Source organism: Anser cygnoides, chromosome 7 (assembly GCF_040182565.1).
Source record: "Anser cygnoides isolate HZ-2024a breed goose chromosome 7, Taihu_goose_T2T_genome, whole genome shotgun sequence".
NCBI lineage: Eukaryota > Metazoa > Chordata > Aves > Anseriformes > Anatidae > Anser > Anser cygnoides.
Window position 1 is genome coordinate 9,119,102 of NC_089879.1, and position 269,183 is coordinate 9,388,284.

The 269,183-nt window shown below is 40.9% G+C and overlaps 6 protein-coding genes and 1 long non-coding RNA gene across 11 annotated transcripts; 2 read left to right on the top strand and 5 right to left on the bottom strand.

The window, feature by feature from the left end:
• Positions 1 to 1,723: 1,723 nt before the first annotated feature.
• NHLRC2 (NHL repeat containing 2) lies at positions 1,724 to 39,458 on the bottom strand. The gene is made up of 11 exons (XM_048060454.2): positions 39,081 to 39,458; positions 36,940 to 37,092; positions 29,796 to 30,251; positions 28,074 to 28,195; positions 26,229 to 26,358; positions 16,419 to 16,518; positions 15,714 to 15,945; positions 15,135 to 15,257; positions 13,891 to 14,100; positions 12,418 to 12,643; positions 1,724 to 9,568 (listed from the first exon to the last, which is right to left on the bottom strand). Exons 1-11 carry the CDS (start codon positions 39,292 to 39,294, stop codon positions 9,303 to 9,305), a joined length of 2,232 nt encoding a protein of 743 aa, XP_047916411.1. The 5' UTR covers positions 39,295 to 39,458; the 3' UTR covers positions 1,724 to 9,302.
• Positions 39,459 to 39,628: 170 nt separating this feature from the next.
• Positions 39,629 to 56,733, top strand: DCLRE1A (DNA cross-link repair 1A). Of its 2 annotated transcripts, XM_013174579.3 has the most exons (10): positions 39,633 to 40,370; positions 41,820 to 43,403; positions 45,241 to 45,374; positions 46,202 to 46,320; positions 48,052 to 48,195; positions 49,128 to 49,273; positions 50,868 to 51,022; positions 54,736 to 54,877; positions 55,526 to 55,722; positions 55,969 to 56,733. In XM_013174579.3, exons 1-9 carry the CDS (start codon positions 39,953 to 39,955, stop codon positions 55,690 to 55,692), a joined length of 3,009 nt encoding a protein of 1,002 aa, XP_013030033.3. In that variant the 5' UTR covers positions 39,633 to 39,952; the 3' UTR covers positions 55,693 to 55,722; positions 55,969 to 56,733. The 2 variants fall into 2 exon arrangements, with proteins under 2 accessions (XP_066856312.1, XP_013030033.3); XM_067000211.1 differs by lacking the exons at positions 54,736 to 54,877; positions 55,526 to 55,722; positions 55,969 to 56,733 and adding an exon at positions 51,393 to 54,711 and having other exon boundaries at positions 39,629 to 40,370.
• A 9,533-nt stretch (positions 56,734 to 66,266) lies between these two features.
• Positions 66,267 to 87,381, bottom strand: PLEKHS1 (pleckstrin homology domain containing S1). 4 transcript variants are annotated; one of them, XM_013174573.3, is made up of 16 exons: positions 87,245 to 87,381; positions 85,881 to 86,085; positions 83,737 to 83,929; positions 82,473 to 82,564; positions 82,261 to 82,367; positions 80,750 to 80,884; positions 79,502 to 79,574; positions 78,716 to 78,823; positions 77,890 to 77,985; positions 74,200 to 74,310; positions 73,087 to 73,202; positions 71,597 to 71,806; positions 71,404 to 71,505; positions 69,389 to 69,524; positions 68,542 to 68,630; positions 66,267 to 67,397 (listed from the first exon to the last, which is right to left on the bottom strand). In XM_013174573.3, the coding sequence occupies exons 3-15, from the start codon at positions 83,765 to 83,767 to the stop codon at positions 68,562 to 68,564; spliced, it is 1,386 nt and encodes a 461-aa protein (XP_013030027.3). In that variant the 5' UTR covers positions 83,768 to 83,929; positions 85,881 to 86,085; positions 87,245 to 87,381; the 3' UTR covers positions 66,267 to 67,397; positions 68,542 to 68,561. The 4 variants fall into 4 exon arrangements, with proteins under 4 accessions (XP_013030027.3, XP_047916466.2, XP_047916467.2 ...); XM_048060509.2 differs by having other exon boundaries at positions 83,737 to 83,875; positions 85,881 to 87,251; XM_048060510.2 differs by having other exon boundaries at positions 71,597 to 71,803; positions 85,881 to 87,251.
• Positions 87,382 to 87,390: 9 nt separating this feature from the next.
• On the bottom strand, positions 87,391 to 110,464 carry CASP7 (caspase 7). Its single transcript, XM_048060512.2, has 7 exons — positions 110,272 to 110,464; positions 108,533 to 108,645; positions 92,204 to 92,352; positions 91,110 to 91,238; positions 90,495 to 90,670; positions 90,260 to 90,398; positions 87,391 to 88,982 (listed from the first exon to the last, which is right to left on the bottom strand). The coding sequence occupies exons 2-7, from the start codon at positions 108,643 to 108,645 to the stop codon at positions 88,759 to 88,761; spliced, it is 930 nt and encodes a 309-aa protein (XP_047916469.1). The 5' UTR covers positions 110,272 to 110,464; the 3' UTR covers positions 87,391 to 88,758.
• Positions 110,465 to 115,795: 5,331 nt separating this feature from the next.
• On the top strand, positions 115,796 to 166,320 carry NRAP (nebulin related anchoring protein). The gene is made up of 42 exons (XM_048060506.2): positions 115,796 to 116,067; positions 116,326 to 116,420; positions 117,124 to 117,211; positions 120,372 to 120,476; positions 121,020 to 121,124; positions 121,772 to 121,879; positions 122,671 to 122,775; positions 123,389 to 123,496; positions 124,586 to 124,690; positions 127,450 to 127,554; positions 128,568 to 128,684; positions 130,437 to 130,541; positions 131,574 to 131,681; positions 132,377 to 132,481; positions 134,388 to 134,486; positions 134,987 to 135,091; positions 136,513 to 136,620; positions 137,532 to 137,633; positions 138,133 to 138,330; positions 138,556 to 138,660; positions 140,912 to 141,010; positions 142,696 to 142,800; positions 142,949 to 143,056; positions 143,675 to 143,986; positions 145,058 to 145,162; positions 147,316 to 147,414; positions 149,187 to 149,291; positions 149,663 to 149,770; positions 150,571 to 150,684; positions 151,528 to 151,725; positions 153,594 to 153,698; positions 154,755 to 154,853; positions 155,642 to 155,746; positions 156,093 to 156,200; positions 157,848 to 158,159; positions 160,847 to 160,951; positions 161,627 to 161,725; positions 161,836 to 161,940; positions 163,241 to 163,348; positions 163,980 to 164,291; positions 164,538 to 164,690; positions 165,903 to 166,320. Exons 1-42 carry the CDS (start codon positions 115,996 to 115,998, stop codon positions 165,999 to 166,001), a joined length of 5,211 nt encoding a protein of 1,736 aa, XP_047916463.2. The 5' UTR covers positions 115,796 to 115,995; the 3' UTR covers positions 166,002 to 166,320.
• Positions 166,321 to 166,890: 570 nt separating this feature from the next.
• Positions 166,891 to 186,135, bottom strand: HABP2 (hyaluronan binding protein 2). The gene is made up of 13 exons (XM_048060508.2): positions 185,999 to 186,135; positions 178,867 to 178,900; positions 174,911 to 175,042; positions 173,822 to 173,932; positions 173,223 to 173,339; positions 172,824 to 172,943; positions 172,026 to 172,197; positions 171,504 to 171,598; positions 171,124 to 171,370; positions 170,013 to 170,155; positions 169,530 to 169,664; positions 168,001 to 168,146; positions 166,891 to 167,074 (listed from the first exon to the last, which is right to left on the bottom strand). Exons 1-13 carry the CDS (start codon positions 186,065 to 186,067, stop codon positions 166,898 to 166,900), a joined length of 1,698 nt encoding a protein of 565 aa, XP_047916465.2. The 5' UTR covers positions 186,068 to 186,135; the 3' UTR covers positions 166,891 to 166,897.
• Positions 186,136 to 214,331: 28,196 nt separating this feature from the next.
• LOC125182417 (uncharacterized) lies at positions 214,332 to 238,076 on the bottom strand. Its single transcript, XR_007162078.2, has 3 exons — positions 237,241 to 238,076; positions 214,797 to 214,860; positions 214,332 to 214,505 (listed from the first exon to the last, which is right to left on the bottom strand). It is a non-coding gene; the product is annotated as an uncharacterized lncRNA (long non-coding RNA).
• Between the last annotated feature and the right edge of the window lie 31,107 nt (positions 238,077 to 269,183).

The following is a 269,183-nucleotide window of genomic DNA, read 5'->3' on the forward strand; positions in this document are numbered from 1 at the left end:
TAAGGTCTGGGTGAAGTCAAACCAAGCATTTGCTTACAGCAACTCCCTTCTTTCCAGGGGCCATGCAACGTCAAGCGGGAGGAGAATAGCTGTGTCTATAAGCATCCACACAGCGCAAACTGTGGCACAGTTTACAGGCTAATATGGCTAACCTTGCTCTAAAGCAGACCTCAATGCAGCAAGACCTGCTCCAGTAGCTAAGATAGTTCTTAGCATCTCTGAAAAAAAAAAAAACAACTAGAAGTCTGCAAACGGTCTGTGACTCATCCAGCACAACATTTTTCATCTCTCTTATGTGCACAAATGGAATAAAAACAGATCTCTTGTTTCCAGATCACTGGGTAAACCTGAAGCTGGCGAGTCTTCATGACTGAACACTGTTTTACCAAACCTCAGGTCCGTGAATGGTCAGTTGACACCCATGGCTGCAGAGCCCTGCAGAAAAGCGAGCGTGAAACAAATTGTACTTGTTGTTTACAAGATTTTAATCAAGTTGCAATGCCTTATGGCACACACATTTCATTACTTCCACATCTATGTTGATGTAAAGATTGACAGGCAAGCCAAGATTTGAAAGAAAAGATTTTTAATGTTTATTTTTCCATGAAAAAGCTTTACAAGGAGAAATAGGCTTCATAGGGGAGAGAATACATTCTTCAATCACTGTTTATTTGCTGAATTGAAATCTGAAGCTAGCATTTCTTCCACAGTGTATTTATTTGTTCTCATAATATTACAGGACATTTACCTTTTACTTAAAAAGGATCATAACCCATGAATATTGTTAAGAACTCTATTAGGTGATGCTGTGTATGAAGAATCTCCACAATCTACATCAGCTGCAGATGATGTGCTTTCAGTTCTAATTCTTCACATACTTTGTAGTAACAAATATAAAACATACCTTTTAAACGTTCAGATATTTGAAAGGCTTTGCATCACATGCAATGGAAAAAAAGAGGTTTAGTATCTCAAAGAGCAGACAAAAATATTCCCATGTCCTTAAAGCAACACTGTAGTACTCAAGGAAGAAAAAAAAAATACTCCCCATCTTTCCATCTAAACAATATAAGCCATGTACTAAGGTGTTAAGTGCTCAACTGTGACTTTCTTCACTAGTGCTATACTGCAGGGATTTTAAAACATCCCAACATCAGAACCTAAATGAAGTTACATGGTTTCACAGTGAGAGAACCAGACCCTTCATAGCTGCCTCTATACACAGCCCTCTGCCATTTAAATAATCTTTGCTTATAGAAGAAAAAAAAGGAAAGAAAAAAAACAGAACCAAAAAAAAAGCAGACCAACTCCCTGTCCCTCAAATGCCGAGAAGAATCATCCTTGCCCTTCTAAATTAAAGTTTTAACCTCCATCTCACTTGCATCCCAACTTCTGCAAGATGTTTTTAAGTGTACATAAGAGGTACGTTTGCAAGACAGAGAAAAAGCCTTTTGATAGTAAAAGTACTTCATAGGAAGAGTAGCTCGAATAAAAAGCACTTCAATTTCAACTTAATTCTACAAGATAACAGTGAAAAAAACTTTACAGTTTCTGAATTAGTACAGAATTTTAAAAAACAACACAAAACTCACAAATCATGAAGGTCAAATAAATACCTTATTTCAATCAACACTCCAGCTTTTCTACAAATACACACTTTCAAGTATTTTTATTCAAGGCACTGATTTCTTCCTTCAGTCATCATGATGTAATGAAAATGCAGAATTTCTGTCACATTGGACTGAACTACTGGCCCTAAAGATAGCTGTTGGTAACCTTGGAGAGAGCCTGCATTTCACCTGGTTGCAGTTTTTCAATTACCTTATTTTTCCTTATTAATATCTATACAAAATCACACAAATCCATCACAATTTAACAGTACAATGATTTACAGAAGAGAAAGCTTTAAGTGCACTAATTTTCTTTTAAAAGCAAGACTGAGTATTTTTGAAGTTAGATACTGTAGATATAAAACATTTAGCATTTCTGTTATGGAATCATTGAACATCTCAAATTGGAAGGGACCCACAAGGATCATCGAGTCTAACTCCTGCCTCCACACAGGACTACCACAAAATCAAACCCTATCTCTGAGAAGTTGCTCAAATTCTTCTTGAACGCCGGGAGGCTGTCCCCAGAGAGCAGAGCTCAGCGCCTGCCCCTCCGCTTCCCTCGTGAGGGAGCTGCAGGCCGCCATGAGGCCTCCCCTCGGCCTGCTCTGCTCGGGGCTGAACAAACCAAAGGAACTCAGCCACTCCTCACACGTCTTGCCCTCTAGGCCCTTCACCATCTCTGTAACCCTCCTTTGGGCACTCTCTAACAGTTCTATGTCCTTTTTATACTGCTGTGCCTCAAAGTGCAGAGTTCTTGAGGCGAGGCCGCACCAGCGTAGAGCAGCAGGGGACAATCCCTGCCCTTGACCAGCTAGCAGTGCTGTTCTTGATGCACCCCAGTGCACTGCTGGCTCTTTGGGCTGCCAGGGCACACTCGTATTGACTCATATTCAACTTGCCATCAACCAGAACCCCCAGATCCCTTTCTGCAGGGCTGCTCTCCAGCCTCTCATTCCCCAGTCTGTTCGTATACCCAGGGTTGGCCCTTCCCAGTTGCAGAATCCAGCACTTGCTCCTGTTGAACTTCACTGAGTTGGTGATTGCTCAGACCTTTAATTTGTTGTGAGCTCTCTCCTTGCAGACCTCTCTTCCCTTGAGGGAATCAACAACTCCTAACCTAGTGTCACCTGCAAACTTACTTACTATGCATTTGAGTCCTGCATCCAGTTCATTTAAAAAATCAAGAGAGCCTGTCCTAAAATTGAGCCCTAGGAAGCCCCACTAGTGACAGGCCACCAGCCATTTACTGTAACTCCACTTACTATAACCCTTGAGCCTGATCTGTCAGCCAATTGTTCACCCATCGTATTGTGTACTTGTCAAGCTGTATGCTGGACATAGCTGAGAAACAATACTGAAAGCTTTGCTAAAATCCCCCCAAAAATCACACCTACCAGCTTCCATTGGTCAACCAGATGAGTAACCTTGTCATAAAAGGAAATTAAATTATCTAAGCAGGACTTTCCCCTCATGAACCCATGCTGGCTATGTTCCACCATTTAACTATCAATTCCAAAATTTTAAAACCTGGAAGTTATCTGAAACAGCCAGCTCTCAGCACACATTCCTTGAATGGGTGGTTCAAAACCAGGTATTTCAGCTTCATCAAAAACTTGAAGTACAAGCTCTTATTTTTTTAAAAAACCATACAACCGAATGGGGAATAGTTATCTCGCTTACTATGAAGTCTGACAATGTCCAGATGGATTGAGTTTCTAAATACTTAGTCAAGAGGGGAAAAATATATTGTGGAATATTGCTCTTCTGACGCATGTTGAGTACAGAGCATTAAGTTAAGGTAGACTTATAAATAGATTTCTACAAGTGTGATTTCTTTAACTCAAAATTATCAGTGTTATAAAGGAACTAAGCAAGGCTTGAAAAACCTTTGTAATTCTTTTTCTTATCCCTAGGGCCTGCAGTTGGACAAAAAGTCCTCTTGTATGCCTCGAAAGCATTGGACCAACAAGGCAGTACACGAAACAACGAGTAACTATAGGTACACAAACACTCAAATTATATCCAAGGTTTTAGCCTTTCAGCTGCAACAGAAGTACGTTACCCTGTGATAATAATTAAGCCTTCAACAAGATAGCAAGCTGGGGTATCTTTCAAATCACCTAATACTCCTAAGTATTTAATCTGCAGTTTTCTGAAACTAAGAGCCAACAAAGTCCATGTGTAGGCTACTCAAGTTTGAGATGCTGTAGGAGATCTAGAAACAACTTCAGAACTTCATTGAATAGGGCCAGAGATAAAGGTTAAAAAAAAATGATGGTAGCTGCATCACTGTAGAGTTTGATGAAGCTGACTTGAGGACATAATCTTACTTTAATGTTACCTAGAACTGTATGGAAGGGTCTAGACAGGTCCTGGATTTCAGTAACTATTAGCAGGTTATCTTAAAATAAAGAGCACTAATTAATCAATTGATTAAATATTTTTTCCAGTGAGAGTAAGGGCAAAATTCTCACCTTCTGTATGGAGCAAAATTTTACAGGTCATAAAGAGGAGTAGACCTAGGAAGCAGGTAACTCCAGAAAGCCAATATACACTAGGTCTACCCATTCTGAGGATCAGTGCCATGCGACTCATCTTGAAACCCTCACCTCATTTGCACCCGTTTGGAGTGAGCTGCCAGGTAACATTGTCCTTGTATGTAAAAGCCCTATTGCACTTTCTTTTTACTCCCCAGCCCTAAAGCAGGGGAGGGGCAAGAGGCTGGTGGAGGGAATTATCCTACTTGGATCCCTCTATGGTAATAAGATACTGGCCGTATTTCAGTCCTGGGGAAGCTACAGGAGGAAAAGATAGACACACAAACCTGACCAACTCCTCTTCCCACCCTAAACCCCCTCCAATATTATGACAAAAATCAAAATAAACCCAGAAATTCAAGTCATATTTGCGTTGAATCCTTAATAAGAACGAAAGCTAATCTTTAACAAGAGTAAGTGATTTTACATACGATAGTTCAAAATCTACAAAAATATAGGAACAGCTGGTTCTGATGGAAGACAGTAGTCAAGCTTGGTTATATGAACATAATAGAATGTAAAATATTATTAGAAATATTTCTGAGTTAATGATCTGCTGCAGAATGCAAAGCCAGAAGTGATGGTTCAATTAAAAAACAAAACAACAGGTCTCACTTTTGAAGTGACTGTCTGCAACTAACTCTCACTATTCTTATATCTTCCTGATGAGGGACAGAGAAGCTCATGTAACCCCTGACGAACTTTTTTTCAGTGAAAAGGATTATAATTAATTTTAAATACTAGATCTTTGCTAACTCAAATCGGTTATCTTAGCTGATTATACAAACAACTGAGCTGGCAGATTTGACCATGCAGTTACCATCAGGAAGGGTAGGTAACAAACTGCTATGCATGGTAAATTCTGTTAGAAGAACTACAGCCCGGAGGACACACAAACACAACCTGTTACAGCATCTCTCACACATCATACAGTGAAGCAAACTTACTTTTGATTTGCAACACAGTTTATGAACACACACTTCTGTGGAAATTTAGCTGCAATATGTCTTTGAGGTAAATGTTAAGGAAGAACAGTAATTTTCAAAAAATACATAAATCTCTGCTATCGTCTGCTAAACTGTAAGCCATTTCATACTAGATATATCACTGATAACTCTACAAAGTCAAACATTTAAGGCTGTCATGTACATAGCAAACCTTGTTAGGAATCAAAAACTCAAGAGAACTTGAAACTGTGGTCAATAATGCAACTCTCTTTGCTAGAGTGAATAGTCAATAATTAAAGGAGCAAAAGGACATGCCCCTGTACAAGAAGGGAAGTCACTTTGTTCTGATCATCTCCTTCCTCTAAGCAAGAGATAAGGAACAAGTTTTTCTTAATGCTCTCATAAAAGATACTTTTACTTTGAACTACAGGATTTGCCAATTGAAATAAAAAAGTGCATAAAGAATATATACAATATACTGAAAGCCATATGCACTTTTACTCTGGCTAAACAAACAAAAAAAAAAAGGAAAAAAAAAAGTGCTGTTCCAGGAAAGCAAATGCTAGAACTAAAAACTGCAAACGCCTCTGAACTTTTTTCCATTATACAATGCAAGCATGACCAATATTCTTTAGAGATTTGCTACAGTAATTTATGACTTTATAGGTCTGATGCAAAACCTATTAAAGTCAGTGGGAAAGCATGATTTGAAAAGGCCTTGAATTACATACCGTTACTGTAAGATACAAATCTGGGAGTGCTGAGCCATACCAATATGCTGGTAGTTGAATTTTTTTTTGTATCAGGAAACACTATAAGCTACATTACCATACAAAAAGATAGCAGCCATTTAATTTTTCAGTATTTAGAGACAGTAGTAAAATTTGCTATTTTTCTGAATTGTATTTTGAAGATGGTTTCTGGTAACTTAACTGAAACTTCTGTAGCTTGTACAAGCTATTGTTTTTGCCTTTCTGGTTACATTTATGGCACTTCTTGCTTTAGTGTAACAGCATCTTATAAACCCTGGAGAAAGCAATGGAAATAGCATCCCTTTTGTAGAATAAAAGTAAACATCATAAGCTTTTAAAAAGCATGTTATTCTAAATATAGAACATTCAAATGTCTGTACGCCACAAGTGAAACATAAGGAGGGACTCAGTGCTGTGTGTGCTATTCCTTGGACAAACAAAACAGGCTATGTGATAAACGCCAGTCATAGTGAACACACAGACTGAGGATCAGAAGATCCCCAGTAACATCATCAGGAAGAACTGGAGCACACTGAGAATCAGCTACACCTAAGAAGATGGAGAATGATTACAGCAGTGTCCTTGTGTGAAACCCACTAAGAAAAGTCAGGGAAAGAAGCTCTCCCTTGTAAACTGAGGGGGTTATTGCATAGAATGGTTTAGGACTTATGGGGTGCAGGGGTAAAAGCATCTGAGGACATTCACCTTTTCTTTCAGGTCAAGTTTTTGAGATGGTCTCACACCTTTTGTCTCTTTTTTGGATAAAGCCATTACAGATTCTAGAAACAGAATCACAGAATCATTTAGGTTGGAAAATAACTCTACGATCATCTGCTCCAAACTTTAACTTAGCTCTGCCAAGTTCACCATTAAACCACCTGGTTAGTATACACCCCTCAGTTTATACAGGATTCAGTCAACTGCTGCAAGACATGGACTTCAGAGAAAGAAAAATAAAATGGTTCAAACACATTTTTCTACTCTCCGCTAGTAAAGCAGAAATTGTTTCATTATTTAAAATATGGCTACAACTAAATATTTAAAGGTCCTTTACAGTCTGATCCTGGACTTCAGCGTGATGCTTACGCAACAGTTTTCCTACTATCTACTATCATGTCTTCCCAATAAGCTACATTGGTTCTGAATGCATTTACACACAGTAACTTGAAGCTGAATCTTGAAAAAAAAAGGATATATGACCTTTAAACGTTTGTTTATATTTTAGATATAAATGTATGTATATGTCTACAACACTAAACACTATCTACTGTAGTTAAAGTTAGGAATACATGGCCTTTCCCTACTTTAATTAAAGCAATACTTAAATTAAAAAGTGTCATTAAGATAACAGATTTGTTGAGACTTACTTTTTTCTGTATGCCAAAATACAAGGTAGAATTTGATGATCTTGTCCAATCAAAACAGATAAATATTTTAGTTGGAAATGAGAGAAAAAAAAAAGAAATCTATCTGCTGAGTTGTATACTCAAGATAACTGTAAGAATTTAATTTGTTATTCTGAACTTCTGAAACTAACGCTTGCTTTTTACAGTAAGCAACAGAAAAATTGTGAGCTAGCTGGAAGCTTATCTAAGGTTTCCTGGCTACCACCCAAAGTTAAATAAACAACAACAAAAACTCTTAAAGATTTGTAATAAAGTGTGAGAAGTGATTAATGCCCCATAATCGGTTTCTTTACCTTCATCCTTTCAACAGCATTTGCAAACTGTGAACAAAGTAGCAAAGCTTTATCCTTCTTCAAAATGGCATGTGAGATTGAGAGGTTTACTCAAAGGAACTGAAACACTGAATTAGAAAAGTTGCTTAAAAAATAAACACAAGAAAATAATAGTTCAGGCCTTGCCTTGCTGACAGGTGAGATAACCACCATTTCTGGTACTGTAGAGAACTCACAGATATGCTGGCATTTCAATAGAAGGAAAAACCACACCAATCCATATGGTTCCCTTAAAACAAAAGCCTCTGGAGTTCATGACCAACATTTCAATCAGTTTTCAATTAGGAAAGAGCAAAAACAGATCATACCAGGGATTTACTGACAGGTGTCAGGAACAATGGTGACTGCTTTAGAAAAGACAACATAAAAATTCTTTCACTACTATACATCATACTGTATGTAAAAATACTATCTTCAAATTTAAAACAAATTCATCTTCTCAGAACTGATCCTCATAATCAGAGCACTGGACCTAATCCAAATACACTTAAGCGCTGTGGAAATCCTTCCAATTCAAGTAAGAAAATTGCACACCCTCCCGTATTTCTGCTACTTCCTATGGCAAATTGATCAAATTTTACTCGCAAAACATTTAACCACCAAAGGCAGAGTTTTGGGAATACAGCTTCAAATCAAAGCACTTTACTCAAAGATTGAATCACCAGTTTTCTAGCAAAAGCTCAGAACCTCTAGACATGAATGCAACCATCCATTATTAAACGTACGGTTCTGATTCAGAGGCCACCATAACAAATGGGTGGACAAACAGCAACTTCAAAAGACTTTGAATCACACTTTAGGAGTGTAGTATCATTCTTAATATTGTATGTTTCCAAGACAGAAGTCTTCAGACTGGGTTTTACAAAGAAATCATAAAAGTGGGAAAGGAAAGTGATTCACCTGCTTGAAATGGTTGACATTTAATTTTTGCAGTTTAGATAATCAACCATTTTCTACCACTTACATAAAATGTAAATCAGTATATATCAGAAAGATTCCAGCATTTTCTTTTTCTTTACAAATATATACACACATTAGAGAGGCACATTCTTTGTTACAAATCAGCATGATTTTTTTTTTGTAGGAACTCAAACATTTCCTTTCACAGAAATTTTTCCATGAAACCGTGCTCTTCATATAAGGCAGTCATATCTAGTTAAACAAAACAATCAGTTTGCATAACATTAGAGCTGCACCTAGTTTCAGATGTATTTTCAGAAATGCCACTACAGAAAAATAAGCAAGATGCTCCTTTTATAGCCTGGAGAAAGAAACTATTAGGTTTGACATTCTATTAAATTTAAGAGCACAAAAGGAATCTGTAACTGTTAGTCTGAAATGATCTAATTATTCTAACAGTACGTATAGTGCAAAGAATTTCTTACAGTATAATCACAAGGCAATACTAACTCTTTCAAAAGGACACTAAAAATTTTTGCTCATCGCTTACAATGGCGTATGGCCAATGTATTCACAAATGGCAATGGAGTCTGAAGTATTACAGTATCGTTGTTTCTACTGCAATGAAAAGAAATCAGGTTGTGATTATAAATTTTCATGTTAAACTGTACGGAATTCTACTGCATTTTACCAAGAATATTATTTCTTAGGTTTGTCATAAGCTCCAGGAAAATGGCCAATGGAGAAAAGTTATCTATTCATATTTTCTCCTACGGTAGACAGCAACATAAAGCACCACATTAGCTGGCTTTGGGTTAGTTAGTTAAAAATGTGTATGTTAGTTCAACTTGAGTCAAGCTGGCTTGGTTTTCACTTGTTATCTGTAAAGGCTGACTGAATGAGATTCCTTTCATCATACAGGCACTGCTATCTTTGCTGCAATAGTAGAGGCACGCTTTGATAGCCAGGACAGCTTCAGCTGATAGACAGCTCCTTGGTAACTGAAAGGGAATGACAGTTTGACAGGAAACATCCTTAATTTCTCCAGACAGACTCTGTCCTTGAAGCAACCATGTATTATCTGCAAAAGAACAACAAGTTTTATCATTAGGATATTTAATACCATGTCTGAAACCTATAGAAAACACTGATTTTACTCATATGACAACATGACCTTTTTCCATATAGAACATTAGGGGAAATCTCCCTTCTGATTTTTTCAGTCTTGGGGAAAAAAAGGAAAAGTAGTTTATAAGTGCTTCTTTAGTTGTCTTTTAAAGATAATCCAAAGCTCTGCTTCAGAAACATGGGTATATCTATCTCCACAGTATACCTTAGCTAAATGCAACGAATCTGCAATTTGTCGTATACACTTTTAAGAGGATATTAAAATTTCTTCTGATACATAAGCAAAACTCCTGAAATAAATTGGCTGTAATATGTTTGTATTAGAGGTCTAATACTCCAGGCAAGACGACTGCCATAAATGCACAGAACTGCAGGTACTTTATAATGTTTCCAAACAGAAAGGTTGGCTTTATAAATAGGTTGCTGTAATTTAGCTATGTTCAGGCTGACTATTACAACAAAGCTTGAGTTTCACATTTATTTAAATATTTAAGAGTATGTGAACTGCAAAATAAACTGCACAATGTATGTACCTACTTCATTGCGTTGCACTCTGTACTTTATTGTAAAGTGAGATGGATGAAGTGCTCTTTCTGGCATTTTTAATAAAATACCTTAAATTTGGCTCTCGAAGTTATGAGCTTGAAATGTCTTGTTGAGTTTAAGTTGCTTATCTTCTCCAGTTTTACTAACCCTTGAAGCTCTGACATATATCTTCACCTCAACAATATTTGGAGATTTTTATAGGCCAAAAAGTGTGCTGGAAATAGTCTACTTGTACTCCAAAAGCATAAACTGCGATGAGAAACTGCCTTAAATCATGAAGTGTATAACCAAATTGCAGGCCCTGTACAGTATTTGTTAATTGCTTTTTAAAACAACCCATTTAATTAAGCTACCACATGGATATATAGACACTTTGAAAGCTAGCCAACAAAATATGAGTCAGAAGATGAGATGTTTAGCTTCAGATCATTTTAACTGCATCTACAAGCAGTAATGACTATTAACACGTATTTATTATTGTAAAAGACAATATGGCATGTAAATTCAGGCTGAGAACAATTACTAAGAGTCAGTAGAATTTTAGAATCCAGCAGCATTTCCAAAAAAAGGAATATTTTCCAATGCAGTATAGTAAATGAGCAAAAATAATTGAAATAAAAATGTTTTGTCCATTGCTTCTAAAAATCTACTGAAGGTCCACATGATGAAAACTCAACATCAAGAACATGACAACAAAACTAAAGAAAACTATATATATATATATATATATTTTTTTTTAGCTGTTTGGCAAAGCTTTCCTCTGCTCTATATAATGGCTTATTTATTATTTTATTTGGTTTCTCTAAGAAGTAATAAATAGTTCTCTGTGCATCACCTACTTTTAGGGTGCAGAGAGTCTGACAGCAAATGTGCTCACAAAGTTCAGAAATTTGTCAGAGTCTGAATGAAAAGTATCCTCCCTTCACCCACAAAAGGCAAGTTCACGGTGGGAGTCTTACTTAGGCACACATGGTAAGGTACAGGATACTTTTTAGAAACCTTGATTCCAGAGATCAGGAAATTATTCGTATAGCATGAATATACTAGACTTAAAGCAAATGAGTCATACCTGAGTAACTCAATAACCAGACAAAACTGTTTCGACACAACGTGAAAAAAATAGGGGTTATTATGTACATCAGCTTCCATACAGCACATCCATATGTAAGCCTCTTCTTTCAAATGGTACTGCCAAGGGCACTGACAGATACTCCCTTCTGAGCACAGCTGGAACACTGGGAAGCACTGTTTCCAAACACTTGCTAATGGTCACCCTGTGCAAGAAGGTGTTTCAGATAACCTTACTATTTTTGTACTGAAAAGAATTTTAGGGAACACACTCACAGAGTTCATTCTACTGGTCATGCTTCGTGCATAGTAATACCCAGCGTAAGGATGGCAACGATGGTTAGAATTAAACCATTCCAGTCACATGCCACATGAACATGTTCCATGTGTTCTTTTAAAATACTTCAGAGTTGAAAGAGATTAATTAAGCCTCACGACACTGCTCTAACATGAAATATTATTCCCATTTCACAGTAACCAAGGCATGCAGTGACTGTAAGTGTTGCCCACGGCCACATAGGAAGAGTGGCCTGCAAAAGTGGCCTGCAATAAATGCCAATTATTTCTGCTGCCTTGACATACCACAATATTCCTCCTATATGAGAGCATGCCTTATTATAGAAATATTCAAGTACAAATATACTTATATGAATTATAACAAAGTAGGTTCAAAGTGGTTAGGTAGAAATTTACTTCAAATAATTTTTTGAAGAGACAGAAGGAAAAAAAGGGAATCTTTCTGGAATATGCTTCAGCTTCACAGCAACCTTTCTCCCAGAAGCAGACAGTAGGGCTGGGATAAGCCTTTCATGGAGACAGCATGGTGAGAGCAAGCATCTAAGGACGAAAAAGCTCAACTGTTCTGGGAACAGTTCCCCTGCAAGCCCTCGTTGGCAACTTGTTTAAAGGAAGTTTTAAAAAAATTAATGCAGCATGTATTAATTCAAGCAAGAAGCTACAATTATCAAGTTCTTTTTTTTTTTTTTTTTTAATTCTTCCCACTCCAGCTGTTCGATTTATCAACACTAACTAACATTTACCACATGACAGTGTCATATAGGAACAGACTGGGAGGGACGTTTTGGTTCATCACACTGAGGTCCCTTGCATGGCAAGCACATCCTGATATAATCTACTTTGTTTCTTATCTACTCCTCTTCAACGGATAAAACAACACAAGCACTTTACCTTCTGCCGTGATAAACCAGGAGTTGGGTGCTTCTTCATTCAGTGTTGAATCTGGAGGGAGGGTCAACTTCAATAAAAACTGAATTGTCTGGCCAGGAGCTACAGTCAGTGAATGAAGTTGAATGTTTGGTGCAGATTTAGGCAGTTTTGGAAGGTTTGCTGTTTTGTCCTTTTGCACAGGCAGATGATCTGGAACATCGCACATTTCTGGATTCAGGATAGGCAACTATCAGTAGAAAGCAAAGTATTAATTTTCATCTGTCCTGGTATAACAAATAGGCTTTCACAATACAATCACACTTTGATGGCTGACGTGAACTCAGAAAACTAACCCATGACAATATGGTTGCTGTACTGAAACTTTCTGATGGAGCACAATAATAGTGCAATGATACGAACAAAAAGGAGAGGACAAAATAACTTTTTAAATGTAAGAGATAAAACAGATGGATACAGATAAAAATATTTACTATTAAAATCATAAAAGCTGTAACTACTTCACAAAATCCACTACTTAGAGTATCCTTTAACTTAATTTTTTAACGTTTGCATTACATTTTTATTTTAAATAAAATTTATAAGCATTTTCTCCCCATGGGGTGATAACTGTATCCTTTGGTAATAAAATCCAAGATTCTAACCATGCAGATTATGCAGCAAAGTAAAGGACGATTTCCCAGAAAAGGCACCAAGATATTACATGGTATGGAAATTTAAATACACATTAAGATTGCGTACTATTAAATGCAAGAAGCTTAAAAGAATACAGTAAGACTATTATCTCATATATATACACGAGAACACCAAGACATGGTATCATTATAAGATAGACAGCAGTACAAATTTGTTTTGTTTTCATGTTTACAAGCAAATTGAGCACTGCTGTATTTGAAAGTGGTTTCAATTTGACAACTTGAAAGCCACAAATAAAGAATACATAAAATTCTGCATGGCACTCATTAAAAGTTAAACACCATTTAAATGTAAATTTTAAAGTTCAGCAAAAAGTTCAGTACCATAACAGCAAAACAAAGACATTGTCGTATCAATATTTTTGTCAAATTTAGAAGAATTTGGATTTAGAAACTTGGTTTTGGAACTATAAGAGAGTGATGACAGCTCTTCTGCTCTCCCCACATAAGTCATGTTAAATAAACTGTTGTTGACTTTTCTCTCTAGACCACTGCTGCAAGTTAACTTTGCTGTATTTTATATTCTCAGTATTCTGCATGGTTTTGGATATTTTTATATAAAAAGTTTTATATGCAAAAGTTCCCTTTTCACAATAGGGCTATCAACAAGGATGCTAACAGGTAATGCTTGTTTGCTAGATCATCACAAAACATTGTAAGAATATAACTACTGTCCCCAGAAAGTTTATTAGCTATATGATTTTTATACCACTTGCTAAAGTCTGCAATAGTAATTTACAAAGAAACACCACTATCAGCCTGTTTAATAAATATTACTTGCCATGGAAAGAATTTTTGTTTCCAAATCCAGCACTTTAATCTGATGATTATTTGTGTCTGCAACATACATCAGGCGGCCATTCTCTTCAACACACAAACCTCCCGGTTCATTAAAAGTTGACTGTGTAAAGCTGGAACCAATAACATTGCTTGCTTCTCCTGTGCCTGCCAGGGTAGCACAGTTCTTCGTTTTGGGATCTACAACCTTAATCTAAGATAAAAACAAACAAAAAAGACTCTCTTTGAAAAAAACTACCAGAATGTAAAAGTTCTGGATTGTCTTACAGCCCGTATTTTCAGAAGCCAGCAATAACTTTGATTATCTTAGCTAACGAGCATTTGTCCTGGAAGCTAGGTTATCATACTTTATCAAAAGACATCTCCCATCTTTCTTCCTAGTCCTCACTGTGTGTTCTCTTTCTAATGCACCTACCTCTTTGGTATAAAAGTATGCTTGCTGATCAGATTTATTTTTTTTCCTAATATTTGTTGCCTTCCTGAAAACATTTTCAAAATAGTAAGAGCATAATAAAACTGTCACGGTAACTTTTTTTTTTCCTAAAAATAGATTACATTTTTCTTAACTTTTTTCTTAAAGTAATAGCAAAAATGTTGATAATGTTTTATAAAATATTTTAAACAAAATTTCATATGGCCCACGGGTTTTAATGAATATTTAGTGATATATATACCTTATTCTGTAAAACAAAACAAACTACTTATTTTTTAATACATTTAATCAACATACAGTTAGGAACCTTGTAGACATTAAAGCTTGAGAACAATAACACAGAACAACCTGTCTCATCTTTAAATTCCATGGGAGTAACCCACAATACTTCTTCTCAAAATATGGGTGTTTTTTTGAGGAAAGAACAAGTCCTCTTGCTCTCCTGGTTTTATCAAACCTGCAGTATTCCTGACTAAGCGTTCCTAGCTGTTTTGCCCCAGTTTAGCCTCTTTGGAAAGATATAAGGAAAGAGTCTTTAGTTGGAACTGTAACTTGGTACAAATTCACCTTACCCAAGGGGCTGTCATATCAACACAGCAGCATATAACAACAAAACAATGGGTAAAGAGAAGGACTCATAAGGGAAGGAAGGAAGGAAAAAGAACTCACAAAAGAATTCTTATCATTTCTTTCTTCAGCTCAACCAAGTACAGTCTTTGTATGTTCTGAAAATAAACTCTCATAGTAGTAAAAATTGTAAAGCCTGCATATGTCAAGCTACTCTACATGCTTACCTTATGATTATAGGAATCTGCCACATATAGCAGTTTTCTTTTCTTGTCCCATGTTATTCCTAGGGGATGCTGCAGCTTCGCATTTATGCCTGCTCCATCCACATCACCAAAGGCAAACAAGTTCTGGAAAACAATATTATTAAATTAAAATATTTGATTACTCAATGTTGACTTGAATTTAAATGATTGTAATTAAATGGAAATTCACTGAGACAAAAAAAAAAGCAAGACAACTACTTTATAACAAGGATACTGAGAACTAGGAATAAGGATGCTAATGATGGAGATGGAAACTACCACATTTAAATTATCAATATGAATCCAGCTGGCTTTAATAACAATACAATACTGTTTCAGTTTGGCTATTTTATAAATAAGTGAAGTAATTTTGTATCTGAGGAGCAATGCTCTGCACTACAACTTGAGCACCACAACTGGTACACATTTGCATTCCAAGCAGTGAAGTTAAGAAACTGATGGCCACGGAAACTAATTTACCCTCTCACCCCAAAAGTGGTTCCTCCAGGTCAGGCTTGAGGAATATTAGTAGGGCAGTGTGGGGAAGTTTGAAGTGATTACCAATGGATCTCTCTCTCCTCCTACAAGGTGCTTCACTGCTCCGTCTTTCAGAGAGATTGTTCGCACGGTGCTGCTCTCACTATCCGCTACAAAAAGGCAGTTCCACGGTTCCTCGGAAGCCAGAGAGAGACCTGAAGGTTGTGCAAAGCCTGCCTTGTGAGGGTAGGTGTTGTTTCTGTTCTCTTCATTTCCACTCCCAGCAAATCGAAGACAGGTTCCTTTCTTTAAATCACTAAATGAAAATAGTACTTATATTCAAGAACAAGTCTGAAATACTTTAGACATTATGCATGAACAGAAATCACAGGAAAAGCACTTGTGAATTATAAAACCAACTGTATTGCAGCACAAGAAATTATTCCATGCCTTTATGCTAACTTTTTTCACCTTAGTTTATCATTTATCACTAGATAATTCAGCAAATGCAATGAAAAGTAACATTCAATTATATGACTGTACGTTACCAAGTCATAGCTTTATAGCTAAAGTAGAATATTTCATTTCATCTAACAGATGTGGGTAAAAGCAGGCAGGCTTTAAAGGACACAAGCCTTTTAAGTCTGAAGAGAAACAGCAAGCTTCAAGCTAAGTACAGGTTGAGAAAAAATACTTTTAGTTTAATTGGATTATCTCTTACTGTGGGGTTTGAAGGCTGTTTATCCAGACAAACAACAGTTTCACATGTCTTGTATTAAAACCGCTTACCTTCCCTTTGGCAGTTTTCCACCTTCCAACATCAGTGCCCATATCTGATGTGTGCCTGCCATCGCTATCCATAAAACATCGTCTTCCTGGGTCTCTGAAACTTTTAAAGAAATGGATGTATAAGAACAGATGAAAAAAACCTCTTTGGGAATGCTTCATAAAACAAGGAAGCCAACAAACAAACCCTGCCATCCCCCTTACTCCAGCTCACCATTTGCCACAGGGAAAAACAAACAAACAAGCTACAGAGCAAGAAAGCAAGAGAATGTCTTTCATTTATGAAGAAATCTGCTATTGCTGTTTTATCCTCTTCCTAAGGATATTAAAAACACAATAAAAATTGTGTATCTTTGCCTGGTAAAGGCAATACTTCAAGCGGGATTTGCTCTTTGCAAGATTTTGCTATTAGCTCCACATTTCACCTGTTATTTTGGCACCACACTGGTCAACAAATATGTACATATTTTTCCTAAGCTATGTTTGTGGGGTGTTCTTTTAAAAACAAACAAAAACCCACCACGCACTATGCTGGTGATAAAATTAGATATTCCAAAATGCTATTGAGAACTGTTAACACATTTTAAGACAAATAACAATGGCAGTACCTTTCAGACCATACGCTCCTGCTAGTTCCTGGTCATTTATCCTGCAAATTCTGATGTTCTTACCATACTACATGTAACAGTCCCACTGAAATCAGAGGTACTACTAATGACAGTAAAGAGAAGGTACGTAATGTTCTTAAGATAATGGAAATTGATGCTTGGGCATCATGGAGATTTATGCTCTGTAGAGCAACAACCACTGTTCAATCAGAGATGTGTGCAGTTACCGATTTTCCTCTGCACTACGCATCTGGTTTCCAAGTTGTACTCTGCATGCACATGTGCTATCACAAGTGAAAGATGCAGGTCCATGGAACAGCGACTTTCTCAAGAAGATTTCAAGTGTGTATCAAGCATCTAATTTTTTCAACTTGAAGCATAACATTAATATTCACCAATCCAAATCTATAGAATTAAACAAAGCTTTTCTAGGTAACACTTCACAAATACAAATGGAAACAGAAGAACATACAAGTGCTTTACAGCTTAAAATGTGTCATATTACAGCGTAGGAATGCATGAAGACAAATTGTGTAAGGATGTTAAAAAAATATATATCCTTTTCTGAAAAAGCTAAGGAACAAGAAAGTTGACATCTAAAAACTGCATTAAAATGTGGCCAGTGTTATCTTTCTAACATTTTACTAGTTCACATACATTGAATGGCTCTCTCTGATCTAGTTAAAGACAACATTAAAATATTTTCCTAAATGAATGTATTGGAATGACTATTAGCTAGTCAACAGAAAAACATAAATTGCTCACAGAAGCTTTTTATTCACACTAACTTATAAAAATGTGCATCTCATACTTGTTCCTGCAAACAATCTCACAGTCCAGCCCCTGCCACCCTCCCCATTCCTTATTCCTTCAGAATAAAAGCAATTATATGTAAAATGCTTGCAAACATTTTAAATCTGTGAAGTTAGTGCAAATCAATCTTTCTGAAATGAAATTGCCACTATCCCCCCCAACTGAGATCCTGCCGCTTTTCTTTCAATCCTAAATCTCTCTCACATTACAACTGCAAGCAGAAAAAAAATAGTTTCCTATCTCCAGAATCAATTTCCTCATCCTGTGAGCCCTCCTCGGAGTACCACTGGTATGGTTTTAATGCAGTTTATCTTCTGCCTTTTCTGTTTCTTGGATCAAGATACAAGTTTCCAAGGCTGTGATCAAAGGAACTCGCTGACTCTCTCCTGCACTTCCACATGGCTCCATGTTTTTACACAAACTGGAGTTCCAAGAATAAAAGTCAGACTTCCAAAGCATGTAAAAGCTGTTTGTTGAGAGGGAAGGTTTTCAAAATGAGTTGGAAAATAAACGTTTTAAGTCACCAGAGACGTTCCCAAAGTATTGGTAATACCAACACACACACCCCAGTCCCCCTAACAAAACCCGGAAACACAGAATCCCCTTTGATTAGAGGTTGTTTCTACGAGATTTAAATTGAGAAAATCGCTTAGGAAAACATTTCTACTTTCTATACTACTATATACTACTATCTATATAGTGCACGATCCATTTCCAGGATTTTGTTTCCATGCTGCATAGCTTGCATTTTTCAGATGCTGCTACTCTGAGTACCCCCAAAAGACCTACGGTAGAATCACTGGTCAGCTCAGAAAGGGAGCTTTTCATCTTACTACGTTGTGCCATTCATTCTGAGGGATGTCAGCAAGTGCTTCGTTCATTATTTAATATTCACTTCATCCAACAACGAAACGAAGGAGTAAGACTAGAGCTGAGCACTTCAGAAAAATCTATTCCATAAAATCCAATTTCTGTAATTCCGCCCACTCGCACTCCCCTGTGACAGCTCTATGGTGAAAACATGAAAAGGTGTCTCACTCTAATTCCGCACACCAAATGTCTCTTCAAACATGAGGAAAATGTAAAAATATTAATTCGAATTTTACAGAATATGCAAGATCAATAGTGACAAGGTCCTTTCTTCAACTAGAGAACAAGACAGGAAAAGTAAGAATTCTGCAACTGCAAATTTTAACACAAATATTTTCTTCTGGATAGCAATTAGAACAAAGGGATTGGGTACAGGCATGGGAACTGTACAAGCATACTGAATTGTGGAAAATGTATCAGGAGCTTTAATCAAAAAAAAAATTATACAAAACCAGAAAAGTAAAAACAATTCATATGGCTGCAGAGATAAGGTATTTTATCACACAATGGTCCTGACACTACAGGATTTAATGTTTTATCTTCTGAAACAAAAGATAGAAAACTTCTTTGAGGATAAAACAATCTGGAGACATGCCACCATTGTCATCCTCGTACTGTGCTTGCAGGAGAAGGGGGACAGGGAGAACCAACATGTGAAAGTTATGATAATGCCATCATTACCATAACTCCTTATCATCCCTGAATGGAAAGAATTTATTTTTAAAGAATTTATTATAAAGCAACATAAAAGAACAAAGCATTTCTTTTACATTGATTCAATTAAGCGCCGCATTCCAAACTATCTCGAGCTGTTTTAAAAATCCAGTTTAGTTTCTCCTTATTAGGGTATGGACTTTCTTATCTTTAGTGCTGCCTGTATCAAAGCAAAGTATGGCTTACAAATATGATATACTTAGGTTATAAAGATTCACTACTAATGAACTAGAGCTCTGAATGCACTTGTGTGATGCAGGATGGTATTTCAGTGCTTTTCAAGTTCCTGAGTCCGCCTCTGCTCTATATCCATGTTTTAAGAATTAACAGTCCTGTTTGCGTACACACACAATTTTAAACAGTTCAGTTAACGACCTTTTTAAGGCACTATTTCTGAGTAAATCCGAGCACACAAAAAAGACTTAAACAGCAGGCAACAACACCTAAGTGAAGAGACCCCATTCCCAGGACTTCCACACACTTCCAGTTCCCCAGTCTGGGGACTGGGGGTTAACTTCCCGACTGAGAATTAAAAGTCTGGGAATCAAAATCACATTTTGTGGCTGGCACTACTGTTATTTTCTAAATAAAATGAAGTTTGAAAATATTATTCCTGTCTTCTCTGATTTTATTTTTTAAGAAAGCAGTAACAAGGAAGAAGCCTGTTGGTACACTCATCCACTGCAAAAAAACACGCAAAAAGGGCTGCTCGGCGGCCCCTCCTGCTCACAGATACATATGCTGCATACTTACACGTATGAATGCGAGTCTCGTCTTCACTTAAGTCAGTGGAAGTTTAGCAAATTAAATCCAAATCTAACTGACAAAACAAGTAGAGAATCACTGGTCTTCAGTGAGACAGACGGCAAATCCCAAAAAGGAATGCTTTAGCACGAAGTCTGGACTGTTACACATACACGTCATCCTTTTTGAAGGAGTAAAAATTCATTTTCTCCTTTTTCCCTGTGCTACCCAGCACTCTTTCACATACTGTTGTATCATGCAAAAAGCATAATCCTTTACGAAACCAAACACTTTTAGAATTTTCCTCCTTAGTAAACTACCCCTACCATCCCATCACAGGAAATCTCTTGGACGTGGATACCGAGGGGATGTCATGCAATGGGAGATAAAAGGGAGATAAAAATAACAACTAGGAACAACTGTTTTCTTTCTATCCCAAGTTTTCTCATTAAGGTCTTCTGACTGTAATGGAATATATACTTTAAATAAATAGAAATCCAAATTGCAAGTGATGGCGTTTTTTAACATGAAAGTACTTCTGTAGATCATCTAGTGTTGGGATACTTTACTCTAACCAGTCTTAGCTTTCCTGTAGTTAGGCGTTTTGTTCATTCCTGTTTCAGAGCAAGCACATACACTTGAGGGTACCTCAGCACTGCACTCCCCCCATCCCCAACAGACCTTGCACACTGGGAAGCACTTTCAGCACCAGATTGGACCAGAAGCGTGTCTCATTCTGACCCTAGCACGTCCAACAAAGCCTCTTTAAGACTTGTCAAGGATGTTTACTTTCAGCAGCTCTTCATCTGGAACTTTACATTAAAAACAGTATCTAGAACCTGAAACAATGTTTAGGAATCTGGTTAGTAGTTTTAACTCCTTTATCACAAACGTGTACCTAATTCACGAAACAAAACATACAGACTGTGGAAAAAAGAGAATTAGAAATCATCATTCCAGGTACAAATCTCATCATTCTATACAGAGGGCACGTAAAAGGCACAGACTTTCAAACGTTACTAAGTTTGACATCTGTTAAGATGCTAACTTTGCTAATCCAAATGTTTCTTTTACTGCAGAAAGTAATCATCATCATCATCCACTTTGTCAAGATTTAGAGAAGTCCAATTTACTCGAAAATGAGTCTGTCAAACTAAATTGTGTGGGATTGCTGCTGGAAATTCAGTCACAGCTCCCATCGCATTCTTATGCTATGTATATGTCAAAGGCATGCTTACATTAAAATATTAATGCAAATATCTGATTTCTTGACCTACTTCTACAGGAACATGTGAAAAATTAATAAAGCCTGTTGCTTTACAACCTACTGCTGTAAATTCAGCACTACCATAAACCCTTAATCTCTTTGTTTTTGTCTGGAATACAGGAACGGGGCATTCAGGCAACGGTTTAACTGGGTTGCTGTACAGAAAGTCTGTTGGGGCGATCATACCAGCTCTGAAAGTTTCTCTCTCCTCAGTTGTCCTTCAAATACTTAAAGGGAAAAAAGAAAAAAAAAAAAAGAAAAAACACACAAATGCCAGTTTAGGTGCAGGAATGAAAGCTGCTTAGGGATGACAGAATCTGTGCATTGATTCAGCTGAAGTTTTCACATGTCCTAACTTAATATATTTGTCCCTCTTTGGGATTCTGCCAACAGTATGAAGCTGATTGACCCACTCGGACAACACATGTAAGAACACAGTGCGCTTCAGAAATCCTCCCAAAACATTCCTGTATAACCTTCTTCTTCTCTGCAGTCCTTTATTGCAACTACTTAATGCCACATTTCTCAAAAGACTTTTTCTCCTCAAACAGTCATTACATGGGAATGAAACCCTACAATGTTTTCCACTTTACTTTAGCCTTAACTTTAATGAAGCTTCTTTTTCTTTTAAATTTGTAGTATTTTATAGAAAAAATAATGACCTTTTGCAAGTAGATTTAGGATCTAGTTGAAGAGAAGACAGACGATGCTTTCTAGTGCCAGTGATGCCTCTAATGTGGTTTTCTGTGCCGTTAACTTTTATAAGGGCAGATGCAGCCCAAAACTGGGCATGGGATCTCTGAGCTTCTACTTTTGCACTGGAAACTGCTGAGGAGGTGAGAAAGTCTTTTGCATTTCAAGTTAGTCTACGCTGACACATCATGCAGTCATAGCACATAAGCAACATACATTTAGAGCAATTCAAATTTTGAGTTGTCAAGAAAAATGGTTCCTAATTAAACGCTGATGAACTCAAAAGGAGCTCTTTTATTTTCAGCTCTAATCAAGGAAGATTCCTTTCATAAGGCAGTGAAGGCTAGAGCCTCAGTGCCAGAAGGAGACCAGACTAGAGGGGAAAAAAAGTGACGTGTAGAAAGCATGCTTTCAAGATAAAAAAAAAAAAAAGATTAAAAAGAAAAAAGAAGTATTTCCTCCGGAATGCAGTTGTACTAAACAATCCTCTAGCAGAAACACAAGAAAAAAATTGTACGTGCTTTTGCCTTTTAAGGGCTATAAAGATTGCACCAGTGTGATAAGGTACAGTACTTTCATTTCAATAATACCTACGTAAAACCTGTATTGACGTAAACATTTCCAACTAATTTGCTGAACACATGGGCAATACTGTGCTTGGGAGTTTCTATAAATAAAATACAACCATGCAATTTCAGGCTGGATTTTGGAATGTGAACCACACAGTTATGTCACCATGCACAGGTCATCATCCTGTTCCTTCCAGCAAGAATGCAGCTATCAAGAACATTTCACACTCAGACCAACTTTGCATTTAAGTATCACTTGCTTTCAACACCCACTGAGTAAAAATAGAAGGGGACAACATAGAAAGCTAAAAAAGCACACAGTAATTTAATAACGTATTTTTAAGCTGCTGGCCTTCCCCCCTGTATTGTGTATTTCTTACACAATCTATGTCAATGGAATATTCAGCACCACCTTCAACAGCAGAATTTAATCCATCGAGTTCATTCAAGACTTTTAAAAGGGGAGGGTAAAACACAAGTTCAGTAGCCACAATCAAAGAAATTAAAAAGATGACACAGAAGAATACTGTCTACATGAACGCCAGCACAGTTTTTGTCTTGATTAACTCCCTTATCTTAGAGAGACATTTTTATCAGCTTTCTATTAAATTGTATTTCAGTCATTTAACCTCATGAAAAGTGGTTGGGGGAGGATTGGAATTAGATGGTCTTTAAGGTCTCTTCCAACCCAAACCATTCTATGATTTTATGAACTCTTTGCCTCAAACTTCAGCAAAAAATGGGGGAAACAAAAGCTTATTATCTCACAGAAATACTATGATGATGGTTAGAAGTATGACAGCGGTATCTGTTTTAAAGATGAACTTGCCTATGCCTTCAATAACTTTTCTCCTCATTACTTTCATATTTGAAATATACAGAAAGCAAATTCCAATCACACAGAAGTCTCTATAAATGGGGATACAACTGTTTTTGACAAAGACGGTATCATATCCTTTCAGGTCTTGGTTTTACTCATCAGATTAAATTAAAACTTTATCCTTATGAATGCTGATTTCCAAAAATGTTTTCCAACGTGATCACAGTGAGACCAGATACCAGAGTGCTGAACTGCATATGAAGTTAAGTCTGACTCCTAGCATACTGGGAGGCAAACTAACACACACAAAAAAAGTGATTCACTGTATTCTGTATTGTCAAGACAGATGTCAGCAACAGATTTGATGACTTCAGTGGGCTTTGAATCAGGCTCGATGTCATCTGGAATCCACGAAACACTGAAACGTTACAACTTAGCTTTGTATTTACTTCACACCTTTGACACCTTCTGCCTCGAAGTGATAATGACTTGTGAACACAGTGCTGGAGGATTACTGAGCGCTTTTCCTGGTTCTGTGAATGGCATCTTTTATACGATGATTTGAATTAGTTTAATTTCACAACAAACAATACATTAAAAAATATAAGCAAACAATGAAGCCTTTTAACACATATTCCTGGCTCCTTGTGCACAACCTGTTTGGTTTTGTGCTTCATCTCGAGACAGTGTCTCAGTGATCACCATTCCTTCACCTGTTCAAACCTCCTCTGATTCTTCCAGTTTCCTTGCAGTGCCTTAATTGCATCCTGCAGTTTTGGCCCCCTAAAAACAACCTTATTAGGTTAGTGTTTCCGGGCTCTGGGACATTCTCTTGTTAACATTCTACTCAATATAACCTTCAGTTTTGACATCTCTCCCTGGTCATAGTTTTCTAATGAGATTTATGTAGATATTACAGTCATCTACACATGGCAGACCTTACCTTACTGACACAAAACCATATCAGAACTATAAAAACAAAAAACAACAAAAAACAACTGAAAGCAGCCCCCCCATTTTATCTATCTGGCCTTTTACCCTCCCAAAGAAGGAAATTAAATTGATTTGATCTCCTCTGAAGTGATAGGTTATGTTATATTTTGGACAGATCTGAATAGCCAACTAACTGGTAGGATCTGATTGAGCATGAAAAAAAAAATCATACTGGTCTGAAAACAGTACATTTAGAAAGTTTGATTTTCATATAAACACTGATATAAATTCAGCAATGTTAAATAGCTCAGATGACTAACCCTTCACAGGTGACTAATTCAGTGATTACTGTCTTCATGTTGATAACAATCATATAATTTAACATTTCATTTAACAATCAGAGCTCTCAAAAATAAAAGTATCAACAGATACTGGCAGAAGTAGAAGAAAGCATCAGGAAAATGGTAAGTAAAATTAAAGGATATTTTGAATAGTTCTATTAACCAGCTTAAATTTCTGATGCACTGGGGCAATACTTTTCGAGTTGGTATTCCCCTCCATTACTGATCTGCAAAACAGCTCTGTGACAACATCCCACAGCCATCAGCTTGCTGGTTCAAGATACAACGAAAACTACACCATCGAGTCCCACAGAAGTTTACTGGATCACAAAAGTGAAATCAGACTGGATAAAATTTATTAACAGCAACCCAGATCTGGTGAGATTCTCTTCCAGGTACTCCTATTAAGTAGGACTCCCTATTCCTTGACTCCCTTAATTAGTAAGGATCATTAATAAGCCTTTCAGTGTAGAGTGTTTTGTGTGTGTGTGTGTGTTAAGTCATGTTACTGAAAGTGTGAAATGTGAAATTGATGCCTGTGGCTTACTTTAGTACTCAAGCTTTATGGTAGTACGCTGTCTAAACTGGCAATGTATTTCTACCAGAAGACTTCCATACAATCAGCATTCATGAACCAGCTACATGTTCCCTTAAACTAAATCTGAGTGTTTTTCCTTCCCTGATATAAGGGCTTTAAGCTACACTAAATCATTTTACTGTCGTTAAGAAACTTGCATTTGTAACCTCTAAATTATATTGAGATGGAAACATAAGAAACATGGCAGTTACATGATGTAAGGCTCAGGAGTGTGTTAAGTTAATCAGAAAAGAAAACCACCTAAATCCTCAGAAGCTCATTCTTACATCCTATTATGCAAAGATTTTATTTTTATGCCCTGATGCTCGCGAGGTGTTTTCTGAGTGTGTTCTTCTATCTGTTTGCCTCTATCATGATCTTGAATCTAACAATTTCACATCATCTAAACAGGAATAAACAGAAGTCACCAGATAAAATTATTTTTATTTCCTGAACTCAAATATTTACAAGTGGTAAGACATATCTGTATAGTCAAGGAAAAGAACTTTAGACAGTGTTCCCTTCCTGTAAAATACATCTGCTTCTTAAGCAATCCTGACATAAAGCACCGGCCCACCAAAGGTAATCACAATTTCCTTCTGTATTTGGATCCAATAACTACGTATCTTGCTACAAAATAATTATTCTTCAGGTCAGGTAACAGTTCATGTTTTTTCAAGGACTTCAGAAACTTAGATTCAGCTGATAACTGCAGTTACTTGTGAACAAGAAACCACTGTTTTTCGACTCACTTGTAAAGTAAATATTTACTAAACTTCAAATTGTTACCAGAGTAGGAAAACATTTAGCAAACACTTATGCATGCATAAATGTGAGATGTTAAAAGTTCAACTGATACTATACCTGAATTGCCAAAAACCACATCCCACGGAGAGCTGATAGGCTGCTCTTCTCCTTTTGCTCCACCTTCCTTGTCAACACCTTGTATCCCAATGCCTGCTACAGTAGTCACAATCTCTAATTCCAGGTCAATCTGCAAGAAGCAAAATGATATATGCTAAATGTACAACAGCACCTTGAGTTAATACAGAGGTAATACAGATAATCTGACCTAGCTATGCTTAAAACAGAGGATCTTTGCTTGCAACTAAAAAACAAATCCTAATACTTGTTTATGAAGGAGAATAATTAATTTTACCATGTTTGCTGCTGGTGGGGGACAGTAGGAAAAACAAGTGACTGAAATTTTCTTCCACATGCACCAACAATGAACTGTCAAAATTTGGTCAGCAACTCTGGAAGAAGGTATCAACATTTTCTAGAGAAGTATTCAGATGGACAGTGGATGTTTCATTTTAGACTTCTTCTAAAAGAATATGCTATTAAAAATCAGAAATTGTAGAAGTATTTCCCATCTCTACATAAAATAATCTATACAAAACATTATTTTTGCAGTTAATTTCATGCCTTGGAAGAAAAAAGAATTGTTTAATTTCTGCAGCCTAACTCCATGTATCTTTCCTTCCTCCTTTGTTTATATTCTAAGTGACTTCCAATACTTCTCATTAATTTATTGTAATGATTATATAAAAAGGGAGTCTTTCACACATGTAGCATGAAAACTAACTTTTGGAGCAGTTTGCAAGGCCTGTGTCCTGCACAAACATTTGAAAGGACGTCCTACAGCTGACAGATTATTTTAATTCTTGGATACCGTGATGGCAAACTTAAATGAAAGGGAACAGCTAGTTATCTTGACAGATGCTGAAGCAACATGGCCCAGATCTTCAGCTGTTTCTGTACTCTGTTAACCGTAACACATAATTATCTGTGGTCACCAGGCTACAGTGAATAATACAGAATATTATTAAGATGAAGGCATTGGATCAACAGGGCCACTTGGTCCTTTTCAGAATAAAACTGGTAGCCAGTGACAATGAATACAGCACAGAGGGCTTCTAGACTAGTGCCCTGAAGTGAAACACTGAATGAATGTGAACATACTGAACAGTAAAAAAGCTTTTCAAATTGAGTTATCGTGTACCTCTTCTGATCACGACTCAGAAATCCTCCTGGTGAGTAAATCTGAGTAAAATATCTTCTGAGATGCATAAAAACTTTTATTAATAAGGTAATATGACATTGCTTCAGCAAACTTCTGATTATTCTAAATTTTACCTAACTGGGTTTAAGATTCAACTCCAGTTTATACTGAGCAACATTCCTGTGTGCTAAAAACTTTAAGTATTTAGTTCAAAAAAAGATCAACACACAAATAATTCTGAAATTAAAGCAGGTATGCTTACAGGCCCAAACAACTAGTTAACAAAAATACAGATATCCACCAAACCATAAGAGTACAATAACCTTAGATAAGAATCTGAACTGTAAGTGAAACAGAAACAGTTTCTGCTTCCAATACTAAGAATAGATGCTTCTCATAACAGGAAAGCAAGTCACAAGTTAAAAAAAAAAAAAAGCTATCAGTTATGCTAGAACAAGTGGCACATTCTTCATTTCTAGATGATCTTAGAGGTCCTTTCCACCCTGAATGATTCTATGAACGGAAGTACAAAAGCATATGTAGCCCTTTAAAAAAGGAAACGCACAACAGCGTTTATTTATAAGATATTAGTCCAAATTTCCTTCCTGATGTTGAAGGTATTTGTAGAATAATTAATTTGGTATAAATTTTCACCTGTGTAAGTAGGGAAAGTACAAGAGGTTGTTTCCTTATGGAAAATTTACCTTTCTAATTAGATGATTTTCTGTATCAGCTACGTAAATAACATTATTTTTTATAGCAATTCCTTGTGGTGCGTTAAAAGATGCCTCTGAAAATCTTCCATCTTTTCTTCCACTGTTTGGACCTATAAATGAAACAAAGCAAAACTCAAAAGTCATTTTAGAAAAATAAAACTTAAAAAATACAAAGTGTATGTATTTAAACCTGTAAGATAATTACATATTCTAAAAGATGCTTTCATTGCACCTTGTATAGCTTTTTTTTTTAAATTCCTAATTAACAGCCAAACCATTACCAAAAGCAGCCAGAAGCAAAGATTTTAAATTCCAAAACTCAATTACATTTCAATGATTTAGATTTTGCTGTAATTACAATGAAACTAATATTTGATTAGCAGCACTTTCTTATTAATAATAAAAGCTGACAAAAAGATGATATGCAACTAATTACATGGAAGAACAGTGAGAATGATGGAGTGACAGTCTTCTGTATAGCACAAAGAAAAAATAGAGGGAGGAACATGAGCTGAATAAAACAGTGTGAAGGTAAGCATCGCATTTTAGATGGAGTAACATTTAAAGTGCATTAGCACTGTGTGTCAGCAAAAGACATTTAGATACATGAGTTATTATGTGTGCATCATGATTTGTGATGCAAATATAGTAATTTCAACCTTTGTGCATGCCCACATTTATTACAGTATTACCAACTTTGTTACACTATTTTCTGCCCACAGAATCACTTAACTGAGTCACTGAAATACACAAACTTTTTACAACTTCTTCTCAGAAGACAATTCAGACATTAACAGGCATGAAGCATTGAGGTGCTGGTGTTTCAGTTTCCGATAGTTCCCCTTGGAACTACATCAGGGTGCCCATTCATCGGGAACAGCACAGAGTGCCAAAGGAAGGAGGGGTACCCATTCAGAGATAAGGAGACTTCCCTCCAAGTTGCTATTTAATGAATATCCCAGAATACTAAAGGGTGTTTTGTTGGCAGAGACTTCATCTCACATACCAAACAAACCAAATTGTCTGACTCTTGTCATAAGAAACCTTGTTTGTACTTCCCATAGAAGGGTATTAAGGCCTTTATCAGGTTAGCTTGGATAATTAGCCTGTCTATTCAATGCACTGTTCCATCAAATAATGAAATATTTCCTTCCTTTCTTAAAACAATAGTGCCACTGGTATTTTTCTGATGTTTGTGAATCCTATTGAGGGATGTTCTTCATTTAAAACAAACAAAGAAAAAGCACCCCCAAAACACACCATCACAACCAAAACTCCATGTTTGTTTTTTCCTCTTGGAAAGGGAAGTATTTTTCTCTTTTCCCTATCTTGCTGCTGGATGTGAATGCATGTCACTGAAATCCAAACACGTTTGAAACTCTTTCAGAAGATAGTTGGACCAGATGATCTTGGAAGTCTTTTCCAACCGTAATGATTCTATGACTCTATTCTTTTGTAATTCATATTGGCTATCACATGACAGTACAAAACTTAGTCAATGAAATAACGACAAATAAGGGACACCTCAACCAGTTGCATTAACAGAGCCTCCCACTGATGGTACTATGCTATATTCCCTCATGTCCTGCAAAAGTGATTTCATAAGAAAAAAAAATTATCAATGCTTATGAATAGCTAGGTCCTAGCACCACCACAGAACATAGTCTACTCCTAAATAAAATGCCTATAATAAACCGTATATAACCTTACCTCCAATAGTGTGTAGAATCTGCCCATTTTTCCGAGTAACCAAAATCCTGTGATGTCCAGTGTCTGCTATTACCAGCCTTTCTCCTGAATTATCTACTGTCACTTTGCCAGGAAACAGCAGGGGAGAAGGTGGGAGGGAGTCTCTGTATAGCTTTATTCCAATACTGTTGTCCTTGATTTGTCCTCTCTCCTTGTAGAATTTCAGTGCTACAGAAGTAAACAAAAACAGCTTCTCCTTGTGGCCTTCTCCAACAAGCGAAAAGAGCATGTTTCCACGAGGGCCAAGAATGACAAGAGTTGGCCAGCAGGACACTTCTAGCTCGTGCCACAACGTTGCATCTGCATCGTTTACTACAGGGTGGACAATATTGTATCTCAGAACTGCACTCTTGATGTTATCCAGGACTTTTTCATTTGGGAATTTCGCTGAATGGACACCAATAATAACAAGGCCATCTGAAAGGGAAAATGAAGTATTGTGTTGAAACATATTTGTATTTCAATTAAAAAAAAAACTTGTAAGAGGGAAGCACAGTTATCCTACAACATTACTAACTGCATTCCAGAAAAGAAGATTTGAACAAATAAAGAGCATAATATGTTATAAATTGCTCTTAAGCCCTGAATCTCTAAGGCAGAAAATACTTTCAAAATGAACTGCTGCAGCTCACCTACGTTTAACTGATGCTTTGTTCTTTCAAGTGTTTAGGATACCTCTTTGACTTTTGCTTCCTTTACATAACTATGGTGTTTACAGAAAACTAATTCTTTTCCACTGTAAACAAGTGATCACAAGTCCAGAGTTATCCTGGCACATCTAACTCTAGACAGACAGTTAAAAAAAACAAAACAAAACAAAAAAAAATGTATAGGCGCCTAAAATCAAAATAGTATCCTGTATTTAAAAAAAAAGAATTAAATCAATTAAATTATCATTTTTGCCCCTCCCCTTACAGTTTTTAACCTAATTTCTGTATTTGGTTAATAAAGACAATGAAAAGTTCAGGCTTTCCCACAATAGAGATAACTACACTTGAAATCCTATTGTGAAGGTGCTGCACAAGCACCAAGTAATATAATTCAGCTTATATACACAGAATACATAGTATCAGCCCTAAAAACAATCAAAAAAGCACACGATTACCAGAGTCCTTGAATTGCTTTTTTCCTCAGTTTCATGAAATTCAAACAGAAATAAAAATTTATGGCTCAGACTTCACTTGCTTTTCCCTGTGCGACAAAAAAGAAATATACACCCACCCCCTGCAGACACTTACGTAAGCAGCCCCAAAATTTCCATTCCCCCTACCTACTCAACAGAAAAAGAATGACGAGCCTTCCTTTAGTCGAGTCACCTTTCGGTATGTCCTAGGAGCAAAAAAAGGACCCCTAACAAACAAACAAACACCACTACAGCCTTTTTCAGAGCCTTAAATTCCATTTTCCTAGCATAAGCTCTACCAAATGCAACGAGCTAGGTACACGACATCGACTCCATATTTCGTCTCACTTTATACCAGAAAATACTTATCAAAAAGCATAATCTTGTTATAGTCAGAATAACTTGTCAGATCTGTGATGATTTGAATTTGGTGGTATTTTTATTAAACTTCAGAGATCTGAGCAAAATAAACGAGACTGTCTGAACCATGACATTTGATTAAATTTCAGAACATTCCATTTCCAGAGTCTGCTGCTCATAGCCATCATGAGACATTTAGGATTTTTCCTCACTGAAGCAAGGAAGATAACAACAATAACCACGCAGTTGTAGAAAGATGTAATACGATTTTAAACCAGAACTGTTGATCTAATGGAAATCCCTACATACTAACCTTCCTATGTATCCAAAAATCACTTTCTTTTTGGATAGTGCAAGCTTTTTGTATCCACAGACAATGAGGATCATTCTACTACTTTGTCCAAGTGAAAGTTTTAAACTTTTTATCTCATCATTTGTGTTATTTTGAGAAGGGTGAAATTAACTGGGAAAGAGAGTAGCCATACAGTTGACACCCAGCTTGGTTAAATTTACTCTAGTATTAGAAAATATTTAGACAGCAACAACAAAAAAGCGTTTTCGTCCTCCCCTCCAGTCAGGTCTAAACAAATATCAAGCATTTATAAACACTTTTATTATTAACATTCAAATATCTGTAGCATTTCCTTCCCTCCCTGAGTCACCAATGTCTATAGGTGGATCCCTTGTAGCACAACAATTTTTTCAGTTATGCAAGTAATATCAAAAAAAAACCAACAAAAATAACTTGGAGGCCCTACAGGGTGGCACGGAAGAAGAAGAGACATTATCCAATCTAATCCAATTCTCATGATGCCTATACTTTGAAATAAAATCAATGTAGACCCCTGAAGAGCTTCATGGTTCTTAAATTATATTTATCTTGAATTACTACATTATATCTTAAATTCATTTGTGCTCCTTCACCGCAATCAAAAATGTTGTATTGTATCACTACAGAAAAATAGATTTGGTTAACAGCTATTACATTTATATAAGCAGGATACAATTTGCAGTTTGAAAGGATAAAGGCTGATGTGCAAAGTCAATCAACTTCTGTTATTTGGTGTTGACTTGAATAATACGGTTATGTTTTGTCCTAAACAAAATCCAATGGAAAGAGCCCTCCCCAAAGGTCTCTAATTTGGAAAAGACAAATTTTAAATAAATGTTTTCTCAGCGAAGTTTTAAGAAGATTGCAGAGCATGACCTGTTTTAGTTACTTGAAGCAGCAGTTACTTAGTTTTTAGAAGATGTTTTCTGCCCTTATTCAAAAATAACCATTTATTACAAGGGAGTGAAGATTTCATCAGTTTACCACAAATCTAAAAGGAACAAAACCTAAATATTTTCAGTAACATCGCTGGCAAATTTATTTCTCAACTTCTAGTTTCTCATAGTTGCCAGAACAAAGCCTCTTTTCCCTCTCCTGTTTCTCTTTCCCTCTTCCACTTACAACTGCAAATATCAAAATCCATAATTAGCTCTTTAAGATGGGAAAAATTACAAAGGAAGTAACTTTTTGCAGCTTGCATGATAATGCATCTTTCTCCTTATCAAAGACATTAATTTTATTTAACAGCATTCTAACATTTTATTTTTTTAATTCACAGGAAGTGTATTTTTTTTCCACAATAACTCACCTATCACATATTTTATTTAATTTAGGATCAACTTACGTGTCACAACTCGTTCTGAATTGGAAATTTACACGTCAGATCATTCCTGTTATTTGGCATTTTCTACCTTATTCACTAAAACACTTCACTGCTTATAAAACTCTGGACACATACGTAAAAGCAAAACGCCTTTTTTTGTACAACCGTTCTCTGAAAGCAGTGCAGTTACAGCCAGGGAAGTTCAGCACTGCAAGGGTAACACCAGCCCTCTGATCAGAAAAGGGCCCAGAAGACACCTGTAAGCAACCACATGCAAGGAGATGGGTTTGAACGGAATGCAGTATTTGGTTTTAGGTTTTCCTCCTAGCTTTATGGTACACGAACAATGCTTGCTTTTACACAAACCCATCTGAGTTCAGAAATCTTTGCTTTGCTTTCGGGTAGGGATTATATTCAGGCATTCGCTACGTTTCGCCATTGCGCCATTGTTTTTTCCAAATTCCAAATTCCTCAGGGCCTGACTGCCAGCACGGTAATCCATGCTGAGTTGGTCTGAATTTAGAATTGTAGCCTCTTTCTTTAGGTTGCTCTTCTTCGGCCTACCTAAACGTACAGCTGCAAATCTCTTCTTTCCCTGTTGCTCAGTGGATCTTTTTTTTTTTTAAATTCACTTTTTGTAAAAAAAAAAAAAAAAAAAAACCAACAACACGAATAACGTCAAACCTTCTCACAGTCTTGAAGATTTCTACAACTTGGGTGATATTAAACCATGACATTCCCCTGAAGTTTTGCCATTTGATCCTATCTAAACTGTCATCCCAATGGTTTTATTTCCAACACTATGTTTTCTTCCCAGCCATTAAAAACATTTGATGTGATAGGAACACATGTCCAGCTTGCTCTATTCTGCAATGCAAAAATCCAGATGCTGGCTTCAGAAAGCATTCCTGTCATGAAGAACTCTATGCCAATTTGTTTCTAGTGCCTGCATTGTTTGGTTTTTGTTTGTTTTTTTTAATTTTGAAGCTTAAACCAATATGTAACATAGATTATTGAAAAACTCCGTATTACCACAAATGACTGCAAAAAAAAAAAAACTATAAAAAAAGTTTGTCTTTTTTTTTTTTTTTAAATGTATTATAATGTACAAAGCCAGAGCAGAAATAATCCCTTTCTCCAAAAAGGGAATAAGTGTTTCAGGATGCATTACGGTTGTCTGACACCTGCTGAAGGAAAGAAGTTTTCTACAGTAATGCACACTGCATTGCTAGCATTTGATAAATTAGCTCTGTAAAAATGGAAGGCTGCCAGAGCTGCTATTGTTTTGGCAGCACAATCCGTATTTAATTTTTATTTCAAGTCAATTATTTTGATAGTTTTGTGGTAGAAATGTAGGAAAGGCAATTACTTCATATCTTAAACACTTGTATTATTGAGCTCAGAGGAGTTTAAATTATTTAATGTCAGATTGGCTTTTTATTTGGTTACAGAGAAATTGAGAACTATTTTTCTATTTTGGCCCTTGTCCCCAACTGTAAAACAGTATTAATGGAGAAGAACAGCATCTGCAGGAGTGGTAACATTTCAATATGAGAACAAGAAACAGTAAAATTCTGCACATTAATTGAATAAAACAAGTACACAGATAAAATTTTTTTTTTTTAAATCACTGATATTGTCTTTGCCAATCCTGCCCGCACAGTACATTGCTGTGAGACAGCTCAAGTTGTAGTATCGTAAACTGTTGAGCTCTGAACAGCAAAGTCAAACATTTTAACTACAGTAGAATTAGCAGCAGTGCTTATAATTTGTCCATCAAAAATATCGTTAGAGCTAGAAGGACAACGCTATTCTGGACACCTGTACAGCACATATACGTTATAGTATCCTCTCATGAAGAAAACTCGTGTGGAAACTGACAGATGCTACACTGTGATATAAAAACATGCACACCATTTAAAACACTTTATTCGAAGGATTATAGCAGAGCACAACACTGGACTTATGCCAAGCTATTTCTGAATATTAAAAAGTACTCCCTCTTATAGAAGTCATTTCTGGACTGCTGATAACATGAACTGAATATGCACTGGAGTTTAAAATAACTTTCTGAACGCCACTTGAAAAACAGAAATAGCTCCACTGAAGATAGCAATGAGAATGTATCAGATAAAGATGCTTGGCGACATTTAATCCTATGGAAAGCAGTCTTTATTTTGAGACAAATCTTCTTGAGTTCCAGACAATAGAACTGTGTGCGCATATACTAAGACATTCAATGGCTTAGAAACGTCTTAAAACTACAGGTTCTCAGGTTCGGACATCTCACGTCTGATGATCACATTGCTGAAGTTTCAACATACTCCACATATGCCAGTATTTGAACCATGTGAATAAGAAAAAAATAATCAGAATATCAAAAAATATGTACAAAAGGTACAATCAAAGAAAGATACTGCTATTAATTATATCAGTATTAAGGATTGTTCTCAGTTATGCAGAAAGATGAAGGCAACACTCCTTCAGCTGTTCAAACAACAGATTAAGATCCAAATGCACAGTGACATAGATGTTTTGTCAGAGTAAGATGCTTGTTTTCACTCTATCATTGTCTGCTAGATCAGGACCTTCTGTCACTACCACAGCTCTGTAAATATGTAGATGAAACGTGTATATAAATATTATGTTTACAAATCTGAAGTTTAATAAAGTTACAACTTCACTATATATTTAATCTCTTTATTTTTCCAGTTATGAGGCAAGAGATTGGGGAACCAGCTGAGTGAAAGTGAATCTGCCCCCATCCTGTGAAGGGAGAAGGGACTTCCATTAACTAAAGAAGACAGCAGAAGACGTTAAAGTGTAATGAAACTCCAGAATCAGGATGAGTATCAAGATACCTACATTAATATATCTTGATATTCTTACAGTATTTTTGGTACATCTGCACCCTTTCAACTTCAGTCTTATTCTTCCAACCCTTTCTCAAGTTTCTCAAGCCAAACAACTTAACTTCCCAAAGAGGAAAAATTCATCTATTTGAATCTTCTGTAAAGTGCCATTTAAGCCTACAACATACGAGTGAACTACTTACACTTGCAATTTCAAAGACTCGGAAATTTTTCTAGTGGGAGCAGGTAACACATGAAAATAAATGCTGGCAAAATGAAAATCAAATCAGAAGAGCAAATGGAGAATCAGAAATGTAAACATTATAAGGCAAGGTTATTTTTATTATAGTATTTAATACAAGATTTTAAGGACCAAAAGTAACACTGTTCATCTCATCATTTAGCCTATCAAAATAGCCAAGTTAGTAGCTGATACATTCCTGGGTAAGACGACATTTTCTCTCTGACAAGTCATCAGGATGACAAGAGACTAAATTCTAAATAGCAGTTACCCTGCATTTTCATTCATTCAGAGAGAGATGGAGATTTTATCTCAGATGTGAAATTAAAGAGATTAATTCCCTCTCCAGAACAGAGGACTACTAACTGAAAAGAAGGCAATGCAAATACCAAAAAATAAAAATAAAAAAAATCTTAAACCATGTTCACGTATTTTGCTATTTCAGTTAGAAAGGGGAAAAAAAAAAAAAGTCATCTAAACTACATCCATTCTACCATCTGCGTAACATTCTGCTCAGAGCTGGCTACTAAGTAAAGTGTACATCTATCAACTCTGAGCCCCGTCTTACGTCCTCACATTTTGCAAACCGCCCTATTCATGAGGATACCAGATTTGGGCTTCAAGCACATATCCCGTTTCCTTAATTATAGGGACACAACAGATGCCATATTTAACCCCATCTAAAAATGTGATGAAAGCATAGCCAGTAACCTTTTTTTTTTTTTTTTTTTTTTGCAATACTTAAAATATTAGAAGACATTTTTAGGCACCCCTGAAATTTTGCCAGCTGTTTAGTAACCAACAAAGTGACTCAGCTACTCCACCTGCAACACTGCCAGGAAATTTTGTACCAAGCCAGCCAAGGCTCTTTTACCTTTATCAGAGTACTGCTGCTCTAACTCGTGGAGATCAGGCAGCAGGTGCAAGCAATTGATACAGCAGTAAGTAAAGAAATCCAACACCACCACTTTTCCACAAAGGTCTTTGTGAAGAGAAATAGGACCTTCGGTGTTCAACCATTGTAGATCTGCAATTCAGAGAGCAGAGATACCCAGTTAGGGGAAAGGCAGGGAAAGGAAGACACACCTAATTTGCATGACAACACACATTCCTAGTATATTTCACTAAAGAAAAGTTGCAACATAACTTTCTAGCAAGTACAAAAGCAAAACAGAAGTCTCATATTTATCAAACCCACCCTTATATTATCCAATTCTTCAAAATTAGTAAATGAGAATATTAACAAAATGTAATGTAACAATGACAGTGTGGTTTATATAGTTAAATTGGCACCTTTCAATTGAAAGAACACGGAAACCTCAGAACGATTCCCATACATCTTGGGACATGATCTACATTATTCAACACCTAACAAAGACATAGGTGTAACACCTATTTACTTAAACCTCAAATAAATGCAAATAAACTAAAAGCCTGTTAAACTCTTCATGATTTTATAACATTTTTGTAAAGAACTAACTTCAGAAATGACTGCAATATTTTTTTACTTAAGCGTTTTGATCTTGATTTTCAACAGTTTGAAATGACAGTTATAAAATAACGCTGCCACCTGGGAATACAACCCACTCATATATAGCCGGTAGTACTCCTGGACAATTATTTCAATTACTTGATGAGACATTGAGGAAATGTTTCCTCACTGGTAACTAATATTCCTTTGGTCCCATAAGAAACTGGTATCAAGACATAAATGTCCTAGACTATGGTCTGCCATTATTACCACCCAACTCTTCTGAAAATAATGGGATAAAAAACAGATAGCAAAGACATTGTAAAGTTGAACTAAGTTTTTGAAGAACTAATTTTTTTTTAATATACAAATTTACTCTGAATAATCTAAAAATACTCAAAGCTTCCACCCTGTCAAGTTTCAGCAAACTAAGTTCTTACTGCCCCAGGAGAAGTTACAGCTACTCAAGTCAGCAGGTTTGTTTCCTCCCTCAGTAAGCGGAAATTTGTTCCCTACCTATATATGCATATATACCTAAAAGCATAAATGAATGCACACACGTTCAGGTTTAGTGACAGTAATTACAATAATTTATACATTATTTCCACTGTGTATGGGCAAGGCTTTCCACTTTGCTTTTTCAAAAGAAAAGAGCAGGTTGTTTGTTTTATGACACATCTTCCCTCTTCAGTAGAATTGGGATATCTTTCCTAAAAATAAACTGGAAATAAATAACTTTGGCTACTATTTGAGCTGATTCCTGGAGAACACAAGCTTTGACAGAAGACAGAAAGTGAAACGTTACTGATGACGAAAGTGAAAATTAAATTCAGGAGTCCAAATCCAGACCGAAAAAGCATTCACTTTGCTCCATCAGTTAGAAGTCAGAATTCACTCCTATGCTATGCATATGATTTTAATCCCCTAGTTTTATCTGCTTAGGCCTCTGTCTTGCAAACCCTTAATCTCTCAGAGTCCCAAGGAGCCCCACTCAGGTTACAAGGACCTGGAGCAGGACCTGCAAGACTTTTACGTAACCCTTGATTCACACTTTTCACAAGAAGAGATGGAGAAATATGTGAAACACGAAGGGGAAACGGGCAGAGCACTGAAGGAGGACGATGTCTCCAGCACAGCATGCGCTATGGTGCACGGACGGAAACTGACGAGCACGGGTAAGCCATGGAGAGAGAGCTGAGAGCAGGAGGAAGCTTCCTGTCAATACACTGAAGAAAAGCGAAACGCTTTATTGGAGGGGAAAAAAAAAAAAAAAAAAAAAAAGAAGTTAATGAAGCTAAGAGAAGAACGAGGATTTAAAGAACGTGATTTTTGCAACCAGTACCTAAGCGAGCATCCATAAGGGGTTTCCCTTCTCTTGCCCTTTGCTCCCCCCGGGTGCTTTCAGGACTCACAGCCCCACAACCGGATAAAAACCACCTTTAAGGAGAGCAGCTCCCGGCCTCAATCACCCAAGGGACCCTTCAGGGCGAGCCCGGCCGCTTCCCCGGGGGGCACCGGGGCCCGTCGCGGGCCCCTCCACCCACCTCCGCCGAGCTCGGGCACCGTCAGGTCCCGCTCCCGGCTGTCGGCCTTCTGCAGGTAGCTGTAGACCAAGGCCTCCTTGTCGCGGGGGCTGTCGGCGTCCAGCAGGCCGTACTCCAGCTGCGTCTGGGCGGGCCGCAGCCCCGGCAGCGTCCCCGCCGCCATGGCGCCTCCCGCCCGCCGCTGCCGCCGCCCTGCCGTTTGGCCGCCGCACATTCGGCACGCGGGCGGTACAGCCGTAATTAAAAGAATAAGAATAAAAATAATAACGAAGCGCTGCGCACAAGCACGCCGCAACTCGGCTGTGTTGAAGGGAGAAGCTGCTAATTCCTCCCCGATTTTTACAGGGCTTTTGTTATTCGGAGAAGCATATTCGTGAGGAGAATGCCCGGCGCCAACGGTGTCTCAGCAGATTCAACACATCCTTTTATTTTCCCGCCTTTCTCCTTTTTTTTTTTTTTTTTTTAAATAGATTAAAAGATGTGAAAAGCGGCGCAAACCAGACGATTAGGGCGGTGGGATTTTTTGAGGGGGGGAGGCGAGGGGGGGATGCTGCGGGAACGGTGACGAAACTGCGGCCGTTGGTGTGGAAAGCCTCGGTGCCCGCGGGCCGCTGAGGGCAATGGCGCCGCCCGGGGCTCCCGGGGGCTGCAGAGCGTGAGGGAAGCGATCGTCAAATCCTCTGGGGGTTAGGGGCCACCATGCTTCTGTCCCCTCGCGGGCTGCTGCTGGGTTTGGGGCCCTGTGGTGGTTTGTTAAGATGGAATGGGAGTGCTTCGCTGCCGGGCGGAGGGGAGAGAGGATGTGTTAGCAGAAAGCAGGCTGGGTTTATGAGGTGTTTCTGGGGGGAAAGGAGAGCGGTCCGTACGCTGCCATGTCTGAGGAGGACTTGTTGGAAGAGGACATTTGGGAGTACAAGTCCGTCAGGAAGCAAAAGCAGCAGAGCGCTTCGGAGAGTCCCTCCGCTCCTCTGCAGAAAGTAACCGACGGCAAACGCAGGCCGAAAAGAAAGGGAAATGGAAATAAAAGGAAAAAGGTGGGGAAAAATGGTACTCTTCAGAAAAGTGAGCCGAGATCGAGGCCAAATGAGGATCCAGAGCCGAGTAAAGATGACAGCAGCGTGCACTCCCAGGAAAGCGCGGGCAGCCAGGCAGAGAACGGCTCACAAAGTGCGAGGCCGGTTCACGACGGGCACTGTCCGAGCTGTCAGATGCCCTTCTCCTTGCTGCTAGTCCAGACACCTCGGTGGCACGTTGCCGAATGTCTGGATACTCCAGGATCCACTGAAAAAGGTATGAGTAGGGTAAGAAAAAAGTCTTCGGGAAACAACGTTAAACACATAATCCTGCTATTAGCTTTGGTTTTCATACTTGGTTCGAAACGTGAAATGGTAGTTGGTATGATTTTTAGGAAGTTGTTACTGATCATTTATTGACATTTTTGTATCAAATTTTCAGTTCTTTATGAAGAACGTGGAAACCTGATATGGAAATTTTAGAATCTAATCTCAAAACTTTGTGGAGCATTGATAAAGATTCATGATTGTTTAGCAAACCCCACTTTCACTGGTTTGAAGAAATCAAAGGTGTACGTTTACCAGTCTAAAATAATGGAATTTGTTTCAATCATTCAGTCAGTGTTCGCCAAAAGCCTCCTTCTGTTAAGACTTTACTACTTTTAACACAGAATTTCTTGAAGTATAAACGTCATTATCCTATACCCATGTTGATGTGTGATTTGTTCAGTTCTCTGAGGACAGCTGTAATCAGAGATCAGTCCATTAAGTTAATTTGCTTGAAACGTTAGCTGCTGGTCAAGTATGCTTTGGAATTTTTATCCAGAATTATACACGAACATTCTTGTATCATAAGATAACACTGTTTGGTTTTCAGTTCTGCACAAGAGGAATAGAAATGGAATCATTCCCATGACTAGTTTCATGTGAGGAAATACCATGTTTATAAATATCTGCAACTTATCTTTTCATATCTTTTTTACTTTTCTTGAAGTTTCTTAAGAACAATGAAATCTGAGCCCTTATTCCTGATGTTGGCAGTGGTTTTGACTTGAGGCAGACGTGTTAACACTGGATTTCCATCTCTTCCTCCCATAATTAACAGCTAAAAAATACTGACTGATTTGCATCTGTCTTTAAATTCTCAAAAGTTAGGCTAACAAACTCAAAAATGGTTATGGAACAGCCACAGGTCTTTTGCTGGCAAATAGATCCTGAATACTTTTTGGACGTAGTAAGTACATGACAATTTTAAAATTTAACGTGTAACCTAGCAGACAATTTTAAATGCAGTTTCAGGTTGATTCAGAACCTCGGCTTAGTTTGTTTTGAAACATGTCTTGACCTTTTCTGGTGCTGTTGCTCTGAGATCATTGCTTGTGCATGACACAACTCGAAACTAGAATCCATGTAACTACGTTAGCACAGTACTGAAAGAGGGTGCCGTGCCCTTCTTGTTAGAAGGGTGAATGAATTCAGGCTTAATGCTGTGTTAGTATCAGCCTTTCGGTTTTAGGTTGGAAACATTCTTGTTCTGGCGTTCTCTCTGGAAAGAGATCTGGCAGCTTGAAAATTACTTTTTACTTGTGCCTTCTCTCCTCCAATAGCTGCATTTATAAGAAACAATTTTTAAGTTGTATGCCATATGTGTTTTTTATTTTAATGCTTATGCCAATTATATGTGCAAACTTATTAACAGAACTTCTCTTCTGACCTGTTTTCATAGAGTGTCCTGATGGCTTACTGTGCACTTCTACCATTCCATCTCACTACAAGCGCTATAGTCATTTCCTACTTGCAGCAAGCAGGGCGGGGGAATATCTGGTAAACTCTTCGGCAGACACTTTGGAGAGGAAGTCCACATGCTCTGCTGCTGCAAAGTCAGGTTGTTTCCCAAGTCATTCAGAAGAAATTTCACAGAATGAGAAACCATCTAATAATGTAAAAAACATCCCAAAATATGAGTGTGCACCGATGGTACAGAGCTCACCACAAAAGAAGTCTCTAAATATAACCAGTGAAAGTACTTCCTCTTTTGCACATGCTCAAAACCCTCAACAAACGTTTCAGCTCACACAAACCACAGATAATAGTTGTAAATTTGAATTTTATGACTTTGCGTCCTCTCAGGAAAGTGTTACAGGAGAGGATCTGAGTAGTCAAAAAGATACAAATCAGCCAAGTCTACTACAGTCAAAAGTGGACTTCAGTGACTGTGAAATTTCTTACTCTCCACTGAGTACTTGTGAGGAAAGCGAAGATGAAACTGAAGAAGAGGAGAAAAAAGTAAAAATATCACAAAATAAATTATTCGAAGTCCAGAACTTTGAAGATACAGAATCTGATTCTGTGGAGGTCAAAAAATGTGATGGACTTTTTTTACAGCAGAAGCCTCAGTATAAGCGTATTGAACAGGGAAATTTTATGTTAAAAAACCAACACTGTGAGGGAGTAAATACGTGGAACTGTCAGCATTATAGCCTAAGAACTGCTTCTCAGAGTCACATGAGCAGCAACTTCTGTAATTCAGCATGTGTAGGTAATCAGCATCAGCAAGAGACACTAGCGACAGACTCCTCTTTTCCTTTTAGTTGTGATGTACTTAAGGAGGAGGTTCAACAGCCAGCATTGATTTCCTTGGCTGCTGATGCAGGTAACACAGAGCTGAAAGGTAGCGGTGCTTGTGCTTTGGATCCTGTGTACGTGGGTCTTACGGATACGCCACTGGTGTCCGTCAGAAAAGGTGCTGGCTCTCCTCTGTCACAAAAAAGTAAGGTTAGGAGGGACCCAAGTAGCGTTTTAACCAATCCAGATAAAATGGCTGCTGGTGTAATTGAAAAAGGTGCTCGCCAAGAAAGCTTGCAGTCGGTAGTGAAGAAAGAAGAAAACCTTAACGCAGCTGGTGTATGCTTTCCCAGCCCTGTCTCTAAAACAGCGTCATCTCATTCTTTAGCAAGTGTGAATGCCAAATCCAATTCTGCCAGAGAACTCAAACAAATGGACATTGGTGTTTTCTTTGGGTTAAAACCCAAAGTAAAAGAGGAAAGTAAGGAAGAGATGTGTTTGAGTGAGGAAAAGCAGACACCAAGTTCAGTAACTCCCAATGGAAAGAGGCCCAGACAGAAAAAAAGGAAAGCTGAAGGATCTGTGGAGGATGTAGAAGGAGCTGAAGAAAGTTCAAATAAAAATGGAGAGTTGGCAGATGTAACTTCTGGTGGCCAACGAAAGTGGAGAAAAAAATTTAGAGAATTACCTGCTACAGGTGAAGGAACAAGAAAAAAACAGTGCCCCTTCTACAAGAAAATACCAGGTGAGAGATAATTCTTTCTTTTTGTAGTGATTAACTAATTTGGGTTGGTGTGTTGTATTTTTCCCTAATGTAAGCCTTCAGCATATTCACTCTCCGTAGTCATTTAGACTGCAGTCTGTAACAACTTTTCCTTCTTCCATCCCAGTCAGTGAAGTCTTGTTTAGGTGCAGATAACCAGAAGAAAGTGATTGTAGAACCGGAGTCAGCAATGGCCTCATCAATAAAGCACGCTGACACAGCCATCTCAGGAAAGTGATTTCAAGGACAGTCTTTTGCATGTGTTTGACAGAATAAGAAGCATGAGGAGTATTTAAAGACTGATTTACATTCTTATTTTTTTGGATATATCCCTTGTTAATATGCACTTCTCTTAATTACCAAATTTAATCTTCTATGTTGTTTCATTTGCCAGTGAAAATAGGGCAGTCAATAACAATTATTTCCTTACAGTAAGTAAAAAAAATATATATATATTTTGTATACGAAGCTCACAAATAGTAGAAATACGAAGCGCTACAACTATGTAAGCAAAGAAATTAAAACCAAGCAGAAGAATTTAGCTCAGAAAAACAGACAGGAATCCTTCAGTCTTCTCAATCTAAATACAGAATAATACACCAGGAACTTTAAAAAACAAACAAACAACAAAAAAAAACTTCACATCCTCACAGGTCTGTTTACCACCAAAGGATTTAGTCTTAGTAAGGTATCTGAGGAAGCCAAATAGAAATACATCAGTGATTCCGAGTGCCAAGCTGCTGCTTGAAGATTGACCTACAAGTCTCTGTGAGGTTACACCAGTATCTTGGGTTCCATGGGCTGAGAGCATTTCCCATATGTAATAAATGTGAGGAGCAGAGTTCTGTGCCTACAATGAAATTCTAAAGTTGCTTTGCTATTATCTATATTATTTTTTGTTCTCAATATTATTACTAGACTTGAAGGGTATTTTTGTTTTTTTCTTTTCTTTTGGTTTCCGTTAGCAGACCACTCTATTTTTTTGGAGTTGCAAACACTTGAAGTTCGATCCTCCAGTGAGTAGAACTATTTCTAGTTCAGCTGCAAGATATGGGAAATTTGCTTAACAATGAAAAATATTTGAGTGCCACCAAACGCACTAGTTCTGTGCAGTATTTGGTGGTTTTACAAAAGTATAACCGAATGTGAAAGGACCATCTGTCGTACATTTACACTTAAAAAGAAAAAAAAAAAAAGGTTTGCAGAGAAGAGAGCTGTCTTTATACAAACAGCACCTCACTGAAAACGTGGAATAGCAGTAAGTCGGTCAAGTTTCATCTCAACAAATTTTTTTGAAGACCCCGGATCACTTATTTGGTAACTATATGGTAGCATGTTTTAGGAGGAATATTAACCATAGAGTAATTGAAAAATTACAGTTTGATCACAAAATGCATTTTTTTAAGCTGTCACTGTCCATTTTATCTTGTGTTAAGATTCTGGTTTTAGATTTTAATCCAGAGAAACTTTCAGAAATACCAGCTGAATGCAGATAGATATTTTCTATTTGCTTAACCAGTTGTCATCTGTGTAGGATGGCAGCTGAACAACAGATACGTGGAAGGCCTTTGAACATATTTGCACTTGGATGCTTTGCGAAATCTTTGTTTTAATGAGAGAAAATCTTTTTTGTGACTGTTGACTCATATGCAAAACATGTTCATCCTTAAATCATCCCTAAAACTTTATAGAGTGTAACTGTTCTCCCTTTTCAATTTGGAATAAATAAAAAAAATAATAATAATGAAAAAAAACCCTTAGAAACTTGTTCTGAACAGTGCATGTTTACTGACGAGGTTCTTTTGCCTTTTTGCTGTAGGAACTGGTTTTACAGTTGATGCTTTCCAGTATGGAGAAATTGAAGGCTGCACAGCCTATTTCCTCACTCATTTTCACTCTGATCACTATTGTGGGTTGACAAAAAACTTCATGTTTCCAATCTACTGTAACAAGGTAAGGGCTTTCAAGCTTAGTGGATATTATCCAACTATTTGCAGCTATAATCACTTCTACAGTGGTGAAAATAAATAGAGGACCAGAAGTTCCATTGTTGGGACAGTTAGGCACGGTGGATATTTATAGGGGAATGTGGGATCCTCCTGTGAGAAAGCTTCGGGGTGACCTCATTGCAGCTTTCCAATGCTTAAAGGGGGCTTTTAAAAAAGATGGAGAGTGACTTTTTTTTCAGTCAGATAATGACAGGACAAGGGGGAATGGTTTTAAACTAAAAAAGGGGAGATATAAGTTAGAGGTTAGGAGCAAATGCTTTGCTCGGAGAGAGGTGAGGCACTGGCACAGGCTGTCCAGAGAAGTTGTGCATGCCCCGTCCCTGGAGGTGTTTAAGGCCAGGTTGGATGGGGCCTTGACCAACCTGATCTAGTGGGTGGCATCCCTGTCCATGCCAGGGAGGTTGGGACTAGGTCATCTTTAAGGTCCCTTCCAACCCAAACCATTTTGTGATTCTTGACTAGTCAATCTGTAACAGATGTTCGATGTGTTGTTCCTCCGTGTTGGCCTCCTCTTGGATTCCAACCCATAACCTGCTGACAGGCTTTCAAAAGTTTGTTTTTTTTTGTTTTTTTTTTTTTTTTTTAAGACAGCTTTTCTTTAGTTTGCTTTTTGAGCGCTGAAATGCTACTGAAAGGCTTGATTATACACAGGATCTCATAGTTTCTCTCAAAGTCAGAATGTCTGGCTTTGAGAACCTTTGTTTCTAAAATAAATAAAGGCTTTTTTTAGATTCTGTTCCTATTCCATATTAAATCCTTTTCTTGTTACAGATAACTGGCAATCTGGTGAAGAGCAAACTTCGAGTCAAAGAGCAGTACGTCCATGTGCTGCCGATGGACACGGAATGTGTCGTGAATGGGATCAAAGTGGTGTTGCTCGATGCCAATCAGTATGTATCACTGCACTGGTTGTATAGAATATTAAGGATAGCTGTACAGAGGCAGTTTTTATTTCTGTAGTTCTTAGGTGTTAGTGGATCTGAAAAAACAAGGGTAGAAATTCTTCAGATACCTGACGTGACTTAGTAACATGCATTTTCACTTCACAAGCAAACTAGGCGTGTAGAAACCTAAATTTATAGCAAGTAGTTAGCTTTTGAAAAAGGTGAGTTGTTTTTGAAAATCAAACTTAGACTTTTTTGATAACTCTACCTTATTTTTATTTTTGCTTGTAATGAATCCATTAGTGTTAACCACACATAGCTCCTTAATTTTTACACTTTTGAGAGCTTAGGTGATTTTCTAGTGGTCTGGACACTTCAGTTTTTATTATCTAGCTGGGAACATCCTAGAACTGGTTATCAGATCTGTTAGGTTTCAGCTGAAGATAGTGAGATAGCTTCAACTAAAGATAGTGAGATCTTCAGCTAAAGAAAAATGTGGTCCTTTGGATCCTGAGAGAAACAAAACCTAGCCAACATTTTTAAATTTGAACAATAAAGAAAACCCTGTTGAAATCTGGAGGGGAAAAAAAAAATATCTACTGGATTTAGTGATAAAGGGTGAGATCTTTGCCCAGCATTACACTGTCAGTGTGTGGTAATGCTGGATTTAGGGTTCAGTAGCTGCTGGATTCTAGCCCCGTGCTCTTGCCATTCTCTCTCTTGGTACCTTATTTGGCTATGGGCTCGAAGAGAAGTCCTTTTCCTAAACTATATATTGACACACAGCACTGTGTCACAGCTGGTTTGAATATTACTTATCTTAGGATTTGTTTATAGTTGGAGAGATAAGATTCCATGAAGTCCTTTGAGAACCCTTTCTGGGAATGAAGGAAGCCTTGTTTCTTATGTAATTTGGACGCTTTTCATTTTTCCTGTTTGCCTCCTTGATCCCCTGCCTTCAATTTAAAAGGCATGTAAACCTTAGGTACGAAGTTCAGCGTCTTGGAGAGTTTACCAATTCTGTCATTTTAGCTCTGATTCATGCCAGTTTTCCTGGTTTCTGAGATTTCATTTACCCTTTACAGATGATTCATGTCCAAAATAGTCCCAGTCTGGTTTTCCAGTCTGCACTTGCCCTTCAGACAGCTTTGGTGAGGAACTGCAGAAGGCGCAGTGGATGCATTGTGGCCAACACAAGAGTTGTATTTATAACCACTGAATTCTGGATGTTGGATGATGTTTAAAACCTGCAAATAGAGTTTAAAAAGAAATGCTTCAGTAAGTCCTCCAGGAATGAAGATACATCTGAAATAATACAATAACGTTTCTCCCAAATAAGAATGCTGCTGCTTTTTGGTGTGCTGTTTCTTCTTTAAATCAAGTCTAACAGAATCTCAGAGATTGCAACTGAGGCAGCATCTTTGTAGTACCTAGAAGAAAGAACATCCCAAAAAGGAAATAATGCTTGATTACATTGTTGTTGGTGATTTTTCTTCTTTCCATCTCAGCTGAGAACTCAAGGCTACCTTGAGGCAATAAGGATAGCTTTAGAATTCCTTTATAAAACAAGAATTTCTAGCTAACTTAGACAGCGTAGTAGCTGTGATTTTAAAATGCTGTTCTGCATCCTTTCATGCCACTGGAGAGTGGTTTATCTCTTGTCTTAAGGCACTACACCTGTATAGAAACTAACATCATTTGTGTGGGGTTTTCTTGTTTTTTGTTTTTCCTTTCCAGTTGTCCAGGTGCAACAATGATCCTTTTTCGTCTGCCCAGTGGAACTGCTATCCTGCACACAGGAGACTTCAGGGCCAATCCTTCTATGGAGCGCTACCCTGCTTTGATTAGTCAAAAAGTCCACACCCTTTACCTTGATACCACGTAAGCTGCATTTAACGTATATTTTTTCAATGTAATGTTCCTCTTTTCAGTTTAGTAAGACTTTGGGTGAACCACATAAATATGAGTATAAATGACCTTACCGTTTTAACACTTGTTAGCTACTGTTATATAAAATCAGGTATTTTTTGAAAGTCCTTATATGTCTACCTTGTTCATCTCTTATGCTGTTACATGAGAGATTAAAAGTGGGTGTTGGAAAAAATAGTGAAGTATTTGTTGAGATGACCATCTTATTTATACGTGGTATTAAGTTCTGGGTTGCAAAATTTGTACATTAAGTGTTCAACTCTAAAACTGGAGGATCGTGGAACGTCGCTTTTATGAGTATTCAGCTATATTGTGAAAGGGTTGGGGGGGAAGAGAGAATTCAGAGAGTGATAGAATGCCAAATGGTTGTCACTTATCCAGGTTTTCATTAGACCTTTCTGTGACTCATGTATATAAAATTGTTTTTCTGTGTATGATGACTAATGCCCAGCTGCAGTCTTTCATTTCTCTTCCATATGTTTCTGCGAATGAATAATGCTTTATGTTATGGTTTGTGTGCATGAGGAAAAATAGACATAAGGATGTAATTAGTACATGCTACAAATATCTAGCTTGAAAGAGCACTTGGTATTTATAGAGGAAAAAAGCTACAGAATTGAGTGTCAGTGTCAGACAAGTGAATGGTTGTAGGGTTGTAGAGAGAAGACTGATGTACTCAGTGTAAATTTTATTCCAACAGTTTCATCTGAGCACTTCAGTGGTTTCTAATAAATAGATTTTAAGTAGACTGAAGTTATATTTCAGAATAGCATCTTTGTCATTACTTTGTGAAAGTGTACGTGCAATTTGGAGGTCCTTCTTGGTAAATTCAGATGTCTTCTATCTGGTGTAATGAACTGGTGTATCATGTTTCCATGCCCCAGATACTGTAGTCCTGAATACACTTTTCCTTCTCAACAAGAAGTTATCCAGTTTGCTGTCAATACTGCCTTTGAGACAGTGACCTTAAACCCGCGTACTCTAGTTGTCTGTGGCACCTATTCCATTGGAAAAGAAAAAGTGTTTTTAGGTATGTAAAAAAAACAAAACTGTAATTCATCAAATAACTAAATAAATGTCTAAATCAGTGTTAATGGCCTTTTAAGATATAAATGGTCCCTTAGTCTTAGTGGTCAGATATTGCATTAAGAAGTTAAGCACATTTAATAATCGTACTGTTAGTACTTTATTTTTCTAATCAGTAAGTTTAAACTTTCTGATAGAAATATTTTTCTGACATTTTTACAACCACCACCCCCCACACACATACGCAGAAGGCAAATTTGGATACCAAATGAATGGACCTGTTTGTTTGATTGTGGCGAGAAAAGGGCTAAAGACAATTTAAAAGCATAAATGTCATTTTAAGTTTTAATTATCTCATTTTGTCAAGAGAGCAGGGGGATGTAGTTATTCTTCAACTTCTATATTGCTAATGGTTTTTCCTTCCAGGTTTATATTATGTATTTTTGTGAATATGTATAGTAATCAGTTTTAATGAAATCTGTTTTACCACAGCATTCCCCAAACCAAAACACATCTTTTCTGTCTTAATGAAAATCTTGTATGCTATGCTTCACTCAGTTACAGTGTTAGAAAACAAATTGATTGCCCAGATGTATACCCCGGAGCAGGCAGCTGTGTACCATTTGTGATTTGAGTATATTTGAAGTCATCAATACAAGAATTTCACACTGAAATTTAGTTTATTTACATTGTTCGTAGCATATCCCAAAAACTAAGCTTTTCTGGCTTGTTTGAAATAAATAACAATTCACCCAGTAACATTTTACCAAAGAAATACGACTTAGAACTTATCAAAGTGCTTCTATTCTCCTTCTCTTTCCAGTTGTCATACTAAATTTTGGTACTGAAAAAGATGTTTGTTTTTAACAGCCATTAATTTCTCTTCTTAATTTTAGGATATGAAATACTGTTCATCTTGTTGAATATGGATTTTTTTTTTTCAATATTAAAAATAATTGTAGAATCATAGAGTATCCCAAGTTGGAAGGGACCCACAAGGATCATCAGCTCCTACTCCTTGGTCTGCATGACACCACACAGAAAATCAGACCCTGTGTCTGAGGACGTTGTTCAAACGCTTCTTGACCTCCATTGGTCTCGGTGCCATGACCACTGCCCTGGGGAGCCTGTCCCAGTGCCCGACCACCCTCTGGGTGCAGAACCTTTCCCTAACCCCCAGCCTGACCCTCCCCTGTCTCAGCTCCATGCCGTTCCCTCGGGTCCTGTCGCTGTCCCCAGAGAGCAGAGCTCAGCGCCTGCCCCTCCGCTCCCCTCGTGAGGGAGCTGCAGGCCGCCATGAGGCCTCCCCTCGGCCTGCTCTGCTCTGGGCTGAACAAACCAAGGGAACTCAGCTGCTCCTCACACACCTTGCCCTCTAGGCCCTTCACTATCTCTGTAACCCTCCTTTGGGCACTCTCTAACAGTTCTATGTCCTTTTTATGCTGTGGCGCCCAAACCTGCACACTGCACTTGGGGTGATATTCCAGTGCAGTAACTAGGAATCTCTCCAAAACAAGTAACAAAATAGCTCTTCCTTTATATTTTTTTTTTCCTGCGTGTTCAGTTGTTTATTTATTTTTTTCCAATTAATCCTAAAGCAATTGCTGAAGTTCTGGGCTCGAAAGCAAGCATGTCCCGTGATAAATACAAAACACTGCAGTGCTTGGAGTCAGCAGCTGTTAATTCCCTCATCAGTGTGGACTGGGCTGGTACTTTGCTTCACATTCTTCCCATGATGCAAATTACTTTTAAGGTAAGTTCTGAAAATACACTGTTAGTTAACTTGCTAGCTAATCTTACTGTTGGTTCCTCCCAGCCAGTGTTTGGTGCTTTTTACCCTCTTGTCAGATCATATTTATTTAGTAGAGTTTTGACATACTGCAATACACTGAAAATGAAATGCAATTAAGCATTAATAAATGTCTCCAAACGTGATGCACGGAAAGTGTAACTTCTGTACAGTGCTTGTACAAGATAAGGTAAGGTTTGTTCAAAGGCTTGCTCTTTGCAGGCCTTTTTGAAGTAGGTTTATGTAATGACTCCAGGATCTATCCTATTAGCAATTAATATATTTTGACATTGAGTCCCTGCTTTGAGCCTGTCTTTTATTTTGTGTGATGTAGGAGAAGACCAGAAGGATTTTCTGGCTGAGACTTCCTCTGTTTTGAGGCAGCCCGTGAACATTTCCCAATTTCAGCCTGATGTTTGGCATTAAAAAGGAATAGGTAGGGTTCTCCGTGTTCATCTCTCAGGTCAATTTCCTTGGATTTACAATCATACTTTCATTTGTTAAAAGCATATTCTTTCTGCGCCTGTGCTGAAGAATGTGGATATGGATACTTGGGGATACACATGAGAATACAGATACTGGAAAATCAGTGAAAAGCCTTCCGTAAACAAATGCACTCAGTAAATGAATTGGAGGACACTTCATATGTACACATGCTTTAGTTTTTCCACACAGAGGAATCTTCTGTTATTTGTAGCAAAAGCAAGTAAAGCAGTTCTTGTTTAAGACATTATTTCTTCTTAGATGACTTTAAGTACACATTTCAGTCAAGAGGTTTGAGACAGCAGGATTTTCTTGTTGAGAGCTTCTGTGGGGATTCCTTAGTTAGGAAAGGTGACTAATCCCTGGGGGGAAAAGGTGTTTCTAAATAGACCACAAAACACAGAATGGCATTAAGGCAAAGCAGCAGGCTCTAGTTTAAAGGTAACCTGAAAGAGAAACAGTGGTCACTTAGGCCTCACAAACTTGGATTTATTTTTCTGCTTTAGTGCAGGCCTGCTGTGCCATCCCAAGCAAATTCTTCAGAGCAAGATGGTATTTAGCTGCAGACTCAGTCAAGGTCAGAGTTGACCTAAAAAGGAGAAAAGGAGGCTGTATGATTTGGACAGGAGGTACAGGAAAAAGAACTTAGTGTTTCAGTATTCTGAGTTGTTTTATAATCTTTTCCATGGTGAGACAGGAAATGAGTGGTGGGAATGTATATGGATTTTTTTTTTACGTGTTGTCTTAATAAACTGTGCTATATGTTAGTTTCTTCTGCAGCTTTTTGGCTTGTTACACGATTCTGCTGCTGCATCCCAGTGTGTGTGGAGTACTCACATAGTTGGACTTTTTTGGGCAGAGGGCGTGATTATACCACAAGGATGTCTTACGCAGCCTTACTTCTCAGGGTGAGGCAGTCATATCGTGTGCAGGGGCTCATCTCTCAGAATGGGGATTCTGGACAAACCTACAGCATGCCAGAAGCGATGCCTGGAACCTGCAAAGGGCCAGGAAGGGCTAAAGGCACAGAGATTCAGTGGACAGAGATGGGAGGCCTGCTATACCAGCCGTGGTCCTCTGCACTGGGACTTTCACTTCAAATGTGAAGTTGTTCAAATGTTGTCTTACCCTCTCATTACAAATTTTGTGTCCATGTGAAGAAGGCATCCGAGTGGTCTTCCAGAGGCTAAGCTTCTGATGAGGCCAGTAGCTAGGTGTGAATGCCCTGCTGAAATGTAGTATCAGTAAACTGTGAGAATGTTAAGTGCTTAAAGAGGAGTTCCCATTGCCATTTATCTTATTTCTGCTCCAGTAGCATCAGTAAACAAGAACTCAGAAAATAATATTTCAAGAATTACCTGATCAAGTACTGCTGCCTTTAGCAACACTAGATAACAGCCTGTCGTGGTGATTGGAGGAGCTTGATTTAGCAGTAAAATGTGTTTTACATTTTAAAAGGATGAAGGTTTAGAATAGTGTTGGCCAAAGAAATAAAAGAAGAGATTGGAATGTGTATTTAAAGTGAGCTTGTTATGAGCAAACACTGTAGCCATTTGTTTTGTGGAAAGAGGCCGTCTTTTCTACAGTGCATATATGTTTCTCTTGAAACAAAAACAACATTTTATAAGTTAAAAGTTGGGGCTTCTGCCACTTGAATATGCAGTGGAAAATTTCCAGAGAACTGGGGTCTTCAGGTCCGTGCACCTCCTTCACGGTGCTTAGCTCCGTAACGTCATTCACTGAAAATTGAGGGGAGATGTTCAAAAGTGTCTGTGATTGAAATGCACAAATTGTTTTTGATGGGATTGAAATTGCATCCGTAGTGTGAATGTTGCACACTTGATTTATAACAAAAATTGAGAACAAATTAGCATTGGTTAATATCATAATTGTTGTATTTGAAGTACTGTATTTAGATCTCATGAAGGCAAGGGGAGGAAATACGGTTTTTTTGAATTGTTGCCTTAAGCTCTGTCAGTTTTCTTAAATGAAGTGTGAAGAAGCAGGCTGCTGCAGTTGTATTTGTAATCTAGTGAAGATTGGACTTCTGCAGTGCATTAAGAGCCGTGGAGGCTGGCCATAATTCCTGTTGCAAGTGCAGCGTGTTGTGGTAGGGTGTTTTGTAAGTCTTTTACGTGCCCAGATTGATGGGCTCTGTACGTTGCTACTGGGCAGTGTACTGAAGGTGCTGCTAAATGCAGCAGTGTCGCAGGCAGCTTTCCACTTCTCTGTGTAATGATTTTCAAGTGTCTGGCAGGGTGGTTAGTGTTCTGTCACAGCCTCCCCATCTCCACCCCCCTCCCCTTTTTTTATTCAGCAGTCTTAATTTTTTGTGTTCCTCTTCCTGCTGCTGACATAAAGTTTATGATTTTGAGTTCTAAAATCTCCTAAGTCTTTCAAATGAAGAATATGCCTTTAAGGTTTTATACAGGACACATGAAATTGATTTTCTGCTTTTGGTTTGAAATAATACTGACTTCACTTCATCCAGGAATAAGATTGTACATTCCTTATACTTCTTTCTCATCTTCTTCCTGATCCTAGCTTAAACAACATTGAAGGCTAACTTAGCCAACTTGGAAACTATTTAAATTTCAATTTTTTTTAATATTTTTAAGAGTGAAGAAATGAGAGCTAGTTTCCTTCCTATCATGACTGGAGACATGATAAAGCACAGTTAGTTGTCAGAGCAATACTGTACTTGTGCACTGGCTTGCTGCAATTTTTTGGGTAGTTTACTTAATCTTTGAGTGCTTCTGGAAACAAACGGATATCGAGATGTCAGTGGTACTTTAAATTAACCAGATGATTTTGCACTGAAGCTGGCTTTTACTTTCTTTTATCAGAACTCAGCTGCAAGAGTGCTGACCTCCAGCTGAGCGAAGGAAATGAATAGCTTGGGGACAAGATATACAAGATGTAATTATGCCTCATGTGTTCGGATTTGTAATGCGTAGCTATTAATATGCACTTGTTCAGATGAAGCAGTTGAGATCCTAACGTACAAGGTGTTCTGCAGATGTAAATATTTATCATTATTAATTTGAAGGCAGGTGGTATTTAAAAGAAAAAAAGTCCTTATCAAAACATGAAAAAATAAAATTCAGTCTGAGGTGTCTCCATCATAAAATCTCCAATCTTTAGACTAAAGAGCCATTTAATGGGACTCAGTATGTGCTATATTCTTTTAACAGGGCTTGCAAGACCACTTAAATAAGTTTTCTGAGAATTTTGATCAAGTTCTGGCTTTCAAACCTACTGGATGGACCTACTCTGATTCATGCCTTTCTCTGCTGGATATCAAACCTCAGACGAGAGGAAGGATCACCATTTATGGTATAAGTGTGGTAAAGATTCAGTGCATCTGGTTGTGTGAATGATTTTCTTATTTTTTGTTCTGGAAACTCCTACTGTTCATTGTAACTAATGCTTTTTCTGATAAATTCTTGAGAAACCGAACAGATGGATCTCTCCAGGAGAACAGTAATCGAGGACACTGTAAACGTAGATTTTTATGTACATTTTGCTCATGTCCTCCTCTTGCAAACAAAGGCTTTTATATGATATTTGCAGAAACTTCAAGGATGAAATCTTGGCCCTAGTGATGCCGGTGGCAGTGCAGTTCCAGAGCCAAGATTTCATTCCATACGTTGCTCCAACACTGGGGAGACTGGGGATCTTTCTCTCCCTCTTATTTCTTTTCAGTGCATGGAATTTAATCTCTTAAAAACTTTAACATTTGTTTAATTGAATGTTAGATACTGTTCATTTTGCACAGATGATTGATTTGTTAACATAATGCAAGGTAAATTTTCCAGAAATAAAATCTGGATTTTCATTTTACCTTAGCTATAAGATTTAGATCTCCAGTTTGTTGCTTTTTTTTTTTTTAACAATTCAAGTTTTTCTGAGCTGAAATTTGCAAAAGTATTTTGGCAAGAAACTAAGTGGACTTATAGATCGCTCTGATTTGTTTTATTTCAGGAATTCCTTATAGTGAACACAGCAGTTACCTGGAAATGAAGCATTTTGTTCAATGGTTGAAGCCACAGAAAATCATCCCCACTGTAAATGTTGGTGACTGGAGAGCCAGAAGCTTGATGGAAAAGCATTTTAGAGACTGGATGACTGAGGGCAGTGGACATAAATAACTGTAAAGAATAATGTACATTTCAAAAGAGGTAGGCTGAAGGGGAAATTGAGAGTTCCTGTGAAATTGTTTAACTCCTCCTTTTTCCACGGAGCTCTGTATGGGAAGGTCTACGCTGCCAATCTCCTGAGAGAGCTGGACTGGGGTGGGGAAGAGCACCTTGTTTTCTGATGTACCTACTAATTTATTTTCGCATAACTTTATAACTTGTTTGCAAATGTATATTGCAGTTTACTAAAATCTAACTCTTTTTTTCCCATTCTTATTTTTTCCTCAGATTATGGAGATTCCTAGATGTATGATGCTGGGAGTGAAACCACCTCCAGGTTCATCATTTTGGAAAATAATTTATTGCAATAAATGCAACAACATTATGCTTATGTCACATGCTGCTAATTCAGGTTCAGAGAAGCTCATTCCATGAGGCAGAACTGGCTGTAGTTACACCCCCAATTCAAAACTTGTAAGAAGTTTACCTTATGACAGAGGATTGGCAGACATTTCTGCAACATACATACTTAGAAGAATGAATTTTATAAAAGATATTGCTACCTATATTCTACTCAAGATTTTCTATGTTGTTTTTTTTTTTAAATAAAGAACCTCCGTGAAGCCTGTGTGTACTTTCTAAGAGCAAAGTACATTTCTTTTCAGTACTGTAGTTGCTAATCTGAGAAAACTCTTTAATGCTTTCAGTGAACATGCCATATATGTTGCTTGTGTTGCCCTTGTAGTGCAAATTCTCAATACGTGGTCAAAGCACAGAAGTGCTTCCTCTTCATGTAGTACAGAGCTTCTGGGTTTGCGGGGTTGTATGTACAGGTTTGCCACTTGAATTCTGGAAAAACAAGAAAGGCAAATAGTAGTGCTGGCAACAGAAAACTGAGTTTCACTTTGTGTTTTCCTCCTGAATCCTGACAGATTCTTTGTGCTGCTTTTTCTGTATCTGCTTAGTATTTATTATACTGAAGTATGTAGTTGCACGCAGGCACACAAGTGTAATTTTAAGCATTAATATAAAAGAATGCCAAAGTTTCAGGACTTTATGCATGATCTAGATTTCTGTTTAAGAACCATCCTTCAACTCCCTTGAACGGCTAATCTGAAATCTTCAATGCCTTTTCTGTCAGGAAAATGCTTATTTAATGATCAGTGTAAGTATAAACAGATCCGTGTCTTTGAATGATGAGCTCTGTAATGTAATATCACTTTTTATCTTCTCAGAGAAATAACCATGCAAGACTCTGACAGAAGAAAGTTCTTACACCGATTCACAATTCTTTCAGTACATTCACTGAAATATGACATTGTTAAATGGTTCTGTTTAAATTAGGCAATTAAAGGCATCTGAAATTTTTATTCTACATAATGCATTATGCTCGCTCCCCTTATCACAAGCACTGTTCATTGCCTTGGATTCGGCATACTCATTTCTACAGTTCCACTCCATGTTGGAGTAGGTGTGTTAAAAAATTATCTGTTAAAGTGCTTGCAACTACAGAGCCTGAATTACTGTCTCACATGTACAAGTAGGAGCAAATTTGGGAGTACAGCTTGATAAGTGAATGCTTCTAACAGTTCCATCGTTTAGGAATTGTTTGTGGTTTTGGGCTCCCGTGTCATCTTCTTGACTTATTTTGCACAAAGTATGAGGTGCTGGAGTAAGCACACTGAGGTCAAAATGGTAATCGCAGCTCTGACATCTTCTTGCTTCCATAATTGCATTTTCAGGAATGAATATCCCTACAGAGAATGAGTATGTGCGTGGGCTCGGAACATGCTGGTGCGGTTACAGGTTTGCAACTCAATTAGCTAGCCTTTATGCAAATAGTAGCAGAGAACCAAAATAAACCGGCTTTCACTGCAGATGGTAGGAGTGAGACACCTGTTGCCTCACGGTGGCTCTACCTTGTGCTACCGGTTTCTACGCTGTTATCTAGAGTAAAGGGTTGTGTGGGTGTGGGGTTTTTTTGTGGGGGGGGGGGGGGGAGGGAGAGGCAGGGGGGCTAAAGCAAACTTATTTCTGGAACTAACCACAAAAATGTGTCTTGGAAGACACTGACATTGACATCTACGAGATTGACTCAGTTAATATTGTTCTGATTTGGAACAGATGCTGATAGGCTCACAAAGCAAAAGCAGAAGAGGAATGGCTTTTGTACCAGATTCCTTTTTAGTCTGTGTGTGCTGGAGTCTGTTTTCAGTTGTCTGCTCTGCTGTAGGTATTGGTGCATCAGCCCTCTGATTGCTTTCATTCCTCCTCCTTTCTGGTTTGTATTTGTACTTCTACCAGCTGTTTTTCGAGGGTAGCCTTGAATGCTGCAGCATTTCATCCTCCTTCATGTTAGGAGCTCTCCATGTTACCATTTACTTGGCCTCCTTCATATGGAAAAAAGTCTTCTCAGAATCCAAACTCAGGAAATAAAGTATTGTTTTTATTCTTCATATTGTAAAGGAAGAAGATTAATAACAGGATTAGATTTCTTAGATTGCCAAGAAGGGCAGAGTAACGGCTGTGGAAAACCATTTAATTAAACAAGATTTTTGTGGGAAGATTTATTGCAGGACCTTTTCTCTTTCCTTTCCTAGATTGTTCCTTGGGAAGGCTCTCTGATCGCAGCTGATTAAGTCCTGTAGGGGGCACAGACATATGATAAACCTTATTTCAGAGTTGCTCAAGTGTAATTAAGTAGGACTTGGGGAGTAGCTCCACTTTTCCTAATGATGGAGAAAATGTTTCCTGTCTTTAGGCAATGTTGACATGAGGGATACATGATTGGAGTGGAAAAAAAAAGTTATTTTGGTTACAAGTGTTCACTCTAACTGAGGATACCACTATCTCAAAGTCAATAGACTGGAGGTTATTTTGGCTTTCTTTGTTAAAGCAAGATTTGACCCCAGTCCCCCATGCAGAGGGTAGATGAGGCAGGCTCTGTACTTACCTCCACATCAAATGAGTGCCACATGTCAACGTAAATAACAGATTTTTCTAAAGCAAGATGGGCTCGTGAATACCCTGGATGTTCTTCTAATTTGTTAAGTGCTGACAGACTTGGGGCAGAAGGCAAAGCAGGCAAAAGGGCAGCTGTAACCTCCTCAATCAGTGCCCACTCTAAAGGATCACTTTGTATTTCCCATCAGGACTCCTTGCTCTGATTACATATCACCCTGATACGCAGATAAATGAGCTAAAAGCAACGCTGTTTGAAAAGGGCAGCAGGAGGGGAAAGGGGAGAGGAGGAAAGCAACGTGCTCAACGAGCTGAGTCAGGCATGGGCTGTGAGAAACAAAAATCACAGAGGAGGGCTTGGTGCTTTCCATGCACGCCTTACAGCCCCCAGGCACGCTGCCTGCAGCCTTCCACACTTCAAAGGGGAGCCACCACCACGTACCTGTATGAAGCCAAGAAGCAGTCCCAAGGGCCCAGAGGAGGATTCCTCCAGCTGGTTTGTCTGCTCCCTGATCACCAGGGAACAGAAATAGAGAAATTATTGGGTATGTATTTGAAAAGGGGCTCATCACGTGAGTGAGTCTGGACTTCTGGTCCGGTCTCCCACCTGCATTCAGCGCATAGTGTGAGGTGCTGGTGGGTTAAGAGTGAGACCCTACATCTCTGGCTAGCACAGCCACCGCAGGCTCATGCTTGCTTTCAGGCAGAGAGGTGCTGCACGGGCGGGCCAGTTCTGCTGCGGTGCCAGCAGAAGCCTGGGAAGCCTCGTGTGGAGCTGCAGCCTGCAAAGGCAGACCCTGCACCGCCTGGGTGCCTTTCCTGGTTCCACTTTCCCTGAACCCTTACCCACTGTTGTACAGTGGCACCTCGTTATCAAATCTCCAGCAAATACTTTGGCAGGGAAGTGTCTTTTCCACTCGGTCACATTTACATGTGCCATGGTATCTCCGGGCAGATAGCATCCTGTTTGTGCCAGTTTCCAGCAAGTGCTTATATAAAACAGTTTTTAAAAATCCTAAATTTTCCCATTTTGCATTTGAATTTAACTTTATTCACCTTTCCTTCTGTACGCTGTATTGGTTGTTATGGGTAGAAGAGGAGAAGATGCACCATTTCAGGGAAAAAAGACACGTGAAAAAGTGCATGTGAGGACAAGGTGACACGAGGACACAAATGCAAACAGGGTGACTTGGGAGCTGAGTTCAGCAAGATGAGGATCTGCTCGCGCTGCCTCCCACCCCTCCTGGCTGCCCACCAGCCTTCATGCAGGGAGACGCTGCTTTTGGTGAACCGTGTTGCGAGAAGCAAAACTTGCTTTTTCTGGTCACTCCAGTCATTTGTGAACTCCTGGCAGAGACCGCAGCACTGCCAGCAGCAGGCTCCAAACCGTGTTTCAGCTCCCGTTTTGGAGCGGAGATGGGTTGGTGTGTTTATCCCAGCGGGGCTTCCTCGGCCAGGAAGGCAGGTTGGGCCTCACCCGGTGTCCGAGCTGCGTTACTTGCTCAGCTCTCCACCCTGCTCTGGGTCGGATCTGCCTGAACCAGGGAGCTGCAGCTGAAATCCACTCCTCTGTGCTGCTTCGTAGGCCGAGGGAGTGAGCTCTGGGGCAGAGCAGAAACATGGTTTGCCTCTAGGTCCTTCATGGTCACTCATGGAGGAGGTAGCTCCTCCCAGGGCTTTAGCAGGGCCTGTGGATCGCTGGGGCAGTGACTGACAGCTTGGGGGTCTGAAATGGGGCTCTGAGTGGTGGGCAGGGACACTGGGAGCTACTGGGGCCTCCGGAGAGACAAACGGCTCCAGCAGTGTGTAAAGGTGCCTGGATTTCTGCCCTGTGACAGCAGGCCCTCTGATTTTGACAGCAGAGACCAGGGGAGAGGAGCAAGGGTGGTACGACAGCGGGTCACTGCCTGATGGCTCGTCAGGTAACGACTAACTACCAAAGCACCCAAACGGAGGGACAGGGTGGGGGAGCAGGCCACGGCCTGATTTATATCCCTTCTGTCAAATGCCGCCTGCACGGAGCTGTCAGTGATCCACTCACTCATGAGTGAAACCAAAAGGTCCATGGAGGAGCCCGGTGAACCATCAGGCACAGCACACTCACAAAACACCTTGCCCACCAGGCGACCAAAATCAAGTCATTTCCTTTCTGTTGACAACCCATTTCTTTCTTCCTTCTTTCTTCCTCTCCTTTTTAACCCCTTGGGGAGTACTGGTTGTGGTTTGGGATGCTAGCGTGCAAGCCAGAGTCCAAGCCAGCAGCAGATACCATGTAGAGAAGGAGCTCGTTGCACCACAGAAAGCTCAGGAAAGGCAGCAAAGGGATCTGTATGCACCTGGAGCAAACAGGACAGTGGTGAAGCTTGCCAGAGCAGCCATGAAATGTGATGCTTAATCAATTGGGGAAATTTCGGGGATTTCACAGTGACAGAACTGAATGGTCAGTGACTTACCTTCCAGTCAAAGCTGGCAGACGTGGAGGCTCTTGTTTCCTGGTTTGGTGCTTTCCAGTTCCCTCTGGGGATGTTTACTCAACCAAGCAGCCTGATTTCTATGCCCCCTGGGGACAGAAAATTCCTTACCGTTGTGTGCTATAAATTTGGCTGCAGCCCCAAGCTGCTGTTTAGGAAGCTCTGGGAATGAGCACGAGGAGGTAAAGGTGCGCAGGAGCCAGCCAGGCAGGATGGCCACTCGCTGAGATGAGGCTCAGATCATGCCCTCAGGTACACCTCCATCTGCTGCTTTTCTTTTCTTATTCTTTACAGATGTTACAATAGCGCCTCAGACCTGGGACAAACCAGTTCCATGCCAGGAGAAGACCAGACACCGTCACCTAACAGAGGTGCAGGAGACTCACAGGTGCACTTCAGGGGTCTGGGGTGGTTGGTGTCCCAAACCTGCAAGGGGTCCTGAAAGCAGCCAGACCACTGAAGTAGCACTCAGGAGTTATCCCAGAGGTTCCTGGCCAGCTGGCTGCCCAGTAGCCCCTGGACGAGACAGTTGCCTATTGACTCTGTTCTGTAGGGGTACACCGTGTTACATTATCCTCCTGTCTTCTTGCTGCAGTGCCAAAATCTCTCCGCACTATTCCTAGCCTCTTGATCTCCAGCATCAGCAGGACTTAAACAAGACAAGTACAAATGGATGGAAACTCTCAGGGTGCCAGGAGCTGTTGAGTTTAGCAATGCTTCATCACGCTGCCAGAGAGACCGGACGCATATTTACTGTGAGTTACTTTGATGCTTCAGCTGGCCTTGAAGAGCAGGAACTGCTGCTTGTCTGATGCTAGGGAACAACCTTAAGCTGTTTTTTAGTGTTTTTGTTTTGTTTTGGTTTGGTTTTTTTCAAATCACCAAATATAACAAAAATGTATTTACAGCAGAGAACTCCACTTTTACTGCCTTTGACTTGATTTTCTCCTACCCCTGTCCCTCTTTCTGTTTATAGTTACTCCTCATGACTCAGTTTTCCTTCCTCTATCTGCGTTCTCCCCCCAGCTACCCTTCCACTGCTGGGAATTTCTTAGAAATGTTATACTACCAGCGTTCACCTTTGTTCTGAGAAAAAGGAGCACAAGAACATTTGCTTGGAAGCGGAATGACATCTCTGAGCAATGACACAGGCTTTGGACATCGAATAAAACCGAAGAGGGGCAAATCTGAGGGCAGAAGGTCTGCAGGGCATCTAATCAGTCCAAGGGCATTTAGCATGTAAATGAGGTTGTTTTGGCAAAATACGCCCTGGTGTGGAACATGCCACTGGTCAGTAGGGCCTGCAGAGGAGCGAGTACACAAAAACATGGGCTCCTCTTGGGTGCAAAAGCTGTGCCACCTTCACAGCTGGCGGTGGTGGTACCCTTTTAACAGCCCGCAGAGGGACACAAATCATGATTTTGTGCTGGGTTTTGTAGGCAAACACAGGAAACAGGAACAGATATCATGGGAAAGCTTGCAGAGACAGCAGAAAAAAAATGGACGTAGCTCTCCTGAAGTCCACAGCCATGGTGGTGGTGCTCATCTGGGCTTCAGGAGGATGTTCTGTGGTGTTTTAATGTCTGCTCAGCCTTGCAAAGCCCACAGCTCCCCTCCTCTGTGCTGCAGCTGGGAGTTTCAGGTCAGGGTCCCCCAGCCAGGACTATTTGCACAGTCGCTTTGCTTTGCTAGTTGTCAGGGGTCTGCACAGATCGCCTCTGCAGCACAGGCACGGCGGGACGGGTGCTTCACAGAGCGCTGGAGCTGCACGCCGCACGGATTTGGGAAGCTCAAGTGCCCAGAAATCCTGGGCAAATGTACAAGATCCTTGCAGTCTGCCAGAACTACATTTCCAGGTGGAAAAGGACATGTCTGAGAAATGCAAACATGTGACGGGCCCTTCCAAATGGGTTTCATGGCATACCACTCATAATTCAGTGCTTTTCGCAGAAACGCAAAGGCAGACAAGGCACATGTCCTAACTCTTCCAAGCTTTTTTTTTTTTTTCCTTTCTCATTTTTCTTCGGGGATTATGAGAGGTGGAGGTTTAGATTGATTTGTTTTTTCTTTTCTGGAGCAAGTGTTTGGGGATTTCACTTTTCAGAGGAACTTCTGCTATGTGGAGAAAGGTCAGAATCCTTTGTGTGCGTGTGTGTGTGTTGTTTTTCCAGTTCCCAGGGCCGCTGGAGACAGGCCTACACCGAGCCATGGTGGTTCCAGAGAGATGCTGCCTAGAGCAGAGCTCCAGCAGAGGAGGGCTCCCAGGAAGGAGGTATTCCTCATCCCACTGTTTGGACGATGTACACTCACAGCAACGCTACTGGAAGAGGCGTCGGCATCCTTACTGCTCATGGCAGTGGCTGCTTCAGATTTTCAGGTACACTTGATTAGCAAACTTTGTTGTTCCCATACAGCCCTGCCTAGGATTATGTTTGCTTAAAACTATGTTGTGCACTGACATGCCGGCTGTTTGGCACGGTCTATGAGGACAGCCTCTGTTGCTGCCAGCCCCAAAGCTGGAGCACGCGGGCAGGTGGCTGTCCTGTGAGCTGGGGGTCACTTGCTGGACTGCGCCCTTTTCTTCCTTAATCTGCTTTGTGGACACCATTTTGAAATGAAATGGGGTAAGGAATCAAGCCAAGAAGGACACTCTGGGGAACTTTGCGGGTGTAAGCTTTGCTCCGATGCAGATATTTTGCTTGCTTTGGCTGAAGAGGTGTTGAGTGTTTCAGGGGAAGAGACCTCTGGGCTGGGTGCCTGGGGCTGGGGCTCCGAATCAACTTTTACAATGACGATAATAACAGACAAGGCATTTTAAAATATGAGATTACCACTGATAGCCATGGTCTTAGTGCTCCCACTGACTGCTGAACTTCACTACTTCACTCTCCACTGCTGGGTTACAAACAAAACCAGCTCTCAGGCACAGACCTGGACTCAGGCACCCTGGGGTGGAAAATCCAACATGGCCAGGCGCTCTCTGCTGTACGTCCAGTCCCGCTGCCACCACAGTGGCTTTGCACCCGCTGAGGAGCTGGTCCTGATCCAATATCAGGGAGGAGAGGCTGAGCCACTGTCAGCCGCATTGCTCCTGGCTGCTGAGCATCCTCCCTGCTGAGCATCCTCAGTGCTGCAGGGCACAGAGACGCGATTTCTCTTCAGGTGCTTTTGCTGAATGTAAGATTTGCATCAACCTTGGCTGGCCTCTCGCTTTCTTCAAATGGTGCAATAAATTAGAAAGTGATAAGGGACCAAAGGGAACATTTGAAATTCCAGTGGCATTTCTAGGAACAGGCCGAGACGCTCCAAGTTCCTCACGGCGACCTGCTGGCCAGCCTGCGGGAGGGAAGGGGCTGGCTGCGGAGAGGCACTTCTGTGGGAGGGCTGATCGTCCCTGGGAAGCACACCAAGAAAGCCCTCAGCACATCTCAGGTTACGTTGTCAGTTCCCCAGACCTGAAAGTCCTGTGGTTAAAGCTTTCTGCTGAGGACCCTGAGGACCGGCACCTCTCCACAGCACAGGGCTTTTATGTCCTCCCTCCGCCTGTGCATTTCTGCAGCACGCAGGTCTCATGGAGGTGTCTCCAGCAGGTGCTCTGGAAGTAAAAGCAGTTTGTAGCGTTGGATGTGATGCTGGAGACTGCTTTCATTGTAACAGACTGCATGATACAAATGTGTGTGAAATCGCTTTTTGAATTTTACTGTGTGGGTGAAAGAAATGGTTCTCCCCAGGTCACCCAGAATGCTGGGGGCAAAACGCCAACTGGTGCCTGGTGTCTCCAGATCACCACCGACCTGTTTTCTCTCCAGTGTACAAGGTACCATTGCTCTCCCTCATTGCAACTTCTCCTTCCACTTGCTGAAAGTGCAGCCATGCCAAAGCATGCACGGCTGGGTACCCCAGGTTGCGGGGACTCTAAATCACACCCAGCCCCACGCGTTGTGGCCAGATGCTGCACCGTGCAGGGCTTGCCTGTAGCTCGGCTTGGGATGGGCACAGCCAGGTAGCACAGATCCCCTTTCCTGTCCGTATTCGTTCTCCTGCAGGGCTTGTGCTCTCTTATCGATATCTGACTCCAACCCTGGTTCTCAGTGGTGTTTTCCTGAAGGAAAAGTGCTGGGACTGTGTGTACTGCTAGGTGCTTGCTGTATAATTTATGTTTTTTAACTTCAGTGACATCACATCAGTTTGGGGACTTCTCTTCCCATTAATTTTAATCTGTTCCAGGACTTGCTTTTCTCCTGGACATTTGCCACTTTCCTGTTGTAGAAGGTACTAGAGAGGTAGAAAGAGCATGACTCATATTTGGGAGTTTGGAGGGAAAATCAGCAGCTAATAATGAGTGAATGCAGCCATGAACTAACAGTCAGGGAAACAACCTAAAGGCATGGGAATGAAATACAGTTACTGCCGAGCACATTAATCTTTAGCTAATCATGTAATCTGTGTTGCAGTCTGTTGGTTTCTGTCTCTTGTAGACCCAGCCTGCAGGTGCAGAACGATTCAACTGGCACATGTCGCAGCCGACACCAGCCCCTGCTTCCACACAGGTAGCTCTATGGGGTCAGTGGTGCAGGAAGGCTTCAGGATTTGCAGCCTTCTTTCCACTGTGTTTTACACACGTGTGCTAGTCTGTGGGTTCACTGAATTTCATGTCAACTTAAACATCTGTGTCAGGAACCCTCCACAGACCAAAAGTTACCTGGGGACTGGCTAAGAAGATTTTTGATGCCAGGGAGTGTACTGCAACAGGAAGTTACAATAGCACCTATTTAAGAGTCTGCCTACACAGCACCTTTAAATGCCCACAGGTGATCTAAAAAATTAGCAGCTCCACATCAGCTGGCATCGGATTAAAGACAGTGTCTTTGGGGGATCTGGGGTTCAATGTGAGTACTGGGTACTGCTGTGCATTTCTAGAGGCAGCATAGAGATTCAGCAGAATTTGCTCATTTGAAGAAAGGTAAAATTTTCATATTGGCAAAAAGTGTTACAGAAGCAGGTTGTTCTTGTTTTTTAAGGGTAGGTAAATTTTTATTTTTTTAAAGGGCTATTTGGTGTCCCATCTACAAGCTACTGGAAAGTTAGGGGTGGTCTTTGGAGGATAAAGAGGGGCTGTATTAGGAGAAAGTGAGGTAGTCAGGGAATACAATATGTGTTGTAAAGTGATAACCCATTTATTGATCATACATGCACAGACAACTTCACACACCCTACCAGAATTTACCGATGTCACTTCCATGTTGTATATCTAGCAAGTGTTGTGAATCAGCCAATATGTAACATTAATTATCTGCATTTATCATACTGCAAACTGACATAAGGATCGATTAATGTAACACATCAGTAACTGTTTACAGAAGTAACCGCCCAGTTTTCTGAAATATTCTGGAATTGTCTCGTGCTTGATACCTCTACCCAAATCGTAGTTTTTTCCAGAAGTAGCATTCTTCCATGGCTGAGGGGTGCAGCATACGTTGCTCAACATCTGCTCCAGCTGCAATGCCACATGCAGGTTCTGTGGCCCTGGCTTTCCTCTCACCACTACGTACAGTCTAGAGCTTCTCTTTGTTCATCTCTTCTTGGAAATGTTTCTATACAAAGTTTCAGGAAATTGCTTTAAGACTGTCTCACCTCTTCTTTCACCCATAACTGGAAAAAGGAGGTATTTGTTCTGCAGGTCAGTGACACAGGAAAGGTTACATGAAATGTTTGGGAAAAAATGCTGAAAGAATGCAGGATATTTGGTCTAAAAAATGGAAGGAAGAACAGGCATAAAAAATATCTTCCAGAATAAAGACTTCTGTGGAAACAGTGGAGCAATTCCCCATGCCTGCTGAAAACACGCAAGAAAAATCTTAATTATACAGCCAGATGAGTCTTGGAACAAGACAGGAAGGCTTGGCCTTTTCTAAAGTTCAGAAGAAGAGTTTAGGCAAGCCTCAGTCAGAAAAGTCAAGGGACACGTCATCGGTGGGTACTCTTGACCTAGATGATTCATGGTTTTAGGATCCCGGCCTAGAGGCCTGTTCGAGCAGGCCAACATGGTTACGGAGCTGGCAGTGCCCTGTACAGCGATGCCCTTGGCATCCTCACAGACTCCTTAGGCAGAAGGGGATTTGTTGGGCTCGGAGAGACAGCCCAGAGCAAAGGAATCCCACAGCAACTTTGGAGGAAGGCTCCTAAGGAATTTCTTTTCTTCCGTTTTCAGTCTCTGCTGTTCCAGAACTGGGGTTTCCCTCAGTCTTTATGCAGAATTCAGCACAAGCAGGCCTTTGAACGCCACTGTAACAAATATTTGAAAGTGATTCTTTCCCATCACGAGAAAAAAGCATATCACAAACACTCTTATCTCAAAAACAGAAGAGAAAGGCTGTGTAAACAGTGTGAAAATTAATATTTTGAATAGGAGCTGAGTCTGAATTGTTTGTATAAATGTTTTTGTTTGTTTGAGTTACTGACACTGTTTTCATCTCCGGCTTGAATACAATTTTATAAAGATTTTATTTATTTTTTTTAAGTCCAGATTGGATTTTTAAGCAAGTATAGAAATCATCTTTGTCAAATTTACTACTGGAGTAAGTGGCAGAAACACTGATTTTAATAAGTTTAGTTTCTTGATTTGGCCTAATTCAACAGGAAGCTGGACAAATGTCTTCTCTGGGCCAAATCCACCTTAAATATGCTAATAACAGTAAACCTATGCCTGCTAAAACCAGTTTAATTTATTTTGGCTCTCTGGCAAAATAAAATGATCTGTACTCAAAAATGGTTATTTAGTTTGTTGTCACACTGCTGTATATTAACACAATCTATCTAACAGCTATATATATATATGTTTGTAAATACTCACATACACATGTATGTACAAACGTATGCATACCCATATAGAATAGGTATAAGCTCTGTATACACTCTATATGCATTTTTTGGCTGTAACATGAGGGGCATAGCAAAGAGGAGGCCCCCCCGTCTTCCTTCCAATGTTATAGTTCTCAGCTTGCCTTTGCTGTTCTGAAGCTGAGAGGAAGCAAGGGAAAAGATGGCTTTGTTTCAAATGCAGGTTGTTCCCACATCGCTAAATGGTTCGGGAGTTAGGGATAAGTCTATATAACTCAGTGTAAAGAGGCAAGCAGAGGCATGAACCAGTACTTTCTACTGAATTGCAAAGTATATACAGTGCAAATGTTTTGTAAATGATTTGACCTTCTTGCTTATGCAACTGAAATATATAATAACATGAAACAGAAGAAAAACACAGCTATTCATATCACCAAAACAAGTTGTTAGGACATAAAATGAAATCTACGTTCTCCGTTCTTTGTACTTAGCAACAAAATCTGTCTGGCAGCCCTAGAAGGTACAGATCTCCATACACTATATATCACATTCTTCTCCTTGATCCTTTCCCTTGAACTTTGGCACTTACTTCGTTATTGTTGTCTTTTTTCAGGAACATGAGCAGCCTTTAACATGGAAAGTATCTGAATGTGGAATCCTACATACAGTAAGTTTCACCTTAAAAAGAAAAAGTGGGAGACACTGCTTTATAGATTGTTAAAACTGACAAACATTTGTGCTACTATCTGACTTGTGTTTTAACTAGCTAAATAAAAAATACCCCATTAAGAGAAGTGAATAGCTTTTTCTTATGGAGACTGGCTTTCTTTTCTTTAGAGGGCAACAGCATCTAATGACCTTAACTTTCTCAGCAAAATTAAAATGTGAAGGTGTTCATGTATGGGTCAGAGAACCTGAATATTGAAATTGGGGCCCATCTGAGAGAAACGTGGGTATAAATGTGTAGAAGATTGCGGTGGTGTTAAAGTACCACTTAGAAATCTCCCACATTCTTCAAAAAAGTGATAATAGCTGGATAAGGAAGTAGGAGTCTAGGGTTCTGCCCTCAATGCCCAAAACCACTATAAGCAAATCCATTGGAGACAATCATTTACTTCCCAAAGTTTTCAATGCACAGACCTCAGCCAAAACGTACCAAGTAACTTTAAATTAAAGTTTGAGTTGCTCAGACTCTTTGAGATCAATCCTCAAACACAGCAGTGCAGACCTTGCATTCCCCAAATAGCACAGGAGTAAGAAATGCTACATCAAGTGATGCTGAGGCACTACTAGGTACTGAGGTTATTCACACCACACTCAAAACAGAGTGAACTGGTTTGAATGAAGACATCTGAAAGGCAAAAGCAAAGTGCTTTCTCATTTGGCTTGATTTACTTGACTATCATGACTATCATTTTCAGGTCAGTTGAGCATACCTCCTTTCTCATGGACCTGCTGATGAACAAGGAGGCCTCCTCCAGGTTCTGAGGGTGCAGATCATTCACAGCCACTATACGGTCTCCATGGTTAAATAAACATCCCAGCTGGCAAGGACCAGTCCACTGTGAGACACTAGGGTATTTGGAGGAGAGACAACAAAGGAATTATGTGTGATATTGAGTTACTGTTAACAGAATGGGAAAGAGTGAACAGAATTGCATTTACCATACTGCCCTCTGGAAATGACACATGGGCTGAATGACTGCAGCCTCTTGATCTGGTTCTAGCTGAAATCAAGGTGCTTCACCCACGCCTTGTAAAGTGTGTGTGACACTGACATCCCAGGCTGTTAACAAGTGAGATTGCTGCTAGAAACATCACCAGTGAGAGCTGGGGATTCCAGTCTGAAAACTGTGGGCCAGATTTGATGCAGGTACATGCATGCATATTCATGTTGGAATGATATAATTGTCCCAAGTCATCCCAAGAGGATGAAATTAAATGTATTATAATGTGTTTTATCTGTGATATAATTGCAAGGATCAGAGATCTCTTGCTGTCCTGACTGGACCCTTGTGGAAATTCCATTATCTCTTTCCTGCTGGTCTCCGATAGACTCTCTGTGATGACAAACTGTCTAGGACTAGCTAAGCTGACAGTCAGACCTAGTGTTCTGTTCCCACCCAGAACCAGCCCCAAATCCTTTCAATGTGAATTTCCACTGGGAAAGCTCTGTAAACTTAGACACAGATCAAATTTTTCTGGAGTCCCATTTCCTGTCCCTTTTGCAGTGATATTTTCTCTTGCTGACTGTGGCTGAAACAAAGTGACTTGCTGTGCACACGGTGCACCTGGCTAGTGTGAACAGAGAGCAGTGGCAAAAGGCAGTCTCAGTGCTGTGTGGCAGTGAAAGATCAACAGGTAGTGTAGGAGCATGCAAAAAAGTATTTTTTTCTGCTTTGTCTTCCTTCTTCTAGTAATTGATATTAAAGGTTTAGGGAGAGCAGTAATTTCCAGTGCGTCTACTAAGAGGATGTATGTGCTAAAGTCCTAACACCTACTTGTGAAAATCTCTGCCTAGCGGTGATTCCTAGCACTGAAGAAGTGCTGGGATTAGTTTGGAGATTACTTTATGATGGCCTCAAACTCAGGTCAGCTTAATTTATGTAACATCTTTTAAATTTTCACTTACAGCTCACACATCTGGAGACTGAGTACTTTGCAGGGGCTATTACTTAAATTACAAAATGACGTAATGTAGGTCAGTAATATTTGGGCTAGTAGGTTAAAGGGAAAAAGATAAGAAAGGATTTGATGAAAGAGATGATGAAAGATGAAATAATTGAATGTACTAGGTTTGGAAATGCCTTCCCCTATGCTGGTAGGTTCCATGTTGTCCCTCTTTCCACTGACAGGTTTATGGCTTTCCAAAAGATTGTCATCTCTTTCCACACATCCCCTTTTTCTTCATAGGACATAAATGGGATTTGAAGTCTATCCCTTGTATGTTCTTCCTAATTTTCATCTTTTTTTTCTTGTTTTTCTTTTTTTCTGTCAATAACAAAGTGTTACAAATTATTAGCCACTTACACCAAATCCTGTAAGATTTTTGGCTGAAAGGCCCTATTTACTCTATCACAAGATAACGTCCCCTCACTGTATTTCTGAGACATGCTTTCACTACGATTCACCAAATCAAAGACAAACCTGCGTAGCAGTAATTAGTTGATTTCACACCTATTAACATTAGAAGATTAGCTTTTGGGGGACTCCCTCACGAACTATTACACAGCATGCTAAGGGATCTCAATGCTACACAGCCCTTTTCAACAGCAGTTGAAGTAGTAGCTCAAGTACATGAAAAGTCAGAAAGCAGACAGGAATTACTGCAGCTTGAGCACACACTGACCCTGTGCTGTTCTGCACTGCTAAAACTATGTATGGATGCCAACACTGGTTGTGTCACTCATTCACACCTGACGTGCACCATCACAAGGTATCCAGGGCTTACCATATTTGTCCTGCTGCTTCGGTAAGTTGTAGGTAACTGTTAATGTCAGCCAGGGGGATGAAAATATCCAACTCCTGCAGTTGCGTCTCATCTGTAACTTGACTGTGAGAGAAAACATCATGGACCAGTGCCTTAACTGAAACCCATGAACATATCTGTCTTCTCTGCAATGAAAAATGGAGAAGATGCTTACCTGAGCAGGATAGACAACTGAACCACTGAAAGTGGTGATGAATTGTGCCTTCTTTGGAGGGTGGACTGCTGTGTGGTACTGTTTTCTGGGAGTTTTAGGTCTCTGTTTGCCTCCAAGTCTCTTGGACATGCACTGTTTCCCCAGCGTTTGGGAGGAGTAGGGGGCCTATCATGTCTACACGTGAGCTGGCAACTGTTATCCAGGAGCCTACTGAAGAAGAATGATGATAAAAACTGAATTGATTTGGCCATTCCAGACACGCCTGCCAGATCAAATAGCTGTCAGTGAAGCGAAGAATAACAAGTTCTTGTAGAATAGTCAGTGGACAAAATTACGGCTAAGTAAAATAAACAGTCCTTCTAAAAATGGACCATAAATCCTAAAATAAACCTTTTCAGTATTTAAAGACTATTTATTAAGCCTGAAAACGTTCCAGCTAACAACATGCTTTTCCAAAGAAATGAGTACAGATTGTTGTCCTTGGCTTTACTGGATTTTGTCAGGATGTAATGCTGTCCCCTGGGGGATACAGTAACTCAGAAGTGCTTTAATACTTTTCAGGTTATTTGACGAGCCATATAATGCCTGGAGTCAACTCCCTTCTGTGCCTCAAACAGCGTTTGGGTTAGAAGCAAAAACTGCTCTTGGTGCATATATGAACTCAGATTGTGTAGGCTTGTGAGATTTTTATAGTGAATCCCTCCATAAAGACTGCCAGAGACATGGATGGACTTGAATAAGTCTATTGCAATAAACTGGCTTGTGGGTCTGCATTTCTGATTGCCTCCCACTATGTGAAATAAGACCTGACTGTCTGTAGGTGGCAGGCCATAGCTAGCAGCTATCGACCAGTTTGTGCCTCAGGACTGGTGTTACCATGTAGGCACGTGTCTCTTCAGCTATATCGTGCAGGTTGTGAAGTTTCCTGGTGGCACTGCAACTGTGAAACAAAGTTCAGGTCCTTCTCTGTGACATACCAGACACTGTAACCCCAACGTACACAGCATCAGACCCATACTTCCAACGGGAAAATGGAAGGAAGGAGGTGACCTACTGGGGACCATGTAACTTCCTATTGGAAAAGCTGGGAGCTGATGCTGCAATTCTTCGTTCCTCTTTTAACCACTAACTGCTCTGGGGTGGACCTGTCTGAATCGCTGCTGGAGCTTGGCTGTGGTGTCTGAGGACAGTGGTGGGCTGGCATGTTGTGAGAACCTAGCTAAACTATCAGTCACCAAAACGTTCTGTGTCCTGTAATCAGAGCCTGCCTAAATGCATGAGTGGCAATGTGAGCTTAAATGCCACTTTGATGAGTCTGAATTTCACTCTGATATTCCCAAGAGTTTTGAACTTTCTGAACCAAGACTGAAGAACTCATTCAAACAAGATGCAGCCTTTAGATACCGCAAAGTAAATCTTGCAAACGACAGCTCTAGCTATATCACTATGTCACTTCTTATTTGCAGAACTTTAATGGAGATGTTACTTACAGTGATTCCATAGACACATAGACATTCTCCTTTACTGGCTTCCTCTGCCATGTTTTCTTTGGCACAGGGACATGGGATTCATCTATAGGCTTGGGTTTAGATACTTCAGCATTGAACTGTTAGAAACAATTAACAACATAAGACATAGATATTCTTGCTCTTCCAACAGAAAAAAAAATCTTCTTCATCTCCTTGTTTTGTTCAGTGCTCGTGCTGTTTAAGACCATTGGCTAATACAGCTTGGTATTCCTCAAATAACTCAATTCCCAGAAATCGTGAGCTAGAAATGTGGTTGAAAATCAGAGGTTCGTGTTATCTGGTATTACTGACACTACCATTTGCTTTCCTTTTAGGTTGGAATATAACCAGCTATATTCCTAAGTACCATCACATAAAATTTGTTAAAAATTTAATTCAGAAAAGCAGATCGAAAAGCGTCTTGTCTTTTGAGTGTGCTTAACTTAAAGTACTTACATTCTACGATAAAAGTAGGTTGTTAATGATGTTCAGTTAGCTGTACAGTCTTTGGAGAAAGGCTGTGACTTCTGCAGAAGCCTGGCTTAACTAGCTTCTCATGACCCCTGACTACATGGGAAGCCTAGAGAAATCAGTATCCCAAATTAGGCACCAAAATTTGTTTAAAATTACCAGTATGATTCCTTCTGCTCCCTTGTTTCACACTGAAATGCACACACCAAAATGTATGACAGCATTTTTAAATTACTGCTTGGTTTTATGCCACTTACTGATACTTGAATGGAATTACATTTTAAAATCTATAATGCACAGCTACATTTTCTAAATGAAGTTTTCATTTTTGATAAAAATAAATGGATACAATTGGCAAAAGCCATTTACAACGAAACAGAGATTTTGTGGAATTTCAACAAAATCAGCAATGTTTTTTGTTAAATTACTACTTTTTAGCAGAAAGATCCTTTGAATCGAGCATTTTTCCTTGTATACATTAAAACTATTACGTACTGCTTTATCTACGTATTTCTTTGGCAAGGTACTAGTGGTTCCTCATACCAGTTCCTCTTTGGGTCATTAAATATCTCCGTCTCCCTGGAGCTGTTAACAAAACAGAAGAACTCACAACAGATAAATTACCTTTGCTAAAAGATTGCTGGGAGTTTGGTAATAAGCTTCCTCTTCCTTTTTGATGTCTTCATCTGAATTTGACGACAGTGAATTTTCGTCACTTTTTCTTAGAGTTTTATCCTGTTAAAAATATGTTTTTATATTTAATAGGTTCAGTTATATGGATCGTTTAACATGTATTTTGCCAATTACTAATAGTAACAGAATCAGCAACTATCCACAGGAAAGATGATAAGATATGTTTCTCCTTGAAGAGTCTGTTCAGGTTGTTTTAGGAACAGGCTTCTGTAGTTCTGCTCCTACTTGAATTTTTGAAATCCACTGCACATGCACAAAATTGGCCACTAGTATTAATATTTCTCATTGAACCTGGGAGGATACAATTCAGGACACAAAGGACTCAGTATCAGATCTCCAGCTCCTTGGGCTAAGCTCTAGCTCATGGAGAAGTATGAGTTAATACTGCAATTGACTGCTTGTTCAAAAAGTGTTATTTTATTTAGAAATCAGGCGGGCTAAACACTTCATGCATGGTTCTGCATGCATTTCTGTGCTTGTATGCAAAAGATTTTTTATTTGCATTCAGTCTTAAAGTCCTTACACTAGGAAAAAATCTGTAGGAAATCTAGAAGTGGATTGGGAGATATTTGTCATTTTTAAGTATCTTTTAACTGCTCTGAAGTAATGAATTTATTTGGAACTTCCCTGACTGATGAAAAGTCTATTAACTCATACTTCTCCATGAGCTAGAACATAGCCCAAGGGGCTGGAGATCTGATACTGAGTCCTTTGTGTCCTGAATTATATCCTCCAGGTTCATAAATACCTGAAATATTAAGTTTGTGGCCATTTGGTAAACCAAGGAGAAATTAATCACTTCACCAAGTTTATCTTTCTAAGTCACAAAGGCAAATTATTTATTTTTGTTTCTTTGCTGACTTCACTGTAATGAAGGATACAGTAATTAGTATTTTGCTGCCTCCCAATGCAATTCTCCATGCCGTGTTTGTGATACAACCATTTTTCATCTCTCCACTTACCTCCTTGGTTTCTATGGTGATCATTTTAGTAACTGCTAAATATGTCACAGAATATATTACTGTTTTCCAGGTAAAGTAAATTAAACTAATTACTCTCGCACATGTAAAGAGAAGATACCGGCATTGAATCGAAATTAGAGATGATGAACGTATTTTTGTTCCTTGTTGGTATAAATGACATAAAAAGCAGCCCATGCTGTAGCTGCCAGAACAAACCAACAAATGGTCTTTCAAGAAGTGCATAACAAAACTCTTTCAGGAACAAGACTGACTCTGGTCATGATCTAAAGTCAAGAACGAATTTCCTAGTGATATTTTAGAGGCTTTGGATCAATCAAAGTTAACAGCTGGGGAAAAACGGAGGTGATTTTATTAAGTCTTGAGATGCTCCAACTCCTCCAAAATGTCAGAGAGTAGAGAGCACTCATCAGCTTCCCAAACTGAGCCTGGGCCACTGACGGTGGCCACCTTTTGCCAAATGCACATGCTGTTTCTCCTTGGCACCATCACAGATTATGGGGACAATAGGAAGGAGAAGGTTAAACAGCAGCACCACGGTGTTTTCCTCAAGGAGTTTGCTGACATATCTTTTCCTCTGAGTGCTTTATAACCAGAGAATTACAGTTAACTTCAGTGTAAAATTATTCTCAGCTGTACAGCTGAATGAGTTCTTTAAGGCTGTGGGGAACCATGGCGTGGATTTACATTAGAGAGAAAATGGGTTATGGAGGAAATTGGCTGTAGCACAAAATGGAAATGAAACCTGGAAAGCAATTGAGTAATTGTTAGTTTCAAACTCTTCAGGGAAAGGGTCAAAATTTACATGCTGCCCTTGGACAGACGAATTTCTCTTTCAAAAAATCACGTGTGAAGCCAGACTCTTGACTAGTATGTCTAGGTACCTGCAGTACGGTAAAGAGCACCATGATACAAGTCTGGGCTCTTTATTTTGACGCATTTTACATATTGAATGCTGTGTATGGAAATAGCTGATACTCAACTGCTGAGTCAGGTGTGGTTTGGTAGCACCAAAATGTGGGTTGAAGTGGAGCCAGATTCTCAAAGCCCTTGAAGGCGGCTGGGTCCTGGCCTGTGTGACCAGACTCAGCTGACATTGAGAAGCCTGTCTGCATGAGCAATGGCTACTGACCAAACAGTTTTCAAGATCAGGGCCTGGATGAGGGAACGGCCAATAAAAAAGTAAAGCTAATCAGATACTAGAAATGTGGAGTCATAACTGCTAACAGGAAGTAAATACAAGGGCTTGTTATGGGAGTCAGCTGTCCAGACATCGCTGAGCAAAGAATAGATCTGGAGATGTTAGCAGATGCTAATCTTATGAGGCAAATGAAGTATTTTTATCAAATGAAGGAACATTTTTGCTCCTTGTTAGCTGTATGGCAAGGTTATTCATTTTCACACATGCTGAAACAGATTTATGAGCTTCCTGCTACTCCCTTCGCTTCAGGCTAAAAAGAACAGGTAAAATCCAAATTCCTTATCTTTTAGTGCTGCTTGTCAGTCTGTCCTACTCTGACAAGCTGCATAAATACATGCCCTCTGAGTCACTGTAAGTATGAGAAGGATTAACGAATGAGACAGAAGCGGCAAATGTAGGAAAGGGGCGGAAAGACAGCGTTGGTGGCAGCACCAGCTAAAGTCAAACTAAGGGCTGGCCCAGTGCATTTCAGAGCTAAGACTCATAACTGAATGACTGCACTTCCGTAAATTACAGTGCATCAGCTGAACGGTGGTAATAACCCATGGCATTGCAATGTAATTTCAGCTCTTTTCACTTCAGTCCACTAAATCAAACTGTATTATACCATACCCACCGCCAGCCTGTACACACGGATGCTGACTGCAACATGTGATTCACTGTCCTGTTAGCTGTGATAGCAGCAGAGATTCTTCCCCTGCATTTCAGCTACTCTAGATCATAGTTCAGTGCTTAAACTGCAATTAAAGATAGGTTTATTCTCAGCTGCCAAACTGCACGCTGGCGTGGTGGAGCCTTGGTTGTGCCTTCTGTTCTGTTGACTGCTGCAAAGGCAGGTCAGAGGGTGGGTGACAGACATCTGAAAGTGCTGCATGCCTTTTTGTTCGGGGAACGTAGGTCAGAACACTTAGCTGATAAAAAAATGATAACACTAATTATTGTATCCTTTTAATCAATTCCTGCAAGATAGGGAAGCTAAATTACTTGAAGTTATAGTTATGCTAATAGAAGGTCAGACTTGAGGTGTGCCTCAATTTAAAGGCTACTTGCGGAGGCTGCAGAAAGAAGCCATTTACAAAGAGTGTGGCACAGCTGGGGAATACGACAGGAGGGACAAATCCTCAAGCAGTGCAACTTCAGTTTTCTTCATCCAGCTTGCAAGAGCTGCCACAAGTTGCAATCACTGCACAGAAATTCTGAGGATCTGCCCCCAAGAAACAAAGCAAATAAAGGGTATTTCAAGCAAGTTCTTGGAAAGTTATTTTCAATGCTTAAGACGACAACTGACTAGCTATGTTTAGGAAATCCTCATAATGAAAACCAGCTCAGTGTGCTGGGGAAGTAGATGAATAATCTATAGCTACAGACAGGTGAGATAAGAGCCCATAGTCACTTCTGCATACCAAACAAGTCAAAAGCAGTTTTATTTGTTCTGCTCACCAGGTTTGGAAAAACTCCCCTCAGTGAGTCATTCTGAGCCTGATGAGGGCCAGGATCTGAATTAGGCCTGTTCTTGTCTTCTGAGGGACCATAATCCTGCATTCAAAAGAAAACAATGTTGACTCCTTCTGGAGATGCACTGGATGTGCTTTTTCTGCATTCAGCTTCCTCCACCAGGGCCATTTGCAGCCCTGATGTCACCCTGTGACTGCAGAAAGCCAACGCTTTGGCAGCTCTTCAGTCTGTCACCAAAGGACAGGCTGTAATTGCTCTGTGACTGCAGCAATGCTTTCCTTTCTATTTAAATACTGAGGGGGGAGATGTGAAAGGCACAGAGAGCAAGGAGTGCAGGCTCCAGTGGACAGCACTGGACCAAATTCCCCCTTAGGCTTGAGAGCCTGAAGAGAGAGACAAAGAAAAGCACAGTCACAGAACAGGAAGAATGTGGCTAGCAGCTGTTGAAACAATCACTCCATGGCTTTTCCAAGGCATGTCAAAGCTAATCTGAAGCTATTTTACCCCGACCAACCTTTGCTGGTCATTTGAGATGGCCTGAAAATACCAGTGCTCATTGTCATCATCACCTGTCCTTACTTACACGCAGACACCTAAACTAACATGCCAGTACCGGCCCTTTGTGGGGACTCTCCGACGATGCTATCGTCCAGCTCTTACTCAGGAACCCCGGTACGGACCAGAACAGACCACCTGGGCACCCATTGCATGAGCTCTGAAGAACTTCTGATTGAAACAAGCCATAATACAAATCAAATTTCACAGACACCCCTGGCAGCAAACTCATTGTTAAAGATGGCTAACCATTTACCTCCAGGTAGCTTTGCCTTTCCAGGAAATTGGTCACATCTACAGAATCCAATAGTAATGGCAAAGAGCAGGGACGGCTTTTGACTTCTGGATTTGCAAGGTCTTGGTTCTACAAATAAGATAACAGCTGTGTAAGACAGGCACCTGTATGGCATGAGCTACAATGTACCGGCACATCACGCAACAGTGCAGGTTTTACTCCTAATGGCTCAGGGAGGTTGTCTAGGTGTCATTTTGCAGGCAGATGTAAATTTGTGCTTCTAGCACTTTGAGTAGACTGGAAGCCGATGGGGTGTAAGATGCTTAGTGCTGGCTCTGAACTAGATGGCCTGGCTGGCTGACATGGTGCAGAAATTTGGGCTGGAGCTGGAACTAACAGGGCTTCCAGCTCGCTCATAGCATTGACAGACTAGACGTGGATTGCTTTGTAAAACAGTGTGTAGATATATCCAAAAAGTACACGGTAAGAATTACACACACATTTTCATTCTGACACATCAAAGGTGGAATTCGTTGTAGCACAGTGTCAATCACCTCCTCATTTCCATGTGTCGTACTCTTCAAAGAGATTCTTTCAATGTAAAAACGATCCCTGCACAAAAAACCTGTGCAATGCCTGCTTAGTGCATAAGCCCAGGGTACAGGATTTGTATGGAAAATTAATTTCTGATTAACCAAGTCAAGAGCCAACTTGCAAAACCAGGACAAGACAATTCCTTGCTTTTGCACAGGTTTCTAATGAGATTACAAGATTATTTCTTTCTAAAATCAAGTACAGAAACATCACCTGAGGGCAGTGTTCATCTTTTTTGGCCTTCTTGATTGAAGATATCGCAGTGACCCAGTTCTCTATTTCCTGGCTGTGGGTTGGAACAACAGAAATGAACACCTACTTCCAGGTAAAACACAAGGAAAACCCATTTGCTCACCCACTTCCTCCCATGGGCCCAAAACAATGCTTCTTGAAATCAACAGGGAAAATCTGCACCTTCCTTTCAAGAGCCAGACGGCAAAGTCTGGCCTCAGGGAAGTGCAGCCCAGGGCCAGGAGCTACGAGGCACAAAGAGGCTTTTGTACAACGGTGCTTTCTGCTTCATTCTCTGTATATAATGCTGCTCTAGTGGGACTTTGGGGCTTGGGAATGCAGGGTGAGAAACTTCTCCTGAAAGCACCCCTGAAGCCCTGTTTTTGTGAGTGGGTTTTGTTGGATTAATTCTGCAGCTCTTCCCAGGGAGGGCTGGCCGTGAGAGCAGTGCCCGGGGGGAAGGCGTGGGGGTGGCACGCTCAAGTAGCACACAGGTATGTGTTTTCCTTCTGCGCTTATCAGCATTTCACACATCAGCTGCTCTTCTGCAGCAAGGCAGAACCCCCCGACGTGCCTGGGGCTGGGAAGGCAAAGAGGGGAGGCCGGGAAGCAGCAGCAGAGGAGCACTGTGCCAAACCCTGGCCTCGCTGAGCTTCAGGGCTCACCTGTGCAGCAGTGATTTCTGCCCTCGCTGCAGTCCGGCCCCGAGTCGCTCCCCTTGGGACCTACTCGCTCTCTCTTGGGAATTTTCCCCTTCGGTCTGCTTCCCTCGATTACCGATCTGCTTTCCAGAGCTCGACTGTTTACTGCAGAAGCTTTCTTAGCTCCCAGGAGCTGCTGGGTGAGGAGGCAAAGCCCTCTGCTCCCCCTCGGCCCTAGCGGGTACGGGCTGACGTGGCATTGCCACACCGCCACTGCCGTGCCCGCTCCCAGCCGTGTGCTCCCACTGCTTTCACGTGTTGGACTTGTAGCAGCGTGGCTGCGGGGGAGCTTAGCCCAGTGGCCCTAAACGGCAAGGAATTAGCCTGGCTGCGGGGGATAAAACAGCACACCAGAGAGCAGTTTTCCCTGGGATCAGCCAGCTGAAACCTTGCGTTGCACACTCAGTTGCACGGACACAGGCAGGGCTGGCCAGAGCTGCAGGGAAGGAGTAGAGCCATTCCTTGGTCTTGGTCTTACACGAGCTTAACTGTAATGCCATGTTGCATTTACACATCTTCCTCTGCCTACCTGCTCTTCCCAATGAGGTAGTAACATCTGTTTCCAGTAGTGATGGACATCACCTCCTCAAAAAAGCATCTGAACATCTTCTTCACCGTTGCCATGATTTCGGAACTACTTATTCCAATTTCAACTTTTACAATCCTGTGTAGGTAACGATACGAAACATCCTATATAACTGGACATGCATACAAACACATATACAGACACACATTTACATGTGTGTGTGTAGGGGTGCATTTTAATTTGAGCACAGCATGACATGAGGAGATCTACACGGAAAATGGTGAACATTTTTCAACGGAATAAATTCTCAAGAAAGTAAGTGCCCACATTAAAAACATCTGGACTTTCACAGTGAAGAACATTTCCAAACAAAAAAAAAAAATAAAATCAACTTTTACAAAGATTCATGTCTAGATTTTAGAACACCATTTCTGAAAATGGGCCTGTTGTTCTAATACAGAAATGATAGTAAGAAAAATTCATGGCAGATGTTTTTGATCCATGACAGAACAGTAAATTTGATTTGAAACTGCATATTAACAGTATTTTAATGGAGTGGATCTGGAATAGACAAGATGTACTCTTAATGCATTCTGAAATGGAAGCACTACTTCCAGTAACTTACAAGAAGTTAAATCATTAAAAATAATAACAACAATAAAGATAATGATGGTAATAATGTCACCACATATCACTGAGCAAGCTGGAAATTTTTCAGAACTTCGTAATATAAATTTTTTTAATGGAAGAAGCAAAACACCAATGAGTCCAGCAAACTCCTAACAGCTCCAGGAGCTTTTGGCTCAAGCTCCAAGTCTGGCTGGTAAAATCTTTACATTTCTTTGCCAGAACTGTTTCCCTTCAACGTGTCTTACACCACAGCTGACACGGTAAGGCTGCTAGCACAAAGCCAATGACACTCAGACTCACTGAAGCCTGCAGTGGATGCTGTGCCATGAGGATGAAGTGACCAACCCAAATGAGCCAAGCAGAGCAATTTCTTGGCAGGGTAAGAGGCAGGGGCAGCCAGCATCAGCCCAAAGGGCTACATGAAAGCCGTGAGACCTTTGCACGACTTTCGAAGCACTTTGCAAAGCTGTAAGGTGAGAAAGGTTGTGTGCCTACACAGTTACGAGTGCTGTAGCCCATCCTTACTCTTGTGTGAGTGAATGCATAGCACTGTCCTCACAGAACACAAAATGTCTCCTACTGTAGGAATCCTGCCTTTGGGATCACGGAGCCAACCTGTCTGCTTTGCAGGTTCCACATCACCACAATTGCTCACGTAAACGTATCAAATTCCATCAAAATCATTTAGCATTTTTACTCCTACAAAAAACATACACTCTAAGTTGCACCCAGAGCCTACAAGAGCCCAAGGAACTCTTTTTCTGTCTTCAGTAGGATTTGGATGAAGAACCTCAATCAGGAACAAGTGTCTGTACAATCAGTAGCTAATTAAGAGGGTTGATACATGATATAAAATAAAAAGGTGATGCATTTGAGTTACATACTCATCAACAGCTATGGAGCCTTTCACGCTCTGGCCTTTTAGATACTTCAGGATGTACTTGCCCTTGCTGGATTTGGACAGGATGAAAAAACGCCTTTTCCAGGATTTCTGCCAAAGAGAAAGTAATTTGTCTCTCATTAAAACTCAGGATAGCAGAAAGAGCAGATATCTTTTGAAGGATTGCTGGAATATGACTAATCTGTGCTAGTATACCTGTGAGTTGAAGAGTTGAAAAGGTGGTGACTTGATGAGGAATCCATGCAGGAAGATTCCACCTTCAGGGCAAAACGTGTTTTGAGCTCCCACTAATCAAAGAGAAACGAATGGCACCATTACTCTTACTTGTTGCCAATTAATCTCCTCCAGGGACCTCCTTGAACTGGAAAATGATGCTGAGCACTGGGTTGCTGTGCTTAAATGGCCATAAAGCACATTCAATTAGAGAAGACAAACAGAAATCAAAGCTATAAAACATAGAGCCAGGCCATGCTTCCTTGATGTCCCTGTTACTGCTGACAACTGGCCAAAACTGTAAACAAGTGACAGTGGCAATGTCCTGCATTGAGGGAGGTGGCTCAGAAGATATCAGAAAGCTCTGTCTTATTTAACTGATCTGACTAAAGTTCTGGGCTCTGGTCTTACTTAACTTCTTCATTAGCGATCTGAAAGACAGTAAACAGCACCCTAATTAAATTTGTAGATGGCATTCAGTATGGACAGGCTGCAAACACCACAAAGGATAAATCATCTTACCCTGCAGATCACAATGCAGCAACAGAAAGAAGTCTTACAAGAAAAATATAAGCTAAAAGATTGGGGGTAAAAATACCTGAATGCATTTCTTCATGACCCTGTGTACTCTGTGCTCAACTACAGTTTAAGATTCATGTTTTTTTCTAACCACTGGTGGATTTCTGATCAAAATCTTCGAGCACTTGAACACCCAGTGAAAGGAGTGGCAATCTTACTCTATTTTTTAAGCTGTAAGCAGTGTATGGGAAATTAAGACTTTTAAAGAAACCAACAAATGACTGAAGAGAGTGCAGTCAACCTCCAGCAACCTAGGACATGCCTAAGTTCTGGGAAAGGTGGCAATAAAAAAACACCCAGCTTTGTGGTGACTTCGTCATCAGCTACTGACAGTTCCCAGTTAATTTTTAAGGATTTTAATGTTTTCAGAAATATCGGCCCAGCCTCTGTGTCAGGGACAAGACGGATTCTGCTCTAGAGGGAAATGCTGCGTTTAGGACAGATTCTTTAATGAAGGAAGCAAAGGAGCAAAATTAACATATAATATAAGTCCAGCTGAGCTCTCTGAATTTTCAACACACTGTTTTCCCCTGTTTTTCACCCACTGTTTATGACAAACTCCTTGGCAGTTGGAGGTGAAAGAGACAAGTATTAAATATTGAAAATAATAGTTTGAAACCCGATCCAACCTCACTACTGGTGAATCTTAATAAACGACACTTTGTACCTGCAGAATATTTCCTGTTTCCTGAAGCCATCCTGATTGTTTTTTTTTTCTTCTGAGATAGGAAAGAGAACCACGAACTTGAAGCTAATTCCTTTCACTCTGTTTCTTGCTGAGCAACATTTCGCTGCATGGATGGTTGCTTGAGAAAATAACAAATATCTCAGATGTGTTTATTTTTGTAGTGATGGTTAAACTAAATGAAATTAAACATAGAAAAAAATTCATAAGAAACTACAGAAACAATCATAATAATTATTAAATATATTACTATATATAAGATTATATATTATAAATTACATATATGTTATGGTGCTATATTCTTATACCGTAAATTTAAAATGATGTGTAATAAAATGTATACTTTTCTATAAGTCCATGGGATGATTTGCTTTGGCTGTGAGGAGAAGTGTATTTTGTCCCTTCTTTTGCAGTAGATACAACAACTATAACCCAGGAATGTTGCATCCCACCTGTTCCTGACATTGCCTTGGCAGTGTGGTCAGCCCCGCGTTCAGGAGGCATAGCAGGGCCTGCAGAGCTTAACATCTGAGGGCATTTAGAAAATCTGTTCAGAGTGCTATAGTAATTAGGATAATGTGCTAGCCTGTAGTAGTTTTAATACAATGTCCTCCCAACAATTTATAAACAGTGATGGATGTGGATTAGTATCATGTTTTTTCACAGTATCTATTTTTATTTATGTCAACTGGTTTTCCCAATGTCTCCTCCAATATTAACCAGGTAATATAATATAATATATAAATATAACTACATATTATATTGTAATATAATATATAAATATAGCCAAGTAATCTTCCTGTGAGCCTGAGAAGTTACGTTACCTGCTCATGGCATAGCCAGGCTGAGGCAGAGATGGAAGCAGAGGCTAGGAGGGAGGCAGAACGCACTGATGCATTGCCATGGATTTCGCCAGCGGTTTGCTAAATAACCCCCTAACAAAACACATAGGCAACACTCCGTGGGACTTGGAACATTCAGATGGTAGATGGTGGCTTTGGTTACTGACTTCCATGGGGATCTTCAGCTCATTTGCCTTTCAGTGCTTTCCCTGTCAGCTACAACGAGGTGGCACAGCCTCCAGTGTGTGCCACATGAACCTGCAGAGCCTCTTGGGAAAAGCCAAGGGACTGCAAGTACCGTCCTCGAGTTTTTTGCTGCACTCCCTGGCTGCACTGAGAGATTTAGGGTGTTTGCTTTTATTTCTTCAGTAATTTACTCCCTGGTGCCAGAAGTAAACACAGAACAGCCAGGAGTGATGGCGAGCACCAGCTGTCACCCGACACAGGGTGGGTTATGCACAAAAATCAAGCTGTGAGCTTCCATACCCAGCTCCAGGCAAAGCTGTAAATGAGAACAAACCACTGCAAACTCAGGTCTGCTGGAGAACTCTGTAGAGCATTTCTGCTTGTACGTTTTTTTAGGGAAACCTTTACAATTTTGCCTTTTGGGAAGAAAGATTGGTTGCTGTGACAGACTATTATAAAATTTACTGCCTAGTCTTTTCATCTATTGCCTACCAAAAAAGGTTAAAAAAGCTATTTCCAGAACTACAAGTGACTGCACACAGTCAAATTCCTAATGTCAGCAGTGGGGGGACATGTCTGGGGTTGCAATGAAATGCAGTGTAATATTCCTCTCAGTGTGACTGACAAAGGCACCACGACGGGCAGGCGATGCATCTCAAAGCTGCGTTCCAAGAGCCTATAACATGATAGAAGTCTCATCTAGGTATCAGTAAAAGTCAAGATTTGCAGGTAGAAAGACAGAAACCCATGAGATTACAGTAGGCTTTTCACCATTTGTGCTATCTCACTCTGCATTTTGAAAAAAAAAAAAAAGTTTTTAAGTGTTGTACTTAATAATTTTTTTCACTTCAGTGGAAAGCAACCTTTTAAAAGCATTATGTCTCATTCAGAATAAATCGTGCCGATTCCATGATTATACCCCTCAGATTTTTGTGTACCTGACATTAAGAGATTTGACTGATTTCAACCTGTGGAAATGCAGCGAGGCACTTCAGTCAAAATGTAAATAAAGCACTGCAAATGACCGAGATGTTGGCTATTACAAACCTTCACAAATATAATACCAAGATAAGGAAAACAAACGGTGTTAATACTTACAGGCAGATGTCTTTATAGCGTAGAAAGTCTTAGAGAAATACACCTTGAAGTATTTCAAGATTCCTTGTATTGGTTTCTGCGGCCAAGCACGGTGTCCTCACCCTGCATCGTCACTGCCTTCTTATAGCCAGGGTATAAATGCAGCTGAAATATGACCCACGAGGAAATTCCCGTTTCTGCCCGGGGAAGTAAATTAAAGGCTTTTCTGAAAGGGGAAATCCAGATTAATATTCACTTACAAACAAATAAAAAATACACACATTTGAGGCAGCCATAAATGTCTCCCATGCAGAAAAAAACAAAACAAAACACAACTTTTTTTAGCTTCAGCTTATTAAACAGTCCCTTTTTTTCCCCCCAGAGCTGTGTCTGAGAGATCGTATCCACCCACAAATGGAAGATAAACCAACATTAACAACCATAAAAGATCATAAAGTGCCATAAAATGTAACCAAGTTTTGATTTAAAGAGCTGTACTGACTAAAACACGAGGTGGAGCAGGCTCTCTTACGCTACCTATGTAATGACAGCGTACTTTTGTTCCAGGATCAATGTCCATTTTGGTCATAGGTGACTTTCTGGGTTCTCTCCAGAGACATCCAGCATAATTAATGATACTGATATTATGCACTAAACCATTTGGCTAATCCTGCAAAAGGCAAGGGATGTGCTTTTAGACAGAAAATAGTTTTAAATTGTTCTAAATTTGAATGGGAAATAGGCTAAATTGTTCAACAGCTTATAAGTCACTATGCAGCTATCTGGCCTTGCTCGGGTCAAAGGGTCAGGCTTCCTTACTCTGAACAGATTCCTCCCATGCTTTTTGGACGTGATCTAAAGTAATGCTCCACCTACCAGAGACACTGGCCCCTACACAACGAATTATGTTTTTATCTCTTTCTTTCAATGTTACTCTAAGCTGTCTTTCCAAGTTACTTTCCTCTCTGGCAGTGTCTTCAGGTATTTGATGCTCGATCTTTGTATACTTCACATACCGGACAAGCCTGAAGGTTGTTTAAGATTCAGCCTTAATTTCTTCCTTTCATTGTAAGTCAGCACAAAGAATTGCTGTGCTCCTTTGTGCTTTTTCCAGGAAAACTTTGGTCTACCAGGAGAGATCTCTTGCAAACTAGAGAACTGAAGAGCTTCAAATAACACTACTATTTTGCCCTTTTTTCTTAGACAGACAGCAACCATTTCAGCTATTATTTGGAAATTCCCAAGCTGTATTAGTATCCATAAGGATAAATGTACCCCAAAATCTAGTAAAGACCCCCTCTGTCCACTTGTTTTTTTCGTTAGGACATCATGTCAAACAGGGTAAGAACCTTTTCCTGCTGTTGGAGTAAACTCACAAATATTACCTCCTGATTCCTCACCAGTCACAGGGGATCTCATCAGTCACTGGCTGAACCATCTGCATTCTTCTCTGAGAAAACTTTTGGGAAGTATTTTGGTTGGTTTTCACTTTGCCAGATTAAATGACAAACAGGCAGATATTCAAAAGAAATTAAAAAACAAAACAGGTCTTTATTGATGTCATGCTCAAGACTTCCACAAAACAGTAATTCATTTTATTCAAACGATTGTAAATTTGACTTATGAAAAAATATGCCTCACTATGCCACAGTTCTTGTAAGAAAATTAACTTAATACGTTGGTAATTTGGCCCTAATAACATGTAAATATTTTCTTAGAAGATTTATATAAAAAAAAAAAAGTATAGAATGCATTAGCTGGGAAAAGGGTGAATAACTTATCATTTAGCAGTCTAACCAAATCATAAAACTTACTTTTCTGAACTAGCTACCAAACGTAAAGAAAATATAAAAAGTAGGAATATGATCATCATTGACGTATCTCCAAAATACAAGATCAAGACAACACAGTAACTAAAAAGGCACTTCTGGTTTCTGATTCAAGTAACTATTTCCAGTCTTGGCAAAATTCCTCACAGACAGAAGTTAAATCTAAACATCCACTTGTAAACATTCACATAATTCTATCATTTCAACATTAAACCTTTTTTTATTTTTTTATAACAAAGCCTAGACATTAACTTTCTGTTGATTCAAAACTTCTGAATCAACAAGCAGGTATTTTTATTTCTGCAGGCAAACAAATTGCAATACCACTGTTTCAGGTCGTTCTAACAGTTAATTGTCATTTGCAAAGCAAAAGTCTCCAAAGTGGCATTTTAATAAGGCATCATCCAATTACAATTTGCCCAATTTTAGAATAAAATAAAATTGTTTGTATTTGTCACATTTCCATACTATTCAACTGAATCACCTACAAATAAAACCACCTTTTGCTAGAATGATAACTAAGTAATTTGACTTCCATATTAAGCACAGAGCAACCATTAATCATCATTAATAATGTTCATAAAAAAGGAAATGAATAAATTAGACTATGAACCACCCTTTTAAACAGCTACAAAATCAGTTTCATCTCTGGACATTCCCATAGTATGACAGTCTTCAGAAATTTACAAGGAATTTACAGTTCCTTGAGCTAGTAGTGAGAGAAAAGATGAAGTCTCACTGATACTTTTTAAAATAAATTTTACAATCTGTTTTCTGGAATAAGCCTTTATGGATCAGGTAGCTAACTCTCAGAACATCTTCAATACCCATAAATCAAGAGAGCCACACTAAGGAAAATCAAAATAATTTGTATTAGCTGTAGGGTTGGTCCAGAGCATTTCTTTCTTTAAAATCTTGTATATTGTCCATCCATCAGATACCCCAGCTTATGCAATTTATAAATCTAGTGTAATTGCATTATATAAAATAGTGTTATTCCAATTTATAATCCAATCTCCACCCAAAACCATATCCTGATCTCACATCATTGGCTGCATTAAAATCTGCTTTCAGAAGTAAAGTTCCTTAGTGAGCATAGACACTACGCAGGGAATCTGCTTCTTCTCACTGAAGCGTGGATCATCAGACTGTGATTCAAAATTTGTGGCAACCACATAGTTGACCCGTGTGAGGATCTGCATGATCTCGAGTTGTTTTCCATGTTCATTTAGCACAGAGCACAGAGACTGCACAAACCAGGAGCCTCTTCCAGGATTCCTCCACGAATAATAACCTTACAGGGAAGACAGATAAAAAAAGTACATTATTTTTCCTTTTTTCTTATTGTCTTGCACTGAAGAATGGAATATCAGAGATTTACTAGTTTGTGTGAAAGATTCTGGATTTACAGTAACTGCACATACAAAGTTTAATTCTTATTATTTGCATCACCTATCCTGCTTTATTAATGTGGAGAATAACATCGGCTCCCCAGTCCTTACGATACCAAGGTACCATTCTATATTTTTCCATAGAGCCTTATTTTTGTATTAGCTTCATGCCATAAACTATCCTCTTCCTGCATTCAACTCAAATTCAACATAGTCACTAAAACGGGCTGTGAAAAGGCAGTATCCCCTTCCTCTGCCATCTGTAACGTCAGTGCCTTCTTACCTGCCAAATCTGGGCTTTCTCCTGTTTCAGTGGTAGCTAGCACGAAAGGTAAAGATACAACACATTGGCCCAACGTATGCTGGGTCTTAGCTTTTTGCCCACCAATGTACACCAGCTTATCAATGCGGATCTACAATGCTAGGGTAGTACTGCAGCGGCTGTGATGGATGCACTGGGGGCAGAGACACAAGTTCTGTAGAAATGACATGTTTTATCGGAGTAACTATTACACTTGGAAAATGTCAATTGAGAACTGAAGATAGGACTTCCAACTTCTTCCGCCTATATTAGCAACTCGAATCAAAGATTAATTCTCTGCCTACAAACTTTGTCTATGCTGTAATAAAGGAGTTCAAATCATGTTTTTTTATCAAGCAATTTAAAAAACATATTTAAGATAACTTATTTCTGTTCCTGATGATTATAGCTTCATACTCAGATTCACACTCTCTATTTTAATTATGTACCTCCTACAAACTCACTGCTACTGTGACATGCATGCTATACTTTTAGCTCCACAGCACTACAGTAGGAGTACTTTCTTTAGAATCTAACTTCTCATTAAAAAAGAAGGTTGTTAACCATAGTAAATTAAAATTCTGAATGTTAGCGAAAGTCAACATATACAGCACGTCTATTTGCACTTCTGAAAATAAAAATGTTACGGTTGCTGAAGAAAAAAAAACAAAATTAAAATTCTGAAGACGGAAAACAGAATTAAAAAAAAAATCTAACAGAATATAACTGTTTCTTTTTTATTTACTAACACATACCCGTTACTGAAATTTAAATGTAAAAGTGCACACCTAATTTACAAATAGTGTGTGATTAATTCATATGAGTGATAAGTTGTCAGGCTTCTTTCCTCCCCCACTCTTTTTTTTTTTTTTTTTTTACCTGGCACTGTGGAATATGCAAACAGAAAATCTGCTTCTACAGGAATTTTGTATCTGGGATTGGCATCTGTTTCCAGAGTGTCATTTGCAGGTCCAGAGTCAGTTTGTATACCTTCATCGAATTCAGAGCCTCGGCATGCCTGAAACAGCAGTGAAGACGACAAGACCAGACACATGACAAAACATGTCTTCCCTGCTGCTGCAGTAGTGTATTATATTTACCTTAGAGCTATTACCTGAATGAAAAATAATTTGGGTTTCCCTATAAGGCTTTTACATTTGTCTCCTCTGAAGAGTGCAGTCAGATGTTTGATAGCCATAGGTCCATCGGTGCCATAGATGAGGCCTTCTTCCCCGTGGCTTAGAAGGATACAGGCAAAGCAAGCAGCATCACTGTGATTCTCTTCAGCAGCTACAAGTCAAATACTTTTTAGCCAAAAGGAAGTAAAACTTTAAATGAAAACTTTCTGAGACTAAATGCAGTGGGCCTCTTCTGGAAGGCATAAGAAGTGGATAAAGACACAACCCACTTTTTAATAATGTGATGAGTACCTTGAATAAATGAATGCAGAGTATAGCCCACTGGAGTAAACAGGCCGAACTCTTCACTAAATGACAATGCTCTTCACCTACTATGACAATAAAACTGTATTGCTGAATTGACTTTAGAGGAAGAGGTGGGGAATTAAAGCTAATCTGTTCAGAAACACAGTCTTTCTACACTTTCTAAACTTCATTTAGAGGGGCATAAGCAATCTGTTCTAATCTGACCTGCTCTGTGCAGTGCATAACTTGAGTGATCTCCAGAGGTCCTTTCCACAATAAATTATTCTATGATTGTAAATTTTTACCTTGCTTCAGTAGTTTTTCCATATCATCACAGCTTCGGTCATTGTATATATGAACCTCAAAACCTAAGTTTCTAAAACTCTTAGTTAGATCTCCAGCATCTTTATCAGTGCCATTGCGTGTACCCATTCCTGTCAGAAAAGAAAGAATACAGTTGATTGCACGTTAGATAATTCAAAATAATTTACATATCGAAAGGTGACAATTTTAAAACAATCCTCTAACGTTAATTTTCAGCATTAGAACAGTTGTGAGGTTCTTTTTAATGTAAAATAATGCAAAGTTCAACGTTAACATGTATCTTATCCTGAAAACTGTTGGCATACCTCCAGAATCTTGGAACATGGAACCTCTGTGGAGGATTCTATCTCCTTCTGGTTATGCAGACTAACACATGCATAAAGCACCCCAAGGAATGATTGTCGAAAAAGAGTCCCTATGATACCCACATAAAAGACACTGATGTAAATTCTTTGGAATAAGCTCTTCATTTAATGTGTTTGCCCAGCATGTAGGGGAAAAAAAATATGAAGTTGACTATAACGCAAATATCATCTGCTTCAAAACTGTACACAGGCTGGAAAGTTAAAGGCTTCTACCACAGGAGTGTGAACCGAGCACAGCTACAGATACTAGCTTTTGTAGCACAGCTACGGCTATTAGCTGTAGTTCAGGGACAGGAAAGTTATAACATGGGGTGCAGATACCAAAGTTCAAATTTTAACAACACAGCCTTAAAGTCTGGGACAAAGGTTTAGTTTGAAGTTAGCAGAGCAAAGTGATGTCACTTTGCTCTGCTAACTTCAAACTAAACCTTTTTGAAATATCTACTGCAAAGGAACTGCAAAGAGGTACTCCAGTGTAAGTATTAAAGAACAGGAATAAACTGTAGGAACAACTATTTCTCAAATAAGGTAAGTATAGTAATTAAAATGCAATATTCTGAAAATAATAGCTTTATTGATAAATGAAAGTATAAAAAATCTAAAATCTGTAATGAATGTCATCAAAGGAATCACAGAATGCTTTAGGTTGGAAAGGACCTCTGGAGGTCATGTGGTCCAACCTCCCTTCTCAAGCAGGCAAAGAACATTACCTGTTTTATCTTCAAAATTTTTGTTGTTTATAATAATACATTTGCCAACTTTCTTGTAGTCCATATTATACTGGAATGTGGGTGTAACAATTCGGTACTGATTACTGAGAGAGGACTTTGGCTGCTCTTCTTCTCCATTCTTCTTTTTTCTATGTGAACCAAATGAAAATACTGTTAGTGGCCAGTCACATGCAACGTGCCTATTTATCTTGACTCAGACTATTGCAGCAGCCTGAACTCGTGCTTTTATTTCTCTCTTATTTGTTTTCTTCCTTCATATTTCAGATAGAGATGTAGAGATATTAACTCATTGCTTAAGTCTTGTCATTTCCATGCAGCGATTACTGTACGCTATTGGATTTTGATGACGGTAAAGTCACACTTGACTGAACTGCAGCCAGCAGCAGACCCTGACCCAAATACCATGGATAAAACAAATGGGTTAAACACTAAGTCAGGCTTTTGCAAACTACGGTTCGGGACATAAGTACTGTTTTATTTTTGCTACAAGTAATTCATGGAAGCACGGACAGATCATCCTTACTAACTATTCCAAACATGACAAGAAGATACACAGTATACCCCATAGCATGATAGGATTTGTTTACTGAATAATCACCATCCCTAGATTTTATGAAGATTGATAGTTTCTACTGAGAAATGTTATAGGTGTGAACAGGTCATGTGTTAACTTGGTCTGTCAATCAATAGTTTGAAACTAAGCAAAATCTAAGTAAATTTTAAGTGTAATCTCATCAGCATCTGAACCTCACGTTAAAAAAAAAGTCCCCTATAAATATTCTCCATTCATTCAGCTATGCACTGATCTTTCTGCTTTCTGAGGGAACCATAGACTGAATGAGAAAGAGCTGCTGAGAGATAGCATGGACCTTACCCACCAATTTACTCTAAATGAAGAATTATAGAACAATCTATTACAGCCAGCATGCCCGCCTGAGGTACAGTCATGAGGAACTCAACAGTATTTGCTCTGAGGTGGACTTTTTGGTCCAGCCAGCTGGCTTCCGATTTTGAGATCTCCACAAGCAGAACTGAAGCCAATGAGTGCCTTTAAAGCATCTGATGATGTCTCAGAAATAAAACCGAGCTCTGGAGCAGCACAGTTAGAAACAACGCTCAGGAAAGGGCAGAAGGTATCAACAAATCTCTTACTGATTTAGTCCAGCATCCTGCTTCCAGTAGTACTTACTGCTGAAGTCTGGGAGGAAAACATAACCTGTTTTCTTAGCACAATTAACTGCACTTTACAGTTTGTTTTTAACCAAATGAGATTTTTCCCATAATTCAAGCTCCTCATTCTGACATCTTTCTAGAGAATTATGAAGCTATTTGCTTCAATAACAGCCTGTAGACATGAGATTGCTGCAAACTGATGAAATGTTGTTTAGGAAACGTGCTTTCTTACCTACCTGATTTAGCAATTGTTTTGGCTCCAAGCGTCCTCTTTTTTATGACTAAAGGACAGGCCTAACTGGAAACCATAACAAACCATCTCTGGATGATTCATCATATTTAAATGCTACTGCAATTCAATTTTAAAACAGTTCCTTCGTATCTTTGAGTGCTCTGTTATAAAGGACCAAATCAAATAGCTGCACCTAGTGAGTGTTGTGTCTGTATTCTTTTTACACATAACACTCCTAATGTCATCTCTTCTCTTAAGAATTCTTTTAGAGACTATGAAACTAGGTTTTGAATTGTACCTACTTGAGGACTGTATTTGATACTCTGAAAGTACAGTGTTTTTTTTCTGGCAAATCACCAGTATTGGTATTCTCCCTACATACTACTTCTTGAGGGCCCTGGGAGCAATAATTAAATATGCTTTGCCTCAAAAAAAAAAAAAAAAAAAAAGATTTTAACCATTTTAAAGAATTATCCACAGTTGTATGGTGTTAATATCACATTTGAGTTTCAAAGAGATCTTGGATTCTTATTTTAGCCTAAGATTTCCCCCTATCCCATATCACTAGACAACTCTTTAGAGAAAAGAAAAAAAAAAAGAGAAATAAATTTCAAAACAACAAATAAGCACTCAGATCAATGAAGAGGCTAATTTCCTCAGTCCACACTGGATTCAAATACTACAGATCTACCTGGCTTCAGCAGCTTCCTGACTACGCTGTATGACTAGCAGTGGCTGTTACATCTAATAGGATATTTTCATGGCTGTTCTACACAAATTCCTTTTTTATCTAGCCCATGAACACTTAGGACAGATCTACATAAGTGGTACAGTGTCGTGCTTATACTGTCCGCTCTCTTAAAATGCTGGAAGTGATCTACTTGTAGACCAGAAGTCAGGCAGTCACGTTGCCCTACAAAGAAGCTCTCTGAAAATAGCAGCTGGGTGAACTGGCCCCGGAATGTAGCCCCACAACTTCTGCTCTGAAACCACTTCACTTCCGAGTTCAGGAGTTCGCACTCATTCATGCAGAAAGTCTCAGGACTTTACGGGATGTAGCTACTGCTGGCATTTCCAAAAGCAGGCCAGAAGCTCTGGGCTGTACAATGTCAAAATGTCACAGACGAGCCTTGCCAGCATGGCAGTCCGCACGAACCCTTTATTTCATTTCCCCATTCCTTTACAAAAGATAGTATGGTTTTGTTCTAACGATTCTTTCCATCCTGAACAGGATAATCAGATAATAAGCAACCACGGTGTATCTTACTGGGTTACGCCTATCATTTCTTTACTGGCAGAACAACAAAACAGTTCCAGAAATCTTTTGGTATCTGTCCAAACTGAATGAATAAGGTTGTGCTATATACTTATCCCCACTCTACAGTCCAGTGAGAACTCTTTTTTTTTTTTTTTAAGATTTTGTTTGCCGTGCCAAAACAGTGCAATATGGGAATTGCCTGAGTGACCTAAGCTGATAGTATAAAATCCCACTCTTCAGTTTAAACAAGCTAAATAATTGCAATAATGATTAATAATGTAATAAATATGTACTTATCAGTCCTTAAGGGAAATTCCTTGTTAGTGAGAGGCTGGCTTACGAATGAAAGGATAAAGCTTTCCAGAGAATTTTTTTATTTTGTAAGCGCTGAACTGGACACATGTTAATATAAATGTTGACTTGTTCTCTAGGCATCCTAATCACAGTAGTTTCTGAAAGGGTTTTCATGGGTTAATTATGTGCTGTTATAAACTGTTCTCATCTATCTGCCGTCAGTTTTATTTCCTTCTGCTTCTCTGACATCCAGCATCATCCCTCTTTTTGAATTCAAACTTGCCCAGACTAAATAGAAGCTTGAATTTTATGACTGTTTCGTCTTCCTTTAGCCTTTAATTACAGCCATGCCTTAATTCCCCACTCCACTAGTGGTCAATGTGATCTTTCCCTTGGACAGAAACAGTCTTTCAATCAGTGCTCTCACATATTTCATGTTCTCTCCTTTTGGTCAAGAGTTCAGGAAGATCAAAACTCCACTTTGGCACACTCATGTATCTTGCACGTTTTCATCCTTACCGTGTCTCTAAATCGAGGGCTTAGGCTTGACAATGGTCTGTCTGGGAATGGGACTTCAATGGAGATAAATTCATTTGCACCAGTAGTAACTTTGATCTTGACTGTACAAAGGAATGCTAGTTATCACAACAAACTTTCCGTTACACTTTGGATAAACTATGATGTCAGTATGTAAAGATATCAGGATTTACAGATAAAAATACCACTGTTAACGTTTAAACATCCTTAAAGATTATTTTCAATAAAAAATTAAAATCTTGTCAATTTTACTGAAAGCAGTGTCTCTTAGCAGCCACAATTTCCTCTACTTTGGCTTCCTTTCTACTAGCATCCCTCTTGCACTATCTTTGCTACCACATATGTTACTAGTATGACAAACCAACGTACTAAGAATCTGTGTACAGGACAAGGGCTTCCTCGGTTGTCCCAGTCTCTCATCATCTCTTCCACCTGCTCCAGCCAAGCTCCTGGGCTCAGGTCCTGATCATCACTTCCTACTCAGAGGATGGGAGGGGTTCCCTGTTTCACGTTTGTTTGTTTTTACATTTTTTCTTTTCTAAGGGAAATTATAGTGTTAATTAGAAATTAAATTTGAACAATGATATTACAGGGCATACCTGGGCTTTGAAAACAGCTGTATTCCTTTTTACGCCACAGAAAGTCAGGGACTTTTGTTGCTATACTAGAAGATGTAAGTAGATTTAAAAAACAACAATTAAGATATTATTCAATTTAAGGAAGTTTCCATTCATAGGAGAGTGGAAAAGGTTAAACTGATTCCATGTATTTCTATTCAAAGTACACACACACATGCAAGAGAGAACTCTGACTTTTGTTCTACGAAGTTCAGTAAATTTAAGTTTTATTTTATTAGGACTGTCTCAGAATATTGTGATAGCTTTTTTTTTTTTTAGTCTGGCATGTTTCTTTAATCTGGTGTGCAGCCATGTATCATTTTTGAATGACTGGTAACGGGTTTCTATTAAAAAGAAAAATTGTTTGTCTAAAAAAGCATGCTTATTTTACAGAATACATCATCTCAGGGTTGCTTCTGGAGTCCCCATACCTTTTGCCATTGGAAAGTATATTTACCGTTGTTTGAGGTTGTCAGCCTTTCTGTTGAGTCCACCCAGAAAGATGACAGTGGTGGTACAGTGACAAAGTCCACAGTACAAATCTCAGTTAATCCGTCAACATCCAAAAGAACTTTGATGCATTTAATCTTGTGGGATGGAAGGCATCTTAAAACTGCAGTGCTCTTTTTTTATTCTATTACTAACCACTGAGGTGTCTCTCTCATGACTTCTATATTTGTCGACCTCTTAAAATACTGCATTTGAATAAATTCCCCATTGAATAGAGTGGGTAAGCATGAAGGACAATATTTTACTTTTAAGACTTCTACAGAAACTTTGGTAGCCTATCGTGCTGATTTTATTTATATGCACTTTGTGTGGTTCTATGCTGCTTTATCTGTCTTAAAAGCCCCACTTCTTCCACTATTGCACGTATAGTATGCAGGGTGTTTGCAACTACTTATCACAAGTGCTATGTTTGCTCTCCTGGGGAAAACCTCCCGCAGTGGATTTTCATTTTTCTTTTTAGTAAATAGTTACAGGATAGATGGGAAACACTGAAAATGCAAGGAAGATTTTGTCTGAATTTACAAGGCACCATCAAGTTCTGTGTAGTAAAGCTGAGTGTGGTGGAGACCAATTCAAAATTATTCTTCTGAAGAAGTGATCAGGAAACAAAATTCATAAATTAGACAAATCAAGGTTCAAAATTTGGTTTCCTGTTTCTACTCCAGTCTCAGTAATTAGGGGTCTCTTCGTATGTCTGTTGCTTTCTGATGATCATGCATGGATAGGTCTTACTCCTATACAACCAAAGTGCCAGCTTTAATACTTTTAGCCTGTTTCAATACTTTATCCAGTCTAATTTTACCCTATTTAGTACACCTTTAATTGCTGTACACTTTCCCCTCTTTGATTTTTTTTCTCTTGGAACCTATTAGTAATAACAAGCACAAGACACTTGTTAAACCTGACTAGAGCTTTTTAGATCTTAAGTACTTTAAGGCAGACTCTTTGTTCTTTGTCAGATCCATTTTGGTAAAATGTCATGCAGATTTAGAGCTGCATGCAAATAATAGATTATCCTGTTGCCTTTTCCCATTAATATTGCATCAGGTTGGCAAAGCAGCAACATTTCTGGACAAGATGAATGTGTCACTATTCGAAGCTTCCTTTATAAAATGAATATTCTTTTACTGTTAATAACCAGCAAGCATAAATTATGTGGGATTAACTAAGCATTACCCAGAAAGGCTAGTCCAAATACTACATCTGTGTTACGCTGCATTTGATTATATGATTCTGGGTCACAGGCTAGCAAGGCTGCATGCTGGAATATGAAATACAATCTACTTTAAATACTAATTGGAGCCACTGCATAAGAGATTGGCTTTTGGGAGATCTCCATTCTGTTTGCAATCTGCCTGTGAAACACAACTGGCTCTCAAACCTTTTCTCCTGAATATACCCCAGCAGCAGATGCGATTTCCACTTCTCTCTTTTCCAGACAGGTAACACCTTACCAACGACTCTCCTGAAAGAGCTTAAATATAATTGTAAACCAAGTCAGAAAATAAATACTACGCCTCACAATCTATTACTTTAAAGGTTCTCCAAGCTTCCAAATTATGTGCCAGTTGGTAAACTGAAAAATGGTTTAATAGTTGAAGCAACTATCTCCTGAGGAAAAAGGAGGAATATTTGATAATATAGGAAGAAGTTCAAGGAAATATTGCATACTTTCAATTTCTTTACAGAAAGCTATTAGCAAATGATTGCTGACTTTGATAAACCAGCACCAACAAAATAAGCAGTCCTTAGAAGGCCATTTTTAAATATGCTCCAGAGAAATATTAAAACAGCTGAAAAGATTTCTAATATTGAAGTCAGAATCTTTTCAACAACATAGAAACCCTTCATTTAGAAGATAAAAGGGGTCCTACAAAATTGAACATAGAAGTTCCCCTGAAAGCACCTACACGTAATTGCACCTATATTACTTACTGTGGCAAGGAGATTGCACAAAAGGTATGAAAACTGACAGTGTCAATTTAGAAAACACTAGCAAACAAGCAACACAATACAAAAAAGAAGCATTTAAACAGAAAACAAACAAATATACAGTCCTATACTTTTGTTCCCTCTAATAGAATAGCCTTGTTTTCTATGCTAAAGAAATTTTAAATGATGGTGAAGCAGATCAACTTGATAACACCAGAGCGTAAGGTTCGTATTTATCAATGACAGAAAAAGTCTGGCCAGTGCTTTCTTCTTCACATACCACTCTGCCAAAGTGCCTAAACCACAAAAGTCATTTTTAGGAAGTGGTAGAATGCCAGGAAGTGGCAAGTGTGTTTACTCTAACACCACACCCCCTAGTGAGCACATCCCACAGACCTACTAAAAGTAAGAGGACTAGACAGGCCATTAAATACAGTCTGCTTCTGACTGTTCACAAGATCAGGGCCATAGTAAATATCTAGTCTTCAGCCTCCTTTTAAACTGCCAGTTGGTTCATGACTTCTTTGGAACGGGATTGTCAGCTGACCGAACAAAGATCATTTAAAATCACCAGAGGAAAAGACTTTTCCTTGAACAGACCTGATATGAGGAAGCTGATGAAGAGAGTCCCTTGTTTCTTAGGAAAACAACATGCCCCGAGTCCTTCTTCTAACTGTAAACACACTAATCTTAGGATTCATTTTGAAAGGAAAATATTCTTGTATCAGTCCTGAAAGAAAGGAGTTAAGTAAATAATGGAATTACTTCCTTGAACTTGTGAAGATACTAATAGGGCTGGGAAAGACCTGAGCTTTCATTAACAATTTCTTTGCCCAAGGCAAGACTGGGTTCCAGGCCAGTAAAACAGTTTCATATTAAAATCTGACTTTTGGTCTTGCTATGAAACATGTAGCAGTATTGTTACAGGTTTTGCAGAAAATTCGCAAAATAAAATGCTTCAATTTTTTAAAGAAATCCCGGCATTTTCCTAAGTTTCTTGTAGCATGCTGGATCACCTCCAACAGTAAAACACAAGCCATAAAAAGTATTTATTAAGATAACATGCTGACTATGCTTTGCTGAGTTAACTTGATGAAATGTATTAAACAAACCCCAAATGCTTGACTGGTTCCAGGGGGAAGATACGTGCTGTTACCAACATTCAGAGCCATATAGCTGTGCTCAGGATGGAGAACTGAGTTCGAATTTTGCTTCTGCTGTTGAGTAACTTTGAGAAACTAACTCCACGTCACTGGGCCTTCATTTTTTCATTACAAATGCAGCCTAAACAAACTTATTTCAAGCAATTACAGATCTCATAAAGCAATTACAGATCTCATGGCTTCTGTACAGGATGATAGTAGTGTGCAGTAACCTAGAGAATGAATTTAAAATCCCCTGTTTTGCCCTTAGCAAGCACACGTTTGCACAATCTTTAGGTCCAGAGCAGGTGAGGTAGCTTACTGGCACGTGCCTGGTGGAAAAAACTCCTGCAACCAAAGGCATTTTTACTGTGTACTGTGGAGGTCTACAGGGGATTTTAGTCCAGAAACCACTCCCTATCTTTGGTTACCGCACATTAGCTTCCCTGAATAGTAAATGATCGTGTAGGCATTAACAGTTTTACGTTAACTGCAAAATACACAAACAGTTGCAGTCCACAGAATACGGCATTCCCCTAAAGGCCCCCGGCACCTTAATGGCCAATCTGCCATGGTTTACCAGGTTGCAGCTGAACTGCACCCGTGGCTCTGTGCGTGTTCCACATCCTTTGAAGCCACAATCTGAAGTGTGTTAGCTTCAGCCCCAGTACGGCCGTGCCTACCACAAAGCTTCACAAGTGCAACAGTCGCAGAGGCGAGCAAAATCCACCGGTGACCTGCAGCATGCTCGCTGCAGTAGCTGACTCTCCTGTGTGTGAGCACGAGCGTGCTTTTCCTTTGATCTCTTGCAAAACGAACCACACAACCCCATTCAGTAGTTTCTACAAACCTGCAGCTTGTTTTGTCTGAAGCATGTTTTTCAGATACATACCCAAGCTTTTTCAAAGATTTGCTGTGCCTAAATAAAATATTCCAGTGTTTAAATGCCCTCACTATTAAATATCTGCTTGTCTGAATTTATATCTTGTGTACATTTTCACTCTGTTGGATCTACTTATGAATTCTTTTCTTGCAAAAAGAGCCTATCTCCTAATACCATATCCCACATATATAGTATAAACAAATTATCTTTCAACTTTAGAGAAACTAAACAGAATACATTTTAAATCCCTCATTATAGGACTTTTTTTTTTTTTTTTTTCAAAACCTGAACTACCCTTGTAGCTTTTTTAGTGCCATTTTAGTTTCAGACCACTCTCCAATCAGGAGGGGAAGTTTTCTAAGAACTTGGAAAACAGAGAAACCCAGTTAAGCACAACTGGAAACACACCGTGTAATTGAGTTGAGCTATTTGAAAGAACAAACCTCAGACTACAGCTTTTAACATACTTTGTACATTACAGCTATTTCTGGAGTTCTAGTCATTGTACCTAAATCTATCGCAGAATCACCTGGGTTGGCAAAGACCAACCAAGGTGGATCCTAAAGGCCAACCATCGAGCTGACCTACCAAGTCCCATCACTAAAACATGACCCTCAGTGCCAAGTATCTCACTGTCCTAATTTTGTGTTAGTGATGGCTTTAACATAAAATCAAAATCATGGCTACATTTTTATTCATTAAATACAAATGAAGCAGATGGAGTACACTGGTGCTAAGCCAGTCCCACTTAGTAAAAAAAAAAAAAAGTTTCAACAGTCCTTTATGTCTAATATTGCCCACATTTCATGACAGTTAAAAAAAAGACAGGATAAAATAAGATAAAAACAAACAGCAGGTTGCAGTATCCTAGTCTTTGGGCACCTAATATTGTATGGATATTTTACAGCCTACACGAAAATTTGGAGATGTAACACCCGCAGTTGACCAAAATAGAGCATATTCTAAACTCTTAACCATCAATTTGTAATTCACCTTCAGCTTCCTAATTAACTTCCTGCATGGTATCTGCTGTGCAGGTCTCACAATATTATATGCAACATAATATTCAAAAGGTAAAATTTTATCAAAAATAATATTGCTTGCTGAAAGGCTTTCCACTCATTTCTGGAAAACCTGAGCGTATACACCTTCCATGGGTGTTCTGAAAACTGAAATCTTGCACATAATATCCTAAGTAGTATAAAGTATATAGGCAACTCCCAATTATACAATACAAAAGATACAGCCTCTTTTATCTGTCATTAGTACTAGGAACTATTAAGAGGTCTACAGAGGCTGCTTGGAAAATGACTCAAAATAAAGCAAAACCCCCAAATACAGCTTCTAAGAGAACATTCTAGCTAGGATTACCTATCGGAAAACACCAGTATAATTATTATTAGCTTGATATAAGCACCACAGCCAAACTCTTTCAGGGTGCACATCCATGAGATTTCCAAACAGGTGGCAGAGAAAGAAGGAGATAAGTAACTTTCTACAGTACCTTGGCTCATCATCAAATGGCACTCCACACTGCATCTGAAAATAGCTTCAGCTTGTGCCAAGAGCAAGTCTAATCTTCTTTGCTAATGCTAGGAGCCCACCATGCTCAGGGCTACATTGGAGAGTGAAACAGGTTGTGTTCTGTGCTCAGGCCCAAAGATTCGCCTATGTCAGCAGTGGGTCACGCTGGACTTTTCTATGGGGCTATTCAAACCCTCACAACTATCGCCCTGCGAGCTGAGGTCATGCAGGCCTGACCTACCTTTGCTGACAAGCGGAAAACACGCTCCCATCACTCTGATTCTATCACTGCTCCTATGCAAAAGTGTAGGAAAACAGAGCAGATCTTGAGATGCAGGTGGGACAGCAAGCTTTGCTTTTTAACACATCTTCCTTCCTTCTCTAAGAACCCCATTCACCATCACTACAATATTTACACAGTGAACGTTCCTAAGAAAATAATGCAAAACAACACACACGGTTTACAAAACCTCTTTTGTATTCTAATTCACAGAACTATTTCCCACGTTTACTCTGACACAGTTTTTGTTTATTATAAATTTGGATAGTCGTTGGTTGCTTTAGAAGGTTAAAAATGAAAATATACAACAGCTTTCCTCCAAATTTTAACTGCTGACAAGCAGAGTTTATTGTAAGGAAGGAAATAAATTACTACAATAAAAAGGAATTAGGCTACTTAGCTCACTGTTGTGATTGCTACAGATATAGTTCAAGAATAACCCAGTGTTTGCTGTGCAGCACATGAGAAAGTCTCCAAGGAGACTGGAAGCAAATACTGACTATGAATTAACGACTTCTTAATACTTTAGGCTAGACGCTATTTGAAGACACTTGGGTATTTCCTATATGGCACATTTATTAAGTGTCCAAGGGAAAGCACTGCCCACAGTTGTAACTTGATGTTAAATGTTCCTGCCGCGTTCTCTATAAGTTGAGTTCTAGATCTAACAAAAAGTACAGTAACAAAAAATAAAAAATAACCTCCAGCTTAAGAGAGAGTAATGAAAAAGAAACACCTCTGTTGTACTATGTTAAAGTCTCTTTTACTGTCTATGTAGGAATTAATATTAGCAGACTAGAGATGCCAAAAGCTATTACTTCTGAAATTAAATGTTCAGTGCTTTGGGGGACTTACTCTGGTATTTAGCCTGTGAAGGCAAAACCCACAAACATCAAACAAATTAAAATGATAGCCTTTATAGGATGCTGAAAGGAAAGATCATCACCCATTTACAGAAAAAAACTAAGGCACGTGGTGATTTGCTTAGAGACATAGAGGAAACCTAAGGCTGAACCAAGTGTTCAGTTCAGATCTCTGCATTCCAGCCCAGAGCATAAATTCAAATAATGATTCATTGGCTCTTATTTGTTTTAAGGTAGCTTGCTGTTTTTATTACACCTAATTTAAGGATAAAAGAGGTACTTAGCAATATTTGGGTTTGAAAGGTTTGTAATATTCTGTGGCTGAAAAACCTGCAACAAAACTGCATTTTTTACTTTAAAACTGTGAAAGTTATGATAAAAAAGATGAGGTATCATTCAAAGCATCATTTGGATTTGAACACGTTAATTTCAAGGCAGAAACAGCTGATCTGGAGGCCGATACAGCTGCTTCACAACCATACAATGATACCAGCAGTAGTTTATCAGTAAATAAAGCAATTAATGTATTAGATCAAGCACAGTGTTCCCCAGTGTTTCCCCAGTTTTGTCCCTCAAAAAACCAAACTGGGAAACTCTAGAAAACATATGCAGATGTGAGAGCGAAAAGAGAAATACATGATGCGAATCTGTTCTTCACTAAGTTCTACCTGCAAAACATCTTATAAACCAAACAAAAAGAAACTGTTGGTAACCAAAAGTGAATGGAAAATATCTCCTGAAAAGCTAGAGGAACAATAAAAGAGCAAGGCCAAAACAAAGACAATTTTCTACTCCTGTTGCAGCTCCATAGCTGAGGTTCAGTTGTGGCTGAATCTCAAAAAGGAGTATTTATTCTTTGAAAGATAGGATTATTTATTTTTAGAAATGTGACTATGCTGATATATGGGGCATGAAGTTAAAACAGCTTTAGTAACATCCATGGTTCCTCATTTTGACGCCATGTGGCCCAAATAAATACCATACAGATGAAAAGAAAACACCCCTATATACCTGTGAACCCTGGATATTTAATTGGTAGATATCATAACTCTTGAACTACAGAAGTAAGATACGCACTGATGTTTCTTGCAAATTTTCAAATTAATTAAGAGTCTCAAACTTTATAGTAGCCTGACTTGGCAGAAATAAATAATATACAAATATTTTGTTACTTTACACTGTTAAACAGATGAAGTACTCTTGGTGAGTGTATGTCAATGAACCCTACCAGACTCTCAATTTCCTTATGGGGATTTTGTTAAAATACATTTCATGTATTTGACCTTCCAATACCTAAAGGGGCCTACAGGAAAGCTGGGAGGGACTCTTTGTCAGGGAGTGTCGTGATAGGACAAGGAGTAATGGCTTTAAGATAAAAGAGGGTAGGTTTAGATTAGATAAAAGGAAGAAATTCTTCACTCAGAGGTGGTGAGGCGCTGGCACAGGCTGCCCAGAGAAGCTGTGGCTGCCCCATTGCTGGAGGTGTTCAAGGCCAGGCTGGATGGGGCTTTGAGCAACCTGGTGTGGTGGGAGGTGTCCCTGCCCCTGGCAGGCGGTTGGAATTGGATGGTCTTTAAGATCACTTCCAACCCTAAACCATTCTATGATTCTATGACTCAAAATTTTTTGCACTGATGATACAACAGTATCAGTTTCAATGGTAACTCAGTATTTGTAATTCTTATATATACATTTAAATGATGTCTTCTGTTTCCAGACAGCAGAGCTGCAGTGGATAAAAGTAACTAGCGGACAGAGAGAGGTTTCTATATAATTAAAGTAGTATAAACCTGGTATCTAGATACTACTAACAACTACCCTCTTCTGTATTATGCTTCTTCACTGAAGCCGACCATCATGACTATTAACAGAGCTAGTGCTAGTCTATCTTGGGCATTTTCAAATGTAACTTTAAAAAATATAATAATACATTAGGAGTAAGAGAAATCCTAGCTCCATATAATACAATGGAACACAAATTCTACTCTATTTCATGACAAATTATGTTACCTGGATGCTAACCTAGGTTCTACTCTGTTTCTCAATCTCCCTAACAGAGTTCCCTAATAAAAGACTCCAAATGAAGATATTAACTTGTCCTTTGGAGAAGTAGAGACTATTTTTAAAGTCTCAAAAAGCGTAACATGAATACACGCAGGAAAGAAGAGAAAAAAAATATATGGGAAAAGTTCTATCAGTTTTTAATTATAACATGAAGAATTAAAAAATGCGTTTCAAATCCTCAGCTCAACATTTGCTTATCAGTGTCTTTTAAAGTTTCGTTTGGCTCAGGCTTGCCAGAGCGCATCCTGAGGTCTTTGCTTTCTGAAATGTAACTTTTTGGTTGAACTGCAAGTCTCTGTAATTTTTATCCTTTATGTCGTGTTTTGTAGTAAACAAAAGTGAAACCCGTCTGCCATCTAGTGGCTAAAAAAAACAACACCCCTAAAACAAGCCCAAACACTTTCCTCACCCAAATTATCTAAGTAATAGCACTTTTTTTTTTTTTTCCAAGAAAAGGAAGTATGTAGAAGAGAATTCCCATAAACTGTGCCACATAAAAAAGCCACTCTGTGCTTTGTTCTGAGATTTGTCACCTCCTTAGTAAACCAGGGTCACAGACTTCTTGGAGAGAAATGTGCTATATCGAAGAAGATTTTCACCTGTTTACTGCTCTTGTACATAAATCTCCAGTCACAGCCAAAGGAAAAGGAATTGAAGCTGTGAAGCTACTGGAAGAAGTTGGTCTTTTTGCATGGCTTTGAATACAGTTTCTCATTGTTCTGTTCTCTTCCACATTAAAATTAACATGCGGATCTACCAAGCTAGTTGTTTTCCTACCGAGATTACGTATTTTAAGCACTAATAATTGAAACAGATGCTGAATTTCCTTGAAAGTACTGCACAGCTGGTAAAAATTTGGTTGCTAAAACAAAACAACAGACCATATAATTGCAGTCAATCTAAAGCTTTCCAGACACCTTTTTTTTTCAGGTATTAATTTTATGCTGCCAAAGTGGAGACTTGGCAATCAAGAACCACTCCGGTTCCACCTAACAGTACACCTAACCTAGTATCTGGTACTGACTAGTAATGAGAGTTAAGAGAACAAATGAAAAAATGCGGTACGGAATACTCTCAGAGAAAACTCATTTAGGGACATCTTGTACCAAAGATTTTAACATCAGTATTCCCACCAGCCTTTTCTTCCATATATTCATCTAATTTCTTCTGAACTCAGCTAAAGTATTGACATCTGCATATCTTGTGACATTTTACAACTTCATTCTACAACTGCACTCTGAGCTATGTTGAAAATACATCTGATTATTTTAAACTGACTGTATAAACTTTTCATTGGATGCCCCCTAGTTGTTTTGTGAGGCACCATGACCAGTCACTCTCTATTCACTTTCTCCTACATCACAGTCACTATTTTAGATCATACCCCATCTTTCTTTATGCTCTCACATTCTTTTCCTATCTTCCTCCAGGCCAAAGAGTTTTAGTTTCTGTAAGACAAAGACTTTATCAGTGTACTTGGATTTTTAAGACCTTCTTGGTAGAACAGCAGCTCATCACTCTTTAAACTATCATCAGCTTCTTCACGGAGCTTTGATAGATTTCTTGGGCTTTATTTTTTTTTCTACAAAATCTACGTTGAATCTTCTCAAGTACCTCATATTTATTCTTTTTTTTTTTTCTGTATTTATTTTATCTGAGTGATTTTTTATTTCTAAAGAAAAATGTTTCAAATTGTATCTTCAAGGAGTTGCCAAAAGATGAATGCCTCAAACTGATGAATAGCCAAATTACTTGAAAAATTTCTTATAAAAAAAGAAAAGTGATAGAAATGCTGATTCTTGCCTTTCCTTCAGGAATGATTAACTTTGAGTTGCATAATTTAATAATAATATTAGCATATCACCTCTTGTAAAGAAGACCATTCGTATATTAAAACACACATTTAATACATTTTAAAAGAAACCTTTGAAAAGTATTTTGCAAGATTTAGAAATAAATGTTACATTGTCTATTTTGTAGTATGTGAGTTTGTGAAAATTAATAATATGCATACACATCATAAAACACACTTGAGGAATGAGAAAATGAGAGACAGCAAAAGTAGAGTGATTTGCTTAACAGCACATCAAAAGTCTTCTAAGACTTAAGACTAAGGCAGCTTCAGCTCTCTCACAGATTTGCTATAGACATTAGCCTCTCATAATAAGCTGCAAAAATAAAATTAAATGGCACATATACTTTCTCTGAATTATACTTTTCACTTGAATGTGAATGTCCAATAAAAAAAAAAATCAAAACCCCTCTGTAAATGCAATAGTCTTAGTAATAAACACCTGTAATAAAATACAAGAAGTTCACAATGAGAAGTAGTCTTTTTCTGACATTCAACAGTATTTGTAAATTTTGCGTGTTCATTTTTTGTCTTTTTCATTTTCAATCACATTTATCTAGTGTTTTCAGGAGTACAGACAGCAGTACATAGTTCTTGCTGCCTGTACATTTAATGAAAGTGAGATTATGCTTCAGTGAGACTACTAGGCTTTAAAATGAAATGCTTTTAATTTCCTCTGTAATGGGTTACATCTCTAGACTCAGTGAGGCTTCTTTGTGCTACAGCCTAGATGGCACATCCAGGCTTCAAACTAACTTAAATAGTCAGCAGGGGATTCCAGTGATGTAGGAGATTAGCTGAGCTGAATGCAGTAAAATAGATAATTAATGGCATATTTAATTCCCAGATCTACGAAAGGGCAATGTTTAAGACGAGGGGCTACAATTGATGCTAAACGAACTTAGTGGTCTCTTGACTACCAAGTAAGCTGATGAGAGATACTATAGGTCTCTGTAAATCAGAGCAGCTTGAGGGCTGTTCAGCTTTAGGGTACTGATTAGATACATTAGACCTTACACAACATACAGCTTCTCTCTATCAGACCCTCTCTGACACTGTGGGCACGGCACACTGAATACTAGAATCCTATTCGAAGAGCAGTATCATAGCTGATAGAAAAATAACAGAAATAAAAGTAGCAACTTACTTTGCAAAAATTGAGAGTCTACTACTTCTGTCTGGCTTTGCATCAACTACATCATCTTGACCTTCATCACTTCTCTCTTCAGTAGAATTATCAACATGGTGAGCTCCTGACATCTACAAACAGAAGTACAAGAACGTAAGTGTTCCTCAGTGAAAACTGTTATTTCAGAAATTCTTATACAAACCGAAACATTAAACCAGATACATGTGGGATTGCTGGTCTCGTGTGATACTTAAGGAAGAGTGGCTATAGATTTTTGACACCACATTAATGGGACACTGCACGTGCCCAGCCATCTCTGTACTTAATACCTTGTGGTAGTTACCAACAAGTGACTTGTCTAACAGCACTCAGAAATGCAGATAAGCACAGAAATAAAAATCATTTTATGATGCAAGATCTTATGTCTAATTCCCTGAAAATGCTTCATGCTTGGGAAGAGGTGCGTTGAGAAGAAAGCAAGGACAACTAACATCAAAATATTTAGAACTGCAGTCCCACCTGGTACCGAAACACCCAGAAAGCTCCTGTGTTTTCATCTGCATAAGCAAATGAGCATAAGAGAAAACTTGGTGTTATCTTCCGTGGATGGGATCTTAATTTTTAATTTCTCTGTTTTGTCTATATCAACCGTAAATACCAATTTTATATTCTTCTAATGATTAATTAATACATGTGTACAGTCATTAGGAAAAAAACAGGAGCGTTTCTTGGAAATTAAGACACTTTTCATGACATAAACCAGCCTGTTATGCAAATTGCTATATTTCAGCCAATTTTTTGTTACTCTGGTGTAAGCTTGGAACATCTTCAGTCATCTCAAAAGGGACACTAGGTACCACATGGCTGAGTTGGTCTAGTTACTTTTTTTGTGATGAAAAAGAATTGGTCTCTCTTTTCTTCTGTGTACCGAGTTGACCATTCACTAAGTTTACTTAGATTGTTAAGCTAGCAGAAAACTGTAAAGAGTCATTTTTTGATAGCATAGCAATCTGCATCAGCTCAGCACGGGGTGAGAAGAGCAGCGGAGAAGGAAAAGCAGGACCCCCACATCTTTGCTCCCGGTGGGATTTGCAGAGCCATTTGTCCAACTCCGGCCTCAGATTTTCAGGAGGAAAAGCAGCAGCTTTTCCTGCCTCATCCCCGCATTTAGGCAGATTAAAGTTGCTTTTACAACGCGTTTACTCAGTAGTGTACACGTCTGTATCTAGCTCGGGCAGCCCGCAGCAGGACCAGGCCGGCTGCATGACCCCCAACACCACCCAGCAGGTTTTTGAGCACCCCAAGAACAACAGCGGACCCGCTTTCGACAAACAAACAGATTTGTTAGCCACGTTTAAAACAGGTAAGAAAGGAAAAGCGAGCAGTCGGAGGAGGCCGAGGAGAAGCCGCCCCGGGGCAGCTGCCCCACACAGGTGGGGCAACCACCAGCGGCCATGCCCGGAATCGCAAGCACGCCTCCAGGAAATGGCCGTGCGGCCAGCCGCCGGGACGGCGCCCCTCCACACCCCGCGGGGGGCACGGGAGGTAAGGCCGGCCAGAAGAGAGGGACTGCCGGCCGGCGGGGAGGCCGGGGGGAGCCGGGGGAGGAGAAGCGGGGCCGGGGGAGGAGAAGCGGGGCCGGCGGGGGGCGGGGAGCGGGAAGGCGGAGGGGCTGGGGGGGGACGGCGGGAAGCCTCCGCCTGTGAGACGAGCAGGGAGGGCGGCCGGAGGGGCAGTGAAGCGGCTCCGGGGCTTGCCTTGGCGCTGGGCTCCGGCGAGGCAGAAGCGAAAGCGAAAGCGGCGGGGTGGTGCCGGGCCGGCGGGCAGGCACCGGGGAGGGACGGCCCCAACCCCGCTCCGCTCCGCCCGGTGCCCCAGGGACGCCCCCGGCTCGTCCCCCCGGGGCAGGGGGCTCGGTGCTGCCCTGTGGCCGTCCCTACCTGCCCGTAGCCACAGCCTGGGCACAGCCAAGAGGAAATTAGAAAATTGCCAGGTTTAATAGCAGCGCTCCCTCACACCCCCTCAAAAGAAGAGCCTGAAGTTTCATGGTGACACGAGGTTGTCTAGATCTAAGGATTTTTTTTTTCCCCTTATATAAACTTCTGTGGCATTTCCGTATCTTTCCAATTATTCACTGTGTTGCATCTCTGCTAATTACGGTATCCAACTGTGTAGCCGCTGCATCAGGCCCAGCAGCCCAGTACACGGACTGAAGATCGGCACAGTCTTACTAATTACTCCTGGATGCGGGCTCCAATCCTGCAAAATCATGCACCTACCCAGCGGTGCGCGGTGTTTAACATTCACTACCTGAAGAGATTTACATCAAAGCGACATTTTTCACTGTAACCGCTTCGTAATTGGCACAAAACACAGGCATCGTAACAAACAGCCTTTTGCTTCCCGACAGGTCACCGCTTCGATGTGAGAGAGCGGCGTCTGAACTGCGCCGCGGCTCTCGCCTCGCGTCTGCGTGCTGCTGCCGGGCCCGGCCTCGGCTCTGTGGGATTACGCCGGTAGCTCCTGGTTGGACGTGTAGCCAAAGTTTGCGCCTGAGAACCAAACTCTGACAGAATCCCATGGCTCCTCTCTTGCCATCTGTTAGCTGCTGCTTTTCAAGAAGCCGGCACCGTTTCTAAATCTGTAATAGAGCATTACGGGCAAGAGAGAAATTGGAAATGTGTAGATCTTTGAGTAAACGTGTGGAGAGGAGAGGTGGGAGTGGACTATGCCATAACCAGTAATGAGTGGCACTGGCGCCTGAGCTTCAGAACACCCAAATATGCTTTCCTGATGATGTGTGGGGTTACCAGGAAATCCGGTAGCTGCATGCCAACTGGCTTTCCATGTCTTTATGGCTAAGCTTATCCATTGCCACCTAGCCCTCACAGGCATATTAGCAGATCTAGAAATGTGTCTCTTCCTAAAGTCATTGTAATGCTATTGAAAAAGTAGTATGGTATTTGATAACACTTCTCAATTTTGAAGAGATCACTAATAGAGTTATATGTGGGGAATTTCTGACTGAAACTGTTGGTGAAACATCTCTTTGTTATTTTCATGTCAGTTGCTGACATTCACAAAGTGAAGGGTTGATTCCTGAGTGTGTTGCAATACCTTTCTTAACTACATGTTAGTTTAACTGATTTTAATGGAGAATAAAGTGTTAGATTTTTCAGAAAATGTTGCTGGTTTTCAGTGATGAGTAAGGGAGAAATTAGAAAATAGAGAAGTAGAAGAAAATACCTTGCTTCAGGGCATAGAGTGATTGCTACCTGGGGAAGGGTCAGGAAGGAAAATTTTTCTCACATATAATATTGGACAGCTGGCCATGTGTGTTGTTGGGCAAAGGGAAGAGCCAGCAATAGGATGCATCAGCATTCCTTTTCTTATCCCCAGAGACTCACTGCACTCTCTAAAAACATTAATAATGAAGCCTTTGAGTGGATATTTGCATTGTAGAAAAGAAATATTTAACTACCATGTAAGCAGTTGTAGGATGAGAATGGAGCACGCCTTTGGGAAATAGAAACGTAGATGGCGGGTACATACTAGAAGGCTTGAGGCAACTAAGTAGTACCTGTCTGGAATAATAACTTTGTGCTGTGTTCTGCACAACAGCTGTGAAAACAAGGGTGAGTCGTTGCTGTGACCTGGGAGGCAGAGGTGGGGATACTTCTAGGACGGAGAACTTGAATGACTCTCAAGATATTCCCTCCTAAATTATGGTTGTTAGGATTTTATATATTTTGCAAGAAAAGGTGGATGGTTTGATACACTGTTGGGAATATTGGAGGTGTATGATATGATACACTCCCAATGATGTATGATACACAAAAGCTTTATGAAACTCAGTAGAGTAATGCATTTCAGTCAGCTTGGCGTATATGTTTGGGTGGGATTTATCTGGAATTAGGCAGGGATGATCTGTTGCACTTGCCATGTTTTACTGGTTTTAAATGTGTGGCATTTTTAGGTTATGATACATGATAAATGGGAATATTTGGACAATGGAAGTCTCATCGTCTGCACATGGGCTGTGTTGTGCATGCTATGCACACTTTCCTTCAAGCTTTCAATTTAAGTTGTGCCACATCCTCACCATTTCACTTTCTCTTGCTCTATTAGAAGTGTCTGCAAAATCCCCTCACTCTCAAGTTTTCCAGACACTGTCAACAAAGGGAAAGTGTAAGCACAAGTCATGAAATGTAAACAGATGTTGGTTGGTTTCCAAAACAGCAAAAATGTAAAAAACTACTGTACAGATTTGGAAAGCAGCCCCATAGTGTTTTTTCTTCAAGTCGTGGGAGGTCCTGGCACTGATAAATATTTGCCAGCTTTCTTATGATGTTCTTGCAAGCTGGGTTTGCTACTATGCTAAATTTGATTAGCACAAACAGACTGTATGAGCCCACGTATCTAATTAGCTGCGTGGTTCAGAGAAGGTTACGATGAGGTTGGGCTGGTGTTTGAACTTCTACAGGCAGCTTTTTAACAACCAGCCCCAGTTTGTGTGGTGAAACAGAACCTTTATTTTTTCTTACGGTTGCCATGAATTGTGGTGCCTGGCTTCCTGCTATTCATGTGGCTGGAAGGGCACAGCTGCTGTTCAGGAATGACAGAGAAGGCGGCCCTGACTTGAATGTCTGTTAAGAGGTTACTTTGTGTAACTGGAGTGTGCTTTTAGATTCAGATTCATGATTCAGACATGCTCTAAGTTTTCTATGCAGTTAATTCAATGAATGTAAGGTGGCTGGAGAGGTAACAATGTTTCTTCCTACTAATTTGCACTTTCAAGGTACTGTCTCCTTGTACTTTATACGTAACTGCAGTACTTTTAAACTGCATTGATTAAGGTTCTACTGTTAAGTAAAGCCTTTTAAGATTTTCATTGATATCAAAAAGCCTTTATGGGGCCTTACTAAAGGAGGAAAAAAAACACAATGAGCTTTTAACTGAAGAGAAAATGTCTTGCTAAGATTTGTCAAGATAACAAACTTGCACTGGTTTTGTGATTTAATTCCTTGCATGATCAAAATGGAGTGCGCGCTTTGTAATGACACCAGACAATGCTTGTTTTTTCAATAAACTCTTTCTTCTGTTAGCAACTCTGATTTTATTCCAGAGTGGTGAAGAACAGACCATGCAACAGGACAGTTTTGAGGTGCTCAGAAATGGGAAACTCTTCAATAGACTCCAGCAGAACTGGTGCACAATGGATGCGAGGGAAATAATGTGGCTCGGAAAGAAAGTAACTGTATGGGATGTTGTTGCTTACCATGCTTGTTTTTTGGAACATACTGTAACGTAGGAGAAGCAGGAGAACTTGGAAAATCTTTGCTGACTTTCAGCCAAGCTGGTAATCTGTGTTGCTGTGAAAAGAAACAAACGTGCTCTGTATATCTTGAATAGGTTCTCTCTGTGCAATAAAGAACTTTTAGCTGTGTGACAAGGCTCTTGGGAGGAACACATGGTGCACTGTGCATCCTAGAGCCCTGTCCAGATCTTAAGCCTTCCAGGGGCTCCTGGATCAATGATTTGTTTCGTGGTTTCAACAAAACCAACTTGTTTTGTTTCTGTGTGTTCCGGGATGTATTATTTTCAGTACCTCCCAGTGCTCGTTTCAGGAGTGAGTGCCTTAAGCAATGGATTTTCCGTGCTGGGACAAAAGAAGGTTATGCATCTTTTTTCTTGCCACAGTGTTGGCAGAGGGCTGTAACATGGATACAGAAAGGATCAAGACAACTTGGACTATTTAGAAAATAAATGATGTGTTGACACTTGCAGTAGATGAACACAAAGAGGCTGCAGCTGGTAGTATGCCTGACGCTAAGTAAGGAGAGGACAGCCTGGCTACCCTGACCCTAACATAGGTCACTTGTATAAATATAATGGCTGTTTGGGACAACATGAAAAGCTATGTGAGAAGAGAACTGGAAGAACACCAAATTATTTTGGTTCACAGGTGTAAGCATGATAAATATTATTGTGATGTAACATAGTCAACATAAAATTGCTCCAGATCCCAAAGGGAACAGCATGAGGTAACTCTGCAGTTATTTTAATACAAGAGGTTTTGTTCTGTGACTGTATTTTTTAAAGAAAATACAACTGTTTGTATGTTCCTATTAATCACCTATTTTAAATTGCCATAAATGTTTGCAGGATTTTGTGCTGAACCCAGTGCTCTTCAGATTAGAGACGCTATTTTCAGCACACCAGTTGCTGACGGTGCGTTGTGCCAGTACATTGTCAGCATTCAGTAAAAGGAGTTAGAAGTGAAGCAGAACTGTGTCTCTCCATCTCTTGAATAGGAGGCTCTCTAAGCACACTGAGAAGCTTTGGGTAGAAGTGATTGTGATAATTCTTTGTAGTCTACACAGAAGGAAGGTGCTTAGCAATATGCTGCAGATACGGGAAGTGCTGCGGATGCATGGACAACTGAGTAAACTTTTATTTAGGTAGGGAGCGCTCTTAGCCATGTCCCAGGGTTGTCACGCCCTGTAACTGGAGGTGTTATGATTAGGCGAGATGTAAATCTCAAATCCTGACCATTTGTAGTGAGTAAAATTTAGTAACTTCTTTTGTTTGGAGCACACTTGACATCCATAATAACGTGGTTGAACCCTAACGTCAAGAATAATGATTCTTGAAGAGTGTTATTTGGCTAAGGAACTTTTATATTCTGATCCGTGCCAGCCTACTCTTTGCAAACACTCTTGAATAGCCTCTTTGTTCATTCTTTAAAACAAAAAAAGTTCATTTCTGATGGCTTTTCCATGGGGGACAGATGTTTGGATTTGCACCCCCCAGATTTAGAGCTCTTTGAGATGCCCTTGTCACTGCATGTCCTGCAGCTGGACACGGAGCGGTAGGTTGACGAGATGGAGAACTGAGGAACGAGTGCACCTCTCCTGGGTGTAGCAAAGGGCTGGGATGCTCCAAACTCATCCCTGGCCTGCTCCTGTGGTGGTACCTCCATCTCATCCAACGCTGTTCCTAAACACAGAGCAGTCCTACGCGGAGCCATTTGCTGTGTATCAGGGTGCGGAGCGACTGATGCGTTGCTGCTGTGTATGCTTTGATCTTCATCCTGGGCTACTGAGAGCTGGCTTTACAGCAAAACTGAAATACTAAGTGACCAGATTCTGACGTTCACATGGACATGATTTGTTTCTATGAGTTCATTCTTCTATTTCGAGAATGATATTGCTACCCTCCCTTACGCACTGACACAGTTGCCAAAATAACCCTCTTACTAACTGGCAGCTTTAAAAGCCAGCCTGCAGCTGACTTTGAAACAGAAGGTCAGGAAACGGAGCAACAGACTTCAATTCAGAGCTTTAATGGGAGCCATTGACCACAGCAAAAGGCCCTGACTGGAGCGTCTAGAGCGTGCTTTGCACAGGCCAAAAAGTCACTTTCATACTCTTTGAACCCTTTGTATAAACCTATATATTTTTCACTCTGTGGATTTCAAGATGAATGTGCAGCCGTGTGCTAGATGTGGCTATGGGGTTTACCCTGCTGAGAAGATTAACTGTATAGATCAGGTCAGTTCTCTTTCTTTATTATTTTGGACTATAATAAATGTATAGATTGGCACTTTTAACACAGTGCAAATCTCTCGGTTCCAGAAGTTCTTTACGCAGAACTGGGATCAGAACTGAAATGAGTTAATAATAGGCACGCATTTGAAGAATTCTTCAGATTTGTGAAATGGACGGAAGGGGTCAATGCTGAAATTTAAAACTCAATAATAATGCAATACAAATAATGCGTGCTTGGTTTCTCTTTTTTGGTGTTTCCAGACATGGCATAAAGCCTGTTTTCACTGCGAAGTGTGCAAGATGATGTTAACTGTAAACAACTTTGTTAGCCACGAGAAAAAGCCTTACTGCCAAGTGTAAGTCTGTTTCCTTTTTTCTTTTTCTTTTTAAATAATGTTTAAAACATCAAGTAATCCTAATATAACAAAAGATCACAATTTGGACTCAGCCTGGTCCTGTGTGATGACATTTTATGTATTGTTAGTGCCTGAGTGCATAGCTTTGCATTTACGTGAATCAACAATGATGGGAAACTCTTTATTACCGTAGATAAAGCTTCCTCGTTTGTCTGATATGTTAAAAGACACCAAATTAAGTTCCATTTCAGTATTTTGGGAAGAAAATAAACCCAACCATAAAATTCAGTGCTTTCCAAATCAGCAGTTAAGAGTTAACAAGGTTGAGTTAATCATCAGGAAAATGCATAAAATGCAGATTTTGGAGTTGGTTTGTTCTAGGAAGTTTTTATTCTATAATGATCAGTTCCTGTCAAATTTGTCAGTGGTAAAAGGAGAGATGACAGTTGTTTTTTATTCTATTATTCTCTTTTGTTATTAGAAACACAGCATTGATATGATGATCATTAAAATTAATTTTGCTCTAGGCACCCTACTCCACGCAATAATAACTGGAATGTAATCTAAGACCTGTGTCTGAGTGGGGGGAAAAGTTATGTAGAGGGAGGTGGAGGGTGATCTTGTGTTTTCAAGGGCTCAAAGAGAACCTTTTTTGTGGGCTGTCTGGCACATTCCTAATATCCTTTTACACTTCCTTTTCTAGGCATAATCCAAAAAACAATGCATTCACAAGCATATTTGAGACACCAATAAATATAAATGCAAAAAAACTATCGGAAGTAGTAAGTGAGGTAAGAAGTTTGGCTGCCAAATGTGTTTGTCTCTGATTTTAATTTTGATACAATATTCGGGTCTTGTTTTAAAAATATAAATACGTATTCTTTATTTACACTTCTGTATACTTTCAGAGTGGTAAAATCTCAGCCCAGGCTTGAGTCATAGTTTTTAGAATTGTTTCATTAGAAACCAAACAGGAAGGTTAGATTTGAAATTGTTTACACTTTCAAAAAGAGAAATGGCTAGCAGATTCTTATCTGGCAATCGACATGGAAGAATTTTTCGGGTAAACTGCAGGAGATACTGCCCAGAGCTATGGAAAATTAGTAACTAAATCAGGTGGGGTTACATTGCCATTTGAAAGAAGAATGACCTACTTGCTTTATGATCTCATCTGAAACTGATACTAAATGCTATGAAACAAAACAAACAAACAAAATTATCTTTTTATTAGATCTAGTGAGACCTAGGCAAAAGTTCACATAAATGCTTTGTCAAGTATTTCTGAAAAACCTGAGCTGATATTTCCCTTCTGTGAGAAAGCACAAAGTCCAGGGAACTTCGCATGGTGCTGCTGAAAATGTTTTGCTAGGACGTTAAGGATGGGATAGCTTCCTATGGCCATGGAACTGCATCCGCACTCCAAAAGGCTGCTGTGCACCGGTAAACCTCTAGGGGTGCTCAAAGTCTTCTTTCTTGCCGAATGCCATTCTGTTCTGCCTTGCATTGTTTTCCTCCAGATACATTTGTTTCAAACTTGCATGTCTATGAACTTTCAGGCAATGAGAAACGCAAAACCAGCCCATAGTTGATTGTGAGCTCACTTCTATGTGCAACACTGCTTTCTTGAGTGTCGTGTCTTTCCGTGCTCTAAAATAGCACTGTTCATTGCATAGCTATATTTAGTAAACTAGTGTGTTTAAACATGATTAGACATTATTAAAATTTAAAAAAGTGAATTCTGTTACTTAGACTATAGCATACTGCATCAGTCTTTTTTTCTGTATTAGCTGTACAAAGTTGATATACATTTAATAACCCTTATCAGATACTGAATCTTTATCATTCTTGTACGTTACTACTATGCATCAGGTCTTGCAATATCAGAGGCAGTAACTATTTCAGCAGTGACCATCACACTTACTTTAAGCTGTGTGTGACAGAAGTGGTCAGGAATGAGTTTGGGATTACTGCAGGTTCTATTTCTGGTTTTAGGCAGTGATATGACACCGATACTACCAGTGCATGTGAATATACACGCCAGACAAATTATAGCTCAAAGATCACTTTCTCTTGTCTTTTTTTTTCTTTTTTTTCTTTTTTCTTTTTTCTTTTTCTTTTCTTTTTTTTTTTTTTTTTTTACACCTCAAGCACCTTCTGTCCTTTTCAATCACATAATGAGGTCCTGCTCCAGAGAGAAAATTGCTAAGGGGGTACTAAAGAAGCTGATTCTGCAGTACTTACTTAAAGGGAGTACTTCTGTAGAAATTTTGGGTGTAGGAAAACTCTTTCATTGGTAGATGAATAAAGTGGTGCTAACTTGTTCCAATTGCTACTGTAATTTGTTCTTTTTTTAGTTAATAGTATTTCTTGAGCAGAAAATGTTTCTTCAATCCTAACATAATGTTCTCACATAAGTTTTATGTTGAGACACCAAGTAGAATGCAGAGATAAAAATTCAGCTCCCTCATCTACACAGAATTTCTGTGTGCGGACAAATCATTCATCTCTGTGTACCTCTGTACTTAAATTATAAAATGCGGATAACGGTAATCATGCTTGGTGACTTTTCTGTCCAGTCAGTTTAGATTTTGCACTCTTCAGTACAGTGACTGCTTGTTTGTTTTTTTGTTTTTGCATCTGTAGAATACGTTATAGAGTAGAGGTATGATTTCAGTTTAATTTCTGGTATGCTGTCATGATAAAGGCAGCAGGAGGAAAACAATGATTCAGAACTAAATATAGTATCCACTTGCATTTACACAGTCATGAAACTTTATGGACACTGCACAGGGAAATAGGAGAGCAGAACATTGCCCAGCAGGTATTAGTTCTTTAATCTAATTCTGCATTGGGATGTTCTGCTTAATATTTCTTCAGGATTTCAGTGTTCATAGATATTTCCCCAAATATTTCCCCAATCTAAAGACCAAATTATTCTTGCAGAACTTCATGTTAGATTTCAGGTCTAATATGCTGTTCCTTGTGCAGCTCCAGAAATAGAGCCGATGTTAGACAGAAGCTGGCTGTATGGATTAGAGAGTAGAGCTTTGACCTTAAGGCTAAACCCAGTCTTCTCTTCCATGGAGATTCCTTTGCCAAGAATGGGTGGCAAGGAGGAAGTAGTTATGTAGTCTTTGCATGGCATGGAGCTACAGGCCATGTGGCTTTTTTGTACATAAGCTGGCTGTAAATGGTGTTGGTCAAAAGCGTGAGAAGGAGGAACAGATGGAGAGTTTTGCAGACTGTCAGAATAGGATTGGTATTTTCTTGTGGACTGCAGAGATTTGGTGGACCAAGTTTTCTTGTCCTAGCCCCTAAGTTTCTGCATTTGTATCATATAGAAATGGGTCTTCAGGGTGAAATAGTGAGTTGGCACTGAAAACTAGGCTGCTCTGTAGCAATTGGAGACACAGATAAACAATGACTAGAGTAAATTGTCTTAAACTGAGTCAGGTTGATGCTGTCACCCAGAGAATTTGTTCTGTGCAGTCACACTGTTCCTCTGCCTCTGTTGTGTTGGCACTGATGATTCTTACAGTGAGACAGGTGAAGGAACTGGCATGGTTGAAAACTAACACAGCAAAAGCCTGCATACCAGTTCCCTCATCCAGTTCGGCCCATGGATGTCTGTCTGATGGTGTCAATGTGTAAGAGAGCACAAGAAAGGTTGCCCAGTATGGCCAAGGGTGATTTTTGCCTTCCTTTAGACTGGTCTAAGTTGCAGCCCAAACTAGTAGGCACTGAAGTGGATTTGTTACGGTGGGAATTGCACTGTTTTTGTTGTAATTTGCATTACTCTTCTTTGGTTGCTACAGTTCATGTAGATTCCATATCACTGTGAATTAAGATTCTGTTCACCTTGTTTGTCTTCCTTCTTGTTTTCCTCCTGAGAGTGGTGTGCTTTAGTCTGTGCTAACAAGCTACTAATACCAAGTCATTTTTTTTTTGTAGATAAAATATCGAGAACAGGGTGAACAGTTCAGGTCCGCCTTTCAATGGGATGTGAGGTCTAGAGACATTGAAGCTGCATATAAAGCCCAACAACTGGCCAGCCAGGTAAGAAATATCCCTGAAATCTCCAAGCCTTTAGCCTGCAGGAGAGCAAGGACTTGACGGTCGTGATTGTTAGGGTTTTACTCACAGCATTCCAATGCTAACAAAGACATTACTTCTCATTTGGCTGAACTATTTATGGCAATGTAGCTTAATTGTAGCTTAGGACGGAAGAATCAGAAGATGGGAAAGGAATAGCATACCTATACAGCTAACAATTTAGACTGCTGCATGTACAGACATACTCAACATGTCTCTTCTCTACTGACACTGAAGCTTCACAACAAGTGGTCTGATTCCCGGGGAGAATTATTTGAGTCTTACTCCAGGATCCCAGATCCTGACATCTTGATGTCAGTTCTTGGAATATAAACTCAGCCCTGGCATTCCGAAAGTATGTGGAGTGTAGGCCTTGTGGTGTATGTCATCAGAGGGTATATTTACTCTTCCACAGCACTGTGCGTTTCCATTTGTTTGTGTCAGACCACCTATTTGCTTTTTGAAACAAGGATACAGATCGGTAGTTATTTAATTTTTGTCTTGTAGAACGCTTACTATGCTGCCTATGAGGGGGGAACTTCGTGGTACTCAGGAAGCATCCCAGATCCTCAGATGGTGAGGGTAACTCAGGCACAGAAGACTCTGAATGATGTAAGTGCACGTTTGAAATACCTTTATTTTCATGGGCTATCATAATCTGAAGACGTAAGAGTGCATCAAACCCAAATCTTTACTAAAATGTTACCAAAACATACTGATATATCTACTTCATCATTAACACTATTTAGCCATGTGAGCAGTTAGTCAGATAACAAAGTTATTGCCTATCCTGGAGATCCTACATTTCTGTATTTATGTAATTGAGATGCACTTCAGCTACTGAGAAATGGTATCTGAGCTGACCTTGATTATGTCCTTATCCAGCATGCAGCGCTGTTTCCCTCGGTAGTGCAGAACTCGTGATGGAAATGTCTTATTTTCCACAGTGTAGACCTTTCATTGACTGCCTTTCCCCTACTGGTGAAAATCAATTCTGAATTGTGACTGTCTCTGTCCATAAAATATCTTAGTGACCTAATCAACATAGCAAATTAACACTGAATAATAGATATGAATGGGGAACCTTTTCTTTTGTATGTAGGAAATATTTCTACCTAACTAAACTTAACTTATATGGTATATGCTCTTTAATTTGTCTACTTTTAAATAAATTGATGCATATTTTTGGGAAACAGAGGAATTACATTAAACTACAGTGGGTTCTTTTGTAACAAAACCCAGAAATGTTAATTTTCCAGTTCCAATATACAGAAGAATATGAGCCACGGAGAGGCAAAGGCAGCTTTCCTGCTATGATCACTCCAGGTTACCAGGTTGCTAAGAGAGCTACTCAACTAAGCAGTAATGTAAGTGTTATTTTTTTTTTAATTGTATATTAGACATCCTGAAGGTGGAGGATTCTGGGTTTAGGCAATTCCCTTTAGACAGTAGGTTCTATGATGAACCTCCAAAGTGAGAAAACTGGAACATGATGCAAGAAACACGATTAGCAAACTACTTGCTTTGGAACACAATCATATACGATAAATGACAATACAGTCATTTTCTGAAAGATGAAGCAACCATATTACAATGTGAATAAGATCATGAACCACTCTATAATGTTTACTTCATTACTTTAATTTTCATTTGATGGCTTAATTAGTCTTTTTTAAATTTATATTTTAATTTTTTTTTTTACATCTTCTGATCACTCCCGCTCTCTTGATTATATGAAATTAAATACTGGTAACATTAAACTTAATTCATTTACAAGCTACTTTAAACCATATATGCACACAAAATTGTCTCTCTATAAAAATAACAATTCAACTGAACAAGATCTAGTAAAAAATAATCCTGTACAAATGGTTTTATAATATTGCATTTATTTCTACAACACTGTCTGCATTGTTGCTGCAGTATGATCTTAGTACTTTGAGCTGTTCTTGGAATATTTTAATCAAATGCATGGCTCACATAAATCTCCCGCATTCACTTTAAGGAAATTGAGACTTAAGTATGCCAATAGCTTCAGCCAACAGTGGGGAATGTCATGTCTGCTGTTGCTCATTTTCTCTCGAAGCTTTCTTAGAGAAAACAGATATTTGCTACTCATTGTTTGTAATATGTATCTTACATATGTTTTCTCCCCCAGGTAGAATATAAGCGGGGACATGAAGAGAGAGTTTCAAAGTTCACCTCTGTTGTAGATACTCCAGATATACTTCATGCAAAAGTTGCAGGACAGCTTTCAAGTGATGTAAGTGAAACAAAAGAAAATAGGTTGACCCATTTTTGACTATGAAAGAGAAACTTTGGATATCTATACATCACTGGCAAATATAAACATAAATAAAATTTAGTACTAGAAATGTACATATCTTAAAATACACTTGATACATTTCACCATTAAGTGTTTAGTACCTCTAGATGTAAAGACCATATTCATTTCTAGACTGTTACGGGATTAGCTGACTGTCAGAGCTGACGGCAGAGAACCAGTCTGCTCTACATCCAGCAACTGGGTGCCATGCAAGCTGAAGAAGGAAACTGTCTGACTAATATAAATAGAGCAGGCATCTCGCAGACAATTTTAGTATTTTCCTTAAACAACTGTGATCCATCCTACACACTGAATGAGACACAGAGGTTCTGCAGAAGATATATGATCACATAGTTAAAGACTACATTGTAAAACATGCACACAAAGAGGTTAGACCCAGATTGTGTGGTTCATCTTCCTTTTGGCAGTTGACAGACATTGAATGCCTGACTTTGCAACTTTAAGGATTGATTATGTGTGTAATCAAGATACATTTGTCTGATCTAATTGCTTCTGAGCTGTCTTGTTTCTTTTCTTTTTCTTTTTACAGCTGAAATACACTGAAGACTTTGAAGAACGGAGAGGAAAAGGCAGCTTTCCTGCTATGATCACTCCATCTTATCAAATTGCCAAGAGAGCAAATGAATTAGCCAGTGATGTAAGTGTCCAAAGCAGTCTCTTTTTGGAAATAAGAGAATAAATTCTCTCACAAAGTTTGGATTAAAATCTTTACTGGCAGAAATTTCATTATCACGGTGGAGTTACAGCAGCAGCACATGTTATAAACAGATTTTCAAGTGATTTTCTATTGAAGGAAGAAAGTTGACTTTTATGCAGAAAGAGAAAACCTGGCATTTTATTTGTGAATAAACACTGTGGATTTTTGTGACTAAAATTAATTGTGTTTTCTCATGGAGAGTGAAAGTAAAGCTCTTTTAACTGGAGAAAATAACATATTGGGATAACTCAGTGGAAGTGAATTTAAAACATTATTAAGGGTCACCAAGGAGAATGAGAAGAGATCTGTAATTTTGAAGGCAAAAGCAACTTACTAAGGAACTTATTCTAAAACATTTAAATGCCTTAAAGTTTGCCTTTGATCTGTGGAAGACCCTTCATTTTTTTCAGCAAAGATATACATTGATTAAAAGACCGTATCAGATTATAGGTACTACTTTTACTTCAGCAACAGCGATGCAACTCTTGGTCCAAATTTGCAGGTTGATTTCGTACAATTTCCTTGATCACTGGTGAGATCACTGTATTTCAGAAACATGTCACTTTATTAATGGCATGCATGTGACCTTGTGGCAGATTAGGTAGGAAGAAGTGCTCTGTGGTAACCATGAATTTATTTTACAATCTTTTTTTTTTTTTTAACCTGCTGAAACATCAGGGATTAGCCACTGACAATCAGAGGTTACTGAATACACTGAACTAATGGTATAGGTTAAAATGGCAACTTCCACGTTTTCATGTTGCTAGCGTATTAAAAAGTACACCACTACTTTTGTTTTTATATCTTCAAATAGCATATTTGACTTCTGTAGATTGGTGGCTATGGGACTTTTAACAATATTTTATCAACATGTGTGTGCCATTTATTGTTTTTTTTTGTCTTGTTGTTGTTGTCTGCATTTATTGTTGTTTTTTTTTTTATCTGCATTTTTTGTTGTTGTTATCAGCATCTGTGTACCAGACTAAACTCATCCAGATGATTCTTTTCATTTTCCTTTTTTTTTTTTAGGTGAAGTATCATCAACAATATGAAAACGAGATCAAGGGAAAAGCCAGCCATTCAGCTGGAACAGATGTTAATTTTGCAAGAGAAAATGTAGATCAATATGACCAGGTATGCATCATCCAGGAGATCCCATGCTGATGTTGATCATTACTATGGCCGATTGCTCAAGACTTTAGAAATTGCAGTGGGACCCATTTTCACTTTGCTTTCCTGTATAAGAAAGCAAGGTCTCAAAGGAAAAGATGATTGCAGTAACATCATGCTATGAATGTGTAATATATTTGGCATTGACACTTACAATATGGGACTGCAAGGTGCATGGTCCGTAAGGTATTGGGTTACGGTAGGGTAAGGTAAGACTTACTGTGGCAAATTTTATCTGTGTACATGTATGCAGTGGACATTTCTATCGTGATGTTTTTATGTATCACACTGAAATATGTTTACATGTGGAAACATTCCCATGCTGTTAGAAAGTAAATGAAAGAAAATGTAAAATCAGCTAGGAGAAAATATGAAAGGGTCATGAAATGATAGAAGGTTAGTAGGTAGTTAAGTGTGTTTTCCCTGCCAATATTTTGAGAAATCTTTGAGAAAAGCTTTGCGGTTCTGAATATGTGCAGGTGGCACCGAAGGTCATACAAGTGCTTAGTTTTTGGCTCTTCTATCAAAGTGGTACTGTAAGCCTGACAAATTGTAGTTGTACGTATGTGGAATCAAATGGGCTTTATTTCTGTTTTGGTCTGTGGCATTCTTCTTGGTTTTGTTTCATTTTTTAAGGGAATATAATTATTTTTGTGGTCTTCCAATAATCATCCAAAGTTCTATCCCAGTTAAGTTAGGCTTGTCCCAGGGAAATAGTACAGCTAAAATAGAACTGAATAGGAAAAGGAATTTGAAAAGAATTGAATAGTGTTTTTGTATAAACAAAACAATGCGGTTAGTTTAGGTTTGTCATCCTAGTTCCTCATGAAACCTATATTCTTTGGAGAAATTAAGGAACAAGAAATGCATTGTTCTAAGACATATGGAAGTTTATTCACTGCCTCTATCCAAACCTACATCTTGTGTGAAAAGCAAACCATAGTGAAAGAATATGAATTTAGAATATGTAGCAATCGAGCCTTCAATTAGTTTCTATCTTTTGAGCTACTACAAATTTTAGCAAGAATAAACAAATAAAATGAGTTTGAAAAAGTGCTAATTGCATCTTCAAGCATTGGAATGCTTCTATCTTTAGAATTAATTTAAGTCTTTTTTTCTTTGAAAGTATCTTTGAAACTTCAGTCACAGACTTCAAATTTAATTTGAGTTTTAATCTTCATAGGTTGGATTCTGATATTTTTATTCAAATAAAAGAGAGCCACTGAAATTAATGGATCTTTCTGAGTGAAGTGTGATTTAATATGGGTAAACGGATTAGAATTCTAGCTTTCAAGATCATGAGAGTACATCATATGTTATATAAATATATAAACACACATATGCATATATATATATATGATGAGGCAATTTAAAGAATCTTACTGTAAAATACCTGTGTTCTGAACACCTGTTTTGTTCATTTTTAAAAATCTTACGAGTGGCTATAATTAATTATCTGGACCTTTAAAAATACTGTTTTGGAATATGAGTGATATTAGAAATAATGTAAAAATGTATATGAGGAAAGTACAAGGAAAAAGAAAATTACAAGTTAGCCTGGAAAATTCAGGCTTGTGAATGACATTTTAAAAGACTAACTCAGCAGATTAGTCAGGGATATTTTTTATTTTCTATGCCTGTTTATAGAATAATTTAGATGAAATAACTGTAATTATGTTATATTGTTTGCAAACTTATGATATGACATATCATATCATGTGACATTGATGTTGCACAGAATGACCTACAATGGATTGTTTTGTATTGAGAAGCCACAAGAGAGATACCCTAAATATTTATAGTCATTTCTATCTATGCTGTACTCTCCATGACATTTTTTTGACATGTCACACTGTATTTTTCACTTAAGTTGGCTCTTTACTACAAAGGAATTAAGAGAGAAGACACATTACATTATACCTTACTTGTTTGTATACTTGCCATATTCTTCCCGGATCTGGAAATCTTTGGGGTGGTTATTTGCATTGCCATACTAAAAAAGCTCCAATATTTTGTTATTAAATCTTCAAAAGGCTTTTCAAATGGGCAAACTTATTTACAGTTTTAATAGTATTAATTCCAGAATATATATATTTTAACTCAAACAAATTGAATTCTGTTAGCTTGTTTCCTAAGGAGTTTACCACTAAAATATCAAGGTGTTTGTGCTTCATTAATGAATCCCTCTTCAAAATATATCACTACACTAGAAATATGTTATGGTTTGGTCAATTATGATGTGAGGAATGGCCATGATGAGGTCAAGAGACGTCTGTCAGGTCACCACCCTAAATTTGAAAAGTTTAAGCAAGTCTTCTGGCTGCTCAAGCCATTTTATATTCTTCTAGTTTTTCAGGCAAACATATATTTACAAAGACAGGGGCTAGCAGATATCATCTCTATAAGAGTTAGGGTAAAATTAGAAGAATGTATGTCATTGTACAATTGAATGCCGTATTGAACCTTAGGTAATTGCTACCTTTTTTTGTTGTTGTTGTTTTGTTGTGTTTTTTTTTTTTTTCAGTGCACATAAATAATTTTACAGGCACAGTTAATTTAATAGGTGATTTTATTTTTAAAGTTGGTCATTTTATTCTATTTTTTGTTTAAAATAAAGAAAAAGTAATGAATTTTCCTGCTAACAAGGACTATGATGTTTTGTGAAATTACTCATGACCCCACCTGGTCATGTATGATGAGTAAACACCTTGAATTTTCTTCAGGATTATATGGATGAATATGAAGAACGCAGAGGGAAAGGAAGCTTTCCTGCTATGATCACTCCAGCTTATCAAAATGCCAAGAAAGCAAATGAATTGGCAAGTGATGTAAGTATGAAACCTGAATCAATACAATTCATAAACAATTAAAAACATCAGTTTGTTAGAGCAGTGCCTAGAAGGAAAATGCTAAAATTACACTTGAGAAGTAAACAACAATGACATTTCACTGCATTGCCGGGAACTGGGTGGCTCAGGGGATTAATAATATCCATTAATAGAAGGGGACACAGCTCCAGCTTGCATGAGGGAGGAGGTGGATGTAGCAACTAATGGGGATCCCTACTGTTAGGTTAACCCTCCTGGCAAATCTGCACTTGTATTATTAATGAAACCTTCAACTGCCTTAATCATCCTCTGGACTACTGTGGTATTCCCAGTAGTGAATAAATGGGGGATGAATGAGCTGAACTGGTTTTGATATTTTGATGTGTATCATGCCTCTAGCGCAAAGCAAGTCATACGGAGGGAAAGAAACTATAGAGTGTGACATTGTCACCTCATAAGGCTGAGGTTATTTCTAGGCTGGTGATTTTTAGTTTTGGGTGGTAAGCTGAAGAATTGGCAAGAAAGGTGGAGATGTGTGATTCTTGCCATGCAGCCCATTGATTAAAGAGCCTCAGTCGTGCTTAAGGACGCTATTTGTAGCAGTGACAAAAATGAGGTCACTACCCTGTGGCTGCTGTGAAAAGTTCCTGTTAGTGACAAACTTTGTAGTGTGGACACCTGTCCCCTCTGGGTCTATCTGAGCTGATGGGCTCAATCTGTTTTTTGGGGAGCTAACAGATAGTTGAGTCTTTCAGCTTGCGCTAGCCTGAACCAGACACTAGCAGTAAACTAAAGGGAAAGAATCGATGTTACTTGAGTTTACGACTGAGAGAATATAAAACCCCCGATACCTTCTGTTACTAGATCCCCTTCTGTTACTAGATCATAACTTCATAAATTCTGTTTTATTATCAGAGCAGAAATAAGAAAAGTGTTATCCCAGCTCATAAAGTCTGTCTAAATAGCAATAGTGAAAATGTAGACATCTATTTTATAATTGCTCTTCTTTTCAGATAAAATACAAGAAAGATCTTTCCAAGATGAAAGGTGCAGCTCACTTCCACTCTCTAACAGCTGAAGACAACCTAGTCCTTAAACAAGCCCAAAGTGCTAACAAGCTTGTCAGTGAGGTAAGGGGTTGAATTGATCTATGGACCGGTGTGAGATGTAGCTCACACCATACAAACACTTGTGTCTGATGGATAAGGACTACAAGTGTAAAAAGCTGCTGTTTTTATTGTCTCTCGTTTAACAAATATAGTCTGTGTTTAGCACAGTAGCTGCAGAATAAGGTGCAAGAACAGATCTCCAAGTGCTGTTATCTGGCCCTGCCCATGATGGTGAATTATACCAGGAGAGCACTTCTAATTCTGGTCACGTGGAGAATAGAAATCTAAGAAAACTCTGGACAGTGCTCTTAATGTGCTGTGAGGTTATAGACATAAATGCTTAAGGATGACTTGGCAGTATATATTACAGTGTTTCAAAGAATGTTCTAATGATAATTAAAAAATAATACCAACAGAGCCAAAATTTGTACCATTCTGTTAATGCAGATTTCTGTTTTCTTCCATGATGTAAAAGACTGACTTACTCATAACACATTCTTCTTCTACTTGGCAAAGGAAGATTGCTAGGGAACTCTCAGTAGATTCTGAGTTGTTAATTTATTTATATTGTCATATCAGCTATAAAGCTATTAATAAATGTGAGTTTCTAGAGCTTCCCCATGGCAGTTTAAAAACTTATACGCTTGAGATGTCAAAGAATAAAATCTTCAATAATGAAAAACCCCTGGAAGTAGGACTAGAAGGGGCCTCCTGGGCCAGTGATTCCTGACTTCTGCTGTTTTGGCACAGTATTGTATAAACCTCTTCTTTTAATTTCAAGCCTGCATTTATTCCTGTCCATTTTATTACTGTTGTGTTTTGTGCCAACATTGCCCTTTAGTTCAAAAAGTTCATCCCCCTGCATGATTACCTTGCTGAGATGTTTACAGATAGATATCATTTTCTGTCTGCCTCTCTTTTACCAGACTAAGCACACCAAATTCTTCTCTCACAGTCTTTCACTGCAGCTGTTACAGGCTGAGTGCATGTTCCTTAAACAGGAATGTCTGTAAGAGTACGTAAGTTCCTGATGAGGTCTTGCTGGAACATGGTACATAGCACACGCACTTCCCAGTGCCTGCTGAAAAATCTCTTCTTGCTCCTGCCTTGGACTTTTTAATGGCTGAATTACTTTGGCATCTTGCCGTTTTCCTGTGATCAGCCAACATATGAACAATTTTCTTGTTCTCAGCCTTTCCAGGTGATGAGTTCTTATAGTTGATTTTTTTCTGTGGCTAGTCTGTATGTATGTTAACCTCTGCACTGCTGAATTTAGTCCCATTTCTATTGCTCCAGTTTTTAAGTCCTTTTAATATGCCCCTGAACATCCCTACTTTGGAGCAAAGGAACTTAATGAAAATATTAATCCAGTAGTCTTTAAAATCACTCTGAAGAATTACGCTAGTAAATTTCCTCCTGTTCAGTCCTTCTTGTTGAAAACCACACACTGCTTTTTGTGCTTTCATTTGGTTCACACCCACCTTAAAATCCCATCAGATGCCCGTTTTTGCTAATGTTTTTCCACATGGCACAGTCTCATACACTTTGCTGAGGTTCAAGTGAATAAAAGTGATTGCATTTCTTTTGCCTATAAAAAGAGAACTGAGTTATATGAAATTCATCTCCATAATAATTTTCATTGTATGCCATCTGGTAAGAGACATGTATCAAAATGTCTGAACAGTGGGCCTGGCTAATAAAGAGTGTGGAGGAACTTGATAGAACAAGTTAACGTGTTACCATAACTTTTCCTTGTGTATTTTTGTCACCAAGGTGGAGTATAAGAAGGATCTTGGAAACAACAGTGGCTACAGCATTAACTACTGTGATACTCCGCAATTCAAGAATGTGAGCAAGATCTCAAAATACACCAGTGATGTAAGTTTTCAGTGCCTCTTGTGGTTTGTTTAAAGCTTACCCTGGTAGCTGCTGGAATTGCAAGTCATCTATATGTGTGTTTCAGATAAGTGTGCTCTGGGAAAGATTATAGCTGATTTGTCTCTTAGGCTAAATAACCCCAGCTCCCTCAGCCTCTCTTCATAGGAGAGGTGTTCCCTCTGATCATCTTCATGGTTCTCCTCTGGACCTGATCTAACAGATCCATGTCCTTCTTGTACTGGGAGCCCCAAAGCTGAACGTAGCGCTTCAGTCTCACAAGAGCAGAGTAGAGGGGGAGAATCATCCCCCTCAGTTTGCTGGCCAGGCATTTTTTTAATGCAGCTGAAGATATATTCCAGGCTCCAAGTGCACATTGCTGGCTCATGTTGAGTTTTTCGTTTTCCGTTTCTTGACGGGAAAGGCAGGCAGGAGTTATTTTACCAGGGTTAATGTCAGAGAGGAACACGTTTCATGTGTGAAAGTAATCAATATAAATAGTGATACTGCTTGTATCTCATTATACTGAAATATAATTTTGCTTTAAACTGCTTGCTCCCATTGTCTGAAATCCAGGGGGAGTAAATCTTATGTCATACAGATGAGATGGTAGGGTAGTTAATTTATCTTGTTGTTGAATTCCCAGCTTTGGACTTGGTGAAAGGTGCACCCAAACAGACCATTTTTAGTAGATGATTCATTTGTTAATGTACAAGTCATGCTTCCTTGCAACTGTATTCTATTTCTGATTAAATAACATGCAGCCATAGTGTTGGAATATCCCCTTTATGTGGCATCCAGGTGGTCTGAAGAATATATGAATAACATCTTTTAAATTAGGAAATTCACAGTGTTCTAAGCTTTAATTTTTAAAGTACTGAGGTTGTTTGGGAACTTGTGGGTTTTTGTAGTAGTGCAACACTAGTATACCACAGCTGTAATAATTTGTTTCACTACCGTAACACATAGAAATGCATGGAAAAACTAAATATATTTTGTCAGAGTATTTATGCTTTTTTTTTTTTTTTGGTACAGCTTAAATACAGAGAAACCTACCAGAACCAAATGAAAGGTCATTATATAGGTATTGGTATGGACAAACGAATGTTGCATGCCATGAAAGTTGGCAACTTGGCAAGCAATGTAAGTCTTTTTTAATCATACTTGTAGAGTTGTTGCTTTCTTTAATTTTTTTTCCATAATTAAACTGACAGGAAACTTTAGATCATATTGTACTGAGGATCTGAAGGCTAGATATGTTGGGAAGAGAGGAAATTCTGGAAACCCTTTTACACTGATTTATACCTCACTGTGTGCTAAAATAAGCAAATTCAGTGATCTGGCAACATACTGAGCTCCTTCAGTTTTCTTTGACACCAGTAGGATGCTGAAGGTTGCTTGCTACCCTCCCTCAGGGTCAGACCTTTGGTGAAAAAAAAAGCAGTCTTTAATGAAGATTTCTGGATTCCAATTTAATTTACTGGGTTAGTCAAGAAGCTATTTCATTACATACTATTCCTTCAAGTACATTATTTACAAATCTGTAAGAAGCTTGAGAACTAAGTAGAAAGATAAAAGAGATGTGTCATAGGTGGAAGTTAAGTTAATGCTCCCACTGTTGGCACTGGATTAATTGAGGAGCTGAAAAAGAATCAATTAGTGGCTAAACTATGCAAATAATTTCATTTTCTTTGTCACTCACGACATTGAAATTGCTTTGTTTCCTGCATTTAATATTAATATTATTGTTTCTCCTTTCCTCTTGACTGATAATTATTCAAACAAATGACAGCCTAAAAAAAAAAAATGATTTTTTTTTTGTTCTCCCTGTGTTTCAGATAGCCTATAAATCTGATTACAAACATGACGGCGTTGACTACAATTACCCAGCTACTCTCACTCCTTCATATCAGACAACAAGGAAGTTGGTCCCTTTGAAAGATGTAAATAATTTTATGTTTTTCTTTTTCCTTGCCTTGCATGGCTCATCATCGCTCTGTAGGAGAGATTGTGATGGATTGCATGTGTCAAATGATGATTTAATCACGGAAGCAAACAGCCATTGATAAAAAAAGTTAAAGTAAAAAGTGCAAGGAGTTAAGAGGGCTCGGGGGAATAGAAAGTGCTGCCACCACCTGGCGTTGGTTTCAGCTGAGCACAGTGGGGTAAAATGAATTAGTTCTGCCCCATCCCTAGTCTGTTAACTTCTCACCATCCTGGACAGAGTCAACAGCAGCATCAAACACTGAGAGGACAGGGAGACTTAAATAGACTTCCCCCCTTTTGTGAATTTCCCCAAGACAGGTGTTTGTCTCTGAAGGGAAACTAATGGGCTACATAACCTTCTTTATGCCACTGGTTGGTGTGAGAGAGGTACGCACTGTGCTTGGATTTGAGATTCTGGTGAAACAATGTGAATAAATTTGTGTACTGCTGTGGCTATACATGCTCTGCAGATAAAGGGAGGAGATCAGACTTTAGAGGATACCATACTTTCACCTCACAAGCAGTAAAGTCTTGGTTTATCTTACCTAGCATTAAGAACCTAACCTGTGTCTTACTTAAGACCACAGTCACAGGGCATTATTCGTGAAAATTGTCAGGAAGAGAGCAGCACCTCTACGGGGCATTTCAGATTGCTTAAGGCGTATATAACTGTTGAAAACGCAAGAAACCAAGGGCAAGATGCCTTACAGAGGCCATCAACATTGTATGAGATGTATCTGGGCCTCAATATTTCTTCCAAGAAAAGGATGATAGCATGAAGACATACAATTAAGAGCCCTGACATCTTTGAGGAAGTATTTGATAAACTTCAAATATAAGATGTGCAATTGCCTCTTGAGCAATAATTCCAGCTTTTTCTTTGAAAAGGTTTTAAAAAGTTAAATTTCATTGTTTGATTACTTAGTGTGTGAGAGGATTGTATTCTTAAAGACTTCAAAGTAAGCATGTTAGTTGTCAATAAGCAGAGAAGCCGTGGAGATGTTTCCAAGTTGCCCAGAGAAGTTGTGGATGCCCCATCCCTGGAAGTGTGCAAGACCAGTCTGATGGGGCTTTGAGCAGCCTGGTCTGGTGGGAGGTGTCCCTGCCCATGGCAGGGGGGTTGGAATTGGATGTTCTTTAAGGTCTCTTCCAACCCAAACCATTCCATGATTCTATGATTCCATGATTCTATAGAATTGTTTAGTGTAGCACTAAAGCCTTAGGCAGCAACAGGTTTGAAAGCAAGCTTCTCCATGATGTGTTATCTTCCATAATTTGGGGCTTTGATATGTTTCTTTTTATAGTTTATTATTGCTGCTACCATGTTAATGTATTAGAAATTTTGTGGGCTCCAATCTACAAAACTCTTACGACATATGGAACTTCTGTGATTACTGAGTTTTAATCTAATAATTAAATACAATGCATAAGAGAGTTCATTTGCTCTGTACAGAGTTGCACTGGACAGACCTCTTTATAAAGGAAAATTATAACTGTCAATTAGGATAGTCTGATAAAGATAAAAATAGTCTGAGTGATGGTTGGAGATGTCAGTTGTATAGAAATGCTTTGAGGGACCAGCTGAAACTGCACCTTTTTATGAATTTGTGGTTTTGAGGGAAAGGGGTTATAAGTGAAGTTCATTTTCAAAGTGGAATAAAAATTATGACCTCAGACTAGGAAATTTTCAGAGCATTAACTACAGATCTCATCCAAGAGATCCTGACATTCGTCCCCTTCTCAACTTATTATGATTTAAGTTATGAAAATTAGCTAACAAATTTTTGTCTACTCAATCTCTCATTTTCTAGCCTGAAAGTTTCTTCCTTTATTAAATTTATTCATTTATTTCTTTTAATTTAGGTAAACTACAGGCAGAGCATAGACAAGCTGAAGTACAGCTCTGTTGCCAGTACTCCACAAATTGCTCAAGCCAAAATAAATGCACAGCAGCTCAGTGATGTAAGTTCTGTCAACATTGGCCATGTTTTTTATTAGAATTATGAGATAACTTTATTTCACAGCATTTGTAGCACTTAAGTGTTTTTATTTTTGACAGACAACCAGCAGATTTACAAATAAAACAAGAATACAAAACGAGTGAAATTACTTCAAAAAATGTAACAAACAATACCACTAAATACAGTATTGTCTTCCATTTTTAACAATTGTATTAGTGTGCTTTGTTAGTGATTTATCTTCTGTGCATTTTTTAATCAGATATTTGCTGCTTACAAACAATCAATAATGACTCTATTTATAGAATAACTGTTCTAATTGCTAGTACCCAGGTGAAAGTTATAATTAGCTTTTCACACCCAATATATTTGTCAGCTATGACTTTCACTATCATATGGCACCAATAACCTACAATTCAACAGCAGTCAATCAGTGTAACAGGCATATCATTTAGTGAGTTAAAAATAACTGAGATTGGTTTTGATTTTTTCAATTTATGACAGCTGAACTACCGAGCCCAGTATGAGAAGACAAAAACAAATTACACTCTACCTCAGGATGTACCTCAGCTAGTCAAGGCGAAAGCCAATGCTGAGTTATACAGTGAGGTAAGTCAAGTGTTGTGGAAATACTTGTATTCATGATGCCATTAAAAGGGAGAAATGAATGTACAGATGATGACACTGTTTCTGGAAGTGGTTAGCATTTACAGTCTGTTTTTACTAAACAGCATGAGATATAGGAACCAGAAGAGAGAGAGCATGCAATTTCAAGTACATGGAAACTGACAGACATTTTTTCCAAGATTTTTTCCAATGATTTGAATTTGTTTAATAAATCAGTGGTCACTTCACAAAATTAGCAGCTTCTGTGGTGGTATTCATATGAAAAAAGACAATATTTATTTCATTTCTAATAACTCAAAGGAAGTTTTTGCAATGGAAATGAAGTCCATGCAATGAGTCACAGTGACTTCAGTGAACTTCAGTGAAGCCCACTGTTGCTACCGTTCTTCATTCATTACAATATATAGAGATTTACTTAGTGACCCGGATGTTAAAATAAAACACTTACAGGAAAGCCTTAACCTCTATTTAAGTTGTTAAGTAATTATCAGACCTGCGTTGTAGATAATTTTGTGGGGAAAAAGCCCAACAGATGACTAAATACAAAAACAGAAAGAAAAAGAAGAAAACAACAACAAAAACCTCCAAATGTATTACTGGTGTGACTGTTATTTTTGAGCCAGCTTAATAATTTTTCATGGTTTTGAGTTGGCATTGCTGCAAGTTTTTCATGGCATATTCATACAATTTATTCTACGGCTAAGTTACATTTGAGTTGCATTTGTGTTGTGGAGAAACGCTCTTTTTGGCTATAATGTGGTGGGATGCATGCTCAGCATTAGATATTATCAAAAAAAAAAAAAAAGCTACATCCAGAAATCAGAGGTTCATGGATGTAGGTGTATGCATGCAAGCATACTTGATCCTGATCTAATGGAATTTAAAGTGGAACCTTGAAAACGAGTTTAAACAACTAGTGCTTTAGCTTCCATTGACTTTCAGAAGTTAAACGTGATTTTCACATCATTAGCTCTAGTTTGGCAGTATGATGGGGGAAGAAAAATCCTGAAACGTGTAGTGTGATGTCTGAAACATGTAGTGTGAACAGCACCAGCTGTTCATCCCTAGAGATCAGCTGCTATTAATCTACAGTATTTGCATATTTAGACAAAACCACGGACGCTTTTGGAAACCTTTCCCTCCTCCATGCCAAGAAAAAACAAGAGCTATGCATGCAAACCTGGTGCAAGTTCCGGGGTTTAAAATGACTCTAAACTGCAAGATTAAAACTCTTGATTCAATCCTAGCCAATTAATTAACACAGAATGATAACAAACTGTGATTTAATAATGTTCTAGTTCGTGGGCAGAGAGTATTTATACTTGTTTTTTGTTCTTAGTCATTCTCATGCTCATTTGAAGATCTTGTGTGTTACTAACATGTTGCTGTCTTTCCTTTCTCAGATTAAGTACAAAGAAGGCTGGGAGAAGAGTAAGGGCCAGGGCTTTGAAATGAAACTTGATTCTCTGCCTTTACTTGCTGCAAAAGCTTCAAGGGATCTTGCCAGTGATGTAGGTTACATTTAATTACCTAGGAATTATTCTTTACATAAAGTTGCTGTAGCACAGGGAAATAAAGCTTAGCTCACTTCATCTGGGTGTTTAAGCCCTGCATTCGGCTGTCATGCATTCATCTTTCTTAAAGGCAGATGAACAGCTGGAAACTTTCTCAGACTCTGCTATGAAAATTCACTCTCTGAAATTATTATTTTTTTTAAATATGTGTATGGAAGGAAGCAAAGTTTGCAAAAGGACAATGGCTCAATCCTCTCATAGTAAAATTCAGTGTTTTGAATTATTTACAGCTTCAAAATTGCTATTATCATCCACTGCAAAGGGACTGTGTGTTTCTTTAGTCTGTTTCTTTAACATAAACACATGCATAGTAAAAAAATATATATCCAAACTAACTATTTTTAAACAACTTATCTCACAATTCTTAGCCTCTGGAGAGGTAGAAAAGGAAGAAACTTAGCCTGTAGTTGGAAAGTGTTCAGCAATGAAGATGATTCAGAAATCTCTTAAGAATGGAATAGAATACAAGAGTTTTCTTCTCACTCAGCTGCTCTCCCACTTCATTAAGAAAATCAAGTCTTGGATTTCTTGCTTGATTTTTACATGATTGGTTTTTTATCATTTGGTTGAAGACCCAGATAATTTAGCTATTCAGAAGACTTAAAGTCTGTAAGCACATACATCTCAGAGGAGTAAGCCTTAAAGAATAAGGTTAAAGACAACATAAGTAATACCAATCTTGTGCCTGTGGGAATTTCTGAGAAAGTCTGGGAAATGTGAAGTGATGAGATGCAAATCAGACTAAACTCTTCTAAATTTTGACCACCCAAATTGTCAGTGAAAAATATATTGCTTATCTCTGGGGTAAGTGAAAAATGTTCTTTGACTTAAAACTATTTTTTTCACAGATTAAGTATAAAGAAGAGTATGAAAAAACAAAAGGAAAAGCAATTGGAACCAAAGATTCAAGACTTTTGCACTCTCTGCAGGTGGCCAAGATGAGTAGTGAGGTAAATTATTTATTTCCCTTACTCAAAAGGTGTTTGTCGTAATTATGAATCTTTCAGCAACAAATACCTGACCTACCACTGCTACTGATGTTTAACTATAAGAAATGGAAGCCTTTGACAGAAACTGTTTTCCTTCCTCAGTCTGTTAATGTACAATGATTGCACAATATTTTTGTTCCCCTAGAGAATTTTGTGTTGATGATGTCCTAATTTCAGAGCAGGAAAATAACATCATCCTATTAAAACCTCAGTATAACCACTTCTACACGGAACTTTCAAGCAGATAATAATATATTGTAAACTAAGATGTACTGTAATAGAGAGGGTGTCTCTAGATACTGCGAAATTAATTCTGCCAGCTGTTTTATGGATTCCTCATAGGACCTGATTAATTTTTTTTTTTCCTAATCTGGAAACAAACAGGACTGGACATTTAAGATAGACTTGGATTTGCAATGCACTGATAGAGACAACTTATTTTCATTCTTTCTGTTTCTAGATTGCCTACAAAAAAGATTTTGAGGAGAGTAAGACCCATTTCCATCTGCCTATGGATATGGTAAACCTGAGGCATGCTAAAAAGGCCCAGGCACTTGCTAGTGACTTGGATTATAGGAAGAGACTCCATGAATACACAGTGGTTCCAGAAGATATGAAGACAAAATGGGCCAAGAAGGCCTATGGACTCCAGAGTGATGTAAGTTTATATGTACTCCGCTTATGTATTACAAGCAATATGGATGTTTATAAACTTTTTTTCAGAATTTGACATTCTTATTTCACGTGGACACTCCTTGATTTGCACTATGACTTTTTAAAATGTCTTCAAAATGTTTTTTGAAACTGGCAAGTGTGCACATGTTCACATGCAAATATTGTATCTGTGTCCCCCATGCTAATAAATGTCCTTTTCCCTCAACAGCTTCAATATAGGTCAGACTTGATGTGGATGAAAGGAGTTGGGTGTATTACAGAAGGAAGTCTTAATATACAACATGCCAAAAATGTAGGAGATTTGGTCAGTGAGGTAAGCGGAGTGCTCAGCCTTCTGTCTGTTGTTCGTTTAGAGGCTTATGCATGCTTATTCCACTGCATCATGTGAAATAGATAAGGAACTCCTATATCAAAAGGACATAATTTAGATATTCTACAGTTTAGGAGATCCTGGAATCAAGGTTAAAAAACAATTTTCCCATTTTATGATTATTGATTTCTGTCAAGATTGTGAGGCAAAAGTCCCCATAATTGTGCTTTCATCTCTTTTCATTCACGTACCCATTTTGCAGAGCAGCATGGAAAGGAATCAGAATTTCCTACGTGATGTGCTACATGTAGTGTGTAGAATTCTAAGGAACGGTGCTGAAAAATTAGATATTTGACAGCCATGTTTGAAAATTTTCTTGCTCTTCAGCAAATAAGGGCTGTGACTTTAGTGGCAGTTTCAACCTGTGCTACTTTTCATCACTTTCCCTTGACTAATTCATGGTTCCACACTGCCATTAACCTTATGGAAGTACACTTCCTCAGCTGCTTAGCTATGGTTGAGTTGTTTCACTAGTGCTGGGGAAACCAGAGGATAGAAGAACAAATAAATTAGGGGAAGTTTGACAAGAAGGTTAAAATCCCACTTAGTGCTGGAGGAAGGAACGGAAGCCAGTTAGCTACTGGAGATCACACTCTCTGATACCTTGGGTCTCTGACATCCTCTCGCTGCTACTGTAAAGGGGAAAAAAAAATACATCTTAGAAACAAAAGAAGAGCAGCAACTCTCAGATCCAGTGTCTTGCTAGAGATAGACTGACATCTGCTGCTGTGGTGTGCTGTAGTAATAATCACTTCCACAAATACTTAATCCATAATGATCTGCTTTTTCACTTCAGTGCTGTATAAGGCCAAGAGATGGCTGACAGTCATTTAAACTGGAGACTGGTGGATATTTTTTAGAGATCTCTTACCTGGCATTTTGTCACTTCTTTGCAGAATGTCACTACATTGTGTTCCATGATATGTGACAAAACATGCCGGTTTTAATCTGCCTCCTTCCCTTCCAGGTTCCTAAAACAAAGTGATGAGCACCTCTTTGAAGTTCTGCATGCTTTTATAACTTCTGTTTTGTGTTCCCCTAGAAAAGTCATAGCATAAACTGATCTGTTCACCCATCAGTTCAAACAGAAGGATTTCTCTCCTGAAATGCCAGATATTGAAAAAATGCAATTAAACCTCTCCTAGGTGGAAAGCCCCACCTCCTTGTGGAATTGTTAGAATAGGAATTTGACTAAAGTATGCAAGAAGTGTTTGCCTGGTCTCCGCTCTTATTCTGTGGTCTTGAAATGATGTGCTGAATTACCTTGCACTGTCTCAAAGACAGATAGAAGTGCTTAGCTTGCTCTGAAATGAGTGATGCAGAAGACTTGGGCAGAGGCATGGATACAAAACAGGCCTGATCCAAGGGCTGATGAAATCAGTGGAAGTTTTCCTCTTTCTTTAGTGTGTCTCAGATGTAAAATAAAATAAAATGGAATAAAAGTAAGGGAAGTCTTATTTAGCAAGCTAGAAATATTAGTCTGTATGCAAATTTGTCTATGCAAGTAGATTTCATTTAAGTGCTGGTACCAGAGGATGAATGGAGCAGGATGTTTCTTTAGGATGTTTCTTTCCATATCCAAGACTTGAGCCTTGTGTTGGACTCTCATGGGTGTTATTCTCAGCTGATGGTGGGGAAGATTTTGAATTACAATTAATTTCAAGACACTGAAATTTCCCGTTCTCATTTAACTGATAAATTACAAATGCTTTGATAACTGAAAAATAGCTCGTATGTTCTGTGATTTGAACACCACATGCCTATGTTTGAGAAGTCTCATGTAAGAAAATGAGCTAGTAATATTGACTGCGTAGCTCACAGGCTCTCGTGGGCCCTCAGTTAAGACAGCCAGTTTGTAAAGAGCACTTTTCAGTCTGATTGCAGCCAAGATCTTGTAAGATATGTGGCTAGTACCTCTGCCACCAAAGATTATCTCTGCTTGCAGTGTCAGCAGCAGTGTATTAGGCATACTCTCACACTAACCTCCTTGCCACTGTGGTCCTCTCAGCAGGAGACAGTAGCAGAATATATTATTTGGAAGCTTTTTTTTTTTTCTGATACTTATGCTAAAACTGCCTTGGGAATTTGCAGCAGACTTCTGGTTCTATTGGTCATATGCTTTTTGAAAGCACTGAATCTTTGGGAAGATAAATATTATAGCAACTTTTGTGTAACCTGCTTTAATTTGATCTAGAAAAAATACAGACAGAAAGTTGATGCTCTGAAGTTCACCAGTGTGGCGGACAGTTCTCAGATCAAACATGCCAAGAAAAGCCAGGAACTGCAAAGTGATGTAAGTCCTTGACCATAATTTTCTCTTTGCAAGTAGTTTTCTCATGATGTGGTCATGCCTGGGGTTTATACACTGAGGGTGGGGAGAGGAGAGGAAGAAGAGCTCGTCATGAAAGCTTTCAACCTCTGGTAGTTATTGAGATTTATTTCTAAATGTTTTATTTGTTGATTACATGAATTCTCTCATTGAATTTTCTGAACTAGAACAACAGTTGCCCCCCAAAAAACAATGGGAACAGAAATTTGCAAGCCAGGCTTCTCATAAATGATGTCAGTGGCCAGAGAAAGAGGCGATGCCTCTACAAGACAGCCTTGGCAACAAACTTGTGAGTGGTGCAGGCAGGATTCAAGTATGGCTGAAACGTGTTCATGAGAGGTTGCCTGGATATTCCTGGGACATTAATGTCATCTGCACAAAAATTGGCTATCCATGAGGAAGTAAAAGGCAGGAAGTATTCCCAGCTGATCCTCAGGCAGTGTTTCAAAACAACGTAGTAGCAGATGGCAACTCTCTTAAGTTTCCAAAAGAAGGGGAACCTGGTGTTAAAATTACTGACTAATATTGTAACAGAAGTGACTTTCCAAGCTGTGTTTTTTTTTTTTTATTTATTTTTTATTATTTTTGGTGTGGGGGTTGCATTTTAATGTGCTGTTCCTTGAACTGAAGTACAGTCAGCTCCATCTACAGTCAGAACTGAAGATACAGGTGTTACATGAACAAAGCGTTATTGCCTCATGATTGTTTTTTTTTCTGGCAACTACCTTGTTTCCTTTTTTTGTTCCTTTGCATCAAGAAAAACGTGGCACTTACTTGGATGAGTGCTGTGTGTCTCAAAGATAACACCAATGTGAATCAGAGGAGAGCGCTAGTCTCTTGACTGCTATTATTTATCTTCTATGTACTGGATAATTCTACATTTCTGAATGTGTTGAAGCTCGAATAGTGATGCTGAATTTAGGGCTTTATACTAGGACAATCTATTTTTTTTTCCTGTGAGATATAAGAAATATAATGCTTCATGAAATGGTACATCTTTTCATAGCTTTTCAATAGCTCTGCCAACAGTTTTATGGGGTTCTGAAACAGAGTAGCTAACTTCTCTGTTGAAGTTGCTCTGGGATATAAAATAGAGATGTTTGCTACTTGGATCATAAAAGGGACCTTTATATTTTTATTTAAATGCTGGAGTATTATGTCACCAATTATATTTAGGTCACACGTTTTCTCTACAGATTGAACTGCTTAGTGTTCTTCATTTTGTGACCAAAATTCACTGTTTTTATGTCCTATTAAACTCTTTCATTCCACCTAGAAAGTAGTTGCAGTTTAATATTGGATGAAATATATTCTTGCAGACATTTTGTATGGGCTGTGAATTAATGTCAGCTTTATAGCCAGTTACGTAACTAACTTTAGGAAGAAGAATTAAAGTATCCTGATATGCATGTTATTTCTTCACTGCTTCCTTGAAATTTAACTATGAGTAATTAGGCCAACTTGTCTCTGTGGGTTAGCTTTTAAATTCAGACTTGACAAAAAAAAAAAAAAAAGTCATGAAGCTGAAGACTAACTCACCAAATAAATTAACCTTAACAAATTCTTGAATATTTGGAGTGTTTCAATCGATATTTCTTCAAAATTAAACATGGCCTGTTGTTTGTTAACCACACTTGCTTTCTGGACAGGTTGCCTACAGGTCAGGAAAAGAGCAGTTTCTTCATCAGTACACCATCACAAAAGATGAGCCTTTCTTCATACTCGCCAAAGCAAATGCTGCCAATATCAGTGAGGTATGATCAGGATCAGATCCTTACACATATGGTTGATGGTCATGGAGTGTATGATAGTCTGATACTACTTGAGAACTTCCGCTCTAACTATAAAATGAATAGAATATTATTGATAGTAATAAAAACACTATTATTGTCATCTCTTCAGAAACTGTACAGAAGTAGCTGGGAGCAGCAAAAGAAAAAAGGATTTGTGCTTCGTCTGGATGCTTTGTCATTCTTGACAGCTAAAGCAAAGAGGGATCTGGCAAGTGATGTGAGTATGGACTCCATCAGGGTTCTTTATCCGTAGGACAGCTGAAGGTCCAGGCTGCTACCAGAGTGTTAGGGATGTGTCACATCTGTCCCAGTGCCCTGAGCCACCCTCCTTAATTCATGCTAAAGAGCAATGGAGGAGTTGTCTGGGTGAATGGTATTCCATAATAATTCAGAAGGCTTGCTCTGAGCAATTCAGAGTTATTCCCTACATGCTGACTATGTTTTCCTATTCTCATTTTGACCAGAGGGTGAATTTCAGAACTCAGAGTGGGGTTCTCATGTGAAACATAGTAACTTAATACACCTATGGGTGGCCAGAAAATCCCTGAAAGATTCTTTGGACATCAGTGCTTATAGAATATTGTTTTTTTCTAAAGATAACCAAAAAGAAAATATTTCTTAGAGCTTTTTGAGAGCATATTACTATTGAGATAGGGTTTATTCTTGGTAGGTGCTAATTTCTAAGGCATTCCAGTTCTTTTTTTTTTTTTTTTTTTTGGCAAATGGGCTCCTTGTATTGGGGACCCAACACTGATACACCATTGCTTTAGTAGTAGCAAAGGTGTCAGTTTCACAGCTTAGATCATTTACTCATGGTCTGTTTCCTTCTTCACAGATTAAATATAAGGAAGATTATGAGAAAATGAAGGGTAAGCTGATTGGAGTAAAAGCTGCAGAGGAAGATTCAAAAATGGCTCATTCCCTTCAAATGTCAAAGTTGCAGAGTGATCTGGAGTACAAGAGGGCATTTGAGGACACGAAGAATAAGTTCCACGTCTCTATGGATATGGTTAACCTTGTCCATGCCAAAAAGGCTCAGAATTTGGCTACAGACAAAGGATATAAGACAGCCCTCCATCACTACACTGCCTTGCCTACTGACATGAAAGTGGCGTGGGCCAAGTGGGCCTATGGATTGCAAAGTGATGTAAGTCCAGAACTTATTGTATTTCAACACTTTCATGCAACCCCTTCAGATACTTAGGGCTGAGTTTCTTTGAATGTTTATGCTTTTTAATGCCATGACATATTTATGCACTTAGTTTTTCAACCATTAAATAGCTAATATTAAAAGATCAATTAGCAACTACTTCTTTGCTCAAGAGACATATTTAAGGTGTTCAGTGTTTTTGAGAGGAATTATGATCCTATTTATGATCATGGCTTCTTCAGAGCCTATATTAATAAAACCCTACTAATTGCATATGATGTACATTTGTTTATTTATTTTACCTAATGTATAGGGAGGTTAAATAATTTATGTAAAATGCTGATAAAATTCCACATGGAGCCCATGTACTGAGCTGTAACCATCAGATACACTGTCTGACACTGTGTGGTTAATCTAAGTCAGTCTGCCATCCTGAGGTTTTAACTCAGAACTTCTAAAGAAAACTAAGATGGATATGTGTACAGGTCTTGTCGAGGTGCAGGTGCTGAAATGCTTCTGGCTTCTTTGAGAAACCCATCTGTTGAGCTTGTATAAACTTTTGGAATTTAGTAGGCTGTTGGCAGAAGAGATTTAGTGAGGAAACAGAAGCACATCTGTACCCTTGCTCCTTAAAGACACATGGAAAACAAACAAACGACAAAATGCTTTCCCTCCAGTACAGCAACATGTTAGAGGTTAGGAAATGCTAATTATCATTTTCATATCATTGCAAATCATTAATAATCTTATAAACAGCGCACATCAGATGCTATGTAGAGTGGAACTGTTTTTTTTTTAGCTAAATTAGAGTAAAAATTACAAATGACAGTAAGGTGTAGGCCACTTCTACAAATTGCCTTGCAAAGTATATTGCACAAGTGCTGGTGAGTCCTGATACTGTTATCTCATTCTGTAATTTATTTTGCTTTCCTTGCAACTGCTCAATAGCAAATAAAACACAAGCAGGAACTAATTTGACTTGGCTGTTGTTCCTGAGATTTCTGAATCCTTTAATGCCATTTTAAGTGTATGAACACCAACAATAAGATGATTTTTTTTCTTTGTCAGAACCGATACAGAGCAGATTTGAACTGGATGAAAGGAGCTGGATGGATAGCCACTGGGTCATTAAATGTGGAGCAGGCTAAGAAGGCAGGAGAACTCATTAGTGAGGTGAGATTTCATGACAGCATGCAACAGAATTTGCTGCATAATGTGTGCAAAATGTCTGTATAAAATTAAAATAATTTCCACTCAAAGGGGAAAGAAAAAGGCATACCACATGAAAGCCCTCAAAACCAGGGATAGGACTGGTAATTAGAGGGAAACCAGATACCAAACACACACCAGTAGGAGTCCATATAGCCTTTGCAAAAACAAAGTAGGTGACAAATGATATTATGAATAATAATGGCAATCAAACAGTGCTCAATTGCTACCCACTAGCCTACCTTTTTAATGAAGCAAAACAGGAGAGATGATGAAAAGATGCAGTCATTGGACCAAGAACCTTCTTTTGTAACAGATACATATTCCTTCTTGCTCCTTTTCCAAATATATTCACATTAGCTATTGAAATTCACATAGATATCTCTGTATGCAGCTACATATATATGTCTGAGTAGTTTTCATCCTTATTTCTCTCAGTAGCCAATGCTACTTACAGGAAAGGCAAACTCTAGAAACATTTGTGCCAGTCTCATGAAGCCTTCAAAGGAGGTACTGGTGGAAATGGTTAAAAGGTTCATCGTATTCTGTCTCTGTTATTTCAGAAGGAGTCCTATGGGCCAAATCTGCTGCACTAGGAGACTGAATTTTGTGATTTTTTTTTTTTTTTTAAGATAACCACTGGTGATACAGGAATCATCTGTCCATTAGCTCAATGAGAATAACAGTATAACCACTGGTGTAGTGTCATGGTTATTCTTTCACATTTGCCTTATTCCTAACACTACTTTTTTCTTCCTATACAATTAACTACAATGAAGAAGGATGTTTTTTCTTACACACAACAAACTAGATCCTCAGCTGGTATAAAGCAAGGTAGCTTCATAAAAGCTAGTACAGAAATGGCAGCTGGGATAATAACTGTAAATCTATATAAGTATACCATTTTGATGTACAGTAGTGGCAAGTTAGCCATGTAGAAATTTGACCTGGTAGGTTGTTTATGCCAGTCTTTTTTGTGAGTACTAAATTTTAGATGGCTATGAGCCTCCTCCCTTTTTACATACAAACCACGAATTACTTGTATTACTGCTAAAAAGCAATATTATTTCTCAGAATTGTTGTAGAGATGTTCTGGTCAACTCATATTTGTCTCTACAACTGAACAGAACACTCTCCCCACTCTTGTCCCCATTTAAACTCAGTGAGATTGCTCATTATTGAGGATTTTCTCTCTGAAACCAAAACATTGCTTATAAGCTTGTGATATCTTAAAAGATTTAATGTGTCTTACATAGTCGTTTAGAGTCTCCAAAGAATCAAGATGTTGTCTGAAGCTTCTGCAGATCATAGCTCAAATTAAAGGAGGATGATATGCCTTTAAACTTGAACACTGAGATATAAAGTTTCCAAAAGAGCCATGAATATGTTTATTGACTTGGGAGTTCATCACAGGCATCAGGAAAATTTAGTATGTGCTATTTGGAGAAGAAATAAGAGTTATGATGGGTATAGGACAACTCATGCAGGAAGGGAAGATTTTAGAAATGGGACAATGTGGAAAAAGTGTCAGTTTCCCATCAAAGTCTTCAATTTAATTATGTACATATATAACAAGTTTTCTGAGAAGCTTCTATGGGTCCTTCCAAACCAGCTGAATTAATATCACATACCATAACAAATAGACACAGTGTTAATGACTGCACATATTTGCTATATGTAAGTTAGGAGGAAACCTGAGTCTTGAAACAGTAAGTTTCTGCTGCCATTATTAACACACCGCAATTGTATACCATTTCTTGCTTAAAGGAACAATAAATAAAAAAAAAATCAGTCATACTGAGTCATACTGATTTGAAACCATCTGAAAAAAATTTTAAAATCCTGAGTCCTGGAGTATTTTAGTAGGCAGAACCTGATTTTGAAATATTTTCTTTATATTTACGGAGAAATACTTTAATATTAATTGGCAAAAGGTTATCGTTAAATCGAAACAAATATTAATCTGAAAGTACCTAGGACATAAAGATGAGGAAAGAGGAATAATAATTATGTTCACAAATTCACTCTAATCTCCAGCAACCTATGATTTTTCTCTTTCAAATAGCATGAAAGAGCAGCACAAAATTCACAGCTTTGATCTTTTTTCTGCTCAACAGAAGAAGTACCGTCAGCATCCATATGCTTTGAAGTTTACCAGTATTAAAGACACTCCTGAGATGATCCAGGCTAGAATTAGTTATAACCAGGCTGTGGATGTAAGTTATAATGTATATACATTATGATTATAAGAGTGGTATCCTCTTTGAACGACCTGATTGAAGCACTGGCTTTCTCTCTCTTTCTTTCTCTGAGATTATCCTTGGGAACCATGAAACTTCTGTGTTCTGGTGTGGCGCATCTCACAAAGAGCATGTTTCTAACTTGGAATGGGAAGTCGTAGCAATCCCACTGAAGTGAATGGGAATTTCGTGTAAAAAGGGCTTTCAGTCCGTAAAATTTAAGAGTAAAACTGACCTTTGACCTTTAGAGGCTGTTGGCCTTTTGAGATTCACTGAGGAAGAACATATATGGGGTTCTTTCGCCTTTTCAAACAGATCTTTCAAATTTCAATTTCCGTATATTCTTTGGAAAGAAAATGTGAGGCAGCATGACAAGGAAGAAAAAATAAATTATTTCAAGCTGTCATCCTCCTGAGAGAGAAATCCAGAAGGGGAAACCTTAAAGGGAAGAATTGAGGCTGTTTAGTGTTTAAACATGTTTATTTTTAATAGAAGAGCGATTTAAAACCATTGTAGACTTAACTGGGATAATACTGAAGTAAATAATACGCAAAAGTCACTCAAAAAAGACAAGTTTCAAACATGAGAGGATGTTTCATTGTGAAAATAGATATTTTTAAAGTGAAGAAGAAGATGAAAGACTTTGTGTAAAACACATGCTATTGTAATACTTATAGTGTCTGTGCCTTTGGTTTAATTAATAAGATCCAAAAGGCTTACATCTCAGGCAGGATAAATAAAAGTCATTTTGTTCCACTGAGCCGCAGTCAAAATCAGTCTGCTGCTCTACTTCTTCACACGTGGAGTTCTCATTAATTTTCCTCTCATGGAGCTGCATTACAAGTGGGTCTACTTGCTAAAGAAAGTGGCAGCAGGGTGAAACAGTGAGACGTTCATTCTAATCTAGAGGGTCTCAAACCCATCATGCCTGGGAAAGGCAAGCTGGGTGGTCAAGACATGGGCCAAAGGCCACAAAAAAAGTGGCTATCTGTACTGGGCTGAAAACTACAGTGTTAATGTAAGAATAAACTAAGAGAGGAAAGAAAAATAATTTGAAGGAGGTGATCTGATTAGCCATGGTAGGTGAAGTTCCAGTTAACCTCATAAAATGCCTCTTATCTGTCTATAGACATCCGAAAGTCCTGAGCCAACTCTATATTCTTCCTCCAAAGATTGATACGAGTAGCCCACATAGGCAATTTAGGATGGGATCAGTCACCTTCTGAGTTTTTTTGTTTCTTGCCATTGTCTATTGAGCAACCCCCTTGCAACTAGCTCTGGAAATAAAATTGGAGTAATTGCACAGATAATTGTCATAGTATTCATCTACTAAAAATGAACAAATTTGGAAAGATGTGTTTGGGGAACTTCAACTCCCAGATTCCTGTGGAGTTTCAGAAGTGCTGGTGGGCCTCTCAAGGCTGCATATCTGTAATAAATACTGTTTATTCTCCCTTTCCTTATTCACATATGTTGGAAGTCTTATCAAATTAATATTCAGATAAATGAAATTTCATAGTAATTGGTTTGTATGCTCATAACTTCTCACATACTCTAGCTGATGGGTGCATCAAACACTAGAAGTTTTTTTGAATACTTTTTGACTGATATAGTCGCCTGTGTTTAATGCTATTGTAATTTTTCCATAGTCTTTGCATGCCATAAACCTATTTGAAAATATTTTTTGTCTGAATTAGGTGATGAATGGGTAATCAACACTTGCTACTGAAACTCTTTTCTGTTTGCAGAGACTGTACAAGGAACATGGAGAGAGTGTAAAGCATCAGTATACACCAACAACAGATTTTCCTGAACTCCTTCTGGCCAAATTGAATTCCATGAATATCAGTGAGGTATAAATCTTACCTTTAATACTTTAAAGGGAAATGGAAAAAGTTGATAGTGCTTTCCCCTTTATCCTACACCAGAAATCATACTAATTTTTTTTCTTTTCACCAGATCTATGGTCTAGGTGTTTCTGAAGTAAAATCAGAAATCAATTTTTTTACCAAACTTCTTAATAAACTTCTCTTAAGTTAGAAAGATAAGAATGAACACGTGATCTGATTATTCACGTTGTATGTATTGATATTTTCATTTATGTTAGCAGTTTGTGCTACAATAGAATGGAACTACTCCGGTAACGTTGCTAGGATAACAACAATGCTGCAGTGTCAACCCTCTGAACAGCCTCTCTGCTTCTGTCCTGTTCCATATTTCCTAGATTCGCTATAAGGAGTCCTGGGGAAAGATGAAAGACGGTGGATATCAAATGAAACTAGATGCTATTCCTTTCCAGGCCGCAAAGGCTTCGAGTGAAATCATAAGCGACGTAGGTGAACTTACTGCTGATATTGTCCAGTAGGAGATGTCAGTCACTCCAGAGTGTTTCTGCTCTGCTGAGTGACTCTTGATGGAAACAGCATGTCCAGTGAACTCTACAGCTGGGAGACATCCGGCCTCAGTCTAGTTAGTTATTGTGCTTTTGGAGGTGTGGACACAATCAAGTTAACCATCAAAGGAAGGTTTGCTAAGGCAAAGCTGACCAACCTCCCTAATGTATTGACTTGGCTACAGTCACTAACAGTGATAGGGATTGTTCAGGAGATATCAGCCACTGTCAGATAACCAACCTTTGGAGAACAGAGCTTAGTCAGGATGTTCTACCCTTCAGTGTTTGTCTTGGGTGTCCTTTGCAGGTTGTAGAGATATATAGTTTAATTTCAAGCATAGGAGACTAGTTTTTCTGAATTTGCTAGAGAGCTAATGGAGAGAGGCTCATCAGGTTGATTCTAAACACCTGCATCAGGTTCTTGTCTTTCACCACCTGTGTAATAGCAGGTAACTGACCCAAACTATTTTAAGTGTTCATTGTTGTGGGTTTATTTATATATTTTTGTATGTGTGTGACTTTCTATAAGTAGGATAAAATATTTAAATGTTTCTGTAGATGAAGTCTCCCAAGCATCCACTGAAGATTTATTCAAATTTGTTATCATATTAAGTACAGCCAGAATTAAATGTCCATAGCTCTCCTTCTGTAATAAGAAAACCATTTTATTCAGATTTTAACAGTTCTAATACTTGCTTCTCTTCAGTCCTATTCATATTTTTTTCCTATTTCTTTTTCAGCACAAGTATAAGGAGGCATTTGAGAAAATGAAAGGTCAGATGGTTGGTTCATGTGGACTGGACGGTGATATTCATATTGCTCATTCAGTTCATGCATCATCGCTGCAGAGTGATGTAAGTACAAGAAGATGTGGATGTTTTGGAATTGATTTGTTAACAGTGCCTAGTTCCTCATGGACAGCTTTGGACTAGCTTCTTATTATACTGTTTGATTGCAGTGTGCTTACACTGGGATTCTTTCTTGTGTGATGGTATGTGTAGATTGAGATAGGTAAAACAACTGTCTGAATAAATCAGTCATCTGTGAGGTTAGTTTGTCAGTTTGATTGTGAATAGATCTGGATGTTTCTCGATTTTTGCATAATCCGATTAGGAAATTTCATATGAAAAAAATCCTTGAATATTTCTCCAGCTTTCTTTTCTTGGAACAAGAAGTGAAAACAAAATTCAAAAACACCCTCCCCTCCCTCCCCCCCCCCCAATAATATTTAATATTTTGAAATTAAGCTGGCCAAATTAGTATATAATGACAAATATTTTGAGTAGGGATTTTTACTAATTCTGATACACATGTGGCCATTTGCGTTTTATCTTCAGGCAGTAGCTTCAACTTTTTGTTGTGCATTCTAGAAATGCAGTAAATTAAGAATTCTTTCCTCAGTTTGATAATTTATAGCTTTAATGTGTCCAATTAATAAAAATGAAAATAAATTATACCTCATCTTAATTAAATATAATAAAGATGAGTCCTATTTTGATGAAAAGTAGGGTGCCACGTATTATAATTGCACATGTTGATTCTTCACTGCATAGTTAAACAGATTAAGAAAAACATTTTTAAAAAGAATAGTTTATGCTGGAAAATTGAAGAAAGATGGATAATGCATCTGCTGATCAAAATTTGAATTCTGATTACCATGCTGTGATTATAAATGTGATCTGTTTTTAATTTTATAGGTGAAATATAAGCAAGGTTTTGAGGATGCAAAGGCTCACTTCCATCTGCCACTAGATATGATAAACTTGGTACATGCCAGGAAAGCCCAGTCTTTGGTCAGTGAACAAGAATACAGACAGCTGCTACACCAGTACACTTCTTTGACTGATGATCTGAGATTGCAGTGTGCCAAGAATGCATATAAACTACAGAGTGAGGTAATTGCAAAACATCCCCTCAATATTTCCCTGTTGGGTCTGGTGCAAGATAGTTCTGTTCCAAATCATGGCAGCTGATGGTATGTATTTGCATGGCAACTGAGGGATAAACAATTACTGTTCTCCCTTGATTACATTCAGGAATTAGACATTTATTTGTTGGGCAGTTGTACAAAGTGTGTGATCACACCATGGTAAAAGATAAAGTAAGGTAGTCTTTGATGTTGGGGCAGAGAAGTGTTTGCAAGTGGGGATGTTGGTTGTAATTCACTGTTGGCGAATTACTCGTTTTAAGGTCTTACTAACCATGAAGACTCTTTACCCATAGGTATTTTGAGTTGATTTGCACCTGGGTGGGAGTAATGTGCACTTCCACAAGAAAAATGCCTGTTGTTAAAGATCTGATTTGTAAGAGACCTGTACACTGTGGCCCAAGATATAACCACTGCAATTCTCATAAGGACGAGTTTAGCTCACTACATGATTTTGAGTAGAATTACCTAGATAACGCATTGCAAATTCAAGGGTAGGCAGTGTCAGTATGCACTAATCTCTAAGTAAAGGGCTTTCAATAAATTAGGTTGCCTCAGGAGTCCTCAGGAAGGACTGTATCTTAAAAACAAGTCTGGCCCAAGAATGCCACTGTACGTAAGTTCTACATTTTCAGCCAACAATCTTAAAGATGGCAACTGCGTTCAAACAACCGTTAACATCAGCTACGGTTGTGCTGCCCTAACTCGAGTGAAAACAGATGTAATCAGAGATTCTGAAGCAGATTTCCCTCCATGCCTATCTTCTGACTTGGGAATCAAATGCTGATAGGCAGCAACATGTCTCAGAGTGCAGAATTTACCTCTTTTATCAGCTGGCTAATAGCTGGCAAGAGGTGAGGAGAGATATCTACTGTTGTCCTCTCTAATCTACAGACTCCCAAAGGGTATTTCCCATACACGGCACTGCAGTGGTTTTGAGTCCAGAGCTTAGCACTGGGCAGGCATATGTGTGAGAGGATAGAAGAAAAGCTGTTTTTATTCTCCTAGGCATAGTCCATTTCCATTACAAGTGTTTGGCTGAACAAAAACTCCTAAGTAAAGCTAGTTCTTCACTTAGTAAGCGCTTGCAGTTTCCACATATCCATCAAGTAGACAAATCTGTGTTTTACTACTTGTTTGGTCTTTATAATTCTTTTGAAGCAGAAAATAAGACAATCCTCCTTCTCATCATCACTCATCATCAGACGAAATAATATTTGTTGTAAAGTATCTACTTGTAATCTAGTGGTAACAGTTGAAAAAGTAACGTCTACAATGAGTCTCTGCTGTGTTTGGTGGTCCAGAAAATATTTTAACAAAGTCTGCAGGCTGTCTCAGTGGTATTTTTCTGTAGTGTTCCCTATTTATGTCATAACCATGCAGAATTGTTTGAAAGTAACCTTATTTTGTTTGCTATTCTAGTTATTATGAACTTACTAGCTTTTTTTGTAATATTTCATACACTTTTCTAAATTGCTTTTATTTTATGTAAATTTATAAATGAATACTCTGTAGATTTGATTTATATACTATATGCAAATGAAATTTATATATCTGGGAAAAGTTTTTTCAAGGTTTCAAATGGAAGTTAGGAACCCAAATATCATTCAGTGTTCATGATACTTAGTACTCTTTAGAATCTTGCATCTGTACAGTAGATCTGCTGGTGCTGTATGCACAGAAACACAAGAACCTAGGGGAAAGTATCTTAGCTCTCTGTGGTAGGCACTAATTTTAGTGGATTTATTTAAATAACCTTATTGTGTATTTTTGGATGAATAAATATAGGGCATCTCAAATACAAACTTGAAATTACTTCTGCTTGGTTTTCCTTAGAATTTATACCGGTCTGACATGAACTTTATGCGAGGAGTTGGATGTATTACTCCAGGGGCCCTAGAGATTGAAGGAAAGAAGAAAGCTTCTGAACTCATCAGTGAGGTAACAAAAGAGGTTTTTGATTTCTCCCCTACAAACAAGAGTTTGCCAGATGTCTTTCCATTAAACTGGGCTGGCAAAGTGACTCACTGGATAATGCTAGGCTCCCTCCCCTTGCGTTTGATCACTCCAATCATGTTCTAACTGCAGATAGGCGAACCTGATGGAATTCAAGGTTTTGCAGGCTTTGCTAACTTTTCACAAATATTTTCTCCCATGTTTCAGACCTAGGAGGTTGTTAGTTTATGTGATTTATTTTAGTTTTAAAATGTTGTGGTTTTTCTTTTCTGTTTTTCAACTAAAAAATAAGGTTGTGACTATCTCTCTTAAGTACCTTGTACTGTTCCTCCAAAATTAGACTGCAGAGTGCCCAGTACATTACACTGTCCTCAGCTTGACTTCTGCTTTGTGGTCTTAGATTGCTTTTCACTTGCTGCCTTCATGTGCTATTTTTTTAAACACTGCTTTAACTAGATTTTTCTCTCCTTTGTTTTGTTGTCTTCTTACAGTCTGTACTAGTTTCAAATCATGGAGTTTTAGCCCATGTTCAGATAGATGTGAAATTAGGAAAAATAAGAGTGTTCTTCATAGCTGCATTCTAGTGAATGGATCCCTTCTTGCAGTGATCTTAGTTATTTTGTTCACAATTCTGACATAACACCACAGGTTGGATGGAACCTTATCTTTCCCACCAAAAAAAAGATCATTTGGCTTATGCAGCACCTTTTCTTAGGATTGGATTTACCTTTACTGTAATTCCACTAGCTAGGGTTAATGGCACCAAGGGGTGAAACAACCTTATTACTATATTCAACATAGCAGCACTTTTTTGTTTGTTTGTTTCACACCTTATTCCTTACTTTTCCCCTGTGAGACTTGAGTTCATCACTCAGAGAAGCAAAAGGTAAATTAGTCTAATGGTTAATAGATAACATATCCTTTGCAAGGCAGGGTTTTAAACACACTTCTAGTGTGTTTAAGTACTAGTGTTGGAAAATGTACCTTATCTGACAAGACAATTTAGTTATTCTGTTCATTTTTCTTTGTGTATGAACTCAGAGTAAATATCGTCAGCAGCCACATTCCTTCAAGTACACATCGGTGACAGACTCTCCTGGTCTCCTTCATGCAAAATTCAGCAATATGATTGCTAATGAGGTAGGCTCTCCTAACGTGAATCAGAAAATATGCTTTTCAAAATGCAGAGAGAGGGATGGAGGAGTGGGAAAGAGACAACCCTGTTCTTGAAAGAAAATGCATCAAAAAGAAAGCAAGCATCACTGAATTCTGCTTTTGCACAGTTAGATCACATTTTATTATTTCCAGACAAACATTTAATCCCATTTTTCAATTCAGTCTCTTTTTAAAAAGCTTGAATAGTGCCCATATGTCCTGTTATCAGGTGTTTTTACATGAAACAAAGCCTCAAAAGATCATTTCTGGGGGGTGTTCTTGAGGGAGCTTATTTGCATAATGCAGTCCACTTTTGAGGCCTCCAGAAAAAGAATCTTTTTTCTAATTTTCAAAAAACAAGAGAAAACCCACAGGTAAATTACCAGAATTGTCTGTAATAACACGAGGATAAAAAAATCCAAGCTAGAAAATATGACGAGTCTTACTGAAATGCCAGCTCTTTTAAATAACCCACATTCAAGGTGCCCTTAATGTTCTTAGGTCAACTTTTGGCCTCCTGGGAACATACAAATTCAAGCCTAACAGCACAGTGGGTAGGCTTCATGATATATGCATAAAAATTGATTTTAAATTTGCTTTTCTTTTATGCCCAGAAAAAAACCAAAAACATACAATAGCACTGTTATATTCTCAGCTGTTTTTTCAGTGGCTGACTACAATTGTCATAATCATAAACAACTTAAGCACTGCTATTACATTATTGAAACACTGGGAAAATTAATTGCAATCGTCTTTTTTGATCTCTTTTCTAGCGTCTCTATAAAGCAGCAGGAGAGGACAGTCAGCATCACTATACACCAACGCTGGGTCTGCCCGAGTTTACACGAGCAAGAATAAATGCAGCCAATCTCAGTGATGTAAGAGGTTTTTATATTTCTTATATGAGTTGGAGGATGAGTTGTGCAATGTCAAGAAAGATGGATAAGTAGAGGACTTTTTAGATCTGTTCTATTTATGCTTTCCCTGATTTGATTATATTTATCTCCATTAGCATACATACAGTTGTAAATTAAATCTACATAAAGAATAAGACTTGTTTTGTCTAAGTTAGTAGGATTTCCTCAAGATAATTAAAAAAAAAATCCTTTGATTATGAGGAATGAGACTGTAACTCAGAATAACAAATGAAAGAGGGTTCCTTTGTTTGTTCCTTTGTGCATTTAAAAGTGAAAGAGCAATCTAAATGTGCCTTTCCTACTTTAGGCAAAATACAGGGAATCTTGGCGTAATCTACGTGCTCAAGGCTACAAGCTGACAACGGAAGCACTCCCTTTCCAGACTGCGAGGGCCTCCAGAGAAATTGCCAGTGATGTGAGTTGAATGATTCAACCTTCCATCTTGCCTAATTTCTGTTAACTTCATGTAAAACAATGTCTAAAGCAGATTTTACTGAATTAAAGCAACTCCATAACCATGTGAGACAAGTGTGAGACAGAATATATTACTTATGAATGAGATTCTTTGTGTGAATTTAAAAAAAAAAAAAAAGGGGGGGGAAGAAAAAAAAAAGAGAGGAAGAATCACTGCTAATCGGGAACCAAGCTCAGTTAAACATCTTCCAGTGGGAAATAGCTGGTGAATTAAAGTATTTGCAGACAGATAAATCAGAGAGATTCTGCTCCTCTCCAGGCTTTTAGCTTCTCATATTATAAAGTGCCCACTAATTCTGTCCACCCTGCTTTGAACTGACTTTTGGAAGTGCTTAGGGCTCCTGAATTGAAATGAAGTCAGAAGAAGTGTTCTTTAAATCTCTGTAAATCAGGAGCTGACTGTCTGGTTAGGAAGTGAAAATTAGTGAATTCTCTTGTACATGTGTTTTTTTACGGCCTAAAACAGAGGGAACAAATCTTCTTACCCCTAAAAATATACTCTCATTTAGGTTGTTGTTTGGAAAATACTCAGACATGATGTTATCCATTTCTCAGAAAGCCCAAGTTCATCTCAGGAAATTTAACAAGAAAAAACTGACAATTAAGCTAAAATTAATTAAAGAAAGTATTTCTTTTGTGTAGTATTTAGTTGCATATTTTATCTCTAATATGATAAAATATGAATCTATTTCATGTGCATTTGTTTTATGAAGCAGCTATATCTAGCTGTAATGTATACTTAACTATATTTTGCAGAGTGCTTTTGGTTACAGCTTCAGATCTGCTCTAAAGGGTACAAATCCATAATAGAATTACATCCACTTACAACAGATCTGAATTTGGCCCTTCATCTTCGAAGCACTTTATAAACATTAGCTACTGTAATTTAATCCCCACAACTCTCTTGTGTGGTAGATAAGTGTTATTATCCCATTTCAACTACATTATGAACTCTTCAGGGCCCAGGCCTTCCCTTTAAAGTTCCAAGCACCCTGTTGATGCTGTATAAATAATCATTATCATCATCATCACTATTTCACAGAGAGGATAAATGCAAGATCATAGGGAGAGTTATAGTCCCAGCTAAGATGAGAATGAGGGGTTGCTGGTGCTTATTCTTGTGTTCAGGCCACCATCTTAGGTTTCTCAACATAGTTATTGATCCAGAAAGACTGAATTTACTCTATAAAATAGCTGGGTGGCATTTGCAAATCTGAAGGCTACAAAGTGCATATGTTTCTCTGTATAGATTTTTTTCTTCTTTTGTTTGTTTCTCTTACATTCTCATTCCTAATGATGGGATCATAACTATGAGAGATAATGAAAGTCCATGATCTGAGGTTAAACACGACAAATGCTTAGAGGATATTCAAAGCATGTATTGAATTGTGCTTAACTTAAATGTTGCCACTACTGTGATATTTAAACTTGAGAGCAATGAGAGATTCAAAAATTACTTTGTAGCACTGCATACTCTGGCTGTTTTTACAGTCAGCATAGATGTTTCCATGTTTTATCCTGAGTTATTTAGCCAGAGCAGCCAGCCTAAGTTTGGCACGTTTTCACTTTTACCCTTTTTTATTTTTAGTACCAGTATAAATACAACTTTGTGATGGAGAGAGGAAAGCACATTGGTGCCAGAAGTGTTCTGGATGATACCAGGTTGCTGCATTGCTTGCATGCTGCCAAATTACAGAGTGAACAGGAATATAAGAAAGGATCCCAAGGAGTGTGGTCTCAGTACCATCTGCCCATGGACATGGTGAATCTTGTCCATGCAAGGAAAGCCCAGGCCTTAGCAAGTGATCAAGATTACAGAAAGAGACTCCATGAATTTACAGCGCTCCCAGAAGACATGAAGATGAAATGGGCCAAAAAAGCCCACATGCTACAGAGTGAGGTAAAGACTTTCCTTCTGTTGATAGTAAACTGAACTTAGCAATAACAAAGCTTTGAATGACTGGAACAAATTGTATGCTGACATTGGGCAGTGGTTTTAGGAGGATTGTAAACTTGTGTATGTGTAGCAGCAAGATATCTGATTGCGCATATGGAATAAATGTGAATCAGAGGTTCTCATGTTATGAATCTGACAGAAAATCATTGTGGTCACTTACCTGAGGGATGTAAAAAAGCTCTCTTGACATTTTGGATCACAGCCAGGCAGAGGTTTGACAGCCACTGCCCTACGTGCAGAATTCTTTGTGCAGGAAATTAAATGCTCAGAGGTTGCTTTGAGATATGGTGCTAGAGGGTCATTTTGCAGACAGATCTGGGAATATCAAACAACCAGTTCCCCAGATGTGTTCACAGAAATTGATCTCACAAATGTAAGTTCAGACAAACTTCGACAGAAACGATGGAATCTCAGAATGGGCAACATCCAATGTCACTTCGTCATAGCATGTTTACCTTTGTTCAGGGGCAAGCTATTGGCTACGTTCAAACACACGTAAATATTGAGTTCATGTATAAGGCTGCATGGATGCAGGTAGCTGTATTTTAATGCTTTAGTTTCTGGAGTCATCTTTCCTTAGGTGCTTTGTACCACAAAGCTATATTTGGGTGGGTTTTTGTTGTGTTAGAAAAGAGACTGAATGATCCAACAAGGAAGTGCAAAAGGTTGTTCAGGAAGTTGTTGTAACTCTTTATAGGTTTTCAGAGAGCTGATCACACTGAACTCAGGATTTTATTGAGAGACAAAGTGATGGGATGTCAGATCTGAAGGTCAGATATTTACAGATAGTCCAGCTATGAAAGTCAGTGTGGCAATCAAAGCACTGTAGAGCTTGTAACCTTTCTTACTCAGTGCACTTGCTATCTAGTATCTCAAATATACTAGATATAATACTATATATATTATAGAGTATATAAATATCCTCTTTGTTGCCAGAAAAAGACATCTTCAAAGAACCCTCCTTAACTTCTCTCTTCAAATAGGAGCAAATGATCCAACTGAAGGATCCCAGTTGGATTTTATTATTATGGTATAAAATTGTCTTTTTTTCATTTGTCTAGATGAAAATAAAAAAGTGTTACCCTGGGAAACAGAGGTATCCCAGTGGAGGGCAGCAAAAATAAGGATTAGGAATGAGTGAGAGAATTTTGGCTGTAGTTTCAGATCAGTACGACAGACACTAGAGAGTGTTTTCACTAGGGAAAACACTTTGTCAACTGCCTTTCAGTTAACAACCTTCATAGCACTTGGTATTGTGTGTACAATTATAATGTTACATATATGTAATGTACGCATATACATATATAATCAGATGCTTTTAAAATTAATAAAATAATCACATGTTAAGCCATTCCCTGAGGAAAGTCTAATACACCTGCTCAGGCCATCCAACAATGCCATAGGTACTTTCTCTGTGAAGTCACAGAAATCTCAGTCTACTTATTCCCTTTCCAAATTTACTGCTCCTATCCCCCCGCTGTGCAAATCAGCACTACTTGATTGATTAAACTTTCTTCTTCCTGGTTTACTACTCAGTAGAGCCCACCAGTTGCTGCCTCCTGGCTGATGACTAGTCCTCACAGCTGCACTGCTGGTAATAGACAAAGAGCTCTTAGCTGTCAAAGTATGCTAGCTGTCTCAGGGAGCAGTGACTAAGCAACTAAATTCACTATGCAGGTTTTTGGAGATATTCTCGGGATGGTGTGGAAGCTGTTTTTAGAAGCAATTCTTTGCCTTTCCAAATGCCACTCCTGTCTTCTTCTGTAATGGGTAACTGATGACATAGAGGTTATTTAGATCCAGGTAGGCAGCATATTTTGCTGTTTACTGATCTGTGATGGTGGTTTATACTATAGGAAAGTGTAATTTCCAAGGACTTAGTCCTAACAGCATGTAGTTTAGAGCTTGCCTAACAAGGGTCAAGGTAGGAGATGAATAAGGACCTCAGGACTTGGTTCCCTGCCTGTAGACACCACAGAGAAGATCAAGGTGGTTTTGTCCGATCCCCTCACTGTCTAGTAAGGATAAGGTACAGCACCCATTTGAGCTTCCTGGTTGCTGTCCCCTTTTGTGTATAGGAGAAAAAAATACTGAAAAAATGGATGTTTGGATTAGTCACACAGTGCGCCAATATCATGCAAGGAGAAGTCAGAATTGTTGGGACTGAGAGTACTTTACTGGTTCTGACTTTTTATTGGGTCTGTCTCATTTTACTTTATGGATCAGGAGGTAGAGGAAGTCTTTAATGCGAGTAAAGAATCTTAAGTCTCCTCTTAGAAATGGGGTTAATGAGGAAGCCTGCACCAGATAAAATAATTAGTATTCTTGACTTGAACTCACCTCAGAAAATTATTTCAAAAGGGTTTCTTTTACGCCCAGTACAAACAGGTTATTACTTACTGCTTTGAGTCATGCTAATTCACTGGTGGGGCCTTCCCTTGTAACTTGCATATGATACATTATTTAATTCCTGGTGGAATGAACAAATGCAAACAGTTTGGCTTTACGATCTGATATGTGCATGGCAAATGAAAAACCTCAAAATGTTAATATGAATCAGGGAGATTTTTTAAAAAACCTTAATAGCTGTGGATACAAAACTGATAGCTAACGATTTTCATTTTTAACAGCATCGCTATAAATCAGACTTGAACTTCATGAAAGGAGTTGGTTGGATGGCTCTGAGATCTCCGCAGATAGAAAGTGTAAAGAAGGCTGGAGAGCTCATCAGTGAGGTAACTGATAAATCTTTCATGGGATAGCACGTCTGTAGGAATTGTTTACCATCAAGGCTCCTCGTTACATGACACTTACGAATGTAGCTTATCATTTCCTTTTGATGTGGGAGCCTGTTTATACAAGGTGTAAGTTACCAAGAAGCAGTACGGGAGATGCAAGTCCACTGTGTGACACCTGCTGAATATTTTCCATTCTGAATGAAACACAAGAGTATAAACAAAACATGTAGCAATAAATAAATGCAGTAAATTCTATTATGAAATTCTAAGCAGGTGCTTATGGAAATATTATAGAAAGGTACAGCATTGACAGTCACACTGAGGGGGCATTAGCCTGCTCAGTATTATGTATTAATGGAGAAGAATTATGAGCTGTCAAAAGTGTAGTGTTCAAAATATTTTGCATGTGAATATCCAGTGCAAAGTCCTTCTTACAAAACAACAACAAATTTTGGTGCCTGGACGTTACAGCAACGACACAGTGGTGTCCTTTTTCATTAGCTGAAGGAGCAACTGAGACTAAAGCAGAATGGTATGTTTTTATTACTATGGCTTCAGGAAGGTGATATTTGTGTTTTGCCCCAGTTATCACACACCCAGAATCATGATATATCACTGTCTAACAGAAACATCCTGTTTTTTTCTGTTGTTTGCTTTTGTTGCCTCCTCCAGACGAAGTACCGTCAGAAGCCAGAAAGTTTGAAGTTCACTTCTGTAGTTGACTCTCCAGATTTGATTCATGCTAAAAATAGCTACCTCCAGTGCAGTGACGTAAGTTTTATTTTACTATAAATGATCATAATTTCCGTTGTGCTATAATGCATTATAGAGTTGACCTCAGTTCTAGTATCAGTTAAACTCAATGACTTTTGACTCCTCAGAGGCTGTACAAGGCTGGAGACTCTGAAGCCAGGCACAAGTATACCCTGCCTCCTGATCATCCAGACTTTATCCGAGCCCGCCAGAATGCACTTCACATCAGTGATGTAAGTAATAGAGGCCTTTACTTTGAGGAATTGACTTGGTAATGGTCATTACCAATGACCATTACCATTTAATGGTCATTAAAGAAAACAAATTTGCTTGGGAATGAAAAACTTTCATGAATATGTAGAAGCTGGGTTCTTCGAGCCTGACATGAACTGAAAAAGCCATAGCTTGTGGACAGCTTACCCCAGGCAGAGGCACTCAATTTATCCCTAATATACCAATCTGTAATTAAACAGTTGTCATCATTAGCTGCAGGGTCACATTCACCTTAGTTTGAAAAAGGCTTTGAGTTCCTTGTTTAGTGTTAGGTCCTCTATAGGTAAAAGAAAGAAATAGGATTTACAATCTTTGAAGTGACAGAGGAAAAAAGTAACATGGCAAAGAGGTGATTGCACACAAACAAAAAGTCAGCCCTAGACCTATTAACAAAGCACACAGGAAAGACTGTATTGGTTCTACCCAGGCTGCCTACTGGTTCTTGCAGGACTTCTGGCATCTCAATTTACCTTTGGACTAAGCACCACCTAGCACTAAATCCATCAGTGAAACATAAAAATATCTTTTGAAATGTGAAGCGGATTTTGTGCTGATTTTCATACAGTCACAAACCCCAGAAAAGATGAATCAAAGTCTTACAGAAAGAAAATCAATAAAATCAGAAAGGGACAGCCAGAAGTGTCTGCTAAGGTACAACGGCTGGGTAACAGGATGTACAGACTGGAGGCTGGTGTAAGAATGCTTCTAAGGGAGGAAGAACGAAATCTAGAGAAATTTTTCTCTTCAGGATGTAAATGTATTTCACATCCACAAAGTCGCATTAAATATGTTAGAACTGGCTGTTATTCCAGATGAGTTAATGAAGCCACATGTGGCTGTGGAATAGAGACAGGGATCATTAGAAAAGCTTGAAATAACTGGCATTGAAATTATGATGCCATGAAACCCAAGACACTGCAAGTGGATGCATCAAAAGAGAGAATAAGGGCAATATCAATGCAATATTGATGTGACTGATGCATCACAGTTTCTAATAGAAATTAAATCAAATCAAAAACAACCACATTCAAGTACAAAAGGAAACCCTGGTGGCATTTTTCAGATGAGACATTTTATCATTATAGGGAATAGAAAAGAAGTTGAAGTGCTATAGAACTGGATCAAAACCTTGGAGATGGTACTGATGACTCTTGATACAAATAAGCCCAGTAGGATAAAACATTTATTATTGCTGTTATGGGACTACGTTTAAGACACTGGGGGGAAAATGACTGTTTTGTTCTTTTCTTCTCAACACAGAAAGTGTATAAAACATCTTGGGAACAGACAAGGGCATCTGGCTATGATTTTAGGATTGACGCCATTCCGTTCCAGACAGCAAAGGCTTCAAGAGAGATTGCAAGTGATGTAAGAATTGTTCTGTTTCAAACACTTCCCAACCCTATTCCCATGCCACCCCCACCCTGTAAAAATGCTGAATTCTGACATAAGAGAACATTGTTCTGTTTCCCAAAAATGGGTGACCAGTGAAACCAAGTGCCAGTTAAGTGCAAAGGTTTCCAGCTAAAGGCTCCCATTAATAATGTCCAAGACCAAGCTGCTTTTCATTTCAAGGAGCTGTCCTTGGGAAGGAAGTGTATTATATTATAGGTAAATAAGCTAGGAATCAGGCTAGGGATAGCCAACCATGGGCTAGAATAAAGTGTGTCACCTTTGAGCAGAGAAGACGTCAAGAAAGCTGAAGATGGAAGAGCTTTATTGCTTATTGGGTGCATAATAAGATGACCTTTGGTTGCTTTTGAGAGAGGATTACTTTGGGCTCCCTAAGCCATTACACTCCCTTAAAAAATTAGCACAAAGGTCATTCTCCTAGAGTGTCACGTTAAATTAGCAGATACAGTTTGATACCAAACAAACCCTTGGTCTCTGTGCACTACAAGAAGCATTATGGATAGCTAGGGGAGGATAATTTATTTCATAATGGAATTTGAAGGTGATGTAAATATGAAAGTGAGATGCCCTTCTACATTTCCTGCAGTACAAATACAGAGAAACCTTCCTGAGAGGCAGAGGCCAGCAGATTGGATTCCTCAGCGCGAACGATGATCCCAAAATCAGACATGTCCTCAGAGTGGGGAAACTCCAGAGTGACAACCAATACAGGAGTGGATATGCCCAAAACAGGGCGCAGTTCCACAGTCACCTTAACCAGCCGGGGTTCCTGCATGCTAAGAGAAGCCAGCAGCTCGCCAGCAATGTTAACTACAAGCAGCCCTTGCACGAATATACTTGTGATCCTGAGCAGCTAAATGTGAAGCACGCAAAGCAGGCCTATAAGCTGCAGAGCGATGTAAGTACAGCTAAGTGGCACTGTCCTGTCAGGCGCTAGGAGCTGTCTGTGGCAATGTGCTTCACAGAGCTTGTCTGTCTACAAAATCATTCTTAAAAGAACGACAGTCTGTTTGTGGAGAACAAACAGTTTGTTTATTATTGACCCCGTTGCTCTTTATATGTTCTCTCTTGAAAACCCAGGGCATGTGGTTTGATTAATGTCAACCAAATTAAATACACACTAGTGTACGTTTCATTCTCTTAGGTAAAATACAAGTCTGACTTGAACTGGCTCAGAGGCATTGGCTGGACTCCCCCAGGTTCTTACAAAGTCGAAATGGCAAGAAGAGCTGCTGAGCTGGCATACCTTCGGGACATGGCAATGCAAGCTGCTGCTGCTCAGTATGGACCTCAAGTTGTAAGTAAATCATTCTTCTCACAAATTGCAAGAGCTCTGCTCTGTAGAAGGCAGGCAGGCACACATCCTGTTTAATGCTTTTGGATGCTCCCTGGACATTGCAGTTCTCCCAATTATTTAAACAGAATATATATTGCTTCCATCATCAAGCTTTGTGTACACCTCAGTATGAAGGAACCTCTCAAGGGAATTCAGCTATGTCAGGGTTGAGTAATTCCTTTAGGGATCAGGAAATGCCCCAGGACAGGATTTTACTTACACTACAGGATGCGTTTCCCTTAACTTTGGATGTTGTCAGATCTCAAAGTGTCCTGCTATATCCACAGAGAGCAAAATTTCAGTTGGAAAGGACTCCCTGTGCAACTCCCTTTCTCTTTTCCTGGTTTTGGCAAGACACATCCTTGTTACCCTGTAATCTCCACTGACAGCTGTATTGACAAGCTCAGTGTAGACTCCTAAGAACATAAAGCATACTGTGGGAAGCTTTTTGCTCCAGCCTCCTCCACCTCTGTCTGTCCCAAGCTTCAAGAAATTACAAACTTGTTTTTCCCCCAGGTTTTCCTTCTCCCTCACCTCCACAGCATGGCTCCCAGCCTGCAATTTCCCAGCATAATAGAACAAAAGTCCATACAGGGATCTTGTAACCCCTGCAGTTAGGAAGCATTAAGTTGCAGTAAGAGAGAAGCTCTGCACTTTAAATACTTGTTTCATTTAAGTTTTAACCTTGGCAACAAGTCAAACAATAACCCAACACAAAAGAAACAGGACATACCCATGACTTACATTCCCATCTGAAAAGCTACTCAGGAAATAAATTATAACTATGGTTGAGCAATGCAGGCAGTGGTGACTGCAGGCAGTATCTTCTTAAGCACTATGTGGTACTGATCTGATGGTCCCAGGGAAATCTACAGGTGTGCAATTCACTTGGAACTTGCTAGGTTGCTCGTTATTTAAGGCTCAATTTAGAAATTAGGCCTTGAGCACATTCTGTCCTTGGATATGTGTGTCATTTAACTTACACGCATGGGTCAGGTATCTGCACTTCTCCACGGCAGAGATGTCCTCAGTACAGAGCAGTAATTCAGATTTTGTCCAGTTGTTTCTAGTTGAGGTAATTTTTAATTTGTAAATATATTTGTAGAATAATAGTTAAAGCTTTCTCCTGTCTATTGGCTGTTCTCACAATTTAGTTGTTTGATCTTATTACAGGACCAACTGGGGGCAGAAGGATCTCAGCAGGTCACAGTCAATCCTGATGCTTCAGAAATTCTGCAAGTCAAGAGAAAGAAAATGCAGCTGTATAAGTAAACAGAAACGTGACACGACACAAATAGATTTTCATCTTATCCTGCAAATCTTGTAGCTTTTCCATTTTTCTGGAAAGCACAATAGATGGCATCTAAGATTTTTGTTTGTTTGTTTTAAAAAGCAAGCTAGACATTGCAATTTATAACTGATCTTTCTAATTTTTGCATGGATACTTTGTGATTTATCATTGTATGAATTACAGAGGCTGATATTTATTTACAGCTGTAAATGAAATTAATACTAGATGACTGGCAGGCTCAGCTTTGTACTACAGATGAATGAACCTGATTGGTAGAATATAAAATCATTTGTATTGGAACCAGATTTGTCAGATTTATTCATACTTCTAACCTTTGGAGTTTTTCATGTTACTGGATTATTGGCATCATTGACCTAGGAGAATACAAAAGCATGATTTTGGTGGCTTAACAGGTGAACAAGACAAGGGCCGGTGGAAGCAAAGTTATTAACTAACCAAGGGCATGTCTTTTAGTGGACAACAGAGAATTTGTTCTTGATCAACAGGATGTATTTGGATCACTTTAGTTATTCACTCTATTTCAAAACAAAATATCAAGATTAGCTCATTAGAAGCTAGGAGGGGTCACTATAGATAGATTAGGTAGCTGCTTAGAGAAGGTTGTAAACCCTTGAATTCAGATAAGAGAGAGATTATTTTAAGGAATTGAATCTTTGCTTGCAGATGTCTACTTTTTATATCCTGATTTAATACCAATCCCGTTTCTCAAATTTCTGTATATGGTTACAGAATCATTGGACAAAAAAAATATAGTTCTATTCGCAAACCTTGCAAAAACTCAAGAATAATCCAATAGATTTAGATACATTTTTTTTTCAACAGGATTTAATACCTTTTGCCATTCCAGAGCTGTCTCCTACTGAAGTGATCTTGACTCTGACCGAGTTTTGGATTTAATCCAACTGAGAAATGTTGTCACCTGGGTATAAACTCCTGGCTTGTTTTTTAACCCGCACTGATCACCCCAGCTCACAAGGCCATATACATAGTAGGAGCCGTTTTCTACACAAGTTAGCGGGCCTCCAGAGTCTCCCTAATAAGAGAAAATACGAAAAAGCATACAAAATTAGTTCAAAATGTGAAGCAAAACATTGACCAATATAAGAATTCCCTTCTCTCATCAAAAGACCTTGAAATTGGAATGATGGTGGTTTTTTTTTTCCTAGCAGATGTATCAGCAGGTGCTGCTCAGTTCCTGAGTAGACTTACAGTTCTGGAAACAGGTCATACAACACTAGACTTTTGTGGACGTAAATTTCTGTTTAAGTCTGTGATGTATATCTGACAAAGTCAAATGAAATTTCCCAGGCATGAAAGTATCAGGCAGTCAGAGTCTGAACTCAGAAAGACAAAGATGTGATACTTAGCATAAAAGAAACCACTTGATCTTCCCCACACCATCCCCCTACCACCGATCCCCTCAGATAACAATAACAAAAATAATTATTCTGAACTGGTTGATAGTTTTCAGTGTTACGGGTGATTTCTCTTGCTAACTATCCTTGCAGTGGTAGTTTTCAGCCCAGGAACCATTGTTCAAACTCCTCCCCAGATTTACAACAGTATAAATATGAACTGGCTTCACGTTTGCACTAGCTGACTTGCTCTGTAAGTATTAGCTCTGATAGTGAAGATCAGATTAGAACTGTTCCTTGTGGTAGTGGCTGTAATAGAATTGAAAGAAAAAAAAGACAAGTTTTCAAGTTATTAAGACAAAATGCCTCAGAAGCCAAACTTCCCAGGCTAGTCTCTAGACCCCATAGATCTGCCTGTGGCTGACAGTGAAGACATTAGCTCTAGGGGCATACGTCTCAAACTGTACTGTAGAAAGATGATGGCTGTTGAAATAATACACTGATGGGAGAAACAGATACATATGCAGCACCCTGCCAAAGCTATTACTCTGCACAGCCTATTTACACGAAAAATTAGTGTTCAAATACAGAAAAAGCAACAGACCTGACAAGAATCAGCTCTGGGTCTCTGAAGATTTCCTGCACAAAACATACTTTCATCCAGTAGCTGATCATATGCTCTGGGTGCATTGCATTGCTTCTGTGAAATCAGCTTGACATTGGCATCTAGCAGCTGGTGGGATATATCATCTGCAGGATGTAGACCAAAAAAAAAGAGAGTCACCTTCCTCCCAGTCCTGTTACATGTTGACTTTGTTCAAAATAGGAGCTTGCTTGCCGTTTGTATGGGAAAGGGTAAGAGCAGGGAGGGGTGCATGGTCTAGCCTGGGAAGAAAAGAAGCATGTCTGCATTGATAAGGGTTAGAGTTTGAGCCTGTAGGCTTCACTCAGGACACTGAGCTGTTGCCTGAACAAAAGCAAAGTCAGGTATTCAGCATTTGGCTCAGATCAGCTCTACACCTGTCAGGGGTATCCTGCTTTTCAAAGGTGCTGGTGGTCTGCAGCTCCCACTGGTCCCAACGGGACTTAGAGCTGCTCAGCACTTCTCAGACTAGTGCCATTAGATGTTGTAACACATAGGCTAATGAAACAGATGAAAACTGAAAATCATGCAATATTTAAAGGCAATGATTAATTACATGGAATCTAAAGACATAACTTGACATCTAAAGGCAATAGCCAGAGTTTCAAAGCACTACATCTGTAGATAATTAAAGGTGGTTTATAACTTAGGTTCTGCCTGAGATTCAGGAAATATTCTATTTCTGCAGTGATTTCCTGAAATGCTAATAATAGCTCTGCTCAAAGAAGGAGCCATCTAGTTTGAACACATACAGGATACTTGATATTCTTTGTAGGAAAAAGAAAATAATAATAAAATTCCCCATTCACTTCTTAAGAGAGACTTTCTATTTGGAACTTTTAAAAAATGTCCATTAAATTCTGTTGGTGCATTCTGATCAAATATATGTGCTTGTCTCTTGTGGACTTCAATGAGAGTTACATCAGAAGGGAGAATTTGGTCCTGTGTATCATATCAGACTGTATCAGTCACAAAGCACTAGGACACCTACTGCAGCCTCAGTGACACATCTTCCTTCTGCTGCTTTACAGCAACACATCAATCAGAACATGAGAAAATGCATTTTTCAGAAAATTGCCATTATCTTTTATTTAAGCATAGTAATTTCTCCCCTCAGGATTTACCATGGGCAAGAAAGATTTTGGATAGAGCTAGTTCAACTTGAAAAGCCTTGGTGGGTTTTTTATATTATTTTCCAGCACATCTGAAGATCCAGATGCTGCTTCTGAAAAGCTTTATCTGACCCAATGGGCTGGAAAACCATGTGAAAGTTCCAGCCTGTCTTAGTCCTGTCTTGAAACTCACAAAGCGTACAATAGTCTCTCTCGATACCTTCTTACTTCTATAGCTGGCTCCAGATGAAACCATGATATGGTGTGTCATCTGGCAAGCAGAAAACCAAACCAAACCAAAAAAAAAAAAAATTGGGGAGGGGGGATTTTTTCAGAGCTCTCTGAAAAAACACAGCCAGCCCTCATGGGCTCACGTACCTGTCTCTGTTGCGCCCCATCCTGAAATGAAGCAGTCAGTCCCAACGGGAAAGTAGAAGTTAGGCAGACACACTGTTTTCACATACTTTGTTTCCACGGCACAGTGACCATCAACTGGCTTCAACTTGAGTAATGCTGGAGACAAGATAAAAGTATTTGTAACTTGTATTTTGATTTTAATCCCTAGCCATCATTATCAGTCTGTGCCACAACTCCATGGGACAGGGGCTTGCACTGACATATCGTTCACACTATGTGCTGGACCTGTCCCTATTTTTTTTTTTTTAGTCCCCACATACAGTGGTTTCTCCCTGCCCAACACGATTCACATCCCAAAGATTCACATGGGTATAAACCATAATTTGACCTAATAATTTGCAGAATACATTCTAGGAGTGGAATTTTATACTGACTTCAGTTGTGGAGAGGCACTTCAGGCAACTGATTTTAGAGCTGAGATACATTTAATAAAAAGGGTTTTACCAATATCGTTGTGTGGGACACCACCCTTCTCTGTGTATTTGTGATGTACGATGATCTTCTCCACATCAAATATTTGCTCTTGATGTTCCCTCTTCTTGAGGTCTTGCTTTCCAAGAACCACTTGGAGATTTTCTGCTGGCTCTCTGCAAAAAGAGTAAAGTAAACAACATTATCTGTTGTGGTGGTGCAGACATTACAGACCTTGTATATCAATGGCGAAAACCTGCAGCTTTAGTATCTGGAAGTCAAGACACTGCTTCCTGTTGTAGAGCATGACCAGAAGATTTCCTAAGATTGTTATAACTGGGCTTGGTCAGGAAAACTCTAGCGTTGGACAATACATGTGCTCTTAACTTGTTGCAGTCATTAAACAAAATGAGTTAAAGCTGTATGAACATGCTTTTTAATTTTATTATTGTTTTTTAATTTATTATTTTGATTCTTTTTATTTTGGGGCAGACTAGCAGTGTACAAATAGTCTATTACCATGGCTGTGATGTTGAGTGCTAACTCACAGAGCCATGGGATTATAATCCTTCGCCACTAAGCACACTTAAAATCATCTGTGCTGGAATGGTCTCTAGAGTGTAATTTACCAATTTCCAAGGGTAGTGGCTTCCAACCTCTTCAAAAAAAAACAAACAAACAAAAAAGAATGCTCAAGGAAATGTCATTTTCTGAGCTAGCTGGCACATAAACAATTGGAAACAAAAAGCACGTTTGTGCTCTTCTAAAGATCTTAACTATGATGCAATTTGTCAGGTTGATCATGGTATCCCAATAATCCCTGAGATTTTCATGGGTCTTTTCTTTCAAATACTGTAAAAACCTCCTTATAGTCCTCCTGTTTTCCTCTCACACACTTATTTTAGCTCATTTTAGACGAGTGAGGTGTAAGTTTAATTTCTAATTCCAGCAAGCACCATTTTTTTCATATACACTTACACATTTTCATGTGCATATTCTTTTTTTTTTTTTTTGGTATGTTTTCCTCTCAATTTGATTCCCAGAATAATTTGGATTGTAAATCATTTGAATGTGAAGCTGTCTTTAACTGCCACCCTGGTTTTTTTTTATGTTTATCTACCCTAAGCACAGGACATGCACCTACGTAAGGCAGTGTCCAGCAGTAAGAACCCAGCACGATTTAATTAGCACTCCACCACAGAAATGTGTGCTTCTTCTTGAAGTCTTTCTCTGCAGAGACACCATCCAGGGATGTTTGCCAGCTGTAGTTTTAACTCCAGCATAGATCCTCTTGAGTGCCCTCTGACCTTCTGGTTGTCCACATGTTTTGAATATTGAATTTGTTCCGCTTGGGTCTGCTAGGCTGTCTGTTGGCCATTGGCTCTCCTGAGCTGTGTTGGAAGAGGCAGCAGATGGGTAATGCAGAGATAATATCAGACAGGAGGAGTTAAGCAACGGGTGGTGACCTGCTCATCCAGACACCTACACACTGCCAAACAGCTCACTTCTAATTCATTACTCTACCTGTTCCTGAGCAGGGTGAAACGTCACAGAAGTCCCACTCCACTTTGTTGTTTTTTCTGATGTAGCACCAGGGTTTTTGATCCTCATCAGGATTCCTGAAGGGAACAGTTGAGCATCAGCCAGAGCGGGGAAATCTCCATGAAACTGCAAAGGAGCTAAGGATGCTTAAGGATGCCTCATGCTCCCATAAAAGAGCCGGTCTTTGAGAGATACTCTTTCATAAGATTTGACAAAGATACCTAAGATAAGGAAGTGCCGCTTCTGCCATTTTACTGTCCCCTTACCTATCTTAATCAAAAAAAAAAAAAAAAAAACAAGGGAAATTGAGGGCTACTTCTGGAAGCCTCACTTCAGTGCAGTGACTTAGGGAATGCAGCCCTAACATCCTCGTATTTTATAGACAGACACTGTCTTGAAATATGCGGGATTTTAACACCCTCAGTTTGCCAAATTCCTGGGAGCAGTTTGTACTCAGTGATCTCTTTGATACTGACCTCTACAGCTGCTTCTTCAAAATATTACCTGCAGAAGTTATGTTCACCGATTCCATAAGAGTCGGCATCCTCCATAAATGCATTAACAGGGAGGTCCAGGAGCAAATGGGAATTCCAGTGCAGGCAGGTCTTGCCATTCTCTGCTTGGTTCACTCTTCCTCTGTACCCAAGGGAGTCCTCTTCATAACAGTCATCCAATCCTGTAAGAAGACAATGTTGATATGAAAAAGTCTTTATAAAAAGTTGCTCCTTGCCTGAAGTGGCTCCTCTTCCTTCCCTTCCTTGCCTTACATTAATTTGATGAGGGATCAGAAGGACCCATGGGATCACATAGTGATATCTCTTGGCCTAGACAGGCCAGAAACAAGAGTTGTGTCCCAGCATCTGTCCAACTTGAAGCCTGATTGACTTCAAACACCTGAAACCTCATTGCATGGTAAGGACCACCCAACCATGTATCAACAGCTGTCCCCAGCCTGGGGAGGCACAGACAACCGGCTGTGAACCTTCCCTACATCATCTTTCTGGTGTTTAAGGAAAACCCAATGTTCCTTCCCTACGGGTCACATACAACCCCTGGAGAACGTGCTCACTCATGCTCTACCAGTAGGAGCCTGCTGAAGCACAGCTCAGAAAACATCGGTATGGGAACAGTTTTGATCCCCTTGGCTGATGGAGGCCGCAGTGCTCAGCTTCTTCCCCTGACACCCTCCCCAAGGAGGCCGGTGGTCGGGCTCTTGGTGGGGAAGGCCTTGGTCGGCCCGGCTGCAGGGCGAAGGCAGCCTGAGGAGGGTTAGCCCCAGCCTCCCTGGGGGCCGTGACGTACCGATCTCACAGAACCTCCCTCTGAATGGCTCAGGGCACTTGCAGGTGAACTTTGATCTGATTTTGTGCCGTATGCAGGTTCCTCCATTCTTGCATGGGTTTGGCCTGCATTGTGAAGATGCTGTCAAGGTGGAAAACAGAGAAGGCCTTGCAACTCTCCTGGATGCTCCACAGCCGCTCACACACCCCATGGAAATCCAGGAAAGCCCCCGTTTAGCCTCAAATTGAAATTCTTATCAACTGAACCACCACGCTGTACATGTGGTGAGAACCATCCCATCCCCACGGCTGGGACCTGCAGCCATCTCGGCCAGAGCAGGACTGAATTGCCACCCAGTCCCACCACCACCCACACAGCACCCCACAAAGTGGGAGCCCCTTCTGCTGGGGCTGTGCTCACCGCGGTGGCAGTCCGGTAACTTGTAGGGATGACTGCAGCTGCACTGAGAGTAAGGTGGGGTTAGCGTAACAAGGCAGTCTCCTCTGACGCAGCTCTTCTCCAGACACATGTCCTTCACTGTGGGAAACAGGTAAACAGGTAAACGCTTTGCTTCACCAGCATTTGTGCACGCACAGAGCTGTGCCCCCACAGGGCGGTGGGAAGCCATGCTTTCTCCTGACTCCCCAGGAGCTGGTCACCCGGCTGTCACACCATACCACATAGCAGTGTGGCTTGGGATTTTCCTTCTTGTTCAAGCATCTACAGCAAAAAGGCTGCAAGACCAACGAACAGCTCACCAGTGTCCACGTTGGGTGGGAGGGGACAGAGGTACACTTTCTGCACACCAGAAGATTGTTACTGATAACTGCTTTAGACAGACTTGGGTTCGGACCACGAGCTAAGTACAAGACATATTGACGTGACTGCACCGGGCTGCTAAAACCCTCACCTCAGTGAACAGTGGGTTTGTAAAGCCTCAGTGCTTGCTTCTATTGGCAGAGCCATGGCAGTAACATCAGCTGTGGAAGAAGGAGCGTCGGCCAGCAAGGAGCGATTACCTTTCTCGCAGGTAGTCCCAGTGTACGGCTTGGGGCACACGCATCTGAAGCTGCTTCCTCTCTTCTCACACCACCCATTGTTCTTGCAGGGATCAGAAGAGCAAGGGTCAGCTAGGGTAAGAATGGAGGGCTTTTAGTTTGCCTTTTAGCTTCTCTACCTCCTCACTTGTTCTTCCTGCCCCCCGCCCCCCCTTTATTTTAATGGTGCAGAAGGCTGGGCACAGCATCCAGTGTAACACACACCATGGTTCAGCAGCCACAGGAGCAGCTACAAATTGCTGCAGAGCTTACTGTAAGGTCTAAGAGCTCGTGGCTTTGGGTCTGGAGCTCTCCAACTCCCTTTACAAGCCTGTGATGGAGCAGATTTGCCTCTACAGCAGTGAAAGAAGCAGATGTGTTCAGAACCAGAGCTGGCCCTGGGCATCTGCCTCCATGTGCTTAGTGCAGTGGTGGCTGGATCTGGCATTGCCCTGGCTGCAGCATGGCACTGAAACTCCCCTGGAAAAGCTGTCCATCACTGTTATGCTATGTAATACCCCTGGGGTATAAATACCACCGTGCTGAAGCAGCCAGTGTTGGGGTGAGCAGGGCCAGCCTCGTGGCAGCTCTGCTTCCCTTGCACCAGGGGATGAGCAGGGACATGGCAGGCAGCCTCCCGCCTCTCCTCGTGTGTTCCCTAAGCAGTCCAGAGGACCCTTTCCTGCTCTCCTGAAGTTTGGCAAAATAGAAATAAGAAAAAAAAATAAAAGGAAACCTGCTCTACATTTGGTTCCCAGCATAAATACAGAACATATATCCCATGAAAACAGCAATTACGTCTTACAGTGTCTACAGACAAATAAGCCTGTGCTTTTTTGTAGTAGCAATCAGAAATGTTCTGCCTGATCAGAATCCATTCTGTGAAACCCAGAGATAAAACACAGGCTCCTTACAAGAGAAACACAAAGGAGAACACAGCAAACAATCCTCCTAACTCATCCCTTTGATGCAGGCGTTTCACCAGCAGGCTGGCAGACGAGGCCTGCCGCACTCCGTGAGCGCGGGGCTGGGATTTCACCCTTCCTTACCCCCCGGCCCACCCCGGAGCACCTTGCTGGGTGTCGCTGTAGCCAAAGAACTCCTCAAACCAGTCGGGGTCCTCCGAGGTCTGTGTCTGGTGGAAGAGGTCCTCCTCGGCCTGCGTGTGCTCGTCGTAGTACTCGTAGTCATCGGCGGCCTCGTCTGCGGGGAGGAGAAGGGAATGGACGCGTGGAGGAGTTACAACTGCTACAAGGCCACCCCCGCATGTGGCAGTCCCCAGCTGTGGCCTTGCCACCGCTGCCAGAGGGAGCTGGAGGTGCTGGCTCCTGCCAGGATGCTTGGGGCAGTGGGACACAGGGGCTTTGCCATTTGGTGGCGGGGGACCCTGCAGGCACGGACACGAGGCATGGGTGGCTGCCACCCGCAGCGCGTGAGGCCATGCGAGCAGGAGAGGTTTCCTTTGTCTCGCTGCTTTGATCCCCAGCACCTCCGCTGCTGGCAGGGGGAGAGCAGCGGATCTCCGAGCCCACAGAGCCCCTCTGAGGGCGCAATGTCCCCGCCATGCCATGGGACACGTGCCACAGAGCGCGCCCATGCTTGCCAGCATCCCCCAGCGCTTCGCCAGCCTGTGTTTGGGGGAGCTGAATCGCGTGGGCATGCAGAAGCCCCGCCAGCGTGTCAGAGACGAGCTATGGTAATGAGCACTGCTAAACTGCGAGCAGAGAGATTTTAAAAAGCTCTCCCCTAGGGCCGGACTGATGGCCCCACGGATAATGCTCTGCCTTGAACTGATTATCAACTACATTATCTTAGTTTTCTCTCCTCATTCATTCTCTTGCAGCCTTTATCTTTATTCTTTCTTTGCTTCTGAAAAAAAAAAATCCACTTTTGTACAATGGGTGTTTTATATTTCATATTAAAATAGAACCGTCTTTTTTCGTCTTTTTTTTTTTCCTTCCTACAAGCCAACTCTCATTTCTCACCAAAAAAAAAAAAAAAAGAGGAAAGTTTCACCTCATTTATTGCTATGTCAAGTCAAGACTCCTTTTCCTCAGCTCATTATTTCCACAGGAGCTAAGTCTCGACAGTGTGCAAGTGTTGCAGAAGTGTGTGCCGTGCTGAGGAACAGAAGGATCTCGCTGGAAGATAAGGACATTGTCTACGGTGAACAAAATTAAATTTAATGTGATGTAGTTAAGAAAGGAAAACAAAAAGAGGGTTTTGCCTGAAATGCAACCTGCGAGCTCACTTTGTCTGAGGGGAGATTTTGCAGGCAGACTTGAGTTGGAGGGAATATTGTGAAGGAGCCTGATTTTGTTTCCTTGTTTATTTTCAAAATCTTAGCAGGGAGCGCTGGCTTTTGTTCCACAGGTGCTTTAAGGAACTATTCAGAGAGATGGGGTAGCCTTTTTTCTATAAAAGACATACCTGGTAAAAGTTGTGAAGGATGAACAGGGGAGTTACAGCTGCTCAGAGCACACTGCAGACATGCCCAGCATGCTTTACAGGGGCGAGAGAGGACTTTGCTGAGCTGGTAGCCAAAAAAAAAAATACAAGTGCTCCCAAAAAGCACAAATAGGGAAGTTGTTGCAGAAGCATACCGACTACTCAGTGTAAGGATGGTGTTAAGAAATGATGATAGTGTCACTTCATTTTGTTACATTAGTGTCAGTCCTTAGCGATGGATCAATCATTTATTGAGCACCAGAAAAGAAAGAACAGAAACCCGACTTGGGTACATCAAACTGAAAGATGTCTTCCTGTTTATCATTGCTTCAACACTAAATAACTATTTGGCTTCCACATCTCTTACTTAAGAAGTGTTTCCATTCCATTTTTTAAATTATTCATAACAAGCCATAGGTTTAGTAAAGCAAAAATAGCATTTTTTTAATCTGAGCACATAATTAACACAGCCTGATACACTGGTTGATTTAAACATATTATTAAATGAGAGTGCTCATTCTTTATAAGTGCTGGAAAACCTTAACATGCTTAAAAAAGCAGTGATCTGACATTTGTCACTGAAATGTGACTATTACATGAAATTAAATTAGACATCCTGCATGCAAATTTTCAAAGAATAACTTTCCTCTGTGTAGTACAAAAAAAATCCCCCCATAATTGATAGGCAGAGATTGACTTTTAAAGCTTCAAATCAGCTTTGAGGTCTGGGTGATCTTTTAAACTGCTCAGGCTTTCATCTGCACTTTTTCACGTTGCCAAGAGCTGTCAATCAAGTAATGGATTTCTGATCAATATCCTCTTGTTCATTAGCTTATACGGACTCTCTCTTGCGGGGAGAACAGATATGCCAATGCCGGCAGTCACACTGTTTTCAAAACCTTGCCTGGATCAAGTCATGACTAATGTTCCGAGCGGAAAGTGATGCATTAGGATGCCATCGAGTGACCTGAATGGCAAGGTAACTTTGTTGGACTGCAGTTGTCGAGATGAGTGGTGTGCAAAGTTAAAGCTTATTGCCAACACAGAAAGTACCCAGCATTTTTTCAAGCTCTCTGAACCTCCAGGGACAGACTGAGATCTGCCCTAATTTAAGGAGGATGAGTTTTCCTGCCACATTTCTAAATACTTTTTGTCTGCAGGTCTGTGAATAATCTAAAGTTATTTTTATGAGGCTGAAATCCTGATGGTATTTCAAAAAACAATAAGTCTCCCATTTACCTCTGCACAGACCTCTCGGTATTTCCTCCGTTCCACATGGGTTTTGGCTGGGAGCATCTGTGGCTTCAGAAAGAAATTGCAGAAGGGATAGGAACAGCTAACAGCCAAGCCCTCACTCCTTTCAAACAATTTTGGGGCTGTTACAGCCCCAGTTCTGCAGCACCTACCTCTTGGAGGGCATTGGCTGCTGATGGCTGCTGAAGGAGCCCGAGTACTTGCAGAAGCTAAGCACTGATCTGGCAAGGTGTTTGCCACACACGTCCTACGAGGAGAGCAACACTGGTCTGGGGAAGGAACCGGTGCTGCATGGGTACAGGGCAGCTGGACTCGCAGGCCGGACCAAAACGCCAGCAGAACGAAGAGGCATGTAGTTGAACAAGGAGTGCACAGTGAAAGGCACACTTTTTTTTTCTTTGGTGGGAAAATTAATTTAATAGTTTACTAGTAAATTAATTTACTCATCATTAGTTTAATAATTTATAAGCTCAAATCTAAGAGCCACTAAATTCAAAGAAAAAAAGAATGGGGCTTACCCACAAAATCACAAAAAACTTAGCAATAAAACCACAATCCTCTCATAGATCAAACAGGCTGCAAGAGCATGTACAAGTCCTCACAAGTTATCTGCAGCCCCCACCCCACCCTCCCACTCCCTAAGATTCATCACAGCATTTCTCTTACCCGCATCATAACGTTACATCACCTTCAATGATTTTTTACTCACAGGAGCTACCAAACACTTTCTGAACCCGCTTCCAGAGTAAGTCCCACAGTTAGCTGTGTGCAGCAAGGGAAAGCTATCCATCCTTTATCTGACCTCCAGTTTTCATGCACAGCTGGCACTGAACTGCACCAGACTCTTTCCTTACCCTCCTGTGCGCTCTGCAGCTCAGCACCATGACCTCCACTCCACTCTGAGACCCACGTGCCAGACCCAGCCCATCAACAGGTCCCCAAAGCTGCACCAAGCACGTGAGGCCATGGAGCAGCGGAGGATTCCTGGCTTTGAACAGCACAGCAAGCTGCAGGTGTCCCCCAGGTGTCCCCCATTACCATTGCTGCAGCCCTGCTCTGTACCCCATTGTGCCGCGACCCGATGCAGAGATGTTTTCTGCACCAACACAGAGCACGTGGGAAGGCCTGGAAGTGCTGACTGTGTTACTTGTCCAGAGTCCAACAGACCTTCTCAGGATCTCAGGCCTTATTTTAAGGCATTACAAAGCCATGCATGAAGTTAATAAAACTCAGTGCTAGGCACTAGCTGAGGATCTTGATGGACCAGGTTGCCAACAGTGAGGCCTGCATGCAGAGCTTCGATGGAAGAAATCAAATCCACTTACCATTCAGCAAGTCGGCCAGGAAGAACCAGGAGGTCTGCAGCAGATAAAGAAAGGCAGAGTCAGTTTCTGAAAAGAAAAATCAGCCTGGAGCATGGCTACAGCACAACTTCTGACACATTCCTCTTTGCCCCAGCACTGGTCAGCCAGAGAAGCTCATTACCCACTTCAGATGCACCCAGGCCGCATTTTTAAGAGCTCTTTCCAAAGATCACCAAAATGCCTCAAAAACCCACACTGCTCCCAACAACCTCAGGGGAGCTTCAGCTTTTCTGACCACCCAGCCCAAGTTGCAGCACGCTTATGAGAAACCTGTCCCAAACGAGTTAATTGCCTTTATGTATTAAGTGGCCATGCACTGAGTGTTTGCCTAATGGCATCACAGCCAGGTGCCGGAGCCAAGGGCCGTGAGATGCTGGGCAGGATGGAGCAGAGGGCAGCCCACGTGTAGGGAGCCAGCCCTCTGAGCTAGAAGGTGATCAACAGCGTTCGGATGGAGGAGAATATTTCTGGTGCTTCCTGCGAGGAAATGCCATGCGTTCGCCCTCTGACGCGGGGCTCCAGCCTTTCCTATTTGGCTTGCGATCAAGGGCAAATGACAAAAGGGAGCAGAAGGAGAAGGAAAACAACACTCAGCCTTTGAAGAGCGAGCGAGGCAGAAAGAAAATGTACCGCCGCCGCATCAGGACTCATCCCCCACGTGAAGATGTCAGCGTGCATCCCGCCTTGCTGTAAGTCACAGCTACAGATGGGGCTACCTGGCTGCGGCGAGAGCACGCGCTAACAGCAGGTGTGAAGGAGGAGATCTGGAGCTGCATCCCTCACATGATTTGTCAGAAGAAAATGCATTTCCAAACAATTTAACGCATGTAATCAAGACAGTATAGACACACAGTTACTACATGCACCTTGCTACAGATGTAATTAATTGTAAAAACACACTTCTTACTTGTGCATTATATTAAGTACTCTGTACAGAAGAGAGGCACTCTCAGCTAACACCAGGCTGTAGCTAGGAATGAGTAAATAAGCAGCCGTGAATAAGAACCTGCCCCAATAACCCAGAACAACCCCCAGCTGTGGCTGCCACCTGGTGCTCACAGCTGAGTGTCCCCCGGCAGCCGGAGGCAGGGAGCACTGCCCCTTCCTGCCCTGGGCTTAATGCACTTGGAGAGGGTTTCAGGGCAGAAGCTTTTGTCTTCAAGGAGGTTGCTAAACCTTACCTGTGCTCAGGGCAGCCATTTGCTCTGGATGGGAAGGGCAGGGAGTGCCACCATGAGCTGCATGAGGCATGGAGGTGGCTGCATCCAGCTCTTCTGTGCCTCAGTTTCCCCCAGCTGCAGAGCACAGTTGGGAGTCTCCCAGTGTCCAAGGGGAAGACTCAAATACCAAGAACAGAAGACAGAAGTGAGCCTGAGCACATTGCTATGCTAATTGTCCAGGCTACCCTTCCAAGCCTTCCCCTATGGACAGAGCTGCTTGTAAGAGGGCTGGCACCCTAAACCTCCTGCAATGACCTGGTGCCCTGGAAAATGTCCAAGTTTCCTTCAGAGCAGACAGTGCCCTGTACTCAAGGGTGGCCGAGCCCCAGATTTGGGTTCCCAGTTTTGGATAAAGGCCACCATCCACTGCCACAACACAAATGTCGTTCGGAACAAATGTTCCTGGAGCACCCAACACAGAGAGTTCCACCTTACAAGTCCAGGAGATCGACCTAATCTTTATCACTAACCTGGTGTGATAATGAAATGAAACCAAATGAAACCATTTCAACAAATGAAACCATTTTGTCCCTTTGCCCCTCACGTGCCTGATGCAGATCTGCGGGGTACAAAGCCCCGGGCCGACCTGGTCTCTCAGCAAGGAGACTTTCCTCTCCCTCCTGAGGTCCACCAGACCACATTGCTTCAGACTCATTTCCACCTCCGCAAGCCAGCACGGGGCCAGATTCAACCTTTTGGCTCCCTGCACGAAGCTTTCCATGGCGCTACGTGGCAGAAGCTGGAGAAGCACCCATCTCCTTCCCTCCTGTGGGAGCTTGCCCTCTCCTGGGCATGGAAACGTGGGATGCGGGATGTGGGATGTGGGATGGGAGACACGGGATGCGGGAGATGGGATGAGGGAGGTGGGGTGCAGGAGGTGGGACGCGGGATGCAGGCGATGCTATAGGAGATGCGGGGTGTGATAAGGGGACGTGGGATGCGGGATCCCAGAGGGTCTGCAGGAAGGGGGCTGCAGGAAGGGGGCCCAGGAGGGGCTGCAGGCAGGCAGGGCAGCACGGCGATGTGGCCGGGCCCCTCGCCCGCCGTGCCGTATTGCTCACGGCCAGCAGAGGAGGATCTTGTCCTTCCGACGAGGTGCAATACTGCGCCCAGCCGGGAGCAGGATGCAAACAAAAGGAGGAGAAGGAGGGGGGAGAGAAAAGAAACGAGACTGTGGGGCTTGTTTCACCAAACAGTCTCCTTTCTGCAGCCCGACACTGATACTTTGTGCGTTCTCTCAAGAGGGAATAAAATCGCTGGATCCTGCTCGCGGCGGGTCCGCAGGGACGGGGGACGAAGCTGGAAGAACTGGCGGAGAGCAATTTTAAATTTTATGACTTTAGGCTCGTAAAAAAAAAAAAAAGAAACCCTGCAAAAACAAGATCCAGGAGAGACATTTTATGTGGGTACTGGCGCGTTGCTGAGTGTGGAGCCGATTACATTTATAGGGTTCCTAAAAAAAATGGTGGAAAAATGGCTGAAATTCAAAATCTCCTAATTTCACCTGACCTTTGTTGTCATTATCATTGCAATAATTAGCACTTCACCAAATCTTTGTTTCTCCAAAGAGCCATCAAACTTTGCTAACTGGGCTTTGTACAAAGGTTAAACACTGCAGATACAGGATACTCTCCATTTTTCCATTTCAACCCCTCAGGAAAGGAAGACTATTGAAATATAATAGATTTCAAACAGCAGCGCCAGAACCAGGAGCTTTCTTGGTCTCAGGACAGAATCCTACAGCTCCAGCTCTGACAAAAATGTCCAGTTAATCTCTGGCAATTCTTTCTGAATAAAGCCAGGAAGATTTGACCCTAAATTCAAGGGAAATTATTTACAGCTGCCAAGGGCATTCTGCAGTTGAACTGTTGATTGTGTCTCGGGTACATTTGCTACCCCTTATTACAATCAAAATGAATAATTAAAACACAAACGCAGGTGGAGAAACAGGGAGCACAAAGGTGACAACCCAGGGTTAGGCTGTGGATTTACATGTGTGCAAACCAGAAGTAATTCCAGAGCAAATAATGTACTTATTTGAGCTGCTGTGGCAGACTAGCAGAGGGACAAAACCTGCCCCTGTACACGCACATAATTCCCAACAAAAGCTCTACAGGAGTTCAAAAATTCAGCTACCTTGGCATGAATCGGCCTGCACGCTTAATTGCACTGCATCGTGGCAATTCTCCTGCAACTTGCCACGGAGCAGCCTCCGCAGCAGCAGCACAAACGTCGCCCCTTTCCCCTGCGCCAGCACGGCTTTGCAGCCGAGGAGGCGGTGGCACGGGGCTGCGTAGGAGGACGAGGACGGCTATTTGATCAACTTCCATCCACAACTGACATCCGGCACGAAGGAGCCACGAGGGCAGGCACAACTACTGCCTTTTCCTCGTGAACCCCTTGATCCTGCTGACAGCTCTCAGTGGGAACCTTTGTCTGGGCTGCTCGCCAAAGGAGGAGGGAATCGACGGTTCTGATGCTCTTACAATCGGCCAGATTTTTGCCTGCAACCATCTTGGATAGTGACAGTCTTTGAACTTCAAGGGAAAGTGGCTTTTCCAGCAATGACATTATATTTCTCAGCCAAGGCGATGGCTGAAGCATAATGAAAGCAGGGCACATTATCATCTGGAGCACACATGCAGCACATGTTGTATTTTTAGCCTGGGAAACCGTTCCCTTAAAGGATTCCACCAAAACCTCTGAGTTCTTCACCTCTCTGCTAGCAAGCCATCTCCTGCCTCCCGCTGAACTGCAGCGTTTGCCTCAGAGTAGGTGGCACGCTCCTTATTGACCAGTCCCGGGACACCCAGGGAAGTTCACATGCAATGTCTTTATTTCCCTGATTATTTGGTTGCGAACCTTTCCTGAGGTAGCACCTGACACAGTAACCACTGGACCCAGCACAAGAACAGCCGCACGGCCCTCGCAGGTGCTGCAGAAACCAGCCAGGTTCCCCACACAGGCGCGACCTGCTCCTGCTTTCCAAGAGATCAAAGTTTTCAAGTTAATCTTTGCACTGTGGGAGATGGCTTGCTAGCAGCTGGCTGGTTTTAAAGTTGCTCATTCGTGGACGAGGTGTGCGTGGGCTCCCCGGTGGAAAACAGAGCCAGCCTCGGATGCCAGAGCAAGGGGAAGCTCCAAAATCTGCTCCAAGGGGGCTGCACGAGCCAGAAATGTCGCACTGACGCATGCGCCGTGTTATCAAACGCTTCGGCAGCCGGTGCCAGGCTCGCAGGTTATGCTGCTAGACTTAAAGCTTATGCAAAGTCATTAAGTCCCTTTAGTTCCAGGGGATATCAACCTGCACGCTTCAGGGCATAAGCTGATTGCCTTGGGGGGCCAGAGAGGCGCGCGTCCCTCCCGGAGCGCGCGGTGCACAATTAGCTGGGGGCGCTCCCAGGGCTTCCTCGCTTTTTGCTGCATCAGGAAAATTTAGGCGAGCGCTGCAGAAGGGCATTGCACCTAGTGGGGTGCAAATGGAGAGGTGTTTGTCAGCACTCGCTCCTCTCTGCAGTGGTTTGGTCGTGGCGCAGGGGAGCATAAGGACCTCAGAGGAGAGGTGCAGTGATGGGGAGAGGGTGAGGGGAGCAGAAATGAGAGTTTGCTACAGGGACGGATCCATGAATGGGTAGAAACACCGCCATAAGATGTCAGAGAGACACCTGGGGTCTTTTCACCCTAAAATATGGTTTTCCAAGCACTGCAGACATGGAAAGACCTGTGCTGCTGATAACAGCCTCGCATGTGCTGTGGGCGAGCTAGGAGATAGGCATTGATAAGTTTTCTTTGCAGTTATTAATATATTAGAATTAATCTTAATCTTAACTTTAATCCTTCCCATTCTGTTCCTATGTGCACTCAGTTATTGGCCTGGACATGGCTGGTGACTTCAAAACACCTCCATCACTACGAAGCAGGCATCGATTTTCCAAAGTTCCAAAATATTCAGTGAATGACCACTTCTGTTGCTCCAAGTCCTGCCCTTCCCAACAAAAACTGGGAAGACCTGTCACATCTGAAGACAATCTTTTGTACAGTTGCATCTTAAATGTTAAAGTAAAGGAGCAAGTTTTGCTTTTACTTGCATTCATGGTGCATTTTCATGCATCATGGAAATAATTTGGATTCATTCCAGTGAAACCACTTTCTCCTCAGAATATGAAAGACCAAATGGACATCGTCGCCTTACAGCCCTCCTCCAAACCCTCTGGATCCATAAATATCCCAGCTCTTTTCTGTCCTATTTTGACTGACTTAATATGAGCTACTGTCTAAATCTGTATTCGACTTCTGCTATATTACACCAATAACACTTAGTAAGAGGAGTGTTACAAGAGGGGTGTTACTTATAAAAACTCCTAAAACCATATTTAAATAAAACTGAGAATGGTGAAAAGAGATAGTATGGGAAAGAGTGATGGAAACAGGAATGGAGGGGGGAGGTCCACAATCAATGTGCAAACTCTGTTACTTTCTCATTCAAAATATTTCAGTGTAAATTCTTCTTTGGAACAAATCATTAAGGCAAAATGTCCTCTCAAAACATGTTTGTCATGCAATGGTCACGTCACAGAGACTCATTCCCCTCTTTTTTTTTTTTCTTTTTTTTTTTTTCTGGGATTCATGCCAAGTGCTAAGCCAGAAACCTTGTTATATTAATTATGAAGAAAAAACATGTTTTATTAAAAACTAGCCTGCTGAATATTCTGTCGTGCTGCTTTTCAGTGACAGCAGAATTGCTTTTGCATTTTAGCAATGTTAATGAATTTTCAGGACTGGGGGAGACATGCACTGCATTTTCCACAGCAATATGTAGACCAGAATCAGAAAAGGCTTGTCAAAGCAAACGAATTAATCTAATACTTAGAGCTACTCAGGAAAATCCGTGCAAGACTTCACATTGTCGAAGACTGCACCTACACCTGCCTCGCTGAGTGTGAATTAACAACCCAATTTATCGTGGGCTGATTTATATCAGACTGGGTTCCCACGACATCTGAGGACTGACACTGAGCTGCTCTAGAACTGATCCTCCCATAAGCTGTCATGTGTTGGTGGATCAAGTATGCCACATCCACTGCTGCCAGTGGATGGATAGTCCCGATTATACGCTAATTAATAAAAACCCTAGCGTGTCGCAAAAATAACTGCTTATAAACTCCCCAAGCTCTTCAAAAGGATTCATCACCTATTAAAGCCCCTCACTACATATTTTTCCCAAAGGACTCAATTTGAACATGTCAACATCTAAAATTTTGAAATTAATTTCAGTAAATACGAAATCACCGTACATAGGAATTGGCATTATAAAGCGGGAGTTTGAGGGTACCTGGAAGTCTTTCACGAGAAAATCTACTTGATTGCGGTGCTTGGAGAAACAAAAGAAATATTTTTAAAACTGAGTTGCAACTTTGCTTTGGTACAAGCCATTCTTTCATTCTTCCCTGAAGATGAGCTGAAGAGACTTGGGGCAGTACTGCCAGCCCTACCCACGCAGGGCTCTGCCTTGCTTTGCTGGACATTTTGCTGCTAACACACCTCTAGAGTTAAGAGCAATGACCACTCAGCCATCTGAAATGTATGGCTGGGATAAATTTTACCTTCAAACAAAGATGTTGCAAAACCTCCCAGCCCGAGCCTGAGCTGTTCAACCTGTGAGCCTGTCCTCACGGCAGCTGTGGTGGCTGCATTAGCGCATGGGGCACCGCACTGTGAGCGCCCACGTTCAGCCCAGGACCATCCCCATGCCCTGCCTGGGGACAAGGTAGGTGGGCAGTCCCTGCTCCTTACCCTCTCCAGCTGCCCAGGAAGGATTCAGCAAGGTACAGGACTGGTATGCAACAAGTAAAGCGAAATAAAACCATACTCACGCACAAATGTGTGTTCCCTAGGAAAAGGATCAGTGGAAGAACCTGAAGGGACAAAGCGCCGTTAGCCATCCTTGCACTGCTCTATTTGTTGTGAAATTAGCTTTTTTCTTGTTGCCTATGTTTTTTCAGACGAGGCACAATCATTTGAGGGTGAGCTAATTCAGCACAAATAATTAACTGTGCTTCAAATATTGTTTAATGTTCAACAGATTGCCCTGATCAAATAAGTGCATCCTGTCCAGATAATCACCGCATTGGCTACTGGTAAATGTTCCAAACCAGTAACTATCCAACCTGGAAACAGTATAAACTAATGGCAAAACAAAGAATTTTTCTTGTATTAGAAATATTTTTCTTCTGTTATTGTCATTTTAAATAGGTAGGAGTCAGAGTTGTTTCTGTCCCCTCCACCTGAAAATATAGTGAGATCCAGTTAAAAATTATAAGATTTTTAGAAACAAGAAAACATGCTTTTTATTATTTTCTAAGTTTCAAACATCAAGGCTCATGTTCTCAAGAATTTTTCCACAGATTTGAGAACTTGAGATCCATTTTTTGATAAAAACTGAAATTCTCAATTAACCCCCAGTGTCTAGAAGCTGAAGCATTTACAATGGTGGCAACTGAGGGAATCACAATACAAGAACAAACAACCCCCTATTACAGAAATGCCATCAGTTTTTTTTACTGATCAGATCTTGTTTGTGCAACATGTTAAGAGAGAAGTGAAAAGATATACTCTTCTCCCAAATAATTTAAAGGCCAAGAGGATGAAATCCAGCAGAAATATAGTGCTTTGAGATCACAGCCCACTTTCACAGGGAAGTCCCTGGTAATATGTTTTCTCCGTGTTTATAAAGCTGAGCACATTCCACACCACCAGGAGGAAAAGAATATGATTGCCTGTTGGAAGGACTTGAGTAGTGTACAGTAAATATAACAGGGAGAGGGCATCCACATGTTGAATATGAGGAAGAAAACAGTGAAATCATGAGGACCTCAAGCTTTCCCACCCTGAACGATATTTTTCCTGGTGAAAAAAGGTAAGATGTGAGCACTCGATTACAGACTCTGTGGCAAGTGCTAAAAGTTGGATGCCAGGGAACCCTCCTTCTGATGATTGCTCACTTTGGGGCCTGAGCATCATGAGGTAGCTTTCATACATCAGGAAATAAACAAAGAATTTAAGTATGATAATTATGCCACACGTGCATAATTTAAGCAGGTGCCTACAAGCAAAACGTGTTTGAGATTTAGTATGTTGGTGGCCACACATTCAGGTTTGAGAGATTCCAGATTCTTTAACTAGTTGGAAAGACAGCAAGATGAAAGGAGTTAGATAATGCACAACTTTATGTAATGTGTCCTTGAGTAAGCTGATTTGCACTGAATTTTAATAGAGCCCTGATTCATCAAATCTCAAACAGAATTAAGGTATGGACTGGATCCTAATAACATCATGCTTTATATCCATGAAAGATAAATTAAAGGATGCAAAACTGCTATTGACAAACATTGATTATATGTACTTTGATGGACTTTGAAGTTGTGCCAGATGCGTCTTGTCAGCCTCCAAAGTTTTCTTTTAAATCTCATTGCATAAGGCTTTTACTTTTTAATTATTTTTTTCCCTCAGCCTCTTTGATCAAGAAAAAATGTAGATCATATTTGCGTGATGCTATTTCCTATGCATTTTATTTAGATATGCCCTAGTGCACAGCTCATGATATGTAAAAAACATTGCATGGCACCTAGTAATCTAAACCTGTTATCCTGGGTGCTTTTTAACACTTAATTGACCTTCTCAAGCTGCTGAGTGAAATCTGTCTATGTGCAGAGTGTTAGCACAATGCCTGCTTATACCCTTTTGTGCCACATAAACCTTAAGAGTAAGACACAAGTGACAGAGATGCCACTGGCTCTTTGTTCCTGGGATATTTTTGCCCACTGCAGAAATCCCACCCATCCTTTTCATTCTGTCACTGTTGGAAAAGGGGTCCTCATGCCAGACCCCATGGGAGGACAAACCTGCTCACAACATCTATCAATTTCAGAAGATGGGTTAAAGTTTAAATGAGTGAAACTCCTTTATTTTTCCTATATGTGCAAATGTCTTTTCACTAGGAAGCTTTAAGAAACTTAAAAGCAGCTTTGGAGACATTTTGATTCTTAAAGTTGTTAACCTGCTTATACCTCCTTGCTTTCCTTGTCCACAAGGATATATGGCCAACCCTTTCAGGGCACAGCAGGTGCATAAAGTATGTTGCTGTGCATAGTAGAAAGTTTCAAAGGCAGTGAAGGGTTTGGGCCCAGTTGTTCTATTTCTTGGAGTAGACCCTTTCCCACAACTCCAAACCCATTTTCTGGCTTGCTCACCAGACATGAAGTGCTTCTCTGTGACAGTTTAGGTGGCTTCAACTAAAAATATGGAGAAAAAATGTAGAGAGGAACTAACCAATCCTTTAAAATCGAGAATGAATAGGTGAAAACAACCGCTTAAAATGCTGGAAGAGAACTGTGGTGGACTGGAGGGGCTTCTGCAGTCATCTATACTGCCTCAAACAAATCATTTACTCTCAGTATTCCTTTGCTTCCCACCTGAAGAGTGTGGGTGGCAACACCTCCTCTTTCCCTATGTGTTGCCTGTTTAGACAACACTCTTCTGGTTTACTATTTTTTTCCTATGTTAATGAACAGCTCCAGGCACAAGAGGTGCCTTTTCTTGGCTGTGGTGCCTACTGTAAAAGTAAGAAAAGAGTAACTTAAAGGACTGTACTCTCAATGATTTATTTGGAATTACTACTGAGTATTATACTCTATAATGGTTGGGTAATTCTGTTGCCAAAATAAATACCAGAAACATCACTTTGTCAATCTTTTTTTTTTCCCCCTATTTTTTCTTTTTTTCCTCACTAAAATAAGAATTTCCAGTGTAAAGATATTTACTTGGACGTTTTTTTTGCCACCATGCACAGCCAGCAAATTCTGATTTTGGAAAGCATTTCCAACCCTTCCTGGCTGATAGCTCTTCATCTTCCAACATAAAGCAGAAGAGAACAAATGAACAACATGCTGTGCTGGATATGCATGTGTGTGCGGATTATTATGGTATTGGGTATGGTAACTGCAAATATAGCTATTAATACCTGAAAGAACAAATCACCGCAGTTGTCAGTGGAGACAGAAAATTCCTAAGGTAAAAGAAAAACAAAAACATTTAATAATCAACTTTAATACAAACAGTGATTCTAGAAATACTTGCCTGCATCAGGCACCAGCACAGTGCCCGCAAGAGCATGAACAAGTCTCTAGGAGGGTCAGATAAGAAGGACTTTCTTCACACCCAGAAGCAATGCTGTGGAATATGCAAAGATCAATGCTTTGGCTTTGGCCTTTTCCACTGCTACAGTTTTGTGGCTTTCTTTAATTAACCTAATAACTCAAAATCTGTATATATGTTCATGCTACCTTTTTTGTGTTCCCTCTATTTCCCTTAAACAAAAGCCTTTTTCAAACTGCAAATAAAAATAAGAAAGCAGGAGCCCTATTATTCCTCTTTATGCAAAAGAACCAGAGTTGAGCGATAGTATTGGGAACTGACTTTTAATATCAACTCTGGGAAGGGGAGGAGGGGTATTCTCTTTGTGAAACTCATCTTGGTGCAGAAAGCCAGCATGAGGTCTAGACACCACTTAAATCAACATTTAAAGTGTTGCGGTTGCATTTTGTTTCATAATTCTCTCTAGCAGCAAATTCCCAGTGATGGTTTCAATTCTTGGGCTCAGATCAAAAGCAGAGTAAAAATTTAAAGACAAGCAAACAAACAAAAACCAGAATAAGTGCAGGCAGCAGAAAGTTCTGTTGGACGTGAAAGAAGACACTTCCCTTGTCCCTGCTGCTATAACCCACCCGTAATACTTCAAAGGCTTTACGCAAACTCAAACATAGAGCAAGGCAGGGCTTGGCTAGTTAGGAGGAGAGGCAATCTGGCTCCAGAGGTACACACTGTGCCCCACGACTTCTCTGACACTGATGTGGCACTGAGCCCTTGAAGAACAACCTGCCACACAGGAACTTTATTCCTGCCCCCAGCCTGAGATTGGTGTATGCCCTGGCCGTGAGGTTTTCTGTCCCTTTCTGCCTCTTGGGTGTTCTTTTAAATCTTTCCTGTAACAGCTGCGGATATTCTTGTTAGCTGCACAGCTCTGTGAGCCTATTTTTGTGTCTTGAAGCTGCCTGCTAAAAGCATTAAAACTGTAAAGCGGTGGACGAAGAAAGGCAGTTTTGCTTTCAAGCTGAAAAACATGCATCAAAGCTCCTGCCATAAATTTATGGAGTATTAAAAACAAACAAAATGTGACCGTAGGGTAACATCATTTTAGGAAAGATGCGATGGCCTACCTCAAAGTCTGCATTTAATGTGCGCAGCTCTCACTTTAACCTGCCTAGGCTATGAATCCCAAGGGCCAAATTCTGTTCAACCACCCTAAAACAGATTATTTTCACTCTGGAAAGGTAGAGCTAATATAGTTACTGTGCTCCGGTTACAAACACTCCCTTCACAGGCTCCAGTGGTCCTTCAGGGGACACCAGTCCGAGGGAATTTGGACAAGCCATGCCCCTGTGAGGGGATCTCTGACAGGGAGATGGATGCAGTGTCAGGCCTGATCCATGCTGTGGTTGCTGGGGAGAGCTGGCATGAGCTGACAATGCTGCCCTGGTGTTCTGGGAGAAAAGAGAGGTTTTCTGAAAGGTGCAGCCTTTGGGTTTTTGAGCCAGCTGCCCCCCAAACACCTCAGATACCAGCAAGCAAATCAACTGAAGGTAGCAACCCCTGCCACCTCCTCACGCAGGGTTCCTGTGGCACACACCAGCTGCCGTGGGTAGTGCACAACTGCTGAGGTGGTCCTCAGCCACGAGCTGCATGGAAAGGGCAAGAAACAAAGTAAGCAGAGGTGCATGGACCTCCAGGGTCTCTCCGTGTCCTTTCTGCGCTGAGAAAGGCACCGATCTGCCTGGGTACCCAAGGCTCTGAAGCCATCAGGCCCCGCATAGCAGCAAGCCCTGGCATGCATCTTGGTGCCACTTTCAGCCAGCATCCACATCTTTTCTCCTTTCATGCAGTGCAGATGACACCAGCCACAGTACTAATTTATTTTTACCATTCCCCAACAAGCTAAATATAATGAACATTATGGCAAATACTTTTTTCCTGTTGAAGAAGCAAAAACCTAATGAAAGCTGACCTCCATGTTATTTTGCATGCATTTAAAGGCAAGCACAAACTAAGCAACACCTGTTTTTTTTAAAAAAAAAAAAGCCTCTAAAAGACATGCCTTAAAATAATTACTTCAACTTTTTGACATATTTTTTTCTTTCCTATTCGCTGCAGTGTTGCTGCTTTAAACAGGAGCCAGGCATGTTCAATGGGACAGTGGGATATCATCTGTTTCCTGTTGGGAATCCAACAGGAGGTCATGGAATAATATATATCCTAAATATTTGGGAACTCTTTGGCAGAATAATTTAGCATACTATGTTATTAATTGTCTAAATGATAGATAAAATAACAGAGACAAATCATTTCAGGTGCAACTGTGCACAGCTGCTATGAGCACTGCTTCGCAGTTCTGAGAGAGTCAACAAATCTTGCTTGAGTAAGAACCATACGTCTACATTATTCTTCTTAGATGTTTACATTTCCTTGTGCAGAGCTCTGAATAAGAATATACTTTTTTTTTTTCTTCTCCAGTTTTAATTTAATTACTAATGCTCAATACTACACATGAGAAAGAGTTAGCCATCTGAGTGGATGCACAGCTGAAGCAGCGCACAGTTGGAGCCCCTGCCTTACCTCCTTGGTCCTCATACCTCATGGAGGTGGTGATGAAATACCTAGCAGCTCTAATACTTATGTCATGTTTATCTTGGCTTCATGTTTAACTTGGCTGGCCTAGCATGATGAGCAGGGCCTATTTGGTTGGATCTTGATTTCTTTTCAATCCCAGCTTCCCCAGGCTGCAATTCCTCTTTTTGATCCATCATCCCAGATCTGTGCTTTATCCCTGGATTTTCTTTCTGAAAAGCAATTTTTCTATGGACACCAATCCACAATTCAAGATCATTTTTTACATAGTTGAATTTAACCAAGTCTTTTTTTTTTTTTTTTAATTTAAGTCTCCCAAGCTTATAAAAGAAGCAGCACAGCACTGTTTGCATTTTTCTCCGTGTAGCAATGGCGACTGAAAACAAAATTGATCATGGTTTTTATAAGACTGTCAAGGATAAGAAAGCTGTCTCTTGAGAAGCAATGCTAAATGTTAGTTCCAGACTGATAACTGTGGGACAAATAGGTTATAAATTAGTCACTGGAATTGTGAGCAAGTCCTAAGGGATTTCCTGTCCCTGAGCCAGACCAGTGAAAGCCACAGGAGTGAGATGCTCTGGTCGCTGGAAAGGCGATGTGGTTTTTCTGCTTCAGAGTCTAAACAAAACTAAAAATTTTTAAGGTCGGAAAGCTTTGGTAGGAGCCAGCCATCGCAGTGGTTCATGGCAGCAGCAAAGTTCCTCCTCTGCTAATGTTACATTGGTGGTAACATGGAGCTCCTGGTTGGCACTTTTCTTGTGGTGCCTCGTGGTCTCCTGAAGAGCTGAGCTAAGAGTCACCACCACATATCTATGAGATACCTCGCAATCAGGCTATTCATGAATCCTTTTTTTTTTTTTTTTTTTGTTAAAAAGGACTTTTTGTGAAGAAGTTAACATTTTGTGCGGGAAGCAGCACTTTGCATACAGTTTTTTTAGACAGGCCCCTAACTTTTCACTGCAAATGTTGAGTGTTGAGGTGCTGGTATAGGTGTCAGCATGTATCAGTGTTTACCTTAAAGGTAATTACAGCGATGTTATAACCATCCCTAAGCTAAGCATTGCAAAACTGAATAATTTATCTTAAAAGTTAATTCAAATGTGCTCCAAAGTAGGATTGATTCCTGCACAGTCTGGACTTAGCTCTGTAATGACATCTCAAAGTAAGTGCAGGAGCACGGTCACATTATTTTAGAGTTCGTGGTCTGTGCTTACAGTGCACTACTTTTTAAAGGGGTATTTATTTCCTCTTTCATTCTTTTTCCCCTCCCATGGTGCTTCCCCTAAGCACAAAGGTCCCTCCACACCAACACCCTTCCCCAGACATATTCCCAGCGTAATCCTCACACTCGGCTCGCAGCCCACTTTGCTCTGCCTGTCTCTGTGACCATCCTTCAACCCAGTGCTAAAATACCCCACAGGGAACATCAGTTTTGGTGAGAGGAAAAAGTATGTCTGAAGTTAGCACTTCCCTGTCTGCCCCTGCCCTTGCATCCCCAGGCAGATGCATGCTCTGTGGCCCACACTCGCAAACTTTTTGCTTCTTTGAGCGATTTCCATACTCGGAAAGAGCATCATTGAATTTTGCTTAGTTAAGGGAAGATGGCTCATATCAGAAGATGTTTGCTAGATTGGGTCTCATTTTGTAACATTTCCCCTCAAAGGATCATTCAATGATGCATCTTAGAATCAGATTCCAGAGAGGGAACTAAAAGAAACATCAATAAAAAAAGAAACTGTGAGGAAACTAAATATAGAACAGGCCAATATGAATTAAACAACATCCTAGAAATCTTCACACAATAATTGATTTGCTCATTTGTACTTCTTTCTATTCTTTAATCTTTCAGCAGGGCTTCAATCCTCCCCCCATTGCTTTTTTAATATTCTCTGTTCATCTGTTGTCTACAATATTGTTTCTGATCTCTCTCATCCCATCAATCATCTATAAAAAGAGACTAGTCCACACACTCTGGTCTCCAATCCTAATGACTGTAAAGAACTAATCACCTAAACTGAGTGATGTTCATTGTTGTAAGTGTCGCTTTGATTTATTAAACATCTCTGTATAAATTCCTGCATGTTTTGCAAGTTGTTTCCCAGAACCTGTATGAAGGCACTTTGAAATCCTAAAACTGTCTGCTTATGGGGTTTTTGGTTCACCTAATAAATGGATTCATGTCATGAAAAAGAGCTTTTACTTAACTGGGAGGACCACTCCATTCCAAATTCAGGTCAGATCCTCAGTTTGAGCTTTCCCTGAACACACAGCAAACTTACAAAGGCCACTCATACACACTCTGTATTAATTTGAAAATACTGCATGCATTGCTTCAGCATGTCTGCCTGCTGACGGAGAGCCATAGACACTACAGAAACATTCCTAATGATGGTGTTTTCCCTAGCTGTCTCTTTCACATGCTGTTGCAAACTCTTCAGTTGAGCAAGGAGTTTTCCAATTTGATTAAACAGAGTTAAAAAAACGAATATATTCACACTCTGCCCCAGTCAAATTGATGTATTCAGCACCATGCAACTGTTCCTCATGGTGATGAGGTCTGATGGGAGTGATGAATTCAGCCTGTCTGACCTTGGTGAGACCAATGATCACCAAGTCCCCTCGAAAGGTTTTGTGTGTCACCAGACTTGGGTCCCCATTTGTCCTACTCTCACCTGAATGAAAAAGAGACAGTCAGGACACAGCAGAATTCAACTCGAACGGGGTGTGTCTGAAGATGACTCTTCCAAAGGAGCACAACATAATATTCTCATGAAAAAAATGTGGAAATGGGAACTAGACAAAATACTGTCCATCTCTGGGTCTGCCTTCGGACTGGTGGTATTCATGTTTTTTTATCAGCACCTTAGGGTGCAAGACTAGAAGAAAAGGTGTGAGATATTTGAATGACACCATTCTGGGATGGTTTGATTGTTTATGAGAAGTTTATAAGTTCCATTCCCTTTTCCCATGCTGAATTTGCACATGATATTGAGGGCCAGCTAAAAATAAATGCATATTCCTTAATGCTCACCACAGCCTGTACAGCAGTCTCTGCTAATGAACCAGTTACTGTTACAGGCGGTTGAGTTTCATGCATTGATTGCTTTAGTGCCTCATACTAAGTAAAAGAGACATTAATAATCTTATTATTACCGAAACATCATGGAAACTCATAAATATAGATTCAACAGTTAAGATCACAAATCTGTGAAAAACCTTTTTTCAGCACAGTATGGGCATAGTTGTGCTGGCAGGCAAAAGAAGTGGGGGAAAATTACGTTTAATTTATTCTATGGTTTTGCCTACTTTTTCTGTTTACAAAATGTACATTAATACCTTACAGCTTTAGTGTTCTGTAACCATTATCAAAACAGTCTCAACCACCCTCTAGTAAGGGTGGTTTAAGCTGGGCTGGTAAATCTTGGTTTGGTGTGTAGCTCGTATGGCTTTCCTTTTGTCTGCCTGATTAGCAGATTGTCTAGTGTTTCTCTTGATTTTGTTTCCTTACATTGACTTTAGCATTCAAAATTTTCTCTCTGTGAAAAGCTGAGGATATCATGCAAGCATCAGTGTTTTTGTAATTAAAGTCATCAGCTGGAGAAACCACAGAAAGTGATTAGGTTCGCTGCAAATGCATGCACTCAGAAAAGGCCTCAAGATAAAAATGCAGCAGATTTTTTTTTTTTAATGTGACAACAGTGTTTGGAAAAAAAAAAAGCAAATAACAGAGAAAGCAGACTTAGATCTCTGTTCAAACAAATACTAATAGAACTGATTTGTGAAGTTTAAAATGTCCACATCATCTGTACTTATATATATAATGTTGCTGTAAAAAATATTTCTATTATCATCAGGTGAGAGAACTCCATTACCCAGTCATGGGAACATAAATAAATAATAACCATCTGTAACACTGGTGTCAGCAACTTTATCATAGATGCTGATTTGGTCTAGATGATTTCCAAACTCCCAGGAAGGCAAGACTCATTTCTATTCCAAGAAGCTTCTGCTCACAGCACCATCATGCAAATGGACAAGATTATGAACAACCAACCATTTCTACATATGTGAAGTCACTGCACTACAAAAAAGATTGCACAGAGAAGTATTTTTAGAGAGTTTAAGAAGTAAAGTGCAGGCAATATAGAAGCTCTATACTGTGAGAGAAAAGGCTTGAACAGGATGGTTGAACAAACACAAAGAATTTAACCCCCAAGCAAGTCCAATTAAAACATTTCCTTAGAGCCATGTCACCCCATTCTGTGGTTGGATCACCTATATTAGCACTATATACTTATAATACCTGCTGCTGATGAAGTCAGTCTACGAATTTGTTATTAATGGTTTCACCGGGAAATATCTGTGATTTTTTCTGTGCATAACACTGACAATTTAAACTCTATTATCTCATTGTCTACCTTGGGCTTAAAATCAAGTGTTTTCTCTCTTCTCAGAGAAATAATTCCCAAAATTCTATAGGATAAAAATGGTGATGATTTAACCTGATTTACAATGTATTTAGCTTTTAAAATATTAACTCATCTAAGAAAGGGTATTATGAATTGTACAGCTCTGGTTTGGGAGAAAATCCTACAGCTTGAAGGAATGAAACAAAGGCTTTCTTTATCTGATTGGTGTGTGTGTGGGGGGGGGTTTGGTTGTTTCTGCTTTGTTTTATTTTGTTTTCCCAGAAAGAAGGCTGCTACTTGAGAAGCACTGAGCAGTAAAGAAGGCTGGAAGTAGTTAGGCTTGGTGGAGGCGAACATTACGGTTAGAGGGCAGAAAAAGAGGTCAGAGGTATATATGATCAATACAATATTGCACAGGAATTGCCACAGCAGACACCTCATACCTACTTTGTGTGTGCACTTACAAATACCTGTCCGTATCGCCAATCCCTGGCTCAGCTGAAAAAGGTTCTGTATCTTTGACGCAAGGCAAGAAGATCTCCATCCCCGCAGTTCTACTGAGATTACTCAGCTGTGAACAGATAACTCGATACAAAGACGAGGAAGAAAAAGCAAGGAAAAAAGTAGAAGCAGACAATTTCATAGAGCCCAAACCAGACAAGACTCTCTCTGATGACCAAGGGAAAAGCTTTGATAAACGGTAGGGCAGCTCCTCAAATCCAGGTCTCTGAAAGTGGGGGTGGAACACTGCGGGAAATAATGTGAGAGTCCCTGCTGTGGGAGTCAAGGGAGACAGGGAAAATAGTTCAGGTAATAAAAAAAATGTTAATATTACAAGAGTGGAATGCATCTGAGTATAATTCCAGACTTTTAAGTTCAGTTTTCAAATCTTGGAGAAAGAAAGAGACAGCCCGCTGCCATCTCACTAGTTTGTCACATTGGGTTTAAGGTGTGGAATAAATCAAAACTTTCTTTTTTGGAACATGGTACAAAGAAACGCATTAATAATACATGAAAAATGTTCATCACGTTGGTGTGCATCAGTGGAAACACTATTTTAAAGAAGCTATGAGGAACACATGAAAAGACTTGACCCAGGTTTCACTTCTGATGTGTTGGGGTGGGGGCAAGGCAAGCGTTTCTCTTACCCACTGATCTGCTCTACCTGTGACTTCCTGGCCGGAAGAGAAGTTGGGTTCCCAAGTCAAGGATGATTGTGGTTTTTTTTTACCACAAGCAAGCAAGGAAGTTTGAATCCTCTGAGCCATCTCCTCTAAGTGCAAACATGAGGAGCAGAGAGAGAAATAAAATAAAACCTCCCAGCTAACTGGTAGCTGCCATGCCTTTTCTTCCCCTGCATGCTGAACGTTTAAATGTCTAAAGACTCTGACGTTTGCCAAGAAGAGCAGTCATTTTTGTGCTCAGCTCTGCACACTGTACTACAGAGGACAGGTACACATGCACATGCCTACATCCTGTGCTTTTCTAAATGATTTTACTCTCCTTCCCTTTAGCTTCCAGATATATATTTTTATTTTAAAAAAAAAAAGTTGTTCTGATTAAAAGTATACAATTGCTATTTATGGAAGAACGTAGCTGCAATAAATCTTTGTTTCTAAGCCAGTTGAATCTATCAGCAACCAGAGGGTGGAAAAGATCAAAGGGAAGGGGAGATAAACACAAATGTGACGTTCGTGATTCAGCTTGTGGAAGCGCCCAAATGCTCCACACAAAAATGAGGCCTCTTACAGTAGATGCTGTACAAGCAGATCATGGAATTTTCTTGTCTTCCTTCACTTGATGGGGCGGCGGGGGGGTGGGAATAGTCGCTGACCAGGCTGTGCAAACCCACACTGATGTCTCTGTCATGTTGCCTCACCTTCCCTTGATTCTGAGGTAGGCGTAGCTGGTCTCAGAGCTTGTTGTAGGCCACACACTGGGATGGGGCCACGGGGCCTCTCTGCAGGGACCTGCTGGTGGCCATCACCTCCCTGTGGAGGCAGCAGAGCATCCTTCAGTAAATTCATGATCCTGAGCGAGGAGTGGGTCAGCACCCAGAAATGACATGGCCTTTCCCTGCCGCACCCTGATTTTCAGGTGGGGGATATGGGAAAGAGGGAATTCACCACTCCAGCAGACAGCCATGGAGCTCCTTATAACAGGCCTTAGGCCTGTTATCACCTTCTTCATTTGTAGTTTTGTGAAACACTTTTACCTTATTTAACACACTCTTACATTAGGAAAAAAGACCCTAAGGAAAGAGAAGAAAAAATTGTTACTTTGCTAAGACCTTGCCTGGCAAGTTTCAGCTCAGAAACCCCAGAGAATGCAGAAGAGATTAATGAAAATGCTGAGAATCACCATAATAATTCTAACGACCCGCGCCAGTGTCAGCAGGCTCAGCAGGGCCTGTCATTAGAAAGCCCCCTTTTAAAACGGGTGTCCCTCCTATTAGTTAAATTATCTAGACTGTGGCGAAGAATATTCCAAGGTGACAGAAATCGGAACAGTACAGACTTGCTAAAAATGAAAATCAGATAATTGCTCATAAATTACTTCTGGGGTCTTTCAAGATCTTTCAGTCTTGCTGACTGAAAGGCAAGTCATTTGGAATGCAATAATTAAAATAAAAGCTGCAACATACAGGAAATGTAGTTGGAAGGAAGATATTAAGAGATATATTGTACCTGCATAAATTATCTTCTGGTTTTCAATAGCATCCTAACGTTGCTCTTATTCTCCTTAAAAAATAAGCAAGGATGAGAGTCTAGGCATCAAGACCAACCCTGCTTATGGTCCCATACAGTGCCCTGCGCTGGGAATGAGCGTGCTGAGGGGGACAAAAGTTTACGTGGCCAATGTGACACGGGGCACGTGGAAGGTGCTGTGTCTGGTTTAACACACAGTGACATCCACACCCTGGCACAGGAGACTGGCACATCGCCAAGGGCGGCACAGCCACACACACAGCCCTCATGTCCCTTCGTGGCTTTGGCCCCTCTGGAGTGGGAACAGTGTCCCCTCACCTGGGACAGACCAGAATTTCCTCCCTTAGGGTGGGAACCTGCGGCTTCATCATGAAAATATGTTCAAGAGAAGGCCTTTTCTCCCAAGTTGCCATACCTACGTAAAATTAATGTCACTTGGTGTTGAGCAAAGTCATCTCCATATTAGTTTTTTTTTCAGTAGTTTTAAATGAAAGCTGATAAGAGACTGAAGGGGTGATCTGGTGAGCTGAAGATCAAAACAATTCACCTCCTCAACAATATTCTCCTTATTTTTTTTCTGATCATCCCACACAGCAACCAACTGTTTGGAGAAGGACAGCAATCTAACTCCAGAAAATGTCTGTTAAAAATCTCTTTGACGCTCTTTTACTGCTGACCACGTTTGGTCTAAAAACAATAAGAAATTATTTCACCCCTCTTGGCATTTATTGGACTACATGGAGATGTTTTTTCAGACTTTTTTTTTTTTTTTTAAAGTCGGACTGTATTATGTTAGTTGCCCAGAGGATTTCATGCATGGGCTACTCTATAAATAAGACTTATTATTCCCCAGTGATGAATGTGGTTTCTTTCTGAGAAGTTGCATAATAGCTCAAGTGGGATAAATAGGAATATTCTGATGGTGTTAAGTTTCGCAATTAAACAGGGGGACAGTTCCTACTACAAGCAGGATGGCTAACTGCTTTTTATACAACCTTTTCATTTAGCACTGAAGCCAGCAGCAAGCCCTCTGCCCGTGAGCTACAGCTGGGCAGCGAGAAGGGAGGTGACGTGAGCCACCAAAGCACGATTCCCTATGGTTCCCCGGAGATGCATTGGGTTCTGCCAACCAAATTTATAGCTAGGGGGAGGTAAGGGAGCCTGTACTGTCTGTCACTGCACCAGCACTTTGTGCAGTTCTCAGCAAGGACAGAGCACCAGCCGCTGAAATACCCACTGCCGCTGCAGGGGAGGCAGGAGGCAAGTCTTTGGGACAGGGAACCTGCAGCTTGAGCAACACAACCCGCTTCTGGGAAGGTAAATGGAGGGTTTCTGTCTTTGGGGCTGCTTCTCTGACACATTTTGCCAAAGCTAAATTAAGCGGACAAACATAGAACAAACACATATATGTTATAGGGCTTCTTTCATTAATAAAGGATGCCAGGTCACCTAACCTCCATCCCAATTAGCAGCACAGGAAGGGAGAGAGGAGAACTAATTTGAACTTACAGTGGGGAGCAGAAAGAGGTTTACCCAGCCCATGTTCTCTTGCAGCTGAATCATCCCAAAACCCAAGCTGTCAGAAACCAGCAAAGAACCACACAAATTCACACAGTCTTCAGCAATCCATGCCCTGCCCTAGGACGGCCAGAGTCTCCTCTAACCAGCTCTCAGGGGCCTCACACGGCGCAGTCACTGCAGCTCCCCAGCGCTGCCCATTCCAGCGCCTTGGTGCAAAACAAGGGTCAGGAAGGATTTTTCCAGTTACGAAATAATTTCCCCACAAATTAAGTTTTTCCCCAGTCCCATAACCTAAAGCTCTCTTAACACCTGGTGGTTTAGTACATGTCCAGAATTTCCACTACGGTGAGTCTTTACCATCCTTCTGGCTCTTTATGCTTGGGGAATACTATGCATAGGATTCAGGGCATGCAGGTGAGAGCGCTCTTGCAGGCTGACCTTTCTACAATCTGTAATTCTCAGTGGTCATGGTTTCACCTTTATCTGGAAATTTATAGGAAAATTTATCATCAGAACAATGAGAAAAAGGATGATAAAATAACTGCTGAGCAGCTTCTGGAACTGCGAGAAGAGGAAGGGTGGTTACCCTTCAGTGGATGCCCGAAATCAGCAGTCAGGAACAAATACAGAGCTCGTACTCCTATTTTGTAATTGGATCTCAGTGTCACATTGAAGTGAAGCCAGCTATATTGAGTGGTACCCTTCAGTGACACCGCTCTGAGGAGCAGTGCTCCTAAAAGACACATCTGGGCAAAATTCTCTGCTTCTACCACAAATTGGGAAAATTTGCTACAAAATTTTTTTCTAGTATTCTATGCCAGGCTTGTGAGCAAAGTCTCATTCCTTAAGTGTGTAACCATCTACCCTGCCCTTCATTACTGCCTGAGGGACAGATACCTTGCATCTTCATATAGATGCCACGGTCTCTGTTCAATTGATTTATTTTCCCCGGTGGCTTTAAGCCAGGGGTAGTTTCTCTTAAGCATAATTACTTTCCTCTGCAGCCTGCATGGCACATTCTTCCAGTGAAGGGATGACTGGTGAGTGAATACCTGGCTGCTAATCAAGGGCAGCTTTTTCTAAGCAAAGACATAAACATCTTTGTAACATTTTTGAGCGCAAAGAGACTATACCACACGTTTTAGCTCGGTAAGGAATGAGTAAAACAAAAGACACTCTCCCAAGTGTAACGTTTTCCACAGTGGGAAGATCAGAACGTCAACATCAGCAACATGCGTTGGAGAAGTGATGTATGGATTGGTGCTGTAGGGCTGCAGAGTTAGCTGTGTGCTCTGATTTACACCAGCACACTCCCAGTCACCCAAAAGGCCAGCCGGAACTGGCTTTGCCTGTTTGGCCCTCTGTGAACGTAACGCGAGTCCTTTCCATCCAGCCATGTGTTTGACCACAAAGGGCACCACCAGGCTGATGCTCAGAGGCACTGCTGAGGTGTGTCTCCAGCACGTGCACCTACTCATAAGCACGCTTAGGGTGATGAGGTTCCTGGCTAAATCCACTGAGACAGGCTTCACGTTGTCCTTACACGTGAAGTATGTGTGTGCAGCCCAAATTCATTCGTATGCAGTGGAACTTTGCGGTTTTTCAGTGCAGAAACCCATGAGAGAGCAGAAGGAGACCAGGCTGCAGAGCTGACACTTTATGGCAGGTCCAGCACCATCAGTCTCACATCCTCTTAAATTTTCCTGCTCCTTTACGACACTCTCTCTATGTATTTTCTATTGAAAAATATTTAAATGAAAAATGCTCGAAAGGGAGAGAGGTTAACAAAACTGTCATCTGGGATAAAAAATTAAGCAGATCTTTTCCAGACTCCACGAACAAAATACATTTCTAGCACTGCGGACCCAGGACTTCTAGCAGGCTGCTGGACTCCCAGGAGGATGCGTTCTTAGCTTATTTCACATATCAGCTTCATGTAGAATAGTTGTTTGTTTCTACTTGTGAAGGACACATATTTTCTGATGGAGATTGCCTACCTCAAGGGCAAGCTAAATTTAGATCTTCAGCTTGGAGAACAATAACTTTTTTTGTGCAATTTAGCTAGAAAATGGAAAAAGTGACTACTCTTGACAACTTTTGTCAGGCGGGAGCAGAGACATCCTCAGACAAGACTGTGAATATACATTGACATTGAATCTGAACTCAAAGCTGAGTTCCTGAACACCTATTATGTCCAGGTCTAAGCACTTCATTCTTATGCATTTTTTGAGAGAGAGACCTTTCCATTCATCTCTCCAGTCAGAAATGTCTTCTTTTTCCCCCACCTATGGCGGGAGATCCTCCCTTTCAGATAAGCAACCAGCCAACTAAAACGCTGCACCCTGACTGATCAGGACTCATCCCTGCACCAAAATGAACAGAAACTGGGCCATATTTTTGTTGAAGAAATGATGAAGACAGAAGGTCGGCTGTCCCGCTGTCGGCTGAAGGAGAAGGAACGGATGGAAGAGGGAGGGGGCGAAGCTGCCCCACACAGCTGCAGTGTGTGACACCAGGACAGACAGCAGAGGGGGACAAGTACTCGTGGGATGGAGCAAATTATGCAGTTCGTGTACTCTGCAGTGATGAAACAGCAAGGTCAGTTTCTGTACACGCTGGCTTATAGGCTGGCATATATGATTCATATATATGTATTTTAAGTCTTCTATATCTCCCCAGCTCAGGCTGCCATCCGCTTCTAGTCTTCTAACAAGCAGGCTTTTGAACAGCATTCACGCTCACTTTTTAAGTTTTGAAAGAAGTGTCTCTTGCTGTAGAGGCTGCTGCTAATGAGAGATGTGGCAGTGAGGAGACATCGCTGCTCTAGGTGGGCTCTGCGCTGTGCCGTCCTGCGCCACGCGAGCAGATGACAGCAGCGCTCTCGGTTGCGCCGAGACTCCGTGGGTCAGAGTCTGTGTTAGCACACACGTAACCATTAACCTGGCCTTTGCCGCCAGCTTCCAAAAACATTTCTGAGCATTCACCTCTCGTTCTGCAAATAACAGTTACATTCAAGGAAAGGTCAGGTCGCAACACGGTGCGGCTGGCTAGAACAGGAGCCACAGAAAAGCAAGGTCACGGTAACACAGACTTCTCTGCAATCTCAGCAAATAAAGAACCCCTCTCGCCCGCTCGATCTGTGTGCAGCGAGCTGCGCTGGGACTGGCAGAGCAGAGCGACGGTGCTTCTGCAGGTCAGCATCCAGCCACGGCAGTGGGCTGCAGCCACAAAGTGCCTCTGCTGTTCCCACCGTGGGGCGCACACTTGACTGCTGTGTAGCATGACCTGCAGTTTGCCTGGCTGCATCAATAAGAGCTACTGAAAGGGGTGCGCAGCGTCTCTTGGCGTTTGGTCCGCCGGGATTTTTTGCACAGGGCAGAGGAGTGACTCCTCTCTCCAGCCACATCCGTTTCAACACTGGAGGTATTTGAAACACTGAGGTCTGAAAAGGAGGTGTCCTACTAGATACTTGAAAGGATGGCTCCCCCTGTTTTATGATTCACAAAACACAGGATTGAGAACTCTGTGTGTGCAGCACCGTTATTAATGGATACAACAGAGCAGGCTGGCCAGTCTCGTTGGACAGTCCTGTTAGAAGTTTTGCCTGCTCCTGTGGCACCAGCTCCTCTTCACCCTCTTCAAAAAGGTGAAGACTCTATTTATTCCCTCCGGGTGAAAACCTGGCCCATGCAGACCCAGCAAAATTCCAGTGTAAGGGACAGGGAAGAGAAGAGATGTTCCCTTTCCTAGATGATGACTGATAGCGGTGTAACTCGTGACCCTGACACATGCTCATCTGGACTTGCCCTGACCTCAGTGAGAATCTCAAGACAGCAGAGGGGCCATGAAGGCAACACTGGGGACCTCTCCCTCAATCCCCCTGTGAGGAATGGGGTTTTCCCTCGGAACAGTAGGCAGCAGTGGCAGCTACCTGCAAGTCACTGCTGCAGCCATGGGACCACCTCAGGACACCTCCAGGGGATGCCATCCTGCCCTACCTCGGTTCCACGGACACTTTATCATCCCTGACCTGTAAGAACCAGCACAGACATAGAGAATCCCAGTACATCTATCTCTACCTCTTCCCAAAAACACTTTTGTAAGAAACCTTCCTACACCAGGCACATCAGCTCAGCATCAGCATCAGCAGAAGATAAAACCAGTGATATCAGCATCATCTTACCAACGAAATTCCCACACTTGTGGAAGGCAGCAGCAAGAGAGAAAAAACTACCCAGACCTGGTCTGGCTTTGATTTGCTGTGTCCCTCAGAATGAAAAGTGATGTCTGTATAGTCTCCCTGAGACCTGAAAAACAGAGGAAGGAAGGTGTGTTCTTGCTCAGTTAAATGTTTCTAAAACCCAAAAAGCGTTCTCCACCTGCTGTCTCTGTCTCAGCACAAAGTGAAATGGTTATACTAAACACTGAACAAAAGTCCTTCCCATTTACAACTCTCCCACCTTCAGCAGCGTTACAGCAGTCTCCTCTGCAGCACAGAGCTGTACAATTTATGTACCCTCCTCTGTCTTAAAATTCCCAAGCTGCGCTGTACAAGCAAGGAAGCTATAAAAGACACTTCGCACAGACAAGACTTACAACTTGCACTCCGTTCCGACGCTGCAAAAAATGCCTCGCTGAAACAAAGATCTGAGTTTCGCATGATTTATTTAACTTTCAAATATATCCTGGGTTTTACAGTGACGGGCACTACAGAAAGCATGATGAGAAATAGATGGGTAATTATTGTGGCGGGTTTGACTTTTACCATCATCTAGAACTGCAGTGAAGTCAGAAAATACAGGTTTATGCTTCTTGAGATACGTGTCTAAATCTAGCTCGTGTCATAAGTGGTCTGAAAGTAATGGTCACAGCTTGACTCCTCACCAGGCGTGGATGAGTGACTTCACACAGAATTAGCGGGATTTTTATGTCAGAGCATGGGGACCACAAGCTTGGGTACAAACCAGCATGGCTGGCAGCAGGTTTCAGGACAAGCAGGGAGCAAGGGAACTCAGTCTCCAAAAAGAATGCTGTAGGCAGCGCTGGGTGTGGGCTGCTCCCCCAGCAGCAGCCCAAAATGTGCCGGTCCCTCAGCCTTCAGCCCCTCTCGCCTGCTCTAGACACTGTGGCTTGCGAGAGGCACTTCTTGGATCGGGAAGGAAGGAAGGGGCGGATGAAAAAACGTTAGAAGAGAAAACCAGAAAAGCTGTTTTATCGGCATGTACCTACAGCTAGATCACAGGGGAACTGTGAAATGCAGGATTCAGTATTGATGTGGCCGCTGTACAGACCGTAACCCCTGGCTGTTACAGGAGCCCCAGGCAGGGAGCTACGCTCGGCTGCAGCATCCTTTGATGCCCAGCTGCAGGACAAGAGCATGAGCCATCACACGGCCAGGGACAGACGGCATGGACCAGACCCTGTCCAGAAACGGGGTCCAGCCACAACCCTGACCCACAGACCACGACGGCACCCCGTGCTCCCTCCCGGGGCAGGCGACGAGGCAACCTGTCCCCCCGGGGTGCGACCCAGGGCACGGGGACCCACGGGACGTCCCCGCTTCGAGGTGGCAGTGCCCACCGGTTCCCCACCGGGTGCATCGCATCCCACTTGGGGCTCTCTGTCCCCCGTGTCCCCGAGTCGTGCGAGCCACGAGAGGGCACTGAAACATAACCGAAGCGCCGAAACGCTCAGCCTCCTGCGCCAAAGGGGGGTCTCCCATCTGATGCCACTGCTTTCCCCGTAATTATATCTTTAGATAAAATTCCAGAACAAAGAACCGATACAAGGGTAGAGTCATGGCTCTGTGTTTCAACTGTCCATTATGAGGTCTGAGACAAAACCTGGGTTCATAAATACCGCACAATGCAATGCTTTATGCGTCGGGAGCTCGCGCTATGAAATATGACTTTCTGTTGTAGTTGGTTGTCAGGCTAAAACAATAATTGTATTGAAATTCATTTTTAATTAAACTGTTTGCTGTGCTCTGGGAATCTGCATTGGCATTTATATAGTGTCCATCATTGCTGTATCAGTGTGCTTTATCTGCACAATCAGTTAAGCTTAGTATATTTTAATTGAAATTCTTTCTGTCTTTCAGCCGTTACTTCCCCCTTCAGATTATCATTCACATTATAGCAGCATTTTATGCTTATCCTATACGGAGTGATTACAAGAATAATTCTGCCATTATGTTTAATTCTTCCATACTTCCCCTTCACTTCCACAAACCCTTTTTACAATAAACTCTTGCTATTATGAGGGAATTTGGTGCAAATCAGTTCACACATTTTTTTTAAACTATAAACCAGATGTAAGAAACCCCAATATTAAAAACATTCAGCAGTGAAAGACTCATTCTTCAGAACTGAAAATACGCCACTAAGATATGAAATATTTTAAAATGTAACTGGAATATGTAAGATATAAGTACTGAAATGATTTTAATAAAATATATCCTTAAAATTTCCAAGAGACAACCTCATCACAGAAAACGAATGAAAAGAGTTCCTGTTACTGTCTTTTTCTAAGCAACACATTTTCTTTTACTTTATATAAAAGAAATTTTTTTCTTTTTTTTTTATTTTTTTTTGCTTAGCGTTCTTAACTCATCTTGTTATAAAAAATAAAAAAATAAAAAAAAAAAGGAAAAAGAAACCAGGATACTCATAGATTTCTTGCATAAATTATTTGAAGAAAGATTTTGGTTCGCATTTGTCCAATAATGCCAATATACTACTTAGTTAAAAAATTAGTTCTGCAGAGAGTTATAGCAATTAATACTTTCCTAGGAGTGCATTTTTTTACTGAACCCCCTGAAAATATATATTTAAATGTTTCTATGAAATTCATTACCTCTTATCTCACTGGTGTGGCACTATTTATAGTTTGTTAGGTACAACAGTCTTAGCGCTGCAAAGCCCCCAAACAGCCTGCATTCCTAACCTCCGTAATCAAGGGAGGAGAAACAAAAGAGACGGGGTGTAGAGGGGGGCTCAGGGGAAGGGATGGCATAGGAGTTCATTTTTACTTCAGTGGGAAGCATCTCGTAAGAAAGAACAATTTGTATTAACAAGGTTTTTGCACAACCACAATCTACATCTAGTGCTAGCAAGGGGGAAGACTTAGCCTGGTATGTTATTTCCGTGCCTTAATAACACAAGAAACATCCACCACCTTCAGCCTGAACGAGGCATTTATTTGAACGACCGAGAGCCAAATTCTTCCCGATACTAAAAGCATCCTTCTGGCACTTAGCGTGGATCTGCAGCTTCCGCAGCATCCGAGGGCCCTGGGAGCGGAGCTGCACCGAATAACCCACGGACACCAACTCAGCAGGACTGCGGGGAATTTTGCCATTGTTTGTCAAACCGTTAGACCTCGGGATTTTTCATACATCTCAATCCAGATCACTTATGTCAGTGTGTGTGTGCTGACATGGTGGGGAAAAAGTAAACCTTCTATAAAAATCTGTGTTGCCTGATGATGTTTTCTAAGGAAAAAAGAAATAGCTTTTGCCCTGCTTTGCGCTGTGTTTTGGAAAGCTTATAGCAAGGTAAAAATGCAGCAGGGACACCTCTTTGTGGGTTCAGCCTAAGCCGTGGACAATTTTTTTCTTGTGTTTCCAAACAGCTGCAGCGTATCTCAAAATACGTAAGAAATACATGAACGCACAGGCACAATACTTGCACACATCAGAGCTGTGTATATTATGCATCATTCTATTATATAGCTGCACGCACACAATCAGTATGCAAATTCTGTCTACCACAGAGGGGGAACAAATCACTGGAAATGCATCCGAGTTTAATCTGGTAAATTCCTGGTTACATTGATTAAGGAGAGTAGAGATTTGTCTGGCTCCTGGGTAGATGACCAGTCTGTAGCACTCAGTATTTTCCAGCTTTAAATCCCCCATGGCCCATAAAAACCTTTGCAAGTATTTCTTATTGTTAAGCACAGTACCTCACGATGCAGGTAGATCTGATCTCCTGAATGCTTCCCTCCCCCTGAAGCACCCAGCTAAGCAAACCTGACACCAGCACACCCCTCTACACATGCTTCGCTTTTGCACCCCGGGGAAACACAAGGAGCAATGCTCTGCCTGCCAGGAGCAAACCCCAGCGCAGCAGTGCTCAAGACACATTCTCCTTTGGGATAGGGGCGGGCGGGAAGATGACGACTTCAGATTCTCTCGGAAGATTTGACTTCCTCCCTACTTTTTTTTTTTTTTCCCTTCTTTTAAATGTCAGGCTCCTACATGGTTTCTTTGAGAGTTTGAACAGTTAGTTAGATCAGTCTGGAAGCAAAACAAACCACAACACATTTCACCTTTTGCAGAACTTTCTAAGAGACGGCATGCATTGCAGAGCGGTGACGATTCAGCATTCAGCTCTCTGGGGCTGGGGTGTAGACCTAAAATTCAAAACATTTTTTGTACATCTGTGTTGAATCAGGGCTTATTTCTGACTAAGGTGGCTGAATTTTTAATATTAAATTCTTTTAAAAATTGATCACTGTTGTATTTAGGGACATCACAGATGGGAACAGAGAGCTCTGCTGTAAAATTGCGCACTCTGCTTAGGATCCAAGTTAACTGAGTTGGAAGGGTTCTGCTTTTCCCTTCATCTGCGTTTTGCCTGAGGTAGAGCCTCTGACAACAGAGCCCAGACTTTGACCTACTCGTGGCATTTTCTTTCACTGTGCACACTGGGAGAGGCTCTGGCTGCTGCGCTTTCCCTCTCCCTGATGCTCAATGGGAGGTTCTCCTCCTCCACATCTCCCTGCTCGGGAGAGGTGCTGGAGCATCCCAGGCTGATGGCACGTGGGGCACAGCTGAGATAAGGGTTCTTGGGCAATAAAATGCTGTGGGAGACACTGGTCTGGTTTTGAACTCTGAGCTGTGGTTGGAGCTGCTTCTGCCTTCTGCTTGCTATGAGATCCAAACCAGAGCAACCATCTCACCATCTCAGTACTGGGAGGAGCGCGGGATGCTACCAACACCAGCAGCCACTGTGGGGATCTATAAGCACAAAATCCCACCCAAACACAGGGCAGGGAGAAGGCAGGATGAAGGGGAGAAACAAGGTTGAGTCCTGAGTGCATAAGGCAGCAAGAGAAGCCTGTGCTTCCCTGTCCTCTGCCATTCCCGGAGCAACATCAAGCAGGAGGCTCAGCTGCCCAAATCACAGGATGCCTGAGGCTGGCAGGGACCTCTGGTCACAACTGTGACCCCCCCCTGCTCCCCTGGGGCAAAGCTGCCACAGCAGCTGCCTGCCAAAGGCAGGACGGGGTGCAAGGAGCACCCTGCCCTTCTGTCCGACCTCCTCAGCCAGGGCTGGTTGGTGGCTGGAGTTTATGGCACAAATTTAGGCACGCCACATTGTGTTCACACCAGGTTTAACAAGCTGAGCTTGTGGTTAAGGAGGTGAGGGCGCTGGCTGAGGCTGGCAGCAGGTAGATAATGCGTTGGGGAGCAAAACTGTCCCCTGGCAGAGCTGCTGAGCTTGCTGGCACGGAGAGACAGGGATGGGAAAGGTGTCTGCACAACACTGGTGAGCATGATTGCACCACGAGTCATCCCTGGCAGCACTGCTGGCCTGGACACGGTGCCTGGACCCACCTCCCAGTATTGTCAGACTGCTCCGTATCTGCTGTTCGCATATGCTGAGATAATGAAGAATTACGGGCCTGTTTTATTTATTTTATTTTTTTTAAGGAATGCCTGATAAGCCTCAACAACCCAGAAAATATTGTGATTTATCTTTCTGCAGTCACCGGATTTGCCCACCCCATGTCAAACTTTGTTTTTCCCCATCATCATCCATCATACAAGAGGAATGGCCAAGGACACCCTCTTCTTAGCCCCCGAGCCTAATTCCGTGACAGCCTAACATTTTGCCTTAACTCTTAGCTGTCCAGACAGAACCCCCCTCAGCTCTGAATTGAAGAGGTGATGACAGAGGCACTAAAAAGAAGGGTCCTTCCATAACAACTCTGACTTCAGAATAAGTGTTCTCTTCTTCTCAGTATTAGCAACACAGAAACACTCTTACTACCCAGCTCAACCCTGTGTACAGTCTGTGTATAACCTTTTAAACAGCTTTTGCTGTAAAACACAAGTCTGTTTGCTGTAACAGAAGCGTTTCATTCCTCACAGTAGAATAAAAGAGTTCGCTGAAAGAGAAAGGGCATTGCAAGTCCCTGCTTTGTGCTCTGAATTCTTTTCCAGCATCTTCCTTTTAATACATCGCAAAAGGGGGGAAGAGAAGAAAAAAAAAACATTAAAAAAGTGGTTTAGAGTGTTTTCCCAAGAAATATCACACACTGAATTGAAACACCTTATCTACAAGGAGGTCCTGGTGGCAAGTGCAGAAGCAACACAGGAAAAAAATCAATACAGCCTGCAGAGATTAAAAACGTACTGGAAAAACATAAGAAAAATGCAACAATTAATGCCAGTTGTACATATAATATGTGAAAACAAAGCAGAGAGGCATTAGTGTCTACACGCAGATCTATGGGATAGGTAATGCTTTTATCTCAACTTGAAAATGGAAGCTTTATTAGACTGCTTCCCATCAGGAGGCATCATACCAAGAACAGAGTAAAGCTCTAACTAGCTAAAAGCCTCTTCCCCCCACACCTTCCATCCCAGTCACTTTGCATACGGGTGAAATTCAAATGGCTTCAACCTCAGAGTGAGGTGGTGGCAAGCGGCGGTTCAGATTTGCCAGCTCAGATGAAACCACACGCTCCCCCTCCAGCAGAAGACATGAACTAGCCAAAAAAAGAGGCCTTTTGATAGGTGGGAACATTTCATCTGTGATTCAAAAAGCCCCTCCATAAAGTTAGAGCTAGAGATCTTCTTAAATGTCACATCTGTGGCATGCTATATCATCTATTTTTGTATGTCTGACTTGAATTAAGTGCCTTGCACAGGTTTTACCTGTGGAGGGTTTCCGTAATGAAATAAAGATGCTCAGGCACAAAAATTAAGCAAATATTTAAGGTGCAGCTCCGTGGAATGATTTCTCTAAATTCCCTCCAGCAGCTTTGCATCCACGCATTAAGTAGACCAAATTTTTCCAATTTACAGAGTAGGTTGAGTGTAAAGCTCAGGAAAAGGCATCATATCTAATAGCTCTTTCTTACTCCACCACCTAATTTTAAAGCCCATTATGAAGCCTAAGCAGAATATTTGCTCCTCAGTTCTGTGAATCAGCAAAATAAAAGGGAATAGCCCCCTTCTCATAGACACATACCATCAACACTGTTTCAATACACAACAGTCACAGCAGGGCTAGATAGGGCCACACATCAGCTAACTTGGCAGTACTGGAAAAGCAGCACTTTAACCTTCCTTCTGCTACAATCCCATCAAAATAAATCAATCAATGTTAGAACTTTTCCTTTAAACCCCAGAAATCTGACTAATGGCTTGCTCGTGCCTGCTGACACCGGTGAGTAGAGGCAGGTACAGGGGCACACGTGTGCCTGTTGCTCAGAGGCTTGGTGCTACTCCAAGGCAGTAAAACAGCTAAGCTGACCAAACCACCCGAGTCCTCCATGGGCAGGAACTATAAGGAATAAGAGACAATAAAATATCCAGGCCTCTAAGCAATGCTTGGAACAATTTATACCCAAATACATCCACCATTCTCTTAGAACTGCACAGACATCAGCAAAATAGCAGCATCTTTGGTGTAAGTTTATCCTAGATAGACAAATATGAATGACACACATGGTTATATATGGTATATATGGTTATATACCACAGTGTAGGCAGCAATTTCATGGAGTTAGCTGTGTTTTGCACGGATTTCATGAACGGCTCTCAGAGCTCAGCTTGTATTTTGTCCTTGCTTTTTGTGGCAGGGGCACCTCATGCTTTGGCCAGGCTCCCATTTTAGCATCATATAAATCCAAATGGATAAAGAACATACTCGGGCACTAGTGCTCCCACTACGGACAGGCCACTTGCCAGCAGGGATAAACAAAAGTACTTCTCTTTTATTAGTTACTAGATTTCATTCAAATTCCCAGAGTGCTGATTCCTTCACTTTGGACTACATCCCGTGCTTCTACTGGAGCCAGTTGTAAGATTCTCCTGACCACGCTGAGAGCAGATTCATTTGAAATGCATTTTAAAGGCTCGGCTCTGCAGTTCTTACACGAGAAGGTGCAAAGTGACTTCAGCAGGTAATTCCCGAGGATGACTTTACACAAGCCAAATTTGCAAGATTTTAATGAGCCTTCAACAAGACCTCTAGCTTTTTTTTCCAGTAACACTGTCCACTCTCAGCAATGAGTAATAAGCATTCACAACACCCCATGAGGCAAGAAGTCATAGCTGGGCCTACTTTAAGACGCATAAACTGTGGAAAAGCTATTAAGGCTTCACAGCGAGCCAAGACTGGAGCCAGCACGCCGAGTGCAGGCAGTGCTGGCTCTTAAAGCACATATGAACCTGTTAGTGCTAAGGTTCAGCTTTGTCCTGTCAGGCGTCCTGACTGTATACTAAATCCAGATGGCCTGAGGAAATAAATGAGATTAAAAAGAGTCTGTTTCATTCTCACACTTCCAAAGTCCTCTACAAAGTATTGAGTTGCTACAGATAATGCGTGTACGTGTGGGCAACAGTCCTTGTGAACATGCTGAGGACTTCATTACCTTATCCTCGGCAAAGCTTAAAAGCCTTAAACACTCCACTCCCTTAAAAAGGAACATGATCTTCTGCCTTCTTATTTTTTGAGAAATGCCACCTGATTTCAGCATTGGGAAACATTTTCACTGGTATCTCCAAGAATCCATGCACAGTAGCATTTCCCAAATGGGAAGGATGGGGGGGATCCTTCACTCCAGGGGGAAAAGGAGGGCATGGGAAGGACAAGGGGTCTATAGAAGGAGAGATGTGGGAAGTGGAAGTGCTTGAGCTCATAGGGCCCCAGCTCAAGCTCTGGATACACCAGCACACACAGGTGGGCTGGAACTGGCCAGAGGCAGAAAAACATGGGTTTACTAGCAACAAAAGAAAAAGGCAGAGGGGAAAATCTTCCAAATACGAATGGCTATTATAAAAGAGTGATGACTAACAGTCCTCTGTGTTCCCCAGAGAGAGAAAGACTGATGCAGTTGGGCCAGCAGGCCCCTGGAGCGGCAGGAAGCTGGGGGATGCCTTTCACAGAGCTTTCAGGAAAGAGCTCAGAAACAGGTCCATTGGGAACAGCTCAGGAGCGTTCAGTCCTCCTGAGGTCTCTGCCACAGAACAACATGCAGGAATGAAATCAGCCCAGCTACCCCACATACGGGTTGCAGAAGGAGAGATGGAGGACATGCAAAGCACAGTGGTACAGGGGCACATAAATGCCAGGAAAGCACTCAAGGCACTGGAAAAGCGAAGAAGATTATGCAGGCAACTTGCTCATCTCCAGTTCACCTCCTGCATGGTGTTTGTGGGAATGGGGTGGACAAGGAGGTTGTCTTTGAAGCAAAGGTGGTTAAAATCCTGTTTTTTCACTTTCAGTAGTTATGCTTTGCTTGTAAGCCCTTCTCAGAACTCCTTCCCTCTGACTCTTCCTTCTTCATTTTAATATGATGAAACGTTTCTCTTTTTATAATAAAAGGGCATCAGGTGGAGAGCTCCATTTAGAATGAGAGGAGGGAAACCTGCTTGGGGTAAGGGGTTGCAACTCGGGGAAGCCCGGATCACTGCTTCCAGAGATGTGGACAGATCTCCTGCTCGCTCCCCACTTCAGCTCACTGCATAGGAGTCACAGATAACAGACTTCTTTTCTTCCAGCTTTTTATCTGTGAAGATTTGGGGTTACTGTACATCCAGCAAGAGGTGGCCCAGGCCTCAGCGGAGGTGCCTGTGCTTTGCCATTGTACAAACAATAGCACCTCTGAGGAGCAAACCTTTGCTTTGTATATTTACTTCGTTTCTTGTTCAAGCTTTGGTAGGGAAGCAAGGCACTTAGGCTGGTTACTAAAATAAAGAAGTGCTATAAAAAGAAAGATCAGCTCTTACAAGGAAATCCAAGCAGTAGAAACATGAACAAAGATCCATTGAAAGGCAGGGTTAAATAAATACAAATTAATTTTGCCTAGTTCCAAAGTCCTTTGGTCAATACACGCCTGTTCTCATTATTATTCAATAACATTTAGCTAATATATTTGGATTTGCAAGCCCAACATTTTCAAACATTTTTCTAAATTAGCACAAATCTTCTGCTTCGTCTTTTCTTCATCTACTGTCAGCAGAGCAAATAATCAGAGAACAAATAGATACGTACTCTGCTTATAAATTCTTCTTGCCAAAGACTTGACCTCTAGAGACTTGACTTCACATTTGCTTTCCTGTAGAATTTAACAAAATTAGTCAAGTGCGATTTGTTACGTGTTTGTTTCTTATCAAACAATGGCAAAGCTCAGAAATGTCTAGCTCTGGTGATTAAAGGAAAAAGGGAGATTTTATTAATAATGCTTAAATGGAAGGCTATTAGAATGTCAGAAATACTTGTTAACACCTTTCACCTGTATGTAAAAGCTTATAAAATTTCTTCTCCTCTGCAAGACCGAGGTCATATCCCACTTACCAACACAAAGTCAAAAAATGAGGGACAAATCTGATACCACTGAACTTTCCTGGCTGTACTATCCATAGGAGAGGCCCAATATTAAATTTCATAACAGAATCATGTGCAAGATGTGCAAAGCACCTGCACAACTTGGCCCTACCCCGAGGCACAGACAACCTGAGATGATTATGTATCATCAGAAGCGTGTCCTCTTTCTCATTAGAGCCAGAGGAAGGGACTCGGCCTGAACTATTCCGTGCAAGAACAAGGCATCTGCATTTCAATAGGATGCTTGTCAAGGCTGACAGCAACTGGAGAGCTACTTGTTATAAAGCTGTGTACTACAGTTGATACGGCCATACTGTATGTCTCTGGTTGCTGCGAACATGCTCACTGGTCATTTGGAGGCCTTTAAGGCATGTGCCAACAAGGGGCTGAAACACCACAGAAAGGGATGTGGCCAGCTTCATTTTAACATGCTTGTGCCTTCGTTTTCATGTATCAGCCTTTCTGGTCTTGAGTTATAATAAATGGAGGGTTTGGAGATCAAAGGTAATTTTGTTTCTAACAGAAAACTGTACTAGACATACTACCTGGGTACTTTTCAAGTCAGCAACGTCAGGGAAATTACTCAGTTACTGCACTGATGCTTTCCCTGAAAAACGTGTAAAAAACTGGCAGGCCTGCTCTGTTCAGTTCGGAGGGGCTCTCCAAGTCATCCCACAGTGGCCAAAGCCAGCAGAGCAACAAAGAGAACTTTTGGAAAGACTCCCTGCTGTCAGCATCTGGCAACAAATGGAAGAGACTCACCCAAGTGATAAAAAATTATTTAGTTTAATGGAATAGAAATATTGTAGAGAACTCATATCTGTTACAAATCTGGCCTTCTCTGCTCTGTGTTCATGGTCCTATGCAAGTACTAAGTAAAATAAAGAAATACTGTTCCCCACTTTAACTCATCAAACAAGTTGACATTTGCAACCATGCCAAATCTAGCTTGCCAAAAATCAAGCAGGATTCAGCCAGTATTTTGATACTTCCAAGAGAGGGATACCCAGGAATTGGAGTTGGAGGCTCTCTGTTTGCCAGCCTCTGACTTGGTATAAAAGGAGCATAGCATGATGACACCCTAGAGGAGTGAGCCCTCTTAATTTGACTTGAGCCAGAGCCACTGCCTGTGATGGAAAACACCCCCATTCACTGTCAGATTAGAGCTCAGTGGGATCACATACCATTTTTGCTCTATGAAACTGTAAAAAAGCCCTTCATTGCCACCAAACCAGCATTAACACTTGTGGTGGGTGAAACCAGTCTCCAAAACCAGTGTCCAAGCCAGTAGCTGCAGTCAGTTGCTCTCTGCACCTCTGGAGCAGAACAACTGAAATAACACCATTCCCTCTGGAATCACTTCCTAGTACCAATGCCTCTGCACTTAGTGCCAACTCTCTGGCTATTCAGTTTTCTCTTTTCATCTCCATTTCTTCCATCTCTTCCATCTTTCCACCTACCCACTTCTTAATCTTATGCCCTGCCTTTCCCCCTATCCTTTATTATATGTTTGTTTTGTTGTTGTTGTTACTTTTCCAACACTACCTTTTAACGTTTAGCTTATTCATTTCTAATTCAACTCAGGGAAAAATAAAAATTCATGAACAACATGCCTATAGGCTGCTTCAAGTATCGCTTATCTCAAGTGGTCCATTCACCCCTGGGCCGTTAAGTAATACCTTTATAAAAACAACAAGCTCATGCTCTGAAAGACATTTGAGGATGGGATACAAATTCAGCCCACTTACCACTCATCTATGAGCAACAAACTCAACAGGGAAGGGTTCCTTCCCTGCACAGCATCTGCTGTGCTTTTTGCACTATTTTCCTTCTTGTAGCTTACTAAAGAGAATTCCTTGGACTGCATAGCTTTCCCACATTGTATCTGCAGGTGACCATTGCTCTGTTTGCCATCAGCTCTAATTTCTTTATAGACGAGTTCATCATTTCCCAAAATTTTGGGAAAAAAAGAACTCCTTCCCTTCTCAAAACAAAGGGAAGAAAAGAGATTTCTTGTTCTCTTCACTAGCCTAACAGCATCGAGCTCGGGAAGTGGCAAACAATTGGGATTAGCATTAGCCAGATGGTAACAAGGAAGTTGGCAATAAAACATCTTTTTACACTTCTACCAAGACAAACACCTTGTTTGAATGGACTTGTGCATTCCAGAGTCACATTATGGGAGCACCTGCTCTCGTGCTGTTTGGAGAAGTACAGACCTAGATAATCACGTATTGTAGCCAGTTCACTACAGCAGTCAATAAGTTGAAGACTTTTGTAAGACAGAACAAAAGACTCAGTCACGCAGGGAAATGACTCTTCTTGAGAGCAATCCAGGAACCAAGACATGTCAGTTGTTACTTTTCACACTTGCGGCCCAGCCCTCTCCAAACATGAGAGTGCTTGCTCCCAGGCTGATGGCCTCCCAGGTACAGGGCCTGTGTCAGCGCCATGACCTGCAGCGTCCTGGTGTGCTGGGCCACCCAGGAACACTGCTGGAAAAGGGAAAACACGTGTGACAGTAGTGAGAGCTCAGCAATGACTAGCGATCATCTTTGACACTGTGAAAACTTCTGAAAACCATTTATGCACCCGCCTTAGTTGATCTTGACTAGAAGGTCTGGATTCAGAAGCTGCCGCATGCTGAAATGTATTCAGAGGTTAGCCAAGACCTATGTTTTTGCTGGGTTAACACCTAAGTAAGCTGTGCTCCTGAGCAAGCTCAGAGCCTTTTGGAGTCACACCCTTTGTGTAGCCCTCAAGAGGGTGGCAGCCCTGCAAAGCATGTCCCCTCTGGGGCCCAGGCCTTCTGTCACTCCTGACAGCAGCAGCAAGCCACCACATATTTCAACAGAAGGAAGCGCCCAACAGTTCTGGGCAAAAGAGGGCAGGAACATGGATAAAACATACAAAACCATGTCAGTAATGTCCTGCAGCCAGTGTTTCAGGTATATTCAGAAGATGCTGGATCTAGTCAAAACCAAAACAAACCTTTGAAAACAGGGCCTACTTCCACCAGGCTTGGCAGGCCTTGGATCAGGCTGACATATTTATGTTTGAAATAATGCATTTAAGAGCCTGTACTAAGCAAGTCTGTTCGGAATATTAGCCCAATTGCATGTTTGTATGGAATTGCTGGGCTTCTGTTACTTTTCTGAGCACCAGTTTATGACCAAAATAGTCATTTTTTGGATTCAAGCTGTCTGACTCCTCATAGTACACAAAGATGTACCTCTTAACCTAAGGGACAACTGCAGATTGCTCAGAAAAAAATTGAACTATTTCAATTTCTTTCCTTCAAGACTGAAAAATCACTTTAAAAAAAACACACAAACGTTCATATTTGTTTATTTGTATGATTGGGCTTCTTTATGCTTGTGAAGAAAGTTTTAGAAACAAAAGTCAGTATCCTGCTATAAACTTCATCACCAAGTATGAAAATCCCAGAGGCTCAGTCAGTTGCTCACAAGGAGTTAAACCCGCTAGGGAAAAAACTGCTAAGCACCTTCCAAAATAAATAAAAATAATAAAAATATACAAATAAAGTTTGTCTGTCTTAATCTTGTGTTATCACTGCATTTGCCCAGAAAGCTTCTGTAATTTTAATAATGTGAAAAATAATTTCTTTGTCCTTATGGACAAAAAGCCTTTTTCAGCTCATTGTACACTGGAAAAATCTCAACTGTAGGGTGCTTTGTAATTTAGTTCTGATATACACCTTGGCTCACAGGTGTAATTAAAAACCCATTATAATCATCCAATGCGCAAATCAGAGCAGTCCCGAGAGGAGCTGAGCTGTGCGAGCCTCTATTTATAAAATCATATTTAATGTAGTCTTATCTCTACACTGAAAAAAACATCTGTTTAACATACTGTAAACAAAAATATTAAGGTTTCCTGGCCTTTTTGTCAGAGTGACTTATGACATGATCTGCAACATATGCAATTAAGGTGTAGCGGAAAAACTGCCTAATTTCTATGGAAACCACTATTAAAAAAACTGTACATTTGCTCCTGTTTGATACTTTCAGCTCAGGAGTGAGAAAACAAGGACTGATATGTGTGAGGGTAGGGTGGATCTGAAGGAGGTTTGGTCAACAATTTGCAGCCTCTTATTTTTGTACATTTCAGCTCAGACAAAGTAGAGGTGGCAACATTTTTTTTTCCCTGTGATTTTGTCTTGAAACCACAGGGGAAAAAAACATGTTGCCTCAAGTGTTAATGAGCTCAAATTAAAAAAGACATAAACCAACAACTACCAGCGCCGTAACAGAGTAACAAGCATATTTGCATAATCCAGTCTCCCATGTATTTATAGATAACCATGTCTTATATCCAGAAGATGAGATGTGGTTTATGCTACCATAAGGATAAAAATGGGGATATAAGCACTTTAGGATTTAAGAAGCTAGACTAAAATAAGACCAATGGAGATTGGTCATCAGTTGGCGTCGAAGTGTCATTCTAGGAAAGTCAAGCATGAAGCTAAAATCTTCTTTTCCACTGCCCCTGTGAAATCATGTCCCCTGCTAATATAGCAAATTTAATATTGCTGGACAGACACCAAGCCACGTGCCAGGATCAGGATGGACATTGATGAGTGGTGGTGTGTTCCAGTGCTGCTCTTCCTGGGAGCAGGGCAGATCTAAGCAATGTTACTGCATAGCAAAAATCAGTCTTCTGCTTGTCAGTCTTCTTGCTTCAGTTTTGTCCCTTCGTAAGTTCAGAGAGCCCCGTTCTCTTTAAGAATAAAACTCCATTCCTCTAGTTTGTTGTGGCCAATCTTTTATGGGGTGAACATTAAAGGCAGTCAAATATTTTTTTGAACAAGCAGATGATTGCCTATGATTACATGTTGATAAAGCATGAAACACAGATGAACACCATCCCTAGAACCTGAAGAAATTCAGTTTACTCTCCAGCAAGGGTGTTGCTAAAGACAGAGGAAGGAACAGAGACATCCTATGCTGCCTGGTTTGTTTACATTCACTTCCCACTTGGAGACAATATCAAGTTGTTTGTAGGGCTTCTTTCTGGAGATGCTTCTTTTTGGTATGTTAAAATGCCAGCCTACTGCTGGCAAAAAGAACAAAATCCAGAGGCAAACATTCAGATGGCACTTCAAGTCTCTTCAGAAATGCCTGAATATTGTAAGTGTGCAAGGCGCACAATTGCTTGCCTGTGCAAAAAGGTGCCTTCAGACCTCAGCTTTCAAGATCATGAAATCCTGTATTAAATTAGAAGAACAGGGAGCCAAAACCAACACAGGATAAGGCAGCAGCATGTACAAGCTCACTGGGAAAACGTCTGAATATCACATAAGCAGTAGCATTCACAAAACCCAAAGGCAGTAGGCATGCCATGTTATCGAAGCTCTTCATACACAATCCCTTGCTAAACATGCTCAAAGCTCTGGCTGGGATGCTGGGCCTACTGAAGCCCATGAAAAATTTCTGAGAGTTGTAACGGCAACAGGAACATGCCCTGTGCTACGTACTGGTGTTAAACGTCCTCCTTGGTAGGCCATGCAGTCAGCTTCCAGCAGTTGCTGCTATGGGAGACTGGTACAGAGGGCCTCTCGATTCAAACAGAAGAAATTGATGCTCATCGTCTTGTGGCTGATCCACCCACTGTAGCGGAATTACACCCTGTGTGTTTTTTTCCATAGGGACAAGTTGGCACACAGATGGTATGTAGTTTACTTGCAATTACCTGACTACTACAGCAATATATACCTGGTTAAGAGAAATCACAGGACGATCCAGTTTACAAGTACCATTTTTCCTTTGAAATCACTCCTAACCGTCTCTTGCTGCACAACTGAGCCACTTCCCTGCTCTTCTCAATAGCACAGTTGAGTGAAAAAGATTTCCTCTGATGTTCGCTTGAGCCAAAAAAACAAAACAACCTCAGAGCTGAATTTACCACCTTTTTGCAACCACCAAGTATCAGAAGGGACCTTCTGAGATCACAACCAACACACAAAGAAATTAATTTGGTGTTGACACTTCACAGTGCTTTGAGACTGTAAATCAGAGGCTGCTTGGCAGGTAACGAACACCACCTCCCTTAAACACAGGAACACAGCAGCTGAGGAGACCTTTCTGAGTCATCAAGCACAATCCCCCACTATCATGGATTGCAGCATCTAATATCCCTGCTTCCTTAATAGCCCTCATTATCACAGCAGCTAAGCATCTGGCAAAGTACACAACACTGGCACTGCCCTCCCACGATGATCTGAGCCTGTGTGAGTGCTAAGAGGAAAGATGGATATTTGCTTGTACATTTTGATATACCTGTGAACTTCTGAAAACAGACAATAGTCACTTATAGGCCAGTGGAAACCTGGCAGAAAGGATCTTTGAAATATTTCTCACCCAGTTGAGAAAAGCAGAAATAAAGCAAATTATTCTATACCTCTCCTGTACCTGGAAGGATTAGAGTGTATTTATGCAACACATTCCTGCCATGCAAAAATCTAGTCCCAGACATTAAAAAGAACAAATAAATCTTTCTAGCCTTAAAAAGTCTGTGTTCTCAGCTCAGACAGACACATGGCAGTGTCAAGTGGAACATGCATTCCCTGTGATAATAAATCTCATAACAGCAATCAAAGCCAAGTTGAACTGCACATTAGGCATTAAATGTCCCAAACTGCTCATCTCACTAAACCTTCATAATAAAATAACATTATAGTCTATAATTACATGGTGTAATGATGCCACAAGAGTAAAACTCAGGAAAGGCTTCATTTTCCTGGCTTTGCAACAAGTGTGAATTGGTCCGAGGCTTAAAAGGCATTCACAGCCTAGATCCAAATCTAGGTGCAAATAGGACTAACATAAAGCAGACAAACTGTACGAGGTCATGCTCAGAGCTGCTAAGCAAGCCCTGGGAAGGGAAGTTCCCCAAAGCCAGACACATCCACAGCTTGTTACATCCGCAGTGTTTTTTCTGACAAATGTGAACAGAGGGACCTGGAAAGGCTGGGAGACTTTGCATTATTGCTTCTGTGACTGTGAAATAACAGCAGCTAAAGCCAGGAAATGCAAGAGAAATGAAGAAATATTTCAGAACTACACATTTTCCTGAGATTTTTGTTGTTGTTGTTTGTAAAAGCTCCAAATATGACTTTTTTTTTTAAAATGCAGGTCCCACCTTCAGTTTAAAATAGCCACAAATCACGTTTGACCCATGCTGATCTGGTACTCAGATACAGAAGTGTATTGAGTACCTGTGATTAGCCCATAGCGGCACTGCTGTGTCCCCAGCAGCCTGTAGCCCTGAGGACTGTTCATCATCAGTGCTCCATTGCAGAAGCCGTAGCCACCAGAGGTACTGCCCTACAGAACTTCAGCAGCTCAGCTATCTCTCAGGCAACACATCTTGCAGCAGGGATTCATCTCCCCCTTTTTCTTGCAAAGCAAACCATCACCTAAAGGTTTCAAGCGTCAACTGAGATTCTCAAAAAAATCAACTGAATGTTAGTTTTAAATCTTGATGTTAAAATATCACTTAAAGTTACCTCACCAAGAAAAGAGACATGATTTTATTTAAAGAGTGTTTTATATCTATCTGCAGAAAGTCTAAACATTAAGACAGATGCATTACCTCTCACTAAAGTAGCAATGCCAAGGGCAGGAGCCCATTTTGGCAATGCAGACAAACTGCTGAAATGCAGTATAAGGGTCAAGTTTGCTTAGTAAAACTACAAGGACATGCTGAAACCTTACAGAAGAATTTAAGTTCGACAGGACCTCTGGAAGTCTCTAGTCCAACCTCCTGAGCAAATCTTCAACAGATCAGATTCACCAGGCAAAGCCATGAGCAAAGTCTTCAAGGGTGGAAATTTCCCAGCCTGTGCCAATGCAAAAAGAGCTTTCCTTCTATCCAGCCCCAAACTTCCCACTTCCCTCACGGCAAGGCTTGCTTCTTGTCAGTTTGTGCAAGGTCTCCGGTCTCAGCTAGCAATATTACCTCCCCTTGCAGTCAGTGAAGACGGAGACAGTCATCCCATGGAGAAAGATGCCTGTGCTCAATGCCTGTAGCATAGGGAGGACCATCTGCAAGTACCTCTTCTGACAGTGCCTCCAGAGGGGTCCTGTCTGGGTGAGACATTCAACTTTTAGATGGCTAAAGTTTGGTTAAATCAACCCTTTTGCTCAGCTTTTCCTTTACCTCCTCTTGGAACCTCTAACCCATGATATATTCCATGGTTGTGAAATCAATATAATATGCTGAAATATCAAATAGCTCATCAAGCAAACTGCTTGGGAACAAACACAGCCAGAATTAGTAAGATGTTTAATTTCAATGTGACTAAAACCACATTTTGGAGATTATGGCAACATTTTTTTCTTCTTGCACTGGCCCAAAATATTTTATTTTGAATCAAGATATACCAAAACAAACAAACAGACAAAAAATTAGCTCAGTATTATACTAACCTGAAATACAATATCTTATTTAGACTTTTCAGAGAGAAGACCAGCATTTCTGGAAGGAAAGCAAATCTTTTCTAATCATATTAATTTTGTAATAGAATCACTTTCACATAAAATCTACCCTCAGGATTCTGCACCAAGATCTATGGCTGTGATACTAAAGTTTTAGACACCTCATTCACAGATATAATAAAAGTAAAAATCTGGAGAATTTAACCCTGAAGTCTCACTTGCACTAAAGCAGCTGCTACTGTTGCAGCAGGCCACCTCAACCCCAGAAGTGGTGGTGCTTCTTCCTTTTTTTTCTTTAAAAAAAAAGACTTGTTAGAAAAATCCTGTTACAAATACAGGTTACAATATACAGAGCTGAAAGATAGTAAGACCAGGTTTAAATAGCTAGCCCTTACCTATCTATGGCTCATGAGTGCAGGAATTGTGCAGGAGTTACACACAGAACAGGTCTCATTTGCCATTTGGATGCTTTCTGTGTATTTTGCACCATTTTTCTGTATCAGTTCTTTCACTAGAAGAATGGGTGCAGAATAAGCAGCAGATCCAAAAGATGGCTGAGATCCATGTTGCAGATCAGAAGAGATAACCTGAACCTGCATCAGCAAGGATGACGGAAAGACACTGCAGCAGGGAACAGAGCATCAGGCCTGAAGGTTTGGGGTTTGAAATCAGGCTGCAGGGTTGGAGGGGCCATGCCTGCCTTTCCCTGCAGCAAGAAGGGCAGTGTTACCAGCCTGCCTCCCTCTATCTGTTGGACAGTTGTACCAGCACAAGGAACAAGTGACATTTTAAGTTCAGGCCATCTGAAAATAAAAGTTGGTAATTTCTCTTTCAGAAACAAACAAACAAGCAAAAAAAATATAACTCTAATTTCATTAATTGTTTTTAGAAGGTACAGTGAAAGCTCTATTTCGTATGTATTGACAGATACATTATGCAGCACCTTTGTAAGGCTCAATGCCTTACATGTTAATCACACAAATGCTTAAGACCTTAGTTATGACTCATTTTTGGATGCAGACAAGGAGTGCACAAATATGTATTATGGATAAATACGTATGTCAATGTGTTTAAGAGTCACTAGATTCACCATTCCTCAATTCCCCTACACCAGTTGCTATTTTTCTGTACCTTTCTGTACTAAGCTGGAGGATCTCTTGCTGGATTGGGGTCATAGCACTCGCCTTGGTTCCTTGCTCTGCCCAATAATGACTAAAGGCACAGGCGGACAAAATCCTGACCTTAAAAATGTCCATTATAAAAACATCCATTGATTTCAAAAGGGCCGGGATTTCACTTCTTTCTTTCCCGTGGTGCTCAGGTATTGCTGCAAGCTCCCCCAGACATATCCAGGGACCTAGGTCTCTTGAGTACTTGTATTTTATTTACAGACATGTAAGACCCACAGGGGTCGCAGAACTAGCAATAAGGGAGTGAAGAGGTCATGGCTCTCCTACAAAAACTCTATCCATTACTGGGCACATAGCGATAGGTCAGTCGTGGGGTCCCCAGAGCCACGTGGGAGATGTGTCTACACATCTGTGCGGCTTCCTCGCACACACTGGCTGTGTTGGAATAACTACCCGTTACAACACCTCGATAAATGCTTTTGTATAATAGCGTGGCTATGTGAAGTAAGTCTCCCCACAGACTTCTCTGACATGCTCTTCTCTTACCCACTCTTCAGATGCTTTTGACAAACATGAGTGAAAACAGACTCTTGAGGTGTGGGGTTAATTGTTCTCCCATTTCTGTTTACATAAGTACTCCGCAGCCTGAGAACTGCTATTTCCAGAAATATATAAATCAATTAAAAGTTTCATATCCCCACCTCATGGATAATTTCAGAGCCTGAATCATCTGTTTTGCAGCAATTAAAACAAAGGACACTTGTTTGAACGCATTGTTTTCACGCTAGAAAGCCCTGTCTGCCTTCAGCTGTCTTTACCAACTAGGAATTCAAGAAGAAAGAAGCTATTAAAGTTTCCTCTACCCAGTTTAAGTGTGGCACAACATACATTCCCAGCCAACTTTTCAGACTAAACATCTTAGTAAATTCTTCCTGACAATAGTTAGTGACAAGCATGTCAAAAACAACAAACTCAGTCACATATAAGGCTTATCAATAATTTAGTCTTTTCCCCCCACGAGAGACTGTGTGTTTTGCAATAATGAAATATATGATTTTAAAAATAAATAATAGGCTGTTGTCAGGCCGATTGTAGCTAGAAGTTATGAATTTGATTGATTGATTGAACATTTGACTTCATTCTCTCTAGCAAGATCAAAGCGAAACTCTTCCATTTGCCCAAGGCCACTTGCAATTTATTTAGAGATTGTGTTCATATCCCAGCAGGTAGCAATATTGGACTGAGGTACACAGAAAATCAGCTCTTTGAGGTTTTTTCTGAGTCCAAGGGATGCAACAAATGAGATTTTTTTAGTTCATTAAATCATTAACCACTTAATCACTAAAAACCACAGCATTAGTTGTATTTTCCATTAGCTAGGGGTAACAAGGAAGCAGTCATGGTGCTGAAAACTTCTGTTTTAACATCCGTGCCTTTGTCAAATATGACAAGTCTGTATTTTTTATTTATATGGCTATTTACCCCCTCCCCCTTTTTTGGTTTAATTAGCATGGCAGGAGGCAGTGACACCCAAAAGCGACAGGCATATGAATCGCAATGAGAAACCCTTCTAAGAGAAATATGGAGAAGAGACATACATGTGCATGAAAGCACACCAATGATGTTTATGTAGCAAATATTGCAAATACCCTAATGTAAAAAAGCCCCACACAAGTCAGGCTAATGTGAAACCTTCAGCCACCATGAGACCGAGCCAGTATCAGATGCTTTTCCCCCCCTCTACAGATATCGCTCACATGCTGCCTACAGATTTTTGCGAGGCTTCCAAAAAAAGGTTTGGGGATTAGCAGTGTTACAGGAAACAAAACCCAAACCCAACCCGGAAGGGTCAGTGCGGGCAGCAGCTTGTTGGCAGCGATGCAGACACATGCAAATCAGCAGCAGCTGCACGTGGGACCTCAGCGGGGGCTGCCAGCAACAAAGAACCTGCAGCCCCAGAAAGCCTGTTCAGGCACAGAGATAAGGATGAACGAGCAGGGAAGGAGGACTTCCAGGAGTCAGGTGAGCCCACCTCAGGACAAGGGAGCAGGTTGGTAGCAACAGGAATGATCCCATAGCAGCCCAACTGACGATACCATGCTCCTTTCCCAGAAATAGCAGCCTGCTAGCCAAGGGAAGGACTGCCACAGCCAGCAAGTCCAGACTAACAGCCCAGCCAGAGCTTTCTTCCTTACCTACTACAGGCTCCATAGAAGGAATAAATGTTTCAGAAACCTTCAGTTCTCTTTGTACCATAGGTTGTTCTATAAATCTAAGATGGTGTGATATCAATGGATGTTGGAAGGGACCTCCCGCAGTCCTTGCTTTTCAGCAGTGTTTTCTAGCCATGCCACCTACACTATCCATGACTTAAACTACTGCCACTTACTCTTTCACTGTTTCTAGTGGATCCCAACCTGTGACAATACTTTGCCTCACATCAAGCTCTGGTGAGTGTCTCTGGTACTTTCTATGACAGCCTGCTGCAAAGCATTACCCAAAGCTATGTTTTTCTGCATATTATATGTACTGGCCTTTAATTCCCAGTCTCCACAGAGCCCTTTTACTCCTGACAACACCCTGCAGTAACATATCTAAGCATGCTTCGGTCACCCAAGCCACAGCCTGCACTCCCAAGAAACTGGTGGTGATAGGAATGACAACACAAATGGACAGTAAGCAAAGATTTCCATGCCAAGCTCCCAAATAGATGCAGAACAAGAAGTGCTAAATACAAACAAAACAACAACAACAACAGCTATGCTGTCAGACCTCTAAATATTTTTCCTCTAGATGAAGGTCATGCTGTTTGTGAGCCTAGAAAATTGATGATATTTTTAATTACTAATTTTTTTTTAAATGGAGTTTGTTCCTTACATAGATTGGTGGTACCATGGCAGACTACAGCTTGGCCCCAAAGCTTGTCTCCACTCCCACACATCCCCGTTGTTCTCTTTCACACTTCCCATAACCAGTTTCCCTCCAAACCAATAAAAAGCACAGCCCTTCCATCTGATACATAAAAATCCAAGCCATTACAATTATATTTACAGCTCCAGTCCTAGCCTTTTTCACTGAAATACATGGGTGCACAGGTTGACAGTTGTTTGGTTACAGAGAAGCTTCCATAGGAAAACCAGTACACAAGTATTTTCTCTAGCTGAGCATAATGGCAGATGCCTAGATTTCAGCATTAATATTGGGAATATCAGCTGCTTGCCCTGTAAAGGGTCTCTATTTACTAATTTTATTAAACCTCAGAGAACAGGCTGACTGAAAAAGTATCCTAAGATATCTTGGGCACTTCCTTTTGGGAGACGATGGAGAGAAACAGGAGGAACTTGTATTCCTCTGACATTTATGTCTGTCCCATTGCCACTGTCCCAGCAAATGCCATTCTAGTTGGAGCCACCTAGTTTGTTGCTTGCCAGTGCATAACTACCACACCAAAAGACAGAAGCCAAATGTCTGAACCCTCAGATCCAGCGTGCAGATAGCGCTCTTCAACAAGTGGAGAAGAAACAGGTTAAAAGACGTACCTGTCACATAGGAATACTTCTCTTACAGCCCTTTCCAGCTACTTCTTGGCTCTAGCTTTCAAAAATCTAGAAGACCATTTGATCTTCTTTTCCAAGACTTCAAAAGCTCCTCCTCAGTGTTTTGGCAGAAGGATCTACTGCCTGGTCCAAGACCCTTGTAATAGCTCCTGGGGGTTCACAGGACAGGATTGCTCAACCATGGCTAACAGGAGCAGAAACACAGAATTAGTGATCCAAGTAGCTTTTTTATTTTATTTTTATTTTTTTTTTTAATAAAAGCTCTACTTGTAAAAGTGATTTCACAGTGAGAGCTGGAAATGCAACCATGCATTCCCAATCCTCCCCTTCCCATTTCTCCCAGTCATTAGGGAGAGCAAAGCTATTCCAGCTGTGGAGGAATACAATTAGACCAAGCAACACTGGGTAGAAATTGACTACTCCAGACTGGAGGAAAGGAAAAAGGAAAAGCTTAAAGCAGTGGCAGAGTGGTTTCTCACATATAATAGCTTTCATGTAGTATGGAGCTAAAAAGGACAAATAGCGAATGTTTTCACAAAAAGCAAATATTAATAAAGTGTCCTGTAACAGTCCGGTACCATAAGGGGCAAAGGTCCAGCTAAGTAACTCTTCAACAGCCATATAAGATGCATACCAAAGAATACACGAGCTCTACACAAAATACAGCTCCTTACAGTGATCACCAGTCACTAGAGGGCATTTATGTCCATGAAGCTGTCAGACCCAATTTTTCCACTGAAGGTATGATTAGTTAACGAGGCTTGACAGTTCCTAGAGATCAGCAGCTGAACATAATCATGCGGAAGCAAACACGTAAGCACAATTAGCAGAGTTTTTCATAGACTTTCACTCTGAAACATCGTCTGAGTTACAAGAACGAGCCTGGCTAGTTTTCTTTGTGGCACAGCCTGAAGGCGAGGAAAACTAAAAGGCTTCAGGGCCCCACGGCAGAATTAGTGAAGATTTAACTCCCCCAGGATGAAGGGATTAAGAGCACAGATTCAATTTGCTTAGAAAAATGACCTGAAGGGACACGCAGACCCTGGTTCAGAAAGAGGAGCCTAAAGTGGAGATTGAAAATAGTATTTTGGACTGCGACAGGTATGAAATAGTCCATCTGGACACCTCACCTGGTAGGAAGGTCATCAGGAGCTTGCACGCATGTTCCATGGTGTGATGACTTAGATATCTATGTTTCTTGTATGAATCATTTTATTTAATAATATACGGGAGGACAAACCAGCAGATGAACCAAATAAAAGGCTAAGAACTGCACAAAAAATGCCTTGAATAATTTGAAGGAGGCATGACAGAAGCATGTCAAATTATTACTTTTAAAAAATTGTATTTCCACTCCATCTGATTTGCAAGACTAACTTTTTTGATAAATGTCAGTGCCCAGGTGATTAAGTGAAGAAAAGGAATCAGACTAGACTATAGACACCCTCCAGGACATGAAGAAACTACATGTGTTTAGAATAATTGTTGGAGAGCTAGATAACAACAGTTTGCCATCATGAAAACTCTCTCAACACTGTCTTCCCACCATTAAAATAAACCACGGTTTGGTTCTAAACTCTTTGCTGTGATTTCAGTGACAGACTGTAAAAAGGAACAGATTACAGGTGTTAAATACAGGTCGATCTTCTGCACCAACACACTATTGTAAGTCAGTCTAAGTCACACAACTGCAGGGATTAATTCAGAAAGAGCCTTCCAGTAGTGACCAGAGCAGATCCAACTTTTGAAAGAGAAGAAAACTCTTAACTTAACCTCACAGAAAGTGGTGGAGTGACTGAGCAGGTTTTTACTGGAAGATTCCAGCACTTTTCCCATTCATGCTGGAAATACAGTAGCTTAGGTTAACGAAAACATAAAACAAAGTGTTCTGAATACACCAGACTTGAATCAGTGTTTTAAATTAACTGTCCCTTTTCTCAGACTTGCTCATCCATTATTTGTTCAAATGTGAATAAATATTCCAAGTAGGAAGAAAGAAATCAGCCACTGAATCATGGAGCAAACCTGAGCAAAAACCACGTGGCCTTCAAAGTTATCTCTCACTCAATGAAGAAAATACTAGGTCTTGCTAATGACAAAGGATTAGAATCATTTTAGTCCTGCTGGTCTAGGACCACAAACAAGCCAATGGCAGTCAGGAAGTTTTATTACACCAAACGGTTTTGCCTCCTCTTAGAGGTCTTGCTTATACACTTTGGCAGTCATGGGTACAGCACGGAAGGTAAAGTTCACCATTGAAAGGGCAACTACCAAATATGAGACAGATTAAGCAGCAACATCTGCTCTCTAGCTGGTTTACTCAAATGCATTAGTTATTGCCATACACTGTGCCTCATGAACACCACGTCATCTTCCCCAGCTGGGTTGTTTTGACCCCTTTCATTCCAGCTTTCTGCAGAGGTACCCTGTGGCCAAAGGAAAGAAAATGTGGAGTTCTGGATTCCCTGCCTGGCTCTGAAGCTCTCTATAAATGCAAAAAAAAAAATCCAGTCCAGAGAAGAGAAAAATTTTACAGCTGAAACTACATGAAGGCTGTTCAACATTCAGTGTCCAAGAAGGAACATGCAAGTGTAAAGCACAGCTTAAATCAAGGAGATACAATTTCCATCCAGAAAAAAAAATCATACTTAAGGTCTGACAAAAATTCCTGAGTAAAAAGATAATTTGAAGTTTTGCAACTGAGGAAAAAAAAAGGAAGAAAAGTCACAGCGCACATCAGTGAGGTGGAAGAAAGCTCTGGTTATCTATGTTGGCAGAGAAATGGTAATTAATGAAAGTCACTCACATTCTCTGCCTACTGCCAGCAACAGTTGACAAGCTAAAATTGGCACATAGTGATATGCCAAAAAAAATCCTGCATGTATTGGCAGCTCTTACTTTTCCTCCTGGTATCCCCCGGTAGATGAATTTATTTTTAGTTTTAGAGATTTTAGATTTCCCTGCCAGTCTCCTATTGTTGCTTTGGTACTATGGCATGGTGGGATCCTAGCACAGGTTCCCAGGCATTTAAAAATGAATAAATAGAATAATACAGCTGTAGCTGTACTGGGAGGGCAAATTCAGAGCAGTTTTTCATGTTTATCCCATGGCAACGGCTGGACTTGTTTAAGCAGTCATCTTAAGCAGGTAAGGCAACTCAGAGCTAGCTCCATAAAGACCAAGTCTTACAGCTGCAACTTCAACACACTTAACCATCCAACGAAGGATGTAGCCCAGAGTTAAGCCTGTAGAGAACACTACCCATCTGAAAGCATGAACCACAAAATTCAGGTTTGGGATAATTGGGCAGTGGAAAGTGCTAAGGAAAGTTACAGGAACCCTACGTAAAACTGATAAGGTGCAAGGAAGGTGTTTCAGAAGAGTACTTCACCTTATTTAACTACTGAAGCAGGAACTTCTTGTCAGGCTTGCTTACCCTTCCTATCTGCACACACAGCATCTTCCCTGTTTCTCACCCTACATGTCTGTATAATGATGCTTTCCATGTCACAGCTGCTGAAGGCTCCTCCTCTGAAGAGGATTTGCTGATGTGAGAATACAAAACTTCGTTAATTGGTTCAAATCAGAGCCACAAATACAGCTTATTGAAGGAAGCTGTGTTTGTGTAACAGAGCCAAAATTGCCCCTTAACATCCGTAAAATGCCCTGGAACCCTCAGATAAAAGGTTTTGTAGAAGTTGACAGAGTGATAATTAAAGCTGACTGCTCTGATTTCAGCCAAAGACATCCTGACCTCTAAGTTCAGGCAAGGAAAAGCCAGTAGTCAAAGCAGACCCAGATAGGTGCTGTGTTAACCGTGAAGCTACAGCAACGTATTACAGCAGCAGAGCCCACGGTGGAATTCAAAGGTCTCTGCTTCCCCCACATTGTGCAACATAAACCATGTGGGGCTACAGCTGTGAGGCTGGAAAACCAGCCACTGTGCTTGTGCTGAAGACCGGAGAGGTCAGCAACAAATCACCACGTAGGATACACCGCCAGTCTTTCCCCTTTTGTTTTGTTTTCCAGAGCACACGGAAAAGAAATCAGTGAACCTACAAATATGCTGATACGACCTCTTACATTGTTCCCTTGGGCTCAGACACCAGTGCTGCTATGAAGTAGCTCTGTGCTGGCATAGCATTGCTGTATTGACATGCAAATGAGCAAGAAACAATGGAATATCTTCCAGTGCTTATTAATGCCTGATTTTTATTTATTTATATATATTGGTTTGTTTTTTTATGTGTGCTGTATTTACTTTTGGATGTTTTCTTAGTCCCCCAGAATAACTTAGATGTATTCCTGCTTCAACTGCTACCATTTTTTCCCCAGCTGATTTACAGCCTTGGTGTTTGTTTGTTTATATATACATATAGATGTGTGTAAATTCAGCTTACTTTAGGAACAGGAATATTTTAAGCAATTCAACCACAAGAAAAAGCATATGATGATTCTTTGAAATTCCTTAGTGTAAAACAACTGCAGATGCCCCTGTCTGGCTTGAAAACAGTCAGAAAATCTGAGACCTAACACCCAGCAGTGATTATTCAGGTCCTGTGAACTGACAGCCTGTGTGCCATTCAAGAAGAAAAAAAACATACAGCATTTCCCCCTACTTTTTTCTCATCAGGGACGAGCTAAAAAACCCTCAATAAGTTAAACCTCAACTGAAACTTCTACTGCAAAAACTGTTCTAGAAACGCCTTTTTATGCGTAGTTTTTAATTGTCCGGGTTTAGATTCCTCCTGAGTCTAAAATGACCCCCAAACCCTTTCTAGCAGACATCTAGAAGAAAAACACTGAAATCTTCAGTGACCTTAAGTTACACTGAAGAGCAGGGTTTCCCCAGTCTTCCTAATACCAAAATCTTGATTATGTCCAAGGAGACGCTGAAGTTCAGGGAACAGTTTACCTTGGAGATGCACAGTGGATAACTCCGTCTTTTACGTACAGGCTATAGGAGAATCAGAAACACATTCATTTAATATGGCACAGCTGAAAAACATTATTTTTTCCCCTGCATTATACCAGCAGACATTGGAAGCAGTGAAATGCAACAGAAATGCTCTTCAATTGAAAAAAAAATGGTTCATATTTAGGTGCCAATAAGTATGTAGGTAGGACGTGGTGAATGCCATGAGGAATTGTCTCATAGTGACATTTCCACTCTCCCTGATGCTTGCTGAGCACCATCTCTACTTTCTTCCACCTGTTCCCACCAAAAAGGTAACTTTTCTACATTTGTGTCAATTATCAAAAGAGAAACAAAACAAGCATTGCAACAAGCTCTGGGTCAGGATTTTCACATGATCTGTTACTTCATGCAAAGCTAAGAAAACACTTTTAGAATTTGGCCAACAAAAGGACCTCATGACTAAGACATGTATTTAAAGGCTTCTCCATTTTTATTTTTGTTTTATATGTATATAGCACTAGCTATTAAAGTACTCAGAATAGCTGAAAATTCTATAATTGCCTAATAATAGCACTTATTTTAACATCCTTGGATATATATAGGACCTTGAGGTTCACATTCAGAGAGAGTTTATTTTGTTTAAACCACAACTGTGCCGCAGTGGTCCAGACAGTCCTAATTTATTTAGCTTAGATAAAAAAAAAAAGACTGTTTTCATCTCCAACATCTTCAATAAACCCATGATTTATTGCTAATACCTGACCTCCATGAATCTCATCCCCAGGCCCAACAGAGCCATTGATTACCCTGAGGTTTTCAAAAAGCTGGCAGCCAACAATTCCTCCAGAGGATGAGAGCAGATAAAAATAAGGTGGGTGGGGTAAAGAGGAAGGGGATGTTTCAGTTCAGAGGATCCTCTGCTCAGCACAAATTGGCTTGAAAGAATGAGAACATAAACAACACGCCACCCTTGGCAATGAGCAAGTTAGTAAACAAAAATACTCCAGGACTTTTTTGCACCAGTGCCTGATAAATATGAGAACAGCCCTAGATTTCATTTAATGTTAGAACTGAAGTTGGATCTGAAAACAAAGGATAAACATATTTCTTTTGACATTTAATGTTGTCTGATGACATACAACTTCATTGCTTTTTCTTTATGATGTAATTTTTGTAAGTGATACCAGTTGTCATCAAACGTCATAAAAGCCAGACTTGCCTCAAGTCATCAATATTTATTGTTCTGTTACAGCAGAGCCTGTTTTGAGTTTGGTGTGCATGGCTTTAATTGTTTAATGGAAGAGTTAAGCCCAGCCTTCCCCAGTATAAAATATCAGTTTGAGATGGATCTGTTGACATGATGCAATTGAGATATTCTGGCAGCTGGTGCAGCAAATGCCCTTTAAGAAAAAAAAAAGGGGGGGAAGAGATGGGGATCCGGCTGGATGAGGGGATTAGTAACAGGATACCAAATGAGCCTTTTGCCTTTGGGTCACTCATTCAAATTCTCCTTCGGTCATGAGTGCCCACGAGCCCCCTGTCACTGTGGGGTCACTTGGCCCTGCGGGCCAGGCCAGCAGGTGTCCCCAGCATTACACGTGGCATTAATTCACAACACAGTTAGCGGGTGAAGTCAGGAGAGACCAGAGGGAAACAAGCCTGCCCTGGAGGGGTGAGTCTGTTGAGGTCTGAGACCAGTCTGAGCAACTGCTATGCCCATGATGGTCAAAGACACATCCAGCAGCTCCCGGAAAGATCAGGCCCTCCGAGCAGGCCTCTGCTCCTTCACTGGCTATTTGGAACCTCAAATCCTTTATCTGATGAGGTCATGGGGGGGGGGGGGGGGGGGGGGGGGGGGAACCTCCAAACCCTTCCTTCTCTATTCCTTGTTCTTCCACAGTTGTCCAAACCCTACATATTGTAGAAAATTGTGCCCCATCCCCTAGAGACACTGACAGGGCACCAAAGGGACTGGATGCTGACTGGAAGGGACATCACATCCCGTATGTAGCATCAGCCTCATGCAGACCCCTTCTTTCAGTCGCTCTCTAAATCTTTGTACCCCCTTTCCTTCTATTGAAGGGAAGTGGTTTAACTTCACTTTTGTTTCAGAGCTGACTGGAAGAAAAACCGTTGGCTATATGCAGTCACTAAAGCTTGCACACATACAGAAAAAAAACATTTGAAAGAGATGGGGACTAGAGCAGCGGAGGTTTGACAGGGCGAGGAATGTAACTGAGAGAGCAAACACGACATTTTTGGAAAGAGCTCTCTGAGCTTGCAAGTCTCTGGAGAGCTGCATAAAATTCAGTGGAACAGCTGAAAGCGGGGAATAAAATTCACCTGACTTGTCGAGAGAAAATTGTTCACAAAACCCTGCTAATTTGGCTCTTAAAGCACACAGACTAACTCACACATGCACAAGTTCAGACAGAGGCACTTCTGCTTGCCTGCCACATCCAGTTTAGCTGGGTGGGTTTTATTTTATTTATTTCTTTATTTATTGCCCACACAGCTGGTAGAGGGAGCCTGTAGCGGCTTCAGCTCGCATTTGTCTTTGTGAATATTTTATGCTGCCACCCAGGATACCAGTGCTAGATCACCAAACCACAGTGAAGCACAGGTGCTGTACACTTCAGATGTGCCTAGGATTGCATATCCTAAAATCCTCTGCTCAAGATAGATAAATAAAAGTAAAATAAAATAAATTTCAAGATTTTGCTTGCAGTTTTAATTGGCTCTCCAAGTCTCCTCACACATGGCATGAGGCAGACTGGATTTTGCTCGCAGGCCTGCAACATAGGGATGTTTGGTCAGGATCTATTAAAACTTGTTTTCATCACATACTCAGCTTTCTTTAGGAGCACTCTGAGGCTACACAGTTGTATTCATTTGTTATTTTGCATCTCTCCAGCCTGGGTCCTCCATGCACATTCATTAAGGAGAGCTCATAGCTTGTCTGTGAGGTGTCACTGCAGTTCGTACACAGGTAAACCAAGACTAGCAACAGCTTTGGGTACTTGGGGAGATCTCCAGCAGCCGAACAGTGTGCCTCCAAGTGGGAGGCCGCTCAGAGGCCAAGACCAGGACACAGTGAGGAGTCCGGCTCCTTGGAGGAGGTTTTTGGGAGAACAGTGAAGCTCTGACAGTCACCCAGGTTCCACCTTCCTAACTGTGCTCGGGGCGCTTTTGTGCCCATGGGAAGTAATTAAGTCTGTTTCATTTATAGTTGGCTCTCCTTCCATGGCTGTAGCTGTAACACTCTACTGGGGGTGTGACAGAGCAAGTCTTTGTGTTGAACTGAAGTGGGGACCACAGATGGGTACACCTGACAACAGCAGCCTCTAGGAAGGACACAGCACCAAGCCAGGATGTCGTGTTAATGGGGTACAGGTTAGACACTGCTCAAGTCAGACATAATCAGCCTGTTGATTTAAGTCAGGGCAGATGCATACAGAACAACAAGCAGGACAACGTTCCCTGCTATGCTTTCATGCCACTCCATTAGATAGTAGATAAATGTTGCTTGGCACAACAGCCAACCTTCACACTAAGGGGAAAGAAAAGTGAGGCTGTAAGATATCTCAGTAGAACATTGTCAGAAGAAAATTGGATTTTGTTCCTCAAATAAGCAGTCCTGTGTTTTAGGGATTAGATTTAAAGTTCAACCCATTATCTATGTGCAGAAAAAAAACAGTCTAGATCTCTGTTTAGTGCAGTAAGTGGTAACAATGTCTTCATCTAAACCCTCTGGCTGCCATGCCTTTATTCTTTGTTGGTCAAGTAGCCTGTAGCCCTTCTCACCTGGCTTGCCCAGCAAGACTTTAGTTTACAAACCCCTTGTTGGTTAGCACAACCTCACAGGGGCTTCCAGCTCAGGGCAGAGAATACCATAGACCCTCTACTGAAAGACTCTTAACAAAACATTCCTGCATTAAAAAAAAACAAAACAACAAACAAACAAAACAAAAAAAAAAACAACAGAGCAACAGAGTCCAACAGGAGAAAGGAAATAACGGTCTTCATCAGACCTTTGTCAGTACTTACCAATTGATCTGGGGAATTTCGCTTCCTCATCCAGTTAGGGGCAAAGTGTCAGTAATCAGTCCTCTCTGCACCTTCCAAGGTGAGATACATGTCTTGTTCTGGCTCTCGACTCCTGGGCATTGACTTGTTTCAGAGAAGGTTGAGCTGATATTGCAAGGGCCCAGAGAGCCCCTACACCCCACTGCCTTGTAGGCTGCCAAACCATCTCCCTGCCTGCAGCCAAAAATCTCAAATGTTCAAGGGGTAGACGTGCACCTCACAAGGTCTGGTGTGCTGGATTTGCAGGTGATTTGCCAGCTGGGCATTGTAGACTAAGACTTTCGTATAGCTGTGTAGAATATAATACTCACTGTCACCCTTCTTTTCCCTTATAAAAGAGAGCAGCCATCCATATTTGCGTAGGAAACAGCCCCAACAAGTATAGGAACAAGCCCTTTCCCCTGTTATTTGAGCAAAGCAGAAAACAGCTAATAGCCTATAACAGTTTGGAGGGACTAACTTCAGAAAAAACACACAGGGACTCCTCAGTGTGCTCTCCTAAGGCCACCCACTTGGTACGCAACCTAGCACAATTTCAGCAAGGCTGCACCAGGGTGTCCCAACCTCTTACACCCTTGAATCCAAACCTCCTACAGTCAGAATTGATGCACTCTGAAGCCTGACTCCAGCAGCAGCTCAGCCTCCTCTCAAGCTCTCCTATATGTCTTCTCTGCAGCTGTGCCTCACCCCAGATGACCAGCACCTGTCTGAGGGAGTAACCCATCCCACCTGGGACCCTTCCCCATTCCAGCCCACTGCCTGGTGGCCTATGAGGAGACAACCTAGGTTTATCTGCTTTTCTTCTTTTCATCAGCATAGTCTTTCATCTTTTCCATTTATTGTTGGGGAAAAAAAGCATTTCTGTCTTTATTGTTGTACCAACTGTATGGTAAGGACACGTCTTCGAGTAATTTGCAAGTTGGAGAGACCTGAGCACAGAGGTGGTGACACGAACTCTGCTGAGGCATGTAGCTTTTCCCAGCTCGGAGCCTGAGTGCATTGAGCTTCTGTCTGCTTTTCAAAACCATGTAGTGACTCTTCCATCCACTCTCATTTTCAAGTTTTCAACAGGAAGCCAGAGTTGTTTTTTGTTATTATTTAGAAGAGTAGCTGTAGAAGGCAAGGCAAAATATGTATTTATGCTGCTGGCTTCTCAGAATTTCAGATTTTTAACAGGAAAAAAAAAAAAACTGAGTAAAGAATATATCCTTTGTTAGAAGGACATATTCCTCTGGTTCAGCAGATAGTGCAGTGGTATTGTTTTTTCAAATACTAGAAATGTTAAGTAGAGTCCCCAAGAGGAATGACACTTTTGTTATCAATTTGAATTTTGGTTAAAATGTTACAACTTTCCATTGCATTGTCAAAGAGAAGCTTTACCAGCCTAAAGGGAGAAAATAATGGCCCTTTCCTGGTGCATAGTATTTTCCAGTTTTCAGACTCCAAACTTGCCTCAGTTGTCTGTCTCTGTGCAGCTCTGTTACCTTGGGGAATGCATTTTATGTGATGCTGGAGGCCAGCCCCCGTGCAGGAAAGACTTAGTAATTTGACATGGAAGACACTAGATGAGGAGCTGGAAATGTGGGTTGGCCTTAAATGTAAGTTTGAATAAGAGCATGAATTAGAGATGATCTGAAAACTGGCTGCTCTTTGATGTAGCGCATTGGTCTGTCCTACTGCCACAGTCAGTCTGATTCCAGTTTGGTACTTCTAGTGATGGAAGGACATCACATGAATTTCTGGTACTTACTGAAACATCATTCAGTAGAGGTGATAACTGGTCATCTATCGTCCAAATTGTTATAAAGATCTGGATTAACCATGTACAGAAAAGCATCTTGATTTTGGGGTGAGCGTTGTACTAAGTAAGGACTCTTTGACTTGGTCTGTGAATATTACTAATGCAGGGAACAGGTAACTGCAGAGCACAAAGAGGAGCAAACTGCATTGACTGTTTTTACTTGTCAATAGAAATCAATGTTTTCCTTCCTGTTAAGAAATTGCCTCAGTGAAGGAGAGACTAAAATGTGCCAATGTGAGAAAATGTTATATATGTACCCTGCAGCCCCATAGGTCTGCTCAGTCATTTGGAGAGAAGGTGTATGGTAAATCTTTTCTTTGTAAAAAAAAAGAATAAAACTGATATTCATACAAATCTATTCAGCGAAACATCCTCCATCAAGTGCAAAGAAACTTATTTCCAAGTAGTTTTTTCTTCTTCCCATATACAACATTACTAGCCATCACCTGTGTGTGGGGAGGCAGGCTACAGTGACCGTGGAGAGCTGATACAACTTGGAATGATAATTGGCCTTCACAAAAGCCTTTACTTAAAAAATGTGTTTACCCAATGTCAGTTTAATAACCCTTGCTTAAGAGGGCCTGCGTATGGCCAAAGACAGTGGTGTTTAATCAGGCTAAAGAGCTTTTTAAACATACTTGTGATTGGAGCCTAGTGCAGCGTGGCCAGCCTGCACGTAGAAGGCATGGTTGTGCAGCATGACAGGTGGGCAGAGAAGCAAACCGCTGCTTCTTCTGCTCTGTGCTTGCAATCTGTGGGTCAGCTGGTGCTCATTTAGTTCCTGACCTGGCAGTGCGTCTGAAAGTGGGTCCTGTGGGCTAATTCCCTGCTGAGCACTGGAAAGGTTAGTTTATACTGGCAGATGCTGGCTCCAAAAGGTAAACAGTGTGCCCTGACTGCTTTAATAAAACAGACCTGTCCATGTTCACGTAGCCCTCACAGCTTCTTCAGATCCTTTCATTTCCTCGGATGATAATGGCTGAGTGCCAGACCTCCACTGCCCAGCAAGCCTGTGGTTAAACCCACAGGAGAGGCTGGAGCACCTTGAAATGTTGATAGAGCTGATTCTGCTGAAATGTACTGAATTTGGTCTCTATCCAAAGCATCACTGAGCTGGGCCGAAGTACCATTAGACTGTTTCCATCCACATCCCTAATGTGCACACAATGAAAAGGAGTGAACAGCTATCTTAAGAAAAGATTTTTCAACCCCAAGAGAAGCTATGCTCTGAGCAGGACTTGTTCTTGCTGTCAGGTTGTTCTGACCTTCTCCTGCTTTGAGGATTTGGTCCTGCAGAGCCCCTGGCTCATGCTCATCATGATGGTTGGCTGTCAAGTTTTAATTACCTTTTTAAAAAGTAAAAATCCAAAATTTCCACAGTCTCAAAGCCATTGTTAGCATGAAGACTGACAGTTTCTTCCCAGACTTTGGAAGGAGGCCAGGCATGAGCTTGGGAGCCTCCAGCTGTGGCCCAGATGCCCAGTGGGCCACAGCCCCCCAGACTTGGTCCCTCTGCTTTGTGCCCTGCCAGGGAGAGGAAGGACACTGCCCAGCCTCAGCCCCTGGGCAGTCAGGGGAAGCATTCACCAGGCAGCCGCACACACAGGTTAGAGCTGGCCAAAGGAGTCAGGGAGCTAGTGGAAAACTGCCCCAGCTTGATCCGTGACACAGTTTGGAAAGATCAGTTTGAGTTAAACAGCTGCTGTAATAATTAGATTTTTTAAGTTCCTACTGAAGGCATCTAATTAAACATTTCCTCATTTTCCCCTTTAGTCTACGGGTGCTTAACTTCTGCTGTTCTAGTGGCAAACACATTTATATATGCTTTTGCAGTGTGGTGTTAGTGACTGCCACCATGACCCAGGACAGTGGTGGTGCCTTCAGCCGTGCAACCACAAATTCAGGTGCACAAATGTGTATTTCGAGGTGCCTGCTTTGACTGAAGAGGTAGCAGAGAAGAGTCCATGTGTGCTCCTTAATACTAAATGAAAACACAGTTCCAACTGAAATGAAACTGAGAAAGAAAGGAAAAAAAAAAAAAAAAAAAAAAAAAAACAAGGAGAGTGACTCACAGGGCTGAGGATGAGAAGGGCAAACCAAGAAAAGTCAACAAAATCAATGCTGAACAGACTAATGTTTCCAGGCATTTAAAATCAGCCAGTGTGTGTGGAAGTGAGTGGTGTGTCCTGTCAAAAGGGATGCAGGACAGAGTTTATAACTTGAATCCCAGGAGCACACAGCTCACCACTAATCATTATTAATCTCCTTTGTTCCTTCACACAGAGGCGTGGGGCATTCTGGCTAAATACACACTGTGGCAGTATCCACCTTGGATCAACAATAAGCCAATGTTCCTGTAAACTCCTTGGCCAAATAATTACTGTGGTTTCCTGCAAGTAGTGCAAAGAGCAGGGAAAAGAGGTCTTCCATGAAGAATAGGAGACACTGACCTTCATGCAAATGCTTCTTTCTTCTGCTTCATTTTCCCTACTTTCCAACAGTACGACTGTTTTAGAAGGGTGTGTAAGAGGTTGTTTGGGAATGGAGGTGCTGGGTTTTGTTGATTTTTTTTTTAAAGGAATGTCTATGTAATTTCACAATTAGCCTACAGCAAAAATTAGCCCTTCATGTAGATTTGTCCAAAAAAAATGGACTGTATTTGCAGGGACTGTAGTAAACATTTCTAAAACAGACGTAGCCTGAGGTGAAGCTATTCTTGTACTTGTGTTTAGAAAGCGAGGGATAAAAAATTATGAAACGAATCATTCCTGAGTGGTTTTAACACTGTTAAATGCCTGTTAAAAACAGAGTCTCTGATCATGTGGGCAGACGGTGCATCCCACTATATCATGTTGCTACCTGGCAAAATGAAATGTAATTTAATTGACAGACATTTTCAGTAATACACCTTACAAGGAGTGAGTTAGAGTCTGATGATGTAGCCCTTATTCTTGGGAACAATCTTTACTCACCTGAGTAGACCACCGTTTCACCTTTTACCAGCTTTAAGCTGGGGGGAAAATAAAGAATATCCATGGGATAAGTTTTTATCTTTGTTAAGATGACACATTCTCTTCACCCATTCAAGAAATATCATCCTCTCTTATCACCCTCTCGAGGTCTTCAAGTACCTACATGGGGAAGAGATTTCTGATGGAAAAGGGGTCTTTAATCTAGCAGAAAAAGGCATAATGAGATCCAGTGATTGAAAGCTGAAGTTAGACAAATTCAAACTATCTTATCTAGGAGCTTGGTAGATTCCCCATCACTTTTGAAGTCTTTAAGAAGATATCCAGTCTTGATGTAAAAGATATGCTCTAGATCAAACAGAAGTTATGGGTTTGATGCGAAAATTATTGGGTGAGGTTCTGCAGTCTGTGTTATGCAGGAGGTCAGGCAAGGGAATCATAATAGTCCCTTCTGGCTTTAAAATCTGTGAAGCCCAAACACGACTTCAATAAGGAAAAAGCAAGCCACCCTCATGACCTCTTCTGCCCACAGAACTTTAATTTTGGAAACAGAGGCTGGTTAAAGCAGTTCATCAGCCTTACCTGGACTCTGCTTAGCAGAGTATTCGTAACACCTCAGGTTCTTTCAAAGAAAGAAATTTGAAAACAGTCTAGTTTCTCTTTAATAAAAGTAGTTGGAAAACGCTGACTGGTTTCTCAACCAGCATACAGCTATTTCTTTTCAAAGCAAAACAACTTTATTTTTTCATTTGAAATTTTCACAGCAAGCCTTTCACTTTGTTTCTCATAATTTTATGTATCTATTTATTTGATGCTCCTTGTAACATATTCTTGCAAATGAGAATTCTGGGACTGTTTAACTGATTAGACAAGATTCATATTTATTTAACACCATTTGTAGAGTTGAGAAGTGGGGAATAATTAATGTCTTATTATCACATTATTTTTATTGCTTTTCTACCATTCAAATAAGTTAAGAATCAGCTTTCAATCTGAGTGCACCACAACCAGCTTGCGCAGCTTTATATTGAATCTTCAATCTTCCTTAAATTGCCAGTTCTGGGAGTCATGTGAATATACATAAGTTTTGATATTTCTTTTTTTTAAAAAATAATCAGTCGTGGCCATTGCCAATAAAATTTGAAAATGTGTTACTACTCTTTTCTCCCCTAAAAAAAGACATAAGTAAATAGGTAAAGGAATAAATGCCTCCAATTACTTTTTTATCTTATAATTTTAAAGCAGGTCCCCTGCTCAGCCTGGTGAGAATCCCTGACTGGCCATTTCACAGCCAAAGGGGGAAAGCAAGCCAGCCTGACTTTGCACTTGGCTGGATGAGGACCATTCATATCGCTGAGCAGGAGTCTTCAAGAAATCTGCCCCTCACCTTTCCTCTGGCTGTGTGAGATTTGCCACCATTCATGCACACCTTGTGGAGACAGGAGCTCGAGCATTTTCCAGAAGGATTTCGGTATCTCAAGCCTCAGCCTGTAATGCCTTCATCTGAAGGGGAAGAGTAAACATGGGCAGCAAGGTGGGCAGAAGCTCAGGGCTTAAATGTGCTTAACTGCCCATGCAGACCTGCGCATGCTGGTAACAGCAGGGTCTGCAAATTGGCTGTGGTGCAGAAGGCATGTGAAAAATGGCAATAATATGTAAAAACCTCTTTAAAATCTCCAGTCCTTAAAGAGGCATGGACATCCTGCAGTCTCTCCAGCTCTTTTCTGTTGTCATCTCACTCCAAACTGTCACAAGATGTCAGTGTTTTCAGATACTCCTGCTATAGCTGAGCAAACAACCTCTTCGTGCTGTCTGGCTGACTTTCAATGGCCTAAAATCCATCCATAAAATTGAGCCATAAGGTTCACAGCAGAGCGGCAATACCACAGAGAAATTCTGGGTGTAGGGACCAAAACTGAGCTGCAGCCTCCTGCAGTGGGACCAAGCCACAGGTGCTGTTTCCCCTTGGCCCTGGGGTACCTCCAAGGCTCCCAACACTCGAGCTCAGGTGGGTGATGCTTATTTGGCGTGTGGTGTCCCCGTGGAAGTTCTGAGAGCACTAATGCAGCAGGGTAAACTGAGCAGAGGAGATGTGGCAAAGAAGCAGACAACTCCCTTCCATGCGTGGTTTGACACGTGCTACAGGATTGCCCTTATGTGGGGATCCTGGAGACTCGGAGATGGTCTGTGCTCTTGTCACAGCCCCCTTATGCTGGTGGTATGGCAGAGAGAGAGATGCTGCTCTAGGACCTGTTTGCTCCTATCAGGCACGATTCAGTGAGAAGAAACAAGATGCAGGTGGGAAAAAAGGTGTTGGAGGCAGCTGATGTGATGCTGTCTACCAAGATGGCACTTGGGCAAGACTTGGTCCCCTTTTCTCCAGCAAATACAGAACATGTAACTTTCCATCCACTGCTGTTCCTATCACTCTGAGGCACCGGGGTTATAAGCAGTGGTGAAGCCTTGTGCTGAGAGCCCCAGATCTTATCCTCCCACTGACTCCCTACTACTGGCAAAGGCCACTTTTAAAATTTAAGAGTGGCACTTTAACATGAAACGCATCTACATTTACAGAGCTATCTTCACTGTCCCCATAAAATCAATACATGTGTTATAAAACCAATAGGGGCTGTATTAGAAAATTTTCCCATATTCTTTTTGGCAAATTTGTCATTCTCAATGCCCGAAGTTTTTTAATAGCGACCTTTGTGGAATCTGCCTGGGAGGACATAAAAATTAGCGTGATTTCAGAAGGAGATGCATTACCGGGAAATGACCAGTCCCGTTGCATATAAAACTCCTACAAAAAATAAATAGGTTACAGTAATGTTTGCAACTCAAACAAATCCATCTGAATTGAGGCTTTCATATTAATTCCAAGGTATTTATACCGGAGTGATACTCTAGCTGTGGGAGAGGACTGCTGATTTACGCCACAATTCTTGCCACCAAGGTGTCCTGCTGCCTCCCCAGTCACACCTTTTGCTGCCACCCCAAGCTTTGGATTTGATTTCCCTTGAGAAAGAGAAGCTTGTGTTCACATTCCCCATCCACCTGCATTGCCTCAATATAGCATTGTATGTTTCCTGCTTTTTTTTTTTTTTCTCCCTCCCAGATCTGCTCTCATTGAGTGGCACAGAAGAAAAAAAAAAGCCCACCTCCTACTAAGAGGACTAAGACCTGGGGAGCCAGTGTAGAGGAGAGGCCGTTGCCTCTAAAGTTCAGAAATAAAAATGACTCGTTCTTTTGAGCTGCCTGTTCCCTGATGTGACACTGTGATCAGTATCAAATGCTTGGTGGCAAGGATTTTTGTCAAGCTTTCCCAGCTAAAATAGATTTAACCTACCAGTTGCTCTTTGTGGGTTTAACAATGTGTGTGACAATAAAGGGCTGCCGCCACTGCATTGTTAACACATGAATAGTCCCAGCTCTCTGTATTTACTATTGTGCACTGCCGATTTCCAGGAAGGAGTGTTTGGCTCTAGCGATTGATACAGGTCCTGTTTTGCAGAGGGAGCTGGATCAGCCCCTCGGTGATTAGTCAATGCGGACGCACTGTTGAGATTTAATTGAAATTAAGACAAGCACCTGATTCCCTTTGAACTGCTGGCTGAGCTTCTCTCCTGTTGAGGGATGGTGCCTGGGGTTCGCAGTTTGCCATCGCCGCATCTGGTTGCGAGGACTTCACCCTGTGCACAGAAAACTTGCAAAATTCCCAAATCAAGGAAGAAATCCACTCCTTGATAGCATTTTGTGCTCTGTTCTCGTCTGGAGCCGGCCAACAGCACTATGGGCAAGAATAGCAGGCAACCGGGAGGCAACCAGTATGTTCTGGCACCCTGGAAAAGCATGGTCAGATGGGTCTGGATGAGAGGGGAGCTGTGAGCATCCCTGCAGATGTCAAAGCCCCCAGGGGACTCCAGTGACCAGGAACAGGCTGCCCAGGTGGGACAGGAAAGTTGCTCTCAGGTACTGAAATAAGGGAAATAGGCAAAAGCGCCAAACGCCCCTCCATCCTGGAAGCCTTCTTGGCTTGCGTTTTTCCTGGTTCCATTTCCGTAATGATCAGCCACTTATTATTAAATCAGAGCTGCTGGGGAAATGGAGTTAAATTAAGGGAGATCAGAGGCAGGAACGGAAGCGACGTCTATATAAATATCTGCCTATATTATATAGAGTACTGTAGTTAATCAATTCCGAGAACAAAGAGCTTGGCTTGAACTAAGAAGCAGCCCCAGCCAAGTGAAGGAGCCCTGCTGCGGTAAGCAAGCAAACAGTGCTATCGACAAGGAAAATGTTTCTAAAGGCTTCTCCCACTGAAGGAGTTGAAAACGAGGGTTTTCAGCCCCTGGGGCAAGAGCCATCCCCTGGCTCTTTGGGCTCCTGCTTCTCTGAAGGTTAGCGAACGTGGGAGCCAGATGAGGGGACAGCAGCTTCTCTTAACCGAGGCAAAAAACTTATTGATTATACGCTCAATGAAAGGTCAAAACTCCCTTTGAGGGTCACCGCAGTTGCGGCAAAGCCCCAGCCCCTCTCTCTGTCTGCAGAGTGTTTCGTGCCAGTCTCTCCAGGTGGACACCTGGGGTAAAAGTGAGCTGCAAATGAGCTAATCATCATTAATGTGTCGGTAGAACCTGCCAGCCTGACATCCCTCCTAATGGCTGACAAATGTCAGGGTGACTTGTATGCTTTTTTTGTTAATTGAATTGGTTAATTAGGTCCCAGAGGCCTGGCTGCTAATTATGAGCTGCAGTGGAATACGGGCTTTAAAAAAAAAAAAAAAAAGGCACAACAAAAAATAAAAAATAAAAAAAAATCCCATAAAATCCGATGCAAGGAAGTTAAAACAAAAGGGAGAGATGGGGAAAGAAAAAGCCCCCCCACTCACTCAGCCTCACACACGCGCGCACGCACAAAACCTCCTTTGTGTTCTGTACAATCTGCACAGTTACCTTCGCTTAATTTCTGACCTGCCACATGCTACTGCCTTCTTGATGTGTTTTTAAAAGGAGGGTTAGAGAAATTCCAAATCTGCCTTTTTTGACAGGAGCATCTGCTCAGTCAGAAACACAGTCATTAATTTTCTGCCAATTAGCAAAAAAAAAAAAAAAAGAGAGAGAGAGAGAGAGAAAGGGAGAGAGGAAAAAAAGAAGAGGGAAAAAACCCCTCCAGATTTGCATCTTAATTTGTTACTTTGTAAAGATGTTGTGTTTTTTTTTAAAAGTTAAATACTCCCTCCGGTTTGCCAGTCATAGAAAGTGAAGAGATGATAGCAACTTCCCACCAAGAAAAGGCAATTAATCATTATATTTTGCACTTCTATAGCAGCTTTCATCCCCTGATCTCAAAGCGCTTTGTGAAATTAATGTATTAAGTCTCCTGCCAAGCCCCAGTGAGGGTGGCAGTGTACCAGCAAACTCCTTGGGGCCAAGGTGGTCTTAATCTGCCTCTGCTGCAACGTGCCAAGGACACTAATAAACTTTATAACAAATAATTACAGGTCTACCTGTTTCAGGGAGGGGAACACTAAGACACAGGGAGCGCTGAGGGGCTTCCTGCAGCAACAACCCAGGAGCTGCAGGGAACATCTTGAACCACCTCCCTCTGTTCTCAGCCTTCCCTCTCCTGCTTTAACAGCAACCTCAACTGGTAGCTATGGGCAGGAAGATATCTAATTAAATGTATTAGAGCTGGAGTTTTTGGGAACCAGCTTTTCCACTCTGCAGAACGCCCCACAGCCTGTAAAAACCCCATTCTTTCTGTTCCGAAACAGGAAAACTCTGGAATTCAAATATTTCCTTCCATGCAAAAGTGGAAAAACGTCCAATCACTTGAAACAACATTTTCATAAGTGATACTGCTTTGCACCTCTCAGCATGGTGAACTTCTCCATTCATTCCTACCTTCCTAAAAGAAAACCTGTTTTGTTTCAAAAGCCCAAACTATTTCTTCTGATTGAAATGAGTTGGGCTTTGGTTGTTTCCTGCTTCTTCATCTTCTTTTTCTTAATCAGATGCTTCATTCCAGAATTTCATTAATTTGTGGATTTTTAAAGCAACATGCCCAAACCCCATCCATTTCCAAATAAAAGGAAAAAAAGCTCCAATCAACCATGAATGGCCATTGCTACCTACATCAGCTGCTGCCCCCGCCACTACAGCCACACGAGGCTCAGTCGCTTGCCCGTTTCCATGTGTATTTTGGGCTGCTGGGGATTTTTCTTTCCTTCACATCACAGGGGGATCCTGTTGAGCCAGAAACTGGCAACCCAGGTGGTTGGTCCCCGGTGTTATTTCTGCTGTGGATTTGCCGTGTTACTGCAGGGGAACCTCCTAGTGTGGGTCGCTTTGCCTCAGTTTCCCCATTCCATGCTCCCCCAGCTGCCTGCTGCCCACCGGGAACCCCCTCTCCTCACCCCAAAGCCCTGGGCTGTCAGGAGGGGCAACGTGTGGGTGCTGGCGATGGACTTACGGCCCTCAGGTGAAGATAAAACACGGCGATTATCCTGCCTGCTTCCCCGCCCCCTTCCCACTGGATAGCAAAGTTGCCTTACGAGTTAAAATAAATTGCCTCGCGCTCCCCACTGAAAGCATCCTGACTTTGTCTCGAATCGCGTATTCCAGTAGTCATTATACTTCAGCTGTTTCTTCTTCTTCTTCTTAGCATATGACATATATAGCAGTTCAAAAGTTGCAGCGAGCTGCTGCCAGGTCACATTCAAAGGAAAGTATCTGGGAAGCTGGCAGCTAAAAGTATCTGATAAGTTGGCACTGTTACTGCGCAGCGGGGGGAGGAGAAGAGACGGGAGGGAGGGGGGAGCCAGGCACGGGGAGCAGGGAAGGGGGGAGATTCAAAGGGCTTTTGTTTCTGGATCAGATTCTTCCAGACTCTGAAACTTTTGCAGAGATGTATGTGCCAGGGATTTTCCTCCCCCCCTCTTCCTCCTCTCCGTAGTTTAATGCATTAATATGGCCTATTAAAAGGCCTATATTTGCTTTCAAGCAGACTCTGAAAGGCGCTCGAGATGTCGCTATTAAAAACGGCACTGCACTTTGCAGGCTGGGGTCTGTGGCTAAGAGAATAAAGCAGAGCTGATGAGCTGCTCCAATTTTGCTGGCTGTGGTGTGCCACAAGTTGTTAGAACAGATCAGCCACCCCACACCAGCCCATGGGGTACAAGGGTGTGTTGCCTCAAAACCCAATGGAGCTTGGTCTTGCAAAACCTTATGTTGCTCTGCTGTTCCCATGATGTCCCCACACATCCCCCGTCCCCACGTCCTATTTTCCCCCTCTGCGAGTCGTTTGGGAAGAGTCAAAATGAAACCATCAGGAAATCAACTCTGAGCCCAAAGAACAAAACAGCCCCCTGGGAGGGCGTTCGATCCGAGGGGCCACGGGACCCAAGCACAAGCGTTGCTATTGCTGTCCCAAGAGGCTTGATCCTGGCTACATAATCGGCAATGAAGGCTAGAACAAACAGACTGGCAAATGTCAGCAAATGCTGCAAATGGCCAGAAATATAAAGCCAACGCATGAAGATAAATGGAGGATCGGAGCCCTTACGCTCTGCATGGAAATGATCTACTCTGCACCTTTGAAATTAAGGAACCGAGTTAGTGTCATGCCGTGCATCAATCTGACAATCCACCCCTGAGTAGTCATTGTCATTATACCACAGGTCACATGTGTTACAACTCTATTAATGTGTATGAAGTTACTCACAGTCTAACACTGGTCTAAGAAAATCAGGCTTAATTAGATTCTCCTTGTAATTAAATGCAATTTATTCTTATGCTTTATGTTATGCTTCTGGCTTGCCCATACTATTGTCTGCTGATTATTAGAAATGTATTTATGGAAGGTGTAACAACTGTGTAAGAGCTGTGTTTATAGCAAACATACAATTAGCTATGCTTGTACCGTTCCCAGCACAGCAGGGGCTTGGTCCCTGAATGCAGCTCGTGATGGGAGTACGCTGCAAACAGAGGGTAGGCAAAGGCAAGCCAGATCTCATTTGCCTTGGCAGGTTAAAGTTATATCATATAAAATCGGGCTGAGGCTGTATGTTCCCCATTTCTACCTACAATTCTTCCTAACAGAAAATCTCACAAGCTCTGTCTGGTGACTGACACCTTCGGCTCTGTTCTTTCAAAGATTTGCACAGGATTAACCTGGCGTGTTAAAAACTGGGCCACTGACTTAAACAGAGACTATATCCAGAGCAACATGAGAAGCATGTGTCAGTCCCTGGAGGACTGGGCACTTACCTGTGCAACCCAGCTGCAAACACACCCTTATCCCTGAACAACTATGCCAAGAGCCACACAAGTACCTGCAGAAAAGCAAGTCCAAGAGCAATGAGGCTGCAGAAGTGGGCCCGCATGGTCCTTCTTCGCTGGTCCCCCAAACATCCATCCCCTCACCAGCCCTCAGGTTTTCAAGCTTTGTTTTTAAGCAAGCATTTTCTGAATGGTTCCTCCATGCTCTTTTTTTTTTTTTTTTTTTTTTTTTTACTTGAAGACAATAGAATAAGTAGAAAATGATCCAGTTCCTTCAGTAATTTCAAATTTACATAACGGTAGACTAGGTGCAGGGAACAAGCCAGGTCTGCCTTGCTATTACTTAAAATATTTTAGTAGAGGGAGACACCCTTTGCAGGTGAGCTGGTTCAAAGCAGATGGTGGGAATGGTTTTTCCTCCACCATGCATGTTCCCGAATAACCTGATTATTCTCATTAGCGCTCCATTCAGATGGCTGCAACTAAATAAAAGAAAGCAGGGGTGGGAGCAGATAGTAAATCCTCCGTCTATGTTACGATGAGGAGTTTAGGAAGCTCCCTCCCACTCCTGCTAAAAAAAGTTTTAATCTTTGCTGCTCCATGAATATTGACTGGCTGCATATTGACATGCCACCTGCTGGGGCTGCTTCAGCTATTGATAACCAATGCCATCACGTCTAAAGTTCAAAAACCGACAGGCGGCTTTCATGTTTGTAAACAGTATTGATCTGCATAAATAAGCTTGCCATTAGACTGCCGGATTAAACAAGGACGAAGACAGAACATTTGTGAGATTAAATCCGGAAACAGTTAATTAAAAGCTGAGCGATAAACCCAGGCTGTAAACAGCAGCCAATTAATTCGAGCGTCTGTAGATCTATGAGCATCCCTCCCCGCTCTCCTGGCCGTGCCCCGCACCGCGCGCCCGGCCCCCTGCCTCCCCACCTGCCAGTGGCAGCACGCCGTGCTTGAGCTCTGTGCGTGGCTGCTCCCACCCCTTCCTCCACGGAAGCAGCTCCGAAAAATTATTTGAGGATGCTTTGGGGATGTTGGGGTGTTTTGTGTGCGGGCAGGGGGAGAGGGAAGGCCTCAGACTCTGTTTATGCGCGGCATGGTCATGTTGCGGGAGAAAACCTCATGTAGGTGCCTTGCGAGCGGTGATGGTCTGGGTCTAGCATCCAGGGATTCCTGTGGTCTAAATATTCGACACTGCTCCACTTTGTGGTCTTGGGGTCATCGCTTTGGTGCTTCACTTTAGTTTCTCCGGGTGCAAATGGAGAAGATAAGGCCTTGGGATGGTTGGCCTCTTCAATTCAGCCATGCTTTCCAGTGAAGAACAACACATTTTATGGGATTGACATGTCTATTTTGTGCAAACATTTTCATTGGTGAAACAAACAAAAAAATATTATGACCCAAAACTATAACCAGGAAGGTTTGAACATTTTTGGTATTTTGCACCTCTTCCCTCCCTGTTTGCATCCCCTTCTGTTTTTCTAAAAACAAAATGAGAAAGAATAAAGAAGAACAAAAGCTGCTGAAGGGAAGAATGAAAAGTCTACTCAACTAACTAGAAGCAAGCAAATTCACAAAATTAATGCAAGAGTTATTCTAAATTTTCCCTTGAAAGATTCCCATATTTGCTAAGCAGTTCTGTTAGCTACTTGTCCTTTTAAAATTACAGTTAAGTTGGCTGCATTATGGACGATTTAATGGTTATTTCATACTACACGTGGAGAACTTGTAGGCTCTAGAAGGCAGTGCAATGCCACTGGATCTATAACTGTGGGGGATTTACAGGGCCTTCATTGCTGTGTGCTACCTTCACCACATTCAAGAAGGGTGTGCAATCCCCTATCAGTTCCACTGGTGGGGAGCTGGGGCACAGAAATCTTATGGAAAAACAAGAAAAAAACCCAAGCCTCTTGAAACCTTGCCCAACACTTGAAACCTTGCCCAGCACCGTAACCACTGAACTATTGCTGGCCGGGGATTTCTCCATAAGCAGTGCTAGCTGTCAGCAGATCCCTACTATCCCAGGGGCTATTCTGCTTGGCTTTTTTTGGTCCTGTTGTTCCCTCCACAGTCTTACGCTGATCTTATCCAGGGGAACTGTATCCTGTATTTGTAGACGTACAGACTTTATGGTTTCATGAATATTTCCTTACACTGTCTGGCTGTACTCCTAGGAATGGTCCAAATGGATTATAACTGACAACAGTGGATGACAGAAACACCTTGACTTCCCCAAAGGTGGCTTTATGATGGTACCAAAGCCAAGGCTTTCAGCCCAGCCAAAACTCCAGGAATGTGGTGTGCTGTTAGGTAAAATACCAGGACTGGGACCTGTAGCTTAGCTCCTCCAGCTAGTCTTAAGGCCTAATCATAAATGAAAACAAGCTGCTCTCCTTGTGGTATTCCATCTACATCTTATTCTCTTTCATGGGAAGAGCACAAGAATAAATATCTGATAAACTACATTGGAAATTAAATGCTTTTCATTCACCTTTTTTCCAGTAATGTTGTGATATCTTGTCCCTGCCTCCTCCACTCTGGGCAAGATACGACAATGGCAAGAAACTAGTAAGAAAAAATATGTTATTTGCTGGCACTTTCTAGGGATAGTAGTTGCCTATCTAGAATTAAGCAAATAACATGCAAAGCGAAGATTACACAGAGGACAGGTGAGAGTTTTTTGTTTGAAGCCCAGGAATGGCCATTATCACATCAGCATTTTTACACTGGTGAACTGCAGACTTCTAGGAGAGCAAGAGCCACTCTTAGGAGGTTGATTCTTATAATAAATATTTAAAATTTTCCCTGCTTAGCCCCTTTTTACTGTCCTGCCTGCAGAAATCACCTCACTTTAGTACATAATGTTTGTGCTACCAGGCTCTCACAGGGCTTGCTGAAATGATGTGGACCCAAACCAAACCAACTCCCCAAGAACACCCGTATTTTGGAAGGTTTTAAAGTTGTTAACCACAGTAGTCCAGTTTGCAGCCCAACACCAAGCTGCCTTGTTGGCATGGCTGAGGAGCTGTGTGCTGAGGAAGGAAGGAGAGAAATGCAGAACTGGATATCAGCACCCGCCTCCAGCACGCCGGCAACTGGTGGATGCTGCCACGAGGTACAGCACTTGGGGGCAATTAACAGAGCTAAGGGAAAATAAACAGTAAAAACGTTGTTTTACTTTTCTTACCATTTAAGGTTTGTTTTGTTTTCCCTTTTCTTGTTTTTAAGAAAGTACTTGACATCCTCACAAGTTCTTCCCCGCAGTGGAAGGAGCGGGCTCGGTGCTGTAACAGATGCGCCCGCTCTGCTTGAAAAACACTGCTGGAGGTCAGAGGTGCAGCCGCCGGTGGCTCCTTCCTTCCTTGAGCCCCCTGGGGGGCATCCCCAGGCCGTGTGGGGGTGTGAGTTATTTGCTTAATGAAAAGAAACACAACCACTGGGATATTAACTTTTACAAGTCTGCGTGTTGACAAATCCCGTACAAATTGCTATTGTCAGCAGTGACCGGTTCCTCCCGACCGGCTCTGCCCAAGGCCTTCAGCTGGAGGGAAAAGGCAGGTCAGGGCTGTGTCGGAGACCTAATAAACCTGAGCTTGTCACTGGGTTTGCTTTGGGCACCCCTGGCTTGGCAAGCGCTTGGGAAACGCAGGTATCATGCTGAATCATGAGCCAGTTTTCAAACGGCTTCTGAAAGCACCGAGACCTGTGACAAGCCCTGGCATTGCTCTAGATTGTCAGAAGTGCTGTGGGTCCACATTAAGCAGGAGCCTCCTGTCTTTGACACCTTCCCACTTCACTCAGATTTGAAGACCACATGTGATTCAGTAACATTGGGTGGCACAGCCTTTGGACACCCTTCTTCTTGGCCTCCCTCCAAGGTTTTATTACTACTTATTACCTCATTATGTTATTACTGGTATTTAATGCTATTATTTTTGCACTCTGGTCATCTGTCAGCTCTCTGTCATGAACCAGGACGCTACAGTATTAGATGCTGTACAACTGCATGGGAAAAAGAAAGGCAGCACTTGTCCCCAAAGATCAAAGTCTAAATATACTATAGCATGTGATAGATGTTTATAGTATAGCATCTTCCCTTCGTTTACGGTCCGGTCCCCTTTTTTTTTTTTTAATTTTCCTGAGGTCACCTGGTCACCGTGTAAATTCAGGTGCAAGGACTGGGTTTTTCTTGTAAGAACTCAGGTACCACTGGCAGTGACCACGAGTGCTCGTGGTCTGATGGTCTGCTCCCTGCAATGCCCCCTGGCACCTCCATTCACGCCCAGCAGAGCAGGGCCTCTAAAACCAGTAGATGTTCTGCCTGGCTCCAGAGGGGTTTGGGGCAAGCACAAGATGGGGTTCAGGGAAATTTCAGATGCCTGGTGATAGGGAAGGAAAGAGCATTGGAGACAACAGAGAGTTAAAAGATCCTGCCACTCCCTGAAGGCTGTAAGTAAATGAATTCCTTTCCAGATGGAGACTCTTACAAATGGCCTTCAGTCCAAAGAAGCAGATATGCTTAAATTACAACAATGTATGTGTCACCGTGTGTAAGAACCTGTTCGGATCATATGGAAATAACTATTCTTGGAACACCCAGGTCTCCTGACATCACTTCCTTCAGAAATAGATCCAATTACTTCCACAGAGAGATAAATAATGGGGACAAAAAAAAAAAAAAAAAAAAAGGAGGAAAAGAAAAGTGCAGTCAGTGGAAGGTCAGAAAATTCTGCAGGTGGAGACCATCTTTTTTTTTTCTATCTTTCTTTTTTTTTTTTTTCAGAATTGTTTCAATTCTTCAGTGTAGAGGAAGGAAGGATGGTCTGGTGGATAGAAGTAGAGGTGCTGTTGACAGTTCAGAGCTTTGGCCCCTGTTTCTGCCCTGCTGCAGACATCCTGTGCAACCCTAAGCAAGTCATCACCTTGCAGTGCCCTTCCTCCTCCTCTCTAAAAATGGGGTAAAACCATGCTTACTTGCCCTTTCTGGGAAGGGCACACGGTTCGTGGCTTCTGTCTTCCAGAGTTTGGAAGGGTTTGGCAGAAAGGGGAAGAAAGAAGCACCGGGATGCAAAAGTGCCAGCTGGAAACGTCGGAGCTGCTGCCTGCCCTGCCAGGGGAGAGCTGCTCCTTCTGCCAGCCCAGTGCCCCGAGGTTCAGCCTGCACTGAGGCAGGCAAGCAGAGGCAGCACGATGTGACTTTGAGTTTGGCAGTTGTGTTCAGCAAGATAAAAGATGGATGAAGACAAAATACGTACAGCTAAAACTATATGCCCAAGCAGCATCAGGGCAGAAAACTTTCTGAACAAGACAGGATTCTGTGTACCTCTCCACAAAGTAAATACTACCACATGTGCATTAAAAGGCTCCTATTATTTACAGAGTGCTGACATGAAACCCCCTGAAAGAGTTAGTATTTTGTTAGGTAAACGTTTTTCCCTCTGAGCGTTTTCCTCCCCTCCCTCTCCCCTCCCCCTGCCCAATAACTTACAGATGTTAGAACAATAAATTGAATGAATAGTTTCCCACACTGGAATGCCTGCATGCTGAAGAATGCAGAAATGATTTCTGGCCAGTTTCTGACACTGATCTACAACTACACTGCATATATTCTGTTGCTCTTGTATCAAGTCTTGAGCTGCTCCCTGCCAAGAATTAAGTGCTTGTTCCATAAACCTGGTGTAGATTATCACTTAGCTGTATAGATGTATCTAATAGAATTAAATAGTTTGGCTCCTGACCAGTAACAGATGTGCTACATATAATGCAATAATAATGAGACTGAAAGCACCATGTTATGCCAAGGGAACATTGTGAGATAGCTCACATTTCTTCTGTTGCCCAGTCAAAGCTCTGTGAAAAGTAAATCGAAAGTCCCATGTTTATATGAACCAAACAAGCTTTGGCTTTCCTTCTTTTTTCATTTTAATCTCACAATGGGTTTGTTATTCAGCCCATGCACAAAGGCGAGTGTGGGGTCAGCTTTTGTTTCTATGGAGCAATGGATTTGCTTTACCATAGTTTTATTTTTCACTAAAGTTCCCCTGTAACTTAAGTGGTTATAATGAAATAATGTTGAACCAAGTCATAACTATCTGCTTGGGACATCTGAGCCCGTGTAACCTGACCCACGGAGGACAGAATGGGTTGGGTAGGGTAGGAGGAAGAGCACGCTGGTACACATAAGCTGGTCTTTTGGTTCCTGAAATAGAAAAAAAACCAAGTTTTTGGGACATAGTCCTGTGACGAACTGTGCGATTCTGTGAGGCACTTGAGTCCTCCTGATTCATGTCGTGCTGGAAGATCTCAGTCCTCCAGCAGTAAGGTTTGTCCTGCCTGCAGCAGGGGAGGGAGGAAGGTGCCCTGAGATCAGGCACCCAGGCTCGGGCTGCGGGCAGGGCACGGGGAGGCTGGGAGCACGCTGCCTCTGCACCACTCTGCCTCCCTTCAGCTCGAGGTGGAGGCTCAAAGATGAGTGGCGGCTCTGGTGGCGGGGACGTGACCTGCCCACCAGCTGAACTGAACCCACGTTATCCACCACGGCTTTTGATCAGTGCGGTAGCTACCTGTTACGGGGAAGAGACCGGCCTGCCTGACATCGGGATGGGCAGCAAATGCAGGATCTCTCTGGAAAGTGCAGGAAAGACCCCCAAACAAGCTATTACTGGATGCTGGCAATCTGGCTGTGTTGTTTCTGTTCTTCAAGTGTGGGCATGGTTAATGAGAAAGTTGTGAAGCGAAGCGAATTCCCTGAGTACCTGACTATCTCAGCCTTTCTTGACCTGTGTCGGTCTGGGTACAGACAGAGTACAGCACAGAGACTGCACTGCACGGGCAGTCCAGGTTACAGATGAATATCAGGGCTCCAAGATGTTATTGTTAGATCTATCAGCTGTCTTTGATGCCCTGAGGTATTGTTGAGTTGCTTTTGATCCTCAGCAAGAATAGATGGGACTGTGCTCTGCTCACTTTTCCCTTAGCTTTCAGAGAGATCTCAGAAGGTAATTTTGGATAACTGCCCTAATTTATTGACCTTCAGGGAATGTTGCCTGATGTTTCATCAGTTATGTACACAAAATCAGTGGGGGTGATTAATGAATTGATACTTTTTTTTGTAATTCACTTGGACAGATAGAGCTATTATTAGCATTGGACAAGGACCTCTGAATATATTCTGCAACCATCCATTCAAATACAACATGGAAAGCCCAGGCCATCACAGGGATAATAAGATAAAACCAGTCTCTCCAGCTGAAATGGAAAGGCCATGCAGGAGAGTGTTAATAGGGCTGGTGCTATAGGCACAGAGAGGAGTTAGTCCCATGGGAGAAGAAGTTGAGTTGGTGCTCACTGATTGCTAGAGCTTGGACTCAAGACCTAGAGATGATCCACCCAGACAGACAGATATAATTTCTCTTTCTCTCTGCTTTACCCTTTTGAAGGGAAAGACTCCAGGTGACAGAAACATTAATGTGACCATTCTTTTAAGAAACAGTTATGGAAAATTCATGCAAAATTGGATCCCCAGAGTTATGACTGACAGCAACACTGGGGCCAGGGCCATGCGACCCCACCACATGCCTGATTAAAGTGAAACCGCCCCGCTTGAATTTCCAGGATCAAATGGCTGTAAAGCATTGTACAGACCAAGAACTGTGCTGAGAAGTTTTGGACCAAGCAACACACTCAAACTATGCTTACAGACAATTCTGAGGCACAGAAGCAGCAGCAGCTAAATTTGGCAAATAAATTATTCACCCAGCTCTATTAACAGCAAAAGAAAGAGATAGGAAATAGCCATCTGGGAAGCAAGGAAAAGCTCAAGACAATTATCCTCCTTACCGTACATCATCCTCGCAGAAATACTCAGGGAGAATGTGACAATTGATTAAAACTAATTGGAGGTTAAATTAAATGATAATTAGCATTAATCAATAGCAATGTTGGCATGCCAGTGCATCCCTCCTTTAGGCAATTCACCTCCAATCCCCAACACACCAATAAGGCTGGTGATCTGTGAGCCCAGCATGTGCTCCTGCCATCAGTAAAGAAGCAAGTCCCAGCAGCATTGACCTGGAGGGTTGGAGGAAAGAGAGCATTTCAATGAAAGACCGACTTGCCATCATGAGAGATGGCTGCTACACTACTCCCGCAGCTAATTGCAGCCAACATCAAAGACTAGGGTGCCCTCAAATGATGGAGGCTGGTAACGACAACTCAATGCCCGCCTGCTTTCAAACAGCACATCACAGAGAGCCTTGCCTTAGCATATTATTCTGCTTTTGTTAAGAACACTCATTTCTCTTCCTCTCTCCTTTTTTTTTTTTTTTTTTTTTTTTTTTTCCTTTTTGGTGGTATATTATTGTGTGGCCAGTGCACAAGGAATAGCCATGATTGTACAGTCTCTGCTAAGGCAGTATTGCCTCTTCGCAAAGGGCTGCTTTAGCCGAGAGGTTGGGAAAGAAGAGTTTGCCCCACTGTTGCCATGTGCAGACACACAATTTTGCCAGCTTTTTGCTCTGCTCTTAAGGATGAGTCCTAATTTGTGGTTGCATTTAAGGGGAGATGAAGTGCTACTTTGTCATTCACCCTGAACCCCAGTGCTGTTTGAGTAAATGAAACACAGGCACTATTTATGAGCGCTTGAACAGTGCATGCATGCATGTGCATGTGCATGTGATGCCCTGTGGACATCCACCAGCTCTCCAGCACTAGCTGCCAACACATGGCAGAGACTCCTGGTCTGAGGCATGAGGACTTTGGACCAACCACACATGCTCATTCAACCTCCACCTGCCTCATAATCAAGAGCTGCTGGTTCCCACTGCAGTATTGAAAACAATTTCATCTCAAGAGGCTTAGAGCAAGGATTTGTCTAAACAATGTCAACATTTGGATGCCAAGTTTGACAAGTTCTTGGGAGACTTTTGGCCTCTCATGCTTCCCCGGGTAACTCTAGTCAGAGTCTGGAAGCCCAAGGCTGTGCTGTGCAGACACTCAGCAGAAAAGGGATGAGGAAAGTGTGGTAATGCTACGCATGTCTCAGGCTGTGCTTTGGGGTGCGCATGGAGAAAGGAAGAAGCCCTACTGGGAGTAGCTCTGGATGGCCACAGAGTGTGTAGAGCCACTGGGGAAGGTCTCTGCTCTTGGGTATCTTTATTTTCTTACATAAGCAACAAGCAAAACACATTCAGCTCAACCCAACTAGCTTGCTGCCCCCATGCCCAAAGCTGGGGAACCAGAAACATGAAACAAAATCTTACCTGTTTTTCAGAGTTCAATCAGTTCACGGAAAGGCAGTTTTGTACCTTGGGTAAGCAATGCCACTATCAGCATTTTTAAGCTGATGCCAGGGAATTTTGTTGCTTTCATACTGCAAAACTCTGTTTCAGAAAGCTTTGCCAATCTACACAAGGGAAAAAATCCTACCTTTAGCTGACACTACCATGCGGTCAAAAATGCTGATGCCAGTCAGGAATGGGCAAGATGTCCTGCTGCTAAGTATAGCTCATGCATACAGTTACACTTTTAGTTCTTACTTGTCTGCCAACTACCTAGATTTCACATGGACCATCATGTCATCCTGTCCACCTGAAAGCAAGGGAAACAAAACCTGCCATGGTTCTGGGGACCATCACTAGTCATCCTGGTTGGGAGCAAGAGACTTGCCCCCTTTGGGAATGGATATACTATGCCATCAGAAGAACTCCAGCACCCTTAAAATACCACTTCCCCTGGGTGGATTTGCCAGTGCAATGGTTCTTATTTTACCTTTTCAGTTCACACAAACGTTAAAACATTTGTGCTGTCACCCTTGTCCTCTGCTTGTGCCCTGCACACTTTTGTCCAGCCTCTTCTGAAATAGAGGCTGGAAGCTGTTGTTCCCTAGCGGGCCATGGAGGAAACCAGGTGCTGCAATACATTTCTAGCCAGTGTACCCTGGTAAACTCTTCCCAAGCTCTGAATATTTAGAGAAACTCATTCTGATCCAAAACCTGGAAAGCTACTTGAGCGCAGTGCAGTCCTTGAGCTGCTAAGTCCTCTGCTGAGCAGGACTTTGTACCTCCAGCAACATCTTGTGTTACACACTCAGCTTCCACTTCAGAGCCACCTGGCCTCTGTGCTGCTGAGAGGATACATAGTGACCACAGGTCTCTCTGAAAAAGGCTGTGGTAGGTGGTCAGAGACTGCTATCTTACATTTGCTGCTCCATCAGCATGAAAAGGAAGAGGCTGTGTAAACAACCAGGTATCTAGATTGCACCCAAGATAATGGGGAAGAGGACAAAGAGAAATATCTATGCAGCCCAGAGGAAAACACGGGTTTTTCTTGCACTGACCACACACATTAAGCATCTTTGATCAGGGGAAAAGCAGGTGGTAAAAGACAGCATAGAAAAAGCTTGGTCATGCCTAACACGTCCCTTTCTGGATCAATATATTCTTGTGAAGATATAATCTTCCTGCTGTAATGCTGACAGGTTAATGACAGCATGAGTTATCCGCTATCTAAATGCCCACATCAGTACCCGAGTTAGATTAACCCTGGGTGGAATTAGCTACTCATGCATGCAACTCCGTAAGTGGCCATCACAGCCCCTCACTTTTCCTGCCATTTACTTCCTGCACCCCTGTGCTGCAGGCCCTCGCCTCTCCTGCCAGCATGGGGCCAGGGCCTGAGGGCTGGGCTGGTGGCCAGGGAGCCCCTCTGCCTCAACTTTTAGTTTTAAAATTAAGATTGGGGGGGGGGGGGGGGGGGGGGGGCATTTTACTGGGCTTGAGTTTCCAGTGCAGCCCAGCCCTTTACCAGAAGATGCCCAGTCAGGGAGCCGTTACGGTGTAATGGGCTGGAGGAGGGATGGGACACGGCTGGGCTGCCTTCCCAAGGCCCTGCCCTGGCTTCAGCCCAAACTTTGCGAAGTAGATTCCTATAGTATGTATTGTTGGTCAGGGGCCAGTATCATTTGTGATGAGTAGTGGGCACCATAGCTGGCCTGGGGCTCAGGGGCTTTGGCTCTAATTCTGCTTCTGTGCTTGACCTCCGAGATAACCTGGAAGAAAAAAGCAGAAAGTGCAAAGTTTGAAAAAGGGAATTTCCATCTATCGGTTTAAATTTCAGCAGAGTAGCCCTGCCGATCAGCTGCCAGAGAAATGCCACTACTGACTTCCAAATCACCTCATTTTCCCCATTCATCAAGCAGAGACGAAGCCAGCACGTGGCCTGGCGGCCGGGATCTCCGCACCCACAGCTCTCCTGCAACACAAAGAGGGCGAGTTGAGGTGGGCAGGACGCAAACATCTGCTTCTTCTGCCTGCTGGAAATCTCTCACACCGCTGCCTGGGAGTATTAGTAGTTTAACACGTAACTGCGTTAGTAGAGAGAGAAAACAAATCACATGTGACCGAGTCTTCTGACAGAAGCAGCTTTGATGTCCTTCTGGTTGGGCCTGCCTGCGCCTCAGCCCAGTCGCCCCCCACCTGCACCCCACCCCACCCCGTCAATAAACTGTTTGTTTAGCCTCGCACAGATTATTCATTTCTTGGCACGGAGCTCTCAGCTCCAAAGAATTAACATTTGGATTGTATTTACTGGCGAGCAAAGTGCCAGCAATACAGCTGGGATTCGTTGCACAAACTATTTTGATGGGGGAAATCAACGACAAACTGAGAAGAGGAGGATCAAACAGCGAGCCCTTTTGCAATCGTTGTTTGAAAACATCATGTTGGTGATACACTGAGTTTGTAAAGGGGGCTGGGTGGCAAACCGGGTGGGGTAGCCTTCTCCCAGGTCTTCTTGCTGACTCCCACACACCACAGCCTGACCCTGTCCCTCTCCTAGAATAGATTAGTCAGAGGATATTTCATTTTAAACCCAAGCTCATGTTTTTCCTACAGAAGAGGAGACTCTGTCAATGTTTATTGCTATTTTGCTGGAATTTCTTTTTGGTCAGAGAGGGATTTGAAAACTAAATACATTTCCTGTTGGAGGCCAAGGGCTGTGAGCTGCAAGGAAAAGCATAGCCTTTGGCTTGGTTCAGCAGTAAATAATCACTTGTGTTCCAAAAAGTCATTCGCATTGGCAAGGGCTCCCAGCACCTGCAGATAGAAGCGCCCGGGGCAAGTCCAAGCACTTCATTTAGACTGTCCCTTATTACGATCAATCAGACCCCATTCCTCTTAGCCACAGGAAATTCTAGGCTTAACCCACATGCGTTTTAAAATTAAAAAGGTGGAAGAACGTGTAGTTAAAGACACAGAAAGAGAGAGAGATGGGAACGGAGAAGGTTTTTTATATGTTTGCACCAGAAACTTTCTGTTTTACTTCAACTGTCCATGTGAAAATATAAACACGTGAGACCTTCAGCTTATCAGTATTTTGCTGCTTGGGAAGGTCTCGTAGCTTGCCTTCACCCCCATTCTAGTTATGTGTATTTTGTGTCAGCTGGTTTTCCGTAATACAGCCACACACAGAGGAAATAGTATATTTTTGTCTTCCACTTTTTTTTTTTTTTTTTTCCTGTTAAGCTCTTAATGCTGGCTGGGTCAACCAGTTTGGCAAACCCTCTGAGCACAAGTGGTGTCAGAGCCTGACAGGCAGCGTGCTTGTCCTCAGCTCCCTGGCCAACCAGCTAATGTGGCAGGACTACCCTCTCCGTGGGAAAAATAGTACAGAGAGTAAAAAATAAAATGCTATAGTATAGAGAGTAAAAAATAAGATGCTATAGACCTTTACATCCCAAACCTGTAGCAGTACTATGAATAACTGCTCATCAATGGGCCTTGGATCAGTATCTCATAGAAAATCTGTGAGGTGTGTGATTTTGGATTAGTGCACACAGAGGGCTGGGAGTCACATCTAGCTACTTTAGGCTCTTGTTTCCTCAGATCCAAAAGGAGCTCAGTCTCACACAATGCATTTCCTAGTCCAGGTGTCACAAAGCAACATGTGCTGCCAGCAGTCATTTTGGGTTCTGTTGTAGCTCCTTGCAACTGCAAAGCTGTTAGCTGAAGAGACATTTATTGAGGTAACAAGGTGAAGAGCTTGCATGGAAAGGCATGAGATCACTTCTACAAGCTGAACCCTCTTCTTCAGCTCTTAACTTCAGTGCTGCAGAATAAAAACTGGGTGTGAGCTGGTCTCTGTCCCAGATGGACTCTGACTGGCCTGGGAGCTTTCAGCTCTTGTCAGGGACACTTGGAGCATCCTGGTGCTATTTTTACCAGCACTAGGAACATTGAGTCCAGACTTGCACTGCCACCAGCCAAAGAGGAGCTGGTAGTGCCCCTGGGAGGGTGACTCAAAGCAGCTATCTCCGTACCATGGTGTCCCTGAGTACCAAAATAATCATGGATGTAGGAACATCCCAGGCTGCAGCTGGAAGCCGTGATTCACTGAGATCACAGTGTCAGGTTGCTTTCCTGTGCAAAGATGGTTTACAGCACAATAAAACAGCAACTGCTCCTCCCCACACTGGAGATATGAAAGGTCTTTAGCCTTAGGACTTCAGCCTCACTTAATCTGCTCTTGGATTTTGTACTAATGCAGACCTGTCACCGCAAGCATTCGGTTGTGCGTGTGCTGCATCACAGCACAAGTTCACTTCAGCAGGCCATTGCCACTGGCAATTAGGCGGGAGCAAAGCTCAGCCTCCGTCTGAAATGCAATGAAAACGCTGGGAAGGTAGCGCTGGGTCCTTCTCGGGCAATCTTCACAGGTTCTTCTTCAACCAAAGGCGGGTAAGCGGAGGCTGCCACCACCCCTGCTGCTCTGTGGCTGTTGAGGGCACCATCCATCAAAGTAACACCTGAAGAGCAGCCCCGTGTCAGCACCAGCTGCCAGGCCGAGGGAAACTATCGTGCGCTGCTCAACAATACAAAGGGCTTCTTTCCTCCTCCTCCACTAAATAAACTGTTAAAGACCATGACCCCTGGAAAACATAACAAGAGCTGAGGAATTTACAGTCGCGTGTTACAGGTCAAGGCATCGAGCGTTTCACAACCTCCTGGTTCCAGCCAAAAGCTCCGCTGTCTCTGTGCTCTGTGCAGATGCAGGTCCCATCCTCGCACACAAACAGACACACTGGATACACACGGTAAAAATGTTAAACGGAGGCCCAGCGTTTGTTTTCTGACCTTCCTGCCATAGCAAATGGTGGCAAAGATATTAGCAGCAAGGCAGCTTCCTCAGAGAGACCTGGAAACTATTCTGTGGGCATTTGTGACCCTGAACGTCCATGCCCTATTGTACTGTGCCTCAGTGAGGCTTATATTGAGGATGATGTTAAAATTCAGTCTAAAACAGAAGAGAAAGTGGATGTTGTGTCTTCATTTGAGAAGGGATGGAGAAGTTCTCGGTGGGAAATCTGTGGCTGGGGTGTGGGACAAAGGGAGAGCCTGGTACAACTTAAGCAGAAATGGTTGATGTGTGCTTGGGAGCTTCCTCCTCGTCTCCCATCTTAAACCTCACTGCAGAGTAGAGCTGGGCTTTCCAGCTGAGCCAGGCACCTCCCTGTGGAGGGGATGCCAGGAGTCTGAAGGCCTGGGGCACGCAGCCTTGCATTGGCAGCTTGAATGTGACCTGAGCCTGGGTTCAAACATGGCCTTGACCTACATTAACAAACCCTAAAAGGGAGGTTTGACCAGAACAATTAGTGTGAACAAGGTAGCAGCTTCTTGCTTGTTTGGACACGACTATTTCATTTAAATGCCTAATGAGCATCTGGGAGAAAGGATTTCTGTGCTAAGGAATGACCACCATAAGCAAACACTGCTAAGATTCCTCTCAACTGACCTAGAAAGATAAGATATTCTCAATTTGTTAGAGTAAAAAAGTGAATTGCAAACCTCCCCCTGAAGTAACAGAACCTTGTTATCTTTCTCCACAGTGAAAAAAGGAAAAAAATACTTTAACCTCTCAATTAAAAAACGTGTGTGTGTATCTTAAGTCCTACCCACCGATCTTCCAGAGTTCAAAGCGGTGCCACTATATGATCTTGTCAAACCATTGCAAAAGTCTCTTACTGGCATTAAATACTTAAGACACAGTTACATTTGGACTTCAGTTTGAGATCTGGATCCAAACCTAGGCGAGCAGTGGCCAGCCTTTTTGTGAGGGTGAACCATGTACACTCTTGGAAGAATGTGTTTGTACGTAGATAGACACATACACATATATTTTTATATATATTTATATTTATATTATTTATTTTTGTACGGAATATTAGATGGAAGATTTTATGCATAGACGTGAGGATGCACGAGACTGGATCAGCAGATTCCTAAAATCAAATTAGCCAATGAACTACGGACTTCCTTTGTCCAAGCCTGTAGCAACAAAAGAAATGCAGTCTGGTAGCAAGAGCCTATGTTTTCATCCTTCTGACATCTCCAGCTTCTCCATCCAATAATTTCCAGTAATAAAAAGTCTAGCTTCAGCCAAATAAGAGGCCATCTCTGCCATAAAGCAATGAGGAAGCAGAGCCTGTTCTCGCAGTACAGAGTCTGCAGGAACATTTGCCAAAGTCCTCAGAGGAAATGCGCTGGCAACATCTCAAGGGCAGAAAATAGCTCTGTGCTGTACCTGTTTCCCACCTTCCCCTGCAGGCACTTCCACACATGCACACCCAGAGCTGGAAAAAGAGGGGCAGATTTAAAGAAAACTGACACCTCTTGCAAATTAGAGGAGGCAATCCCATTTTTTTTGGAACAGCTCTGTGTGACTCCCTAACACGGCTTTGGTTCTGCAAACATCACATGAATTATCCATTCAAATGGTAAAAACTGAAAGGAGTTGGGGTGGTCACCATGAAATGGCAGGTCTTTCCCTCCAGGGCAAATAGAGGGGGAAAGAGCAAGGTAAGATCCCTGTGGGTGGTTTCTTCTGGGCATCTCTGTCCCAGTGTCCCAGAACAGCCCCTGTCAGTCTGTGCCCTCTTTTAGCTCCAGCATGGGATAACAACCAGGTCCAGTTGCACCGGTTGTTCGTGTGGCACAGACACCTTGATGCTAACAACCAAAATGGGCTGAGGCTGGTGAGCAGCTGCTGGGCAACACGCACACCCCTTCCGCAGCTCTACGAGTCCTGACCTGCAGAGGCTGGGTCCAGGAGGCCATGGGATGCCTGTATGCATGGCAGCAAAACAGCACCCTCCTTGGTATTTGTTTCAGGCCACTTCCAGCTCAAGTTTCCCTCTAACCTCACCTTCTTCTTGCCCCAAACCTGTATCAGATGAGATTTAACCCTAGACAAGAAGAAAGACCAGAAACATCCACCTGGATGGTGAGAGGTATCAAACTTGATATTTTCAGCTAACAGGAAAGTGAAATATTTAGTGCTCAGATCTGATCCTTTCCTCTGTTTCTCTGCCTTTATAAAACACTGTTGTGTGGGGAAGATGCTGAAAGAAGAATATCAATTGTCCTTCAGTGTGCAGAGACCTATTCAGAAAAGGCACCCTGGTCTGCAGGAGCCCAAATGTTTTTTCAAATGCTTCTGGCAGAAGAAGAGTGCAGAGTCTTTCCAGGCTGCTCTTTATCTGGTGAGATGGATCTCTGTGGAGCTGGGGGAGGGAAGGCTGCTGTTTAAGTTTCTTCATTTTTTTTTTCTTTTCTCTGTCTGCAAGAGTTTAGTTTAAAAAAATAAAATAAAAAAATAGGAGTATGCTGTACTGCAATCACAGGGCTACTGCTCTAAAGCTTTGTGGAGGTCTTCCTCTACCAGGCCATCTTGGACTGCAGTTGGAAGTGCCTCTATGAGTCTTCAAAGCGTTTTGGTGGAACAAGGTTTCTTTTCTCCCTAATAGAAAAGAATGAGCTAGTCTCTTTTCTGTAAATGATCTAAGCAGCAATTTTTTCTTCTTCACTTAGACAAGCAGAGCCGTTTGCTTCAGTTTGCTTTCTTTTCTTTTTTTTTTTTTTTTTTTTTTTAAGAAAATCTGAGGGGGGATTTTCTTTCTTGAAGTATGAAGTGTGTTTCTTAGACATTACAAGCAAGCTGTCACAGACCCTTGGTCTCCCTATGATAATTCTGCACGTTTTTGATGTTATGATTATAGATTTTCAAGAAAGTTCAGGTGATCTGGTTAATCTGTGTTAAACAGACAATGAGTACGGTTTGGGGATGAATTTTAAGTCAATCCAAGGCAGCCTGCCACCAGAAGAAGCAATCCTACCCTCCCTCCTGCTCCTGCCTGGATCTATCACTTTCTTTAAACATGGGCTGATGCTGGTGATTAAAAACAGACCATACGAGAGAAATTTCTGGTTTTCTGAGGGATCAGCAAGCCCATCTAGCTCCTTGTGAGCATCTCACAAAGCCTCAGCCCGCCAAATTCCACCAAAGGGCTGCTGGAGGCATTGATACCCACCACGGCTCACCTTGCCCTGTGCTGAAGGCCACTGCTCCTGTCCCAGGGGCCGGAGAACAGTGTCCGTGTTTCCCCACAAGAAGCTGTGTGCAGGGAGATGCTGCAGGCTCCAAAGCCACGAACTGCACCTTGGCCACCTACACTGTGCGTTGTGCCTGCAAGGTTTGAACCCTGGACTGCTGGTGTGCCTTTAAACATCCTGTAGATTTTATTTGTTGGTGGTCAATATTTACCAGGCAGGCAAGCTGTGGTGTGGGATTCCAGTGTGGAGAGAAAAGGAGAGCATGGGGAAGCTCTAAAAAATTCTTCTTTTTGGTGAAGGGTGCACAGAGGCCAACATGAGCCTTTCTCTGGATTTCAGGGAGCTTTGGATCAGGCCCAAGGTGCATCATTATCCCATGACAGAATAAAGGCACATACCCGTTTTTATGAGAGAAAACTATTCTTTCTCTCCAGTGAAAGGCTGAGATCTGAACACAGCTGCTATTTTGCTCTGTGCAGTGAATCACTTCTGATTCTTAAGTACTGAACCAGTGACATGCATTCCCCCCCCCCAACATGGAGACCTTTCTCCATTATTGTACCATGAGAAGAATATAGTAATTCATGCCGTCTTTATTTTATTTTATTTTATTTTAACTTGTTATTGCTGGAGCTCCTTTCACTTCAAGCTGAAAAGGCAGACATCTGGGGCAGATAGGAATGCTGGCATTATCTTAGAACATGAAATTTCTGGGAATCTCCCTCTTCCCTGGATCCCCGAAAGAGCTGTAATATTCAACCATCTCTTCCAGGCAGTAAGCAGGAAATGCAGGAGTGTCTTTATATGAATGAACACGGAAACATGAGGAAAAAAATCCACCTTCTATTAATGGTTAGGTTGTGGTAGGTTTTCCTCTGAAAGGAGTTGGATGTTTTGCAGGCAGAACTGTCTGTGTAGAGGAAGAAGAACCCACATCTTTTCCCCTCATCCTGGCACATGCTGGGGATTTGAGAGCATCTACGTGATAATTCTTAATATCACACTGCAAGAATGAAGTGAGGCAATTGTAAAGCATTTAGGAGAGAGAAACAGGAGTGATCAGAGGCCGGGGAACCAGGGGTACGAAGAGAGACAGAAAGAATGAGGCTCATTTAGTCTAGAGAAAAGGAGATATAAGGAGACAAATAACCACAGAAAAATAAGGCCAAGGGGGATCTCTGGAGGTTGTCCAATCCATTCCTCTTCCTTGAGACAATCTCTGCAATATCTAAATCACTCCTGATAGATATTTCTTTGACCTGTTCATAAAGATTTCCGCCAGTACACAGTATACAAGCTCCCAAGGCGACCTAGCTTACTTCTCCATGAGTCTCACAATTAAAATATTTTCTTATCAGCTTATTCTGAATCATTCTTACTCCATTTTAAAGTCTCTCATCAGCCACAGTTAAATCCTAACTAAAATCAAACTTTCTATTCTGTTCACCACTCCTGT

Excerpts from the sequence above, each read along its gene's own strand:
- PLEKHS1 (XM_013174573.3), bottom strand. The coding sequence starts at position 83,767 with ATGGCTTCAGGAAACAGGAAATATTCTGCAG. Across the intron at positions 74,311-77,889 it reads GGGGAGTTTTTCCAAACCTG|GATAAAACTCTAAGAAAAAG; the intron begins GTGAGCAGAACA and ends TATTTTTAACAG. Across the intron at positions 71,506-71,596 it reads CAGTTGTCTATCCTGCTCAG|TCAAGTTACAGATGAGACGC; the intron begins GTAAGCATCTTC and ends TTTCTCTCACAG.
- DCLRE1A (XM_013174579.3), top strand. The coding sequence starts at position 39,953 with ATGTCTGAGGAGGACTTGTTGGAAGAGGACATTTGGGAGTACAAGTCC. Across the intron at positions 43,404-45,240 it reads CTTCTACAAGAAAATACCAG|GAACTGGTTTTACAGTTGAT; the intron begins GTGAGAGATAAT and ends TTTTTGCTGTAG. Across the intron at positions 54,878-55,525 it reads AGGAAGGATCACCATTTATG|GAATTCCTTATAGTGAACAC; the intron begins GTATAAGTGTGG and ends GTTTTATTTCAG.
- CASP7 (XM_048060512.2), bottom strand. The coding sequence starts at position 108,645 with ATGTCAGGAGCTCACCATGTTGATAATTCTACTGAAGAGAGAAGTGAT. Across the intron at positions 91,239-92,203 it reads AAATTTTGAAGATAAAACAG|GAATGGGTACACGCAATGGC; the intron begins GTAATGTTCTTT and ends CTTTTCTGACAG. Across the intron at positions 90,399-90,494 it reads CCAAATTATTTTTCATTCAG|GCATGCCGAGGCTCTGAATT; the intron begins GTAATAGCTCTA and ends CTGCTGTTTCAG.
- NHLRC2 (XM_048060454.2), bottom strand. The coding sequence starts at position 39,294 with ATGTGCGGCGGCCAAACGGCAGGGCGGCGGCAGCGGCGGGCGGGAGGC. Across the intron at positions 37,093-39,080 it reads GGTGCCCGAGCTCGGCGGAG|ATCTACAATGGTTGAACACC; the intron begins GTGGGTGGAGGG and ends TCTGAATTGCAG. Across the intron at positions 16,519-26,228 it reads TGTGGTTTTTGGCAATTCAG|TTTCAGAGACCCAGGAAGAC; the intron begins GTATAGTATCAG and ends TTTCTTTAAAAG.
- HABP2 (XM_048060508.2), bottom strand. The coding sequence starts at position 186,067 with ATGGCTAACGGCGCTTTGTCCCTTCAGGTTCTTCCACTGATCCTTTTC. Across the intron at positions 172,198-172,823 it reads AGGGAGGTTCTGTGAGATCG|GATTGGATGACTGTTATGAA; the intron begins GTACGTCACGGC and ends GTCTTCTTACAG. Across the intron at positions 167,075-168,000 it reads CCAGAGCTGATTCTTGTCAG|GGAGACTCTGGAGGCCCGCT; the intron begins GTCTGTTGCTTT and ends TTCTCTTATTAG.
- NRAP (XM_048060506.2), top strand. The coding sequence starts at position 115,996 with ATGAATGTGCAGCCGTGTGCTAGATGTGGCTATGGGGTTTACCCTGCT. Across the intron at positions 124,691-127,449 it reads ATGTAGATCAATATGACCAG|GATTATATGGATGAATATGA; the intron begins GTATGCATCATC and ends AATTTTCTTCAG. Across the intron at positions 160,952-161,626 it reads CTGGAGAGCTCATCAGTGAG|ACGAAGTACCGTCAGAAGCC; the intron begins GTAACTGATAAA and ends TGCCTCCTCCAG.